We start from the raw sequence: 259841 nt of genomic DNA, 5'->3' as shown, positions 1-259841 counted from the left end.
CATAACCCTTAGACAGACAATAGGGAGGCGGAGGCCTGGGGCAGGGTGTGGGGGAGGGCTCCAGGGGGCCAATTGGGGGGGGGGGGGGAGCGCTGGTAATACCTTCAACAATCAGGATGAAGAAAGAAAAAAGTGCCTGACCGGTTTAGCTCAGTGGTTGCACCTATTAAACCAGGAGGCCGGGATTTGATTCCAAGTCAGAGCACAAGCGGGGGATACAGGCTCCATATCCAGTAGGGGGCGTGCAGAAGGCAGCCAATCAATGATTCTCTCATCATTGATGTTTCTGACTCTCTCGCCCTTCCTCTGAAATCAACACAAATATATTATTTTTAAAAAAGAGAGAATACACAAGCATTAATTGACAATTTAATTTATTCATTATAATTCAGCTAAGTATCAAGGGTGACAAACAGCCGAAACCGGTTTGGCTCAGTGGATAGAGCATGGGCCTGCGGACTGTAAGGTCCCGGGTTCGATTGGGGTCAAGGGCGGTACCTTGGTTGCCCGCACGTCCCCAGTGGGGGGCGGGGATGCAGGAGGCAGCTGATGGATGTTTCTAACTCTCTACCCCTGCCCCTTTCTCTCTGTAAAAAAAATCAGTAAAATATATATATATATATATATATATATATATATATATATATATATATATATATATATATATATATATATTTTTTTTTTTTTTTTTTTTTTTTTTTTTTTAAAGGGTGACAAACATGCCTTCAGAGTCCGGTGAAGTAATGAGAGTAAATAAAGTGGGCAAGGTGAGGACTTTGTCAAATGGGAGAGCCTGTGCTTTGTTTAAAGAAAGCTGTGGGCCCTGGGACATGCGGCTTAGTTGGTAGGAGTGGATCCATACACCAAAAGGTTGCAGGTTCAATTCCCAGACACATCAAAGTTTCTCTTTCTCTAAAATCAATGAAAATGTACTCGGTTGAGGATTTTTTTAAAAAGAGGAAAGCTGAGGGAATATGGGTTTAAAATGGCTAGATCACGTTTTTCAAGAGAAGGTGCAAATGGGCATTGCATCTGAAATCTTACGATTTTTAAATGTTGGCAACTAAGTTGATTTTTTAAAAACATTTCAGATTGAGAAAATGACATGCAGCTCTGGTATAGCCCAGCATCTACACGTTTGCAACCTGTATCCTGCACTGTGTAAAGTACAGTCCCATGTACTATAGGAAAAATATTAGAAATGGTGACAGCCTGCAGAGTTCATAAGCTATTTGTGGAGGAGGCCGATTTACAAAAAATAAAATTTAAAAAAATACTATAGATGACACAACAAGAGGTATTTTTGTATTCCTGGTGTTTTTAATTGCAAGCGACAGAAACACTGGCTCATTTACACAGAAAAGATATCCATGAGAAGGATATTGACACCTCCAGAGTTGCTAGTTGTAAGTATAAATGGAATCCAAGCTCTCAAGCTGTTTGTCTCCCAGCTGGTCTCTGGAGCTGTTGTATTTCACGGGACATTCTACTATGTCTTAAAGCCAGCCGCTGCTGGTTATTGGGGTCCACAACAGGGCTCGCCAGTCTGTCAGCCAGTTTCTTCTTTCTCTAAAGTTAGTCCCTTGGTTAGATGCTGTTATGGACTGTGTCCCCTACCCATCCACTCCCACCTGCCCCCCCAGTTCACATGTTGAACCCCATTACCCAGTGTGATGGTATTGGGAGATGGAGCCTTGGGGAAATAATTAGGATTAGATGAGATCATGAAGGTGGAGCCCTCATGCATGGGATTAGCTCCCTTACAAGAGCATGAGAGCTTGCTTTCCCTGTTGTCCTCTGCTTTGTGAGGACACAGTGAGAAGTTGGCAGTCTGCAACCAGAACCCAACCATGCTGGCACCCCGATCTAAGACTTTCAGCTTTCAGAACTGTGAGAAATAAATCCCTGCTGTTTGTCAGCCACACAGGCTATGGTAATTGGGTATAGCAGCCTGGACTAAGACAGATGCCATGATGTGTAAAATAACCATGATTGCAAATAAGGTATTCAGTAGACCCATGTAGGATGATGATGGGAAAAGCAGGGCTGGTCGGAAAAGCAAATCCAAATTCAGTATAAACCTCTTCCCAATGTGGTTGACTCACTGTACCCACCATGATCAGAAGAATCCTATATAATAAAAGCCTAATACGCAAATTGTCTCCTCCACCAGGAGTTCGACCAGGGGGTGAGGCCAGCCCACCAACTGCCCATGGCCCCTCCCTGCAGCTAGCCTGAGTGGCAGGCGGGGAGGGGGGGTGAGGGGAAGAAGGAGGAGGCATCAGCTGGCAGCTGCTAGGGACCCTACCCATGCACGAATTTCATGCACTGGGCCTCTACCCCATTATAATGATTCACTCTAAAACAGATACTCAGTAGTGGCAATAGTGAGGCCAGCCTTGGCCAGGAAAAGCCCATGATACACTCGTGACCTCAATAAATAGTCACTGGCCTGCCGAAACCGGTTTGGCTCAGTGGTAGAGTGTCAGTCTGCGGACTGAAAGGTCCCAGGTTCGATTCTGGTCAGGGGCATGGACGTTGGTTGCAGGCACATCCCCAGTAGGGGGTGTGCAAGAGGCAGCTGGTCGGTGTTTCTCTCTCATCGACATTTCTAGCTCTCTATCTCTCTCCCTTCCTCTCAGTAAAAAATCAATAAAAATATATATTTTTTAAAAAAATAGTCACTGGCCTGACTAGGGAAGGAACTTGCCCTTCATCTACAGGGTGGGCCTTTTTTTAAATTATTTTTTATTTTAGAGTGGGTCTTCTTGTCCACTCTAAAGCAGTGGGGACATTTTTGAAAAGTATTCATACAGAATGCTAATGCTCCCTAGGTCTGTTCTGAGACCCTCATCTATGTCCTCTCTCCCAAACCTCCTTTTCACCAAAGTCCATGACCACCTGGCTCATGAAATGGTACAGAGTCTTTCTCGAGGCAAAGAGAACCACAAGAGTACATCTCAAAGCTTGGCCCACTAAAGATTTCCTTTAACCATTGTCCTTTAAGACTACTTGCCTAACCTGGCTGGCAGCATGGCTCAGTGGTAGGGCATTGATCTACAAACCAGGAGGTCACAGTCCCATTTCCAGTCAGGGCACAGGCCCGGGTTTTGGGGTGGGCAGGAAGCAGCTGATCAATGATTCTCTCTCATCATTGATGTTTTTAATCTACCTCTCCCTTCCTCTCCGAAATGAATAAAAATGTATTTAAAAAAAAAAAAAAGACCACTTGCCTAGTGCAGCTATAAAACCTTAGCAGTAAACCAAGCTGATGTTGTCCTCCTTAGTCACCTGGTCAGGGGAGATTTCTGGAAGGTTATGGATTGAGGGAGGGTGGCAGGAAAATGGGAGCAAACACCCTGAGTGTTGCATGCCCGTGCCTTCCTCAGGGCCTGCTAAGACCTGCTCTTACGTCCCATGTCCCCTTGAGGAAACGAGTGCTACTGGGCACTTTGTGGTTAAGTGGACAGATACTTAGTTTATGAGAAGCCACATAGGTTACATGGTCAGCCAGTGCTCCACGGTCAGACTTTCACTCTTTGGAAGGGTCCAGGAGCAATTTAAAAACAAGTTTCCAGTCCTGGCCAGTGTTAGTAAGTGGTTAGAGGGTTGGCACCCAAGGATCATGGTTTTTTTGTTTGTTTGTTTGTTTTTTTGTTGTATTTTTTTCAATTTTGAATCAATCTTTATTGTTCATATTATTACAAAGGTTCCTCATTTCTTCCCCCCTCCACCAGGTTCCCATCCCACCCTCCGCCCCCTCCCCATCCCCCATTGTCCTCATCCATAGGTGCAGTTTATGTTCAGTCTCTTCCTCCCTCCCTTTCCCCGATAGTAAATCCCTTTTCAGATAGTAAATCAGTTACTTAGCATTTTCTCAAATCAATAATACCTCCACATGCCCAATGATACATTTCACACAAAAGACATTTCCAAATAGGTCAACCAGCCTCATCCAGGCCCCACCAAAGGCACTCACAGATCAACACCCCAGCCCTATACTAACTCAACACATCCAGATCTAAGCCTTCATCACTTGATTCAGCAGACCCTCAAGTTCCCACAAAAATTTCCAGCCATGTCTAAGAGGCAGCTGTGGGGCAGGGGCAGGCGAGGAGCGAGCTGTTCCAGGCCTGGCTGCTCCAGGCCTGGCCTCTGTTGCTCTGGTTCGTTCCACAACCAGCTGCTCCGGTTCTGGTCACTGCCGCTCCCGACCTAGTTGCTCTGGACTTGGCTGCTGCTGCTCCGGGCCTGGCCGCACCCGACCCGGCTGCTCTGGGCCTGGATGCTCCGGGCCCGGCCGCTCCGGGCCTGGCCACTCCCAGCCTGGCAGCTGCTGCTCCGGGCCTGGCTGCTCCCAGCCTGGCAACCGCTGCTTCAGGCCTGGCCGCACCGGACCCGGCTGTTCCGGGCCTGGCCGCTCCCAGCCTGGCAACCGCTGCTCCGGGCCTGGCCGCACCAGACCAGGCTGCTCAGGGCCTGGCCGCTCCCAGCCTGGCAGCCGCTGCTCTGGGCCTGGCCGCACCAGACCCGGCTGCTCTGGGCCTGGCCGCTCCCAGCCTGGCAGCCGCTGCTCCGGGCCTGGCCGCTCCCAGCCTGGCAGACGCTGCTCCGGGCCTGGCCGCACCAGACCCAGCTGCTCCGGGCCTGGCCGCTCCCAGCCTGGCAGACGCTGCTCCGGGCCTGGCCGCACCTGACCCGCTGCTCTGGGCCTGGCCGCTCCCAGCCTGGCAGCCGCTGCTCCGGGCCTGGCCACACCCGACCCGGCTGCTCTGGGCCCGGCTGCCCCGGGCCCGGCCACTCCGAGTCTGGCCGCTCCCAGCCTGGATGCTCCGGGCTTGGCTACTGCTGTTCTGGGCCTGGCTGCTCCCAACCTGGCCGCTTTGGGCCTGGCTTCTCCGGGCCTGGCCACTCTGGGTCTGGATGTTCCTGGACTGGCCACCCTGGGCTTGGCTGCCTCCGCCTCAGGCCTGGCTGCCACTGCCCCAGGTCTGGCTGCTCCAGTGCTGGCTGTTGTTGCTCTGGTTCTGGCTGCTACTGCTCTGGGGCCTGGCCGTTGCTGCTCCAGGCCCGGTTGCCACTGCCTTGTGCCTGGGCACTCTAGGCCTGGCCGCCGCTGTTCCAACATTCTGTCCTTTTTTTTTTTTTTTAAACGCATATATGTTGCAATGTTGGCTGGTGAGTTGAGTTCTGACTTAGTCTTTGATTTTTCAAGATATTCTTTGTATTCTTTCTTAAGTAATTTTACTATCTTTTGCTCTCACTTGATTTCTTCACATTGAGAACTTCTTTGGTTTCTTCCTCCTTGTCCTGGGAGCTCAGCAGGTTGGCCTGTGGCACCCCTTTGTTCTCCGCGGGCTCCTGCGCTGCTCCAGCCTGTTGCCGGGGTCGGTGCCGCCCAGGAAGCAGCCCAAGGCCTTGGCTCCGTTGCCCGTGCTCAGAGGTCGAAGGCTCAGGGGCACCCCCCCGAATGGGGGCCCTGTCGCCCGGCTCCCTGCCGGCGCCCGGCTGGTTGGTGTCCGGCAGGGGCTCCTGCTCCCTGTCGCATTCCTCCAGTCTGGAGCTTTTTTTTCTCTTTCCCGCTAGGGGAGTCTAGGATCAGAGTCAACAGACTGTCCTCTGCGCGCAGTGCTCGCGACTCTGGGGGCTCCGCTTTTCGCCACTCCCCTGGGATTCCGCCTCACAGCCCCGTCTCCCTCTGCTCGAGCCTGGGTCCCCAGGGTCTGGTCCAGGACTGGGGTTCAGAGCAGTCGAAACTGGGGCCCAACACAGCCGGGGCTCCCGTTTCCTTCCCTCCAGGGCAATCCCGCATCAGAGTCAACATTCCTTCTCTTGCAAGCAATGTGCGCGACTCCGGGGGCTCGGCCTTTCGCCGCTCTCCCAGGACTCCACCTCACAGCCCCGTCTCCCTCTACTTGAGCCTGGGTCCCCAGGGATTGGCCCAGAACTGGGGTTCAGAGCAGTCCGGACTGAGGCTCAGCGCCGCCGGAGCCCGCAGAGGAGTCTGATCAGGCCCGCCAGGTTTTTTGGGCAGTGAGCGCAGCCGAGGTGTTACAGTAGGAATTAGTAGTTCATACAGTCCGGCCCTCCAGCTCTCTGAGGGACCGTGATCTGGCCCCCACTTTAAAAAGTTTGAGGACCCCTGGGCTAGGGTAATCCAGCATCAGAGTCAACATTCAGTCCTCTGCGCGCAATGTGCGCGCGACTCTGGGGGCCCTGCTTTTCGCTGCTCGACTGGGATTCCGCCTCACAGCCCTGTCTCCCCCTGCTGGAGCCTGGGTCCCCAGGGTCTGGCCCATAACTTGGGGCTCAGCGCTGCCGGTTCCAGGGTTCAGCCCAGGTTGGGGGTTTTATTTCCTTCCTGCTAGGGAATGCCAGGCAGCACCCAGCCCTCTCCTCCTCTCCGGCTGTGACCTCTCCACGCGCGTGCATGCGTGCGAGCACACAGCATGTCTCCGTACCTTAGGCTTTTTTTCAGCTCCTCTGATTTTCCTTCTGGTTTTCTCTTTCCTTCTTGTTGTAGAATTTTCAGTCAGTCGACTACCTGTAGCTCTGGGCGATGTCCACTCTACATTTTAGTTGTATTCCATTGAAATTGTTGTGTGCTGCTGCGGTTAGGTGTCTACCCGAGCAGCCATCTTGGATTCCAAATGGTCAGGATCATGGTTTTATTCCCAGTCAAGGGCTGCAGGTTCTCCTGAACCCCATGGGGGCATAAAGGGGAGGCAATCAATACATGTGTCTCTTTCACATCAATACTTTCTCTCTCTCTCTCTCTCTCTCTCTCTCTCTCTCTCTCTTTCCCTCTCTCTTTCACTCTCCCTTTCTCTCTCTCTCCCTCTCTCTTTTACTCTCTCTTCCTTCCCCACATTCCTCCCTCCCTTTCACACTCTCTATAAATATAAATAGGGAATAGCCCTAGCTGGTTTGGCTCAATGGATAGAGTGTCGGCCTCTGGACTGAAAGGTCCCAGGTTCGATTCCAGCCAAGGGGACATGCCTGGGTTTCAGGCTCGATCCCCAGTAGGGGGTGTGCAGGGGGAAGCCAATCAATGATTCTCTCTCATCATTGATGTTTGTTTTTTTATTTTATTTTATTGATTTTTTACAGAGAGGAAGGGAGAGAGATAGAGAGCTAGAAACGTCAATGAGAGAGAAACATCGACCAGCTGCCTCTTGCACACCCCCTACCAGGGATGTGCCCGCAACCAATGTACATGCCCTTGACCGGAATCGAACCTGGGACCTTTCAGTCCGCAGACCAACGCTCTACCACTGAGCCAAACCGGTTTCGGCTCATCATTGATGTTTCTATCTCTCTCTCCCTCTCCCTTCCTCTCTAAAATCAATAAAATCAATAAAATATATTTTAAAAAATAAAAATAAATGGGTAATAAATATCCTTGGTGAGGATTAACAACAACAAAAATAATAAAACCAGTTTCCAAAAGGAAGAATAGTTATTAGCCAAAGAGAGAGAGGCTGCATCTATCAAGGCCAGGCATTTTATGAAAATTGGGGCGGGGGGAGGAGGGGGGGTGCAGGGAGGAGCAGATGTATTCCAGCGACTCCCTAAGGCCCCCAGGGCCTTTGCAGAGGTCTGCAGGAGCAGGTGGGGGCAACGAGACAGACAAATTTGGGTACAAGGTGAATGTGGTCTCATTTGAACCCACAGGGACTTCAGCGATGTGTCACATATAGGCAAGATGATGCCACTTCCACGCTTTTGTCCAGTGTTCTCCCGTCTATGATTCTATAAAACATTCTCACAATGTAATGACTGCATAGTATTCCATCAAGAGGATTCTGAGTTTGTTTCCAAAAATTTTCCTATTATAAGTAACAATTCATGAATATCGTGGTGTTAGAAGTCTTCTTCAGTATTAAATTTTTTTCAACAGTCATTTAAAATGGTAATGATTAAGCATATTGATTTTGAGACGTTATCCCACTTATCCCTCACAGCACCACTCTGCGGTATGCATTATTTTCAGGAAACCAGAGGCCAGAGGTTACATAATTTGCCAAGGTCACACAGATAGTACATGATAGAGGCAGGATTTCAAAATCTGCATCATTATACATCTTTTAAAATATGTTGATGGCGATTTTTTATTAATTCAAGGTCGAAATAATCTCTTTAAAAATATTTTTTAGCTGAAACCGGCTTGGCTCAGTGGTAGAGATTCCAACTCTCTATCCCTCTCCCTTCCTCTCTGTAAAAAGTCAATAAAATAAAAAAATAAAAAACTAGATTAAAAATAAAAAAAGAATGATTGCAGCTGAAAGTTGTGTCTACCAGACAATCATTTTAGATTTGTTGTGTGCTCTGAAAACCTGAAAAATGTATTGCCCAACATCCTGATAAGGAAAACAATCTCTTACCTCTGAGCAAAGAGAATAAAAGGATTAAAAAACCCCACACAAAACAGTAAGAATAAAACAAATTGGGAGGAGACACACATTTTAAGCTAGTGTTGCTTTGCTTGAAAATTAAATTTTTTAAAAAAATATATTTTATTGATTTTGTACAGAGAGGAAGGGAGAGAGATAGAGAGCTAGAAACATCGATGAGAGAGAGTCATCGATCAGCTGCCTCCTGCACACCCCCCACTGGGGATCTGCCCGCAACCAAGGTACATGCCCTTGACCGGAATCAAACCGGGGTCCCTTCAGTCCCCAAGCCGATGCTCTATCCATTGAGCCAAACAGGTTTTGGCTGAAAATGAAGTTTTTATGCCTTCAAATATTCATGGTGGTTTTCATTCCTTCATTCCTACTTCCTCTGAAGCCAATGGGCACACCCATCCTAGGGGCGGCCACTCCCCATGCCATTTTTCTCAGCTTGTCAGGACAGTTACCCAAACAAGGTGGCCTCTGATCATCCCACCACAGGCATCCCATTCCAGGCAAGAATCGCAGCCCCTGCTGGCCTGGGAGGAGACAACAATTCTGTTTTCAGGGGGAAGTTACACGTAATCTTTCTGAACTGGCTTTCCATCGGCCTGGCTTACTTCTTTGGGCCTCTCAGCTCCCTGAGCAGCCCAGCAAACAGGAAGGGGAGCAGGGCGGGGGTTCTCAGAGCCCCATTACGCCTACCTAACGGGCCATTTTCACTGAGCAATGTAGGGACGGAACATTTTTGTCTCCTGATCGACTAACGCTACCCCAAGTACTCCCTCCCAGCCATTTCATTATCTTCTCACCCGCACAGACGCCTGGAAGCTATAAAGCCAACATCTCAGGAGAGTCCGAATTTTATTAGAAATGTGTTTGCTTTACTCAACAGTGAATGTATGTTAGCTTGATCTTAGAGTGAATGACCTTTTTTTTAGCGGAAGGGGAGGTGGGAAATGAAACATGGGACTCATTTGCCAGCTGATGCTGAAGGCATAAACTAAATAAGAGACTGGGGGAGGGTGGGAGTTTCCCACAGGTTGGCTGGGAGAGTGGGTTTGCCTGGAAAAGGATCTGCTTTGCCTTGCCTGGGGAACGAATACACACACATACACACAGCAGACTGCCCTTAAGGGCAGCCATGGCTAGGCTGGACCTAATTTCAGAGTCTCTGCTCTCAGCCAGGGCTACTGCTGTCTTAAACCAGGACTGTGTCTTTTTTTTTTTTTTTTAATATATATTTTATTGATTTTTTTTATGGAGAGGAAGAGAGAGGGATAGAGTGTTAGAAACATCGATGAGGGAGAATAATCGATCAGGTGCCTCTTGCACATCCCCCACTGGGGATGTGCCCGGAACCAAGGTACATGCCCTTGACCGGAATCGAACGCGGGACCTTTCAGTCCATAGGCTGACGCTCTATCCACTGAGCCAAACCAGTTTCGGCAGGACTGTGTCTTATTTTGCTGATTCTCCGCCTTCTGTTATGTTTTGCAAACTAGACCCAGATCACAGAGGCATGGAAAGCAGGCAGTCTTGCAGACATGCCTTGGCCTGCTTGTATAGCTAGAATCCCTTGGCCAGAGCAGTGGCCCAGAAATGAGTGAATCCCAGACCTAAAGGGACCTCTGACCACCTGCTGCTCTGCCTCCTTCTTGACCCCTCCACCCTGGCCCCACAGAACTGATGAGGGGCTTGGCCAGGCAGCAGGACACCGGGTGGCAAAAGTATCATGGGCTCCTCAGTCTAACCTTGCTTGCAATCCTTTTTTAAAAAAATGTAAGCTTTATCTTTGCCCTGTAAACACTCAAGAATGCATTTTGATCAGAAGAATTGTTGAGCTGTGTCGTGGAAGGATGCGTAGGAAGGCTAGATGCTACGAAGAGATCAGGGTGTGGTATTTGAAACCCAGCTCTCTCTGGATCTGTGGGGATGGGAGTGAAAAGCAGATTTCAAGGTACGTCTTGAACAGTAAGAATGCATGTCAGTGCTCGTAGGTGTGGACAATGTTTCTGTTCTTTTCGGGGCCTGATAAAAGGGCCCAACCCAGCCTTCTGGTCATCTCCTTCCGCTGGGTGACCTCAGACACTTGCCAGACCCACCTGAACCTGGTCCAGCGGTTCCAGACCAACAGCATGGGCGCCACCTCCAGGCCAATCCCAAGAAGTGTAGTTTTGTGAGTCGGGCTGATATCCCCAGGTATCATCCTGGGCAATGTGTATCCATCCTAAAGGTTCAGGTAAAAGGGTCTGGGCTCCTGTGTTGGGGACACCCTCCCCCAGGCAATTCTGGAATCTAGGGTTTCCGGGGGCTCAAGAGTCTGACTGGCCCACCCCCTACTCTCCCACCTCATTTGTCCCAAGCGACCTCAGAAAAGAAATGGGATTCCTCCTGTCCCAGAATCGCTGTTTGGTCTCAAGAGATCGCTTTTTATTTCTAACTAGTCCTAATCTCCCCCAAATCAGTCTGGCCTGACAGCCTGTCTGAAGAACTCTGCAGCCTAAGCCACTTCCTCCTCTGCGACACCATATGAGGAAACCAGGGATGGCTAATGCCCATGCCCTTGTGGAGAAGACAGAATGTCTAGTGAGGGAGGCGGCCTTCAAGGAAGGGAGTCTACCATCACCTGATGGCCAGCAGTGCCCGGAGCACCCTTGGCTGCAGCATTATTCACGGTGGCCAAGACATGGACACAACCCAAGTGTCCTTCGATAGAGGGGCGGATAGAGAAGATACGGTACATATATACAATGGAATACTACTCGGCCATAAGAAAGGATGAAATAGCGCCATTTGCAACATGGATGGGACTTGAGAATATTATGCTAAGCAAAATAAGTCAGTCAGAAAAAGCTAAGAACCATATGATTTCACTCATATGTAGGATATAAAACTGAAACTCTAAGACACTGACAACAGTAGGGTGGTTACCAGAGGGAAAGGGGGTAGGTGGTGGGTAAAGTGGTCCAAGTACATGGTGACATAAGATGGTTTGACTTTGAGTGGTGGGCACGCGGTGTAATATACAGGTCATGTATGGTAGAATTGTACACTTGAAATCTATATGATCCCATTAACCAATGTCACCCCAATAACTTTTAATTTTTTAAACAAGGAAATAACTTAGGAAAAGATTATCCTTAATAATCTGGGTGAGCCTTATTCAATCAGTTGAAAAGCCTTAAGAACAAATACATTTTCCTGAGGAAGTTTGTGAATTAAAGCATTCACTCTGGCCCAAGAGTTCCTAGCCTGGCCCTCCCTACAGATTTCAGACTTGCAAGCCCCCACAATCACATGACCAATTCCTTGCAATAACTCCCTATCTGTCTATCTATCTATCTATCTATCTATCTATCATCTATCATTCTACCTACCTACCTACATACCTATCCATCCTACTGGTTGTTTCTCTGGTAGAATCCTGACTCATAGACCATGGGAGTGGCAGTGCCCAATGGCTGCAGCGGTGAAGAGTTCTGTGGAAATGGCAGTGCCCGTGTGACATTGTCCTGACCCAGCATCAGACAGAATGGCAGGATGAGGCCCCGCCCTTTCTTCGCAGGCGGTGGGCATCACAGAACGCAGCCAGCGGGGAAGAGATGGCGTACGCCTCCAGGAAGGAGGCAGAGATTGCAGGTGAACGTGCACCCCCTGGGGCCACTCAGTGAAACTTTGAGTGATGAAGGTCCTTGCTCATAGCAGGTGTAAGCGGAACCCAAACCATACAGTTAATCTTTATGTGACCAGAAGTAGCTCCAGAATGGTGTGGTGCAGAAAGACAGCACTAGACGTCCAACAGGAAACAGAAGGCACTCAAAGGAGGACCATGCCAGGAGGGTTTGACAGACGGACCACTTAATCAAAGGTAGGTGTGGCATAGGGATGCTGCAAGGGATGGGCCAGTACTCCTAACTGTGACTCCCCAGGCTGAAGGGCCAACAGGAGGGAAAGATTTCCAGAACCTGGAAGCAGAATCGTATACAGAAGCTTGCCTGTCAGGACCTTTTGGTGGAGAGACAGCCAGAGCAAGGTGACCTCTTAGGGGAGCCAAGGGACTAACTGGTGTTCCTTTTTCTTTCCTTGATCTCTTATCTGGGCTCCTCCCAACCGGAAGTTAGGGGCAGGGGCGTCCCTTTATGCGTGGTCCATACAGGTCAGCCTCTAGGCAGAAAGCCAGCTAAGGCACAGGAATGCTGTCTGGCCCACACAGGTTACACTGGAATGCCAAACCTAAATAGATCTTTCCTCCCTCTGGACCATATCTCTTCAATGTGATGCTATATTTATCGTTTCTCTTTGTTCTGGCGATTCTCAGGCTGGAACAGCAATGTTCCCCAGAGGGCAATGGAAATGCATGTGGGCAGTTTCTTTCCTTTGGTCCTCTCAAAGACTTGGAGGCACAGTTGGCATTTTGTGGGCCAGAAGCCAGGAATGCTAAACGTTTTCCAACACTAAGACCAGGTTCTAAAGAATGAGAAACTTGTGGAAAGCCCTGGGGGGCAGGAAGGGCTTCATCAGGGGAAGGCAGCAGAGAGGCTGTGGCTAAAGCTGGAGCCTCTGGAGGAAAGCTGGTAATGCCTAAGGGTTGGATCCAGAGTTCTTGGGAGAGCCTGGCCTAACGGTCTGAATAATGAGGCCAGGACCCTGGGTCGGGACCCCATGAGCTCTGCTCTGCAGAGATGGCAGCTCCAGGCTCTTGTTCCCACACAAGGAACAAGGAGAGGAAGAGGAGGCCCACGCAGGCCTCTCCGCCTGATGGCCACGCCAAACCCCAGCCTTTCCTCTCCCAGGTTATTTTGGAGTAAATACTAGAAATCATATTATTTCTTATGGAAATGTTTTAATATATACCTCTAAAAGACAGCCATTTCCTTTTTGAAAACATAAAAAAAAAAATCGGAAGCAAATTAAGAATCATTCCTTTTGCCCTGGCCCGTGTGGCTCAGTTGGTTGGAGCATCATCCCATACACCGGAAGGTCGCTAGTTTGATTCCCTCTCAGGGCAAATGCCCCAGTTGCTGTTAGGCCCATAGATCAATACAATCCTTAAGTGGCCACTTGTAAGCTTCCCACCACAGGAGAACAAAAGACCAGGAAAAACTCCCTGGACACCAGGAGTCAGACCATACAACCAATGGAAACTGTCTGGAAGGCACCTGATCGTGCATCCACATTCCAATCCCACCTCAGCCCCCAGACCCACTGACAACTTTCCTGCGGTGACTGTGTACAAGGATGAAACTCCAGCTCCTGGAGGCTGCCTCCATCGACCCAGTGTCCCCTTGGTTGGGTGCTGTGCAGCCCTTCCCTTTGGAAATCCCACCTCCCACCCCCTCCCCTTAAATTCAATCAAATATCCTCTGAGATGGCTATTTGGCCTATCCTCCAGCACTATGCCTCATGTTCACCCTTCAGTCGTGGGTTTAGTCCCTGATTGGGGTGCATAAGAGAGGCACCTGATCGATGTTTCTCTCCCTCTCCCTCTCCCTTCCACTCTAAAGCCAATAAAAACATATTTTAAACAAGAATAATTCTTTTTATCATCAAATATCTAATTAGAAATCAACCTTTTCTTTGTTTCATATCAGCCATACATTTTTTAAATGTTAGTTTAACTAGGATCAAATAAGGTTTCATATAACTGGTTAAATAGATTTTTAAAGTCTCTTTAAATTTATAGGTTACCCTTCCCACTCCCCCCCCCCCCCCACTTTCTATTACATCCTTGCAATTTATTCTGTCGTTGGGAAGCTGAATTATATTTAAAAATTAAATTAAAAACGATCTGAGATCATAGGCTGGTCTTAAAACAATCATCTGGGGGAGGGCAATCATCCATACTTCCCACCGTTTTGTAATCAAACACCGATTCACTCATAAGGCAGTAATCAATAAAAAGATAGCATTGCATTTGTAATATTAAGGAGCATAGGTGTTTCTGTTTGAGATAGTACTTTCATTTTACAAACTATTTTCGAAGCAGTCTAGACTCTGTACTTATTCCTTTCATTGGTGGTTTCTAGAAGGAAAAATAGTCACAGAGCTCATTTTATGTGACCACGCAGGGTAGTTACTGCTGGGTGCACCTAGGCATGGGGCAGGGGTTTCTTCATGGACAGGAGCGTGAAAGTGCATTCAGATGTTCATGAAGGAGCTCAAGGCTTTGAGAAACATGAAAGTTTAAAGACATCTCGTTGCCATGGCTGCACAGAGTAAGGAACAGATTTGAGGAATGGCTCTTGTCTCCATAACTGCGGTAATTTCCTATTATACACTGCGGGGCGGGGTGAGCGGAGGTTCTACCCCAAAGAGCTCTGAGGATTAGCCTATGCGTGTGCGTGTGCGTGTGTGTGCGTGTGTGTGTGTGTGTGGTGGTGGTGAGAGGGGGGCGTGCGGACAGGGAAGGGCCCTCTCACCCCCTGCCCTTTGAGTCTGGCCAGTGTACACACTGCCTTGAGACAGAGAGGGTGGTTCTGGGAGAGCAGCAGAGCAGCTGGGCTGGGCAGTCGGTCACAGGTCTTGACAACACCAGGGACGCCTGGCCTGGGAATGGGGCCAGGCTGGTTATTTTTCTGACTATTATGGGCCTCAATATACATTCCTTTCTCCCGTCCAAGCTGGAAATTCCATTGCACTGAGCATCTGAATGTGAGCACATGTGCGGTATGGAGAGCACGCAGGGAGAAGCTGGGAGGACCGTTTGTGGCTTTCCCTGCCCTGAGATCCCAGCCCTCAGCGCCAGTGCCTGGGTCTCTGGCCTGGAAATTTGGATGCAGAGAAGGGGCCTCCAGTCCCCTTCTGGCCCATCGCAGGCCACCAAGGAAGGGCAGAGGCAACAAACAGCTTGAACCAAGGAGTGGAGGTGGACTTGGCAAGGTTGCTTAGAGCAGGCCTATAGGGTGAAACTCTATATAAGGAGAGGGGACCGGGGGCCAGACCATGCAAGGCTTCAGGGACTACAGTGAGGAGTCTGATGCTAAAGACTGCAATGAGAAACACTGACACTTAATGATAAAATTCACATAAAACTCACCATTGTAACGTGTACTCCAATTCCTCCCTCCACCGCAGGCAAACATTAATTTGCTGTCTCTATGGATTTGCCTGTTCTACACATCTCATACACATGAAATCACATACTACATGGCCTTTTTGTGACTGCCTTCTTTTGCTTAGTGTAAAGTTGTCTAGGTTCATCACGCTGTAGCCTTTACCAGTACATCACCAAGAGCTTTTTAAAGGGCACATGCGAAGCAATCTGATTTACATTTTAGCATCGCTTTTACTGCTATGGAGAGAATGTGCAGGAGAGAAGCCAGAGTGTAAGGGGGCAGGGCTGGGGCTGTCTCGATGGGGAGGCTGGGAGGTGATGGAGATGTGGAAAGATGGCTTGAGGTGGTAATGGAATGAGGGCATGTTTGAATTATTTTTTGGGTACTGTTGACAGGATTTGCTGATGGATGGGTGGTGAGGGAAGTGTGGCGTCAGGCCCTGAGGAAGTCCAGGCCAGGGGAAACAGGTGTGGGGGGAAGATCAAGAATTCTATTTTGGGTATGTCAAGGTTGGAGATGTTAATTAGGTAGTGGAAATTCGAATCTGGGAATTAGTGGAAAGTCAGCGCTGGAGATAAAAATCTGAGGATTGTCAACCAGAAGATTGAGTCTAAATCCAGGGGTATATGTATAAATTACATGCATTATAATAAATCGATTTGCACCCCCTGGGGTGACCAAGAGTAGGAGGTCAGTAAATGTAATACCTCCCAGCTACTAGCTAAAATCAGAATATTCTGCATTTGAGTGAGTACTCAGCAGCATCCTCACGGTCGTATTCACAGTCACCAACCTCACTTAACAGACCTATTTTGCATTTCTATTGCCACTTCAGTCAGTCAGTCCCGTAATTCTCATTGTGGGTGTTAACTTTCTTTCAATAAAAAACCAACCAAGTGGGATCTGGGCCTTGGCTCCAGTTAAAAAAAAAAATAATGCTTTGTTCAAGATCGCTCACACTGAAGAAACCAAACTCATACATATTCATAAAGTGTTCCTACATTGTTATGCTTTCAAGTGATTTAACCCCTCCCAGGGGCAACCCATACTCCTTCCTATGTGGGTGGTTATCCCAGTTGCTAACAATTGGTCTCTGGGAGAAGTCTTGTCACCAAAGCTAATACCTGACCAAGCTGGTCCACTTCATTCCAAAGAGCAACTGGGCCTGGTTCCCACCTTTGGGTGGTAGCAGTGGGAAGGAAACATGTACATTTCCCACAATTGTCCTTTGTGGCCTACACCTGTTTATGTCAATCACTGTAAAATATAGGTGCAGGAACTCAGGCCAACGAAACGAGAGGCTCAAGACTAGAGGAAGGAAATGTACTTGAACCCTCACATCATGAACCGTTAGCCAGGAAGGGGCACCCACGGCAAGACCAATAAATCATTAGCACTCAGTTCCCTGATGGTTCGCTGCCATTAGCACTCAGTTCCCTGATGGTTCGCTGCCGGCAATTTCAGGGCAGAGGGCTTTGTTTCTTCACTCCTGGCTGCTCCCCTCACTAATCCATCAGATGAATGGCTGCCACGAGCCTGCCCGACTAGTGCTTGGGTTCAACAGACAACAAGACAGGAATTCTGCCCCCATGGAGCCTAAACGGACAGACCAAAAACCAGACTGATAAGTAAAATATAGGTATGCCATTTAGTGAAGAGAATGGGAAAAACACTAGGGAGCACCATTGTGGTGTAGCAAGGGGTGTGCGTATGCGTTGTAATTTCATGGAGGGAGCTCAGGGAAGGCTTCCTGAGGTGACTTTTGAGCACAAACCCCTAAGAAGTTGCAGGAAGAAGGAAGAAGTTCCATTCTACCCAGGAAGAAGGAAGAATGTACACAACGGCAGGAGCCAGACTGAGCAGGAGATGAGGTGAGGGAGGGAGTGGAGTGAGCACACCAGCCTGCAGGTCTGAAGAGAAGACTGACAGGTTTGAAGAGAAGACCAACAACATTCCTCTTGCTTTTTGAATGAGATCACTACACCTGCAATGTTGAGAGTGGACTGTAGGAGGCAAGGATGGAAGCCAGAAGAGGCTCTGGTGGTGAGCCGAGAGAATTGTGGTTTAGGCCAGGTATTGGTGGAGATGCCACCAGGAGTTAAAACTAAAAAAGCCATGCTTTCAAATCAAAACCACAAGGAGATACCATCTCACATCCACAGGCCCCCAACCATGGATTAAAAACAGTATAGTATTTTATTGAAAAAAAAATCCATGTGTTGCAGAAACCTGTTTGGCTCAGTGGTAGAGCGTCTGTCTGCGGACTGAAAGGTCCCAGGTTCGATTCCGGTCAGGGGCATGTACATTGGTTGTGGGCACGTCCCCGCTAGGGGGTGTGCAAGAGGCAGCTGGTCGATGTTTCTTTCTCATCCACGTTTCTAGCTCTCTATCTCTCTCCCTTCCTCTCTGTAAAATATCAATAAAATATATATTAAAAAAAGAAAAAAATCCATGTGTACCACCTGACCTCTGGGTATGCCAGAGAAGGCAGTTAGGCAGGAGAAGAGGAGGAACCCCAGGTGCAGAAGGTCACCAGGGCAGAAAGCTCTGCATAGCTCGTAATGGATAATTGTAAAGTGGAGCCGTGCCCCAGGATGGCCTCCCCACCCTCGCATACTGCTGGACATGCAGTGTAGACCCCTTTAGAGGAGGAACAAGGGGGCTGGAGAATCTTTTGTTTTAGATACAGTTGCTTCTCTTTTTCCTTCCTAACTTCTGCTTCTGGCCAATCCTTTGGTTCCCTTCTTAGCTTCTTGTTTGTGGGATTTTTTTTTTTTTTTCCCCCCCATCTTGTAGTTATTTCTCACCCAAACTGTCTTCTTCAATCATTTATTTCATGGGCATGTCCTTTGTGTCATCTTTATATTTCACCTGCTAACAGCTCTGAACAGAGGTTGATCCCTTGCCAATTAACTGGGCCATAATTCCATTTGCCCGGACACCAAGGTCTAATAAGCCCTTTAGCCACATACCTATGGTGCTAATTAATATTTTCCTCAGAGTTTTAGTACATTTGCACAACATTTAAAATATTACTTATTTTTTCTTAAAAACTTGGAGCCCAAACATTGCCGCAAAGTAGCAAGCAAGCTTGAGTTAATTGCTCAGTTTTTCTCTGTAGAAAGTGAGGACTGAACTTGACCAGCTATAACACTTCCAGCATCATATGCAAATTTAATTTCAACCTAGCTATAATGAGAGAGGTTGCCTTTATGTTACAAAGTCTCTCCCATTAAAAATATCTCTTTGACAAAGGAGACAAAGCACAGATCTACAGAGTTCCCTATGGCCTTCTGTTACATGACAACAAGAAAACCACAGCAGATTTTGTTGTTTTTTTTAAACAAGAGCAGCCCTGGCCTATTTCTTAGCAGATTGAAGTGTTCTGGGTTCGATTTCAGTGCATAAGGGAGGCAACCAATTGATGTGTCTCCCTCACTTCGATGTTTCTCTCTGTCTCTCCTTCCCTTCCACTCTCTTTAAAAATTAATGAAAAAATATCTTCGTGTGAGGATTAACAAAAAACAAGACACAACGACAAAAAAAAAATAACAAGAGCAGAGATTTGAAGCAAAAGTGACTACCAGCCCTAGCTGGTTTGGCTCAGTGGATAAAGAGTTGGCCTTCGAACTGAAGGGTCCAAGGTTCGATTCCAGTCAAGGGCACATTCTCAGGTTGTGGCCTCCGATCCTCAGTAGGGGGTGTGCCGGAGGCAGACAATCAATGATTCTCATCACTGATGTTTCTATCTTTCTCTCTTCCTCTCTAAAACTAATAAATAAAAAAGTGGCTATGAAATCTATAGAGATCAGGTGAGAAAACTGACCTCTCAACCATTTCCAGAGACATTCCACTCTACAGCAAATGCAACCAGGCATTGCCAACAGAAGCATTTCAGAGAAATATTTTGCATCAAGGATATAACAGAAAATAGCACTACTCATTAAAGGTGCAGGAATAGACAAAACTTCCTTGAAATCCTAGGGAACAAACATACAGTTTTAAAATATGATCAATTTAAACACACATCCACAATATAAGCAATCTTCTATTAATTTATACTAATGGTATCCTGAAAGGCTTATATAGCTTATTTTAAAATTGTACACTGCAATAGAAAGGAACCAGAATCTCACAAAGTTTTTAGGTCCAAATTCCAATTTAGAGGAAATTCTGAATTCAGGAAAATTATCGATACAGACAATAGGGGGGTGAGGGCATGTACTGGGGGTTGGGACAGCTGGGGAGAGGTCAATGGAGGAAAAAGAAGACTTACGTAATACTTTAAACAATAAAGAATTAAAAAAAAGAAAGAACAGCCGAGACCGGTTTGGCTCAATGGATAGAGCGTCGGCTTGGGGACTGAAGGGTCCCAGGTTCGATTCCGGTCAAGGGCATGTACCTTGGTTGCGGGCATATCCCCAGTGGGGGGTGTGCAAGAGGCAGCTGATCGATGACTCTCTCTCATTGATGTTTCTAGCTCTCTATCTCTCTCCCTTCCTCTCTGTACAAAATCAATAAAATATATTAAAAAAAATAATAATAATACAAAAAGAAAGAACAACAAAAAGAATGACTGAGAAGCCCTGGCCGGTGTTGCTCAATGGTTGGAAAGGTAGTACATGCATTAAAAGATCACGGGTCCATTTCCCAGTCAAGGACATGTGCTGGGTTGCAAGTTTGATGCCTGGCCCTGGTCAGGGTGCGTGCAGCAGGCAACCAATTGATGTGTCACTCTCACATTGATATTTCTCAGTCCCGTTCATTCTAAAAAATCAATGGGGAAAATATCCTCAAGTGAGGATTAACAAAAAACAATGACTGAGGAGGAGTACCTGTATGTTAACTACCGTAGAACAACTCCTTTACATGGAGTACCTGACCAAAATGAAGCCTTTCTCTAAGGCAGATTAAGTTAAAGTCAAAATTCTAAAAATTTGGGCTCTAAAATCACATATGAACTTATATTTTATATACTATAATTTATAGGAACATTTAAAAATATATATTGTAACCCTTCAAATAAACATGTTTCAAAATTATTTACTCAACAGAGACTTTCATGGCTCAGAAAAGTTTCAAGTTACTTTTGGGAAACTTAATTCATCACCTGAAACTGATTTCATTTTAAACAAAATAAATGAGTTTACTTTCAATAAAGGAAAAGTATCCATTTCTCCTACATAAAACCATTCATTTGGCCTAAATCCAAAGAGTTAAAATGAGAAATTCTATGGTTAATCAACCTTTTAAACTATTTGTTTTTTACTATTTAGTAATGTTTTTATAACCTAAATTATCAACTAATCATGGAGGTAACCTGAGAGGTAATGTGTAGAAAGAGGTATTGTTCAGTGTCTAGGTAGGAAGAAAAGGTGAGTGGAAGTATAATACATAAAGAACAGGAAAAAATTGCCCTAGCCTGTTTTTCTCAGTGGTTGGAGCACTGGCCCTCGGGCTGAAAGGCCCCGCATCTGATTCTGATCAAAGGCACATACCATGGCTGCAGCTTTATCCCTGGGGTCACTTCCTAGAATGGTGATTTTTTATTAAAAGAACTATGCAAAACATATGGTAAGAAATTAGACTTTTATAAGTATCACAAATAAGTTTACTTAAAATTAGCTGTTACATAATTTCTAAAAGTTTCGGAACTTTCTCCTTCAATGTCCATAAACCGGGATAGGTTCGCGTGAGACCTCCAGTCCAACCCAGGAGCATCAATAAACGATGGTCCAGGGACTCGGACACATTTCCCTTGTCACTGAGACACAGTCACAAACAAAACACATCTCTTGCCTGGATGAGTGGGAAGAATTCACTTTTAAAAGAGTTTCATAAAACGTCTATGAAAGAGAACTGGTAATATCAGAAGAGTTCCAGCACTTCAATTGAATATAATTCTCTATTATTCTTTTCTTGATTCAATTTCTTTAGCTCACGAAAACTTACTTCAATCTTGTTGAGCTCGGAACAAATGCATATCTAAAGAAAAAAATTTCAGAATAACTTTTATTATCACTCTACATACGAAAAAGCCCTCAATTATTACTTACAACTATTTCAAGAAAAAAATTTAAGAATAAATAATAATTTAGGTGATAAATTATAATTTGGGTACAAAATGAATTCAGTATAGATTAAATAATCACACACCTGAGATTTCACAAACTTGTAAAGACTTAACAGTAGACTTTTGGCTTCTGGTATCATTACCACAACAGTAAAATTAGCATCTAGAAGTAGGCATATCCAATCCATAATCTGAAAGTAAACAGGAAAATAAACATTAAGATTTTAAATTTAATTTTAGGTTGATTCATTTCCCAATATCCATGATTATATCAAAGTTATAAAAATGTAACTCTTCCTTATAAATACCTGAAAATTTTAGAGATAAAAGAATTTTTAAACAATATAAAAAGGCTCTTTTCTGCTTTTTTTCTTTTTAAAATCCTCAACTGAGAATATTTTCCCCATTGATTTTCAGAGAGTGGAAGTGAGGGAGGAAGGGAAGGAAACAGAAACATAGGTGTGAGAGAGACATGTTGACTGACTGCCTCCTGCAGAGCCCAACCAGGGCTGGGGGTTGGGGGGGGGGGGTAGGGAATCAAACCTGCAATCCAGATTCATGCCCTTGACTGAGAATCAAACTCATAACCTTTTGGTGTATGGGCCGGCACTCTAACCACTGGGATATACTGGCCAGGGCACTTTTCGGCTTTTATACTTGCTATTTTAAAAGCATAATGGTGTCTTTTCCATAGTATTCATCAGTAAAGAGAAAGCTACAGTGATATTTAGTTCAAGGGAAAGTTATTTATTCTAATTACTGGCAGTTATCTCTTATTCTGAAATATAAACTATGCCCCAAGAATAGGGTATTACAGATGAGCTACCATGAAATAAAATAAAATTATTGCTATACATTTATTAAAGTACCCTATGTAGGCCTGCATTTCCAAATGGTGTAGTTAACATGCAAATATCACTATCATGAAAAAGTATTAAGGAAACCAGTGTCTATTTGGGGGGAGAAGGGAAAGCTGATACCCATGAAAGTCCTTACACCAAAACAGATTTTATAGGTATCAAAGAGCTAAATATAGAAAAAGGAACTATGAATGTACTAGGGAAAAATACTGTGCCTATTTTTACATTTTAGAGTGGGAAGGGCATTAAGCATGATGTAGCCACAACAAAGCCATGAGAAAAAAATTTAATAATTTTGATAGAAAAAATATAATTCACTTGATTAAAAAAAGGTTAATTTTATCAAATACAAAGAATTCTTTAAAAAGTATATATTTTACTGCTGAAACTGGGAATAAAACTATAAATACTTTCTAAGCCAAAATGAGAAAGACATAAAATGCAATAGAAAAATGCACAAAGAACCCAACAAGGCAGTTCACAAAAAAGAATAATATAGGCAAAAAAATATAGTTCAACATTCTTATTATCAAAGAAATGCAAATTAAAATAAAGCGCCATTTGTTATCTATTTGACTGGCAAAGAGTAAGGTCTCAGACCTTTTAGGTAGTAGTGCCGATTGTCACAAGCCTTCAGAAAGATAATCTACCATTTTCAAAACAAAAATGTGTTCATCTTTTATTCATTAATTTTGTTTATGGACATTTACCCAACAGGTATTCTCTCATAACTATACAAGAATATCTAGAAAAAGATGCCCAACAAAGGTTTGTTCACAATAGCAAAAAAACCGTAAACAACTCAACTGCTGCTATTTAGGGGACTGACAAATTAAGATTTTCCATAAACTGAAATAGAATATAGTCATTAAAAAGGATGAGGGAATGAGTAGATGTATGTATACTGGTCCAGGAAACGACCAAAACATAGTATTGACTGAAAAAAACAAATTGCAGAATAGTGTGCATACTATAGAATTATTAGATCTTTCAACTATAAAAACCCACTACTTAAAAAATTTTAACTTATTTTAAAATCAAAATAAAATTGAGTGTTTGAAATAATTAGAATAACACATTCTCAAACCACAATAATTTTTAAAAAATTCTCACTTAAGAATATCTTTTTATTTATCTTAGAGAGGAAGGGAAAGGCAGAGAGAGAGAGAGAATGAAAGAGAAAAAAAACCAATGATTTTTTTATTCTACTTATTGAGGTATTCATTGGTTGATTCTCGTGTGTGCTCTGACTGGGGATTGAACCTGGGACCTTGGTGTACGAGGATGAAGCTCTAAACAACCACGCTACCCAGCTAGGGCATCATTCTCTTATTCTTTTTCTTTTTCTTTTTTTTTTTTTTTTTAAATATATTTTATTGATTTTTTACAGAAAGGAAGGGAGAGAGAGATAGAGAGCTAGAAACATCGATGAGAGCGAAACATCGACCAGTTGCCTCTTGCACACCCCCTACCGGGGATGTGCCCGCAACCAATGTACATGCCCTTGACCGGAATCAAACCCGGGACCTTTCATTCCGCAGATCAACGCTCTACCACTGAGCCAAACCGGCTTTGGCTCTCTTATTCTTAAGAGGTTATTAGGAGGATACTTGTCACCCTCTCTCAATGAGGCTAAGGAAATTCTTGAAAAGGATCACAATAAAGAAGGAGAGTTGGAAAGGTAATAGGGGGAGATGAGGACAAATATATAATACCTTAATCAATAAAGAAATTAAAATGCAAAAAAAAAGCAGCAGGAATTTAAGATAAATTTGTTATTTCGTGTAGAATTAGAACTTTAAAACTCAATTGAAAGATGCTCCCACTCCAGTGGTTTGTATACAGGTAGAGGAAGGAAGTTCATATGGACTAGGAGACAAGGAGAATTCAGTTACTGAATTCCATATATATATTAAATAAACAGACTTTTCCCCAGCACCGAATAAAAGTTAAAAAATGATCTCACCTGGTTCAGGGTTGGAGGGTGTATTCCAGGAAGAGTCATAGTAGCATTTTCATTACACTTCAAATAAAGGAAGTACAAATACTGGAGAAATAGCTGGGTGGGGTAAAAAAAGGACAATTTATCACTTGGATAGAAATATGTTCTCCATATATAAAGCTAACAGAGACTGGAAGGAATTTAAGAGGCCACTGAATTTTATTATCTAATGACACAAAAATAAGTAAAACTGCAGTCCCTGCCATCAATGAGGAGTTCATCTGGTTTGGGAAGGGTGAGTAGGGAGTTTCTTTACAAACTAGTAGCCCTGTGCACAAATCGGTGAGCAAGAAGCTCGCAGCCACTTGCCTCAGCTGGCCAACCGCCTACCACCGCTGCTAGTTCTCCATTGCTGGTAGCTCACTGCCCCACCCTCCAGTAGCACTCCGCCCACTGCCCCGCCCTCCTGCAGCTCTCCACCACTTGTAAATTGGCCGTAATATTTTGGTAACAGATAATAGTATATTCCTCTCTTAAAAAAAAAAAAAAAAAAAAAAAAATATTGATTTTTTACAGAGAGGAAGGGAGAGGGATAGAAAGTCAGAAACATCGATGAGAGAGAAACATCGACCAGCTGCCTCCTGCACCCCCCCCAACCGGGGATGTGCTGGCAACCAAGGTACATGCCCCTGACCAGAATCGAACCTGGGACCCTTCAGTCTGCATGCCAATGCTCTATCCATTGAGCCAAACCGGATTCGGCTCCTCTCTTATTATGTAGGAGAATAATAAGTAGATGAGAGAGAATCCTTCTTAGGGCAATTTTAAAAAATATATAATTACAGAGAGGAAGGGAGAGGGATAGAGAGCTAGAAACATTGATAAGAGAGAAACATCAACCAGCTGCCTCCAGCACACCACCTACCGGGGATGTGGCTGCAACCAAGGTACATGCCCTTGACTGGAATCGAACCTGGGACCTTTCAGTCTGCAGGCCAACGCTCTTATCCACTGAGCCAAATGGGTTTCGGCTCTTTGGGCAATTTTTAAAATAATTTATAACTAGGATGGATTAACCTGGCCTTCAGGATTGGCACCAGGACTAGTTCTCACAATGAGGGCTGTGGAACCTCTTATGCACATGAAGGGAGCTCATACCTTTTGAATGCCCTAAAAGCTGGTGGAGTGAAGGTGCAAATTTAAACCAGAAGTAAAATTCCATTGGAGTTATAAGAACACTTACAGTGATATGCTGTGCTGGGATGTCTTTCAAGTGAGGGAGAAGAAACGATTCACTATATGCTGAATGAAGAACTGCATTTCTACTTAGGAATAAAAGAAAATCTTATACCAATAAATAAAGGCTTTTCTACTAAAAGTATGAGTAATTCCCTTTCCCAATAATTTGTTTAAAATTTATATGAAAGTTTTACTTTTCTAGAAGAGTTCTACCACTGAACATCCTCCTAATCACTAGAGTGGTATTTACTCAGAATTGAAAGAGTATAGCATCTGACATAAGAAAACAAGGTTAAGTAAGTTGTTTTAGTGTAGCAATGAATGTAATCCATTTTCAAGCAGAAACTAAAAAAACCCACAAAAAACCCTGAAAAACAAACAAACAAATAACAATAACAAACCCCACCCTGGGTTTTTGGTCCATTGGTCAGTGTTGGCCCGATAGACCAAGGCTGCCAGCTTGGTCCCTGGTCAGGGCACATACAACAATCCACCAATGAATACAAAATAAGTGGAACAACCAATTGATTTTTCTCTGCCCACCCTGTTAAAATAAATTTTTAAAAATCACTTTATATTACCTAATCACTCTTTAGTTTTGCTTGGCATTTGACTATACCCCCGAAAAGAGACAATACAAAGAAAACTATTTCAAAGGATACAGGAGAGCTGCTCTTTTTGGTATTACAGGGCATGAAGTGGTCTCCTCTATTGTCTTCTGAGGCTTTTTACTTAACTCTTTATCACAGTTATCACAATTATCTTCTTCAGGATTGAAGCCATTTTGAAGAATTCCCATTTGCCCTTCCATCTTCTCATCTTGTACAGCATCACTGTAGTCAGAAACTGACTCCATATTAACATCTATTTCTTGAAGATTGTCATCACCAATGCTATCATGTTAATGAAAAAAAAAGGAAGTCTTATCGCTTTTTGAACTTACTGGAAAATTTTCATTTTCAAGCAAACAACACAATAAATTAAAAATGCAGTGAAGGAAGGGGACCACTGGCTTCTAACTTACCTCAGGAACATTTTTAAGCAAGCACAGGTGACTGCTTCAGGAATGTCAGGGAACTGCTGTAGACAAAGCTGCAACATCTGTACGTCTGTCTTTTCTAATGCAACTTCCATTAAACCGGGGCACAAGCTAAGAAAAGAAAACAGGCATCATCTTTATATATTAAGAAAAATCTCCCCACAGGAACAGAGCTGGATAGATATGGCATACACAGAGATCAGAGAGAATTCATACCCACACTCATGTGAACCTTTTCCCTATCAAAAAAAAAAAAAAAAAAAAAATCAAAAAAAAAAATCTCAACTGCAAATAATTTATAAAGTTTTTCAAAGCATGAAAATTAGAACTATAGGAAACAAGGTAAAAAAAAGTTAAGCACGTAAAGTTTGGTGTGCAAACGTTTACCTGTAAGAAAGCACATGCATCTGGATAAGCTGCATCAGAGAGTTCCTTGGATAAAATGATGGTTCTGTTTTACATCTTTCCAGAAGTCCTATGGCTATGTCCCCAATCACAGTATGAAAGTCAGGTGTCCGCTTAGTAGCCAAAAATTTACGTAGTTCTATTTCAATGTGTTTTTCTGAATCTTTCTGAAAGGGCAGATTTAAAGAGTTCAGTCTGGTACATTAATAAATGTCACTCTGAACTTAAAGGTTCTCTAGCTCAACATTTTCTAACTCACTAACGGCATTCATGCATTTCTGTGGAAATGGAGTTGACAATTTGCTGCACAAAGACAAATGGCAAAGAAAAAAAAATTCAAGGGTTTAGAAATAAAAATCTTTAAGAGGATAAATTACAAGCATTCAATGCAAAGCTGAATGAGATACTAATGAGGGCACCGCCATCACACAAAATGCTTAGCAAGTCAAATAGACCAAAATATTGGGTAACTATGAAAATCTTAAGGTACTATACAAGTGTTAGCTATAGCTATAAAAATAATAAAAATAAGATAAAATGAAAAGTAAGTAGGATTTCTTTTAATCACTTGACATCTTATTTCTAATATTTTTTTATTTACCTTTATAGTTGATAAAAGTTGCTGGGATGCTGGAACTTCTGGCTGTACACTTGGTTCAATTGTCCTTCTCCTTAACTATAATTAAGTAAATTGATTAGGATCTCAAAATAATTTTTAAAAAAACTCCAATATACATTTAGAAGAATATAAAATATCCCAAAAAGAGACTAGCAAACTTATATTCTAATCACTAAGGTTTTTTAAAAAAATAATTTGATTTTATTATAGTGGAAAGTTGTTTATTTAAACTTTTAACTTAAATGTCTAGTACTTTTAAGGTTTTTTTATTTAAAATTTTAAAAAATTTCAGTTATTGATTTGAAAGGGGGAAGAGAGATAGGGAAAAAAGACAGGAGGGGAAGGATGGGGGAGAAGCGGGGCAGATAGAGACTAAGATTGATTTGTTGTTTTGCTCATTTATGCCTTCACTGGTGACTCTTGTATGTGTGCTGTCCAGGCCTACAGGGGCGATGTTCTAACTTAATTGAGCTATGTGGCCAGGGCAGTTTTTTGTGTTTTAAACACAAAATAAAATCTTTATACTCAGGAAGGTATTTTACTAGTTGCGAATTGGACCATTTTCACACCTGAATCTTACCTAAAAACATGCCCATAAAAATTAACTACCAGATAATGTGTGTCATTTTTGGATAAATGCTGTAGGGTTACCAAGTTCAAGAATTAAATTGCCCCATCATGCCCCACAGTGTTGCTCAGTGGTTGAGCATTGCCCTATGAACCAAGAAATCATGGTTAGATTCTCAGTAAGGGCACATAACCCCGTGGTGGGCTAGGCCCCCAGCAGGGATATGCAGGAGGCAGCTGATCAATGATTCTCTCGCATCACTTAGGTTTCTCTTTCTCTTTCCCTACCTCCCTCCCTCTACCTGCATCTCTGAAATCAATAAAAATATATTTTAAACTGCCTCACCATTAAAATCAAAGCTGTAAGAGCTGTACAGATATGAATCATCAAAATAATTCAACCTTTCCCCATTTTATAATATTTGCATTATTATTTGTATTTCAATTACCAAACTTACAATTCTCTTTGATGGCTCTGAGTTCTTGGATCCAAGTCCATATCCCTGAGAGGTTTCCCAATTTACAAAATGAGGCATGGTCTGAGTGCCTAAGAAAATAAAAAAACACACAATTTTTAGCATTCTTTGACCTATGTTATTTACTCAACCAAACAATCAAAGAAAAAACAAAACAAAACACCACCACTTCAGCACAATTCAAGAGAGGCTTGTCCATTTAATTTTACCGATAACCCCAGATAAGTCCGTCACAGTATATAGTAAAAGGCTCTGTGCCCAGCAACACTAAGCCAACAGATGAGACGGTGATAAACAGGGAGGGTAGAGGTATTAATGATTTTGTCTGGGGAACTCTCCCTGTGCCCCAAAAGTCAGAACACTGGTGTTCAAAACCACAGTGTAGCTCCTAAGCCTGTGGCAATAACTGCAATGTGCACTGTTCCCAAGGTAGACAGATACCTGGGACAAGGAAATGCCAATAATCAGTGCAAATTTCAACGTAAGAACAGACTCTGTAAACTGATGGCTGTTTATATTAATCAAACAAACTAGTAAGTTCCTACCTGAATCTTGACCATGTTTGAGTTTTCCAAGAGCACCTGCTAATGATGACATTTCACACTTGTATGGAATCACAGTTAGAATTTTTCCATGTAGCATAAACAAATGTTCCCCATAATACCAAAGCTACAAAAAAAGTTATAAAAAATGTAATCATTTTTCCTCCACTTCTATAATCTGATTCAACAAAGTCATATAACTTTTAATAATAATTTATGGTATGAGCAATCTTAATAAAACACAAAAGAACATTCTAAAGTTAAGCAACTTTTCAGAAAAATCCCATGTACAACTTATTAATTGGATAAGTTTACATAGTTCTTATTTTTGCCAATGTCTGACTGAAGCATAAAATTTAAAAGATACTCTCGACTCAAAAATCTGATTGATATATACGCTAAGTATTTAAAATTAATATTATCACTACTACATATCTATTAACATGATAAATATTACCAAGGCAATTGCAACATGGGAACACTGTAAGATGTACTAAGTAAAAAGGGCAGAACTGAACATCATCTAATGATTCAAATTATAAAATTGTAAAAATAGGCATATCAACAAAAAACTCAAGGGAACATGAAAATCAAAACTAAGTTTGTTAAAATAGTGAAATTGTGAGTGATTAATTTTGTTAAAATTGTTTTTTAAAATAAACTAGAATTAAATTGTATGCTGAGAAATATAGTTTCCTTATTCTAGAATTACAATTATCAATAAATCCTATTATCTTGATTTAGATATGAGTAATCACTTACTAAACAACCAACACTCATTGAGCACCTTTGATAGACACTGAAGACACACAAAGAACAAAACAGAGGACCCCTGAGCCTCTGAAAGTTTACAGCCTAGTCTGCGTAAGTGTTAATTCGTTAAGTATTTTTTTTTAAAGTATATTTTTATTGATTTCAGAGAGGAAGGGAGAGGGAGATAGAAACATTGATGATGAGAATCATTGATCAGCTGCCTGCTAAATGCCTAGTGTAGACTAGAGATTGAGCCCACAAATTGGTCTGACTGGGAATCAAACCCTGACTTCTGGGTTCATAGGCTGACGCTCAATCTCTGAGCCCCACCAGCAGGCACCTAAGTATTCTTATGCAATTCCATAATAATGTTTAACATATAACCTAACAGGTCAAGTTATTAGGAAAAGTAACATATAACAGAAATGTGTTTAAAAAAAAAAACCATAAAAGGGTATAGTTCAAAATACAAAAGTAGAAAGACCAAACCAGCCTAGCCGGTGTGGCCCAGTGATTGGGCTTCGACATATGACCCAGGAGATCACGTTTGGTTCCCAGTCGGTACATGCCACGGGTGTGGGCTCACTGCCCAGTGTGGCATATGCAGGAGGCAGAATATCAGTGATTCTCCTTCATTATTGATGTTTCAATATATCTCTTGCTCTCCCTTCCTCTCTCTGAAATAAAAAAAAAAAAAAAATTTTTTTGGCGGGGGGTGAGAAAGACCAAACCAAAGAGCAGCTAAAAACCAAAATAACTTAATGACTAGTTAATTGTTCTCCCTGATCTAAAACTAGCTATAATTTAGTCTTACATAAGGAAACTAGTAAAACAACTGAATTAAATATAATCTTTTGGGTTAAAAAATATTTAACTTATTATAATAAAAAAAACCTGCCAAAATATTTAGAACAAAGATGTCTCTTCATTAGACACAAAAATAACTTGAAAAAAATTCCCAAGTGCAAAAACTTACTTGACCACTGGTACCTTGTGGTAATTCTTTTGAAACCTGCAGTGTTTGAAATTTTGTATTCCATATGGAGAGGCATTCTGTGAAAAAGAGAGAAATTCAGAATAAGTCCCAAGAATAAATAAATATATGATGCCCTGTGGGTGAGACAAAGGAAGAGTCATAGTTAAACACACAAGTTTTGCTTTATTGAGTGATGATAACAATGATTGCCACAAAAATTCAAAGGAATCAGACCTTACGAAAAGAAGAATGCACATGTTATGTGTGGGGGCAGGGTGTATATAAGTTATCTGTGTACTTCTCCCTCAATCTGGCTATCAATCTTCAAAGGTCCAAAAATATAAAGTTAATAATAACAATATGCTGATATGGGAAGGTCTCTATGATATCTCAGGTTCAGATACAACTCTAACAGTGGTTACTGGTTTTTTTGCTGCATAGAACATGAACCAGAAAGAGGAAGGAGGTGGGTTGAGAGAGAAGCACAGCATAGTAAAATGGTTAAAAGCCAGGACTTAAGGGGGTGATGTACATGGCACATTAGAGTCAGCCTGTGCGGGCTGAATCGTAGTTCACGATTTAATTGCCTAACGCCCAAGTTTCATGACTTGTGTGAAATAGGGATGATAACTGTACTTTTAAGTTTGTTGGAAGATAACATGATAGAAATAATGAGATAATTTAAGTAAAATGCCTGGCACATAGCCAAGCTATCACTAGTAGTGCCTATAAGCAGGAGAAACTTAACCAAGTACACAGGTAAGGATGGGCATATCAAGTTTGTAGTCAACAAGGAGCCTGGCCGGAATAAAGCAGCGGGTTCTTGCGGTGAGGTTGGGAGAAGAGACAGGGAAAGGTGAATGGGATCTAGACTGTGAGGAGACCTGGGTGGTAAGCAGTAGTATAGGTGGAGACCCAATCTTGCACTGGCCAGGAACTGGCTCTTTCATGATAGACTCCAAGTCTGTGTGTGTGCGTAGGGGTTTTTGGGGGTGAGGTGATGATGAAAATCCTGCTCTGAAGTGACATAAACGAAAAAGCATACTAGTAGTCCCCAAATTTCAAGCTGTCCAAGTCCAGGGGATTTCTATTCTGTGTAAACGAAGCCAAGCTATGAATTTAATGCTCTAGGGAAGGCTTACCAATGTATCAAATGCCTATGTTTGGCCATCAACACCTGAAGTCTTTCTTTCTTTCTTAAGACATGAGTCATGAGCAAAGTAGTGATGCAAGGAAATGTTTTAGGAAGATTAACAAATGCAAGATGAAAGTCAAAGACCTACAGAAACTCTCTGAAGGAAAAATCCAAAGGACTTCTATTGACTTGCTTTTAGTTACCCTTAGAAGCTGGTAGAGGTGGTCCCAGGACTGCTACGTGATCTTGATCCAGGACACTGAGTGCATTTCGAGCATTTCCAGACACGACCGTCTTGAGCAACAGTGACCTAACTACCCTAGGTTGTTGATTTTTTTCTGGGTCACTCGGATGTATTGGTATCAAGGTTTCATATATACACCCATCTGAGCCTGTTGAAAACAAGTATTTGTTGTTCAGTATTGGATAAAGAACAAATATTTACCTGTTATAAATATATGTACTCGGTTGTTTATAAGATTTTATCAATTTTGGTAAAATACAAACAGGATCCTACCAGAAAAATAAACAAATGTGCCAATCATTATCACTCTTTGCCTTCACTTAAAAGAATCTAGTACAAATTTAAAAATAAGGAAGGAGGCCCTAGCAGGTTTGGTTCAGTGAATTGAGTGTTGGCCTGCAGACTAAAAGGTCCCAGGTTCGATAATGGTCAAGGGCACGTGCCTGGGTTGTGGGTTCGATCCCCGGTGGGGGTTGTGCAGGAGGCAGCCAATCAATGATTCTCATCATTGATGTTTCTATCTTTTTCTCTCCCTTCCTCTCTGAAATCAATAAAATATATTTTTAAAAAATAAAATATAAAATAAAATTAAATTAAGGAAGGAGTATCATTAATAAAAATCTTAGTAAGAAATGTCTTAATAGCCAAGAAGTCAAAACTGTAAAAACCTATAATAAAACATGACAGGAGATTGTCAGGTATACAGAAGATCTAGTCACTGAAAGGATCTCTCATTAGAAATAAATTAGCATTCTAATTTATACATCACATTTCTTGTTACCTCATACCCCTGAAAACCATATGAAATTGCTATATTTTTTGTATGTTAACTGAATTTTGGCAATTCCATGTTGTTCTAGATATGTTACAGGAAGATTTTTAGGATCCTGTGGTTCAGAATCCCTACTTCAGTGTTCAGTAAGCTAAAATATAACTTACACACTTTTGTTTAACAATAAATATGCTCTGTAGGTTAAACTTTAAGAAAACCAGTCCCTGTTAAGCAAAGGCATTAAGCAGATTCCAATGACCCAGAAATAATAAATGATGGAAGCATTTTTATTTTATTTTATTTTTTTATTTTTAAAATATATTTTATTGATAGTTTACAGAGAGGAAGGGAGAGGGATAGAGAGCTAGAAACATCAATGAGAGAGAATCATCGACCAGCTGCCTCCTGCACACCCTCCACCTGGGAATGTGCTCGCAACCACAGTACGTGCTCGCAACCACAGTACGTGCCCTTGACCGGAATCGAACCCGGGACCTTTCAGTCCGCAGGCTGACGCTCTATCCACTGAGCCAAACCGGTTTCGGCAGGAAGCATTTTTATTAATAGCTATTGCAAACATTTGCAAACTGAAAAACTTCACAAAGATTTTTAATTGTAATAATACATATGTTCTCTAAATATTGCTCTTGTTTTTTCCTCCCTTAACCTTCTCAAAACAACTTCAAAAGAAGCCAAAAAGGGTAGTGGGAGAGTATAGCATTAGTTTCCCCCCACACTAGGCATGACTGGGGCATTATGTACAGGTACACTCCAAGGCATTAAAGTAGTATGTAAAACACTGGTTGGCTTAGGCCTAGAATGCTTTGTTAGTCTCCTTTTACCCACCTGCCTCCATTCAAAGAAGGCCGCACTAAACCTTATGATTGGGAAAAAAAGAAATGGAGGGCCATTTAGTAACAATCTTAGATATTTTACAGTTCAGTAATTATTATATAAAAGAACCTGGTCTTATCATGATAAAGATTAAAGGTGATTTTTTCTTTTTTGATAGTGTTATATTATTATTTACTGCTTATGATAAACTTAAAGACATAGCATTTACCTGTAGAGAACCAATGACTTAAGCTTGACCAGACATGGCAACGCACAAAAAGTAAAAGTATAAATACTTGTAAGGAAGCTTGCAATGAAAAGTGCTACAGCAGAAAACTGCAAAAACAAGTACTATCCTGTAATATTCTTCTATTTACAGTCATTGAAAAATTCAAAGAAAAATACTTACTTAATGACAACAAAGAAATGAATTTCCGATCCAAAGATGCAGTAAAACTCTGTATAACAAATTTTTCTTCTTGTCCAAGTAAGAGGGTATATTTGCTTAAGACACTTGAGTTAAACTTTTGTACATAAGCAAAGTAATTTCCATGCTGAAAAAAAAAATTATTTTGAAATACTCTTTCAACCAACTATATTTAAATGTTATAACCATTTGTTACCCCATTCTAATGACTTTAATGGGTGCTTAAAAACCTACTGTCTAATTAAAACGTTATATTTCAATTAAGCATAGAAATATAGCCAGAAGGCTCTTTAGTATATAAAAGATACAAAATACATAATCTTCAACAGAAATATTGACGTCCTATTTTATTTTTAAAAATAATTAAGTGATTTTAAAATGTTATACACCATGGCCCAGGAATTAGAGATCTCACTTACTTTTTCAGTAATAAAGATTAAGGCAGGATGCCTAAATACCATGAAAAACTTTGTCCACCTAAAAAATAAAAAAAGTATAAAACGCTAAATCACCAGTTGAGAGAAACATACCATCAATCTAAATTTAAAAAAATATATTTTATATTTTTAGAGAGAAAGAGAGAGATCAGAGAACACTTAATTCAGTGTTCCAAAATACAGGGTGGTTTACAGTTGTAGGTATAAGAAACACGCAAGTTACTCTTCATATTATTATTGTATTATTTTCCATATGAACAAATGTAAACCTACGTTTGCCCCACCCTGTATATACCAGAAGCAATTAGTAGGTATTTCTCTGTCAAATGCATCTGTGGATTAAATGCAAGTTGCTGAACTTCCCAGTCTTAAAGACAATCATGTGAGTTATAAAGTTTACAAGTGGGTAGGGTAGAGTGTGACAGTATGATATGTTTCCCAAATTTATTGGTGCCTCTACCCTCCTCGCCCCTGTCTTTTCTGGTTAATCCTCACTTGAGGTTATTTTTTCTATTGATTTTTAAATTTTACTTATTTATTTATTTATAAATATATTTTTATTATTGGTTTCAGGGAGGGAGGGAGAGAAGAGAAAGAGAGAGAGAGGTGCACCTGACAGTGAAACATCCGAATGGCTGCCTCCTGTACACCTTGTAATGGGGTAATGGGGTCTGACTGGAATCAAACAGTAACTTCCTGGTTCATAGGTCGATGCTTAACTACTGAGCAATGCCAGCTGGGGTCCACTGATTTTTTTTTTTTTTTTTTTTACAGAGTGTAAGGGAGGGAAAAGGAGAGAGAAACATCAATATGAGAAAAACACATTGACTGGTTGCCTCCCACACATGCTCCAATCAGGGCTGGGGATTAAGTATGCAACTGAGGTACTTGCCCTTGATTGGAATCTAGGACCTTCCCGTCTGCGTCTGCAGGTAGTCACTCTAACCACAGAATTAAACCAGCGGAGGACCCCCTCCCTTTTTAAAAAAATATATTTTATTTTTAAAAAAATATATTTTATTGATATTTTACAGAAAGGGAGAGAGAGGGATAGTCAGAAACATCGATGAGAGAGAATCATCGATCAGCTGCCTCTTGCACACTCCCTACTGGGGATGTGCCCGCAACCAAGGTACATGCCCTTGACCGGAATCGAACCCGGGACCCTTCAGTCCGCAGGCCAACGCTCTATCCATTGAGCCAAACCGGTCTCGGCCCCCTCCCTTTTTGAGAGTCACTTTTTGGGACTAGCATTCGGAGAAAAACATTAGAATCTCAATTGCCTTTTTGAAGTGACAGTGGGAACTTAGGCAGAGGAGTGTGAAAAGGGCTTGTAACCAAGTCTGCATGGCCAGTTTTTTGAAAAATGACTATTAACCCAGATCCTCTACCTATATTTTTTCCCCAGTTGCTCACACTTCAAGGGAAGTCCAAGATAGAGCTAATTGGTCATTGTCATTGTCCTTGTCTACACTATTCATTAAGTACAGATCTTTGCTTTGACTTTTAGAAAGTTAGTTTGATTCAGTTGGACCTGGAGAGCAAGTTAACTCATCAGGAAATATGATAAAATAATGGGGAGGAGATCATGAAATTGCCTGCTATCCTTTGGGTGATTCATTTTCTTGGTTTTGTTCCAGGATCTGGGAAAGCAGATGGGCTCAAACACTATCGTGTCACTAACAAGCTGCACATTTCCTCAGGGGGTAAGGATTCTAACTATGGCAGTCAGGGCAATATAATAGAAGTAAAGATTATTTTGGTGTGCGATTACCCACTTCATCTTCAAATAACTGACTATCCAGTTTTCTGTCATCAGAACAGACTCATATGATCTTACAGTTTCCTCAGTCATCTATCACCCTAGAGGGTTTTGAGGTATGTCATTGCAGCCAACGTTTTATAAGTGGTTTTTAATAAGGCTTTCATTATGTTCATAACCAAAAAAATTTTTTGAAAAAAATCCTCACCTGAGGATATGTTTTCATTGATTTTTAGAGTGTGGAAGGGAGAGAGGGGAACATTGATGTGAAACATTGACTGGTTGCCTCCTGTACACGCCCAACTGGGGATGGAACCCACAAAACTGGGTATGTGCCCAAGACGCTTCTGTGCACAGGATGACCCTCCAACCAACTGAACCACCCAGCCAGGGCTAGTCAAGATGCTTTTAAACAAAGCAAACAGTGTTATAAAAAAACATGCAAAGTAACTTTTCATTTTGGTAAAAATTCACTTACAAATATTAGAACTTACTTAATCACTTCTTCATCAGAGATAACGGTTTCAATTTTCTGCTGGGGCTCTGCAAGCAAGGCCTCCAAACCACGAACGGCACCTTCCTTGAATAACACCAAGGGTTCTGTTCCTGGTATTGAATGTATTCTATAAACCTCAGCTGACAACTACGAGAACATAAGAATATTTTAATTTTTATTCTAAACCAATTGTCACCTACAAGGATAAAGACATTTAGAGAAGGCTTATTTTAAGAACGGATTTGTTTTCATTTTGATTCAGTTCTGTTTTATAACTCTGCATGGTTTCAAAGTCAAATCTACAACATAAATTACATACAGAAGTCTAACTTTTGCTCCTAAATGTCTACCCTGTTCTCTGCTCTCCCCCTTAAGTAATCATTTTTATTCATTTTTAGTTTATCCTTCCATTGTGAATACTGGAGGTGAGGCTACAACCAAAACTGGATGTGGGGAGCAGTACAAATAGAGCCACTAGCAAGGGATTCTGGAGCTAAAGACTGATGCCATAATTACAATCATACCTGCAAGCCCAAGAAAAGATGTTAATTCCACTGTATGAAATTCAGGACCAGGTTACTACAAGGTAAATGGAAAGCCTGGAGCCAGGGAACAGCACAGTCAGCAGGTTAGAAATTTCGAGGGTCCAGGCAACAACTGCCATTTATATCTGAATCAGCTCTATTATGAGCTAACTTCTAAAATGTGCCAATTATAATTAGAGTTAGACATTTAGAAATGGAAGGAACTTTCTAGATTAACCTAATTTGAGATTCTCATTTTATAAGTAAGAAGCAGTTAATGAACACACTTTAGGTCATTAGTAAAAAAGGCAGTCATGGTTCTTTTTCAATGCATTATGTGCCACTCTTAAAATATAAAATGCACGAAATTTGCAGGGTTTATTTTAAGAAAGGCAAAGTGAAGTTGTTCTCACAAGGGACACACCACAAACATCTAAACTCATGGAAATAACTACAAATTTATCATTCAGGAGGTATTTAAATCCTTAACCTCACGGGATAATGAAGTTTATATTTTGTAACATCAACTCATAAACTGAGACATGTAAGATAAATAGAATGAGAAACTAATTATAAGCTTTATGCTCACATTCACAGATGCAATAAGATAAACAACCTACTACAAGAATGCTAATTATTCCATCTCACCAATATCTAATAAATATGTTGAAAAATCCAAAGACTTACTGTAGCTTTAAATACTTTATCCAGGTTTACATCTTCATTAGTCCATAATCTCAAAACCTTAAATTAAAACATAGAAGTAAAAAAAGTATCCCAATGCTCACTTATATATAACACTAAGCTATTAAATGAATATTTTGTGTTTTATATGTATATAAAAGTTTTAAAACTCACCTTGCTATCGTGTACAACAATATATTCTCCAGTCTGAAAGTTGCACACAGCTGGACATGTTATAACTTGACCTTGTTTCACTGACCAGCTCCCCAAAGGTTTCTGATCTGAAACCTAGTAAAATTAACATACAATAGTTAATTTTATAGTCAGTTTCTGACTATAAAAGCAATCAAATTTATAGTTAAAATGATAGTATTCAAAAGATTTTCTACATCAGAAAGATAGTCACAGAAAGACAAATACTGTATGATTCCACCTCAGACAGAGAGTAGAATAGTGGCCACCGGGGCTGGGAGAATGGGCAGTCATTGCTTAATAAGTACGAAGTTTCATATTTGCACGATGAAAGAGTTTTCCGGACACGGATGGTGGTGAGGGCTGTCCAACAAGGTGAATGTACTCAATTTAACACCCTGAAATGTATGCTTTAAAAAGATGGTTTAAGCTGAAACCGGTTTGGCTCAGTGGACAGAGCATGTCAGCCTGCGGACTGAAAGGTCCCAGGTTCGATTCCGGTCAAGGGCATGTACATTGGTTTCGGGCACATCCCCAGTAGGATCTCTCATCAATGTTTCTAACTCTATCCCTCTCTCTTCCTCTCTGTAAAAAATCAATAAAATATTTTTCTAAAAAAAAAAAGATGGTTTAAGACAGTTAATTTTGTTATGTGTATTTCCCCACAATTAAAAATATAAAATACCTTTACAAAGTAGTTAAAATGAAAATATAAACAATAGTACATTAAAAAAAGTTTATCCCATTGTGATTTTGAACAGAAGCATGGGAAATTAAGTAGGAGTAGCTAATAGTCACATTCCTTTGCAGGAATTGTAAAATTTTAAGTCCACCTGACAGCTCAGGTAAAAACCAATAGTGTCATCAGGAGAGTCAAAACAGGCAAATAGTTTGGAAACTGTTTGCAACTTGTTCCCAAAACCTCAAAGTAGATTGATTATCTAGCTTCTTAAACATACGGAAAATTATATTCTGCGACCCAGATTTTAAGAAAAAATTACGCTATCAGTAAAAATAAAGCTGCTTAGCCGGGACCGGTTTGGCTCAATGGATAGAGCGTCGGCTTGGGGACTGAAAGGTCCTGGGTTCGATTCCGGTCAAGGGCATGTACCTTGGTTGCGGGCATATCCCCAGTAGGGAGTGTGCAGGAGGCAGCTGATCGATGACTCTCTCTCATCGATGTTTCTAACTCTCTATCTCCCTTCCTCTCTGTACAAAATCAATAAAATAAAAAATAAAAAAATAAAAATGCCACTGGAATGCATAATAAAAAAAATAAAAAATAAAAATAAAGCTGCTTAAAAGGTGTCTTCAGGCTTTAGAATGGAAAGGGGGCGGGGCGTGTAGCTTTCTTCAGCCTCACTCCCCGGATTTACAGCGCGTAGTTGGCAACAGATTTATTGTAATCAAGGTTCCCATCAAGATATTAAGAAAGCAAATAATAATAATAATAAAATAAAAATACACAAAACGTTTCCCCGAGGGGATAAGTGTATGAACACAGGGATACACCAGTTCCCACCATATCAGTCGTCCCCTCCCGCCCGACTAATCTCCGTTCAAACCCTTCAGCGGGCAGACGGGGTGACAGAGCCCCCAGGAAGGGAACCGGTAAGGCCGTGTCTCTCCGGGGGTTCGAAGCAAAAGCACAGGCTTTCTTTCCTTTCCGAGCCGAGTCCACGTGCACTTAGACGCTTCGCAGAGTGCAACGCAGAAATATGCCTCTCGCTCCAGGAAAACAACCAAATCAAATTCTAGCCAAGTCAAATTCCTTAGGCATTCCGGAGGAGCCAAGCTGGCTTTCCGCTAACCCCGCTAGAGGGTTTTGTTTTTTTTTCTTTCTGAAAGCTGTGAGAGACCCAAGGCTCCGGCTCCGCAATGGGCGAGAGACAGCAGCGGGGCGCTCCGGTCCCATCGCCTCCTCTCAGAGAGCAGGGCGGTCCTATCGGCCTTACCTTATAGAGGATGACGGTCCTGCCGCTGTCGGTTATTAAAAACTGGTCTGTTTTGTCGCACTGCTCCACGCCCAAGAGTCCGTCAGGCCCGGCACCCAAGGGTACCGCCGACAACGTGAATTCCCCCTCCAGGGCTGCCATCTTGGGCAAACCGAGGGACCGCCGCGCATCCCTCCCGGCACGCTTCGCGCTTCCTCTCGCGAGATCTAGGAGTCCGTACTGACGGGAAGAGTCTGTACAGTCGGAGTCTGCGACTCCGACGCGAGTGCTGCGTGGGTGGGCGGGGCCTGGAGTTCGCGTGAGAATCCGCCTCCCAGGCCACGCCCAGCGAGTCCCGGATGTACTCCTGCTGGGAGAAGGGGCGGGGAAACGCTTACCTGTAGGGAGTCCGCGGGGCTTTACGGAGCTGCGCCCTTGGGAGGAGGCTGAAGGGTGGGCGTGGCAAGTGTCCGAATGTAAATTACATATATATATTTTTTACTCTAATCGAACTCTCTAGGAATTCCTACCACGACCTAATGGGACAGATAGATTCTTTTTTTTTTTTTTCCAAGTTCACGTCAGACGGGTCATGTGCCAAAGGCTTAACAAGATTAATGGGCGGCACATCTCACACAGCCGCGTGAACACCCAATCATCAAGCTTATGAACTCCGAAAGGATCGTAGATAGATTCTTAATAACGTGCTGCTGTACCTAAATGAAATACCTAATCCCCCAGCTTCTCAGAACCCACCAGTCAGCCTGCTGCCTTTCAGGCCTCCCAGGTTGTCTCTTCTCTGAGCACCAGGGGGAGGAAATCTCTCTATCACAGTGTCTTTCAACCTTTTCATCTCATGGCACACATAAACTAATAACTAAAATTATGTGGCTTACCAAAACATAGATTTATTTTTATTTATTTATTTATTTTTTTGCCAATCTAACACTCACATTGGACAGCTATTGTGTTGGCTGTTGTCTTTTAAAAAATATTTTTATTCATTTCAGAGAGGAAGAGAGAGGGAGAGAGATAGAAACATCAATTATGAGGCCCCAGTTTGGCTCAGTGGATAGTGTCAGGTCGACTGAAGGATCTTGGGTTCAATTCCTGTCAAGGGCACGTGCCTGGGTTGAAAGCTCAATCTCCAGTAGGGGGTGTTTAGGAGGCAGCCAATCTGGAAAACATTGATGTTTCTATCTTTTTCTCCCTCTTCCTCCTTTTCTGAAATCAATAAAGGGAAGGAAGGAAGGAGGGAAGGAAGGAAAAGAAAGGAAGGAAGATCAATGATGAGAGAGAATCATTCATCAGCTGTTTCCCACTCTTTCCCTACTGGGGATGGGTCCCACAACTCCAGCATGTGCCCTGACCAGAATCAAACCATGACCTATTGTGGGACTAAGGAATAAACAGTGAAAGGTTACTCATAATATTGAATTTGTGCATTCTTTCTTTTTTGGCTTGAAGACTTTAAAACAGGAAGTCATAAACTTTGTGATTTCAAGAAACCTTTATACACTTAAAATTTATTGAGGCACATGAAGAGCTTTGGTTTATATGTGTTATATCTGTAGATATTTACTGCATTGGAAATTAAAACCAAGGAATTAAAAATATGAATTTAGCCGAAACCGGTTTGGCTCAGTGGTAGAGCGTCAGTCTGCAGACTGAAAGGTCCCAGGTTCGATTCGGGTCAAGGGCATGTACATTGGTTGCAGGCACATTCCCGGTAGGGGGCGTGCAAGAGGCAGCTGGTCGATGTTTCTCTCTCATCGATGTTTCTAGCTCTCTATCCCTCTCTCCTCCTCTCTGTAAAAAATCAATAAAATATTTTTTTTAAAAAAATATGGATTTATTCTCATTTGTAAAATGAGAATAATCTCATTTCATGTTAACATGTATAACATTTTTATGAAAGACAATTTTAAAAATAACTTAATGAGGAGAGTGACATTATTGTACAATCTCTTTAATGTCTGGCTTAATAAAAGGTAACCGGATTCCCACATCTGCTTCTGCATTCAATCCATTGTGTTATGACATGTGATATAGTTTATGGGCAGCTCCATTGTGCAGCAAAAAAAGGATGTTTTAGTTAGGATAGCTATTGGAGGCCTTTATGAGAGGGTGACTTTTAAGTAACGACATGAAGGAGAAGAGGGAGCTAATCATATTAGGTGAGGCAAGAACACTCTCAAAGCAAGTGCCAATGACTGTGGCACAAGCAAGCAGCCAGCTTTAGTCAAAGGCTGTTACACTAATTGTAGTTATCAAAGTGAGAGAAGATGATACCATCAGAGAGGCCTTTCGGTCTACCTTGTCTAAAACATTCCATCATTCTCTTAACTCAGCAATTGATTTATTTCCTTTTTATCACAGTTAGTAATTATTTTACTTATTTGCTTGCTTACTCATCTCCCAGTAAGCTTCTGAAGGAGTCTCTGTCTGCTTATGCACTGACGCATACCCATTTCCTAGCAATTAGTAGGCACTCAGTAAAAATCACATTACATCTTGGTATTCATGGCACCAGTAATTGTATCTGATCCATAGAAAGTGTTGAATGCATTTTTGTTAAATAAAATCCTATTTCTATGGCAAACCATTATAATAAATAGAATGTGGGCTTAAGCCACTAGAACAAAGTAAGACCTACTGACAAAGAAAACTGGAACTATACTTGTATATTCGTCTGTAAATTTGAGTCTAAAAAAATGTTGAGTCTAAGTTTGGTAAACTATTCAAGGAGAGTGCAGTCTTTTTAAAAAAAAAATTTTTTTTTTTATCAATTTCAGAGAGGAAGGGAGAGGGAGAGAGAGAGAAACATCAATGGTGAGAGAGAATCATTGGTTGGCTGCCTCCTACATGCTCCACACTGAAATCGAGCCTGCAACCCTGGCATGTGCCATTGACCAGAATCAAACCCTTGGGTCTGCAGGCTGATGCTCTATCTACTGAGTCAAACTGGTTAGGGCAGTGGTCGGCAAACTCATTAGTTAATGGAGCAGCAAACCGCGGCTCAGCTAGCGAGCTGCATGTGGCTCCCCAGCCACTGTTTGCGGACCACTGGGCTAGGGCAAGGAGAGTGCACTCCTTTTTGGAAGGTCACCAGCTATAACAAGGGAACTAGGAGCCTTCAGCAACGGGCCTAAGATCAGAGTGGAGCAAACTATTCCACTTCCAAGACGTATCAGTGAAGGTCAACGAGCAAGAATAGGGCCTGGCTCTTTTTTTTTTTTTTTTTTAAATCCTCATCCAAGGACATTCTTTTATTGATTTCAGAGAAAGAGGAAGGGAGAGGGAGAGAGAGGGAAACATCCGTGTGAGAGAGGGCCTGGCTCTTTGTCACTCCTGAGAGATGTTTAAGGGCTGGTCTACAAAGGCAACTGTGGCCCTATGCATTGCACTGAGAGCTGTGGGTGTTCTGTCTAGATTGTTGGCCAAGTTTATGCTGCTTGGCTGCCTAGCAGTGAAGACGGGGGAAGATATCTTCTCTCACATTCAATTCCTAGAATAGAATCAGGTGATAAATGTACAAGGAACAAGTCCAATTATATAATGGGCAGGAAAGGATGCCTGCCCGTATTTAAACGGGAGAACGTTACCCGTTATGGACATTTCATGGAAGGTTGATGGTGGGTGGCGTGCCCGAGTGGGATATAGTAAGTGTTTTGCCAAAGGAACATTTCTAGAAGGACCATTCTCAAAGGAGAATGGCTGGTACACATATATTCCACCAAGACTTCATAGGAAATGGAAGTTGTGGTGGTGCTTCAATAAGATCTAAGATTCTCTAAGATAGGTTTTCCACTTTTAGAATATCAAAACATTTTTTTTGCTCTGACCTGTTTGGTTCAGTGGATAGAGCGTCAGCCTGTGGACTGAAGGGTCCCAGGTTTAATTCCAGTCAAAAGGTATGCATCATGGTTGCGGGCAAATCCCCAGTAGAGAGTATGCAGGGGGCAGCTCATCGATGTTTCTCCCACTGATGTTTCTAACTATCCCTCTCCCTTCCTCGCTGTAAAAAAATCAGTAAAATATATTTTAAAAAAACCACTTTTTTTTTTTTTTTTTACCATTTGTTATGTTTAATTGTAAAACTAAGACAAAAATAAGGGGCAGGGTTGGAAAAATATTGTGTAAACAGGCACACCTTGTTTTATTAAGCTTTGCTTTACTGTGCCTCGCAGGTATTGTGCTTATTTTCCTTGTTTATCTTTAATGGGTATAACACTGGGTAATAAGATTACATAAGTTTCAGGTGTACAACATTATAATCTGATATCTACATATACTATAGCCTGCTCACTGCCCAAAGTCTAGCCTCTATCCATTTCACCCCCACTACCTATTTCGGCCTTTCTCCACTCTTCTTACTGTCTGGTAATCTCCAATCTGTTGTCTGTATCTATGAGTTTGTTTCCATTTTCTTTTCTTTCTTTTTTTGTGGCTCATTGGTTGAACATCAACCTATGAAACAGGAGGTCAGGGTACATGCCTGGCTGCAATCCCCAGTAGGGTTTGTGCAGGAGGCAGCTGATCAATGACCCTCCCTCTCTCCCTTCCTCTCTGAAATAAATAAAAATATATTTTTTAAAAAGAACCTAATATAACACACTATTGATCCACCAGATATTCCTTTTTTTTTTAATATTCTTTTTTTTATAATATATTTTATTTATTTTTTACAGAGAGGAAGGGAGAGAGCTAGAGAGCTAGAAATGTCGATGAGAGAGAAACATCGACCAGCTGCCTCCTGCACACCCCCCACTGGGGACGTGCCCACAACCAATGTACATGCCCTTGACCGGAATCGAACCCGGGACCCTTCAGTCCGCAGACCGACGCTCTACCACTGAGCCAAACCGGCTTTGGCAGATCCACCAGATATTATGAGTTAACTTTTTTTTTTTTTTTTTTTTTTTTTAAACCATCCAAGCTTTATAGGAGAAAAACATAATTATCTGACAACTTGCATGTATGAAAATGAAGTTTTGCAGGTCTGATTTCATCTGTCCAGCTCTTTTCTTTTTTTTTTTTCTTTTTTTTTTTTTTTACTTTATCAATGATTTATTAATACTGGCTGATTTTTTTTTTTTTTAATAAGTTTTTATTTTTCATATTATTACAAATGTTCCTTCCCCCCTCCCCACCATTGCTCTCCTCCACCAGGTTCCCACCCCACCCTCTGCCCTTTCCCCTCTCCCCATTGTCCTCATCCATAGGTGCACAGTTTATGTTCAGTCTCTTCCCACGCCCCCCTCTCCCCTTTTCCCCAAGAATCGTCAGTTCACTCCCCTTCCATACCTCTGATTCTATTATATTCAACAGTTAATATTGTTCATCAGATTTTTTTAATTTCCTTGGTTTTTAGATTCACTTGTTGATAATTACGTATTTGTTGTTCATAATTTTTATCTTTGTTTACTTTCTCTTCTGAAAGAACCCCCTTCAGCAATTCATATAATTCTGGTTTGGTGGTGATGAACTCCTTTAGCTTTTTTTTATTAGTGAAGCTCTTTATCTGGCCTTCGATTCTGAGTGATAGCTTCGCTGGGTAGCTTATTTTTGGCTGTAGGTTCTTGCTATTCATCACCTTGTATATTTCTTGCCATTCCCTTCTGGCCTGCATGGTTTCTGTTGAGAAGTCAGCTGACAATCGTATAGGTGCTCCTTTATAAGTTACTACCTTCTTTGCTCTTGCTTCTTTTAATATTCTCTCTTTATCTTTTGCTCTTGGAATTTTAATAATGATGTGTCTCGGTGTGGTCCTCTTTGGATTCCTTTTGTTTGGAGTTCTGTGCACTTCCTGGACTTGTAAGTCAAATTCTTTCACCAGGTGGGGGAAGTTTTCTGTCACTATTTCTTTCAGTATGTTTTCGATATCTTGCTCTCTCTCATCTTCTGGAACCCCCATAATTCTGATGTTGGTTCGCTTGAAGTTGTCCCAGAGGTTTCTTACATTATCTTCAATTTTCTGGATTCTCTTGCCTTCTAGCTTCTGCGGAGGAGTGTCTTCTGGCTCTTTATGTTCCAAATTTTTGACTTGATTCTTGCGATCTTCCCTTCTGTTTTTAGGACTCTGTAGAATATTTTTTATTTCAGACAATGTATTCTTTATTTCTTGTTGTTCCCTTATCATTTCTTGATGGTCTCTTTTCATATCCTCATAGGCCTTATCCATCTTTTCTAGGAAATTCTTGAAAAACCTTATAAGCGTAGATTTGAACTCTATATCCAGACGCTTTTTGTCCTCCATTTCTTTCGTTTGTGATCTATTTTGTTGTCGCATTTCGCAGTTACAGATGGGACGGGGTTTCAGGGTGGAGCCTGCAGCTTTGGCTTCCGTCAGCCCCGCCCTATGCGGGTCCTTCAGTGCTCGCTGCCGGCGCCTCTGAGAGAAAGGTGCCCTCGATTTTCGCCTGCTGCCAAACAGTCTATGCTCTCCCACAATGAGCCCGGTATTGGGGTTCAGTTCAGTTGGAAGTGGAGTTGGAGGTGGCGTTCAGAGCAGTCTGGAGCCCCAGTCTCCTTCCCGTCAGGGCAATCCCGCGGCACAGCCGGCCGTCCCTTCTCTGCTCGCTGTGTGCGCGCCTCCGGGACCTCCTTTCTCCGCTACCCCGGGGTTCCGACTTACAGCCCAGCTCCCTATGGCTGAGCCTGAGTCCCCGGGGTCTGGCCCAGAACGGGGGTTCAGAGCAGTCAGGGGCCCAGCACAGTCGGAGTTTTATCTCCTTCCCGCTAGGGAACGCCCGCCAGGCACTTGGCCTCCCTCCTCTCCGGCTCCGTCCTCTCCGCGCGCCGCGTGTCTCCGTACCTTAGGCTTTTACAGCTCCTCCGTGCTTCCTTCTGGTTTTCTCCTTGCTTCTTGTTGTAGGATTTCCAGTCAGTCGACTTTCCTGTAGTTCTGGGTAATGTCCATTTTATATTTTAGTTGTATTTTATTAAAATTGTTGTGTGCGGCTGCGGCTAGTTGCCTACCCGAGCAGCCATCTTGGATTCTCCCTGTCCAGCTCTTTTCTTGAAATATTGTTCTTTCTACTTGAGATGTTATTAATATTGTCTGGAATCCTAGGAAGGATAGAAAAAATTTGCATTTCTTTTATTTGTTTTCGTTGGCAAATTTGTTTCTAGAAAGGACATTTTAACCTACTTCCCAACTGCGTTTAGTGACCTCCTGTGGTCAAAAGGAAGAGACTCACCCAAAATAGACTCAAAATAAAAGGAGCCTCATGTCCAGGGAATGGCCATCCTGCCTCCTGGAGCTTCCGTTTCCTAGTGTCTGTAGCCTCTCTTTCTCTCATGGCAGCCTCAGCCTTCATCACTAAGTGGCAATCCTATTTTTACTTGCTTGTCACTGAGATAGAATATATGCCACCTGTTTGTTTGTTTAAAAAGCATTTACTGATTTTTAGAGAGGAAGGGAGAGAAACATCGATGTGATAGTGCAACACCAACCACCCTCCTCCCCCGCCACCAGGGGATTGAGCCTGCAACCCGGGCAAGAGCTCTTGACTGGGAACGGAACCAGCAACCTCCAGGTGCAGGGGATGAAGCCCAACCAACAGAGCCACACTGGCCAGGGCTACATGCTACCTGTTATTGCTGGTGTGGTTACACTGGAAGAAATGAAGGATCAGGAGGATGAAGTGATTTGCCCAACAGTACACAGCATTATAGTTTTCTTGTGTAACACAGGAGAGCAACTGTGTTTATTGGGCTTATCAGATATACCCTTCCCCATAAAATAGGTTTTAAAACTATCTGATGCATGCTGTAATATGAATGTTGAAAACATTATGCAAAGTGGTAGAGGCCAGACACAAAAAAGACAAATATTGTATGATTCCAGAATAGGAATGAATATACAGTGTCCAGAATAGGCAAATTCGTAGAGACAGAAAGCAGAATAGAGGCTATCAGGGTCTTAGGGGAAGAAGGATACAGTTACTGATTAATGGGTACAGTTTGTTTGGAAGGATGAAAAAGTTCTGGAAATGGGTAGTGGTAATGATTGGACAACACTGTGTATATTCAATGCTACTAAATTGTACACTTAAAGCTTATTCAGATTTCACCAGTTTTACATGCTCTGTGGTTGTAATGTTGTTGTATAGTTGTACAAGCTGTTATCAGTCGGGGAGGCTGGATGAAGGGTGACAGAACATCGATGTACATGTCTTGTAACTTTCTGCGAATCTGTAATTATGTCAAAATTAAAAGTTAACATGGACAGATAATACCAAGAACAAATAAATAGAAGGCAGTCAGATTCCAAACTAACTTGCAGGCAAATTTAATACCATGTCCTGGTTTGCTAGGGCCACTCATTCTCCTTAAGAATTTTCTGTTCCTACGGAGTGGCTCTCACATGGCTCATGGTCAGAGAGAGGATGACGCACAGGCTGCTAACCTTCCATTTTTGGATAGCATATGCAATCTATCATCACATTCTTTCCAAGAAGGGACATGAAAGACGTAGGAAAGACTCAGCTCTGTCCTTACCAAGATCCTGTTACAATCAGGAGTCACTGATTCTAAAATAACAGGGAGCTCAAGTTTTTACCTTGATTCTCTCTTGGTTAAGCCAAAATGAAACAAAATAAAATTTATCAGTTACAGGTGGCTTTCAGGAAATCCTCAAGTAAAGATGCATCATTCAATGTTTGTTATCCCTGAGAGTATGAAAACAAAATGACTTCAAATGGATGTTTGTTTATTCAGTTAAATGCAGTTCCTTATGCTTTGGTTTCTGTAATTAGCCAATGAACAGTTCTGCAGCTTAGCAAACTAGAGAAGGCACTGAACGTGTAAACAAATCAGAGAAGTCCAGTTTCTTCCCCTGTGTATGAGCTAGAGACCTCAACGTTGGGACCAGAACAAGAGCATTAGGGCAAAGTACAAAGCTGTTTCTAGTTTTCCCAGGAGTAGGAGAAGTAGTTAAATGTTTGGACTTGAATGGGATATCCTACTAGATTGCATGCTATAGAAAAGGAAGAGTTTGCTGAAGCTGGTTTGGCTCAGTGGATAGAGCGTCAGCCTGTGGACTAGAAGGTCCCAGGTTTGATTCCGGTCAAGGGCATGTACCTTGGTTGTGGGCACATCCCCGGTAGGGGGTGTGCAGGAGGCAGCTGGTTGATATTTCTCTCTCATCGATGTTTCTAGCTCTCTATCCTTCTCCCTTCCTCTCTGAAAAAAAAAAAAAAAAAAAAAAAAAAAATATATATATATATATATATATATATATATGGAAGAATTTACAGGAGTATGGCATATTAGAGGGCTAATAATTGAACAGAGAAAGTCAATCTAATAAACTTGAAAGTAGATTTTGCCTGGGTCAACCACATGAAGTTACACACACACACACACACACACACACACACAATTATACATGTATACACGAGGAGAGAATCTGGTGTTCCACTCGGGTGGTGTACCTGCCGATTCCTTCAGAATGGTTTTTCTTGGTTACCACTCAGACTGTGGTCTCACCTTTGATAAGGGAACCAAGCCCTTGGATGGGAGGATGAGTCTATGTGTGTGCCCCACTGGGTTACAGACTCTCCTTGGATATTTCTTGGCTGGATAGTTAGAGCTGGCACCCAGGCTTCCCCTGTAGGCACCATCTGGCTTAGCAGACCAGGCTTCTTTGCACACAAATCCCCAGACCTGGGTCTAAGTACCGGCCATTGGCTTGTTCCTTCTTCCTTGATCACTTCTTTCCCATCAACCCACAAACTCACAACTGCCAACAATCCCTTGAGACCAGTGGAGAGAGGAAGCCACACTTGGAAAGAAGATTGCTTTGTACTTTATTTACAAGAGAAGGTAAGAAAAAGTAAGTTATTAACAATAATAAATAACTGGGGGGAAAACACAAAACAGCCATAAAATGACACAGAAGGATGGCATATGTGAGGGTCACCTTTTGCTTGCTGTGCCTGTAGACTGTAACACTGTGCACTCCAAACTTTGGTCCTTCAGCAGTGGCAGTGGTATGTCGACCCATTTCACAAATCAAGATCCCAGCTTGAAATGTAAACACTAAAAAAGTGACACTTGAAGCGACACAGAAGTGGCGTAGGCATCACATCAATTCAAAGAACCTCTTCTTGGGGATACATAGGAACTGAAGGAGGACTTGCAATTCCATAGACATGCTTTCCCTTGTAGGCCACAACGTCCTAAAGCATTTAACTTAACAACAAAATTACCATGGATCACATCTGAAAAGTTCTCCCCATATTCACACCCTCTTATTGCACTAACTCCTAAAAAGCTTAAACATTTACATTTCAAATGCAAACAGATCGTTTGGAAGGTAGAGCACACAAGAACCCGGTGTTGCCTCCGCGTGCCAAGGCTGTGCGATTGCGTGACATTTCAGTTTCAGCAAGAACGAGTTGTTTGACCAGTTACAGCCACACAACGTTTTATATTTATTTTAAATTTCAAGAATTAGGGCTCAGATGGCAGATTGCCACCTGGCCTACTGAGCCAGATGATCAGAAAGGGACTAAAACTATTTAGACAATTCCTGTCTATTGGATTATCTGATTACACATTATATCTGGATTATACTCTGGCCCTTCTGAAAAGTAAAATTCCTACTGACCGAAACCAGACAGTGACCTTGCTGTCTCTGAGCCCTGAAGCTACTGAGGAAAGTAGAATTTAAAAATGTACATAAATCCATTAGCCTTGAAATTTTCACAGGAAAATGATTTCTGCAGAAGTGTTAGGATCTATTCTCTAGGCCAGCATTACAGTGCCTTGAAAGAAAGCGCCGTAATTACTTGTGGGGTCTTGGGTTTTTGTGCCAGCATTGTACAACCAAGACTGCGCTTAGAGATTTATCCTCACAACCCAAAACATGGCTAATGCAAATCTCCAAACACATTAAAAGCATTCCTCCCACACAGATGCAAAACCGTAACGGAAGGATTTATAAATTAGTTCACTAGAGAATGCATATTGTGCCCGTTATAATGATGGTGAGTGAAAAATTTCATGGCCTTCTTGCTTTGTTTTGCTATAGCCCAAAAGTAGATACATGAAATGGTCTTCAGAGCTAACTTCTGACAAAGTTCACGCGGGAAAAACACCAAGACCCTCTGATCCTGGGAAAGCGGTCAAAGCTACAAGTGCTGTACCACACATAGCCCATGCGTGAAAAGCACAGGGGCGTCTGGTATTTGAAATGCACCCGAAGTAATGAAATGTACAGCCATTGTCATGGTTTCCACCAACATCGGAGATGAAGACGGTGTGCTGAGCATGTGCTATTCTGTGGATTAATCTGGCTATCAGAGACTTCAAACTGGTGGTGTTTGCTTCACTAGACTATATTTCTATATATGTACATACAGGTATAATACAATTTTGGTGAACAAGGTTGAAGGTTTCCACACCGCAGACAGAGGCACTGAGTTAAAGATTCTATTCCCCCACCCCCCAAACATGCTGAAAGAATTCAAGTTTCTGCTTTTTTCCTTCTTCTAAGTTTCCATCATGCAGCCATTGCATTTCCATCCTTATAGGAATCATTAAGGTTCTATGTACACATTCATTGCAGGCTTGTATCCCACAACAAACAAAGGCATGTATGGAGAATGTAAAATGACACCCGGAAATCAAGGCAGATAAAATGGTGAAGTCATGTATGCTCATGATGATGGGATTAGATATTCAAAGCAGCTGAAGGAATATACTCATCCCCCCTCCCCTTTTCTTAAATGCACACAAAGCACATGTAGGCAGGAAGCTGAATGTATTTTAAGTGCGCACACTTTTGATGGCTAAAACTCACACTATCTTTAGCAGATTGTAGTTGATGTCCATGGTATTGTACTGGCTATGAGAAAGAAAACTCACAGAAGGAAATGAGAAATTAGCTTTCTAAAGCGGATAGGATTGTTGACCTTGCTAGCGGAAGCTACTTTACAGACAGCAATGGTATGAATGGGAAAACTAGGCGTCAGATGTGTTAACAACCTGCGCAAAATAGATCAGTTCCATTAGAAAATGACCCCATCCCCTCTTGTTACAAAGCTGATTTCAGCTCGTAAATAAATGGTAAGCACACACACACATGGTCGCTGCCTTGTGAAAATAGATTTTTGCTTTCTGAAGCCAAACATAATTCTTAAGTACTACCACCGTGTGGAGAGGGAGCCGCCGAGAAGTCCAAGGGATTCGGAAAAAGATTAAGTTTTCCCACAAGCAAGAAATCATGCTACCATACCATGCAAAGATGTCTTACTACAATGCTATGTCGCTCTTAGGGAAGAGATGCATGTTGACCTAAGCTATTTGTAACTGGTTTCCATTTTGAGTTCTGGATTTAAAATATTTTTTCAAGCTAAACATCAACCTGTAGATGAAGATATGGTCTTGACAGTCTGACGTATGACTTAGGCTTACTTGGTGGCGGGCTCAGGGGCCAGCGCCTGCACCTGGGCGTTTGCCAACTTGAAAGACAAAATGCAGAGTGCTGAGCACTTAGAGAGAGAGAGAGCAGGCAGGGGCCACTGGCTGAGGCCAGGAGAGAGGAGGAGGCGATGCTCCTTGGTCTGTGTGTTTCCTTTGGAATCTGTGTGGGAAGGTCCCTTTCCTGAGGTTGGAGGTTACGGTGAGGAAGGCTGGCCAGGGGGCGTGGAGTTGCCCAATTACTTTGCTCTCTTCCTCTCATGGAGGACAAAAGTGACTATAGATGCTGCTTGCCCTTCCTTCTGCATTTAAAGGCAGTGAGGTGCGAAGGTGGCAGGTTTTCCCTCTTAAGATCAAAGGAGAGTTCTCTTTCTGCCACTTTGGTGAATGAGCTTGCCTCCCGTCAACCTTGAATCTACTCTTGCATTAGCAACACTTTCAGAAAAGAAAGCTAGACGGTAGGACATGTATCTCTCCTCCTTTTTGCTGGACAAATAGGAGTCAACAATTCTGCTCATTCTCTCCTCCCACTTGACGGTACTTACTCAACTTCTGGGACATCCCAATATTTGGATTTCAAGGAAGGAGCAAGAGAATGACAGTCTTTTCTAAGGTCCGGTGATGGGCCATCGGGTCCAGGAAGTCTGGATGTTATCAAAAATAAAACCAGAAGGGAGATGAAAAACAATTCTCCTTTTTAGGGTTTCCCAAACCAGATATCCCAACAGAATTAAAGTCCCGTTAGCTTACTCTACCCTTGAACTTTTTGAGTGGGGAAATAGTCAATAAATTATACTCAATTAATTGCAAATTCTGAGAATCTTCCTGGATGATAGACGCTGACAAGTTAAGGTTTGTTGGTACCTGGAGAGAAAAAAAGATGTCTGCCTCACCTGGGCCTCTTGGCTCCTAACTCAACCCTTCCAAAATCTGTCAAGTTAAGGTCACATAATTCTTAAGATTTCTGAGGGCACATAGGGGAAAAGTCATTAAAAGACAGAAGCAAGTGGAATCTTTATTAAATTCTGTGAAAGGTATAAATAAGTCATCATTAATTGCACATGGAGCCTCTGTGGATTGATAATTAAAATTTTCAGAAAATTGTAAGTGTTAACTAGGCCCCAAATCCTGAGTCAGACTAACCAAAATAGGAATTTTAGTAACTACTGGTATTCAAGTATTGGTGATGAGCAGTTCAAAATTTAACCATTAGGTATGTTACGCCTGAGAGTATTTTTGAGAATTTCAGGTTTGATCGGAGGAAAATGACTTCACTATTTTATCACACCTTGTACCACAGTGGTGCAGAGTTCCCATTTATTTACCCTTGGAGTCCATACCAACCGCGTCAAATGCCCGATAACAAGGCTTCCTCCTAGGCTTCCAGCTGTGGCTACGGAAGACGCCTTCTGTCCTTTGCATGTCTTACATGTTGCATCTAATGTGATGCTGTGTGGCAAATTGAGGGACTCATATTATATGGGAAATTACTTAACCACATGCACACTCAGATAGAAGGAACATGTTTTGAGTGACAAAGCAGTCCTTTTCTATATTAGAAGATTCTTAAAAAATAAAACAGAACAAAAAAAAGCCAACCCTGAAAATGAACCTATAAAACCCCATGAAATAGTCACAGGAAATTATTCTGACTTGGGCCGGCCTGGCCTCTCGGAAGAGGGCACGCCAGGCAAATTCAGGGTGGTTTGTTTCTCGGGGTCTGGAAGCGTGAGAGTTTCTGGGGCGGACTTTTTCCGGGGCCGCTCTTTGGGCACGGACAGAAACTCGGGTGCGTCTGAGGACAGAGGTGTGGATGGTGCGCTGGAGGGGGCACTGCGGACTGAAGAAGGCAGCAGGGGAATGCTCGAGATAGAAATCACGGGTGGGAAAACGCCAATTTTCTGGTTGGTGGCTTCCTGAGTGGCTCGTTCAAATTCCCGGACTTCATCCATTGTCATGTCTTCAGAGGAAAGAAAAAGGTAGAAAGAAAAAGGAGCAGTTATTTAGAAGACGTGCAAATGGATTCATCTCTACGCCTGTTTTTAAAGGACCTATGGGACCCTATGAAAAAGGGGCCTCTTCAAATTATAAACCCAAATTATCACTAACATGTTATATCCTGAATTTTTCCTTTTTATGGAGGCAAACCTCTGAAATAATATTCCTTTATGAATACCCATCTCTAAGGCTTCCCAAGCACTCTTCAGCGAGTGTTTCATGTATTCTGAATTAGAGAACATCAGGAGTGCCCTGCTGGTGTGGCTCAGTGGTTGAGCGTCCACCTATGAAATATAGGAGGTCATGGTTTGATTCCTGATCAGGGCACATATCTGGGTTGTGGGCTCCATCCCCAGTAGGGGGCATGCAGGAGGCAGATGATCAATGATTCTCTCTCTTCATGGATGTTTCTATTCTCTCTCCCTCTCCCTTCCTCTCTGAAATCAATACATCAGGAGTACAAATTCAGACCAGAGCAGTGAATGTGTGTGTTGTGGGTATGACTCTTATCAGACCTGGCCATATTATCTATAAAGAGAAGGTAACTAAATCAATCAATGTCCCCCAAATGATGCCATACAGTGTGTGGCAAAGGTAGGTTTACAGTTGTGAGTTTATGAAACAGAGTTTATTCTTGTGTTATTATTTATTCATTTTTGTATTGTTTTCTGTATGAACAACTATAAACCTACGTTTGCCCCATCCTGATATATGTGTCACATCATAACATATGAGCAAATCAGAAATATTTTCCAAAAAACAAAATCCTTAAGCAGATTTCCTGGAAACAATTACTAAATTTTCTGAAAGGGAATGCTTTGTTTACAAAGGAAATAAAAAATTATGGTTGTGTTGATATAATATAAAACTCAGAAGAGTACAAAAAAATCATACCCATGAACCCACCACTTTAAAAAAACAGCACTAAGACTAGTAAGCTAAGAAAAGAGATTATGTCTTTTTAAAAAGAGGTCCTGCAAAATAAAATTGAGGATCTCAGGAAAATGTCACTGAATTGGGGTCTGTTTCTGCTCTAATGATGGATATCATCTCGGAGAAATCGGGCTTTCTGAAAAAGCAGCTGAACACAGTGTCCTACTCCATGCATCCAGCAGAGAGCAGAAATCACCCAGAGGAGACAGACTTTTTATTTTACAGTCCCTTCCGGAGTCTCTTAGAAGTTCCCTTCCTTGAAGGCACTGAAACTGCTCAATTGAAAAGGAGACAATTTCCTTATTGCCCTGGTCATGGATGTTAATTTTGCATAATTTCAATCTAATTTGTTTCTTCTCGGGTTGATGATTTAAGTTTTATTGGGCACTCTTGTAGTTTTTATTTGTGGACAGCAGACTCTTGATTTCAACTGTTTTTCATTATGATGGAGAAGAGAGACAATGGAAAAATAATCTCCAAATTTGAAGGAATGCCACAGAATACGGGAAATGTCGCCAGCACTCAAAATAACCACTCTGTAACTTTGGAAGAGATACTGGTAGACATATCTCTTGCTGACGTCATGGGAACGCCTGTGAGCTGCTGCAAGAGAATCAATGCATGGGCTTCGCCTGGGGAGAACCGTTCTAGGCACCACTGTCTCTACGTGGTAAACTGACCTAACACAGTACTCGCAGTAAAACGAAAAGAAAACCAAGAAAGAGCCTAAGCTGAAAGTGGTAAGAACTCGGGAGACAAGCATTGCGCTTTGTCTTTGGGATGTGGAGCGTCTCTCCCAGTCCTCTGGCTTCCTCTGTCTGGTCCTCCTGACAGGGGCAGCTTTCAGAGAGCGGCTGAGGGGGAACTGGTGTCTAACATTCCTAAAAGAAAAGGTAATTGAAAGTGATGAAAATTCAAGGACAGTTTCCTGAAGGCACATTTCTGACTTTAGAACAGGGAGAGAGGAAGACAGAGGTCCTATCAGAACTGAGCTGGGCAGAGAGAGGACCACCTGGGCTAACTATGCGAGAAGGGTTTCCCGCAAATCCACTCACAGCACGCAAAATGGGGAGGAAGCCTTCGGGCCATTTCAACCTCAAGGGCAGTCACGTGCATCCAACAGTGGCCTTGCAGGACATTCCAAAGACATGCTCTAAAAACTCAACTAAAGATTTCCAAAGTGCAACCAAGGTCTTCACAATTCCAAAGCCTTCGTTTACAATAGCCATCTCTCAATCTCCTACAATAGTGTTTCCCAAAGTGTGGTACGCGTATCCCCAGGGGTACGGGAAGAGTTTGGTGGGGGTACGAGTTGCACCGGAGTTTGTGGGGATATGCACTGCACCGTGCTTAGCTGCGCCTAATTCTACGTTCTCATGAGTACGAGGGGTACTCAGTGTTACAAAAATTATAGAAGGGTACACATACGTCAAAAGTTTGGGAAACACTGTCCTACATCAGTTTCTTAAAAATCTAATTAATGTGTTACTCTGGATGATGCAAGTTTAAGCTGCCACCCAGAGATTCCCGCTCTGGCCAAAGGCACATACAAGTGACTCAGAGGTTCCATTTTTGTCATCGGTAGCTCCTCTTCATTAGCATGAATCCAACTACATGTAAAATGCTGGCAGACACCCTATAGTCAACTCTCAGTTTCCCAGGAGCCTGGGAATAACTTGAGGCTCCCTGGGGCTTAGCTGACGCCCCAGGCTAGGTCTGGCGGAGTCCCCACTCACCACACCGTCACACTGCGCCACTGCGCTGCCAGATGCGGGAAGGGACCACAGACCCACCTGGCATTAACCTAGGAAAGATGAACTGACTGGGGAAGACAGCTTTAAAAAGCATTTCAGAGCAAATGTAAGGAAACCTCAAAGGCCAGATGGGTCAGAAGCCTTCCCCTGAACAAGTAACTGCTACCTGTTTTTAAAAGTTCTGCTTTTCATATGACCCCTGCTTTTCCCCCTGTTCTCTTCTGGTTCAGGCACTAGCCCCACAGCACGTTCCCACTCTCCATGTTCTTGGCTTTATGACTGGAACACCCTGCACGTCAAGTGGCTTTAAAGACTCGAAATGTTTACCAACAGCCCCCGGGCGACGACGCTCTCGGTGGAAGCCCGAGAACTGAGCGCTGGCAGCCTTTCACAGATCGGTGTACGCCTGGTAAAGGGAGGGGGCAACATGTTTTAAAATTCTACATACACTTGTTTGGGCCTGGCTCTCTATGTCATCCACAGTGGAGGAATGCTGATTGCAAACTTTTATGTTGGTTTGTTCATGCATGTTTTTCTCGTATTCTCGAACATCGTCCATTGTCATATCTGAAAGAAGGTCAAGACGTGGGCAACTTCCGTTATTAAATGCAAACTTTCAATGGGGAGACTTTAGGGAAAGATGGTAGCTTAGCAGAAGCCAAAGAGAGGTTTAAGAAGCAGGGGGCTCGCTAACTTTATGGAAGGCAAATCATAAAGTTAGCCAAACCAGCCAGAGGGGCAGTGAGTACAAGGAAGGGAACTCAAAGTAGTCTTAGGAAGGGAAGGGTGGCCATTTTTTTAGGGGTGACTCCTGTACAGTGAGCTAAGTGGGTGGAGTAGGAGCGCGTGGGCAGTGCCAGAGCCTGAGATCTCCTAAAGCAGAGTTAGAAGATCCCTCAGGGATGTGCTCAGCCGTGTTCGCCTTAAAACTTACCTTCCGTCTACCTCTCCCAATAGGTTCTGTGTGTCAGTGCGTTCGACAAGAGAAAGGGCACTTTCATTGCTATTGTAGGAGACATGACGTAGGAGGCATGGGACGACGTCCATGGGTGTGAGTGAGACTGGGTGCGGCGCTCACACACAGTGAGCTTCTGCACAGAATGCGTGGTGTCAGAGGGCAGGCCTACACCGATCTGCAAGTCTAGCCTGACAGCTTGAAGGTGGCTGGCACTACTTACACCCACACTGGTTTCAGTATTCAGGATAATGATCTGGTAATCTAGGGGACAGTTTTGTGGCATTCTTGATTGTCACAGCTGGGATGCTACCCTTCCTCCAACAAAGAATTTAATTACCTAGTCCAACTGTCAATGGTGCTGAGGTTGAGAAACACTGTCCTAACCCAACTGATGAGAAACTTAAACACCGAACCTGCCCAGTGTCAGTGTGTGAAGTCCAAAAACATACCAAATCAGTCCTACTTTAAATACTTTTGTTGTACCCCCCACCCTCACCTTGCACGTTTGGCTGTTTTACTACAATTTATCCACAGCTGTCCCAGACGGGCATTCTCCTGTTGCTCTCACGGCAGAGTTTAGCTTCACGCCACTTTATAATAAAGGTACGCTGAGCGATTGTTCATCGACCACCCACCCTCATCGCTAATTAACTTCGAGGCCTAGAGCTGGCATTCACAGCTGGGATGGTTCCTCCGGCATTTCCTGCAGCATGGGGCTTGCTGTCTTTTTATATCAATCCAGGTGTGTCATGTGAGATACTCTTTATTTCCAAAAGGCAGGAGTTTCTGATTTAATTCAGTATTGTCTGGGGCCAGGGTAGAGGGCGGCTCTAAACCCCAGACCTGGGCCATGTTATTTAGTGGGATGGTCCCCCCACACCCAGAACACGTCAGTCAAGAACGCTGTCCATAGCAATGTAAGTCTCAAGCTAAGCAGAGTCTGGCCAAGCGGAGAGCATGCTTTTGTTTTAGAAAATCGAGGGAACTGGAAGCAATAAAGGGACGCTGCTTTGTGATTAGAACAAATGCACCTTAGTTAACAATAATAACACATCCTGTCAATACAATCACTTTCATTTCAATGGCTGGCTAACAAAATTTCTTAAACACCAATATGCCTAGAACGAATACTGAGGTCACTCTAAGCTCAAAGTTTAAAACGTAAAGATATTTCTTCTCTCCCCATTCACTAAGGCTTTTAGTTTCTCTGTTCTAGTGAATTCCAACACAAAGCATTCTTTATCTTTAATTAGCTCAATGTTAAGAGTGGGGCTTTCAAAGGTATATCAATTTAATGGATGTGATGAAGAATTTAATAACAAAGATACTCTCATTACTGCCTTTGTTCATAATAGTGAAAAACTGAAAACAACCCAGGGGGCCGATAATGCTATGCAAACACAAATAATGTAGAAGGATATTTAACAGCACAGAGAAATGTCCTGGGTATATTGTTAAATAATAAAAAATAGAAGGTAAAAACTTATACATATTATATGAAATCTTTTTTTTTTTGCCAGAAAAGCATTATATACATTTTAAAAAGACAAAGTATGCACTTCAAAATGTAAACGGTGATTGTTTCAAGGTGTTAGGATGATAGCTAATGATCATTTTCTTCTTTTTGCTTATTTATATTCTCCACTTTTTCTACATCAAATATGAGGTATTTGTGTAAGAAAGAAAAAACCCACAACATTAAACAAATCTATTACATGTGGCCATTACTGTCACATGGCTGCTTCTCTCTCTCTCTCTCTCTCTCTCTCTCTCTCTCTCTCAAACCCAATTAAAAATAAAAAACAAAACAAAACACAGTGTGAACATTTCTAAGGAAGTGATTCTCTAAAAGATGATGATAATTTGGTCCCTGCTGCTGCGGAAATCGAAATATGTTTGGCTGAACCCTGAACTACTCCCACGTACCATACATGCTTATGGAAATGGAGTAAACGTTTTCCGTATTCTCTCCTTACCAATTCCACTAATCTGGAATTGGTAAGGAGAGACACTTTTCTAGAATGGTATCCATTCCAGAAACATGACATCCTCCTCCCCCCTTTTTAAGATTAAGAGTTAGGAAACAAAATTTCAGCCGAAGCCGGTTTGGCTCAGTGGTAGAGCGTCGATCTGCAGACTGAAAGGTCCCAGGTTCGATTCTGGTCAAGGGCATGTACCTGAGTTGGGGCCACATCCCCAGTAGGGGGTGTGCAAGAGGCAGCTGGTCGATGTTTCTCTCTCATCGACGTTTATGGCTCTCTATCCCTCTCCCTTCCTCTCTGTAAAAAAATCAATAAAATATATATATAAAAAAAGAAATGTTAAAAAAAAAAAAGAAACAAAATTTCAGAAAGTTTTGCTAAAAGAAAAACAACAACACATCTCCCAATCAGACCACATAAGGGTGAACATTTCTAGCCCCAGATAGTGTGGCTCAGTTAGCTGAGCCTTGTACTGTGCACAGGTTCCTGGTTCGATTCTCGATCAGGTCACATGCCCAGGTTGTGGGTTCCATCCCAAGGCAGGGATGTGCAAGGGGCAGCCAATCGATGTTTCACTGTCACATGGCTGCTTCTCTCTCTCTCTCTCTCTCTCTCTCTCTCTCTCTCTCAAACCCAATTAAAAATAAAAAACAAAACAAAACACAGTGTGAACATTTCTAAGGAAGTGATTCTCTAAAAGATGATGATAATTTGGTCCCTGCTGCTGCGGAAATCGAAATATGTTTGGCTGAACCCTGAACTACTCCCACGTACCATACATGCTTATGGAAATGGAGTAAACGTTTTCCGTATTCTTAGTAATTTATGGAAAGCCTACTAAAGTGAAAAATGTTAAGTTCCTATTCAGGTTATCTGGTAAAATGTATTACGTCTTGCTTCTGCAAAGTATATTACCTTGCAATCTATACGTGAATCAATTTCCTAGTAAATTCAATTACAGGTGGCCAAGGGCAGATTATCCTTTCAGAGCCGCTTCATCTTCATTACTGATCGATTTTTAATGATCAGTGACGTCTAACCATTTAGGTTCGGATCTCTTTGTTTCCAGCAAGCAAGCAAACGCTTATGTGTGTCAGGGCAACTCTTAATTAAAAGAAGCCTATGTCCATTATTTTGCAAGTAAACTGAAAAATAATCACCCCTTAATTTATAAGTTTAAAAGGTCATAATTTACTTCTTTTAAATAAGGTTTCTTAAATAATAGTCCGAGCCGAAACTGATTTGGCTCAGTGGATAGAGTGTCAGCCTGCGAACTGAAGGGTCCCAGGTTCGATTCCAGTCAAGGGCATTTACCTTGCTTGTGGGCACATCCCCAGTGGGGGCTGTGCAGGAGGCAGCTGATCAATGTTTCTCTTTCACCGATGTTTCTGGCTCTCTATCTCTCTCCCTTCCTCTCTGTTAAAAATCAATAAAATATATATATTTTAAAAATAGCCCAATTTAAAAAAAATATCGGGCTGAAACCGGTTTGGCCCAGTGAATAGTATGTCAGCCTGCAAACTGAAGGGCCCCAGGTTCGATTCTGGTCAGGGCCATGTACCTTGGTTGCAGGCACACCCCCAGTGGGGGTTGTGCAAGAGGCAGCTGATGGATGTTTCTAACTTTCTCTCTATAAAAAAATCAATAAAATCTATTAAAAATAAATAAATAAATGAATGAATGAAAGAATATTGGAAGTAGCACAGTATTTCTTCTAAGAAAGGCACGTCCGCTATCTTTGACCCTCGGCTGTCAGAGGTTGATGGACAGAAGTGGCACTTGGGCAATGGTTCTGGGGTATAAATGCCCCTCATTGCATTTCAGTGGAGAAGATTTCCTTTCTTTGTCCTCTTGCGAGGCCATTTCTTTCCTTGTCTTTCTCACCCCCCTTCAGGGGAGGGCAGAGCAGGTGCCCGTCTCCTAGCCCACCCTTGGAGCCTCTGCCATCAGCCCAGCTTCCAGAGAGAAGTGCGGGGCCCAGGGGATTTGTTAATTGGCGAATCTTCTTTGATTTCCTAAACCATGAACTGAAGGCTCTCTTTAAAGAGCAAAATCTACTTTAACTTTATAAATCTAGGTCCATTTCACCCATTTTCTACTTAAAACAAAAAATGGGTTCTAATTATTATTTAATGAATCACTCAAGTAATGCATGAATTATGTTTCATAGAAATAATTCCGGTAGCATTGGATTATGTAGAGAAAAGAGTTTAACTCCTTTTAACCTCCCCCACAAAGACTATTCCTTCTGGAAATACCCACTGTTAAGAGTTTGAGGCACAGATTGCCAGATTAAAAAAAAAAATAATTAAATTTACATGTATGTTACTACATACACCCGCACACTCTCATTTATTTTTATACTTATGGAATGATACCATCTTAAACTATACTATACTATACTATACTATACTATACTATTCATATTGCTCTGGCTTGCTTTTTCCAATAATGGGAAATGTACATATTTCCATACCAGTACATAAGAACTACCTTATTTTTTTTTTAACTGTTACACATAATATTCATAGTATGGGTTTATCATAATTTACTTGACCATATTCCTGTTAATGGACATTCACACTGAGTCTAATTTCTAGCTTTTATAAACAACATGACACCGAATAGCTTTCTACCTATATTGATGAGCACATGTGTAGTATTCCTTAAGAACAAATTTCTAGAAGTGGAATTGCTGGATCACAGGCTATTTGTACTTATCATTTTCATAAAAACTGTTATGTGTTCTCCCACTTATCCAAAACTAAATGTTGTCATTCTTTTAAATTTCTATCAGAGGGGCAAATGTTCTATCTTCCTGTTGTTTTCATTACATTGCTTTAAATCAGTAGTGAGGTTATTGGCCATTTGCTTTTCTCTTTCTACTGTTTATCTGCTCATGTACTTTACCTTTTTCCTATTGAGTTATTGGATTTTTGACTTATAGGAGCACTTTATACTAGTATATTAATTAATCCTGTTAGCTACATATATTGCAAGTTACATTCTCCTAGTCTTTCAACTGTGTTTATGGAGGCAATTTCCTTTCAATCTTTTTAATTTTAGAGAAGGCAGGCTGGTTCGGCTCAGTGGACAGAGCATCGGCCTGTGAACTGAAGATCAAGGGCACGTGCTCGGGTTGCTGGCTCGATCCCCAGGAGGGGGCGTGCAGGAAGCAGGTGATCAATGATTTGCTCTCATCATTGATGTTTCTCTCTCCCTCCCTTTCTGAAATAAAACAAACAAACAAACAAATGAAGGTAGGCTGATTTTACAGGAAGTAGAGGCAAGATCATATATCTGGAAAGCCTTTAGAAGTCAGTTGAACAGACAGAGAAACTACAAATATCAAGGAACAAAACGTCTGCAAGTCTGAATTTTCCTACCTTGCACTGCACAGTTGCAGCAACTAAATTAAAAAAAAAAAAAAAAAAAAAAAAAAAAAAAAATATATATATATATATATATATATATATATATATATATATATATATATATATATATTGATTTCAGAGAGGAAGAGAGAGGGAGAAAGAGATATAGAAACATCAACAATGAGAGAGAATCATTGATCAGCTGTACTGAGCCCACAACCTGGGCATGTGCCTTTGACCAGAATTGAACCTGGGACCCTTCAGTCCCCAGGCTGATGCTCTATCCACTGAGCCAAACCAGTTAGGGCACAGCAATTAAAAATTTTTAAAAAGCCTCTACCAACTCTAATTCAATAACCTGTCCAATGGCACATTACATTGTATTTCCTTCTATAAACATTTTCTCTCCATTTCCAGGCTCCTTAGCCAAAATAGTATTCATTTTTTCTTGCTCCAAGTCAAAATGGAAATCTTGAACAAGTGGCTGGGTTGGGTGTGGGGCAGGGCGTGGGGGAGGCTCCAGCAATCCTGAATTAGATGTGATACCCCTTTGGCTTCGCCACAGTGAAGGCTATCCTTTGGGAAGTGCCTTATTTATACCTTTAAAAATCATTATAAGGTCAACCATGTTTATTACAAATAGCTTAGGGTGGCTACACCTTTTTTGCAGTGGAAGTAGCCAATCCTTAAAGCTTGGTGCATACCCTTTCCATGAACTAATTCAGACCACTAAGATCCTGGGTTGTAATCTACAGCTGCCATTTTTTCCTATACAGTAGCTCTTCATTTGAGGAAGTGGAGGGCGGGGTCACAGATCCCTTTGAAAAGCTGATGGAAAGTTATGGGTTCTCTCCCCAGAGAGGTAAACATAAGCACGCACATAAAATACTGCCTAAGAGCCAAGGCACTCAAGGTCATGTGAGGCCATTGGAAAATGCTGGCCTGGTGAACTCAACCAGCTCACGCTAATCTCTAAACATGCCTTTCTCCACTTTGAGCTTGCTTCACTTAGTGTTAGGCTCGCTCTAGGGACTCATTGTCATGAGGTGGTTTCATCTGTACCAGTCAGAACTACCCCTCCGCCCCATATATATTTTGGAACAGTGAGGATTTACAAGCTGTTTATGAGGTTCCACTCAATCACAGCCTCCTGCTGGCAATCCTGTGTTCCTTTCTCAAAATACTGTCAGTCTGTGGAGTGAATCCATGCTCTTCTGAAGCTGGCCTATTTTTATCCACCCCGTTTTCTGAAATGCCTTGTTGCTACTTCTCTGATTAGTGTTCTAGTCACACAGGAGACACCCAAGGCTCATGGATAAAGACCAATCAAGCCTTTGAAAGGCAAACTCAACTCCTTCAATAGTGGAAATGGTTACACTTTACTATGAACATGAGCAGAATAACATCTGTTAAGGAAATTAGTTATGCGACAGCAAAATGCTGAGACTCGGAAAAGATACAAAATTAAAATCCTTGAGCAAGAAAAGATCACTATCAGCTACAATGTCCTTTTTTTCTTTCTTCTCTTTTCTTTTTTTTAATCGTAATTAGGCACTGGAGATGGTGAGTCTAGGGAGAAAGACATACAGGGTAGCCACTACATAATGGTGTACAGTTTGTGTGCACTAGGAACACTCAGCCCAGGGGGCGGATGGGACTAAAATTTAGCCCCAAGATGATAGCATCTGCTGAATCTGCCTAAAGGGGGCGCCTGTTCTAATTCTCACAAGGCACCAGAATGGTCCTGAAGACTGCTACCATTCTTTGTTTAATCTGTTTGTACTGAATCCAACTGCTCTTCCTTGGGATCTAATCTGGTTTGCAGTTCATGCTATACCCCAGGTTTTCATAAGCTTTATCGAGCATCAGGCTCATCTGGAGGGCTATTAACACAGATTGCTGGCCTATCCCGCAGTGTACCTGATTCTGTAGGATTAGGGCAGGGCCTGAGAATCTGAATTTCCAACAGGGGATGCTGATGTTATTGGTCCAGGGACTTCACTTGGAGAACCAGGCTATGAGCTACAGACAAGAGTTGTTTTTGTTTGTTTGTTTTTTTTACTTTAGACCTTGTCCACGTTTACTAATGACAGCCTTCCTGGCTCTGTACAGAGCAAAGAAAAATAAGCAACTTCAGGCACCCAAACCTGAAAGGCTAGACATTTGGCGTCGGTACCAGGGACACACCCATTCACCGGAAAGACCCACAGTCCCCAGTGTCACTGTGGACAGAAGGCTCGAAAGACCCTCTGGGGCAGGGCCATGTCCACCCATTTGACTTGAGGGTCTGCGTCTGCGTAATGAAGGAGCCACGGTTTTGCTGGCAAGCAGCTCAGACAGGGGGCGATGCCAGCCGTCACTTACACGAAATGGATGGATGGTTCTCAGACCCCTTGCTGGCTGAAAAGGCTTCCTGTTTGGCTAGGGCTGGGGTTGTGTAGTCAGGGGGTAGAGGCCTTTCTGGGGAGTACACGGCACCCTGATGGTCTACATCCGGGAACCCACAAGCTGCCTTTCTGCACTCAGATACAGAAAAGGCTTTTTGTCAACAAAGAGTGGAGTTCTGCCTCCACGGAGCCCATCTGAAGTAAACAGGTAGGTGTCCTCTGTGGGTTCCTTCGATATTATTGACCTTTGGGCCCCGGTAACAGTGTGAGATTTTTCTGTTTTGGGATTAAAAGTATTTTGGTGCCGAAACCGGTTTGGCTCAGTGGTAGAGCGTCGGTCTGCGGACTGAAAGGTCCCAGGTTCGATTCGGGTCAAGGACATGTACATTGGTTGCGGGCACATCCCCGGTAGGGGGTGTGCAAGAGGCAACTGGTAGATGTTTCTCTCTCGTCGATGTTTCTATCTCTCTATTTCTCTCCCTTCCTCTCTGTAAAAAATCAATAAAATATATTATAAAAAAAAAAAAAGTATTTTGGTCTTCCTTCCTCCAGTCAATCCCCATCCTCTACCGTCTAGCAGGTCTCTTGCTGGAGGCCCACCCACAATTTTCCCTCTTTCTATATCCATCTCTCCTCAGGCCCTTCCCTGATGGACAGGCTGGCAGTGTTTTGTCCTCTGAACCAGGACCCAGCTGCCCTGCTTGATGCTGAGCTTTCTTAAAAGTCTATGCTGGCATCCTGGCCCTAGAGAGAAACACCTGCTGATGTGCCCAGCGTCTCCTCGGTCTTCAAAGTGGCAGATATTTGGTCCTCCGGGTCCCCTTCACTTGCCAACCTCCTTATCAGTTTGAGCCTGTTATTCTTTGAATATCCTTTTGATATCCCTCGTGTAGGTGGTAAGGAAACTAGAAGCCTGGAGGAATCCAAGTTGGGACTTACCAGTTCTTTAACTTTTTTGGGGGTCTGTGCTTCCTCTAAGAATCTGAGGAAAGCTCCCCAGAAAAATACAACTGGAAAGATTGGTTTAAAGATCAGGGGAAGTAACCACAGGAGACTGTCCCTCCTGCCTCACAAAAGACAACCACAGACAGGTCTCAGGGAGACACGCGACCAAGAGCTGAGCCAGCCCACGGGCAGTGGGTGGCAGCATCCTGGGGGTTGTGTTAAGCGAGTGGTGATTTTGCCCTAGCCAGCTTGGCTCTGTGGGTAGAGTGTCGGCCTGTGGACTGACGGGTCCCTGATTCAATTCCGATCAAGGGCACGCACATGCCTGGGATGCAGGCTGCCAGTCAATGATTCACTTATGTTTCTATTCTCTCTCCCTCTCCCTTCCTCTCTGAAATTTATTATATATATATATAATTCAAATCTATATCTATATCTATATCTATATCTATATCTATATCTATCTATCTATCTATCTATCTATCTATCTATCTATCTATCTATCTATCTATAGAGAGAGGTGATCTTCCAAAAGAATCTCTTCTAGGAAGATGCATTTGTTCTTCAGAAGATGCATAACTGGGGGGACAATTACAAAAAATAAAAGCAAAATATAAAAAAAACAAAAGCATGTTTCTAAAAAAAATGTGGCTCAGAAACAGCAAACAACATTACTGATGATCCCTGCCTTTGTCCATTCAGTCCACCCTCCCCTTTCACTTTAAGTTTGATACCTTCTGCTCTGAAGAGGAAGGGAACTGGTGGAACAGTGACAGAAAAGCACCAGAATGCAACCGAGCTTACACTGAGAACAGATCCAGGGTGACTTAGGATAAGGCCAAGGAGAAGGGCACCTCATTAAATAATCAGATCTAATCCCAGCCACCAATTGGGTGTGTTTGTTTCTATTTAAAGTCAAGGACGCTAGTGTCTGATGACTGGTCCTGGGACTGGAGAGGATTCTGTGGGTAAAATGACAGTGCAGAGGATCTGGGGAGGGTGCTCCATCCATCATTTACTGTAAACGAGCAGAATTTGCTAAACTCTTCCCAAATCATGTTAAAAAAAAAAAAAAAAAAAAAAAAGCCAAAACAATAGCCTTAGGATTAAGGGGATATCTAAGTTTCTGCCCTTGAACCCTTGCGGAATCCTTGTTTTGTGTAAGGGAGTGTTTCAAGCGATCTGTGAATCGAAGGAGTTTCACTTGGTATGACACTTGAGACAGCTTTGATCTTGAAGTCTATATAAATTAGGATGAGACTGAAACCCACCCCACAGAGAATTATGGAGTCCTACATGCAAGTCAAGTAAGCAAGCATCAAACATACTGACTGAGGTCCCACTTCCTCAACAGCTAAGTACAATAGTTATTTTAGATCAAGCTTCTAGCATTACATTTTTCCTCATTATGTTCCGTGAACAGTGCTATTTTCCAATACAGGAGGCAGTAGCCCTGCCTTTGTTGATGTCTTTCTAGGTAGCATTTAAAGCCAGATGGACTAAAATCCCAAGTCAATGTGTTATGAAATCGTCCTACAAGTTATTTTGGGGAAGTTGACTTACCATACCATTCATCAACCCATGCAAAAGCCTGTCTATGTCCAATCAGCAGAATATCTCGGACCACCTAAAAAAGTAAAAGAAGGTTGAAATAATACCATGTTTGATTAAAATCACCTGGAAAATAGGTCACTCCCAGTTTCAGGGATCCTGGCGTTATAAATGTTCATATGGCAGGACAATGACAGGAGACATGCACCGGTGTTGTACTTGCTCACCCTCAGCCCTTTCCATGGCGGGCTGTCCTGGGTGTAAATTAATGTCTGTCTTGCTTGGAAGTCAGGCTGGAGGTGTGTACAAACCAATGGGAACGGCTTGGCAGTCACGTGGCAATGACTGGAATGAATCTCCAGGCTAATCACCTTGAGATTTTTCTCTTTGTTTACCTTTACCGAAAACATTTGTAGAGGGTGTGTCTCACTGGTGCCAAGCAGTCAGACATGCTAGAAATCAAGAGTTTTCCTGGGTCACTTCTTAATAAAGAGCACTCAACATTCTTCTCTGATGAAATATCTTAAATATTGGTTCATTTTCTTTAAATAATTGAAGCGCCCCCGCCAGTTGGGCTCAGTGGGTAGAGTGTGGGCCTGCGGACCAAAGGGTCCCTTGGTTCAATTTCAGTCAAGGGCACATACCTTGATTGCAGGCTCCTCCCTAGTCCTGGCCCTGGTTGGGGCTTGTGCAGGAGGCAACCAATAGATGTGTTTTGCTCAGACTTCCCCCTCTCTTCCACTCTCCCTAAAAACCAGTGGAAAAATATCCTTGGGTGAAGATTAACAAAAAAACAACAACAAACAAACCAATAATTGAAGGTGTGGTATACAAGAAGCATAAGTATCTTTCTGGCTTGACTTTCATGTAATAAGAACAGGGGTGGGGGAGGGAGAGCAAGGGCAGTTAACTATTATTGAAAGAAATGAAATAAGACACCCAAAGTAGAACAGAACATAATGGCAATGATAATAAGCTTGTCTTGTTGCCATTATGTGTCACCATCAGAATGAAACTGTTTCTGATGGTGACACATATGACAACAGGACAAAAGAAAAATAATATAGACACAGCTTGTGTGTGAATAGCCCTATTATGTGCTTTTAACTTATGGTATTATTTTTTTTGTCCCCCATAAATACTCCTTAGAAAGTTTCTTGGACACTCACACTCTCCTTCTGACATTCCTCTTACTATTTAAAACCTCTCATGGAAGGTTTGAGCATGTTTCGGTAAATGAAGGATTTTAATTTTGGTGAATTTGCAGAAACAAGGGAAGTATTTATCAGAAAGAGTTTATTATGCCAGGCCTCTGGTGAGGCTTAAGGAGGCAATGTAATGAAAATAAATGTTCGTGAAGCTGAACATACTTGAGTGCCGAGTGTGTCAAATTCATGGAAATCAAAAGAACAGCATCGAGGCATCAGTAAATAGACCCTATTACGTTAAGCACAACACAGCTGTCTGCTTGGAAACAGGAACTCAATAATGTGCTAATAGCTCGCTTTCAAACATTTCTTCCCCTTAACTGTGAAAAGATTCTTAAAAAAAACAAAGGTGTTCAGAGAAAGGCGCCCATGCAAATGCTGGCTTCAGACACTCATTAGCGACTCATGTGCCAGAGCAGGTGTGTGCTGGGCGTTGGTAGCACCTCATTCCATTTGGAAATGGGCAATGGGGATGCCTACGCCAGCCAGAGTGTACTTCTTACAGGTGTTTTAAAGAAGCAGAGTCTCAAAACTAGCCCAAGTCATCTGTGAGAAGAGAAACACGACGAGCGCTGTGGTAAAGAAAAGGGGGTGAAGGGATGTTGTAGGAAGCCACAGCCTGAGATAGACACAGAGCAGAGGCTGGAAGATTTTCACCCTGGGAGCCCTGTCTTCCTGCTCACTAACTGGGACCCAGCAGGACGACAGGCAGCCCCAGAACTGGATTTCTAGGTGCCTTGCCCGACTCCCTTCTCTGGTTGGGCAGAATAAGTTCTGAGGCTCAGTAGAATTGGCACCCTTCTCTGTCTCAAATTTGTTTCAGCGTCTGTGATAATCATGAGCCCAAGGTCAGTCTATTCCTTGGACCTAATTTCAAGATTTACAAATTTTTATGGTCAATTGGGTCCCCTATTTTATTGTCAATTGTCCCCTGTAGACAAATCCATCTAAGGAACAAAAAGCTTAGCACACAAGTTTAAATTCAACACCTCCAAAAGAATTCCAGAAAGCTTTTTATAAAAAAATTATTGTTACCAATTTTTAAGAGGATAAACAAACAGATACTCAGCCTATCTGGAATGTAGAGATAACGTGGGTAGTATTTATTTTTATGGAGATGGAAGGAATTATAAAGGGCAGTGTTCAACACTACATTTTCTTTCTTCCTTTTTCTTTAGCCATGAGGACAGGGGTCATGTTAGAAACCTCTAAAAAACCTAAATCATTACCAAGGGAATTCCTGCTACAAAATTAATGAGCTTAGCCAAGGTGGGTATAGAATTGAAATCTGTATTTTGAGATTGTTCACAATTGACAGAATTCTATGAGGAGAAATTCTGCAGTGCACCATCTAATGGGACTACTGGGATTTCTTGCTCCGTCTCTTGAGGTGCCTTCTACACTCAGACGGTGCCTCAGGGTCTACATTTGCAGGACCTTTAGAGTGAGAATTATCCTCGGGGAACGCACATGCAGATAAGCCCTGTGCCTCTGCCTGCAACCCAAGTACCAAGTATAAGTATCTGTGCTTGGAACTAGATTAGCCCAATGCCAAATGTTTTTAACATTTTTTTTTTAATTAAAAATTTTCAATTACAGTTTGCATTCAGCATTATTTTGTACTAGTTTCAGGTAGACAGCATAGTGGTTAGACAATCATAAGCTTTACAAAGTGTTCCCCCTGATATTTTCAGTACTCACTTGGCACCATACAGTTATTACACTATTGTTGCTAGATTCCCCAGGCTGTACTTTACTTCCCCATGACTATTTTGTTAACTACCAATTTGTACTTCTTAATCCCGTTCACCCAGCCCTACCAACCCTTCTGATCTCTGTGTCTCTAAGTCTGTTTCTATTTTGTTCGTTTATTTTATTCTTTAGATTCCACATATGAATGAAATCACATGGTGTATGTCTTTCTCTGTCTGGCTTATTTTGTTTAGCTCCATACCCTCTAAGTCCATCCATGCTGTTGCAAATGTAAGATTCCATTCTTTTTTATGGCTAAGTAATATTCCACTGTTTATGTAGGTACCACAGCATTTTTATCCACTTGTCTACTGATGGGCACCTGGATTGCTTCCATAGAGGATAAGTGTTTTGAAAGTCCAACTTCCTAAATACACTCACACAATAGATATGGAGGTACAGGATAGGAGATGGTGTAAAAGATCTAATAGTGGAAGAAAATTAAACCTGAATGTAAAATGCCTAGATGCAGTTACCTGGTGTTGGCTCAGCACCTGTGCATCTGTGGTATATCACTCACTCCAGCTTACCATCAAGACAGGTACATGCTCCGAGGCTGAGGAACTGCTCTTTGTTCGCTTACCTTGTGTACAAATTGTTCCACTCTGGTCTGGAGACCCCAGACCTCAAACTTCACAGTCACCAGCTTGTAGGAACACATGATGGGCTGATGACTATCTCTCCAGCCTTCCCGTAACTGTCCCCGTCCTGTCTTCTCTGACTTGAAGTGTTTAGGATCCTGGAAAAAATATACCAAAGAAATGGTAACTTGGAAGTGAAGCTAAGTGAAAGAAGCTTTTCACCAAAGGCCACACTGTAGAATTCCATTTATATGAAATATCCAAAATAGGCAAATCTATGGAGAAAGAAAGTAGATTAGTGGCTAGGGAATGGGTATAGAACAGGGAATGGATGCTATGGGGACAAAGTTTCTTTTGGGGGTGATAAAAAATGTTCTAAAATTAGATTTAAGGGGATGGCTCAAAATTCTGTGAGTGTGCTAAAAACCACTGAACTGAACACTTTTAAATGGGCGGACTCTCTGGCATGTAAATTATCTATCTATCTATCTATCTATCTATCTATCTATCTATAAAAGCCTAAGCGACCATTATGATGGAACTACCAGTCACTATGACACACACTGACCACCAGGGGGCAGACACTCAATGCAGGAGCTGTCCCCAGCCTGTAGGCCCTGATTGTGATGGGGCCTGCTGGCCACCCTGTTGGTCCCTATCCCCCTCCCCCCGCTGGCTGGCAGGCCCCAATTGCCTGATTGGGGCTGGGCCCCAGGCTGGGATGGGAAACCAGGAGTAGGTGATGGTAGATGCAGGTGGTGAGGGAAGGACGAGGGGGAGGCGGGGAACCTGATTGGCCCTGATTGGTCAGGCCTAGAGACTCAACCCATGCAGGAATTTCATGCACGAGGCCTCTAGTATATCAATAGAACTGTGAGAGATACATAAATGCATTTTATACACTATAAAAAAAAGTGTTATAAGCTACCTCAGTAGGATTTTTCAGTGTGTGCTCTGCCCTGGGTTTGCTGACATCCCTGCATAAATGAATATTGTAATAGTCATCACCCCAAGCCCCTAACTAAATGTACACTGTGGGCATAGTATAGAAGCAGGTATCACACATGCTCCCTGATGATCTGACCTGAGGGTGTGAAGGGCATTGGCTGTGGGTGGTTGTGGAAAACTTCCCTCCACACAGAGAACAAACTCAGCTCTACTTGGACACCTCTGTTCCCTGACCTCCCACTAGGGTCCCTCCTAATTTGCATCAATTGCAGGAAAGTGGTGGGCCTGGGGGCAGAAAGAGACCAGAGTGAGGCAAATATATAATTAATGGAATACAAAATTTACAAAAGGGGTTCCAGAAGTGGGGGAGGAAAAAGAACGGACAGTAGGTATCCAGTGAAGTAAGTGCTTCTGTGAAGGGATCTTGAGAGTGGGTAGCATTTTTGAATCTTTGGTACCAACATTGCCATGCTGTATTTTTATTACCCAAACCAGTTCAGAAACTGACACTGAAATGATATGCACAGGCCCCGAATGATAGACCCATGGAAAAGGCATAATAAGCACAGGGTCTGGCCCATAGCAAGTGCTCCTTCATGCAAACCATGATTGCACCCCCAACACAGCCATTGAAGACTTAGAGTATCCAACCCTACAGTCCAGCAGAGACAGCAATGCCTTCCAAAGCACCTGAAGGTTGCAGTAAAACATTTGATGTTTAAGGCCATGGAACAAATTCCTGCCTGCCTGCGTTCCTATGCCACATAAAGCCATGAAGAATAAAGAGAGAATAAAGCAAGAGATGTATCAACAGGGAGACTACGGTAGACAATCTCCAAACATGGTGGCCATCAATTTCTTTCTCACCGTGCAGGCACGCTGCTCCTGTCGCCAGCGATAGAGGCCTTCTGCCCTCCCCTAGACTGGCCTTTGACTTGCTTTGACCAATGCAATGTGTCAGAAGAGACGCTGTGTCAGTTCAGGTCACACTAATGTATGTTTCAGACTTAAGAATAAAGCCAGACTGTGCAGTATCACACAGGAACACTGGTGGATTGAACTTCCAAAGCAGCAAAGAATTGAGGGGCCCCACAGCAAATTTCATTTCTGAGTAAGGCGGGTAAGGTTCTGCCTGACAGTGAGAATTAGGTAGATGGTGAAATCCAGGTGTGGCTCCTGATTGCACCACAAAATTACAAAGTTTTATTAGGATATTGCCAAATAAGGTTTTAGGAAAAGGCTAGATGGAAATAAGAAGTGCACAGTATTTTTAGAATAGGATTTTTAAGATGGAAATAAGAAGTGCACAGTATTTTTAGAATAGGATTTTTAAGGTGGACGTGGTAATTTGGTTTGATGTCCCTGATTTTTAAAAAAAAAAAATATTTTATTGATTTTGTACAGAGAGGAAGGGAGAGAGATAGAGAGTTAGAAACATTGTCGATCAGCTGCCTCTTGCACACCCCCTACTGGGGACATACCCGCAACCAAGGTACATGCCCTTGACCGGAATCGAACCCGGGACCCTTCAGTCCCCAAGCCGATGCTCTATCCATTGAGCCAAACCGGTATCGTGATGTCCCTGATTTTATGGATATGCTGAGTGACAGGTTGGGGACTAGAACCCCAGCCTCCCCTGTTCTAGCCCAATGTTCTTTCTTTTCTTTCTTTCTTTCTTTCTTTCTTTCTTTCTTTCTTTCTTTCTTTCTTTCTTTCTTTCTTTCTTTCCTTTCTTTAAAAAAAAAAAATTTATTGATTTTTCACAGAGAGGAAGAGAGAGATAGAGAGTTAGAAACATCGATGAGAGAGAATCAACGATCAGCTGCCTCTTGCACACCCACTACTGGGGATGTGCCCGCAACCAAGGTACATGCCCTTGCCCGGAATCTTTCAGTCTACAATGATGACGCTCTATCCACTGAGCCAAACCGGTCCCGGCACCCAATGTTCTTTCCACTACATTTACTTTTAATTCTAAACAGGGAAAGGGTGTTTTTGTTACAGCCAGATGCAAAGAAGCAATGCATACTTAGACTTTTTATGGCAACAGTGGGCTGATTTTTTGCAAGTCTGGAGTCATATCTATAGCTGCTGATTTCATCTAGGAAATCTCAGATGTGGCTACAATAAGGAATTCATGTCCAAAGAGCTGGAGGGAGGAAAGGGAGAGAACACCTGAGGGCTCTTTTAATGAAAATTCAAGATCAGACATGAACATCCAATTGAATGCCTTTGGATGAAGATGAGAAAAAAATATATAACCTGAAATATTCTGATCTCCAACTTTTCTCCCTTTTCCCATTCAGAGCCCATTGCCTCCCATCCTCACCTCCTCGCCCCAATACCCATTCCTCTTGAAATAATTTTCAACTCTCATTTTCTCACTTGAATTTGTGGACATAAATATGTAAGTTGTAAATTTACACATCAATTAACCTTTCTTTATAACCTTGAAACATTTTGTATTTTTAAAACTTTTGATCTGTGTTTCTACAGCTACTACAGTATCTTGGTCCTAATTCAAACTCTGTTATATCACTCTCTTTTTTTTTTTTTTTTTCAAATGGGATTTGACTGTAAGGGTAGAGACTCTTTTTTTTTTTTTAATTAAAAAAAAATACATTTTATTGATTTTTTACAGAGAGGAAGGTAGAAAGCTAGAAACGTCGATGAGAGAGAAACACCGACCAGCTGCCTCTTGCACACCCCCTATCGGGGATGTGCCCGCAACCAACATACATGCCCTTGACCGGAATCGAACCTGGGACCTTTCAGTCCGCAGACAGACTCTCTACCACTGAGCCAAACCGGTTTTGGCTCACTGTTTTTTTTTTGAGAGAGAGAGAGAAACATCAATGATGCCTGGCTGGAGTGGCTTAGTGGTTGAGCATCAACCTATGAACCAGGAGTTTATGATTCTGTTCCTGGTCAGGGCACATGCCCGGGTTATGGGCTTGATCCCCAGTGTGGGATGTGTAGAAAGCAGCTGATCAATGACTCTCTCTCATTATTGATGTTTCTTTAATTTATTTCTATTTTTATTGATTTCAGAGAAGAAGGGAGAGAAAGAAGGAAACATCCATCTGTTGCCTCCAGTGTGTCCCAACTGGGAATCAAACCCACAACCCTTTCTGTATATGGACAATGCTCTAACCAACTGGGCCACACCAGCCGGGCATCCAGGTTTCCTTATTTTAAAACAAGGTTTATAAACCTTTACCTTTACCTCTGAAGCTACAAATACCCTAGACTTTTCCACACTTGGATTTCAGGGTTTGGCCTATTTTAAAAGGAGATAAAGTTTGACTTCAGTGTGATGAAGAGATTACACATTTTGGACCTCCTGGATCTCAACCCAGTGCAACCAGAAAATACAGTGCAAGCTCTCTGTAGTGGGTTGTAGATACATCCTTCTTTCCCAGCAAAGACATACCTTAGTCCTCACCGCCAGTAACTACGGATGTGATCTTATTTGGGGGAAAAAAGTCTTTGCGGATGTAATGAAGCTAAAGATCTCCAAATGAGATCGTCCTAGATTAAGAGGGTGGGCTCTACGTCCAATAACAAGTGTCCTTATAAGAAACAGAAATGGAGAAGACAGCCAAAACCGGTTTGGCTCAGCGGTAGAGCGTCGGTCTGGGGACTGAAAGGTCCCAGGTTTGATTCCGGTCAAGGGCATGTACGTTGGTTGCGGGCACATCCTCGGTAGGTGGTGTGCAAGAGGCAGCTGGTCGATGTTTCTCTCTCATCGACGTTTCTAGCTCTCTATCTCTCTCCCTTCCTCTCTGTAAAAAATCAATAAAATATATTAAAAAAAAAAAAAAGAGAAAGAAATGGAGAAGATAAGAGGCACATGCTGTCGGAGGCAGAGATGGAAGGCACATAGCCACAAACCAACGAGCCACCAGAAGCTGGAAGAGGCAAGAAAGGATTCTTCTCTAGAGCCTCGCCTTGATTTCGGGCTCTGGCCTCAGAGCTGGGAGAGACATCCCTGGGGACGAGGCGAAAGGCTAACCTCACCCCTCTGCTTCTCATGTAACTGGTCTTGGTGGGCCTGGGCATCCAGCACCCCACGTGAACTGAAGGCACCGCCAAGGTCAAGCCACTGCTCCAAGAGACAATGTCCTCTCAGGACTGCCATTCTTCACTCTGTGGGCAGTATGGTCCCATCTAAAGTTCGGGCACTGTCTGTGAGAGGAGAGGAAGCCTGGTCATCTGCAGGGTGGTGTCAGTGCCGGCTCCTTCGTGGGGCTGTTGAGGGGCTTCTACTGGATAATGTAGGCAACATCCCCTGCCCAGCACCCAATGGATGGCATGTGATAGGCAGGAGACACTCGAGAGAGATAAGAAACATCCTGGAGAGAGACTGTAATGCAATTTCCTCAGATCTTATTAAGTTCCTCGAAAGAAGGCAGCAGGATTGTCCGAAGAGCAGCAGGACGGCTATTGCTCTGCAGTTATCCTGGGGCCCCGTGCACAGGAAAACGCTGGTAAGTGCAGCAGAAGCAGGCCTGCCCGCCACCACCATGCAGGTGTCCTTGAACCAGCAAAAGGCTGGTGGGCGCTCCCACTTCCCGGGAGCTGTCACCTGCCAGTGTCCACAGAACGGTGGTGGAAGAAACCCAGAGAAGGGCTTTTGCTTGTTGGATGCTACGACTAGGCTCCAGGCCAAGGACAAGGGATAGTCTCCAGTTTCAGGACCAATCCCTTTCTCTCTGTCTCCTGTTTCAGTGGCAGGTTCCAAGATGACAAAGCACTTTGCCCCCCTGCAGGCTGCTGCCTTAGGGAGTCAGGCCCCCCAATTTCACTGGAGCTCCGCAACCACATGGTGGTATTTGCAGGAGCCATTTCGGGAGCGTGCCTGGTGGGAACAACAGCCCGATGGGTCGGTCTTGAAGCCAGACAGAGTTTGAGCATCTCAGGGGTTTCTTAAGAGCTTTCCTCTTAAGGACGAGTAGAGAGCAACACACACAGGTGCAGTCCTTTCCTTTCAAGCGAAGGTGGGCTCTTTCCCCTCCCGGAGACCACGGCATTAGATTGCTAGGGCTGCAGTAAAAGTATCACCAATTGTGTGTCTTAAACAACAGAAATTTACTGTCTCATCAGCCTGGAGGTTCGAGGTTGGAGATCAAAGTGAAGGCAGGGCTGGTTCCCTCTGAGGGCTATAAATAATTTGTTCCACGCCCCTCAGCTTGCTTCTTGCTTTGGGTGGCTTGGTTGCCAGCAGTTTTGGTATTCCTTGGCTTATAGATGCACACCAGTCACATGACGTTCTCTCTGTAGGTCTTCACGTTGTCTTCCGTCCGTGTCTATCTCTGAGTCTACATGTCCCCCTTTTATAAGGACATCAGTCATACTAGATAAAGGCCCTCCCCCCCTCATTTAACTCAACCCCCTCTGGAAAGACCTGCTTTCCAGGTAAGCTCACTCTCAGGTTAGGTCTACCACAATTGCTCGCTTGGTCGTGGGGCGCTGCACCCCACACCCCTCAGTTGCAGCTGGTCCCGGGGTGATGCGGAATTCTCTGAACGTAATGCTCTTGCCGGGAAAGCTCTGCCCAGCAGCCGGCTGGCTGGGAGGTGCCAGGCTGCAGTTTTCCTGGCCCGGCTTCTAAATTCATCCACAGAGAGAGCTCCGGCTCATGTCTCGCTGCAAGTCCCCAGGCTTAGCAGATGGCACGCTGGACCTTTGCAGTCAAAGTCCATCTGCACGGAGGAAGGAGCGCTGGTGCCAGGACTGTCATCCCGTGGCCAGATGGACCTTGCTGGCCACCCTTCTGCGTGAGGACATCCTCTGCAGAAGGCTTCCTCTCCACAAGGGCAGGCACACCTACAGGCCTCCTCCACCTCACGCTTGGACAAAGCTGAAAAGGTGACCCTAGGCTTCTTCCTTAGGGCCGCCCAGGGGACAGGGCCCAGGAGACACTGTCCCGTGTTGGTTAGAATCAGTCTCACATGTGGGAGGTGTTCGGAGAAGTCCCGGGAAATCCTGGAACACAGCTGGAAGCATGGCTTCCGTCTCAGAGGCGATTTTATTAGCCGACTTTCACTGAGATGTTAAGTCTCTGTGATTAATTACCCTTTCAATTTGAACCACATAGGACCCTGTCCAACAGGGACTTGCCCTGTTAATTGAAACTAGGAGTTTTTGATAAATGTTAAATGAAAAAGGGCTAAGCAGCAACAGGTTAGGAATAGCTACATTATAGAACTATAATGCTCAGCTCTAAAATAGGAATGAACTACGAACACATGTCAGATTTTTTTCTTCTGCATTCTGGAATTTTTCTGGAAGACTCCAAGGTGTTATAGATACTGTTTTCTCATACCCCCTCCAAAGGATGGCTGTTTAAAACTGGTAAAATTTAGTCCTGACTTTAGACCAAGATTTCTTCAACTTGAATTCTAAAAGGGATACTCATAAAAATTACGCAGCTTTCAAAGAAGCTAGTCCCAGCAGACCACTTATTACAGGATCCCATTCATAGGAAATGTCCAGAACAGAAAAATCGACAGAGACAGAAAGATCAGTGGTTGCGCAGGGCTGGGGGAGGTGGCTTGTGGGGAAAAGAGCAGGGGGAAGAGGGGTGATAGCCAAAGCATTCAGGGTTTCTTTTAGGGGTGATGGACATGTTTTAAATCTGACGGTGGTGATGGTTGTGCACATCTGTGAATATACTAAAATCCACAGTGTAACTGAATTCTATACTTCAAATGGGTAAATTGTATGGTATGTGAACTATTCTATATATTAAAAGGCTAATATGCAAATTGTCCCCTGATAGGCAGTTTGACAGTGAGTTCAACCAGTGGGGGGGGCGGGGGCAGCTGGCCAACCACCCATGGCCCCTTCCCCCAGCCGGTCTTGGCCTTGACTGGGGCAGGCCGGACCGGACCCCACCTATGCACAAATTCATGCACTGGGCCTCTAGTATCTCAATAATGCTGTTTAAAAAAAACAAACAACCCCACAACAAACAGAATTAAAGAGCTTTCAGAGTGTGCTTGAGAATTGGCCCAAAACTTTACTTAAAAGGTCAACTGTTCTGCATCAGATAAAACAAACAAACTAACAAAAAAACAAACAAAAAAAACCTAAATGTGAACTACAGCCTGAAGCAGCCAATTCTTGCTTTGCTAGCAATTAATAACTAAAGTGCTGTTTTCCTAAGCATCGGCTCTTGGCATCAGAGTGCACCACGAACATCAGTGACTTGGCTACTGGCACAGCACCTCTCTTAGGGAGCCTGACGCAGAAGCCATCTGACAAGTAGACAGGCAGACAAAGAGGTGGCTGTGTGTGTGTGTGTGGGGGGGTATTGCTTCGGCACGGGTTCTGAGCCCTTCTCACTTATAATTCGGTGCCAGAAAGACTCACGACTCTGTACTCGGGGAGGAGGGAGCATGAGAATGGGAAATTTGAGCACATCCCACAGAATGATTTAATAATCGGAGGTGTTTTGTGTTTTTTTAAATTCTCACCCGAGGATATTTTCCCATTGATTTCTAGACAGAGTGGAAGGGACGGAGAAGGGAGAGAGAGAGAGAGAGAGAGAGAGAGAGAGAGAGAGAGAGAGAGAGAGAGAGAGAGAGAGAGAGAGAGAGAGAGAGAGAAACATCCATGTGAGAGAGACACATCAATTGGTTGCCTCTTGCATGCACCCTTACCGGGGCTGGGGAACCTGCAACTGAGGTATGTGCCCTTGACCGGGAATCGAACCTGAGACCTATAGTTTGACACTCTAACCCCTGAGCAAAACAAGCCAGGGCAATAGTTGTAGGTCTCGAGCTCTGAGGGTGACCACTGTTGATGGCTTTCAGGGACTAGGGAGAAGATTAAGTTGAGAGAACCCCAAGAGAGGTGATTAGAGGATAGTAATGGGAGGGACAGGTCATCATACTAGCTTAGTAAATGCTTGCTGTGTTCCAGAGCCTGTGCTGGGAACCCAGGTCTATTAGAAGTGTGGGTGGTTGGACTTGGGACTGCCATCCACAGTGGGGAGGGATGGTCTTGTGGGACCAAGCCCTTTAACTTGGGGATCGGATGCTGTCTCCAGGTAGGCAATTAAATTGTTGTCAGAGCTAAATTGTTGGACAGCCAGCTTGGTGCTGAACAATCAGGGGTTCAGTTGTTATCAGAGAAAACACCCCAGAATTCTCCTCACAACAAACTTATAAAGTACATGACTATCTTCTTCTTCTTCTTTTTAAATAATACCCTAGGGAATGCCCCATCCTATTCCCAGACTGGCTCCCTTCCTCAGCCCCTGCCATTGGGCATCTTGCATAAGCCCCTCCTTCAGGAGACTGCAGATGGGCCTGCACATTTCCAGCTCAGCAAATAGTCAGCTCTTGTGCAACTTACAGACACCCCAATTCCTGTAATTGATTCTCTTTAAATACTTCCCTCACATGGCTTTGGGGTTAGGCAAGAAGGATATTCCCAATGACTCTGAGCATGTCCCTCCCCTGCCTGTAAATGAAGACCGGTAAGTGGGAGAGATGGATGCAGGGAGCCAATGCGGAAGGGCCACCTGGGGTTGGCCCCGGGAACACCTGGCCTGAGCAGACTAGCAGCTGCCTGTGGGACATGGAGTCCTAACTCCTTTGTCCCCAGCCTTGGGCCTGGTTCCCATTCCAGAGCAACTTGAGATGGCTTCCTAACATCCTGTTATGTAATGCTAACCTGTTCCTCTCGGCAATGACAGACATGACTTTGTATTAAGATAACTTCAAAACCAGCAAGGTCACTCAAGGGTGCACTGGAAGGGTCCCTGCCTCATGGAGTGTGTGACAGTGAGAGGCACTAGCTCTCCTGATAGCCAGTGAGCTACCCTCTCCTCCCCCCCCCCCCCCACACACACACAAAGGAGGCCGCCAGGATCTGGCGCAGTGCGGAAGCCTCTGAACAGGGGCTGCCCCTGTGGGTTGTCCCGCTCACTCTGACCTTAGCATGCGGTTTGCACACAGGCTAGGAAGCATTAACAGCCCAGGACCATACTGAAGCTATACAATCTGGCCCCCAGGTAGCCTGAGTCTATTCAACCAGAAGCTGATAAAAGGTTAACAAATATTCTTGATGAGTTGCAACATGGCAACAGAGATCAGCATGGGATTAGCTGTCCCTAAAGCTAGCTTACTCCTCACGTACTGTATTATTTTTGGAAACATGGACCTCCAACTTGTTGAACAGAGATGGTCAATAAGCCAAAACATCTGTCAATTGGAGGCCATCAGGGATTTCCATTTTCAAAGTGGAACAGATTTCCAATTTATTTTAGCTTTAGGACAATTTTGTTTTTGCTAAATATGATATGCTTTGAAATCCCAGTATATAAAGCAGGTAAAGTGAGACATGGTCTCCCTGATCTGGGGCCAGGGATTGAGCTTGCAACCAAGGCACATGCCCTTGACTGGGAATTGAACCCGAGACCCTTTGATCCACTGAGCCAAACCGGGCAGGGTTCTCCTTAGCTATAAAGTGCAGACAATATCTATTCTCTGGGGTTGTTAGGATTAAATGATATAATGGAATAAAACAACTTAGCAACTCAAAAGTTAGTTCGCGTCCCTCTAAAGCTAGGTTTGGCAATTCTGTAAGGAATCTGTTGAACTTCTAAGGCCCAAGTTGATGAGCTAGTTGGTGTATGTCTTTCTTAGGGCCCCTTAACAATAACAGAGGAAGACAAGTGTCTTAGTATCACCTATTCTTTCTTGGGTATTTTTGGAGCCAAAGCTGAATAGCAATACCTGGAGTTTGAATAAATAGAAAAAGTGGAAGAGAGAATCACTGGGTCTTATTTTTCAAGGGGAAAAAACACCACTTCCATCTGCACAGAGGCATAGTGGAGACTCTCGGAGTGCCAGCTGGGAAGGGCTTGGAGAAGATGAAGCCCGAATGCTTGGTGGATACTGATTCCAGTGTTTGATCGGAGGAAGTAAACTTAGATGGTTGTTCCAGAGCCAGCACCCAACTTAGAGGCAATGCAGAAATTGCTCAGAAAACTGTACAAACTTATATTGTTATTAATGCCACTGGCTGGCAAGGAAGGCCCGGGATGTGACTCCACAGATGGTACCAGACCCCCAACAGTGGGAATGATTTCAAAGGCACTGATCCCTCCCTCATAGGGTATAGGAATTCTTCCAGGATTAAGATGGCTATTCCTAACCAGCCTGCATGGCTCAGTGGTTGAGCATTGACCTGTGAACCAGGAGATCACAGTTTGATTCCTGGTCAGGGCACCCGCCCGGGTTGTGGACTGGATCTCCAGTGTGGGGCATGCAGGAGGCAGCCGATCAATGATTTCTCATTATTGATGTTTCTATCTCCCTTCCTCTCTGGAATCAATAAAAAAATATACTTAAAAAAGATCACTATTTCCTTTTCCCTCCACGAAATTAAAATAATAATACAATGGTTTTTAAAACTCGAACACAGAATACAGACCTCTCTTAGGCACAGCTGCCCTACCTTGAATGGATAATAATGTAGTAACAAAATACCGCTTCCCTGGGCGCTAAGCAGATTGGCCTTCTGACCCCAGGGGTTGGTCATCTCTGATCAGGAGCTCTTCCCTGATATGCCAGTCAAAATGGATCATTTGTCACGTGCGGCATGACAGAAAAAAAAAGGGGGGGGGGGGGAGGTGTCACTCTGCTCTGAGGCTATTTCCCCAAACCTGGTACATTTACACAGAGATCCCTAGGTCCCACTTTACCGCATCCGGTTTGGTAGGCTTAGGGTGGGACGCAGGTACCTGCATTTCTTTAAAGCTCCCAAGGTGATTCTAATCTGATCTAGGAACTCAGTCCAAAAAGGCCAAGAGGTCCTGATGTTTTAATTGATCAGACTAAGTCTAGCAGAGGCTGATGGAGCTGCCCACGTCCTGGGAAAGCTGTGGAGTGGTTTCCTTGAAAGATCAGAGGGAGGTTCTCCATGAGATGGAATTAAAGCCCTTGGGGAAGTGCACTTCTCACTGAAAACATGGGCCCTTTGGCTCCTGCTTCCTTCTTTTAAAATCTTAACTTCTATTCTTCTAAAATATACCTGGTAAGGCTCAAGGTGGACAGCTGATAAAATGCCAAAGCTGCCTTGGGTAGTACCGGGACTCCAGTACTGCCCAAGGTTGGCACACAAACAGTAAAAGTAACTTCTAAGGTTTCTTAGAAGTGAAGTCAGAGACACATGGCCTTCTGAATTCAGGTCAAACAGTAACCCATGTAATAACTACACCTTTTAAGAAAACTCCACTCCTCGGCAGTTCAAATGACTATTTTCTGAAGGATCTAGTATCTGCAGAAGATTCTGTGATCTTGAGTCGTGGAGTGATTGGAACCAAGCCTCTGCTTCTCTTCGCCATTCGTGCCAACAAGTCAAAAGCAACCTACAAACAAATTCCCAAGCCCCTCTCCGAAGACATAGGGTTGGTACTGGGCAAGCATTCCAACAACACAGATCTCCACGACTGAGTCAAAGTGTGGAGAAGGGAGAAGACTTGTGGTGGACCAGGGACTGTGCTAGTAATTTTAATGCCCTGCTTTGCTATCACATCATCTCATTGCATCTCTCCTCATTTTTCCACTCATCCATTCATTGGAAGGGAGGAAGAGACTCAAGATACAGAGAAGGGGAGTGATGAAGCGAGAAGGCTGTGATGACCTGAGAGACCTCCCGAAGCCAAGGCCCTGGGTTACCTGGGGTCATCTGCACATGGAAAGTATGAGCTGAGAATCCCCACCCATAGCTTCTAGAGGTGATCTCTTATGCAGCCCTCCTCCCCCCACCCCGCAACAAGCCAATTGCTTCTCTCTCCCATGGATGCTTTGCTTGGCTGAATCCTTCCTTATGGGACATGGAGCCATTTCTCCAAGGACTCTTTGTATTGAGAAACTTCACTCCTGGCAGGGACTTTGAATCTCTGGTTTTGACCTGGTATTTAGGAATGCATTTGACTTGATTTTGTTTGACCTACTTGGCCTGGTATTTCACTATTAAATCCAATTGATAAGATCTGCAATTGCTACTCTGGGCACTAAGCTCTGGGGGGGCCTCATTCATACAAATTACAGCAGTAGTTAATAATTTTTCCCCTTGAAAAATTAAAACAAAACCTTTTCTCTAGGATGGAATTGGGCACTACTGTTTTTCTAGTAAAAATTAGCTTTGCTGCCCAGCCAGTGTGGCTCAGTAGTTGAACACTGACCTATGAACGAGGAGGCCAAGGTTCGATTTCTGGTCAGGGCATAAGCCTGGGTTGCAGGCTTGATCCCCAGTAGGGCGAATACAGGAGGCAGCCAGTCGATGATTCTCTCTCATCATTGGTATTTCTGTCTCTCTCTCCCTACCCCTTCCTCTCTGAAATCAATTAAAAAAATATTTTTAAAAACCGGCTTTGCTTAAAACATTCTAACAGGCTCCACATTATCAGGTCAAAAGAACAGCAGTGGTTTTAAAAACTAGCCCTGGACATGGTGCTTTGGTAAGACTTGGTGGTCAGCTTTCTTGCATTTGGAAGAAACGATATCTAAGAGAGATCACCTATTTGTTCATTGGGAAGTGAGGGGCCCATCATTGGTTTAAAAATGATGTAGTCAGGGTTGCTGAGGGCTGGACCTCTGTTCCATGTCCTTTTTTTTTTGAAAAAAATATTTTTATTGATTTCAGAGAGGAAGGGAGAGGGAGAGATAGAAACATCAATAATAAGAGAGAATCATTGATCGGTTGCCTCCTGTACAACCCTTAGTGGGGATCGAGCAAGCAACCTTGACTGGTATCGAACCTGGGACCCTTCAATGTCGTTTCATGCCCCCCCCCCCCCCCCCCCATGCTCTATCCACTGAGCAAAACCAGTTAGGACTGTGTTATGTCCTTTTATTTCCAATAGCTTTTTTTCCATTAATAAAATAATTGCTGTAAAGATGGCTGAAGGTGATTTGTTCACAAAAGGGGTAGTAGAAGAGGGACAGAAGTAGATTGATTGGGTAGGAAGGTCCAGGAGCTTCCCTTAGCACCTCACCCCCCCCCCCCCCCCCCCCGCCCCGCTTTGCAAAAGTTAGCCTTTCTAGTGAGGTCACTAATGGAGTCCTCTTGCATCATGGCTGGTGACCCTGCTTTGAAAGTCCTCCACTACTTGCAGAATAAACTCCCAGTTCCTTGGCTTGACGTCCAAGGATCTTCTGTCTCAATCAGACAGATCCTTGGATATGCACTAGGCCTCCTACCGTGGTCACTGCCTCTGCCCTCACTTACTACACTGACGTTTCCATTTCTCTCGTCCTCGAAATTCAGTGTGGATCAGAGGGTAATTTCACATAGCTTTGAACGGGGGCAGTCTGGATAAAGCCCTCCTGGCTGAATCAACAACTTCACTTTTAGAATCTATTCTACAGAAACATTAGAACAATGCCCAAAGGCCGAAACCGGTTTGGCTCAGTGGATAGAGCGTCAAAGGTCCCAGATTCGATTCTGGTCAAGAGCATGTACATTGGTTGCGGGCACATCCCCGGTGAGGGGTGTGCAGGAGGCAGCTGGTCGATGTTTCTCTTTCATTGACATTTCTAGCTCTCTATCCCTCTCCCTTCCTCTCTGTGGAAAATCAATAAAATATATTTTAAAAAGAACAATGCCCAAAGGATGTCACATGATGATGTTTCCTGCAGTACTATAAGAGCCAAAGAATGGACACAGCCTAAATGTCCACCAAGCAGGGAAAGGCATAAGTAGGACATAACCGTAAGATGGCACAATCTACAGCCATTACCAACCCTGCCAGATAGATGTGTGCTTCCATAGGATGGCAAGCTCCTAGTGCCCGTGAAAAGCTTCTTTTCATCGAATAATGTTATTTATGCACCATGGTTAGGTATAAACACCACCTTTAGTAACAGCTATTTCTGATGAGGTGCCACAGGACATTGTTTTCCCATGTTATTTATATCATGTTGGAACGTTTTTTTTTTTGTTTTGTTTTGTTTTTTGTTTTTTTATGAGGATCACGTATTACTTGGTGAACAGATGAACAATAAAGATAAACACGTTTTGAAAGCCCAGCTCAGATTCCGCCACTCCCAGCAAGCCTGCCCTGACCACTGCTGTTGATGGAGGTGTCCCCTCCCTGAACCAGCTGGATGATGGTCGGGCAGAGGGCGTGAATCTCAGGAGGGCATTTCTCCTGCTGCCTCAGGCTGTGCTGTCATTACCTTCTCGTCCCAACCAGATCAGAAGCTTCTTAAAGGTGAGGGTGTCCTACTTTTCATTCCACCCCACAGGCTGTCCCCACCCAGTGCTGCACTGCATCTGCACAAGGGATAGTTCTTGCAGGTCGGAGAAGGGCAGCGTCTTCCTCTTGCCTTCCTGGATGATCAAGCCCTCATGGCTGAATGGACCCTCGCTCCCACACTGAGGAAGCCACTGGAATACCATCTGAGCCTCACACTGGGCCAGAGAACTATTCACTTCTCAGTAGCATCAGACTGGATAGATGCACAGTATGATACCCAATGTGTAAGGGGGGATGGAGAGAGAAAAGCCAGTTTCCCAGGTGACCACCCAGGCTCCCCATTTGCAATGACATGGCAGCTACAATGCTGCCTTCCTCTTGGGGCCACGGGAGTCGGGGTGTGAGGGGCAGCAGACCCCTTGGGAAATGGCGCCTGCATACTGCAGTCAGTCCTCCTGGTATCTAAGAGGGCACAGCCCCAGGAACTTGGAACCCGTCACAAACAGCTGTGCTGCTCTCAGAGAGAAACAGATGGATGGAGGGAAAGGGGAAAAAATGACAATGACAACACAACAAAATGAACTCGACAACGTGCCCTAGCAGGAGGCAGCTGTGCTAAATGTGGCTGTTGGGAGACAAATGAAACTTCTACCACCGTCAATCACCAGGATGCGGACCAAAATGAAGACATTTTTAATCCGAGTGGTTTGGGCGAAGCACTCTGTATTGAGGGGTACGGCTAAGTATGACAATATTTACCCACTTTGCCTCTTGGTTCCCTTTCTGGGGGCCCATCCTATTGAGCAAAGAGCATTTAATCTCTCACCTCTGACAGTTTCTGGGAAAGTTAGACATACATCTCTTTGTTCTGTTCTCTCTCCCTTAAGAGAGAATTCAACACATATTTCGATTGGGGGGTCCAGCAGACTGGCTGCCGGGGATCCCCCCCCCCCCAAATATATTTTTATTAATTTCATAGAGGAAGGGAGAGGAAAGAGAGATAGAAACATCAATGATGAGAGAGAATCATTGACCGGCTGCCTCCTGCATGCCCCACACTGGGGATCGAGCCCACAACCCTGGCATGTGCCCTGATGACCGGGAATTGAACCGTGACCTCCTGGTTCATAGGTTGACGCTTAACCACTGAACCACACTGGCTGGGCTGCTGGTGATTTCTTAGTCCAGACAATGATCCGAGCCTGGAGGCTGAGTTAAAGAGTCCCTTCTCTTAGTCACACCCAGAGGGAAGGCTTTAAATCAAATTCTGCCTAAAACTCTTGCCCTGCCCTGCATTCAGTTACAGCACTTTAGGGGCGTGCTTCTAGGAGAGCTGTTATCCTTTCTTCTTCACTGCTCCCTGGGTTCAAAACATCATAAAACTTCCCATAATAATGATTATGCTTTACTTATCCCCGGCAAGGAGACTTCTTTCACATCCTCCAAAATGAAGAGGACCTTGATTTTTCTGTAAAAAGCGGATCAAGTTCAAAGGGTAGTAGAGACCAGATAGTCATGGCCTTCATTGCCTCAGTGCCCAGCACGGAGCCTGGCACACAACAGGCACTTAGTAAATGCAAATTAATGAAATTAATTAATGAGTCCTGCTACAAATAGGCTCTTCCATATTTCCGTTCTTGGATTGGTCTGTAGCAGTGTTTCTTGACTCACCACTGTGGACATTTGGCTGGGTGATACTATTCGTGGGGGAGCCCTGGGCCCTGTAGGATATTTAGCTGCATCTCTGGCCTCTGCCCACTAGATGCCAAACATCTTCCACTTAGTGGTGACAACCAGAACTATCCCCAGACATTGCTGGATGTCACCTGGGGGTAAAACTGCCCCCAACAGAGAAACACTAGTTCAGAGACTTCCCTCTGCTTTACAAAAATCAACGAAGAAGAAGAAGAAGAAGAAGAAGAAGAAGAAGAAGAAGAAGAAGAAGAAGAAGAAGAAGGAGAAAAAGAAGGAGAAAAGACAAAACACAAAAAAATCCTCTTCTTCTAAACTTCCTTCACCAGGGAAATACACCCGCTCCCTTCTACTCAAGGCATGTCTGAACACCTAGAAGCTACTCTGTATGTCCTCCACATTGGCGCCTCTGGGGAGCTGCGAGGAGGCCAATAGAGATGCCGTTATCTCTGGTCACTCCTCGTCTTAACAGTGGAAGCCAAACCTTATGTAGTGAATCCAGGAGGAAGAGCGCTGGACTTTACAGAGCCAACGCCAAGGCCTGAGACAGAGCCCTCTGAGCATGGCTGTCAGAGATTGTCCAGGCTGAACTAGCGCTGTAGGCGGGGTGTCCAGATGTGCTCCCACCCCCTAAGCTGCTCAGCCTTGCAGGGACGGGTCACTGCCCGTGCCCTCTGTGGGCATGCTCCAACCAATCACGCAGAGTTTTTCCTTCATCTTGAAACCATGGCAGAGCTTCAAAGGGTCAGGATGGAAATCTTGGCGAGAGGCAACAATCCACCCATCAACCACACATCAAGTACAACCTGCTCAGATTTTGGCCTCCCCTCCTATTTGCTGCATGGGTGCTGCTCATGTGACTCGGTACAAAGAGCCTTCCGGCTCTGGTGGGGGGCGGGGCCTTGGTGGGGCTGGGTTGAGACTGATGGATGAGCTCTCTGAGCCTGAAAAATCATAGTGACTGTGTTGGTTTTTTTTAAACACAGCGATACTCTGCAGAATTCTGCAATGGATATGAGAGAACAGAACTTGAGACAAAGGGGTTCTAGGGAGCTGAGGCATACAGCTTTACCTGTCAGAGATTGTCCAGGCTGGAAAGAGCAGTCTGGAAAAGGAGAATATAGAGAGCACTGGGCTAGGCGTCAGCTGATCCAGAGCCTCCAGTGACCTTCTGATTCCCCGGTTAGTGGGGGCACCAGAGCCACCAGCGGAAAATTCCCAGCTCCGGTCACCTTATAGAGAGAGGCATTCTTGATTATGTGGCTCAGAGGTTTCCAAGGAGAAATGGAAAAAGAAAAAAGTGCTTTAATCCTCTTCTCCGGTCTGGACGGCAGTGTGAGTGGGTGGAGAGGGTGGAGAGGACTGACCTAGATAACCCTGGTCCAGATCCATAAGCATCAGAAACCTCAGATCAGCCACTGGCACCACAGCTTTCTCCCCAGAAAGTGCGATCCTACTGATGACGCTGACGTAGCCAAGTTACAAAGATGGATTGGAAGAGAAAGTGGGTAAAGCTGTATGCCTCGGATTAAAAAGAAAAAAGGAAAGGACTCTGATTCACAACTGTTAGCTTGCTGGCAACCAATCCATTTTCTCGGATGGTGCTCGCTCTAAGGCCGTGGCTGCTGGAAGGGAAAATAAAGCCCCTGGCTTTCACTCATTCATTCAACAACCGCTTCATGAGCATCTGCCATGTGCCAGCGCCATGCCAGCTGGTGCGGCATGGAGATAAAGACAACTGCCTTTGTCTTCGTGGAGCTGTTGACATAACTATGAGCTAGCATGAGCTAGCATGATCTGGAAACCCCACAGACCAGAAATCTGCACAGTGGGTGGGGTGTGGGATGCTCAGGAGGTGTCCATGGGAGAGGTCACATTTGAGCTGACCTCTAAAGAGGAATAACTGGATGCTCCCCAGGGAGTGGCACAGAGGCAGGGAGGACAGGAGACTGGAAAAGACAGAGGGCCATGCTAAGAGACTGGGCTTCCTCCCAACCACTGAAGGGTTTTACTCAAGGCCAGCCTGACCAATATGGCTCAGTGGTTGAGTGTAGACTTATAAAGCAGGAGGTCAAAGTTTGATTCCCGGTCGGGGCACATGTCTGAGTTGCAGGCTCGATCCCCAATGTGGGGAAAGCAGGAGTCAGCTGATCAATGAAACTCATCGATGTTTCTCTCTATGCCTCTCCCTTCCTCTCTCTAAAATCAATATAAATATATATATTTTAAAAGGCATTCGATTGCACTTGAACAAAATAAAATCTAAGTGTCTTAACATAGCCCCATCTCCCTCGAACCATTGTTCCTTGTTTCCACTGGCACCATGCTGGCCGCCTTCTGATTCCTCATTCGTGGCCCCTCAGGGCCCCACCCATGCTGCTACCTCCTCCCCCAGCTCTTCCTGTTCCGTGGGTCTCGGCATGTCATTTCCTGCAGTACGTTTTTCCTGATTCCATCCTTTTACGTTCTGTTTCCCTGTGTGTACTCATTATTATTTCGTTACTGTTTGGCTCGCCTGCTAGACTGTGTTCTGAGGGAAAGGGACCCTCAGCGTCTCTTCTGCCCATTGCCATGTTACCATCTTAATACTGAATGTCACACTCACTGAATATTTATTCGACGAATGACGATTCTCCTCTCATTTCTTTGGTCAAACTGCATCCAGAAAAGAATACCAAGGCCCGGAGAAATTAATGACTGTGAAGCAAGAAGTCCAAGTTCCTGGAATGCCTGCCCAGCGGTGGTTCTTGGAGCGCGAAGCACAGGGAGATGAGTGAGGCACCGCTGAGCAGGAAGGGCTGGCTGATTTCCTCATTAGTATTCCACGCTTGTCCTGAGACTTTCCACGAACCAAGAGGGAACGCCCGGAGTACAGGCAGGACTGCCCCAGAGCAATTGAAGAGGAAGAGCTGAAATTAGTTTTCTGGCAACACTGCCGTTCGGGAAGCCCCGAGCTCCCAAGAGGCCAGATGTGCAGGAAGGACAGTGGCATCCCAAGGCCTAAAGAGCCACGGGCGTGACGGGGCCACAGCTCCACCCTTGTGCTGCACGATGCTCTGCATGATCACCGAAGCCCCATCGTACTGGCCAACTGGATGTGAAACCACAGAAACGGCTCCTCCGTGCTGTGAGACGGGGCGACCAGCTTTCTCCTCCTCGGCGTGTTACACAGAGAGCATCTCACTCTGTTTTTCTGAAAACGCACGAGCGTTGCTGGCTGCAGTGTCCTCTAAATTGATGGCACTGAAAAGCTCAGCCTTGGACCAGAATGGAGAACTCACACCGCAGCCTCTCCTGGGCTTTGAGGTGACCTCAGCTGCGGAGCCACGCCTGCCATCAAGCAGCTGGCTCGGCATTTGCTACCCTCAGGTTAGGCCTTTATATCCGAACGAATCCCAAAATGTGAAGGTGAAAAAACAACAACCCTGAACCGCATGGGGAGCCCAGTGTGTGCAGCGGTGGGATTTATTTTTAACGGGTTTATTTATTGTGTCTTAAATAAGCCTTAATGAATCTCAGAGAAGAGTTTCAAGGTTCACATGTTACGGCCCAAGGACAAGTCTGGGGCCCTGGGCCCAAACACGCAGTGATTGGCTGCATGTTGCTAAACAACAGAAACAGCCCTGCATCCGCTGTCCTTGCAGGGCTGGGCCTTATTTACAAGGGGATCACCCGAGTGCCTTCTGCAGCCATCAATAAAGCACTAACGGGATATAAACGATGGCTTGCACCCACAGTCAAGTAAAAAGGTCGGGCTGAGGCGAACAATGGGTTCTATTAGGGTAGAAACTGTAGAGAAGATAGTCTTTTGAATTTATTCTCAGACAAGACAGAAAAAGGAGAAGCCCCATGAAAGCGCTTCCCGCTTGGAGAGAGAAAGGTTCCCCGCTGACAGGTGCTGCCCAAGCTCTAACATTCATTCAGAGGGGACTGAGTGGCATTTTCTGTGGGTGAGACCCCAAAGATACAAATGAAACTCAGCCCCTCCCTCACAGATGGGAGACAGGTTATGCAGAAGCCTGGAAAAACAGGAAGCCAGAAGTAAACGCTGGTTTTTGTTTTAAATCTTCACCCGAGCATATGTTTATTGACTTGAGAGAGAGGAAGGGTGGGATACGAAGAGAAAGGAAGAGAGAGAAACATTGATATTCCATCTGTTGCTTTCCATACTCACCCTGACCTGGGATCGAACCCGAAACCTGTTTTGGTGTAAGGGTACGACACTCCAACCAGCAGCCACCCAGCTGAGGCAGTAACTGCTGTTTTTTGTTTTTTTTAAAATCCTCACTCAAGGATATTTTTTTCCCCATTGAGGGTGGAAGGGAGAGGGAGAGACAGAGAGAAACACCAATGTGAGAGAGACACATCAATTGGTTGCTCCTGCATGCCCCTGAACAGGGCCAGGAGCCTGCAACTGAGGTACGTCCCTTTGACAGGAATCGAACCCGGGACCCTTCAGTCCACAGGCTGATGCTTAACCCACTGAGCCAAACCGGCCACAACAGTAACTGCTGTTTTTTAAGAGAGACCAGTATGTTGGGTAAGTTTAGCTTTGTGAGTATTTTGCTGCCCAGAATGATGGCAGAGTTGGGGGGACAGGAAGACTACACTGAAATTGTGTGGCAGCCAGGGTCAATGATGGGCCCTGAGGAGGTGGGATTTCATGTTGAGATACACAATTAAGAACCCAGCAAAATGTGAAACCAGACTAAATGAACACAAAGACAAATGGAAGTCTCCAGGTTATGGGGGACTTAATAATTCTTAATGAATGAATCTCTTCCACATGCTATCCCATCGATCACTCACCTCAGATTCTTTGTAGTAACGCTCTGGAATTTCATCGCAGGCAATATCAATAAAGCAAACTTCTCTCTCGAGGTCTTTGGCTTCGCTGTCAAAAATCTGAAAGAGCAGAGCAAGAGATCAAAGGTTAGTGATATCAGGTGATAGCTTCCAGGTGCCTGCTGGCAGAATTACAACCTACAGAGCATCTTCACATGGCTCGGTGCCCCTGGCTCGTGCCTTCTGGGGCCTCAGAACTCACAGGAATCATGAAAGGCTTTTAGTCACTGCCCGTGTTTGTCACATCAGAGGCAGGTGTAGCATCAATCACCGCTGGGTAGAAGAAAATGAAGGTTGTTTTTAGAAGTTCAAGACTGAAGACATAAATCTTTTTCCAAAATGTCTGCTGAACAGGGGGAGTGAAGAGGCTAAAAAGGATCTAGCTAGATATGAGACATAAAGCAGTAATACAGCCAAAGATTTAGGGAATTAAAAAATGTGTTTTTCCCCCCCCCATTAAAATTTTTATATCTTCCTAATTTCACAAAGAATGCATGCTCACTGTAGAAAATACAGATAAATAGAAGAAAGTGGGGGGCAATGGTATATGTACAGAGATAATAATTTAATAAAAAAATTAAAAAAAAGAAGAAAGTAAAGATCTGGGTAACAACCCAGTTACCCAGGGATACACACAGGGCTATCCTTGAGCACGTGAGAGCATGGTTTCCTCAGTACACAGAGGGGTAGGAAGGTAGAACCTTAAAAAGATACTGAGATGACTTCCTGCCAGTCTACTCTAGGTTTCATGGCCCACAATGACCATCACTTGCAGATAAATATGTAAGATAGCTACATATACAGAGATACATTTTGGTGGAAAGATTACATTCCTCTAGTTTTTCCAATTGCCATTTTTCTAGACTAAAGTGATCACCTTCCCAGCCCTTCTGAAGGATCTGAAGGATGGTAAACAAATTAAGTTTGCAAATATATATATATATATATATATATATATATATATATATATATATATAGTGATTTCAGAGAGGAAGGGAGAGGGAGAAAGAGAGTGAAACATCAATAATGAGAGAGAATCATTGATTGGCTGTCTCCTGCATGTTCCCTACTAGGGATTGTGCCCCCAACCTGAGCATGTGCCCTTGACTGAGACTCTTGAGTCCGCAGGCCGATGCTCTATCCACTGAGCCAAACTAGTGAGGACCATCCTTGTAGGTTTTAACTGTTCTCCCTACCTCCATCCCCCCCATTTTTACAGTTGAGCTAATTCCAGCAGGGGAACCATCCGTTAACACTAATTAAATCTGACTCTTCAGAGGGAATGAAATATTTGAGAAGAACAGGGTGGTTGATGCCTAAGAACATTGTCTTGACACACACATTTGGTGCCTGTTAATAACACCATCTCCCAGGAGGGCAATGGCAGGCCTCTTTGCATGCTACTCTCCCCCTGCTTTGCTTCTCAAGTTTAAACGATTAGTCCTTTCCAAATGCTTTCTGAATAATGTTGGTGCTCGTAATTATCCTCCAAGTCTGCTGTTCGCTCTGTTGCTAATTTTCTCCTAAATCGCTTGGAGACTGGACTCTTTCAGATTTGTTCAAGGAGATTAATCCCATGGTCTGACCTGAGGTGGTCACTGCATTTTCCTTAGAGGCAGAGAAACACTGGCTCCTGGATCAACTCTGATCCCTTCCACTGCCAAGGAGAGCCAGGTGCTTCAGGGCATGCCCACAGTGGACAGCTTAGGAATGAGAGACACGGGGGGGGTGGAGGGGGGTGGGGGACAGGTTTAAGGCCAAGTGGAGGAATACACTGTGAGATGAGATACTGGGCCCTAGGTTGTTTTTGTGAGTGCTTTCCCTCTCCCTTTCATGCACGAGTCTCTTTTAAGTGTGTGCCAAGAGAAGAAAGACTCGTGCCTCATTAAGACAACAAACCAACTCGGAATCCCCAGAGGGAAATGAGCTTCGGGAGAGTAAATTACAAAAGAAGTGAGAAGTGGGACATTTATTGGTAGTAAAAATTTATGGGACTGAAAGAAGGGGGCATAAACAGGGGCTAAGGTTAGTTACTGACGATTATGTGGCTTTTCCTACTTTAATTCAAACATTTTTGACCGCCCCGTTTTAGCAGTTATCAGATCGTTGCCTCTCAGCTCCAAGGTTACCCTTTGGTTTCTGCTTGGTGATAATGGCCTGGACCCTGTAGGCACTTCTTTGTAGCAAGTACAACATCAAGCCGTGCACTCAGGCACTCCGCAGGGAGAAGGAGGCTTCTCTTCCTGGTTTGGATCTTACTCCTTCCTTGGGTATTTCTCCTCTCTTACGAGGAGAGTATTACTATTCCCAATTTGCAGATGAGAAAACCAAGGTTCAAAGAACTAAAAAGCTTTGCCCGAAGTCACACAGCCAGTCAGCAGGGAAGTTGCTGACTGGCTGTGTGAACTTCCAGATTGGATTTCAGGGCCAATCTGGTTGGCTCCTCTTCCCCTCCCCCGCAGGCAATGAACACCCCATAAACACACTCCTTTTAGATGAACTATTCAGGGCATCTCCAGCCTTCACCATTAGGCTCTACCCACTCTTGATAAAAGGCTGCCTTTTGGCACCCACCTGAGACGATATATATCAGTCAAAAGTGCTCCCTGATTCTTTCCAGAAAGATGAAACTGGAATCTGGTTTTCCTACTGCTATTTATAAAATGTATGTCCCCAAAGTCTTGGAGCTCTTCTGGTTGTTGAGTAGTTATGCTGCAGTAGAATCTATGTTGGGACCCTTTGGTTCAAACTCTGGTCTCCTTCATTAATGTGACACTTAACTTCTGCATCATAGTCAACAAAATACCAAGCACCTTTGCACTACACCTTTCAGGGTGGGGTTCCCACCGCCTGAACAAAGCCACAAAAAATCACTTTGAGGACCTCAACATCCTCTTCAGGTTCCAGATACAAAAGTCATAATTTCCAATAAATAAGTAGTCTCCCAATGATTAGAGATATTAGGAGATGTTTAAAAAAATATTGATTTTTTTATAGAGAAGTAGGGAGAGGGATAGAGTTAGAAACATCAATGAGAGAGAAATACCAATCAGCTGCCTCCTGCACACCCCCTACTGGGGAAGTGCCCACACTAAGGTACATGCCCTTGACCAGAATCGAACTTGGGACCTTTCAGTCCGCAGATTTACATTCTATCCATGGAGCCAAAACCGGTTAGGGCAGGAAATGCTCTCAAGTTCTCGTTAAGTACCTGCTGAATCAATGGAAGGCATTAGTTTCTGCTTTCCAAAGAGGAATCTATGGCAGGAATTCTAACTGATGTTAGTTTTCTTTCATAAGCCCGAGTTCTATTTTCTTGGTTGTAAGCACCCTTTCTTTTCATGATTCCCAAAGTAGGGCTCAACGTAGAGTGGAAGCCTCCTGTATTGGTCTATATCGGGAATTAGGGGATCTGAGTTTGAATTCAGTTCGCTCTTCTGTGTAACCTTGGGCAAAGCCCTGCATCTCCGTGGGTTCTCCATGTCCTCATCTGCGAGATGAAAGGCTTAGCCTAGATGGACGGTGTCAGGGAGTTGAGGAATATTCTGGAATTGTAGCCAGAATTTGGGTAGGTGCATATTTTGGAGAGATTGACCGCTTTCATGTGATTATCAGAGATCTGTGGCCCAGTGAGGTTGGGATGGAGCGAACCAGATCACCACTAATATTCTTTTTTTAAATAAATTTTATTGATATTTTACAGAGAGGAGGAAGGGAGAGAGATAGAGAGCTAGAAACGTCGATGAGAGAGAAACATCGACCAGCTGCCTCTTGCACACCCCCAACCGGGGATGTGCCCGCAACCAATGTACATGCCCTTGACCGGAATCGAACCCGGGACCTTTCAGTCCCCAAGCCGACGCTCTACCACTGAGCCAAACTAGTTTCGGCACCACTAATATTCTTTCCAGTTAAAGTGTCTGTGATGTTGAGTGACCTCTGGTCATGTTATCTCCCAAGTCTTGCTCTTTGGCTGAGTCCCTCTCTGTCCCTTCACCCCATAGTCAGCTGACTTGGGTGGTGCACAGAGGGGCTGCAGGGAAATGGGAAGTGGGGGTGGTCACGATGTAGTGTAATCAGAGGCCACAGCCTGGGTGAAACAGTCTAATCTTCATGCTTAGTTTAGGCCTGATCCAGAATTAAGCCAACACTGTTAGACACAGACAGAGGCTTGGCCAGGCCTCCGGGGAAACAGCACGAGTAAGTATTTATCTCGGCTTCCCCAGTGGCAGCAACAGCAGCTGCCAAAACTCTGGTTCAACCACCACCTCTTTGAGTAGGAGATCTGCTGAGATAGCGTCAGGACAAGATGCATCTTGTTGGTACATCATCAAGTCAAATGACGCCAGGAATGCACCTGACACAGGTGTTATGTGCCTCCAGGCCTCAGGCAGAACCCATTTCCTTCTGAGATGGCAGTTGGGTTTGGAAGTTCATTGCTGTACTTTCCCTTATCCTCTATAATAACGCTCCCATGTTTGGTTATTTATCAGACATGTCCCCCTACAGATCATCTGCAATGGATTTCAGGGCCAATCTGGTTGGCTCCTCTTCCCCTCCCCCGCAGGCAATGAACACCCCATAAACACACTCCATTTAATATGAACTGAGCAGTACTCCTGGAAAAGGCAAGTCTCCCAAGTAAATACTGTCTTACAGAGTCAAAATGAAAAGGGAGTAGTTTTCCCTTTTCTATAAAGTATTATAAACATTAAATATCAAGCACCTTTAAAACCTTCCTATAGTTTGACCCAGTAAGCTTAAGCTTTGAAAATTTATCTTAAGAATCTTAAGTAAAGGGAAAGCATTATGCACAAAGATTTTCATGGCAACATTATTGTTTAAAAAATTAGAGAGAGAGAGAGAAAGCAAACAAGCAAGCAGCTTAATACCCTAGTATGGGAGAATGGCCAAGGAAATTATGATAAATCCATTTGATGAACTATTATGTAGCCATTAATAACTCCTTTCAAAAAATATTTTCCCAGAGGGTAAACATGGGGTGGGGAGGATGGAGAAAGGGAAAATGCTGAGTTGTGAGGTCATAAATCAGGAGAGAAAGGTGCATTGATAGAGATAATGGACTGTGTTTTAACAACGAACTAGACTTTCTTCCTTGGACAAGGTGTCTTTTTAGATTTTGTGATCTCTATTGTTTTGCTTCTAGATGTTTCTAACTTCTGTGATTTCTCTTGTTGCAGCCCATTGAGGGAGACCCACTGTGTCTGATGGCTCTCCAGAAGTCCACAATCCTGGCACTGAAGAGCTTGGGCAGCCCCCTTTTCTCTATAATAGTAACTTGTGGTTTCAGATCCAAGTTTAGATGGGAACTCTCTGTACTTTTTGCAAAATTTTTCCATAAACTTAAAACTGCTCTAAAAAAGTCTATTATTATTATTTTTTTAATTGATGGGGGCAGGGAGATCTAAGCTTAGGAGCTGTGTGGATTTTCCTACCCATCTGCCCAAGTTACCAAAGAAGCATGGCAGGAGTGGTTGATTAGTAGGGATTTAATATATATATATATATATATTCTATATATATATATTATATATATATATATATATATTATTGATTTTTTTTTTTTTTTTTTTTTACAGAGAGGAAGGGAGAGGGATAGAGTTAGAAACATCAATGAGAGAGAAACATTGATCAATTGCCTTCTGCATACCCCCTACTGCGGATGTGCCCGAAACCAAGGTACATGCTCTTGACCGTAATCGAACCTGGGACCCTTCAGTCTGTATGACGATGCTCTATCCACTGAGCCAAACCAGTTAGAGCGATTAGTAGGGATTTTGAGAAATAAAATCCCATCTTGTTTTATGCTTCAGATATGATTAAAGGGATAGAGAATCCCAACTAAGCCACTGTTCTACCCTCACTTTATTTCACTGCACTTGGGCGATCTCAGGGATAAGCAATTGACTAAGACATACCAACAAAGAATTCAGCAAGCAGGCATGCTGGAAGCAGGATTATTGTTTTAACAATACTTTCATATTAAAGCTCTGGATTTGTAAAGTGGCCATTGGCTTGGAGGAGAGCAGTGGTTAATATACTAGGCATATGGGGCTAGAATTGGCTCATGGCTTATTGATTATTATCTCATAGCAGCATATCTGGTAGGGAAGGCCTGAAAAGCACTTATGGTAGGTAAAATAAATAAATAAAAAATCCCAAGTTAACGATGAAGTAAACCATCATTTTATTACCCCATTACTACTGGTATTCTCACCAAGAATATTGTCACGCCTGCATAACTTGATTGTGACTGTTTCATGCATATGTGCGCTCTATGATTCAACCCAAGAGCATGCAATGTTGCCATTAAAATGGAAATTGAGAAGGACCATTTTCTTGGGTCTCTTTAAAATATTTCTGCTTCTATTTTACCATGAGAATAGAGACGTGGGCAACTGTTACTTGTTCTGAAGATGGAATTACTTAAGACGGTGCTGGAAGAGAAGCTACTAAGTACACAGCAATCAATAACTCAGCAAATATTTATTCGGTACCTACTATGTGCTCAACACTGTGCCTCTTAAAATATGTGAGATAAGATCCACTCAAGGAGGACCTCGATTTTATAGAGAAGACCTTTCCCTTTCTCCACCCGCCTCTAAGGTTGCAAAAAATTCAAAACCAACAGACAAAAACCTGATGGCGACAGAAGAGACAGAAGGACAAGGAAGGACTTCGATGCTCACCAGTGAAGTTCAGAATAAAAAGCTGCTATTAAATGCACTAACCGGTTTGGCTCAGTGGATAGAGCATCAGCCTGCGGACTGAAAGGTCCCGGGTTCCATTCCGGTCAAGGGCATGCACCTTGGTTGCGGGCACATCCCCAGTAGGGGGTGTGCAGGAGGCAACTGGCAGCTGATCGATGTTTCTCTCTCATTGATGTTTCTAACTCACCATCTCTCTCCCTTCCTCTCTGTAAAAAAATCAATAAAATATATATATATTTAAAAAAAAAATGCACCCGAAGAAGGAGAAGAGCAGGATAAAGAGGGAAGGGTGCCTGAGGCAGTGGCAGGATGGCCTCAGGGTACAGAGCACAACAAAGTGAGTCTGAATTCATAGCAGGACCCCTCCGAGGGAAGGGACACTCCTTTCTCTTCCAGAATCAGTGTCTAGACAGAGCCCCAGAAAACCAGTTGAGGGTTGAGAACCATTTTGTGTCATGACCCAAGGTCCTTGCAGGGAACAATGGAGAACCCTGGCTCATTTGGGTGAATTGAAGGGTAAAGAAGAAGGTTCAAGAGCCAGTAATCAGTGTGACATGATGACCGATGAGAAAAAGACTCTGATTGGAGAAATGATGCTCTAGTAAGATGCTCCAGGTCATGGCAACTAATTATGAAATGCACAGAAAAGTACATTACAGCAATGCAGAGGGTCATAGTGTTATTGCTCCATCCATTTACTAAAAAGGCTTTTAGGGCACAAATACGCTTCTCAGTGACATTTGCCAGGGCCTCTGTCACAAGGCTCTTTTCACTGGCTTGATCTGATTCTGGAACAGAGCAGCCTGCATCCAAATCCTTCTTCTGGGGCCGCAGCCCCCATTGGACATACAGCCTGTGTCACGCTGGCCACACTTCACATGGACACGTGTGGATCCTGGCACCTGAGGTGTTATATGGTTTTCCCTGCAGCAGGATCAATATGCTTCCTAAAATAAACCTCAGGAGCTGAGCTTAAAATAGTTTCAATTTCTCCCAGTTCCTTCTTCTGTCAGTTTGCAGGGTGATCTCTGGGAACTAGAACTGCTGGTTTTCTCAAGGCGAGGAGTCGATATTTAACCTGGACGCACTGTAGGCTGGCTCTGGGACAGCCCTGGCGCTGGGACAGCCTGCAGTGGCCTCAGTGTTTGGGATTTGCCATGGCGAGGCAGCTTTGATCCCCGTCCTCCCCTTACACCTCTTTTGAGCCTGCACAACGAAGCCTTTGCACAGAGAGGCAGAGCTTCTGACACAGGAAAATTACTTGCTTTTCCCTGAGAAGCCACTGCCTCAGCCTGGAAGGGAGAGAATAAAACACAGAGAGATGGCGTGCTGAGGCCCGCGGTGGGGAAGTCAAAAGACAGGAGCGTGACAAGAAGGCTGCCAGGGCCTTGTGTTTCCTTCCAGCTCGTTCCCAGCATGCCTCTCTGGGCAGAACAGTGGGATGACACCAGCCCCAAACCACTTAAGACTCAGGATATTACATTAACTGTCAGAAAAAACAAAACAAAATAAAGGAACAGATTGTTACATTTTCCAGGTAGAGTTTTTTTGTTTTTAATTATACATTTTCTTTTCTTTTTTTAAAAAATATATTTTTATTGATTTCAGAGAGGAAAGAGAGGGAGAGAGGACAGAAGTATCAATGATGAGAGAGAACCATAGATCAGCCACCTCCTGCATGCCCCCCACTGGGGATTGTGCCCACAACCTGGGCATGTGCCCCTGACCAGAAATGAACCCGGACCTCTACCCACTGAGCCAAACTGGCTAGGGCCATGGAGGTTGTTTTTTGTTTGGTTTTCCCTTCTGCAAGGGTTGGTTGGTTCTAAATACTGCCCAAGGCTCAGTTGGAAACTCCACGAGGCCTCCTGGTTGAGCTCCACAGACCTGGCCCAGGCAGCCAACTGGAAAGTTCTAGAAGGAGCTTCCAGGCCTGGGCAAGAGACTTGGGCCAGCAGGTGGGAGGGGTTGGTCTCCTGAGCTCTCCCTAAGGTAGAGGTATGCCTAGGCCAGAGACCCGGTTAGGCCTGTCCCTTCGGTTCCCCCAGGGAGGAGGAGCCTGTGGCCTTATTCTTCCCTGGTCAGACCAGCCCTCAAAGGCACAACCATGGGTCAACTCTGGGCTGTCCTTCATGCCATTCTACTGTAACGACATTTTCTTTTCTCTTTTCCCGTTATCTCCATACTCCTGCATCATGGAAAACAGAGTTAGCAAATGGTAGAGAGGAAATAGAGTGTGATGCTGATGGGCCCGACTCCAGGCAGCAGACCTGGGTTTGAGACCAGGCTGTGCCGCTGGGTGGAATGACCTGGCTGTGCTGCAGAGCACAGCCGGACCTCACTCTTCTCATCTTGGGTTCCTAGAGATCCATGCCTCTCTGAAGTGGTTTGTCTCCGTTATTGCTAAATTAGAGGGTCACAAGTCATTAACACTCTAGGGAAGGTTGAACCTTCTGCTTTAGGGTTTTGAAATCTCCCCAACTAAAGCCCAATCTAGCAAGTGACAATAGACTCACCACGATTTCTGGTTTAAAATACATTTCTCGCCTGGCCAGTGTGGTTCAGTGGTTGAACGCTGACTCATGAACCAAGAGGTCGCTGGTTTGATTCTTGGTCGGGGCACATGCCTGGATTGTGGGCTTGATCCCCCATAGGGGGCAAGCAGGAGGCAGCCGATCGGTGATGTTTCTCTTTCATCATTGATGTTTCTATCGCCCTATCTCTCTCCATTCCTCTCTAAAATCAATAAAAAAATATTTAAAAAATGCATTTCTTTATCAAGCTGCCACACGGAAGATGAAATAAAATTGACAGGTGACAGCAAGTCTTTCATTTAATTCCATTTTGCACAACTGGATTAGTGGCATCCCAAGAGCTCTAGTAAAAAGATGGCCATTGCCCAGGTCCCATTAAACACAGCACCATGAGCATATATGGCCCCCGGGGTAGTGGAGAATATGCTATACAACTGATATAACTCATGGATTGGTGCATCCTTCACACTGTATTTGAACATTTCCTATATACTCGAAACTCAACATTTAATTTTTAAATTTTTTTTGCTGTAGTTGAACTGAACTGTTGGGCTAATCCCTTCAACTTTCAGTTTTAACATTAGCATTGTCTGCTAGTTCTTTTTGTTGTCTGCCAGCAAATGACTGACATCTTGGTAGCCAACAAGTGGTAGCAGATGCCAAAGTTTAGGAAAAATTTGTGTGAGAAAAAAGAATTGAGAAAAATCTCATCCACTCAATTTCTTCTTTCTGCAAATTAGGAAACAATTGTAAAGTTTAATTTTAAGGATGAATCTCTTGGAGCAAAGAATAGTTCGAGAATCATGCTTCAATACCAATGACAAGAGCCTGAGGTGGAACTTAAGATCCTTGCACAGAACATGCCCTTCCAGCATGTTCTAAACAGCACTTCTGCACTTTAATCTACACACAAATCACCTGGGGAACTTTTTAAAATGCAGGTCCTGGTTCAGGGAATCTGAAGTAGGGCCTGAGATTCTAGTAAGGCCCCAGGGGATGCTGATGCTAAAGGTTCTGTAAACATCTGATATTTTGGGGAATAGAAACTTAAGGCTGGGAATCCAGAATGAAGAAACCGCAGAATGGAATCCCACCCTAGCAATGGAAGCCACTGTGAAATCAGTTTGGGGTTTAAATGGATACCTGCACAAGGCTCTGTGGGAGATGGGTTTAGTGAGAGATTATTCTAGAAAAGAGATAAGGACTTAAACTAGGGCAGCAGTAGTTGAAATGGAGAAGATAGGATGGGTGTGAAATTCCACCCAAATGGAATTCCCAAAAGGCAAATGGAGGCAGGGAATTTAGCTCCTTCTCCTTAATCCAATCAGACAGGCTTCTGCTCTGAATTATCCTGCTAGGGCTTCCTGAGCAGTCTGCAGAAGTTAAGAGGCCAGCCTCTGCTCTGGGATTCTTCCTGTTGTTCCTCAGGGTGACTTTTCATCAGCCTTCATTCCTTCTCCACGGCTGCCTGAGCCTCTGCCCACCCCTTTCATGGACCTCCACCACCAGCTGCACGATGAACAGATTGGAAGAACTGAAGGAGGCCAACATCTCCCAAAGCCAGAAAATAGAACTCAGGGAAGTCACACAGTGAGGGGAAAGGACGGAAGTCCACAAAGACCCAGTATTCTGGCCAAAGATGCACAGTCTGTATCTGATCATGAGAACACAAACAGGAAAACCCAAGCATGAGGGGCTCCCGCACAACTTGGCTGTGCTTCCCAACATGTCAGTGTCATGGAACACGGATTAAAAGAACCCAAAGACAGTCATAGCTAAATGCAATGTATGTGCCTAAACTGGAGCATGAATCATGAAGGTTTCTTACTGTTGTTCCCCATAAGCAATTGGCAAGACGTAAATATGACTCTATCAGATCTTAGAATTGCATCAATGTTAAATTTCAAGAGCTTAGCCATTGCACTGTGGTTACGAAAGGAAAAGTCCTTATTCTTAGGGCATGAATGTGGAAGTACTGAAGGGTGAAGAGGGTCATGATGTCTGCAACTAACTCTCAAAGGGTTCTGGGAAAAAATATGTTAATATTTATGGAGAGAGAGGGAGAGACAAAGCAGATGCAAAAAAAGGTTAACAACGGGTGAATCTAGAATCACTGTATTGTTTTTGCAACTTCCCTGTAGGTTTGACATTTTTTAAAATAAAAAATTTCGAAGAAGGTCACAAGACATTGCTGGTTTGGCAAAAGCAGTTAAAATGCCAGAGGCAAGTCCCGAGCAGGGCAACTGGGCGCATCATCCAGTCTTAAGCGTCACTTGCAACAGAGACGCTCTGATCCTCTGCGGTGGTCAGTGCCATGCGACCTGGGACAGAAGGTGGACATCGAAAGTTCTCTTGGAAAATTGCTACCTCGGTTCCGCTGCATCATGTACTTCCTGGGACTGGCCCTTTATCTGGAAATCTGAAGGGAGCAGTTTGATAGACAGGCACTGTCATGTAGGAGTTCTTCCTGAATCCCATAATGAGGCTCCATCATCCCAGAGAGCAGGTGGCACTGGCATCCGATCACTGAATACTTCTCCTGAGTTCCATAGGGCAAGAAGGTGGCACCCGATTTTTGCCCTAATAGTGCTTCCTCCAACTCTAAGTGGAAAATGGGCCTTTCTCATCATTATTTCTTCTCTGCTGGAGGTAATGTACCCATTCTGCACACTGACCAACCAAGGACAGCAGAGTGGGGCCAGCTGCCTGGGTTTCTGCAGAACCATTTTAAAGGCAAGCAACAGTCAAGTTTCCAGACTGACAATGGTTTGTTTTTAGGCTTATCTGGACATCCCAGAACAATCTGATGGAGGGTTGCTAAACAAGAATTCTTTTGCACCTTTCTTTCTTTTTTCTCGTCTTTCTTTCTCTCTCCCTTATTATTATTATTTAATGAAAAGGAAAAGGAAAAAAAAAACAACACACACAACCCTTTCCTGGCCCAGAGCCTAAAATCTCTTCTTGTGATGCTAATCTCTCCTCCCTGACTCCAAGTCACCGCTGTTGGCTCTGAGCCTGTTTAATAATCGCGGCTGCTGATAGCAGGTTGTGTCAGCGTTTCCATTATGAAGCTCAGCTTCAAAAATGTTCCTGAGATGGTCATACAGTCAGTGTTCCAGGCAACGGGTCCTTACCCGACGCCCGGTCGTCCAGGTGTGGACCAGGTATCACCAGCTGCATTTACAAACCTCATCTCTCAAGGCCACTTGGCCTATAAGGGTGTTCTTTTAGAATTTTAGGGAAAGCCAATTTTCTGTGCGATGCTTCATTCCATCTGAATTTGAGTCTGAATAAAAAACAATTAAGAAAAACAGAGCCCTGCCCGGTGTGGCTCAGTTGGTTGCGTGTCATTCTGTGCACTCAAGAGGAAATATTTTTGTCTCTTTACTCTCCTCATTTCTCTTAACCCTAGTTTTCTGTAACGTATGTAAGGCTTGTTTACATACCAAAGTCTTTTCAACCGAACTACTAAATAATCCCCCCACTTGTCACCTATTGCCCATTGTTTCTTGAAGCTTAGTATAGGGCAGAAGCTTCCATCACTGACACTTCCCACAGTCCACTCTGACCATAGGATCTGCTTCATGGCAGCTGAGGTGGAGTGTGGAAAGAGCAAAGAATGCACACTTCAAAGTGTATTCTTAATTGTCTGGCCTTAAACATCTCTCAACAGCGGAGCATAATAACGTCCACCTGAAGATGATGTGAGTGTTAGCTGAAATAATATTAATAGATAGCAGATGCTCTCAGCTCTAAATGTATTGTGTTTTGGTGCAGGTCCCTAACAGGAGCTCCCTGAGTGCCTGCTGAATGCACTTCATTTCCTGATCACTGCAGGGGGCATTTTTCTGTCTGACACTGGAGTAGTTTTCCCACCTGGTTTGAAGAGCTTTCTTCCTGCCCATTACTTATTATTTTATTGTCCATGATGACTCCCAGGCACAACCCACAACAAATACAAGGACTTACTGGACTGCCTTCCCTAGCCGCTAGCATAGTTCAGAGGGATGACGGGAAATAAAGAGCCACGCATGCAATGTCTCTTAGCTAAAATCTTCAATAAGAAAAGATTGGGAGATTCTCTGGATAAATATGCAAAATAGGGGAAGATCACAATAAACCCTGTGAGGACTCTCTGCACCAGGGGCAAGGTCTGTCTCCAAGCTGTAGGGCGGCTGCCAGTTGGCATGTGCTCAAGGTCTTGCACAGACTATGGAAAATCCATAAACAGTGCAGGACAGACTTTTGCAGAGCGGCCTCTCCCTCACGTGGTGAGATATGCTGAGGAGTTTGGCTGTGGATATTTTCAGATGTCCTCTGGCACTTGACCTCGGCCGAGGAAGGCACATGAGAACCAAAAGGTGGGGAAAACAAATCCATCAGACATTGGGCTCTAGGAACAGAATTTTTGGTTCAATTTTGCTCCTGTCAAGGTTTATCTTTAGCCTCATTTTATTTTTAACTTTTCCTTTTTGCCGTTGGGTCTCTGGGCCAGTCTCTTTTCTATCATGGTGTTTCCACCAAATCCTCTTTCTCTCTGAAACTGATCATCTTCATTCCCTTCTGATGTGCCTTGAGCATCCTGGCTACCATCCTCTCCCTCTAAGGTCGGGGTATCTAACTTGAGTCAGACTCAAAATGGCCCAGCTCTGTCCTTCCACCCACATTTGAAAATGCACACAAACTGAAGACATGTTCAAAAGCCATTTTCTGTTTCAAGATGATTTCCAGCCCTACAAAACCTGGGAGGAGAACAAACAAACTTGAGATTGCTTCAGTAACATGGGAAGGACTATTTCTCTTTGTTCTCTACGAAAATTAAATGGTTAGCCAGGCTTTCTAAACTCAGGTAGCAGATTCCACATGCAGTTTTATAATTCCATTTTTAGAACCAATATAGCATATTAATTACATGAGAGCTCATGCAATGAGACCAAATTAACCTAGAATCAAGTCCCAGGTCTGCTGCTTGCCAGCTCTGACCTTGTGAGACCACAGGCTCTCATTAAAACTCAGTTCTCAGCTGGAGAGCAGGAATAATCATAGCTGTGAGGACTTGGTAAGATCACAGCTATAGATGGGTTAGCAAGATGTTGCACTCGTGCTCAGTAAATATTCCTGCCAATATCCATCTTGTTATCATCATTATCACTAGCCAACAGCCACATCATTATCATCACTGTTACTTTCCCCACTTATTTTTTGTTAATCCTTCCTCACCAGAGGATATTTTTTTCTATTGATTATTTAGAGAGAGCAGAAGGGAGGGGGAAAGACAGAGTGAGAAATATCTATGTGAGACACATTGATTGGTTGCCTGACTGAGGCCAGGGATTGAGCCCATAACCAAGGTATGTGCCCTTGACCAGAATTGAACCCATGATCCTTCAGTCCATGGGCCAATGCTCTAACCACTGAGCAAAATCAGCTAGGGCTACTTGCCCACTCTTGAAGAAATTACTTTCTAGCTGGGGCCTGCTGGTTTACCTTCTATGCTCTTTGCCTTCCTGTGGCTGAGGGGCATAAGAGAGCCTGATTGCTTCACCTGTACTTTGCAAAAGGGCCATTAGATGGGGCCCTACCATCATTACCCAAGCCAGCAACGCAGTCAACACCCAGTTCTCAGGGTTTGGCTCACGTGTGTGATAAGCTGGGTCATTGGCAAGAAGTAGAGATGTACTTAATCCTTCAGAATATAAAGCTCAGCACTGAAGAAGCAGCATATTCAGAATCCCCTTCTAGAAAATAATTATAGATCCTTGGGAGAAAATTCCTAGAGATCAGTGGTCACTTGTAGAATGAGTGGCACTTCTGGGTCCCTCCTCCTTCTAGGATCATGCTTTCTAGCCACACGGCCTCATTGCTGATGGGGGTTATTTATAGACCACTGATCTGGAGCCCTGGCCCCTCAAGTCACTGAAGAAGTTCCAAGAGGCTCACACTCAAGGTTCTGCTTTACCCCAACTCATGTCCATATCTTTGTGATCTCAGTTTCCACATGGACAATACCATAGGCCCAAATCCTTTCCCCCTTCTCTTCCAATGACCTTCACCTCCATTATACTTCCTACCCACTTCTTCCTAAGCCCCACTCTGGTCTCAAATCTCCTGGAATTATTCCATCTTGGAAATCTGAAAAGTAAAGTTACTTATTCTCCAATCTCACCCTCAGTTTGCTCACTCTCACTCCCAGGACGTCTTCTTTGTGACCTTGCTGAGCTCTCCAATGCCGAGAGCCGCCACTGGGCTTCAAGGTTCAACTTTTCCATACCCTGCTAAACACACCCTGAAAACAAATCCTGAATCAATCCAACCACTTCTTCTGCATGCTGCAAAGAACAGCTGGGAAAATGCCACAATTACTTTCGCTGGTGCTAACTCATCCAAGATTTCCCAAATCACCTGACTGCCAAACCTTTTAAGTAATCCTTTAGGAGGCGGTTCCCTCCTCCATTTCCCACACAGGTTTATCAATGACCTTCATTCTCCTCCATAAACCCCTCCTCCTGTCTCTTTCCCAGCTCCTCCTTCTCCTCCCTAGAGACACATCCCTCCACGCCCCACCCACTTCCCTTCCCTCGGATCTTGGAGGTCCATGAAGACCATGCCTTCTCTCACTTCCAGGAGCAGGCCCCTTTCTACTTTCAAACTGTCACTCTCCTGCTGGCAACTTCCTCTCAGCATCTCACGGCCAAGAGTTAATGTATGAAAGTAAATTTATCAATTGATAGGCCCACATTTGTTTTTTGTATCCCATGCCTTTCCCTCGTTCACTTTTTAAATACATCCCTTCATTAACTAATATATTGTTGCTAATCAGAAGTCCATAGTCAGGGTTATTATTGTCCCTTCTGTGTGTGATCTGTCTTTCCTCTGAAGTACCTTTCAAGAGCTTCGAAAAAAATCTTTAATACTCTGCAATTTCATTACAGTGAGACTATGTATGGATTTATGTCTACCTCCTTCGTATTAGAGTGATACTAGTGGGTGGCCAGCCTGCTAGGAGTGAAATCCCACCATTTAGTTGTGTAAATTTGGGCAAGTTACACATATTCTCTCTTTTATAATATGTTCACATGTAAAATGCTTTTATCTCAAGGTTATTAGAGAATTAATGAGTTAATACACAGAGAGCACATAGAATGGTGGAAAATAAAGGCTCAATAAGTGTTGGACATTGCTATTATTCAAAGTATACTTCTGATCTGAGTTTTCATGGCTCTCTTCAATTGTATTTATTTATAATTTTGATTGATTTTAGAGAGGGAGAGAGGAGAGAGAGCGGGGAGGAAAAAGAGCAAGAGAGCAAGAGAGAGAGAAAAATACTGATGTGAAACATCAATCGGTTGCCTCCTGCATGTGTCCTGCAACCTGGGCATGTGCCCTGACCGGAAATGGAACCTGCAGCCTTTTGGTGCAGGCATAATGCTCCAGCCACTGGAAAACACTGGCCGGGACCCTTCAATTTTAGAAAGTTCTGCACTTTTATCATTTCAAATTGCTTTTCTGCTTTTCCTCTAATGTATTTTCTGCTGCTATGAGATAACCATATGGCAACTCTCAACTCTCAATTATTAATAGCCAATACATTTAGCTATTGATTTTTTAAAATTCTTTATATTTCTGAGCTATGAAATGGATTGTATCTTTCTATATGGTTTTCTAATTCACTATCCTTTTAATTGGGTCTAGAGTTTATTTTATCTCTAGAGTCTTATTTCAGTGCCTCTGCTCCCAAATTTCTAACTGCTTCTTTTTCAAATCCTCAGTTCTAGTATCATTTTTATTTACTCTTTTAAAAAATATATATATTTTATTGAATTTTTACAGAGAGGAAGGGAGAGGGATAGAGAGCTAGAAACGTCGATGAGAGAGAATCATCCCGGGGATGTGCCTGCAACCAATGTATCGATACATGCCCTTGATCGGAATCGAACCTGGGACCTTTCAGTCCGCAGGCCGACGCTCTATCCACTAAGCCAAACCAGTTTCGGCTAGTATCATTTTTATTTAGATTTGGTTTCTTAATTTCTCATTCTTTAAAGATGGACATTTCCTTATTTTTCCCTTTGAGCAGCATAAACATGTTATTTTAATCAGATCCATCTATGAAATTATTTCCTTTGAATTCATGATCTGATTATTGATCATACTGGCTGTCTTTCTTAATAATTGGCTTGTGGGATTTTTTTTGAATAGGAAGCTTTTTTCCTTTTTCTGTCTTTCTTCGTCTCCACTCCTTCCCCCACCCCTTGCATCAATCTTTAGGTTTTATAGTTGCCTTCCACGGGCAAAACCAGTACTCTAAGCCGTGGCCAAGGAGCCGTCACAGGAGACTCTTTCAGCCTCCTTTTACTAGCGGAGGAGTCCCATCCAATGAGGCCAGAGAGTGTATTTGAGGCCCTTTAAAAAAAAAAAAAAAAAAAAATCTCCAGATGGCAGTCAAAGATCTTTAAAGTCTTTGTCTCCAGAGATTTTGCTATTAGAATGGCCACAATTCAAAACACTGACAACACCAAATGCTGACAAAGATGTGGAGCAACAGGAACTCTTATTTATTGCTGATTCCAGATGGATTCTACCCTCTATGCAACCACTGACTTGGTTCGGGGGGAGATGAGATATTTGAATGGCTTTACCTGTGCGCCTATAAACCTCGGTTGCAGGCTCAATACTGGTCAGGGTGCATGCGGGAGGCAATGAACATATGAATTAATGCACTATTGAGTTCATCCTTTCCTTTCAATGCAAAATAAAGGGCTTCTCAGATTCTCACTGCAGAGTTAAGACAAAGGGATTGAGGAAGACAACTGATATTTACTAAGCATCTCTTACCAGTATAATAGGTGGCTTATATCAATTGTTTGGATCAGAATATTCATTATCATTTTAAAAATGGGTTCAAGGGGATAAGAAAAATCCAAGGGGAAGAATCTTTAAAACATAGGAATCTCTACTACACCTCCAGGGAATAAAGAACACCCCAGGAATAGTTTTTAAATCAGAAGACTTTACATTTTTGTCAATTTAGACTAATGGTTGGGAACATGAGTAAAACCAGGTCTGTGGAAAACAGCTCCAACTCCTCCATCTCTGAAGGTTGGTGTTGACTGCCCTTGAGACATTGTAGGACTCTTCAAGTACATTAACCCAACTTTGCAGCAGGGGAAACTTGTTCAAGTTCCCGAATGCTTGGCCCAATAAAACCACTTCTTGACTGTGTCCAATGTTACAGATAAGACCTGCTATCTGCAGGGGCACTGGCTTGGAATAAGATAAAGCATACAGAGTTGGAAACATCCTTTATGTTGGGAATTCCTATTTGTACAGTATGTGACAATAACTTTCAAAAACTGTACCTTTCGTTCCTTAGTACCCCCTGGTGTAAACTTTAACAGTGGATCCCAGAATACACAGTTTTTCAGGGGAGCTACAGAACACGTCTGACAAAATACATAACTTTCAAAAATCTGTACTTAGCCTGGCTGGAGTGGCTCAGTGGTTGAGTGTTAACCTGTGAACCAGGGGGTTACAGTTAGATTCCCAGTCAGGGAACATGCACAGGTAGTGAGTTTGATCCCCAGTGAGGTGTGTGCAGAAGGCAGACTATCAATGATTTTCTCTCATAATTAATGTTTCTATCCCTTTCTCCCTCTCCCTTCCTCTTTCTGAAATCAATAAAAAATATTTTAAAAATACCTGTACCCTGAGGGAGTCACTAATTAATTTCTGATTTTTAATTGTATGAGATAATGTTTTTTCCAAGGGTAAGATTTTTTGAATATAATAGCAACTCTTGGAAATTATAGGAACACTTAGCTAAAGCAGAATGTAAAGTCACCCTGAGTAGCACATTATTACTTTCATTTTTCTAAGAAGCAAAGTCATACCATGTGTGCAATGGTATATCTGGTTTAACATTATCTATTTCAAGTGATCCAGATGGTTCTGAGCAAATCCAGCTGGGTGCTAAAAACAAGGCTTCGCTCATAGATCAAAATTAAGGTACTAGAAAAATCAATCTTTCCAGTGTCCTTCATTCCCGAGAACCTTCCTTAATACATTTCATGTTTCATTTCAATATTTCACTCTAGTTTCAACATGCCAACCAAGGTGAAGCTGAGTTATAAACAAACTCCAACTCAAGGCAGATTGGTAATTTCCTCTGAGTGACAATAACACATTTCAGCACCAAATAGTCGATGCTTTGGTTTCCCTGAGTATCTACTCCATGATGGCATTTAGTTGATTGTATTTAGCAATAACCGGATTGGCATAGCTAAAGAACTAAAATCACTCCATATAATGGTCTGCATATTCCAAGGTTATTTCTGACTGTTTCTTTAAGGGGCTGGAACAAGATGAAAATTTCAGATGCGGCTCCGTGAGGTTTATATTTAATAAAGTTTAGGTAGCAAATGGCCGTGAAGTCTGAGGGACTATACACAGGCCTTCCAGAGGTATTAGTGGGGAGAAACGATGTAACAGGCTAATACTGTGCAGACAGAACTGCCATCAGCCTCAGAAGATCAAGTGCAGGATTTGGTGGGCAACAGCTAACACGCTGCTTGGAGAAAACAGAGCCTGCACATGGGTAGAGTAAATGGAAGCAACACCTTCAGTGGCATCAGAAGCAAAAAACAAACAGAAAGCCCTGCTTTGGAACCACAACTATTGGAAATCACTAACTTCTTTTCCATAAGGCCGGCTTCCATCATCCCCCGGCCCCACTTATTTTAAAGATTAAAACGCTGGCTGGCGGAGACGTGTGTCCTTGAAGGTGTTTATCAGAAAGAAGGCATCCAGGGAATTTAGAGAGAAATCCTGCTTACAGAGATGAAGGCTCTGAACCTGTAAGCAGAGGAGACTCAACCACTTCTGTTTCAGAGCTCCAGCAGGTCATTGGCATTAACTGGAAGCCAGTCAGTGCCCTGGAAAAGTCGACTAACCTTCCAGGCCTGAATAACTGCATAGCTTATCAGTCAATGACTTTCCACTGGCAGAACCCAATGTTGACATGTTTTATGCTCACACTTTGTATGCAAACACTATCCAGGGCTTAAATTCACTATCCAGAACCTCAGCGTCCCGTGCAGGAGGAAGTCTCACGGTGAATTCACTGAACTAAAGGCACTACCGGTTATGCCTCCAAAAAAGAAAAATGCTGCGACTTAAAATTGTATGATGGCATCAACTCTAACACACAGTTCATTTTTAAAAAATATATATTTTATTGATTTTGTACAGAGAGAAAGGGAGAGAGATACAGAATTAGAAACATCGATGAGAGAGAGTCATCGACCAGCTGCCTCTTGCATACCCCCCACTGGGGGTATGCCCGCAACCAAGGTACATGCCCTTGACCAGAATCGAACCCGGGACCCTTCAGTCCCCAAGCCGACGCTCTATCCATTGAGCCAAACCGGTCCCGGCCACAGTTCATTTTTAGAGTTGTTAAAACATGAAAAACAGTAGCCACCGTAGACTTTATCAACTATGGAAATACCAATAACAGCTAGCATGTCGAGCACCTAATATGTGTACTAAGGACTGTTCTGAGCACTTTTCATGATTAACACATTTAATCCTCACAAGTACCCAATGAGTAGAAACTTTTTTTTTTTTTTTTTTTTTGAGTAGAAACTCTTATTACACTCATTTACAGGGGCACAGAGAATGAAGAAACATGCCTTAACCAGCTGCTAATTTACTGACCAAGGAATCAAAATCAACTGGTCTGACCCTAGTGGGTACAGCTTTTGTCCCTGCACCATTTTGCCTATATCTTGTATATTACTACATTTGGCTGGAGACTGTCACCTCTTGGTGCCAAGATGTGTCCATCAGGATCCCCTACAAGTGAGTGAGATCCAAGGAAAGACTGGTTCTGAAATCAGAATGCTCAACTTCCAAGCAGAAAGCCACCAAGCAGAGGGTCCAGGGCACGCCAGTGACCACTCCCTGCTCCACCTTGGAAAAGTGAACTCGAAGGCTCCCAGGGATGTGTGACTTCTCAACTTATGCCTGAGGGTGCCCCATCGTGGATGGTGGAAAAGGAGCAGGGACTACAGACTTCGGAAAAGTAAAACCTGCCCTCAAAAGAACTTCCCTAATCAATGTATCTACTTGTAGATCGCCAAGGTCTAACTCTGAAGTGGTTTCCATAAAGCACACTGAAGTTAAAGAGAAGAAATGAACCCCATGTCTAGGGAGTATCCGACATGCAGCATCCCACTGAAGTCTCCCAAGAATCCTCTGAAGCAGGCATCATTTTCCCCTTTCCACAGCTGGGGAAGCTCAGAACCATGAAGTCCCAGTATCATTAGGCTCTAAGGCCCTGCTCTGGACCTGGCTCGGTCAAGACTGGTGAGTTCTCTGAATCTAGTACATTATCCTGCTACGTGGGTCTGGGCAGCTGCTAGCTTCTGGCAGAAACCTTATGTGTCCTAGTCCAAAATGATCCAAGACCCAAAGGTTATTGGCCACGATCTGTCATGAACAATCCATTCAAAGAGGTACAGAAAATTGGGCTCAACAAACAAACACAAAGCTCTAGGTAAATAAACGGGAAGATGTGCCTTGACCCCCCCCAAGTGAACTGTACTGTTTTCCCACATGAATTAGGTCTCTTGGTGGAAAGAAAGGGGGAAAAAAAGCCAAACATTTGGGAAGCAACTGCAAAGTGACAGGACCTGGGAATGGCTCACAGAAAGTAGGAGATAATTAAAATCGCCTTCAATGGTATTGTTAGATGAATATTTTTTCACGAACCATAGAAGACCAGCAACATCCAGAAAAATATCAAGGATCATATAACAGACAGCCCACTCCCCACCACCCAAAATGAACACATTCACATAAACATTTTGTCCCATTTGATTCTCATTCTGCCCTCCCACCTCCACAGTTTAAAAAAAGGTCTCACATTTAAAGTTGAAATCCCTTCCCCTTTTACTCTGGCTGACCATTATTATAAGTTTGTCATAACCTGGTCCATGTTTTTATAAACTTTATATTTTTTACAATGTGTAAATGTATTAATAAACAATACATTCTTAAATACTTTTCATGGTTTCTCACAATTAGGTTTGAAAACTCCTTTTGTGCCCTAGCTGGTTTGGCTCAGTGGATAGAGCATCGGCCTGCAAACTGAAAGGTTCCAGGTTCGATTCTGGTCAAGGGCACATGCCAAGGTTTGTGGGCTCCGATCCCCAGTAGGGGGCGTGCAGGAGGCAGCCGATCAATGATTCTCTCTCATCATTTCTATCCCTCTCTCACTCTCCCTTCCTCTCTGAAATCAATAAAATATATATATATTTAAAAAAGAAAAACTCCCCTTGCAGATTATTTTTTAAATATGGAGTGAGGTAGGGATCTAATATTTTATCTTTTCATAGGAAATGTCAATGGACCCAATGTCATTTTCTGAGAAAATGACTCAATGTCTTTTCTTCCTACTGATTTGAGATGCTTTATCTACTATGTGTCAAGCTTCTATTATCAGTTTAGGTCTATTTCTGACTTTGTGCCAATACCACACTCCTTTAATATGGTTTTGTTATCTGGTGTGATGGCTCTCCCATCTCATTGTTTTTTGTTCAAATTTTGTCCTGGCTAAAATCTTTTGGATGAGTAGAATCAACAATGATGCTGACAATAATTGTGATTAGGCTATTTTTTCCTCTGTTTTGTTAAGGAAATCCTCTCTTGATGATATCACTCAAAAGAAAGAGAAGACTGAAAACTGCTTCCTGGCACGGAAAAGCAAAAACAAAAGACTCATGTAACCTTGAGTAAGTTATCAGATATCTCTTTGCAATGTGTGAATAGCTTTTTAATTTTTATAAGCCTTTCTGTAAGAAGAACAAAAATACATGCATAAATAAAAAGTATTTGGCTGAATCATGTGAGACTAAGAGTATGTTACTTCATTCCTGAATATGTTAACATGTATCCCAGACAGGGACATTTGCCTACATATTCACAAGGTAATGATCACAGGCAAGAAACTTAATTTTGACTCAGGATTATACCATACTATTTCCTAATACATGGTCCAAGTTCAAGTCCCCCCAATTGTCCCAATAATATATTTTCTTGTTCCCTATACCGTCCCTCCCCCCTAAACCCAGACTCTAATCAAGGATTAGGCATGACATTTAGTTGTTGAATTACTTTAATCTCCCTTAATCTAGGGCAGTTGTTTTGGTCTTTAATGACATGTTCTTTTTTGGAGAGTTTTGGCTAGTTGCTTTGTAGCATTTTCCTCAATTTGGCTTTGTCTGACTGCTTCCTTTTTTGAATCCAGGTTACACATTTTGGAAAGGATAATCAATAGATGATGGAAGGCACACCATATCAGTGTGTCCTATTATTGGTGATGAAAATTGGCTTACTTGATGGTATCCTCTAGATTTCTCCACTGTTGATAATTAATACATAAATCTGGGCTAATACTTGGAGGCAGTGTGAATTCTGGTTCCCCAATATGCTTCTCTCAATGATGGTAGCTTCCATAGATGACTCTTGTTTGAATCTGTTATTACTAGAGTGGCTGTAAAATGGTCGCCCAGAACGTGACACTTGTTATTGCTTTCCTAGCTCTGGCTTCTGTTTCCTAACTATGATCCAGCCTAGTCCCTTACATTATGCTGCTTTTGACCAGTTTGGTAAACTCTCTACCCAATCCTCAGTACCAACAGCAACAGGTCAGCACAGGCAGGCCATTTTTGATTGTTTGTTTTTAAATGTACTTTTTATTTTGATGGTATTACAGGTATCTCCCCTTTCCCCCTATTTACCCCCATCTTTCCGTGTCCATGGGCTATGCCTATAAGCATGCAGGCCGTTTTTAGGTTCACCACAGCACTGGCGAACCAGGTTTAACCAGAAAACAAATACTACTATAAGCTATCTCTATTTTTTAAATATATTTGATTGATTTTTTACAGAGAAAAAGGGAGAGGGATAGAGAGTTAGAAACATCAATGAGAGAGAAACATCGATCAGCTGCCTCCTGCACACCCTCACCGAGGATGTGCCTGCAACCAAGGTACATGCTCTTGATCGGAATCAAACCTGGGGCCCTTCAGTCCGCAGACTGACGCTCTATCCAAACCGGCTTCAGCACAAGCTATCTCTATTAATAGTAACTATTACTAGCGGTAAGTTCTAGCTTCTCTGAATGCAGAGATAACCTGAATTGTGACTATATCCAGACGGAAGGCTCCTCCTCGAGATGGACAGATGTTCATCTTGCCAACATTTTTTTTTTTTTTTTTTTTTACATCTGCTCTCAGAGCACAAATTGTACCACAAACAGCAAAGGCGACATCTTAAGGGACAAAACAGAATGTGTTTTCCATTGTCCTCAGAATGACACTATTAGACATGGATTGAGAAAGCCATTGATTTCCCACTTCATGGACCAAAGTGGATAATAATCCTTCGAAACTGCAAATGGGGTGTCTTGTGCAGTCTTTTTTTTTTAACACGTACCAATTTATTCAAGAAAACTGCAGATGTTGTAGGTGGCTCGTTATAATAATCTCAGGTTAAAAACAGAACAATAAAAGTTGAAAACAGCAGAGATCATGTCTAAAAATAAAGCAAGTACTTTTTTCTTTTCTTTCTATAATCCTCAATTAGAAACCATTTAAGAAGAAGATAATCAGCTTCAGAAACCTGTAAATATGGATTCTACAGTTCTCACTGGCACCGCTGCTTTAAAAATTCACTTTGGGATGTTTTAAATGAATTATTTTACCCTACACCCATCCATGTTGCCCTCTTAATGTAAAACAAAACAAAAAAACTATCTGGCCAGAGTGTATCAGTGGTTAAGTGTCTATCCATGAACCAGGTCATGGTTTGATTCCAGGTCAGGGTTTTGGGCTCCATCTCCAGGGCATGCAGAAGGCAGCCCATCAATGATTCTCATTGATGTTTCTCTCTATCCCTCTCCCTTCCACTCTCTAAAACCAATAAAAATAAATTTAAAGGAAAACAACTAATACTAATAATGAAGCAAACTTCAGGATGACTATTATAATAACAAATCCTCCATAAGCAGAGCTCCCCTTAGATGGCAAACTTCCCTGTGTCAGTTGGTAAATTCACAGACGCTATCTGAGGTCTGCAGAGGAACTTTTTTGGCCGCCTCTCCAAGGCAATGTTAAGTTGAGCCAAGTCAACACATTGAGATGTTTATTTAATTCGTACAAAGGAGGCGTCCACCCAGGGGAAGAAACTCAGGTAGACTTCGTAGTTAACTAAATGAGATAATCTAATTCCCTAAAATAAAGTACCCCTCAGTGATTGAAAAGGAGTCATAATCAAGGAGAAGAGATAATAATTAGAAGCTGAACTTGAAAGCCACGGGGCCACCCTCCTCAGGCGCTCTACGTTCTGGAGTATCTAGAACTTTCTTTTTTCTGTCTCCCATCTCCCTAGATAATCTCACTTATTTTTAACTCTGAATCACGACCTAAACCTCTCCTTAAACTCCAGCTTCATATATCCAACTCCTTACCTGCCATGTCCACTAGGAAGTCTCCCTGGTCCCTCACACTGGCTATGTCTCAAATAATGCTCTTCCCTACATCCCCGGCCTCTCTTCCACTGTCCCCACCTTGGCTGCGGCACCACCACCACTCAGGGTCAATAGACAAAGCTGGAAATCCTGAAGGCATCCTTATTTTGCCCCTTCTCATGCACCAATACCAACAGAAAGTCAGCTTCCAATATATCGCCTCTTGTTACCGCTGCCATCTCTCCAGCCCAAGCCACCATCATTTTGGGTGTGGATTATTGCAATCACCTACCAACGGGACTCCCTACTTGCAATTCTACCAACTGTTCTCCATAGAATGGCCACAGCAAACGTTTAAAAACATAAACCACCCAGAGTAACACTGTTTCCTAAAATGGATTCTAAAGCAGAAAAAGAGACATTAGCACAAAAATAGGTGAAATCTGAATAAAGTCTGCAGTTTTAAAAAAATGTATAATCTATACTAATAAAAGGGTAATATGCAAATTAGTCAGGACACCCTCACAGTAGTGACTGAAGAGCAGGCTGCGTGGGGCCACCAGGCCTGTAGGGGGGTTAGTGAGGGATGACCAACAACTGAACAGCAGGCTGCATGGGACAACCAGGCCAGCTGGCAGAGGGGGGCAGTGAAGGGTGACCAGTCTGGCGGGATGGGGGGACAGTTGGGAGCAACCAGGCTGGCAGAGGGAGGCAGTGAGGGGTGATCAGGTTGGCGGGGGGGAGGGGGGCAGTTGGGAGCAACCAGGCTGGCAGGGGGGTGGCAATTAGGGGACATCAGGAAGGCAGGCAGGTGAGCAGTTAGGAGCCAGCGGTCCCTGACTGTGAGAGGGTGAGGTTGGGCTGAGGGGTCACCATTCCCCGCCCCCGCCCCCCCCCCCCATGCACCAATTTCATGCACTGGGCCTCTAGAGGTTATATAACTGTTAACAGTAGGGGAAGCTGAGTAAAAGGTATACGAGAACTCTCTGTACTATCTTTGTAACTTTAGTGCAAATTTAAGATTACAAACTAAAAGTTTATTTAAAAAAACCCATAAATCTAATTTCTCTCTTTTGGTTAAAATCCTTGCATAACTTCCTACGATACTAAAATTCAAACTCTTTGCCATGGTCTCATATAATTTCTTTGATCTGACTTATACTACAATTTTAAAAACGACATATTTTTATTTCAGAGAGGGAAAGAGAGATAGAAACATCAATGATGAGAGAGAATCATTGACCAATTGCCTCCTGTACACCCCACATTGGGGATCGAGTCTGCAACCTGTAACCTCCTGGTTCATAGGTCAACCACTGAGTCGTGCCGGCCAGGCACTTCCACAGTATTTACTCTTATTTTCTTGATAAGAAAACTAAGATCCCACTGCTTAAGGCCAACTAGTTGGGACTTCAATACTGATCATTTTGTTTCACAAAGAACAACTTTGTGTTCTTTTACCACAACACAGCTGAGCTAGACACTAAATCAATTCCAAATACTTCTTTTATGCAACCTCCAAGGAGAGATCTGTGAAGCACAGAGCCTCATGCTTCCAGGAACTGGACACATTCTTTCCATCTGCTCAGAGGAGGTGGTTGCTCAGGAATAATGGCTAATGAGAATAAATATGGTGCCCGCAAGCCCTTTTACTGTGTGTGGTGGTGGTGGTGGTGGTGGTTGTTATAAACAAGCTTTTTGTAAGCTGTTCTGTTTCCAGGGTTAAGAAGAAGTGGAGACATTTAAAGAATCCGATAGCCTAAGTTTCACAATTGGTTTTTTAAATAGCACTTAGTATCTCCTTTAAATGTATATTCTCAGCCTCGATGCCCATCAGATTCGCCTGGGGGAGTGTTATGAATCCTAACGCCTGGACCCCATTCAACAAATGAAATCAGAGCCCCAGGAGGAGGGATGGCGGCATTGTTGCTAAAGCTTCACAGGTGCCTTTACTATCAGTCACGATGGAGAACTTTTTGTCTAGATCAGAGGTGGGGAACCTTTTTTCTGCCAAGGGCTATTAGCATATTTATAAGAATATTCACGGGCCATACAAAATTATCAACTAAAAAATTAGTCTGCTACATTTGGTCAAACATTTAATTGCTGAAACTGGTTTGGCTGAGTGGATAGAACATCGGCCTGTGGATTGAAAGGTTCCAGGTTCGATTCCGGTCAAGGGCATGTATCTTGGTTGCAGGCACATCCCCAGTAGGGGGTGTGCAAGAGGCAGCTGGTCAATATTTCTCTCTCATTGATGTTTCTAACTCTCTATCCCTCTTGCTTTCTCTCTGTAAAAAATCAATAAAATATATATTTTTAAAAAACATAAAAACAAAAACATTTAATTTACTCACCCCTATTGTCTTGGAAGGAACAGGCCGAAAGATTTTGAGGGCCTTATATGGCCTGAGGGCTGGATATTCCCTACCCCAACTTTAGATCCTCAAATGGGTGGCGATCTATCCTATAAATTGCATATCCTACACCCCACCCCAAAGAGGACTAACCAGGTTTAACTGGAGGGCAGACTCTAAAACTCATATACTCCCAATGGACACATTCAGCTCTCCTAGAGGGATAATGCTCTGCCCTTCATGTGTGTTGACTAGTTAGACCAGCCTGTGCCCAGGGCCAATTAAATCCCAGGGGAGTGGAAGCCAGGCGTGAGCTAAACCACCGCTGAACCTCTCAGGTGAGGCCCAGGTGCAGCCAAGCTGAGAACCACCACGTTAATGGTGCCTGCTTTGTTTGGAAGAGGAAGGAAAGGCAAAGCTGCCCCCATTAACCCCAGTGAACGACAGTAACCTGGCAGCAGCCGTCACGAGTGCTAAGCACTGGCTCTCCCCATTGAGGTTTATGGCCTTGGGCAAACAACAGACCCTGAACTTGGCATGGTGCCATCATCCCCAGCACTAATTACAGCTTAAATAATTCTCGTCAGTGTGTGCATAAAATAAATGGACCTCAATTTAAGGCAACTTCCCCACTGTGTCCTGGCTAATGGATTCACAATTTACAGATCTTCACAATCATAAATATACAAGTTTTATTTTCACACAGAGGAGGAGATATTTAAATCTAGTCATTTCAACATGAAAACAATTTTTAAACTAGATATTGGGTCATGGAAAAATATTACTTACATGGTCACTGATAATAGGATAACAACATGTGCTCTATTCAATCACTAATCAATATGATTATCACTAGCGTCTATCAATTTATTCATTGCTTCGTGTCATCAATTTCATTAAATTTTTAGCAGGTAGGGGAGCAAACAGGTTGCAGACATCAGTATGAAGAATGGCAGCTGAATGATAACACTATACACCCAGAACATGCAAAGAAAGGGGGTTTATTAAATAATTTGTCAAAGCAGTAAGAAGAGAAATATCCACTACTTGCACTGCTTTCTTTAGCAACTCTGTCTCCCACCAAAAACCGTATCCTCATCCACAGACAGAAAAAGAACGTGCCAACACAGGCCATCTGCTTAAGGCTCCAGTTCTGAACCTGTGACAAAAGTAGCCTATATAATAAAAGGGTAATGTGCAAATTGATTCTAACGGCTGGGAACGACCTGTGGCTATGATGCACACTGACCACGAGGGGGCAGATACTCAACACAGGAGCTGCCTCCTGGAGGTTAGTTCATTTCCATAGGGGGTGCACTGCTCAGCCAGTAGCCAGCTCACAGCAGTGGTGGCGGGAGTCTCTCTGGGGAGCAGGCCTAAGCTGTCAGTTAGACATCACCTGAGGTGTCCTGGACTGTGAGAGGGTGCAGGCCGGGCTGAAGGACCACCCCTCCAAGTACATGAATTTTCATGCACTGGGCCTCTAGTCTTTTAATAATTAAAGTAAGCTTTATTACATAAAAATATATTTCTCTTGGTTTGATTTCAAAGCATTAATTTGCAACATGAACCAGAATGCTAATAGTAGTCATCTCTGAATTATGAAATTAGTACTAGTTTTTCTTCTTTCTTTCTTTTTTCCTTTGTATTTTTCAAGTTTCAATAACCATGTGTTAATTTTCCAATCAGAAAAAAGCCATTGTTTTACAAGGATTCAAGTTAAACATCGTGCAACACCATTTTAGACAATAAGGTCTTGATGAAAATGGCCACCACAGTACCTCCGATTTTAGGTTGCTGACAAGGAGAGGGTCCTAAACTTTTCCATTGGGGTTACTACCCACTAGGGGATGCTAACTACTGGGGACCCTGAACTTATTGGGGAGAGAGTACTCTAGCCACCTACATTCTCCTTTCCTCTGGAAAGTTCCAGAAACTCTGGTGAAGGCACTGAGCTGGGAAATATATGTCGAATGTGCACATATATCTGATTATATTCATTCATCTCTATAAATAAATGTTAACATGAGAAGATATGTGTTCAACCCAATGATCAGCAATCAAATCCTGGAGTTCCAGGCCCCCACCATCCTCTCAATCCCCAGTGACAATCACTCCAGGTCACAGAAATTCCTGCACGTAAAAATGAGAAGAAAAACTAGACAACAAAATAATCCAGAAAGGAATCCCAGGACACTAGCCCTCAGAAGCCGAAGCCTGAACTCTGAGGCTCCAGGCACAGTTCTTGCTGCTGGCCCTGGACACCACAAGGGCCTGAAAAAGACTATGGCTTTCAGAGCCCAAAGGCAAGAACACGGTATGGCATGGGGCGGGGGGGAGAGGGGGGGGAAGAGTGCTACTCACGCTGTCGTTGCTTCCTTTGTTGTCCTCATACTTGGTTTCTATATGAATGGAGAATTTTGGCAAGAAGGAACACTGTGGAAAAAGAGAAGGTTTCATTAGCGTACCGTTTTTTCTCTCTTTGCATCTTCAATATAGGTTCTGGATGCTCCTCTGACCACTTGCTTGGGAACACTGTTTGCAACCAGAAAGGCCCAGATGCTAGGTCAATATCCAAATTCAGACAAGAAAAGCCGCCTTTGGCAACGTGAACACAAAATTTCTTCCAGAAGTCAGGCTGGAGAGAATGCCCAGCAATGGAAGGCAAGAGCCATGCCCCCGGCTTGAGAGAAGCAAACACTGAATCAGAGGCAATTCCAGCTTTGGGTGCCTGCCTTTGGGCAACAGCGATCACTGCTGGAACCGGGGCCCCAGCCTCACCCTTTTATAAATATTCACATAAAGCTAGGCAGGAGGCATAGCAGAACCTTAATCAGAGAGACCTGGCTTTTAGTTTGGGTCTATCACTTGATAGCTATGTGACTTTGGACAGACAAGTTGGTGAACTCTTCTGAACCCTAACAGTATTAAAACACGGATGCTAATTATTACTTAAGAGTGACGTGAGGGTTGAATAAAATCCAGGGCATAGAGTCAGCATTCAGTGTGAGGCTACAGCTGAGCTTGACATAAAAGGCAGCCCGCCCCTCTTTCTGACGGCACAGGGGAGAGGAACCCCGAATGCTCACCGCACTAGTGTCCCAGTTTCACTGAGTTACATTCTATGGATTCAGTGAGATTTTAAAGATTAAGATAGCTTAATAAAAGGATTAAAATTTTTAAAAATTGATTTCAGAGAGAGGAAGGGAGAGAAACATCAATGAGAGAAACATCCGTCAGCGGCCTTCTGTATGCCCCCTACTGGGGATCGAGCCTGCAACCCGGGCATGTGCCCTGACCAGGAATCAAATCTGCGACCTCCTGGTGTATGGGATGAAGCTCAACACACTGAGCAACACTGGCCAAGCCAACAGGAGGATTTTGATGGATGTTGATGTAACCTTCCCCCTGCTGGCACCAACCTGGCATTAACTTTCTTGGCTACTGGAAATGGGATTGGAGACAATTGAGTAAAATGACCCAGCAACTCCACTGCAGGTTTAGGGTATAATAAGAGTTGGACCGATCCACTCAATCTCCATAGCACATATTGTACCCCAGGCACTGACCTACATTCTAATGAATCCATCCCAGGAACAAGGTACTATTTATTATTACCCTGCTCTAAAGAGAAGGAAACAAAGGCACTGAGAGGTTAAGAAAATGGCTCATGATCACACAGCCAATGAATAGTTGAGTTGGGTTTGAATGTCTGGTGGTCTGGGCCCAGTGTCCATCCCCACTGATTCTCAAAGTGGGGTCTCTGAACCGTTAGTAGTAGTAGTAGTAGCAGCAGCAGCAGCAGGCGCCTGGAACTCATTCGAAATGCAAATTCTTGGGTCCAACCGGCCCACTGAATCAGAAACTCTGGGAGCCCTTTTGTATTTAATGAGCCCTTCTGGGCCTACTGATGCACACCCAAGTGGGAAAACCACCTCACTATTTCATGCATAGGAAGTAAACAGAGATAACGCATTATCTAAAATCCGGAAGTCCACAGTACCCATCCTCACCAGTGTACAGATGGCCCCCTTTCAGCCCAGTGAAGATCCCCAGTCATCTGTACAATAAGGCAGGGGCCTTGGATGTGCTACTGAAAATTCTCCTGATGCTACACGCCTGTGTGATTTGGCATTCGTCTGTCTCAGTCTGGTGAAACAAGCAAGCTGAACCGTGACTAAGGAAACTCAGAACCAGACAATCCCAGTAATTGCCTTTATGGAGAACGTATCCCTGCAATTTCATTCATTGACACCTTCCTTGCAGTCATCTCTCCAACCTCTCACTCTATAGCTGTTGCCCTCACACCCAGGCCCAGGGGGTGCCAAGGAGGGGCTGCTCATTGGGAATCGAGACCCTGAGGACTCAGTGGCTTGAAGCACACAGCAGAGCTCTCCATCAACTTGGGGAGATGCACCTGCCCGAGACCCTTTTCAAAACAACAAGCCTTCAGGTAAACAGAATTGTCCCTTTTAACCCATAATTCACATGAGAGTCAATCCAACGTGAGTACAGTACCAGCTGGCGAGAGAACAGAGCTGTCAGCATAGGGACTGGGCTGGGTGCATCGGAGTGGAACCCCACAAGGATTTTTTATTGGTTGAACCTCTAAACCATTTACCTAAGGTCAAACAAATGAATCTTAGCATTTGGGTATTGAACCCAAATAGGAAAATAAAAACTCTTATGCAAATCAGCAGATGTTATTTTTGAGTGAGGACTTGGGTTATTTTCATATTAGAATGGCAAGGCTGCCAAAGGCTGTGAGTGCACCTGGCAGGCAAGGCAGGGAGAGGACCAGATCCGACAGGCCACCTCCAGGCGGGTCAGCATTTTTCTCCTACTGCAGTGGTTTGGGGCAGATAATTCCCTTGGGAACTCAGTGGCCATTACTCGGAGCCCTGGAGAGTGTACCTGTCTTAAGCTAAAAATCAGGTGTTTCTATGGCTTGGGGCCTATTTAGAGCTGTTACTAAAACTTTTCCACTAAGATGTCCATGATGAGATAAATTTCTGCTTCCCCATGCAGGTTAGCATCCCTAAAAATAGGCCCACTGATTCTCATGGAGCCTTAGCTCTCAGGAGTACAGGAGAGGGAAAAAAGTTGGGAACTCTGACGTAACTAGAGCAAAGTGCAAGAAGAGAGACATTGGGCGTGTCACCAGTGGCTAAAACTGGACATCTAAGGGATTTGGGAGACTCATGTGTTCTATGGCACACTGAGAGGTTCAAGTTCCATTGGGCCACAACAACATGAAGGACAGACTAAAATACTCCTGTTGACAGAGTTCCCAGATAGACCCCAAGATTCCCAGCATCTGGGATACAGATCCTGTATAAGTCCTCTCCTTAAGTGTGGACAAGACCTAATAATATGGTATAGCAGCTCATCTGATTAAATTATCAAAGTGATTAGATTATGCTACATTATATGACTTGTATGTTTGTTTTTAAAAAAAAATATATTTTTACTAGAGGCCTGTGCGTGAAATTCATGCACAGGTAGGGTTCCTAGGCCTGGCTGGATACCAGGGCTGATTTGGGCCTTCCAACTGCTGTCTGGGGCCTTTCTTCATTCCACACTGCTCCTTGGTGGTACATCAAGTGAGCAACTGAACTCCTGGTCTCCCAGTCAAACAACTGAGGGGACAATTTGAATATTAGGCTTTTATATATATAGATTGATTTCAAAGAGGAAGAGAGAGATAGAAACATCAGTGATAAGAGAGAATCATTGATTGGCTGTCTCCTGCAGGTCCCTCACTGGGGACTGAGTGCACAAGGGCATGTGCCTTGACCAGGAATTGAATCATGACCTCCTGGTTCATAGGTTGACATTCAACTACTGAGCCATGCCAGGTGGGCTGTGAGACTTGTTTTTTTCATAAAAGCAGAGGTTCCCTTGTTGGTTTTGCGGAAGTAAGCTGCCATGTCTAGAAGCTGAGGAGCTAAGAGTGATCCTGGAGGCCAGCCAACTAGAAAACAGGACTTCTTTCCTACAACTAAGAGGAACAGAACCCTGCCAACAGCCAGTGAACATAGAAGAGGACCCTGTACCTCAGTGAGCCGGAGCCATCGCTGACACCTCAATTTCAGCCGGGTAAGGTTCTGAGCCAAAGACCCACCTCACTTGGGCCCCAATGGAAATGTGAGATGATAAATTTGTGATGTTTTAGATTACTAAATTTGTGGGAAATTTGTTACACAGCAATCGAAAACCAATACAACACTCAACCTCCAGAGTCTAACCACTGCTTTCTTGCCAAATCTCCCATCTGGCTCATCTGAGTAAAGTATACTCACTTTGAGGTTTCACCACCTCCAGGGCAATGGAGAATTTGTACTTTTTAACTTAGTAGTTTCACTTGTTATGTCGTCTGCTTTATCGATGGCCACTGTTTATTGTTCCGGTTGACATTTACTAGTAACGGATACTACTAAGCTTGCCATTAGCTGGCGTCCAGGTGCAGCAGCGTGTGGCTAGCCCACAGGGAGGATGCATGGTGGTTCAGTAGAAAGAATACAGGTTTTGGAGTGAAGCTGACTTTAGATCAAAGCCCAGCTTCTTTTCTCACAAACTGTGTGACTTTGGGCAGGTTCCTTAAACCTCTTGAGCTTCAGTGTTCTCATCCATAAAATGGAGACAATACCAACCTCACAGCTGTGGGGTGAGGATTAAATGATATAATGCATGTCCAAGCCCAGGCAGTGTCTGCCTGAGCAGTCACTCGAGAAATGTGGGCCCATCCCGATGTACCCCTTCCCATGAATGAGATCCCACAGGCTACCTGGGGGAGTAAACAGAGCTGGGGTGAGGGAGTGCCTCTGCCGTGTGAGGACCCATTGGGAGGCTGTGGGCTTGCTGGGGCGGAGACGACAGGACACCTGCTTGGTCCTTCCTGACATGGGTGGTGGCCAGGACACAGAGCTTGCTTGCCTTCAGCATGGCTCTGGCCCCTGAGCTACTCTGTTGTTGAGGACGTCCTCACTTCTTCCAAGTCCACCCTCTCATTGTCCTCCTTTTCCTGAAGGGTTATCAGTTCCTTTTTCTGCCCAGCAGCCCTCTCCCCTCACCCCTTCTCAGCACTCTCTAGACTCCCTGCCCACTTAGTGCAGGGAAACAAGCATACCCCCAGGATCTCTGTGTTCTTTCTTTTTTCTTAGATCTGAAGGCTTTCTGCCTGCTGGCTCACCCAGCCTTATTATGAAAACTGAAACGCAAAGAAATTTAAAAGCAGCACTTAAAAAAATCAACATAAAAAACACACAACAGCTTTTGGGAGCCGTGGGGTGGAAGACCCTGCTGCCAGGCAGAGGCTGGGTGGTGCCTGAGCAGCATGATGAGGCAGGGGAGAGGCAGGGAGGTGCCCTTGTCCCCTGGAGCCTGGGGGACAGCATGAGTCATTTCAGCTCCTCCCCAGGGCCCACCGTATCTAAACTCTTTCTAATGAAAAATCTTTCTTTCTGTCTTCTGGACTACAAGAGCAGCTTGGCTAGAGGAACCTTCACTTCATTATATTCAGAGTTTGTTTTGCCCTCAACCCCCTAAAAATAGTAGTGGCGTCATGGAGAAGTTTGGGAAATAAGGCAAAAGATATCTTGTCATTTCCTCTTTGATTCTCTCGCTTAGATCCGCCCTACCCAGAAGAGTCTTATTAGTATTGCTGTCACCTGCTCCCTGCCACAACCAGCTTCCTCAGCAGCCAGGATCTGTGCATCTTTCGTTTGCCTTCCAAACCCAGTGGCAACCACCTACCAGCATGAACCCTTTCTATAAAGTGATCCTCTGGTACCTGTGAAAGCTCTAGCACCTAAAACTAAAAAGTGGCTCGGTCAACATGGCTCAGTGGCTGAGCATTGATCTATGAACCAGGAGGTCACAGTTCATTTACCAGTCAGGGTGCATGCCCGATTTGCAGGCTCAATCCTCAGTGTGGGGTGTACAGGAGGCAGCCGATCAATGATTATTTCTCATCATTGATGTTTCCCTCTCTCTCCCTCTCCAAAATCTATCTATCTATCTATCTATCTATCTATCTATCTATCTATCTATCTATCAATCATCTATCTAATAAAACCAAAAAGTGCAGGAAAGCGTCAGTTCGGCAGTTCTCTGCTGAACATTTGGAAGTGATGAGGGGATCTGCAGTCAGGAAAAAGAATGCCAGGAAAGATGAGGGAAGTACCTGGGCCTCTGCAAGAATAATTTCCAGACAAAGCACGCCCAGGTTCAGTGTCGGGAAATGGAAGCAGCATATGCAAGATGCATGGAAGAGCTGAATTTCCAATTCACTACAGACATGCTTTGGAAACATGAAAGAGCTATTTTTAGTCCGGTGATTGATTAGGGTTGCTCTGGCAATAAGAAACACTTAGAACAAAACCAAATGCAAGCAAGTCTTAAAGAGAAAGGGACAAACAGGCTGAGCACTCCATCGTCAGTTTCTGGATGGTGCTGGAAGCCCTGGCTGCAGTCTCCACACCGCAGAGGGAGAGGGGCAGGTGGCCGTGGAGAATGGGTGTGGGACAGGAGTCTGAGGCTCGTGAAGTGTTCTGCACCCAGAAGCACGCAGTGGCAAAACTTCTGGAAGAATGTGCGCCTTTCACTTTGAAGATCATCACTATTGTCATCCTATACCCCCAAAGCACCAATGGGGAAAACTGTACTGGACCAGGTATTACTCTCACCCTACACCAGCTTGCAAAGTAAAATAAAAATCATATATTCTCTAACAGTATATTTCTAAAAGTTACCTAATGATGCCTCATCTAGGGGGTTTGCTAAAAACAGATTCCAGGCTCCTCTCCTGGTGATTTTCTGAGGATTCAGGTTTTCCTCATATGGTCCAGGTGTTTCTTAACTCCAGGAAGTTTTGAGTCAAAATGATGATCCAAGGTAAACACTGTCAGCATTCTCCATGTCCAGTCTGGCCAGACTGGACGTGACCCAACACTGAGGTAGTAATGATACTGTACTTACTAGAATCAGGCCTTGTTGGAAGTATCTGATAATAAGGTACATGAGTATTTCTAATGTAGTTGAGTATTCAATCAGGGGTTATAGGGGCTAAGGCACAGGCTTGCTTCTCAATATGCCCTGTGGCCACTGAGCAAGGAAAATAAGTGTGTGTGCATCTGTCAAATGATAGATGTGCTACTTTGGTTCAAATAAACCCACAGAGGGAAAACAAAACTTCCCCAAAAGATAAACTGGAGAAATAATTATCTACTTCGGAAATTCAAAGTGATAATATAATGGCTTTAGTTAGTTCCTACTGTAGAAGTGCTCTTAAATCCCTACCCAGAATCCAGGAAGGGTGTGAATTCTCAAGTGTAAAAAAATATGACAAATGAACAAGCATTCATGACCACGCTTTTGGTCCTATAAATGACATGAACACAACCCAAGTCTAATAGGAAAGGTTGGTTAAACACACTGTGGTGAACTCTAAGACTACTAAAACAGCAAAGTGTAAAACAGGATGATCCTATTTTTGTAAAAAGAGAAAAAAACAAACAAACCCACCAATGGTTAATATATTACGCAGAAAAAAAATAGAGAAATAGACATCAAAATATTATTATGGAAAACAGTGGGAATTATGGGGTCCTTTTATTTTCAACATCATACATTTTTATAATGTTTGGATTTTACAATAAAAATCGATTTTCAGTAATCAAAAAAATTCAAATCCAATAAAAATGTGAATAAACATATCAATGACATCCCAAATTCTATTATGTGTATTGGAAATCGCAAGATGTTTTAAAAATTCTCTTGAATTTAGTCCTCTTTAAAGAAGAGCATGTTATAAGAGCACTGATAAGTAGATGGAGGAGGTAAAAATCCTACTTCAAGTGTTATTCATGGAGTTTTAACACAGGGTGGGATCTAAGAGATGACACCGTTCAAGCTACATTTAAGTGACATCGGAGTTTATTCTTCAAATAAAATGGTATAAAGAGATATGGTGGCCAGTGGGGCATGTCCAAGGAACCTCCTGGACCAAGAAAAAGAAAGTTTAAAAACCAGGGATTGAGCCCAGTATTCCTGGTCACCAGCCAGCATCCTTCCTTGTCCGAGGGCAAACTTTACATGGAGGCTTGGAATAAAGAAAGTTAAATGGAAGAATTGAGAAGCTGGCCTGAGGTAGATGAAGTATTCATATGCTTTTAAGACATCATTTCCTTTTAGCTTTCATCTGGGACTCAATGCATTCCTCCCTGGCCATTTTGTTCCGACTCTACGCAACACACGTTCCCTGCTATCAGTGAACATTAAGCTCTATACAGACCTGACCTTTTCTCTAATGGAATTCCCCTGAAGACATCGATTCTCTGGTACCATATTCTTTGTTGTCATATTAAATGTAATCTAAGGCCATCCAGGGAATTTCAGTTTGAGATGGGATCATTAATAAAACTGGATTTGCCAATGTTCCATATCTCACCAACAGGAGACTTACACCCTAGCTTCCATGGGGCTAGGGAGGTCAGGCCTGGAGTGTAGGTTTATTATTATCTAGGAATCTGGGCTGTGCTGTTTGTAAAACAGAGGATGAGTCTATACATAGAGGCAGTTGGTAGACACCTAGATCTTAAAGTATCTTTCAATTTATTCTTCATCAGGAAATTTTTATCCTTCCATTTTATTTTATTTTTTTAATATAGTTTTATTGATTTCAGAGAGGAAGGAAGAGAGAGAAACATCAATGATAAGAAAGAATCATCAATTGGCTGTCTCATGTACACCCTACACTGTAGATTGAACCCGCAACCTGGGCATGTGCCCTGACGGGAATCAAACCATGACCTCCTGGTTCATAGGTCAATGCTCAACCATGAGCCAAGCTGGCCAGGCTATCCTTCCAGTTTGATAGAAAATTGGCCCTATTGTTAGAAGGTAACATATATAAAACTTCTCTTTTGTGCAGAGAAGATCCTTAATACACATAATGATTTCAATAAGTGTCTGTTTGTCTGTTTGTCCCCCATCTACTTAGAATCTCGGTCATCATACAGGGAAAGGTTCAAAGGAGATATTTGCGTTTCCTTTGCTGTTCTGGGTTCCGGGGGCCACATAAGACTTTACCCACAGATAACGTGGGTAGTAAATAGTGACAGGGTAGATGAAAAAAAATGGGGCAAGAATATAGTTCCAGAGAAGTGAGAAAAGGAAGCCGTATGAAGATGTTTTAAAAAGTAGAAGAATTTTTAAAGCAAATAAGAACAGGAATTGCATGTAAATACTAGAGATGAGGATAAACTAGAGAAAGTTCTCCCAAATATAGGCAGCACAGGAAGAAAAATGTCTCCAAGAGTGGTGGACCTGAGAGAGAAGTGGGTGGGTTGAGAGGAAGGCAGAGCATGGAAAGAGAACAGGGAAACAGTGATGTGTAGTCCAGCCACAGTGAGGAAATGAACGTCAGCCTCTTGGCTGCTTCTCATCAGCCTGCACCCTGCACAGAAGCTTCTGCTCACTCAGTAGTTCTCTCATTGATGGAGCCTCTTCCCATCCTCTGGCACGATGAGTAACAGCACCCACTGGAGAAGCAAGGCCAGGGGGGAGAGGGAGCAAAGACATGAATGAAAGTATGTTTTCTCAATGGGGACACAGCTTGCTACCCACACTTCTATGAAAAATCAGTCAGAGAAACTAAATTCAGGCTCATACAATGTAGGGCTGGACCTGTCCAGGCAGCAATAAGCAGAGGATGCTCATGAATACTAATAACCACACACAATAAAGGCAGGACATGAATTTAAAGAGGCAGGCAGGCCACATCAAATGAAAAAGAAATGCATGTAAATAGTAGAAATGGGAACAAGTTGAGGTGACTTCCCAAATATACGTTGGCATATGGCCAGTTTGGAAACCTCCAGTTTCCGTTAAAAACTATAAGAAATCTCCCTTTTAATCAGTTGGGCAAATTCCTCACTTAAATATATATTATCTTAGTGATTAGAAAGGTCAACAGAGATAGGGCAACTTTGCAATGACTTTATTTAATCACTAAAATTTAATATATTACCATAAGTATAGTTATGTGCATTTTATTTTATTTTTTATTTTATTTTTATAGCAACCTGCCCCACAAAATTTTTCCAGTTGTATTATTCTGACCTCACTAACTTGAACACAACTCCATAAACATTAACAAACTGTAGAAGAGAAATCCAATTTTTAGGTGGAAAATAGAAAACAAGAGAAAGAGAATTCCCTAGTAAAATCTTCTATGGAAAATTCCTTTAAACAAATATTTTTTTCTCTGATGACTGCCCTTTGTAGTCATTCAGAGTGATATTTAAAAATACAAACAATTTAAAAATGCTATGTTAGGATAGAAAGCCTATTCTGTTTTCTCCTTGACCCCCACCCCCAGGCTGAATTAATTTTATTTGAAATACAAAGAGCCTGGGAACAGCTAGAGCAAATGGACATGGGATAAATCAGACAGACAACACTGACTGATGTTCCAAGACTCCTGCTTCACCAACTTATCTACTGGGATGCTGAGGTATGGAGACAAGTGCCAGTCCCGCACAGGACTAAGGCACATCTGTGAATAAGCTGGGTTGCAAATGGTTCAAACATACAAGCAGTTCATTTTTTTTTTAAATATATTTTATTGATTTTGTACAGAGAGGAAGGGAGAGAGATAGAAAGCTAGAAACATCGATGAGAGAGAATCATCGACCAGCTGCCTCTTGCACACCCCCTTCTGGGGATATGCCCGCAACCAAGGTACATGCCCTTGACCGGAATCGAACCCGGGTCCCTTCAGTCCCCAAGCCGACGCTCTATCCATTGAGCCAAACCGGTCTCGGCTCATTTTTTGAAATAAGACAGAATGCATAAGCTCAATTTCATCCTAATATGCTGCTGTCCTTGCTTTGTGGTCTAACAGAATCAGATGGCTTAAAAAGGAACTTGCTACCGTAGTATAGTTCTAATTCTCTCTCTCTCTCTTTTTTTATAGTTCTAATTCTTTAAAATTCTTTTCATTTGTTGGGAGTTCTTCAAAACACTGGCATTTGAGTAACAATAATCCTCAGGTGATATATTAGCCACCTGAAGTGTAAGAGAAAAGTAACATTAACCAAACTATAATTGACCCACTGGCCTGGTTACTGAGCAAATCATGGCTCTGACCCTGAGAGAAGCTTCTGGAGCTCCCCGAAGTTTTAGAAGACTGGCTTTGAGAAATCCAAGGTCGCAGGGACAAATAAGTACAGTAAATGTTTCATGATACAGCTTCCTTTTGGAGATTCACAATGTATGTTAGGATAGTAAAGGCTCTGAGAAGTCCTGCAATGCCAAAAACTGTTTAAACTTTATAACCCAGTGTGTTTCCCTTACTTAATGGGCTGTACACCGTCTTTATGATTGTTACAAATGGTACTAGAATGTTTCCATCTAAACTCTCTTGAACTCTGAAGATTTTTGAACTTGATCATTCTGGCTCCATTTAGGACACCAGCTTCATGCCATGATCCATGGCTCCACTGACTTCAACTATCTTCCCTAGGAAGGTTCTCTTCTGACCTAACTGCTCTCTTGCTCATCAATGCCTCCAACTATCTGGAGGACTTTCTTTGGCCTGGTCCCTAACAGGTCCCAACTCATATGTTCCCATTTCTAAGAAGAAATACTTTTCCTTTACCCCACAAAATTATGTACTGCCCTGGTTGTTTAGTTAATTGTGATGTAACTGAATTTCCTCCTTGCCCTGGCCAGTGTGGCTCAGTTGGTTAGAGTGTTGCTCATGCACTGAAGGGTCACAGTTTCAAAGCCTGGTCAGGGCACATACCAATTGATATCTCTCTCACACACTGATGTTTCTCTCTCTCTCCCTTCTTCTCCCTCTAGAATCGATGAGAAAAAAAGTTACTTCCTACTTCTCCTAACCACCATCACAACACAACTCCTGGTTTCATGATCCCAAAGAAGAAACACTCAGGGACCTTCATTCTCTTAGTTGACAGAGTCGTTGTCCTTCCAGACAAGACTACACTTAGAGTTCTGGTGTAATAATGTATCTTCCCTGGACTTGTACCTATTTCCTAGTTTTGTAATTTCCTAGTTAGGTAATAACCCTTGGCGGGGTCTCAGCAGAAGAGAGGGCTGAAGAGAAATGGTCATCAGTACCCATCAGCTCTTTCAATTATCAGGGAAGCTGATGAAGCCAAGATTGCAAGTGGAATTCCTGTCCAGGACAGCTAGCTGCTTTCAGAATAAATCCTCAATCGATTGCTATTCCTGGGGAAATAACCTGAGTTCATCTAGGGTGACTGATGGCCCATCCCCAGCTGTGAGCAGCCCTGACTCTTCCAGGCTCAATAAAACCGACCCTGAATGGCCCCATCTTTCATCATAGCTCAATACTGTTTGAGGTTCTCATTCAAGAGTCATTTTCTTAGAAGGGGTCAATGGGGGGAAAAATGGGTCACCTGTACTACTTTCAACAATAAAGATTAATTTTTTAAAAACAGTCATTTCCTTCTTCCTGGTCTATTACAACTCACTTTTTCTACCTCTTTTAACTAAATAATTTAAATGCTGGGTAACACGGGACAACCCACATCTACCTTTGCTCCCTGAGTAATGGCCAGCTATTCTTTTTTTCTTTTTTTTTAACATATTTTATTGATTTTTTACAGAGAGAAAGAGAGAGGGATAGAGAGTTAGAAACATCGATGAGAGAGAATCAATGATCAGCTGCCTCTTGCACACCCCCTACTGGGGATGTACCCGCAACCAAGGTACATGCCCTTGACCGGAATCGAACCCAGGACCTTTCAGTCCGCAGGCCGACGCTCTATCCACTGAGCCAAACCGGTTTCGGCATGACCAGCTATTCTAACAGAAAGGGCTTCCCATGTGTCATCACCTCTCCTGAAAATTCTTATTAAAAGAAGTTTTGGTGGGCCCTGGTCAAGTAGCTCGGTAGTTTGAATGTCATTCCCATATGCCAAGATTGCAGGTTCAATCCCTCTCAGGGCACATACAAGAATCAATTCATGGGTGTATAGATAAGTGGAACAAATCGATGTTTCTCTCCCACTCCCCTCTCTCTAAAAATCAATCAATAAAAAATTTAAAAAAAGAAAATAAAGTGGCGAGAGAAAGGCAATTGAATTGCTTTAAAAAAAAAAATGTTTTGGCTGATACCGGTTTGGCTCAATGGATAGAGCGTCGGCTTGGGGACTGAAGGGTCCCGGGTTCGATTCTGGTCAAGGGCATGTACCTTGGTTGCGGGTACATCCCCAGTAGGGGTGTGCAAGAGGCAGCTGATCGATGACTCTCTCTCATCAATGTTTCTAACTCTGTATCTCTCTCCCTTCCTCTCTGTACAAAATCAATAAAATATATTTTTTTAAAGAAAAGATGTTTTGGTGGAATAGGATGGTCATAACAGCAATATATATATTATATTTTAGGTCACTCCTTTAGACTTAATATAGCTTAAGTTGTCAAATTCTTACAAATGAGAAGAAAATCCGTTTCTGCCCCCTCCATTGTTACCGAGGCTGAATCGATGCTGCTGAGCCATGTCCACGCTCCAGCGCTGCCTTTTTTTAGCCCGAGAAAAACAAAGTCAGCTGCTCTGGAAGGCAGCCAGGCTCCTCGGGCACCTTCCTTTGTGACTTTTCAAACTTCAGAAGGACCAGCAGGTCGGAAGGACTCTTAGATGGCCTGTCCTCTGGAGAATTGTCGTTGTGTAGTTCTTTGTTTATTATATAATTAAGATTTTTTTTTCTTCCTACAACCAAGCTAAAGATATATTTTTCCATTTCCTGGGCAAATCACATTTCCACATAACCCTAGTAGACACATGCAGTCACTCACCATGATGAAAAAGCTTGAACGTCTTTATAACTGCGATCATGTGGAAACCCTAGATGATGACCCTAAACAGAAAGTTCTCGTGGCTGGGTTTTGTCACAAATGAGGGCAGCATGAGGTCTCAGTAGTAGGCCGGAGGGTCAGATAGAAGACCGAGGGGAGCCTAAGCATGGACAACATTGCTCTGGGCTAATCCTATGAAAAGAGACACCACTCTGGCTTCCCTGAGGGAGGGGTAGGGCTTGGTGACCCAAATTGGGAGTCTGACATCAAGGAAGTTGTGCTTTGGGGCACAGACAGGAAATATAAAGCTTGAAATGACATCAAGAAGAGCTATTTAGGATTAAAGGTTCAGGGGATAAAGAGCCCAGTGAAAAAGCATTTAAACCAGGAAAAAAGATGAAGACAATGGAAAGCATCTGCTGTAAATCCTGAGGGGCAGGCCCTGTGGACACAGCTGAGCGGGAGTCACTGCACCTGCAGCCAGACAGAGAGAAGCCCAGACTCCCCCAGCCACTGGAATGAGAAAGAAAGCTGTCCTATATTTGGAATAGAAAACAAAAGTGGATTGGCTGTTTCCCTGTGGAGAATGAGATGTGGACTTCGACCTGACATTCAGAGCTGCCCTGTCCTGGCCTCCATGTGTCCAGGGGGCCAGGATCCAGTGACATCACGTAACCAACTGGGCCTGGAATGAGCATGGTATATAAGAATTGTGGGCCTACTCTCAAATTCATGTTGAAGCCCAGCCCCCAATGTGCCCTCACCAGGAACCAAAGTAGCCAATACCTTGATTTTGAACTTCTAGCCTCCAGAATGTGAGAAATATATGTTTGTTGTTTAAGCCACAAACATACCAGTTTGTGGTATTTTGTTATGCATCTCAAGCAGACTAAGACCCTCCCCCCTACTCAAGGGCCCATACCTGGGTTGCAGGTTCAATCCCAGGCCTGGTCAGGGTGTGTGTGAGACAACTAATCAATATGTCTTTCTCACATCTCTCTCTCTCTCTCTCTCTCTCTCTCTCTCTCTCTCTCTCTCTCTCTCTCTCTCTCTCTTTCTCTCTCTCTCTCTCTCCTCCCTCTCTTTCTTTCTTTCTTTCTTTCTTTCTTTCTTTCTTTCTTTCTTTCCTTCTTTTTTTAAAATATATTTTATTGATTTTTCTTACAGAGAGGAAGGGAGAGGGATAGAGAGCTAGAAATGTCGATGAGAGAGAAACATCGACCAGTTGCCTCCTGCACACCCCCCACCGGGGATGTGCCCGCAACCAATGTATATGCCCTTGACCGGAATCGAACCTGGGACCTTTCAGTCCCCAGACCGATGCTCTACCGCTCCCTCTCTTTCACTCTCTCAAAAAAAATCAATGGAAAAAATATCTTCGGGGTAGGATTACAAAACCCCCCACAAAAAACAATAACTCAACTCCATCACAGTTCAGTTACTAACCATTTTCTTGTTATGACAGTCTGATCTGTTGGCCACAGGGGAAATGATACAAAAAAAATACTACAACACAATGTGTTATAGGGTCATTTTTTTTAAAAAGGAAATAACGGCTCTAGAGGTTTTTAGAATAAGAAATTAAATGGTTTTTATCAAGCTGCTGGAGACTGACCAATCCAGAGCCCTGAGTAAAATAGTTAGAATGTACATCTTTCTAGTTTCAAGGTTCTCCTGTAAGGGATAAGGCTACCGCCTTTAGGTATAAACCCTACCTTCCATTAATAACAAACATCATCTCTTTAATACCATGTTTCTAGAAACTGTTCTTCTGTTATAGTGAGCTATCACAAGTAGAACAGCCAAGCTATTTAAAAATGCAAGCAAAGTTAATTATGCAAAGTAACTCTCAAGGCATTTTAAATTAACATTCATATTCTGGAACAAATGAGAACAGTAGGGTTCTTGCATTACATATAACTATGTAATGGCCAACATTTAAATATTTCTGCTGAATTATTCCTCTATATTTTATTAAATTGGTAAGATGAGAAATACAAGGGCAGTCCCCAATTAATCTACTGATTATATGCTGAATATTTCAAAATGATTAAATAAAACTTACTGTGTATTCTGGTTCCAGATGTTCATTTGGAAGCAAGAGGGAGGTGGGGGAAGGGAGAGAGAAAAAAAAAAATGGTGATTTAGACCACACTTACATGCAATAGAAAACCACAGAGCTAACATATATACTAGTGCATTATAATTATTAAAAATGTGGTAAAGAAGCCTTCCAAAAATTAAACTTAGAAATATTAAATGCTTCCATGTTTGTTCTTAAAATTCTTTCATAGGGCACTTTGGTGTTGGTCTGATAAGGACCGTAAGACAATTCAATTAGCCTACGTGTTTGTGGCTAATTAAAAACCAAAGAGTTGGCATTATAAAAGCAAAATTAAAGACTAATAATTCCAGTAGAGCAATTTATTAACCACACAGGAAATCTTTTAAGTGGAAAGGCAGCTTTCAGAACCAATATGTTATGATGATATTCAAATGGGATCTGGAATTTTCATGTGTTTGAGGGCAGGAACTAAACCTTCTAAATTTTCTGGCCACAGTTTCTCGTTCAGTATCAGCATAGATATGTCCTATGCTGTAGTTTAGGACAGAGAGACCCGACAGACTCTTTTACATGAGTAATAGCCAAGTGATCTTTGGGGGGTGGGACTGGGGTACGGTAAAGCAAACAAGTCAAAACAAACCACACTCCGAAATTACTTGAGAAATCACTTTAAGAAGGAAAGTGAAATGGCTTAGCTTAACACCCCCACTGCCTTCTGGGAAAAGTGAAGGCTTTAAAAGACAGTAAGAGTCTCCCACAAGTCTCTGCTGGGATAACACACCTGAAATCAGTGAAATCTGACCATGCTATGTTTAGTGCTACATGTAACATACTGGCTACACAAAGGACTTACCTGTAATTGTGTAGGGATAATAGTTCCAAGCCTTCTCTGTAACATAAAATATTTTGGGAACAACAGCTCTGGCCCAACTAGGCAGTTTGCTAAGAGGAAAGAAAGAAAGAAAAAAAAGACCATCAGAGTCTGTCCGGTGCTTTGCTATGTATGCTACCCTGTCTTTCTGGATGAACTGACTGCTAGAGAGCAGAGGAGTCTGAGGCAGCCCTTTCCTCCGCAGCCACCCTCCCCATCCCTCTGGTCCTGGCAGTTTATGGTTTTCGGTGGTAACCGAATGTGTGAAGGCAGAAGGTTACAGCCCGGTGTGGGGACCTCATAGGACTGGAAGCCTGTCCTCTTAGATCTGACTTACAAGGACATGGGAATTCAGTGGCTGGGAGGAGCTATGTTTGGTCTTTGTCTACTAGGAGTGATAGGGTGGGAGAAGTAGTATGAAGGTATATTTAAACGAGAATATGGGGGAATAGGGGTACAAATGTTAGAGCCAGAGGTCGGCTTAACAATCCAGATGAGCCATGTCTTTTGAAAGTGGACTAAAGCAACCGAGAGTAGAACTGCAGAGAATGCGAAGAGAAACATAACATAACCCCTTCATGACTCTAGGACTGACTATGTCTCCCCTCAGAGACATATCCACATCCTAACCTGTGAATTTAACCTTATTTGAAAATAAGAGTTTTTGCAAGGCAAAGTCTACCTAGGTTTGAGAAGGCCGTGCGAAGACGGAGGTGGAGACTGAATGGAGGAATGCAGCCGCAAGCCAAGGCCGGCCGCACATACCCCAGGTCAGAAGGGAGGCAGGGAACAGATTTTCCCTCAGAGCCATCAGAGGGAACTAGCCCTGCGGATGCCTGGGTTTTAGACTTCCGGCTTCTAGAACAGGGAGACGATACATTTGTATTGTTTCTGGCCACCCAGTTTTGGCAATTTGCTGCTGCAGCCTTACAAAACAAATATGACAGAGCGGTGCCTCTGGAGCAGGGACCCAGGCAAGCATGTACAGAAATCAGATTCTTTTTAAACAAAGAAAACCCAAATGCACAGGTCCCAACACCTTTTGTAAACCAAGGGCTACTAATTAAGTTTTGTTTCCCTTCAGAGGCAAATTCCACAGCAAAGGACCAGGCCTAGAGAATTGCTTAAATATTATATTTAAATATACAGTATTATATATTCCTTAAATATGCCTGCACAATTTTATTTCCCCTCAGCAGTACTCCCTGGGGTTTTCTGTCTTTCCTATTCTGGTGCCTGCAGCGAGGTGTCTGGGACGCCGGTGTCTAGCAGTACATCAGACCAGTAAGATGGTGCAGACGCACAGCTCCTCAGGGCTGCATGTTGGCAATAAAGAACACCACGAGGCAGATTTAAATTCCAAGCTGATATAGTTAGGAAACGGGGGGAGGGAGTCACGCTTCCAAATCCCTGATCCCTCCTGGACGTGGAATTTAATGACAACCAGGGCCAGTAAAATACTGTGTACCTTGTATGTCTTCTCAAATTGTTTCTCCTGTCTCTGACAGTATCCAGGACCTGCTCTTTAAAAGACAAATATGTATTTTCAATGGTTGGCCGGTTGGATCTAACCCAAGGCTCTGGGCCATTTCTCGGGGTTAAAACAAAGGGGAGATGAAAGCTCCCCTGAGCCAGATGAGTGCGACAAAGCCCACTGCTTCAGGTGGGCCGTGCGGAGGGAGCCGGAGCGGCTTCAGAACTCACATAACCATCCTTCTTGCTGCTCTAAAGCAGAACGCCTCACTCCTATAAAATCATCTCAGCGGTAACTGCTCATTTACCTTACACTCACACCGCTCAAAAGGAAGGCTGCTTCCCGACAGGCGTTTTTATAGCTTCTGCCTGTGATTTATTCTTTCAGTCCTTGAAGTGGGAGCACAATTGGGGCTGATGTCCCGCGTGGGTCATAAGGAAAACTTCCCCTGGGTTCCCTCCTCTTGGCCCCCAATTCCAGAGTGATATGGTAATGAGTAGTGTAGAAAGGGTGCGTTCTACTCACAGGCAAGAGGATTGCAGGGTGTCAAAGTAGGCAAGGCATTGTTTAAGTTAGACAAAGCACCTCTGACTCCCTCCCAGCACTGGGCCCCCCTATCCACTGTCTTCCTTGGGGCTGGCGTTCCATCTACACCGCACCCCTGCCCAGATCCATTATGCTCCTCAGGCATGCCCCTCGGAGACCCAATTCGTTCCCTGTGTCATTTAATAAGCCTCCCAGCAGAAGCACATTCCCGAGCAGCAGTCATTTTCTGGAAGGAACATGAAAGACACTGGCGATTTTCCATTCACATGGAAACTGTTCCCATTTGTAAATGGTCGGGACTCCAGAGTCTAGGATCCTATTTTAGCTGATTCATTCACCAGCTCTTGCAGGATACACAGCCCTCTAGTCAATTGCCTTTTCCAATGAGACACCCTAAAAAACACAATCCTTCAGCCAAGATGGTTGGTATGATTTGATGCGACTGTTCTAATGAGTGTGGGAGGGAGGCCCTTCTGGGGAGAGCCATTTACCGGGCCAGGCGCAGGAGGCTCTGCATCGAGTTCTCTGATACTTCAGTTTAAATATTTTTAAGCCCATGAGCAGACTTTCTCTCAGACCCTGATTTCCCTAGAGCACATCATTATTCAAATCATTCTGGTCTGAGAAAGTAAAATTTAGTTTCCCCTGCAGTAATGACTTATCGGGGCTGCAAGCAAAAACGGAATTAAATTAGTCCCCACTGTTGCTGTCACTTTCACGATGTATCCTGTCACACCGCCTACAGTGCTAAGGAGACGTCTGTCATTCAAGCGCACTACTAAGTGTCAAACAAGAACCTCTCTTCCCAGAACGGCGGCATGGTTCCAAGCATGTCCTCCTGGTCGCTGGCCAGGACCGAAGCTCCCCGTGGCACCTCTCGCCATGACCCAGGTTTAGAGACACTGAGGGGAGAGATGGGCGTTTGTCCCTAAAGCCTTTACCATAATGCAAAGTGTGCTGCTGTGAAATGATACCAGGTTTCCCGAAGGCCTTTTCAAGACGTTTGGCTTCCTCCTTTGAAACTTTAGTATGATGTAGAACACATCAGTGACACAGCTGGGTGGCCAACTCTTCCCAGTTTGCATGGACTGCCCTGGTTTTAGTGCTGGAAGTCCCACAGGCTAAATTCCTCAGTCCAGGGTAAGCCGGGATGGCTGGTAGGTCATCCTAAAGCAGTCATTCTCAATGGCAGGTGGGAGTTGGGATTTTGCAGCCCCCCACTCTGGAGGGACAAAGTCTGGAAACATTTTTGGTGATCATGACTGAGAGGGGTGGGTGGAGGGATGCTGCTGCTGTCTAGAGGCCCAGGATGCTGCCCAATATCCTACAATGCACACAACAGTGCCCACAACAGAGAACTCTCTGGCCCCAACATGAACAATGCCAAGACTGAGAAACCCAGCCCGGACCTGAGTGAATACAGTCACTGCAGCCTTCATACATTCTCCAGGTTTCCCTGGATCACAACTGACCCGAGAAGAAGGCCCCATAGGCAGGCATAATCCGAACACTCAGGTAAAGAGTGTTTACCTCCTTCGTAAAGAATTCATGGAACTAGCCCTGACTGGTTTGGCTCAGTGGATAGAGCATCGGCCTGTGGACTGAGGGGTCCCAGGTTCGATTCCGGTCAAGGGCATGTACCTTGGTTTCAGGCACATCCCCAGTAGGGCGTGTGCAGGAGACAGCTGATGATGTTTCTCTCTCTCATCAATGTTTCTAACTCTCTATCCCTCTCCCCACATCTCTGTGAAAATCAATAAAATATATTTTAAAAAAAATTTTTATGGAACTGAAACATAGACATCCCCCTCCATTAGAAGCTTCTGGTACTTTATAATAGACTATCACTGAGTTTCTTCGTGACATATAATCTTACTTCACAATTAATGTGCATTGGAGAATATTACTAGGCCCCGGGAGGTTCTAAATATCATTAGGTCAAATGTGATCTAAATGGAATCTAATCTAATTTTATCAACAAGGACAAGATTTACAATGGTCTTAACTGGAAATTTTGGACGTCAACATTCCCAGCAGAAAGACAGGCTTCCTGAGTTCACAAAACAGTGCTTCGTTCAGGATGTTCCTCGGCAGAGCGCACCTGAAGAACCACTGGTGCTGACTGCAGCTCACTTAAACAACTTTAAAAGGACTTAGCTGCGGCCCTGGCCGGTATGTCTCAATGGTTGAGCATCGACCTAGGAACCAGGAGGTCATGGTTCGATTCCCAGAGCCCGGATTCAATCCCCAGTAGGGGCGTGTAGGAGGCAGCTGGTTGATGATTTTCTCTAATCATTGATGTTATCTCTCTCCCTCTCCCTTTCTTTCTCTGAAATCAATAAGAACACATTTAAAAAAAAAATAAAAGGACTTAGTTGCCTTCATGTCATTTCCCACTGGTCCATTTGGCAATTTTTGGATAATAATCAATTATTCCTATCCAGTTCCACATACAGTAACTTCTGAGGTCTCTATATTTCTTCTGCAGCGGCTGTACTCTTCCTAATGGTTTTTCTGGCTGGTCTTTTAGTTCTGCTCTTAATGTAATTCTTCCTATGGCAGCAGAGAGAGGAGCAGTTTCCAGGCTGGAGCCATCCCCTGCAAGAGGCGGGGCTGCTGGCTTCCCTCACGGGAAGTTCCTGGATACCACCACCGCTCTCCCAACTAAAAGAGACACTTTATGTGGGGATTCTGGGAAGAGGCCTATCTGGCACAGGTTCTTGAGAGGGCTTTGCTGGGACAGTGTGGGGGACATGTGGCCAGCATGCTGTGAGAACCCAGAGGAACAATCCACATGTGTCAACATCAGTCATCAAGGAACGAAGATGGCCAGGCCGGCGTGGCTCATTGGGTTGAGCATCATCCCATGCACCACGAAGTCGCTGGTTTGATTCCCGATCAGGGCACATGCGCAGGTTGTGGGGTTGATCCCCTATCATCAATGGTTCTATCTCTTTCTCCTTCTTCCTTCCTCTTTCTCTATCAAAATCAATAAAAAAAAATTTTTTTTAAAAAGGAAAGAAGATGGGAGACCACTGGACTGGACTCCAAGATCCTAATTATTAGCCTAAACATTGTTTCTGTGATTTCCCATGGGAGTAGCTGAGGGCTCTGTCATTTTGCGAATGCCTGGCATGTTCTTAAGAATTGAAGTGGGGACAGAGCAGAATAGTCAGCACTAAAAAGTATGCCTGGAAGAAGTCCCTTTCGTGCTCTCATTGTCCCAGTACATATATTTAAAAAATTCTTAATTGAATAATTTATCTAATAGTATATTAAATATATATTTATATAGAAGATTAAGTATTCCAAGGTGTGCAATGATTATAGATATTGTGATTAAATGCTAGCCCCACCAGGACAGAGGTCTTTGTTCTGCTCAGAGCTGCCTGTCCTGACCTAGAATGGGACCTTGACATGTGGCACACAGCAGATGCTCAATAAATATTTTCTGAATGAATGAAGATTGCACCTGGATATCTAAAAGCCAAAGAATGACCATGGAGAGGCTTTAAAAATAGTATGGATAGCCGAAACCGGTTTGGCTCAGTGGTAGAGCGTCGGTCTGTGGACTGAGGGGTCCCAGGTTCGATTCCGGTCAAGGGCATGTACCTAGGTTGCGGGCGCATCCCCGGTAGGGGGTATGCAGGAGGCAGCTGGAGGCAGATAGCTCTCTATCTCTCTCCCTTCCTCTGTAAAAAATCAATAAAATATATTTAAAAATAGTATGGATAGAAGCCGTGAGGTCAGAATCTCTGGCACTGACACTTTTCTACGACCTGTTGCAGAGGTGGTGGGCCCCCCCAAAACGGCATGAGCTCGGGGCGCTGGTGTCTTACTCTGGGGAAGAGCTGGGAGAGCAGGAAGAGGAAATGTGAAAGACAGATCCAAGCCATGGCCACAAAGCTCTACCGGTGAGCTGGTAGGTAGGGCCACCAGCTGGTGACTTTGCTTGTCCTGTTAAACTGGATTCATGGCTTATGGAAGCTCTGTACCTTCTCCTACCCAGAGATGCTCGAACCCAGAAGAGGATGCCCTGGAAGGTAGGAGCCACATAGCAAGAGAAACATTCTCTCTGCAAACTGATTGAGGCATTCGGCGGACTCGCTGTTGGAAGCTGGCAACCCTCCCTGACTGGCAGCTGCCAGCACAGCCTAATTAATCCAGCAGCCGTGATAGGGAAGAACATGTCACTTCATGACTGAAAAACAAGCCTAAAATAGGCTTCATCTTTCCTCCAAGGCACCCCTACCCCCACCAATTCCCACTCCTTAATGGGAAGGGATTGGAGAGGTGCTAAGTATGAAAAGAAAAGAAAAAGGAATAAAAGAATCACCTCACATGATTCTGGGCTACAGGTCTGATTTAGAATCACTATTCCAGAGTTTGATAAGTATCTTGCCTCCTTTCCCCGGATGCCAGGATTTTTTAAGACAGTTATTTGGTTAACTAAACTGGATCTAAGGACAACCATCAAATGCACTAATGTATCGGCACTAATGTGATGTCCTAAATGTATTAGGCAACCGCCAAAATGTACTGTGCACACAACAGTGTATTAGATGTTGTAGGAAGGGCCAGAGGCTAGAGCAACCCTGGGAGATGAAAACAAGTAATAAAGGGATAAAGGACCCTTATAAAAGACATTTTACCAAATTGAAAAAGACAAAGGACTTCAATAGGCATTTTTCCAAAGAAGACATATAAATGGCTGATGAGCACATGAAAAGCATTAGGGACATAAAATGCCCATCAAAACCTCAAAATACAACTTCACACCCACTAGGATAGCTATAACCAAAAAGACAGACAATAACAAGTGTTGCTGATCATGTAGAGCTAGCATGTCAAACTCATGGTCCTCAATGAATATTTTTTTGGCCCAGTCAACATAACAGCATGTAAGAAACATTTTAATGAACATTTCATAACTTAATTTTTACAATATCCTGTTTTACATAATTATTAATAAATAATGAACTACACTGTTCACTAATGACTGATTACTATAATCGTGTTTCATTCATTTCCCTTATGCACCTTATGCGCAGGTTGCACCATTTCTCTCCACTAATACCAGCAGCGGATATTTTAGCAGCCAATTGCCATGTCATTAGTCTTGGACTGACTTGTTTGGTGTGCGAAACAGGAAATATTTCATTTTTGGAGAACAAGAAAAATAGGTTTATTTGCATTATGCTTATTAATTTGTGCAATTATTCAGTGTCTGGTAAGTCAATGTTCAAGAAAAAAATATTAATTTTTATTAAAATGTTCTATTATTTTATGTGAATGATTACTCATTTATTTCAGCCCTTGTATTCAGCATGTCTCTATCAAAATAAACCTACACTTCTATGAAAATTGAAGCTTTGGTTATAACGCCTTTGAGTTTGACATGCTTGGTGTAGAGAAGTTGGGACCCTCTTGGGTTGCTGGTGAGAATATGTACCGTTGCGGTGCTTTGCAAACCAGGTGGAAGTTCCTCTCCACACTCAGGGAGGCTCAGGCTTGGTCTAGGAGCTCAATGGGATGCTTACTTTGGAACTTTGGGACAAGTGATAAAAAGGAAAAGGGACAGTTTGGACCTACTCATGGCAGCTGTGGGGGTGATGGCAGAATGAAACAGTCTGACTCTACCTAAAGGACTCTAACATCCTTCCCTGAAATGTCCTTTCTCCTCAAGACAGACTCAGAGAGTAGGTCCTGACTACACAGGCTTTGAGTATTTCCACTATCTCTAGAAGTTGCTTTGGATAATAAATTTTAGAAGCAACTTCTGAATGAGATTTGACTTATTTTGCCACCCCATGTGAAAATTCAGCTCCAGAGGACAATGACATTTCTGTGTACATTATTAAATGGGCACTGGAGGACAAGAGTCAACTGGAGGTGGGTTAATTCAAGTTTGTATCCACAAAGTAATGGGTTTGATTTTCTTTTATGATCATAGAAATGTTTATTATTTTATAGTTATGTCACATGCCAACTTTTTCTTTCGTTCTTACTAAACCATAATCTACCTGCTTCTAAAAATACCTGGTGCGTACTCTTCCAAACATGCCTACACCTTTTAAATGATAAAAGGATGGATCTAGTTTATATTTGTACAAAGGGAACTGTAAGTTCTTGGTTCTTCATTTATGTGTGCTGTAGGAGAGTCAGGATAATGTCTGAAACTTGCTTTGAGCATAGAAAATTCAGGTTGAAAAGGACCTGAAAGGCTGTCCAGTCTAACCATCTATTTGATGTTTGAATCTGCTCAGGGGCACCCTGAAGACTGGGTTCTGCTCATGCTCAGGACCCGCCTTGACAGCACAACTGACCACAAAGCACCTTACTGCCCTCTCCCATGGCTTGCCTACTGAGATTTCTTCCCTAAACGAAGCCTAAACCCTTCTCCTGGCATTCTCACCCATTGATCTTTGTCCAGTTGGCCCTCCTGGGGTCTTACAGATACACAGGCCTGATTCTTCTCCCCCTGACTACACCATCATTCCATTTTATCCATTATCTAGCTTTTCTAGGTTAAACGTTCTTGGTTTCTTACTTTTTCATGCCACTTGGGTTTCTAATTCTAAAATTTATATGAACAATTTTAGAAAAGCAGAATAAGTAGGAGGGACTTGTCCTACCAGATATCAAGACTCTTTATAAAGCTATAGTAATTAGGACTTTTAGCATTATGTTCTCTAATTCTATTTTAAAAACAACCTTGTTGCCATTTTAATTAGACTTACATTAAATGTATGATTGATTTGGGAATTGATAGCAACTTCACAATATAGCATTTCTCACCCATGAATACTACCTTTTGTCTGGGGTTTTAAAATGTCCTCGACTAACATTTCATATTTTTTCCAAAAAGTTTTTGTATATCTTGTGGATTTGTTACTGGGTACCTTCAGCTTTCTATTTCTATTATAACTAGAAATTTTAAAAGTTATTTCCCCCCCATTTATTGTTCCTGCTATATAATAATAATGCTAGTGGTTTCTGCTATAGATTTTATATCCAAGAATCTTGCTGAATTCTCATATTGGTGTTAACAGTCAAGAATAAATTTAACTCATGATTTATTGTCATTATTACACTAGTGGCCTGGTCCACAAAATTCATACACATTAAAAAGGAAATAATTAGAGGAAATATTTTAATATTGCTATTTGTCCTTTTTCTATAATAAAAGTTTCAGAGATGGAAGAAAATTAGTAAAATGTATATGAAAATCTCCCTCCTGTCAGAGTCTGGGCATGAGGTGGGACCTAGAGTCAAGTCCCCACCCACCACCCACTTCGAAAATGCAGGAGACCCAGACCCGGCCGGCCCCACTCCCATCAAGTCCCTCTGGGAGGGGGAGCAGCCTCAGGTCCCCCAGCCCGGAACTGGGGCAGGGGTGTGTGTGTGGCCTGAGGTTCCCTGTCAAGCCCCACTGTGCCAGGGGTGCAGCCTGAGGTCCCTCGCCCAGGCCAGGCGCCATGCAGCCTCAGGTCCCTGCTATTTGGTTGTGATGTTACGGCATACTGGCTAATTTGCATATCCCTCTATTATTAGATAGATTCTGAGGTATCTGATTTGCTAATGGTTTATATAGGATTTTCACATCTTAACTGAAATGGGTCTGTAAGTATCCTTTTTATACTATACTGTTCAGCTTTGATGTTAAGGTTCACATGGTAGATACTACTTACTCCTTTCCCAACTGTCACCATCCATTTCATCCCCTTCCCAAGAAGCAGATCTCTCTTGAACATTTTCCTTTTTCTCAGAAGGAAAAATCTTACATCTTATTGGCTGAAACTAGGTGGTTTGGCCTCCCATTACTGCAAAGGTGGTTGGGAAGGCGGGTATCTGATATTTCAACCATAAATTATTTGACAATGCTTACATTTTCTAAATGATGAAAAACCTCTTTTTTTGTTCTTGTTATCAATTTATTTTTGTAATCAGCCCACAGGATCTCCATGATAGTGATTTTCTGGTATTTGTTGAGATAGCTTTCTGGCCTGGTTTGTAGTCAGGTTTTGTACATTTTTGTGTGTGTTTGAAAAGCATACTGGTTCCAGGATGTAGTAATGTCTACTGGATCAAACTTTTCATTCTGTTGTTTATATCCTCTCGGTGTGTCTCAGTCTGTTAAACTGATATTATGCTAAAATCCCCCATTATAACTATAGGCTACTTTTGATTTTGTCAGTGTTGCCATGTATTTGTTGCTCTAGGTTGAAATTTAGAATTTAACTCATATACCTTTACTGTGACCACTGATATATTTTTATCTTATCATCAAAATTTGTTTTCTACTTATGCTTTTTACAGGATTCTCTTTGTTTTTCCTCTGCCTTTTCTTGAATTGATCAAGTTTTCTTTTGGAAGTTATATAATTCCAAGTATATACCTGCTTCTTCAGAGGTTACCTTTACATTTTGAATATGCACAGTTGCCTTTAAAAAGTTTAAACAAATCAACAATTCCCTCCTTCCTAAATAATATTTCCAACTTAAGAGTGTTTCTACTATAATTACTATGCTCTCATCTTCTGCTATTACTGTCTATTATTTAAATTCCATGAACATACCCACAATTACTCATTAATATTTTTTAAACATTCTATGCTCATTAAAATTTTCCCAGATGTTTATTAACTTCTAGTTTATTATTGCTTCTAGACCCTCCCCCCTTCCTTCTTGGATTCAATTTCCTTTTACTTAAAGTACATCCTTTAGTAGTTTTTTTTAGTATGAGTCTCTGTAATCTTTCTATTTTTTATTGTCAAAAACATTTTTTTTTCATTGATTTCAGAGAGAAAAGGAGAGGGAGAGAGAGAGATAGAAACATCAATGAAGGGAGACTCATTGATTGACTGCCTCCTGCATACCCCACACTGGGGATCAAGCCCGAAACCCCAGCATGTGCCCTAACTGGGAATGGAAATGTGATCTCCTAGTTCAGAGGTCACTGCTCAATCACTGAGTCACATCACCCAGGCTCAAAAATTATTTTTATGCACAAGTCTCAGTTCCGCCTCCCCATTTGCATGAGCCAAGGCCACACATCTGTACGCTATGGGTGTGGCATCTCTCAGATGTCAGGCCTCACTTAGTTCTGGCCGCCTATGGCTTCCTTAGCATTAGCTCATCTGCTTTCCGTTCTGATTTGAGTTTCCTCTTTATTTCTCGTACCTGAGGATTTCCCTTTCTTTGTTTGGAACTCCACTTTATATTGTTATATTTCATCCTGTGTTTGTCATACGAGGTGGGGGGAAGGTCCACATTAATCTTTGTGGTACCTATTCCTGGAAATCCAGATATTCTATTTATAACAAATTTCCCTCTTACTGCTGTTTATTATTCTCCTTTAAAATAAATACCATATTTTTGATAGAGAAAACAGCCATGACAGAGACAGCTGGACACTTCTTGTTCTGTTTCAGTAAAAGTCATCAAGTTTTCTAAAATTTCTTCTTGAATTTGGTCAAAAAGAACATCCCCCAGGCAATAACTGTACCTGTTTTCTTACATCTCCCTCACTTCTCTTTGCTCTGCAGAGATAATCCGGGCTCCACATTTGAGTTATATCGTCCGCGCTAACAAGCCAAAGCAGCATGTTTAGAAACCTTTCTCTGTAAGGAAGCCATCCGCAGGGGAAACGCAGGGCTCAGCTACTCCTGCAATCAACAGCTGGCTGGAGGCTGAACTGGTTCCAGACCCTGGGAATTCACAGCTCCAAGATGAATGGGACCAGTCTAATTTGCATTTCACCATGACTTGGAAATCCCTGGGATTGCATCTCCAAGCAGGCTAAAACACGTTGGTTTAACTCTAGCCAGTTTGGCTCGGTGAATAGAACATTGGCCTGTGGACTAAAGGGTCCCAGGTTCGATTCCAGTCAAGGGCATGTGCCTTGGTTGCAGGCTCAATCCTCATGTGGGAGGCGATGAATGGATCTCACTCTCACATCAGTGTTTCTCTCTGTCTCTCCCCTTCCCTTCTACTCTTTAAAAATCAACGGAAAAATACCAGTGGTCGATAACACAGGAGGTTGTGCTTCGATTCCTGGCCTGGGTTGCGGGCTTGATCCCCAGTAGAGGGTGTGCAGGGGGAAACCGAGCATGATTCTCTCTCATCACTGATGTTTCTATCTCTCTCCCTTTCCTTTCCTCTCTGAAAGCAATAAAAAATATTAAAAAAAAAAAAATATCCTTGGGTGAGAATTAACAACAAAAACAAAACAAAAAAAGAACACTTGTTGTTTTAAGCAGCCCAAGGCTTCACGGAGAGATTTTCACACACCTAGTGACAGGACCCAAACTCTCCTTCTTCGTCGACTTCAGCCTGTTGGATCGTGGAGGCCAACTGGGATCCAAATTCGGCTTGAACGATGGTCAAAGCACGGACAAAGGGTCAGGGAATAAACCGGGGGCAACGTCCAACTATTGTGTCAGAAATGTTTTCTGAATAATCACATGTGGGGACAGAGAGTATTCATGGGATAGAGTACTCATGGAAATGGCAGCAAGGCCCAGACTGGTACACACTGGTTGACTAGAGTCGACACTTACTTAGGCTACCTTCAACGCTTCTCTACACCGCCTTGCAGGCAAAGCCAACTACTCCTACTGCTAACTCTGAACCAAAGGAGAAGACACAGTCCTTTAATCCTTAAGATCAGATTTCAACCTAACCTACCCCTTAACACATGGGAAAGGTAAAAGGAAAGCTCCTCTTGATGAAATGCGGTTGAGAACTATTTTGCAGAACACAGGGGATTCTGTTATTGGAAGCAACTACCCTGGTGGATGCAGAAGGCTGACCTAACGACTTTGAAGCTGCCTTTTTATCCCAACCCCACCTTGATCTCAGGTGCTGTGGGGTCAGGTGAGAGGGGCTCCCGGGTGGTGAGGGCCCAGAGGCAGGACACCAGCGGCCACCACTCACCTGTTGAGATACACACGCTTCTCTGTGAACTGTCCGTTGCCATGGTGAGGGTCTTCAAAGGGCTCATTCTGGACGACTTCTACCCCTTCCCCTCGGTCACTCTGCTCATGGCTGTGCTTGCTGATCATGTACAGCTGTCCGATTTTGTACTGCAAAACACAGAGGCGGAGGTCAGCCCCATGCGCCCTTCGAAAACACTCCCCCTCCCCCATCAAACAGCTAACAGCACTTTCTGCTCAAGAAAGAGAGCAGACACATGGCCTGGTGTTCCTTCTCCTGGGGAGCGAGGAGAGCAAGTGGTGAGCAGAAGGCAGAAACGACATGTTCCTGTGAACAGTTTGCATCACGTTGGCAATCACCTTGGGGTTGGCAGCCCACCAAGGCATGGGGTAGCAGCAGGGAGGCGAGGGCGTGGGAATCTCCCTTCCCATCGGCCCTGCAGGGTTAAGTGGAGCTAAAGTCCTATTTTTATCAGCAAAATACAGGCCAGAGTGTGTTCCGTCTGTCCTTTCTTTTTGCCTAATTAACTGCATTGCTGGGCACAAGAGGATTAGATGTCACCTGTCTCCTCCATCACCTCCTCTAAAGGGTTCAAACTCTCCTGGAGGGCTCTGCCCCGGGAACAGCAGTTCTCAAAGGTGGCTGGACATTAGAAGCACCTGGAAGCTCTTAAAAACTCCAGATGCCCAGGCCCCCCAGAGGGAAACCTGTGTTCTAAAGGCTGCTCCCCAATGAGGAAAATTACATCTTTAACTACTTACATCCAATTCCATTAACAGTGTGGAGCCTCCCAGCCTGGGGTGCCAGAAGCCACCTGTGCTTACATGAAGATGATAATATGGAATAACACAGAATATGGACAATTTCTCTTCTGTCCTTTTTTTCAAGCTGTTCCCTCACTTTCCTGGCTCTCTGAAAATCCTGTGGCCGGCAGGCATTTCTTTACCCTGTGAACTTCCAGGGTGGCAAAACTAATTTGATGAAGAAAAACAAAGATAGAGCCTGGCGGGCATGGTTCAGGGGTTAAGCATCGACCTATGAACCAGGAGGTCACGGTTCGATTTCCCAGTCAGGGCACATGGTTGGGTTGCAGGCTTGATCCCCAATGGGGGACATGCAATAGGCAGCCGATCGATGATTCTCTCTTGTCATTGATGTCTCTCTCTCCCTTTCCCTTCCTCTCTGAAATCAATGACGATATATTTTTAAAAATAGAGAAAAAGAGATAGAGAGGAAGGAGGGAATTAAGAGTCAGGAGACAGGACAATGCCACCTGCTGTGGTCGTTTGGGGTAAAACAACACACAGTTGTTGGGATGGGATGGGGGGAAGGGTCCTGTGTCTGAGGCAAGCTAGTGACAGTTCTGGGTTGATCCCAGGCCAGCAAGGATGCAGGTCTCCTGGCTACATGCATGAGAGGAAGAGATTTTAAATTATGGAGGCAGGTGAAATGTACAAGTCAGCAGTGCAATCGGTTCCAAAGCTGATAGACCCCGCTCTCACTCTGAGGCCGGTGCAGGGAGGGGAGTGTGAAGAGAATCTGAAAGGCCCTGGTCTGATGCCAGCCCGAGGGACCAGGCCCAGTAACCATGACAATGAGAGCAGAAGGCAGCTGGGTCTTCTCAAAGGGTAGTGCTCCCTGTCTGTGCCACGCCCCTTCCTAGGATGGTCGGCATTTAAAATGCCCTTTAAAAAGAATATTTTTTAAAGTCATAAAACAAAAAATGGAAGATACTGTGACACTGCTAGTTATATGGTGGACAAATGTTTTGCATTGATAGACAAAGGTGACTTCTGTTTTGGCCATAATTAAATTGCTATACTATGTCTAGTCAACATGTATTGTTTGGGGGCGGGTATTGCCTTTGTGTTGTATTTTTTTTCAGTAGACATTCTTTGTTAAAGTGTAGAAATCATTGTCATTAAAAAAAAGAATTTTTTTTTAGTGAATTTGTTGCAGTGGACATTGGTTAAAAAATTACATGGGGTTTCAAGTGTACAATTCTTTTCTTAAAAAATATATTTTATTGCCGGGACCGGTTTGGCTCAGTGGATAGAGCGTCGGCCTGTGGACTGAAAGGTCCTGGGTTCGATTCCGGGCAAGGGCATGTACCTGGTTGCGGGCACATCCCCAATAGGGGGTGTGCAAGAGGCAGCTGATCGATGACTCTCTCTCATCGATGTTTCTAACTCTCTATCCCTCTCTCTTCTTCTCTGTGAATAAATCAATAAAATATATTTAAAAAATATATATATATATTTTATTGATTTTTTTTTTTACAGAGAGGAAGGGAGAGGGATAGAGAGTTAGAAACAATGATCAGCTGCCTCCTGCACACCCCCTACTGGGGATGTGCCCACAACCAAGGTACATGCCCTTGACCGGAATCGAATCTGGGACCTTTCAGTCCGCAGGCCGACGCTCTATCCACTGAGCCAAAATCGGTTCGGCATCAAGTGTACAATTCTATAATACATCATTTGTATAGTGTATTGTGTGTTTACTACCCCAGGTCAAGTCTCCTCTCGTCACTATTTACCCCCCTCCCCCTTTACCCTCTTCTTTTAAAATACTTTTAACACGAGTGTACTAGTATGGGTGCTTGGGATGAGAGAGAGCAGTGAGGATAAAAGCAGGAAGAGGAGAGAGGAAAAAAAAATCAAAGGTAAGATCTATTTTTAAAACAATTTCTGTGATCAGAAACATGATTTGGCTTCCCCTTAATAAGTCCTTACTCTTACTTATGCTCACAAAGACTTAACACTCTTTCGAGGAGGAAGACAGTAAGAAAAAGCTTCCAGAGTAAGATCTGTGTGCTATACCCACGAGATCAACAGTCTACCTTATGCAGAGGGGCACACAAGCCTAAAACAGAATAATTCACTGCTCAGGGAGCTAAGATTTCACTGGAGCTAAGATTTCATTGCTATGTACTTGGTGTTCCAAAAAGAAGTATTAAACTACAGTGGAATATTATTCAGCTAAAAAAGGAATGAGGACTTCAGAGTAGGCACTAATCCAATGGGACTCATGTCCTTATACAAAAGGGTAAGTTGAACACAGACACACATAGGAAGACGAGGCGAATCACTGCAGGGAGAAGACGGCCGTCTGCTAGGAACCCACCTTACCTGCTGACACCTTGATCTTGGACTGCCAGCATCCACAACTGTGAGATGGTAAGATTCTGGTTGAAGCCACCCAGTTGTGGTGCTTTGTCACAGCAGCCCAAGCAAACTAATACAGTGGGTATGGGATGAGGTTCCTTTTAGGATGATGAAAGTATTTTGGATCTGGATGGAGGTGGTGACTGCACATTGTTATAGATTAAATGCCACTAAATTGACTTTAAAATTATTAACTTTATGTTATGTGATTTTCCGCCTTAATTTTTTTTAAGGGAGTAACTGCTTCTGAAGTAGTTACCCCCTAAACCAAAATTCTGTCGAGGACTTTAGAGGGAGGTTTGGCAGAAGGGACATGTTTACCACTGAATGGTCTTCAGGAGCTCCAACCCACTCACATATGAAAAATATACAGGATCAAGGACAATGCATGACACAGAAAAGCCATTAGCCGGACACGAGTCAGCCTGACTGTGCTTAGCTCAATGCCTCCTGCTCCAAGGAGAAGGGACTGGGCCTGGGCAGCGGCAGCTGATTCATGGCGCTCAGAGGAGGGTCCTGCTGCCTGGCTGTCCCTCTGCCTGGCTCATTGACCATTCCAGGGACTCCTGGATGAGCTAGTGCCCAGCAGACATCAGCCTTAGCTCACTAAGATAGAGTCAGACTGCGGGTGACTGACTGGCGCAAATGCAAAGATACAGGTGACATTGAGGAGGTGGGGGTAGAGACACTCAAGCCCAGACACTGAGATGGTCAAGGGCTCAGCAGCGGTCACTTCTCTCCTTCCCAAGCAAATCAGGCCTGATCAGTTGGTGTGGCCCTAGGAGCTGGGCCATCCAGAAGCAAAGGTTTTGCTGCTGTTTATAAACCTTAGATACATGCATTTCTCAATTAGGGGAAGAGGGAAATATAAAACAGTCCATAAACCACTTGCCTCAAAATCACCAAACATATTTCTAAAGATGCTAAGTCCCAGGCTATTCCAGCTCTTTTACATTTAGACTAGAGGGGACAAGGAAGTTGGGAATCACACTCAAATGCACACTAAATGCTATAAGGTCACAGAGAGGTGAAGGCAACTCATTAGGACTTGCTCAGCACAAAACGGTGCCCAGGCATTTCTTGCAAAGCTCCATCCTTAATTTAGTGAAAATACCACATCCCTGAGGATCAACTCCAAACAAATTCACATGTCAAATGAACACAGCCAAACCCAAAGACCCCAAACTCCACAGTCTTTGAAGCCAGATAATTGATGGTGGTGATGATGGTGGTGGTGATGACGATGGAGTGACAGAATACAGTTTAATTGATTTTCTATAAGTTAAGTGCTTCATGTTCATTTCTAATACAGTGACTCATGCAGAGGGGTATTTTCAGATGAGGAAGCTATCTCAGAGAGGTTAGAAACTCTCTCCAGGCCACGAGTCTTGTAGGTGGGAGAGCTGGGATTTAACATCACAGGTCTGCACTCTTTCCTCTCCACCCAACTTCAACCCTTTTGTCTCTAACAGGTGAATTGCTTCAACAAATCAAAGCCTCGCTGTGATTAAAGGGGGCAGGGAGGAGGGCTGTTCAGGGCCACTGTTACAGAAGATGAATAATAAAAGCCCGACATCATTTGAAAGATCAGAGTTGTTTAAACTGTGCTCACATACGAACTGGTGGAGCAATTATGCTCTAACTTGGTAAAATCTATTGTTATAATTCCAGAGGTTGGATAATCATCATGACAGGATGGTTAGAGACAGCTCTGCACTGCAAGGCAGGGCCCCCATGTGAGCCATCGTCAGGATAGCTACCCCAAGTAATTATCTCTGGAGTCAAAAAGCATCACGGGGACTCAGATCTTTCCCACTTGCACACAGCGCCACAACAATTGAGAGAAGGAAGAGTTGCATAATGTACCTGGAAAAGCCGAGAGGTTTCATCAGTTTGCACTTTGCACAATCATCCTAATACAGTTCAGCCTCCAACTCTGATGTTAGAAAAGGAGACCCCAAGATGAGCTCCTGAGAATGGTAAAGGATTATCAACGGAGCACCAGTCACACCGTGAACATCACCCTTGCCAAAAGAACTACCGGACCCAAAGTTTTAGGCTCAATAGAACTCCTAAGGCTGATTTGCACTTAACTGCTCCCCACAGCTGCTGAGCTTCAGAGATCTCTGCAAGCTAGCCTCCCATACATCCCACCCTAAAGAACCAAGGGGTAGCCATCCATCTATCTTCCTCCCAACCCCGTCTCTTCCCTTCTTATTCTTTCTCTCCTCCATTAGTCCCAACTCTATTTCCAAACCTCTGCTCTGCAATAAACGTCATTGACTCCGGATGGAGTTATCTCCTGTTGATATGACTTGGGACCTAAAAGCAGGTACACCATCAAATGGATGTCACATAACCCAATGACCACAGAGAAATACCTATCCTCTGACTTAACGTGGTATCATGTATTTTTCCACCTGGGAAATGGGCGTGGTTTCTGCCTGTCTTACTCTGGCTGTGTGCGAGAAGGAAAGAGTAGAGGGCAATACAATTTGGTATTCTTGGGAGTTTCCCACATTATTCACACCACTGTTAATGTGTTTGTTGAAATTCTTCCTTCTAGCCTTCTCCACTCTCAATACGGGGCCCTCAGAGCGCAGTGAAACAGTCGCCTCACAAAGCGCAAGGAGCATACTGAAGAGAGAGAGCATCTGAGAGACAGAACATCCCACAGGATTCGGGAGCATTGCCAAATGGTGCCCAAATTGTAATTAAACACGGGAAGAGAGATACGATGAAAAATGTTGTTTGTGTTTGTAACTCTACTTTTTCAACTGCAAATTTTATGAAATTTGAATTCAGATCTGGTATCTAATGAAAACCTAGCATCTGATTTCAGTTTGCTGTAAGTATAAAATGCACACTGGATTCTGATGATCTGGTAACACCCCCTCCAAAAGTAAAATAACTCATTAATAATTTTATATTACTTATATATTGAAACTATAGCATGTTTCTGCAAACTACATTGCATTGACTAAAGTATATTCTTAAAGTTAACTTTACATATTTCCTTTTATCATTTATAAATGTAGTTACTAGAAATTTTAAAATTATGTAGGTGGCCCGGCTGGTGTGGCTTAGACGTTGAGCGTTGACCTATGAACCAGAAGGTCAGAGTCCGATTCCAGGTCAGGTCACATGCTCCAGTTGCAGGTTCGACCCCAATAGAGGGCGTGCAAGAGGCAGCTGATCAATTCTCTCTCATCATTGATGTTTCTCTCTTTCCCTCTCCCTTCCTCCCTGAAATCAATAAAAATAAATTAATAAAATAATCTAGGCGGCTCACATTTGTAACTCACTTATTTCTATTGGACAACACTGGTCTAGACCCTAATGTAGTCCAACAGGGATTGAGAGCCAGGCCATTATGCCACACCAAAACTTCTGAGGCTGGCTGGTCAGGTGTCAGAGCCAGGCCCAGGATTTCCATGTGTTTCCAAGCCAGCATGGTGGAGCACTGGTAATTAGGGATATATTTGGAGAAGCCCTCCCTTCCAGAGGACTGGAGATTACCTGGATCTCCAGAGAGGTGATAATTGCCCACAGTGTGCTCTAGTGGAAAGCCATGGGGTTTTAGCATGAAAAACCTGGAGCTGAAGTCCTTATTCTATCTTTGATTAGCTTTGTATTACACAATTTACTTATTTGAGCCACAGTTTCTTATTATTAAAATGGGACTATCAAAATATTTCACATGGTGAGAAAAAGCTTACAAATTAAAATGCCCCATAAGATATGAAACTGCACACGGACCGCTGCAGTGATTGGTCCTTTGGTTCGGGAACAGGTTGTCAGCTGGGACCTGAAGATCTGTTTCATTCATGGCCCCATTATGCTACAGTTCCATGCAGGACAGGAAAGCAGCCATCTGCCATACACCTGCACAATGCAACAACCAAAGGAAACCTGACCATCTGCCTTTCTTCCTGTAAACACTGTATGAGATGGAAGTCAGATCAAACATTTGCCAAAATATTATAAAAAGCCTGGGAACCTCCCCTTATATGAGGCCCCTAGAATAGTCAAATTCATAGAGACAGAAAGGAGAGTGGTGACTGTGGGGGGTGAGGGTGGGGGGACCTGGAGAGTTTGTGTTTAATGGGCATTGATTTTCCCTTTGGGAGGATACAAACGTTCTCGACGTGATGGTGGCGATGGTTGCACAACATGAATGCACTCCATGCCGCTGAATGGTACACATAAAAATGTTTAAAATGGTAAATTTTATGTGATGTAGACTTTATCACAAAATGTTTTAAAGCCTGGAACCTGTCATTTTCCAGGGAGTGTGGCTCACCCGGTTCATAAGGGTGGCCATCTAACAATGATACTATTTTTATGACTATGAAAAAGTTTTTCTTAAAAGGACAGGGACTTTTATATTGGATGGATCTTTGGTTTGAAAGCTTATTGGAAAGTGTCGAGCAGACAGGGGAGCGACTTCATGACCTCCCTCCCAGAGAACGTTGCATGAGACACCCCCGTCCCACCATTCCTGCCGTGCCAGGGGTGTCGCCTGGCTCACTGTCCTAAACTTAAACTTGTCTTTAATATTAGCATTCTGGAGAATTCACACTGCTGGTGCTCCCAAGCAATGCATCATAGTGCTGACAAAGACCTTGACAGAAGGGAAAGAGAGTGATTAACTAAATACGAACGCATTCTGAGGCTGCCAACCTTACCAGGGGGCAGTGACAACATCGGCTCCTTTCTAATCACGACTGTCACATTTCACAGCCTTGCCTCCTCAGCCTGGGGGATCCACCTGAGAGTGACTCTACAGCAAGACATTATTCCAACCCCCTTCTCCTTTGGGAAAGTAGCGTGTATTTTTACCTCCAAGGGCCATATCTGATTTGGTTCTGCAAGGACCTGACTGGCTTACCTCTTTGGCTCTCTAGCTCCATGATTCAAAGTCCTGATTTCTCTAGGTAGACAGGAAGGCTTGTTCTTTTTTTTTTTTTTTTTTTTTTTTTTTTTTAAGGTGGAAAGTCCTTCGGTGTTTCGTCAGATCTCTCCCTGCCAGGTCAATAAACCACCAAAACCAATATCCGATTCCACAAAGAGAATACAAACCTGAAGCTCATATTTCAGGATATCAGGCAGCATCACACATTTATCATTTCTCCTGGATTTTTATAAGCAGCTCTCTGAGGTGCCTTGTTTACGTAATGCCTGTGTCAGTATGCCAGGGTGCGTGAATGAGAAGGCTGATCAAGAGATTGAAGAAGGAGCAGGGTTATCAACATTTAATTCAAAAAATGTTCCTTTTGTGACAAACTCATATAAACAACATACACTGATGTTTAACCGATCCTGAGTTTTGGGACTGAATAGAAATATAGCAACTCAATGCCACAGGAAGGGCTCAGGCTAGGCTTTGTGCTGGTGCAAGCATATCTCTATGCCTGGGGCTGCTGCAAGACTATAAATCGTTTCCAGTACACTCAGCCATCTGAGTAGAATATACTTGACCAAATACAGGAAGGTACCAATATTCTTTTTAGTATATGAAAAGTGCTGGACAGTGTGGCTCAGTTGGCTGAGCCTCATTCCGTGCACCAAAAGGTCGCCAGTTCGATTCCTGGTCAGGGGACATGCCCAGGTTGTGGCCTCAACCCTTAATGAGGTGCAAAAATGGGAGTCAGTAGATTGATATTTCTCTTTCTCCCTTTCTCCCACTCCTTCCTTCTACCTTTCTTTTTCTCTAAGATCAATTAAATAAAAAATAAGAATACACATATCTGCTTCTTCTGACACTGACTCGTCCTTGGGGGTGGTATTCTAGCCCTGAGAACTCCTTTGAGTTCTCAACCTAAAAGCCGAAATGATCATGTGTGGCACATATAGGCTGCTTTATAAGCATGGGCTGATGTAGGAAGTGTCATCCCTTGTATTTATAAATGAGAAGTTGAACAAATTAGCCATTAGTGAAGAGTGCAGGCAGGAACCGCTAGAACTCAACTCAAAACCACAAGGGTCATTGGCCCTTGTGGCGGAACTCGGGATTTCTCCACACACTGGCTATGAGGACAGCCTTGGTTCTGGAGAGTCCTGTGCATTCCAGAAGCATTTCCTGTGTGCCAGGCCCTGCAGACACCGGAGAAAGAGCTATGGACAAGAAAGACCTGGTGAAGAGGAGGGTTTCCTGAGGAGTTCCGCGGGAAGGCAGCAGGCTAAGAGCTGAAGGAACTTGATGCTTCACCAGAGCCATCAAGTCATCTGTCAAGAAATGTGACACCGACCACAACCCACGTAGATGAAGGGGTCTGGTGACAGGATTGACCTTTAGAAAGCAATCAATGCGCTTGTGTTTGCTATAGAACACAAACCTGCAGCCAATCACAATATTAAAAAGGGCTAAAACAGAGACAGAACCTTCCTAGGAAATGGGTCCTGCAGCTTCTCCTTGTCACCCACCTTGGTCAGGCTCATCTCTGTAACCTTGGCCTCAGAGTCAAAGGCTTTCTCAGGACAGAGGTCTACCATGCGGAGAACAGGGTCTTTCCAAAATTAGAAAGCCTGTGACACCTATCAATCCTTTAAGAAAAGGGCTGGTAGCATCAGGGGACACTGGAGTGCTGGTTAAAAGCAGAAATACACTTGCATGAATCACAGCAGTTAGTTTTGGAGTCTTTGAGACCCTTGGAACACAGAAGGGCAAACTGGAAGCAAAGAGAAGCACTTGCTGCTTAGAGTACAATCAAACAACGGGAGTCCCGAATGTTTTCAAAGACTTATTCAAGTCATGTCTAGAATAACAAGAGCTCGGTGATATTGGAAGGCCAATGAACCCCTTTGATTACTGAAGTGCTAAGTGCTATGGAAGGCAAGTGGTTTGGGGACTCTGCCAACTACTGAGCAGTGTGGCAGGCGAGTTATGACCCAATTACACCCGAGTTTGGAAAGTTCCAGCATCTTTTTTCACCCCATGGTGGAGGCAAGGTCCCAGGTTTCACAGGCATGGTACAGGACCTGTAGCCCTTAGGCAGCCTGGACGTATGTGGCTGCTTGCAGGGAAGGCACCGTTTTCTTAAGCGATGGCAGCTTAAGGGTGTTTCTTCCTTGGTAAAAAGCAGCAGCAATTGATTAAGAAAAGCATGTGGTTGTCAACTGCGGCTCTCCAGGGACAGTTGATGAAGACAGGCAAAACAGAGTCAACTGGGTACAGTTCCAGAAATTGCTATATTTAAAAATCCCCCTTTTGAACTCTTACTGCATTTGGGACTTATTCTAATGGGCTGGAGACAGGGTCTATCAACTAGTACTTTTCTTTTTAACTCTCATCCAAGGACGTGTTTTTATTTACTTATATTTTATTATCACTATTTTAAATATATTTTTATTGATTTCAAAGAGGAAAGGAAAGGAAGAGAGAGAGAGACAGAAACATCAATGATGAGAGAGAATCACTGATTGGCTGCCTCCTGCATGCCCCACAGAGAGCCTGCAACCCAGGCTTGTGCTCTGAGTCATGATGGCTGGACAGGATAAGTTTGTATTGATTTTAAAGGGAGAGGGAGAGAGAGAGGGAGAAAGAGAAACATCAATTGGCTGCCTCCCATACATGCCCCAACCAAGCATGGAATCCGAAACACAGGATATGCCCTAACTGTGAATAGAACCTACAAACCTTTGGTGTATGGAACGACCAACTGAGCCACCCAGCCAGAGCTATCAACTGGTCCTTGAAGGCCAAATGGTGGCCCTGTCCTCCCCATGTTGACAGTTGCTAGCCCTCCCATCATAAGTCCCCTAGGTAACATCACAATCTATATAATAAAAGGCTAATATGCAAATCAAACGGTGGAATGCTGGGTCACTATGATGCACACTGACCATCAGGAGGCAGATGGTCAACGCAGGAGCTGCCCCCTGGTGGTCAGTGCATTCCCATAGGGGAGTGCTGCTCAACCAAAAGCTGGGCTCACGGCTGGCAAGCGCAGCAGCGGTGGTGGGAGCCTCTCCCGCCTCTGTGGCAGTGCTAAGGATGGAAGCCGTCAGTTGGACATACCCTGAGGGCTCTCAGATTGTGAGAGGGCGGAAGCTGGGCTGAGGGACACCCCCTCCCAAGTGCACAAATTTCATGCACTGGGCCTCTAGTAAAATATAATTTACCAAGTTTTCAAGGCTCATCTCTGTAACCTTGGCCTCATAGTCAAAGGCGTTCTCAAGACAGAGATCTGTCTATCTATGTGGGGAGCAAGGTCTTTCCAAAATTAGAAAGCCTATGACACTTATGAAATAAGGGAGAAATAAGAATGTAACACATAAAATGAGGAACAGGAAATGTTCTTCACAGGGTTTCCCCCCCAATTTTTTTGTTGTCATGAAATATACATAACAAAATTTACCGTTTTAAAATCTACAATTCAATGACACTACATTCGTTCATATTGCTGTGTAACCATCACCAACATCCATTTCCAACATTTCAAAAAGAAACTCTATATCTGTTACACAGCAACTCTTAAAATCCAACTTCCCAGTAAATCCTAATTTACTTTGTCTCTATAAATTGGTCTAACCTATGTTAAAAAAAAAAAAAAAAAAAAAAAAAGTTTTTATTGATTTTAGAGAGGAAGGGGGAGAGAGAGACAGAAACATCAATGATGAGGGGAATCACTGATCGGCTGCCTCCTGTACACCCCTTACCACGGATCAAGCCCGCAACCGGAGCTTGTACCCCAACCAGGAATTGAACCAAAACCTCCTGGTTCATAGGTCGATGCTCAACTACTGAGCCATGCCAGCTGGGCAAGAATTAGTCTATTCTAGATACCGCATATAAGTGGAATTACACAATGTATCCTTTGTGACTGACTTATTTCACTTAGCATAATATTTTCAAGGTTCATCAATGTTGTAGCATGTGTTCGAATTTCACTCCTTTTCAAGGCTGAATAATATTCAATTGTGTATGTAAGTACCATATGTTGTTAATCTATTTGCTCATAGATATTTACGCTGCTTCCACACTTTGGCTATTATTGTGAATAATGCTGCTATTATTGTGAATAATGCTGCTATTGTGGTGTGCAATTATCAGAGTCCCTGTTTTCAATTCTTTGAGTTTATACCTAGATGTGGAATTGCTGGGTCATATGGTAATTCTATGTTTAACTTTTAAAGGAACCCCAAACTTCTTTCCCCAGAAGTCATATCATTTTGTACTCATAGCAGCAATGCACAGAATTCCATTTTCTCCACATTCTCGCTAACACTTGCTGTTTTCCAAGAGGGAGGGAGGGAGGGAGAGGGTGAGGGAGGGAGGGAGGCATCGTAATAGGTGAAAGGTGATGACAAGATGCTTTAAAGTCAATCCTAGATTCTTTCTTGGATCTCTCATTCCTGTAAAGTTAATTTTAGGTGGTGCATGAGCAATGAAATCCTTCTTCCAAATAAGTACTGAGACAAGATGGAAAAGATGTCAACCTTATTGTTTATTTAGACTAGAAATGGCACTCAGTAAGCCCTTCTGGTGAAATACTGATGACCTGAAATGGTTATTTTTCAGGGGTTGGAGGGTGTCCCTTGGAAATGTCCTGGTTGCAAACATAAGATTAACTCTCAATGCAATAAATCCCTTTGAGTCAAAAAAGGCTCCAACATATTCACAAACAGCTAAGTCACTGTCTAAGAGCACCAAAAAAACATAGCTAGAAATTACTACTTTAGGGAGACTGGGGGTGGTAGGGGTGGGTGGAACCTGAACAGGCACTTCTATTTGTACTATAGACACTGCATTCAGTATTATTTTGATGACCCAGCCAAGAATGTAGTAAATTATAGAATCACAACGTAGAGGGCAGCACAGAGACCTGCAGAATTTACTTATTAAACAAATGTGTTTTATTTACATAAAGATTTGGGGTGAAAAAGCCATTCTTGGTAATTTACATATCTTATGTTTTTCTGGTGGATTAAGTCACTTATGATCTATTTTAAGTAACAGTTCCTCTTGAAAAAGTACTGTTGGAATTGACTTTAGACTCTGCAGGAGACAAATAGTTATTCATACTTTTTAAAAAGTATACAATTCAGTGATTTTTTAATATTCTCAAGGTTTGCAACCATCACCACTAATTCCAGAACATTTTCATCATCCCCAAAGGAAACTCCACACCCATTAGCACTCAACCCCCAATATCCCTTCCTTCCAGACCATGGCAACCACTAATCTACTTTTTGTATCTATAGATTTGTTTATTCTGGTCATTTCATACATGGAATCATACATGTGGCCTTTTGTGACTGACTCCTTTAATTTAACATAATGTTTTTTTAGTTTTTATTGATTTTTTTACAGAGAGGAATGGAGAAGGATAGAGAATTAAAAACATCAATGAGAGAAAAACATCGATCAGCTGCAACCAAGGTACATGTCCTTGACCGGAATCAAACCTGGGACCTTTCAGTCTGCAGGTCAATGCTCTATCCACTGAGCCAAACCAGTTAGGGCTTAGTATAATGTTTTTAAGAGTCACCATATTGTAGCATATTTCAGTATTTACTTCCTTTTTATTCAAAATAATGTTCCATTGTATGACTATATCACATTTTGCTCACTTATTCATCATTTGGTAGACATTTAGGTTGTCTCCACTTTTGGGTGATTATAAGTAATGCTGTTGTAAACGTATATGTGTGGACAAACGGTTTCATTTCTCTTGGGTAAATATGTAGAGGTGGAATTGCTGGCTCACATGGTAACTCTACGTTTATCCTTTCTACTGTAGCTACACCATTTTACATTCCCCTCAATAACGTCTCCCATTTACTTTGGATAGTGTTAAGCTACTTGTAGAAATAAGAAGGTCAAACAAGTGACCTTCAAAAGCCAAGAGTAAGCTCTGGGACAAGGGTAGCCTTGATTGCTCATGTCACTGTATTTTATTTACATTTGGGAAACATCCAATGAGCAAATATCATGGGCAACTATCCAGCCACGTGGCATTTTTACACAACTGCAAGGACAACAAAGAGCTAAACGTGACGAACAGATAATTACAAGCTAAGATAGTATATCCAACTGTACTAATTATGCAGCACAGGCAGAAAGTGTGTGAGGGGTTAGCAGCATTGCCTGCAGTTGTCCGGCAGGGCGGCACGTGGAACATGAGGCACTAGCTTGGCAAGAAAGGAGGAAATCACAGCCTGCAAACAAACCCTGGACATTTACTTTGCATATTGAAACAAAACCCATAAAGATGCATGACAGAAATAAAAGTGGCCCTGGCTGGTATGGCTTGTGGATAGAGCGTTGGCCCATGGAGTCCCAGGTTTGATTCTTGTCAAGGGCAGGTACCTCAGTTGCAGGTTCAATCCCTGGCCCTGGTCAGGGTGCCTGTGGGAGGCAACCAAATGATGTGTTTCTCTTACATTGATATTTCTCTCCCTCTATCTCTACCCCTTCCTTTCCCTCTTTCTGAAAGTCAATGGGAAAATGTCCTCAGGCGAGGATTAACAAAAAATAAACAAAAACAAAAAAGAAGAAAAGAAAAAAGAAATAATAGTGAAAGCTGATGCACAATGCTAACTAAAGCTTTTATTCTTTTAAAAAAAAATATATATTTTATTGATTTTCCACAGAGAGGAAGGGAGAGGGATAGAGAGCTAGAAACATCGATGAGAGAGAAACATCGACCAGCTGCCTCCTGCACACCCCCTACCAGAGATGTGCCCGCAACCAAGGTTCATGCCCTTGACCGGAATCAACCTGGGACCTTTCAGTCTGCAGACCTACGCTCTATCCACTGAGCCAAACCGATTTTGGCGAAAGCTTTTATTCTTATTTAATCCTCACAACAAACCTATAAAGTAGGCAGTATTATTATCCCTGTTTTACAAATGAAGAAACTGATTGATGCACACAGGTTGAGTAACTTGCCGCCAGGACCCCAGCTAGAAAGGAGGAGGGCTGATATTTGAACACAGGCCGTTGAGTTCCAGGATCCATCCCATCTCCTGCCTCTGGCATTAATCTCCTCAGCCACTTGCTTGACATTCAAATAAAAGGTTATTTATAAGGCTGAGTGACAAGTACCCTGGTGAGGAAAGTGACTTTCTTTACTCTGGAGTGCTGCTGACAGTTTTAGGTTGATGTAAGGAAGAGTTTTTTTAAAAGGTGGGAGGCAGCTGTGCCAGAGAGAACAAGGAGAGAAGAAGTCACAGGGGAAGTTACAAGGGTGACAAAATTAGAAGCCAAGAACTCAAGGTTCTGAGCCCAGCTCCTGGAAATTAGTTCTCCTACACAAACTCTGACACACCGCAATTAAAGGAAGCACACACACCCATACAAGTCCCTGAGATGCTCAAGTAAAAATTAAAATTGCCCTAGCTGGTTTGGCTGGGTGGATAGAGCATCTGCCTGCAGACCAAAGGGCACTGGGTTCGATTTCGGTCAGGGGCACATGCCCTGGTTGTGGGCTTGATCCCCAGTGGGGGGCATGCAGGAATCAGCTGATCAATGATTTGCTCTCATCATTGATGTTTTTATCTCTCTCCCTCTCATTTCCTCTTTGAAATCAATAAAAATACATTTTTTAAATTTTTTTAAATTAGAGAGTCCATGCAGTGGGGCCTCACAGTATGCATGGGTGGAAGCCATTCCTGTAGCTGACAGCTTATGGGACAATTATTTCATGACAGGGAATGGAACTTCCCTGCCTTTGGATTTGAATGTTTCCCGAGTGATTCTAAGCTAGCCTGAAACACTGCGCAGGACGGGAGCTGAATATAAATGTCCTGTGGGAGAAAATCCCTTCCACTCACCCTGTCAATCTGATGTGCAGGAAAATAAGATGGACTAGCCGCTGTGGTCACCCTTCCTGAGAGCTCGCCCGATAAAGGCAGCGAGCTCCAGACGTAGCTCATACACTCTGGTCAATTGGAAATTGATTCCTAATGGCATTGTGGAAGGCCAGAGCCATGCATATTCAAAGGCTTCATTACTATTGCAATAATCTGAATCTAAGTGTTTTGTGATACACTGAAGAGATATATGCTACACCTTTTCTGCTCACTCCCCCAGAGGAAATATACAACCTAAACCCCACATGTCTATCCCTAATGGTCTACCTTATAAGGCTGTCCATAGGGCAAATTCCACACTCCTTTGTAGGAATAGTGAGGAAAAGGCTCTAAAAGTGAAAAAATCACACCTTCTTCCCTGGTTTTCCTTTCCTTTCTCTTCCATCCATCCAATCCCCTGAAACCTCCCCTCTCCACTCCACCCTCCCCACCCCCCCAGGAGAGAGGCCTTTCTTCCTTCCTTCTCTTGGGCAGATGGTATTTGCATTCTGACATATTGTAAATCTAGTCGCCCAGGTAACAGACTCCAGTTAGCAACAGCTCAATGCAGGTCAGCCTGATTCCTTCTAAAATTAGAAGTCAGTCCAATCAGATTTTTAACTGTTCAAGGTAAGATGCCCAGTTAGATGGCAAATTCAATTCTTAAAGTGAATTTTCAGTTGGGAGTCTTCAGCACTATTTAATTAACAAAGGCATTTCAACATAATAACATAGGCTTTGACGTGGTGAAGTTGTAGTTCTTTTTGTAAATAATCCTACTAGGACTCCAGTCTCTGTAGGCAAGCCATCTTCAGCCTCGCATCTCCCTTGACCTTCACATTAAGGACTGAGTGTTCATTCTTTGCCAGGCTTTTCAGGCCTCCAACCCATCCTCTCTTTCACAGTTTAACTGACTGACACTGAACAGGACCCATCTCTTCCAGACTCTCTTGTCTCTGCCCAAACATATCCATCCTTCCTGGGATCTGCTACCTTCTTTTCTTTCTCTTTCATGGAAGGGGGTTTTGTATGGAATGCTTGAATTGTGCACAATTCCCCACCACCATTCATTTCTCAAAAGGTCCATGTGCCCCAAAATGTTAAGAGCCATCAACTATCTAATTACAGATGGTATATACGCCAGCATTGGCCATATTGAAATGGAGTGAGAGATCCATAAGATATTCAACAGTGGGAGGAAAATAGCTCCAGAGTCAAGTGTGGGAAACATTAGGTCAAACAGACAGGCTTGTTAACACAGGCCTTCTCTGGGCCTTTGCTATGCTGATATGTACTCTGAACCAATAGACACTTCCTAATGTTCCCTTAGCTAACCCTGGGAAACCTCAACATCCACTTGACAACTACCAAGCCATGCACTGCTTTGTGATGGTTCTTGTATGAGCATTTGAGCTTATATATGTATACACACATATGTGTGTATGTGTGAATATACATATAGATATATATATACTTAATGTTTTTATTGATATTTTAAAATGAGGATAGAGATAGAAACATGGATGAGAGACACATCATGGATCAGCTGCCTCCTACACGCCCTCTAGTGGGAAACTGAGTCTGCAACCCTGGCATGAGTCTTAACAGGGAACTGAACCCTGACCTTTTGGTTCCCTGGTGGACACTCAATCTGTGAGCCACACTGGCCAGGTTTACTCTATCTTTTTAACAATTGTTAGAATTTATATCACTGTAATTGTCACATTATGCTGTGCTCATTTTATATCATTTTATTTTTGTCTCCCCTACTAGTCGGGAAGCCGCCTGAGAATGAGGCATATGCCTTAATATCTTTAGAGTTTAGATAACTACTAATGTATAGGCCCTTGACCAGAAATCGAACCCCAGACCCTTTGGTGTGTGCTCCAAGGCTTTAATCACTGAAACACACTGGCCAGAGCAGAATATATACATTTTAGACATTTTTTGTATTCCCATAGCACCTAGAAAACAGCTTTTCATATGACAAAAGAGTCAATACATTTTTTTAATTTCTTATTTATTTTAGAGAGAGAAACACTGATTTGTTGGTCCACTTGTTTATGCATTCACTGGTTGATTCTTGTATGTGCCCTTGGCGTATACAGGATGACACTATAACCAATAAGCTACCTGGCCAGGGCCAGGAGCCAATAAATTTTTTAAAAATTAAATTCATTACAAGATATTTATTGGATACCAATTATGTCCTAGCACCACGGATGTTAAAATGGTCAAGTATAGTCCTTGCCAGTAGTTCAGTTGGTTGGTGTATCATCCAGTATGCCAAAAGGTGGCAAGTTTGATTCCCTGTCAGGGCACATACCCAGATTGTTGGAGGCAACCAACCAATGTTTCTCTCTCACATCCATGCTTCTTTCTCACATTGTTTTTCTCTTCCCCTTCGCCTCTCTCTAAAAATCAATAAAAGCGTATCCTCTGGTGAAGATTTAAAACACCAGTAGTCTCTGGTAAGGGAAATAGACATGTAAACAAAGAATGATGATGAAATGTAAATACTCGAAAAGGAAACCCAGGCTGCCTGGGAACACAGGATGGAGCACTTAGACTGTTTGCACTTGCGGGAAGCGGGGAGCGGTCAGTGCTGGGATGCTGAGATTTGATGATGGGATCTGCAGCCAGGGTCCAGGCATCCTGGTCCTTGACTGGCTACGCCATATTTAGGGGGGGTAATTGGCCTACAGGATGCTCTTGTGAGACAGTACTCATATTAGCTGAAGTTTGGCCTTCCTCAATCCCAACATGGATCCTACAGCCTGATGAGCTGACTGCCACCTAGAACTGGCTGTTCCTGCCCAGAAAGACCCATCCTGGGACTCATAGCCACACAGACAGCATGGCTTCACTATCTCCAAGTCCTCTATGTCTCACTAGCATGAGATTAAAGGGGAGCCGTCCAAAGAAGAGCACAAGAAAGAAAAAAAATAGAAGCGCTTCTCTCCTCCCTAAGAACTAGGTATGGGCTGGTCGAATTTTCCCACCTGGCCTTCCCAGGGAAGGCAGCCCTAAAGCCCCAGAATCCCTGGACTCATAACCTCCGGTTTTGTGGGGAAACCTGGGGTTCCTAAGAGGCAGATAGGAGATGTTCTCAGACACAAATCCAATACACATTCCCCATTCAGAAAGATCCTCTTGCTCTTTGGGTGAGGAGTGGGGCAGAAGATAGAACACCCCAACATTCAGGCCTCAGTATTGAAAGCTTCCAAGTTAAGGTTGAAAACCCCTGTGGTAAAGAGAGTAGAGAGAGCCCTAGAACGCCCCCTAGGGACAGGTTGTTAAAACCCATTCGTACAACAGTAATCTGTCTCCATTACCTCCAAGGGCTTGGCTGGTCAGGTCAATGAATGATGCCAATGGTTACAATGAACAGACACACTTCCCCAGCAAATCAATAGCTTGGGAATACCCTTCACCTTATACACAGAAATATGGTCACCTTAATAGTTTTGTCTTAGTTTCTACTTTTAGTAGAAACAGGGATACCAAGAAATATTCCTCTACCATAAAGAAAACAACAGGGCAAATGTGACGATGAATTACAAATAACAAATAACATACAGCTGCATGGGATGGGGAAGACAGAAAGAGAAGTAAGAGGAGAAAAGAAAGGAGGCATGGAAACCTGAAGAACCCATGCCCTGTCTAGAAGGGGCAGCAGCAACCTACCTCTAATGGGTGTTTGCCAACATTTCCTCTTTCTCAAGAAAAGCTATATATCTAGATTTTTATACGAATGTCCTAAACTTCTAACAGTTGGCTAAAATCAGAAAACAACAACTCACAACACCCTATTATAAACATAAGAAATTGGTGAGCTCCATTAACCATATATTGTAACCTCTGACTACATGTAACTCAGTTACAATAAAGAGAACAGAGGTGCACTGCAGAATAATACTGCTGGAAGGTATTATATTCAGAGTCAACCCACCTCATGAACATCCAAGCCCTAGAACAATTATGGGAATGGAGAAGATATGAAAACACTATAAATGTTTTAGCACAGCTCCATTTTCAAAGATATCCCCCATGTCCTTCACCATCTCAATATCAATAATAGCCAGAACGTGTAAGTTAGAAAACAAAGAGTGATTACAGCAATAATAGCAACAGCACTTACTGAACACTTATCCTGTAAGAAGCAAGGACTACATGCTTTATGTAAAAATGATCTCAATTCAGAAGGCAACCCTTTGTTGTAGGCAAAATTACCACCTCTGTTTTCAAATGAGGAAACTGAGACCTAGAGAGGTTTAAAAGAATCATCAAAGATCAAACAGTGTGTAGAGCAGCTGGGAGTCAACCTGATCTTTCTCATGGTAACTCCTGGGTAGATGTCACTCCCTAGCTTTGAGGCAGGAAGTGGTATTGGGCATGGGGGTCTGAAAGGAGGGCAGGGAGAGCACAGAGGTGAGGAATGAAAGTGGGTAATTAATAGAAGCCTGGGGAAGATTTCAAAGTAATATATATGGCCGATAAATCTTCAATCTCTAGTAATCAGTGTGACTCCAGAATTTTACAAGGGGAAGACAGTAAAAATAAAATAAAATAAAATGTTTTTAATGCAAACTAAAACATTGCGCTTATAAGATTAGTGAAGATTATAAAGGCTAGCCACTGTTGGTGAGGAAGAGGGAACAGACCCTTAACCACATTGTAGTGGGAAAGCAAAGTGGTTAAACCTTTAGGAAGATGATTTGTCTATCATCTTTAAGAGGATGATTTTGGATATTAAAAGTTAAAATGTTCTTTGCCATTTGACCCAGCTACTTTACCTAGAAATTTATTCTAGAGAAACTCTTTTGCAATTGTGCCAAGATTTACATGCTAAAGATTATTCATGGCTATATTATATGCATTGGCAAAAGCTGGAAAAACTCCAACTGTCCATCAATGGGACCAGTCAGATCAATCAAGGTACATCCAAATAATGAAATGCAATATAGCTATTAAATCATGAAACAAATCTCTATTTGCCAAAATGGCTGCAAAAGAGTAGGAATAGCAGAAGTTTCGGTACAATGCACACACATATTCTAGTATATGGATGGGGAGAAAACTAAAAATATATAGTCAATTGTAAACGGCAATTACCCAATTGTGGGTTATGTATTTCTATGAGTTTTATAGTTTTTATAAGGAGCATGTACTTTTCAAGTAAAGAAATAAGATGGCATAGAAAAGATGCTATGCTGAAATTTTAGGGCAGGATTCCAATTCCTGGGGATGAGGGCAGACAGAACCAAGAAGGGACCCAGGAGTCTCAAGCATGCATACCACACTAGTGTGCACTGCCCAGAGATGCCCTCAGGAGTTGTCCAGGGCATGGGGCATAGGCGACAAAAACAGAAACTCAGAGGCAACCAAAGCAAAAGCCCTAGCATTGAAGCAGGGCAAGAGGGCTCTTGTCAGAAGGAAAGAGCATACATGCCTGCTCTGGACATGTCAGGATGCAGGGCCAGTGACAAAGCGGGGTCAGAGCTCCCTGAAAGTGAGCAACAGAGTGGCCAAGCGAGCCCGAGTGCGGCTCTCATTCCCAGATCTGCAGCTGGTGGAAGACGTCCAGCTGCCACAGGGGCTGAGCCTCTTCAGTACTTCCTGCCTTAGACCCAGAATGGCCTTGGGGCGGGAGGAAGGAGAGACAAATGCAGTAAGGTTGCTCGATTCACTTCCACTTCTCTCACCCAGTTCCCTATGCTGAGTTTCAACACATCAGGATGGGCCAATAGTGACCAGAGCCTCAAAGTTACCCAGAGTAGGCAGAACCTCCTACCTTTTCAAAATAATCTGCAAACCTCTGCATAAAGTGAGCAGATTGTATAGACCTGAAGTAAAGCTGTCTCCTATTTGAGTGCACCGTGTTCTAGAATTTCCTTTTCAAGCTAATGTGTCTTAAAGCTGTAAAATACACTCTCCCATAGAAATAACATCATTAGGTCAGCCTGGAGAAGATTAACGACTCATAATTCCCCTAAAGAGAAGACCCAACCACTGTAATAATGTTTCTTTTTTTTCTTTTTTTATAATCCTTACTCGAGGATATTTTTCCATTGATTTTTAGAGAGAGTGGAAGGGAGAGGAGAGGGAGAGACAGAAAGAAACACCGATGTGAGTGAGACACATCAATTGCTTGCGTCCCTCAGGACCCTGAACCGGGCCAGGAGCCTGCAGCTGAGATATGTGCCCTTGACAAGAATCAAACCGAGACCCTTCAATCCATAGGCTGAGCTCTGTCCACTGAGCCAAACCAGCTAAGGCGCTAATAACATTTCTCAAAGAAATGCAGTCAGTTCCAGCAGGGTATGAGGAAATAATTAATGTAATTCCTCTTTCTGTGCCCCAAATATGTGGGAACGTTCCCCAAAGTATGTTCCTCTAACATCTAAAGCATGTATGAGCCTAACCAGTGGTGATGGACAACAGGGGGGTGGGGGCATGCGTGGGGAGGGGTTTCAGATGGGAACAGGGGAGATGATGAGAAATATGTGATACCTTAATCAATAAAGTAATTAAAAATTAAAAATAAAGCATGTGAATGTATATTATACCTTAATATTTTGTATCTATTGATTTTCAGAAAAAATAAAGGAAAAAAATTGATTTGTTGTTTCACTTACTTATGCATTCATTCGGTTGATTCTTGTATGGGCCCTGGCTGGGGATCGAACCCACAACCAAGGCATGTTGGGATGATGCTCTAACCTAGTGGTCGGCAAACTCATTAGTCAACAGAGCGGCAAACCATGGCTTGCGAGCCGCATATGGCTTATGAGCCACTGTTTGCCGACCACTGCTCTAACCAACTGCACAATTTGGCCAGGGCATTTTTTAATTTTTTGATCAGAGGACTCCAGAGTCAAATTTGTCTGGGAAAACTAGTTCAAGGCAAGATGAACAGGTTTTATTATTTTTTCTTTTTTAATTGTGGTAAAATATACACAACAAAAATTTACCATTTTAACTATTCTTAAGTATCGGTTCAGTGGCATTCATTACCGCCACCATGCTGTGAACCATCACCAGGACTTTTTCATCTTCCCAAACAGAAACACTGTCCCCAGTAAACACTAACCCCCATTCTCCCAAGCATGGTTTTATCTCCCAAGCATGGTGATTGGTGGGAGAAGGGAGAGAATGGACCAGAACAGGGCCTGGGACGGTGCTTCTGAGGACAGGAAAGGGGCTTCAAGGGTGAAGTAACAACCAAGGACTGGCAACTGGGCAAAGCGTACAACCAAAGAGCTCCATGGCAATTATATAAGAGGGGGAAGCTAGTGTTGCTGGGCAGAATACAAAAACAAATAAAACCACGAGCAGATGAATCTTGAGAGGAAAAGAGTTACAATTTTTGCATATTGCCAAGCTGCCATTGGTGTGAAAGAGCAGTACATGTAAGGGCTCAAATACATCCCCTGCAGGTGTTCTCAAAAACATCGTTTGAAGATCTCCCCCAGATGACTAACAAGTAGCAAGAGCTCAAGAAAAGGTAGACCTAGTAATGTAGATTGAAACCTGCAAATTTTTGTGTCTAAATAATCACTGTAAACATGATCTACTATTGACTGAAATGTAAACATGTTAAATAGATGATGCAAAAAGAAGTATTAGCAACATTCTGAATTCCACATATTATTTAACTAGTTGGTGGAGATGGCATGAAAGACCATAAAAGAGGAAGGGAGGGGAGCCAAAAGTACTGCTATAAGGACTGATCATCAGAAAAGGCAAAAGTTGAGAATGCTTTTGCAAAGCCTGAAGGTAATGACAAGAATTAAAAACAGGTTGTCAATTTTCAAATCACTAGAGAAGATACCAGACATGCAGAAACAGCAGATATTAAAGAAAAAGATAAAAAATAAAAAAGATGACATAATATTAGTTATAATAGTAAGTTACACTTCCATATTAACAAGAAATAACTTTCATATTGGGTTGAAAAATAAATCCCAGTGACACTTTGCTTATAAGTACTGAAGTAAAACAGAATGAGACACAAATAGTCACAATAAAAGGCTGGTAATGATTTAGTGGACAAGAACAAATAAAAAGTGTTTTTAATTTATGATAATAGACGCTATATTTTCTTTTTATGGGTTCATGGAACACATAAAAATTAATTATATAGTAAATCACAATAAAAACCTAAATAAATTCCAAGAAGAAACTACATAGGACTCATTGTCACCCCTTCCCTCACCCCTCAAAACTTTAGAAGTCTAAATCAAAATCCCAACACTCGGAAATTTAAAACAACTTTTTTGGTCCCAGTGGAAGTCAAAACTACAGTTAGAAACAATTAAACAACTGAAAGTAACCATAGGAACTACATATTCAATCTTAGATGATAAGGCAAATCTGTAATCAGAAGCAAGATAAACAGAAGGGGTGACTACTGTATTACTCTTAAGCTTAAGTCCAAATATGAATGCCATTTCAATATTTTATATTCAACATTTTATATTTTATATTATATATATTATATGTAATATTATATATATTATATATTATATTTATATTATATTATATATAAAATGTTGAACAAACATTGGGAGTTTGACCAGGAGACTGGGAGTTCAATCACTTGCTATGACATATGCTGACCACCAGGCAGCGACATGGAATGAAGGAAGGCCCCGGCCAGCAGCCAGAAAGCCCTGATTGCCCGCCAGGCCTAGCGACCTTACCTGTGCACTAATTTCATGCACTGGGCCTCTAGTGTGCTTATAAACATATACACACGCAGAGAAATAGAACAGACTCTCCAAAGTACTACAAGTACATATCTCTGGGTTAAGCATCCAGGCAGGTGGGCATTCAGTCATGAGCAGCATGGTGACTGCTACTATGTTTTAAGGTTAACAGTCTCAAATGACATTTATGCTACAGAATTGACAGGGAGAACATTTTTTAATATTCAGATTATTTTAATTCTTCATTATGGGTTGTTTGCTGTTGTTTTTTGTTAATCCTCACCCAAAGATATTTTTCCATTGATTTTCAGAGAGAGTGGAAGGGAGGGAGAGAGAGAGAGAAATATTGATGTGAGAGCAGCACATTGAACTGGCATGCGCCCAACTAGGGCCAAGCTTGCAACTAAGGTATGTGCCCTTGACCAGAATCAAACTCAGGACCCTTCAGTCGCAGGCTGACTTTCTACCCACTGAGCCAAACTGACTAGGGCAAAAATTTAAATATATTTGAAAATAACAGCACAAATGAAGTGCATGGGACCAAATCTGTATTAGGGTAATGAAATGGTACCAGATGGTAAGTGATACCCACAGACACAAATGAAGGGAGCCAGAAACAGTAAGAAGATTAATATAACAAACTCTATAAATACATATTCTCCTTTCTTCTCTCAGCTTATTCAAAATACCTAAAAATCATATACAGTGTTAATTATAACAGTGTATTGTTGGATTTATAACAAACATAGATATAATATGCATAACAATAGTACCGTATACAAAGAGGAAAGAAGAAATAATCCTATATAGAACTAAAGTTTCTATATCTCACCAGACTTAAATTAATATAAATATGAAACAGATTCTGATAAGTTATGATGTATATGGTAAACCTAGAAGCACTACTAAGAAATGACTTTAATTTTTTAAATCATTAAAATAATATAAATGCTATACTAAAAAAAATTCATTTAATTTTTAAAAAGCTATAAAAGGGGGAATGGAGAAACATAAAAGACATGAGACAGAAACCAAAAAGTAATAAAGAAGATGTGAGTTGAGCAAGCAATCCAATTAAAAATCAGATGATCAGGCTTGATTTAAAAAAAGAGGGGGGAAAAAGATCAACTATATGCTGTCTGCAAATCTGTTTCTGTCGCTTCCCAAGACAAGTCCCTTCAACTGCTCTTGGAAGAAAGCCGTAGTCTTCAGGAAGGCCCATGACGGATGCCCTGACTGATTGGGTGCCTCTTCCAAGGTGTGCCCTCCTCTTCTTTCAAGTTTTGTGCCTTAGATATATGGGGCTGCTCCCCCCACCCTTAGGAGCCTGTACACTTATGACTCTCGCAACCCATTCCCTTTGTCTAATTAACATCTTCCTCCTAAACTCCCTCAAGCTTCCCCAGACATCTTCCCTCAGTCCCCAAAACTAGACCCAGTCTCCTTGTCTGAGCCTCCTAACACTTGTACTTTTCTTCATGAGAAAGGGTTAAGGTGAGGCTAGGAACGATAAATGCTACAATTACCCCATTTCAGGTATCACTTACTGTCAACAGCCTACATGCCAACTACAAGTCTTTTCCACACAGAGTTCCAAGCAGCCACTATAGATTGATGGTTTTTCAGCTTTTGTACTTGGGCCAACCTATTCCTCAAACTGTCAATATCCTAAATTTTCCATCCTCCTTAAGTAGCTTTCATTGTTATCTCCACAACTGCTTCCATACATCTATACCAAATTTGCATTACAATTTAAATCCATTTCCTGGAAATGATTGTGCTTTACTAAAAATCCAGAGTTCTGAAAACATCCTAGTGACCTATAAAAACAACAAGTAAATCCTAAAACACTGATTATGACTTTATGAAAGCAGAGAAGAAAAGCACTTTGGAATAATGTATAAGCTTATGGTGCTACTATCGTAACAGGATTGTTTACTTAATCAAACTTTCCTCAACACTTTACTGTCAGTCCATACGATGTTTGCAGAGTGCAATTATGATCACACACCCCAATTGTACAGATGAGGAAACGGAGGCACAAGCATAGTAAAAATCAAAATGAAGATTTTTTTGGAATGTTATGTGAAGAGAGGAATAAAATTTTACTGAAGGGCCAAAACCTGTTTTGCTCAGTGGATAGAGTGTCAGCCTGTGGACTGAAGGGTCCCAGGTTCGATTCTGGTCAAGGGCATGTACCATGGTTGTGGGTACATCCCCAGTTGGGGGGGGAGGGGGTTGCAAGAGGCAGCTGGTCAATGATTCCCTCTCATCGATGTTTCTAGCTTTCTATCCCTCTCTCTTCCTCTCTGTAAAAAGATATATTTTTTAAAAATTTACTGAAGGACATTAAAAATAAAGACCTGGATTAAGTGGAGAAACCTAGAGAGAAATTCTATTTTATACTAGAGGCCTGGTGCACAAAATTCGTGCATGGGTGGTGTGTGTGTGTGTGTATCCCTCACCCCAGCCCAGATCCCTCAAGGATGTCCGACTGCCTGTTTAGACACAATCCCAGTCAGAGATCCCTCTCACAATCCAGGACTGCTGGTTCCTAACTGCTCACCTGCCTATCTTCCTGATTGCCCCTAACCGCTTCTGCCTGCCAGCCTGATCATCCCCTAACAACTCCCCTGCCAGCCCGATTGCCCCTAACTGCCTTCCCCTGCTGGCCCAATTGCCTAACTACCCTCCCCTGTGGGCCTGGTCATTCCTAATTGCCCTCCACCGCAGGCCTGGTCCCCCACAACTGCCGAAGACTTCTTACTATAAATATACTATATTGATTATTACTTTTGAATTTTTAAAACATCACTTACCCATTTTTAAATTATCACCCTCAACCTTCTCTTTTCTATTCCAAATAGAAAGAATTCTGTTAACCTTCTATGGTTACATTAACTTGTTCTGTCAGCATGTATAAGTCTGGGTCAAATTTATTCAAGAAGTCTGACAGAAGTGAACCATTCTTTTTCTTTTTTCTTAAAGAGAAAGCATGTTTTAATATCCATAATTCTCCTCCAAGTAAATCAAGCTTGTATTTTTGTTAATCCTCATCCGAGGATATTTTTCCACTGATTTTTAGAGAGAGGGAGGGAGGAGGAGAGACACAGAGAGAGAAACATCAATATGAGAGAGTCACATTAATTGGTTGCCTCCCACATGTACTCCGATTAGGGCCAGGAATAGAGCCTGCAATTAAGGTACATGCCCTTGACCTGAATTGAGCCCAGGACCCTTCAGTCTACAGGCTGATACTCTATCTACTGAGCCAAACCGGCTGGGGCAGGAGTGAACCATTCTTTCCAGGACTTGTGGTACCTGATGCGCTCAGGATGGCTCAACAAGGAGGGTTAGCGAGTGCTCTCTATGTGTCTCAGACTGGAATTCAAATGCTGAGCTCTGGTGACTTGATTACTCCATGGCAAACACAGGGAGATTGGGTTGCAACTTTGGGGTAATATCTGTCACAAATGGACCCAACCTAACTAAGTTTTTACAAAAGACAACCAATAACTCAGCTCAAGCAGTATGACTCAACAAGAGCCATGAATCGGAGTTGGAGTTAGTTAAAAAGTTGCATATTTGGTTATGCAGTTAGAGAACTGAAAACATTTTCATATAATTTACATGGGGGGATTTCTGTACACCGGTATCTGTAGTTAACTAGAAGGAAGAAATAGAAAAGAAAAATAATGGGGAAGGGGAAATGTCTCCCTCACAAAAATATTTGTTAGAGAAATGGTATTTTGAAATTTTGTTCTTTTTTCCACAATTCAAGTGTGCTCTCTGGCATTTTCCCCTCTGAGGACACGCATTATGCCTGGCGCTACTCCAAAAGTGCTCTCTATAATTCCTGCAACATTTTCTTCTTAGAATTCATTCCCAGCAACACCAAAAATTCATTTGTCTTTCAGAATTTCTAAAACCATAATCATCAGAAGTGGAAAATAATCAAATGAAAGATGGTCATTTGGAAATGGCTGTTCCATTTCCAAAGACATTTATCTCTACAGTACCTTTTACACGCTGACTGTATCTTCAGTCTAAAAAACAAAGCCTCACTATTAATGTCGCCATGACGATATAATAGAATTAGCTAAATGTTCTCTCCCAGTAAATTGCTGGATATGTTATGCCGGTAACTGTAGCATGCAGGATTGGCCACTTGTGCTTCAGTGACAAAGAACCCCAAGATCTCCATGGCTCAAAACAACCAAAGTTTACTTCTTGCACATGCAAGTCAACAGGAGTGCTCTGATCTTCCTGGTCGCTCAGAAACCCAGGTGGACACCAAAAGGTTGTGGGTTCGATTTCCCATCAGGGCCCGTAGTAGATTTTTGGTTGGATCCAGTCAGGGCACGTTCAAGAGGCAACCAATTGATGTTTCTGTCTCACATCAATGTTCCTCTCTCTCAAAAACAATAAAAACATATCCTCCGGTGAGGATTAAAAAACACAAAACTGGAGCATTTCATAGGCTGCAAATTATTTCTGAGATTTGACATGGAGGACACAGCAGCTGTGCCAGTCATCTTTCCAGGGATGAATCAAGAATTTTAAAAATTCACAGTCAAGAGTCCAGCAGCCTCTCTGTGTCTTATGAGGGCACTTGTCATTGGATTTAGGATGATCTCACCTCAAGATCTTTAATTTAACTTTATCTCTGAAGACCCCTCCTTTCCAAATAAGATCATCCAGGTTCCCAGAGACATTTCCTTTGAGGGTGACTGTTCAACCCACTACCGTGACATGGGTGGGTGTGAAATTTTACCCAGTGATGCATGCATGCACTTTCCTAGTTATATGTTTTAGATCCACAAGGAGTTTTTGACAGAGAGGAAGGGAGAGAGAGATAGAGAGCTAGAAACGTCGATGAGAGAGAAACATCGACCAGCTGCCTCTTGCACACTCCCTACCGGGGATGTGCTCTCAACCAACGTACATGCCCTTGATCGGAATCGAACCTGGGACCTTTCAGTCCGCAGACCGACGCTCTACCGCTGAGCCAAACCGGTTTCGGCCACAAGGAGTTTTTGAAAAGTCAGCCTGCAACTTCTCTGAAAAATATCTGTTATTTGCCATGAGGCATCTTACACACATCTAACAAAAACAGGCCATGATCCCTGGCATTTCATCAGCTGCAATGCCAGCAGAGTTTTGGGCTTCTTAACAACATCCCATCCCACATCTGATCTTAATAGTATGTACAGAAACCTCACAGCAACTTACATGTATGTTTTTATTCATCCCCCCAGTCTCCATTACCCAAAGTGGTGCAATCCTTTAACACATTATAAGCCAGGGACCATCAAAGAATCTGGGCTCTGCACTGTGTCAGCTCAGAGAACCAAGCTATAATTTCAGACAGATGCTAGTGAACTTGGGGAATCCTGGTGTGTGGACATGGGTGCCTCCAACCCCAGATGGCAGAGGAAGCAGCCAGGGCTCCTTGCCCAGATGACCCAGAAAACATTTCTGAATGAATCGTCTAGCATGACTCATGCTGGCTCCCACATCTGGCAGAGCTGGGTTACATCACTTGTGGTCCTCAGTGTCCTGCGGGTTCCTGGGAACGCGCTGCCCAAAGTCAAGTGCACCAGCTGCAGCAACCGGCTGCTTTCACACGCCTCTCTGCGTCACTCTGACGGCTGCACGCTATGGGGCTGGCTCTGGCTCCCAGTTCCAGAGGCTGAGCCGGCCACCCCCCAGGAGGCCACCTCCTCTCACTTTCCCATGGGCCTGAGAAGTCTACCTAGGAAGTAAAATTCCATGCCTGGAGGGGTTCAGGGTAGGACTGCATGCTCTGGTTTTCTACACTAATAACTCCTGGCACCGTAATTCAACGGCATTAGCGATGCTAATCTGGAGAGGAGACTAAACAAACACAAAAATCCGAGCCATTCACATTCCTCCAACAGGATCAGAGGAGAAGAGAAATAAGTATACACTTTGAAAGAATTCCCAAGAAGAAATATTGACTTTAATTTTCTCAGAGATAGGGACCTCTGACGCTCTGATAGGTTGGACTAGATTCCTGCTGTGGTCTTCCCATCTCTTAAAATGTCCCCAACACTCTCTAGCAGTCTGCCTGGCATGATATTCCTGCTTTTTGGTAAACTATAGATCCTTCAAGATCTTTACTTTGTGTCCTTACATTTGCTGACCAGAACTGCCCTCAGGCTGCTTCTGGGGTACCAGAACTCCCAGCAGTACCTTGTGTGGAGGTTCTTTATCCTCCTGCTCATTATCGCTCTCACACAACATAGTTCCCACTCATGGAACCACAAGCCTCTTGCATTCCCCAAAAACCACTCCACCTGTTCAATCAGAGCATGTTAGAGGCAGAGGGGACATTTTAAAAAAATCATTAATTTCATTCTTCTGTTTGCTGATCCCTACTCTAATTTTAAAGCCAAGATTAAAAACAACAAACCTGTGATTCTGACAAGTTAAGTAATTCATCATCCTGGTTAGATAATGACATACGCAAAAGTATGACCCAGGTCTCCTTGTTCTTGGTTTCAAAATGACATCATGCAGCTTCATTAATTTAACACAACAAAAGAGTATATTAAAGGTCTTTAAAATTTGGGCTGAGATTTACACATCTGCAGAGATGTTCTAAAGAAATAACCAAAATGAAGACAGAAAGAGGTCGACAAAATATTCCTTTCTATGCAATCATTTACCTGAGTGCACATTGGACTCGGTGTGTGTGTGTGTGTGTGTGTGTGTGTGTGTGTGTAAGCTTTCCAGAAACCCTGTGCCCAGGTCTGACCTCAAACTAACTTAATCAGAGTCTCTGGAGGTAGGATCTAGATGTCAGAAAGCAACCAGGTAACTCCAATGCATAGCCAGTCTGAAATGCCACTGATTTACTGGGGTTTAGGCTAAAATAGCCATGTAGAGACCAAAACGAGTTTTCAAAAGAAGAAAAAGAAATGGAGGAAGGAGGAGTCATTTAAATGACATGACCTTCAATTTACTCTGTCATCCCTCTATGCTTTAGCAGGCTAATCAGATGTAGGGCCGAACTGAAAGTTCTACACTGATGATCTCAGCCTGGGACACACCACTTTTCCCCACCACACCTGTGACCACAGAGGCCTAGAGGTTACAACGGGGTGGGGTGGGATGTAGGGGGGATAACCACACAGACAATCAAGTCCTGTACTTTGAGGGGAGTCACAGGTAATCATGATACTTTTCTTTGTTAAAAAAGAAACCCATTACTGCATCAGTAAGGCTAATTATAATCCAGTAATTCCATTCTTGGTATATACCCCGAAAATGGAAAGCAGGGACTCAAAGAAATATTTGCAGACTCATGATCATAGCAGCACTATTCACAGTAGCCAAAGGCAGAAGTGATACATCCGTCCTCCAACAGGTAAATATGGATAAACAGAATGTGATGTGCACACAGAATGGAATGGTGTTGGCTCTGAAAAAGGATGGATATGCTGACACAGGCGACAAGTTGGATGAACCTTGAGGACGTTATACTAAAGGAAACAGGCCAGTCACTAAAAGACAAATCCTATAGGACCCACTTGCATGAAGTCCCTGGAGTGGTCAAATTCACTGAGACAGAAAGTAGTACGGTGGTTGGTGGGGTATGGGGTAATGGAGGATTATTGCTTGATGGGTACAGAGTTTCAGCTTTGCAAGATGAAAAGATTTCTGTGGGCAGATGGTGTTGATAGTAGCACAACAATGCAAATGTACTTAATGTGGCTAAACTGAATACTTAAAATGGTTACAATGGTAAATACTGCTAAGTGGTATTCACAATTTCAAGAATTTATATTTTTTTTAAAGTAGGGGGGAGTCCAGTGAGTGTCCCTCACTTACTTTTCTCTGGTATTGGTGGAGGTTACTGAGGACAAAAGTCCCACAGACGTGTCATCTATAATCGCGAAGCCTGAGGTCTGTGCCCAGCATACCCTGGGCCACGGACATCCATTTGGCAGGCCTGGCTGACGTGAGAAAGAGTGATAGAGCCTCGAAGCTCCCCTGGGGCACATGGAGGGCCAGCTGGCAGTTCTTGCGTTTCATGTTATATAACCATGCCGCCGGCTTCCAAACACCATGAGGTGAATTCCGGCGTGCTCCATGGCTGGGATGAGCCAGCCAACGGATGATTAATTCCCAAATAACTTCGCCATGGAGCCTTTTTCTAAATCCCAAATGCAGTAATGCCCCTTATTTGTGAGCTGAGAAACCTCAGGATTGCTCTGTGATGGGTCAACGCAAACGTATTTTGAAAGGCGGGCTTATCTTTCATCCTTTCCTTCCATTTTACTTAGTATTTAGGGGCAAAGGAAAACTTCAGCAAGGCGAAAATTCCACCAGCAACAGCTCTTTGGAGCTGCTCGCTAATCCAAAGCTTTCGAGTGAGTAAGCCTTCTCCTTTACTGACATGCTTGCGACAGATAGAGAAGAAAAATATCACAACTCCTCTCCGGTCAGGGGTCCTTAGCCCTTTTCCTCAATCAGCACTCCATGAAGATCCTATACAGCCGAAACCGGTTTGGCTCAATGGATGGAGCGTCAGCCTGTGGCTCAGGGGTCCCGGGTTCGATTCCAGTCGGGGACATGTGCCTTGGTTGCGGGCACATCCCCAGTGGGGAGTGTGCAGGAGGCAGCTGATCGATGTTTCTCTCTCATCGATGTTTCTAACTCTATCTCTCTCCCTTCCTCTCTGTTAAAAAAAAAAAAAAAAAAATCAATAAAATACATAAAATAAAATAAAAAAGATCCTATACAGGGGATGTGACGAGTGAGATGTTTTCCAGGCGGAAGTTATGGGCCCTGGAGGCTGGTCCCCACGTCCATGTGTCTCAGCTCCAGCCAGGCACCTAAATAAACCTGCATTGCTCCCCCAGCCTTGAACCAGCAGCACTCACACTTGGCCTTGAAAGTCTGCCCAGCGATTCACCATGAAGCCCAAAATTTGGCAGCTAGAAAAATGGAAACTTTCCCCTTTCTTAGAATTTGCATATTAACCAGTTCAGCCAGGAGACAATCATTCAAACCGGAGTTAGATTAAGCAGTTGGAAATTCCTCAACTGAGCTCAGATAGACAGGAAGGAACACTCACTTGTTTCTTTGGCGTTGAGTTCTGCAAAATCCAAGAAATTTCGCTAAGTCTGAGCAATTACAGAAAAGGGGTGGGTCCGTGTCCATGGAGGACAAAGGAAATCTAACTTGAATGGCGTGGCTTGTTTATGATGAAGTCTAACCTGTGCTCATAGTTTTTGTTTTTAAGATATAGATACTTAGGAATAAATTCCAAAATACTCTTTAACATAGGACACAGCACTTAGAATTCCAGGAGACATCCTGAAAGGCAAGAGGGGATGGGGTTTTCTGGACACTTCTAACCCCTCCCTACCCTACTCACCCCCCAACCAAATGTATAGTTACTTGTCAGTCAATTATATTCCTCATTATGTATCTGGATTCAAAGCATAACCTCCTGCCACATGCCTCCCTCGTATTTGACTCATTGGCTTATTCTTGAATGGGAAGGAGAAGACCACCTCGCTCCTAATTGCCATGCGTGCTTTGCGATTCCACAAGGCTCTCTGGAGCCTATGAACTCTAGGACTATGAAGTGGTCCACGGAGTATGTGGACAGCAGTATCCCAGCTGTACATTGGTACCATCACGTATCATTGACATCTTCTCATTAGGTCTTCTTTTTAAAATATATATTATTATTGATTTCAGAGAGGAAAGGAGAGGGAGAGATAGAAACATCAATGATGAGAGAGAATTATTGATTGGCTGCCTCCAGAACACCACCCCACTGGGGATCAAGTCTGCAACCCAGGCATGTGTCCTGACTGGGAATTGAACCATGACGCCCAACCACTGAGCCACACTGGCCGGTCCTCATAAGGTCTTTAAGTGCAGACAAAAGGTTAGCAGATCTATACAGTGCCACAGGAGGAGGGAGAAAAGGTATATTTCCCATCACTGCTCTTTAAAGGCATGCTAAGCAACATATGTAACTCAACAGCCTATTCCTTTCTTTGCCCAGAGGAGAGAACTCAGCTCATGAGATATCACCATTTATATATTGTATTCATTATGTATATATAGCCCAACACTAAGATAATATACTATATTCCAAAACACTGCCAAGACTCTGATGACTTTTTTTTTTTTTTTTTTTTGGTACATCAAAACCACAGAATGACCATAAATTATGTAAAGGGAGAATTGTTTAGTACATTTCAGAAAATAACATAAAATAAAAACCCCAAGCAACAGAATTTAGTGCTTAATAACTTTCACATGCTAAAGTTTCCGGTTAATCAATTGCAACTTTTAACATTTTATTTAATACATCTAGAAAGCATCACCGAAAGAATAATTTTCACGCTGCTTCTAAATTCAACGGGAGTGGTTATATTATTATGACAGAGTAACATTTGCAGGGCCATTCTTTAAAATTAATACACAAATTACTGAGTCCCACAGTCCTCTAATCCACACTGCAGACTAATCTAATGCACATACGCCGCCCTTTCACATCCTTCAGCATGTGGCTTGCATACTGCACAGTGTGATAGCTTTCTCTTTCTGACCTAAGAAGTCTTTTTTTCCCCTCTTGACATCTTAAGAGTAATTTTTAATAATGTTTTCCAGTAATTCCAGTGTCTGTCAATTTCTGATGTTTCAGGCTGTCTTGGCAAGTCCATTATTCTCCCACAAAAACACCCATTAATTGCAGAAACCCAATGACTCCCAGGCACATGGTCTGGCAAATACTCTATTATAAAATCCACAAATCCAAAAGCTTCCCAGAGGCACCACACATTTTCTGCCATGCCCATGACAGGTGCTCCCAATAGCATGACCTTCAAGAAACTTTGTAAATATATATATATATATATATATATATATATATATATATATATATATATATATATATATATAGACCAGCCAAGTGATCAGGCTGAGGACCCTGTGTCCACACTCTACCAATCTTAGGTAAGACATTGGGTCTCTCTAAGTCTCTGTTTCCCTGTTTATAATATGGGAATACTAGTTGTAACCACTTTTGCTGACCCAGTAACAAAGAGATAAGAAATCCTAGTGCTTAGGGTAGCATTTTAAATTTTCTTAAAATCTTTAGTCTGATTTCTCAGGGAAGCGAACTAATGTTCACAGGTCCAGACTAATTGGCAAAGCAAGAACCAGTAAGGCCTAAATGAGGGTGTCCCAGCCTTAAATATTTTCTTTAGAACAAGGTCAGATGTGAATTAACAATGACAGCAGCCCCTAGAGAATTATACTGGCTGATGTGATGACAGAGCCAAAAATGGCTTCTTTGATGGAAAGTTAGGATGGGCCCAATTTAGAATAACAAAACATTTCAACAAAGGCTTGTTTTTAATCTAGAAAAAGTTGGCTATAAATTTTCTCAAGCTTAACAGTAATCTAATTATGCAAAGCTAAAGAGGAAGTACTAACACTAGTATCTATCACGTAGGCACTTTCTGAGCTGGGTTTCAAGCTCGGGTCAAGGGCAAAAAAATTTTTTTAAAAGTGATGAAGAGTAACTATTCCATGACAACCAATACTGTTGGCTACATGATAAAACTTCCTGCTCTTCAGTTATTAACAGAGAGCTGTGTTTCAAAAGTTAAGATCTACATGCTTTTTAAGTAGAAAAACCACAGTATAAAGTACTGAGTCCCCTAGGCTACCTACCAATGCGAACTGTGGTGCTTTACTGGAAACTTCTTACTCTCCCATTCTGCTCTCAGATAGGTAGGAGGGTAGGTGATAGATAGATGAACAAATGGATTTATAGTCCTTGAAATAAATCAACCTATAGGTCATAAAACAGTTTCCAAAATATTTATACAGATTAAACCAGAATCATGCCCAGATTTATCTTAATACTGACAAAAAAAGTAAGAAAGTTATTTTAAAAGACAGTATTGCTTTTCAGCAATTAGACCACTTTAGAAAGGAAATACTTTTGTTGTCACTGTGAGATTTCAACTCTCAGTGCTCTGAATAATGGTTTTCAAAAAAAGAAACTTTGAAATTCTTTATATAGAGATGTTTTGGCTGTGAAACTTACTTACAAAGTTGGCTACAAGTCCAATTTCTTCCCCAAATGGGGAATGTAATTTATTGAACTATAAATTAAAAAATGAATCCCAGATCTACAGATGCTGGGATCTAAAGATGATACCCTGGCCCTGGCCAGTGTGGCTCAGTTGCTTGGGTGTCGTCCCATGTACCAAGAGGTCATCGGTTTGATTCCAGGTCAGGGCACATGCCCAGCTGGATCCCCATTAGGGGGAATCAGGAGGCAGCAGATGGATGTTTCTCTCTAACTACCTAAAACTAATAAAAACATATTTGTATTAAAAAAGTATAAGGATGACACCCTCACTCCCACTTCATCACAGTCCTGACCCATCACCTCCATGGATGAGGAGCTGGGAAATCACTGCCCTCTGCCTTCTCCTTGCTGGAGTTTCTACCTGAGGTTCACAATAGAAAGCAAGCTGGTGACCCCCAGAGGCATAACCTAAAGTGAGGCATGGTGTGGTACGGAGCAGGGTGACCAGAGGACCAAAAGTAAGAGCCATGGTTCAGAATTTTGTCACAAATGAACTATGTGCCCTCAGCAAGTGACTTGACCTATGCGCATCTCAGGTCCTCATCTGCAAAATTTGGAAGGCGACTGGATCACCCAATTTTTAAAGTTCTCCCCAGCTGTGGAAATAATTATTTATAGAATAAGCACTCTTTGCAAAACAGCAATTTTCAAATCTGGACCTCCCTCATTTGCAAAATTCTTGCTTCACAACCTGAATTTCTGGGGGTGAGGGGAAGGAGGAGGAGGGACATGCTTAAGTACCAACTGGTTCATGCTATCCCCCTTGAAACATTTCATGCACTATCAGGGAAATAGCAAATCACAGGCATTTAGACTTCAGCGGGTTTTAAGGGAACATGTGGTGGGAGTGAGGAAGTGGTTAGAGACCAAAATCCACCATTTGACTTTGGAAGTTTTATATATAAAACCAGAATCATGTTTTTCTGTTTTACTAGCCTAAATTCTACAGACTTGAGAAATCTGATGCTAGGCAAAAGATATGCAAAACTTGGTTCAATTGTGAAGGAGATAATGTATCATATAAATCTAGATAGAACATTTTCTATCCAAGGGAGAAAAATAAAACTTCTTTATAGTATACTAGAGGTCTGGTGCATGAAAATTCATACACTGGAGGGGGGTCCCTCAGCCTGGCCTGCCCCCTCTCACAGTCCAGGAACCCTCAGGGGCAGGAGGCAACCCAGCAATAAGGGGAAGGTGATGCCCCCATCACACCTCTGCTGCTGCCACTACCAGCAGCATAAGCCTTGGGTGGCCCTGGGCAGCTGGGCAGCCACCATCTGAAGCTTGCCTGTGCCTCGGGCCAGCCCTGGGCAGCTGGGGGGCTGAGGGGACTGGGGAACTCCGGAGGCAGGCATGCAGAGTGACCAGACCTGCTGGGGGTGGGCCTGGCTGTGCTGCATGCCTGCTGCTCTGGCAGGACTAAGGGAACTGGGCAGTGCCATCTTTGAGGGTGTGGCAGTCAATTAGCATGTTCCCTCCTTATTGGTTGTAGGTGCAGTCATCTTTATGAGGGCATGACAGTCGATTAGCATATTCCCTCTTTATTAGATAGGCTTTCTGGTTTACCTTCCCAACTGGTCTAGAAATATCTCACTCAAGATAACCATATTTAAAAACTCTAAAATTCTATGTTTAAAACGTACATTTAAAAATAACTTATACATTACTAAGTCAAGAGTTGCCTTTAAATTCTAGTCCTTTGAAGATATTTTATGTTAAAGATCATTACAGATTTAACAAAGAATTACAATTTAAAAAGCACTAGCTGAATATCAATCACAGCCTTAAATTATTGTAAGGTCAGTAGGAAAATATGATTCAGTTCCTCTATGGCGTAAAGGGAGGTCATGTTCCCTAAAATGTCATAAAACACAAATAGTTTTACTTTTTCCAAAGATCCAAGTAATCCTGATAGCTCAATGAAGCAGAATTGCTATCTTTTCAATTCACCCAAGTCTTATTCCATGATCCTAGCAATCTTTCCCTCTGCATTTGTCTAGCCACTCTTTTGGCCCTTTGCATACATTACTTTGAATTGTTATTGGTCCAGTTATTCTATTGGACTGTAAATCTCTTGAAGGCAGTATCCAAATGTTATACCACTGCTCTATGCTTAATTCCTAAAGGAAACGTCCTCCGAAGACATCTAATCCAAAACTTTATCCCTTTTTAAATTTAGTTTCCTGCCTGCCTTTTAGTTGGTTGTAGCTATGTGACTGTGTCTCTGCGAAGGGATGTGACAGAAGTGATATGTGCCACTTTGGGACCAGCACCTCTTTTATGCCCCCTCTTCTTCCTTGTGACAGCACCTAGCCATGAACATGGAGATGACAAGGCCCTAGGGAAAGGAGGAGCTACAAGATGGAAGGAACCTGGGTCAATGAGTATCTGAATTGAACAGATACTCATAGCTGCATATATGGAACATCTACCTCACAGTATTAAATGAGAGAGAAATTCATTTCTTTAACTCTCGATCTTGTGGTTCTCTTAGCAGCATGGCCTTTTACTATAATATGTGCATATTTATAGTTGAAAGGATAAGGAAATATGAGAAGTAGAAGGAAAGTCACCTGAATCCTACCGCGCTTTAATAACTATTAATATTTTGAGATAGTTCCAGAATTTCTCTGTGCCTTCAAAAAACAAACAAACATACATACACATATTTTCTACAGAAAGAAATCATACTGGTTTATAGCCTCTCCCACTTAATATCATCTATTTAATATATTGATATTTTTCTAAATAAAAATACACATATATCACTTTAATGGCTGTACTATAATATCCTATTGCTTATATTCATCAGAATTTATTTAACCAACTTTTCATTGTTGGACATTTGAGGATTTTCTCCTTCTAAAAATTCCATTATAAACAACACTGAAAAGAACATTCTGTACATGAAGCTTTACCTGTCAGATCTGTTTTTCCCATAGGTCTTTATTCTTAACATATCTTTGTAAACAAAGATGTTCCCTCTTTCTGGGTACCTGCATTAAGTCATAATGTCTGAGAGACATTTGCAAAGCTACTTTCCTCTAATTAATTATAATTTTGGACAAAGTCCCATTCCAATTTTGTCATCCATAGACAAAGGGAAAACCAAACAAGGTTCCAGCTCTCCAGTCAGCACCCGAGATGAATAAATGGCTCCCTACGCAGTGGACTCAGCCAAACTCCCTTGTGCAATGCAGTCCTGGTTAGTAACACGCACAAAAAAGAAAGCCGTAGTAGGCCTCGTTTCCTGCTGACAAACCTTGATCTACATCTGTGTTGCCAATTACTTGTTCAACAAACCTGTTACTTTTTTGGAAATAATAAATAATTCAGGGAAAGTCATTCTGAATCTCTGACATCTGTTGCTTGTATGACTTTGAATTATTCATCAGTGAGCAAAACAGTATTAATTAAAGTACTGAGGCAAACCATTGAAATAGAAATGAACGCTGCAGAAGAAAATGCCTTTACTCAGAACGTACTTCCCACCGTTGGCAAATATCTCAAAGCACACACACGCCCGTCCTTGGAATTTAAAAGGATGGGTACACTGAGAAATCAGAAGATGGGATATGTGATGAGCACTGTTTTTTGTTTTTGTTTTTTTAATAATATATTTTTATTGATTTCAGAGAGGAAGGGAGAAGGAGAAAGAGATAGAAACATCAATGATGAGAGAATCATGGATCGGCTGCCTCCTGCATGCCCCGCAGTGGGGATCGAGCCCACAACCTGGGCATGTGCCCTTGATCGGAATTGAACCCTGACTTCCTGGTTCATAGGTTGATGCTCAACCACTGAGCCACACCAGCTGGGTTGAGCACTGCTTTATGTTTCCAAATTTATTTATTCATTTTTCTTTCCTTCAGAAGCATAATCATCTTTGATTTGGTCTCTTTCAGCATCCTACCCCTTGTTCTCAGTCTGGAGGAGTCTGTTGGTCTCCAAAGAGAAAAGAAATGTACTAATTGAGGTTCAAAAGCATTGCAAGAATAAGCACCAAGGGATCAAGTCATCATGTGCTCACTTGTAAACTGAGATTTAGATACATTAATGGGAGAGTTCCCTCAAATTAAAGATGGCTCAATTAATCTGGCCTCCACAGCCTGATCGTTCATTTCATTTCCATGACGACTTTGGCACTACCCTTTGACAAAGGATTTTCTGGTGGTAATGAGCAAGAGCAAGAAGCCTGCAGCCTCTCTATGAATTCCACATGAATGGCTCTTGGTAATCCTTCCCCAGCCTGTCTCTCGGCTCACTTAGAGTGATATGATTCAGTAACACCCTCCCTGTAGAAGGGATTGCGGGACGCGCGCGCACGTGTGTGTGTGTGTGTGTGTGTGTGTGTGTGTGTGTGTGTGTGTGTTTAAGGGAGTGTGAACATTAAAGAAATGCATTAAGAGTTTACGAAGCACTGGGGCAAACAGTCGCCTCCAAAGGTGGGGCAGGAGCACCTGGCTCCTCAGGCACCAGAAGAAACAGGCCTCTCAGGAAAGGCGAGAGGGGAAGCCCTGACGGGGGCTGAGATGGAGGAGATTTTCAGAGAAGCCTAGTCACTTGTGTGGCTCTGGAGAAATCATTCCATAATGACTGTTTGACATGGAGGTAACCCGACTGCTCCCTCCACCCTGGTGCCAACTGTTCAGGTTGCTGTGGACAACAAAGGAGAAACACTGGGGAGGCGTGGAGAGGGGATCTGCAGAGAACAGGGAGGCCAGAGGAGGAGGAAATAGCAACATAAAAAATTAAAAAATAATCTTAAAAAGCAGGCTGAAAAAAGACGCAAGCCCCGTTTGGGCGGTTTGGGATCTTTGCAAAACCTCTGACTGAGAGAATGACAAGCAACTGGCAAGCTCCTCCTGTGGTGGCCCCTCGTGAATGGCTCCTGTGCATAAATTAGCACTGGCTCGCTAGTCTCTCCAGATCCATCCTCGGAAATCTCCCAACGCTTCCAGAAAGAGGCACGGAAACCCTCCGCAGGCTTTTAATCCTTTCAGTAACACCCTTTCAAGGGACTTCACAAAGCGGGACAAGCCTCCCTTGTCTCCCCAAGTCTGGTTTGTTGCCGTGGTTTTGTTCCCATGCGAGGAAGGCTGGAAGAGGTACAGGAGGCGGTGGAGGAGAGCCTGGGACTGGAGAAATGAAAGGAGGAACAGCTCTGCCTGGCTCAGAATGGCCCTTCGCTCTGCATCAAAGGGGTTTGTTGTTTAAAAACAGCCGACGAGGGGTGGGAAAGAAACCAAGGCTGTCGGTTTCCCAGAAAGAGGCTGAACAGGGATTTCTGTGTCTCTGGTAGGCACTACCCAAAATGAAACCACAGATTTAGAAAAGAGCACACATAGAGCATTCGATTTTAAGAAACAAACTAAAAAAGACCTTTTAGAAAGACAGCGATGGCGTTTGTGGGTAAGAGTGCCTCCCAGCTAAGAGGTCCAGCTTGGAGGCGGCCCATGTGTAATGTCCCATGCTTCCAAGAGGCCCACGCAGCCTTAACTTTGTTCAAATAGTCAAAACAACATTGGCCCTGGCTGGTTTTGCTCAGTGGTTATAGCATCGATCTGCAGACCAAAGAGTTTTTGGTTCCAATTCCTGGTCAAGTATCTTGGTTGTAGGTTTGATCCCCACCCCAGTCAAGACACACTCCAACTGCTAGCAGTGAGCGAAACTTGTGGCTTCACTCTCAGAGGCATAGGAAACCCACAGGGCAGGGGAAGCCAGGGCCCCCAATGGAGGCAACCCAGGCCTTGAATACTGCTAGACTGATAAAAATAAAAAGACAGCCGAAACTGGTTTGGCTCAGTGGATAGAGCATCGGCCTGCGGACTGAAAGGTCCCAGGTTTGATTCTGGTCAAGGGCATGTACCTTGGTTGCGGACACATCCCCAGTGCAGGGTGTGCAAGAGGCTGATCGATGTTTCTAACTCTCTATCCTTCTCCCTTCCTCTCTGTAAGAAATCAATAAAATATATATATTTAAAAATAAAAAGACAGGTGTCCTGAATAGAGATGCCAATGGGTGCAGCTCAGTAAGTTCCAAATGCCACCGTTACAATGCACACTCTGGTTCAGAAGGTGCCTGAGATCTTGCATATCTAACAAGCTTCCAAATGATACTATGCCTCTGGTCCTTGGAGTAGCCACACATAGAATCAGAAACCCATGATCCAACCCTTCCGCTGCTCAGCTAAGTCAGTGTCTACGGCAGTGGGGCCAACCAATGGGATTGAAGTTTCCCGGCAGGGTTGAGGACCCACTGGCTAGACTCATTCTGATTCTCGTTGTCACCTAGATTTGCGGACCCTGGAAACTTAAATCTCTGGGGATCTCAGAAAAGGGGATATGCTGTCCCAAAGGGATTGGTATAGAAACCAATGGACAGTATTGAAAGCACTTCAAAGGAAGAGAAGCTATAACTGCTACTTTACACATTAGCCTCTTAGTTTCTTTGATTAGAGTGAGGAGTTAATAGTATCTGTTGCATGCTAACTCTGTGGAAGAAATCGTTTTTTAGTTTGTTGTGCTGTTAAACTCCCCAATGTCCAATGCAATGGGACCCTAACTTTCTTAAATGACAACTGATTCCCAAATGTATCCAGCCAGTACCTTAAAAAACCTCCTGAAAATACTTCAAATATGGACTCCTGGCTCTAACTGATGGCGGATGGGGGATCTAGGAATGAAACCCACTGTTCTCCCCTTCCACTCCTCCCTTCCCCTGGCAACCTCAAGCTCAGGGGTGCAAGGAAGGTCCCCTGCAGCCAGCTCCCCCCTTTCTGTGCAATGAACACAGCTCCAAAGGGTCTCAGTTCTGCCAGCCGCCAACAGGTGGTATCAGAGGTCATGTAAGGTCCTTCCAGCCTTGGCCTTGGCCTTGTTCCTTAATCTGTCATATTTGTTGTGTTTGAAATGCAGTGTCTAGTTAAAAATTTACTGAAGCTTAAAGAAAATTGGGTCACAACACAAGCGTCTTTGGAAAATAAAAACCAGAGGTGTAGAGGAGTAAGGGTCCCCAACACCCCTGGCTCTCCTAGGAAACAACCTTCCCAGCAACCCATGCGTGCCCAGCTAGGTCAGTGTCATGGACTTAGAAAAATAGGCTTTCAGAAACTAACTTGTGCTTCTGTGTCCCCAACTGACAAGAAAGTGCTTCTCACAGGTCACACAGAAACGACACAGAAAGCAAAACAACCCCCGACAGCAGCACTTTTCAGGACCCGGGACCCTCTGAGAACCAGAGCTTCCTTTCCATGATTTGTCCGGCTACTGTGCTCAGAACACCATCAGCTACTCGCAAGAACACAGGGCCTCTCTTGTCAGTTGTGGCAACGCTGAGTGCTGAAGCGAGGGTGGCTTAGTTCCTTCTGCAAGAACTTCGGTGGATGCCATTGTCTTAGTCTTTCAAAGGCAGTGCTCCGAAATCCTGTGAACTGCCCAGCCAGTGTGGCTCAGTGGTTGAGTATCGATCTATGAATCAGAAGGTTGAGGCTTGATTCCCAGTCAGGGCGTATGCCTGGGTCGTAGGCTCGATCCCTACTGTGGGGTGTGCAGGAGGCAGCCAATCAATGACTCTTTCATCATTGATGTTTCTATCTCTTTCTCCCTCTCCATTCCTTTCTGAAATCAATAAAAATATTTTTTTTAAATAAAAAAAATAAAGATAAGGGGGATGGGGTTGGACTGTGAATTGCCAGAACCGTGAGTATTATTTAAGATCAGTAGTTCTCAAGCAGGGCACTTGCTCCCCAGGGGCACTTGGCCATCTTGCGTAGAGACATTCTGGTGATCACATGATGGGAGAAGAGAAGGAAGTGACTGGCTTCTAGTGGGCAGAGGCCAGGGATGTTCTGAATGCCCTACAATGCCCAGGACACCCCCACAACAAAGAATCACTCAGCCCCAAATGTCAACGGTGCCGACGTTGAGAAATCCCACTGAAGGAGCCAGGAATCCTGGCCAAGAAAATTCAAATTCCAAAAGTCAATTTTCCACTGCTATCACAAAAAAACATCTTGACTGAGAAGACAAAGGGTAATTAATGGGCACGCCCTTCTGACGTCAAAATCGGCCCTCCCAAGCTTTTTCATCCCCGTTTGTTGTTTTTTTGGTTTTTTTTTTTTTTTTTTTTTTTTAGTACAGAGTGTCCCTCATTTTTGCCAAGGCCTCCCCTTGCCTCCCCTTCTGGAGCTCACCCTCAGGAACTGTGCTCCATGCAGAGTATCTTCCTCCGCACCCACACTCTTCCTTACCATCTCCATCGAAGGGTTTCACCGGGGATGCTTCCCTATTCTAAAAACACCTCTCCACCAGAAAATATAGCAAATATCTGTGCGTCCATGCTGGTATAAACAAGCAATTGAATCAATAAATAAGTGAAGAAGGGACAAATGCTCCTTACAGAAGAAGTCCAAGTAATAAATGCGGGAGGAACGAGAGAAAATCACCTGCGGAAGGCTATCGCAGGTGGGATCCACCGCTATATAAATGCTGAAGCTTTTAAAGGAGACGGGGGATACTTGCATAGCCTGGAAGCATTTCTCTGAAAGTATATCAGTTACTGTGGTGGTTTTAGCAAACATACCTGAACAACCTTCCTCTGGGAAGCAGGGTTTCATTCCCCTGCCCTTGAATGGGGACAGGATTTCATGATCACTCCTATTGCACAGAGTGTGTCCTACAATAGCAGAGCTTTCTAGACTGTCAGGATGACTTCTCAGGGGGTTTATTCTTAGGTCATGAAGCTATTTGGACACAATATCCAATGCCACACGCAGCTGGGTTTGGCTGGCAAGTGGCTTTGGTTTTTGATGATGCTGAGTTTTCCATAAGGATACAGAGCTTGATGTTTACCTTGAGTGACAATAGCTTGTAGAGCAAATACATTTGAGGCGCAGACACATCAAGCCTCATTAGATTCCTGACGGGTCAATACCTGGCTCCAAAATTCATGAATTCTGCCACAGCTGTCCACCGACACGGCCACTTCAAAAGCCTTAGTGTCCGAGTAGAGTAATTTTTCTATAAATTAATTTGTTACTAAGTCACTCAGTGACAACATCTGTTCAGTGAATGCCCCAGTCACTCCAGATCGGAGTAAAGATGAAAGAGGTACAACTGAAACTCTCTCACCAGTCCACACCTTCCTCCCCTAATCTTGTATCTGGAAAGAAATTTGAGTTCAGAAAAAAAATCTCCTGGATGCCTCAGAGCCCGCTTCAGCTGACATATTGATAGTAACAAAAGTAGGCTCAAGGAGAAATCAGATGGTCCTTAGCACAAGAATGCCAGGTTACTACTTTGCAAAGAGTAGCGTCAGAAAACATTTCCTAATAGGAAGAAAATACTTCTTATAAAATTAGAATGGTTGCTGGGTTGTTTGGGAAAAGAAAATTAATACTCATTGCCAAGGCCTATTTGCCTTTAGCTGACTCTGGAGGAAAGCAGTTGAAAGACAGATCAGGATTAGATGGTACAGCATCTCGCAGCCTACCTCCCACCAGGCGCTGGGGCCCACCACTCCTCCTCGGAGCCAGCAAACCCCCAGTGGGGTCCAGCTTCAAACCATAGGCACCTGAGCTTCCTTTCCCAGGATCACCTCCCCTGGTCCTCATTTTAGGACCGATGTACATCCAATAACATACATCTTAGCTGCAGCGGACACATTCCCAGAGAAGAGCCCAAGAAGGCAAAGCATGCCTCTGAGTTCTAACTAGTAGAAACTTGACCAAGTATTTGATTTTGGGGCAAAGTAGCCTAAAAGCCAGAGTTGTGAAACAATGGTCTAAAACAGTCTAAGAACTTTGCACGACTCATAACACTGTGCCCTTTGATACAGTTTTAAATTAAGTTTTAAAATTAGCTTTCATAAATCTTCACTTGGCCCGCTGTGTTTCAGATGTTGAATTCAGGACAGTGTTCAAAGATTTTTTTTTTTTTTTATGAGTTTCAATTCCAATTTATCATTCTTCCTTTACTGACTTCCTTTTGAGCATATGAGTCCTTGAGGACTAAAAAACCGATGAATTAATCAAAGGAAAACGTTCTGTTTCCCGCACTTAGAAATTCGTTGAAATATAGATGAAGTCCATCCTGAACAGCAGGACGTTCTGAGAAAGCCATCAGCCTAAATGCCTTTATGAATAACTATTATGTTAGAAGCTCAAAAGATCTTACATCTCAGCCAAATGAATAATCAGGCCACCAAGGAAGACAAGGAAGAAAATGAATATAACAGGGGCCTATAGTTTTTCTCTGTTTATATGAACATATAAAATATCTTTCCATTTTCCCACCATATCCACCCTACGTTATGGCCTTCTGGAAGCTGATTTTGCTTCCTCAGACCCCTATGATCTATGTGAAGTGCTCAGCATGAAGGCAACATCCACTTAACTTGTAAGAACTCAGGGAAAGTGCTAAATCAATGTTGCCACAAATGCATGTTATTGAAATACTAGAGGCTCGGTGCACAAATTTGTACACCGGTGGAGTCCCTGGACCTGGCCTACAGGGATCAGTGGACCTCTGAGCCACCACAGCCTGGCCTTCCCGCCAGCTCTTGGGCTCCAGCCTGCTGTCCGCATGGATCCGGCACAGCACAAAGTAGTGCGCAAAGCGGCAGGCAGCCAGGGAGGAGCCCGAGCCTGGGCTGGGTGCTGTGCCACTCCAGCAGTTTGGGTGAGCAGGGGGAGTGTCAACGGGAGAGGCTCAGGCCACTATACTTGCCAGCTATCAGCCCAGCATCTGGTGCCTGTCTGTCAGTTGAGCGGCGCTCCCCTTTGGGAGTGCACTGACCACCAGGAGGCACCTCCTACGTTGAGCATCTGCCCCCTGGTGGTCAGTGCATGTCATAGTTACTGGCTGATCGGTCACTTAACTTTTATATATATAGATATGCCACAAATTCAGTTAAGAAAGTGATTAAATAGTATTATAATTATTTTTTTTTAAAAAAAAAAAACCATAGCCCTGGCCGGTATGGCTCAGTTGGCTGGGCATCATCCTCTGCACCAAAGGGTTGCAGGTCAGGGCACATGCCCAGGTTTTGGGCTTGATCCTCTAGGGGGCATGAAGGAGGCTGCCAATCAATGTCACGCTCTCACATGGATGTTTCTCTCTATCTCCCTCTCCCTTTCCCTCCCTCTCTAAAAATCAACTTAAACAACAAAACAAAAAAACCCTAACCCAAAACAAGCTTTTAATTCTCCCTGCCTGCCAATAAGTACAAAGAGAAAAATATTATCAGTATTCATTCCTCTTTAACTATTATTAACTGTTACTTGCTAGGCAAAGGTGTTCATAAGTCTGAATTACTACAGGAGGCTTGTGGTTTTAAAAAAATACAAATGCCAAATATCATTAGTATATTATTATATATTTGTATATGTGCATAAAAACACAAGCTATGTATTTGTCTATAATTATTTAGTAGTCAAACTAGTCTTTACCCCCCTCCCCCCAGAAATTTACTGGTTAGAAAGATCATTATGTCATGTAAATAATTTCCCTGGCTCCACCCCAACTGCATCAAAAGCAGTCTTTTTTTCCAGCACAATATGTATTTGGAAAGTGCCCAGTATGTGGCATTCTTGTCCAGATCACTACACCCGAAGCACGCAGCAGAAGAAAAAAAAAACTTGTAGCTAAGCTCACTCCTCCCAAACAATAATTAGCAGACCTCTCTTCCTGACCAAAGGACCCAGCAAACGAGCTTCAACGATGAGAGCCACCAACCACACAGTTATCTTTCAATTCAATGTCGGAGAGATTTCACTGTCACTCCCCAACACAATGGGATGGGGTTGGAGAAAACAGGAAAGACATGTTCTGTGTGATATGCATGTGGCCCCTGAAGAGAAAGGACATTCCTAGTTCATTAATTCCCACAGGATGCTCAGTGCTTTTCATCTAACACAGACCAGACCTTCTCAGGCACTGTCCCCACAGCTGTATATCATCCTGTGCTGCTATTCTATGGGGGGAGTACTGTGGATTGCCTGTTTGATTCAAGTAGGAAGATTCTAGAAGCACTTTCAAAATGGGAGTATACAATGCTTTACTTCTCATTTGAGTAATTCGGAATACCAGTGGAACTGCCTCTTCTCACACACACAGTTTAAGGCAGGCCAAGGCAAGAGTTTTGCACCCCAGAACACAAATAAAAGCTACACCCTGCGCAGAGTGCCTGGGCAGGGAGGACGCCCTGCCACCTTAAACTGGTTGTCTACCTCTGATGAACAATGGCAACCCAGAGGCTGACAGGGAAGGTATGGAAAATCAATGGGCACTCACTTGGGTAGACAATTCTGGGTGCAGAAGACCTGTCACAGGGAATAAATCACTTCATTTAAGTCTATCTTTTTAGCAGTGCATCGTGGATTATACCCATAGACCACTTCAACCTCTCTTTTCTGCCCTGCTGACAAAGGACAAATTGAGAAGGATGGTGAGAAAACTGGGAGAAAGAAGGGGAGAGGGGGTGGACAGAAGAGCCTGTGCTGGAAAAGAAATAATAATAATAAAGCAATGTCATTGTTTTCTAAGTGCCAGTTCTACTTGGAAAATTTTACAGCGCTTCCTGGATTTACTAATGAAGCTACAAGAAACCATGCCTAGGTGTGCGGGAACTCTAGTATAACTGATCCCCCTCTGGACATGACCTTTCGTTCCGTTCACATCTATTTCTAGCCGTTGGGTAGGAGAACTTAAAATGTGACCCAGAGCCCTTCATTCCGCAGGTCTTCACCCACCCACCTACACTGGACCAATGAGTCACCCACCATCCCCTCTGACTTCTGATTGGGTGGCAATCTACCAAGACAGGGTCCCTTATTTCCTTGTCTGTCTTCCCTACCAGACAATAAATCTGAATGCAGAGTAGAGCTCATTTATTTTTTGTTTGTTTGTTTTTTGCCCATTTTTCTTTTATTGAGGTAAAATCAAATCCACCTGGCACACAATTAACCATTTGAAACTGAACAGTTTAGTGGCATTTCATACAGTCATAATGTCTTATAACCATCATCTCCATCTATTTCCAAAGCATTTTCACCACCAAAATAAAACCCTGTACTCATTAAGCAGTCATTCCCCATTCCCCATCACCCCCACTGGTCCGTAGCAATCACCAATCTGCTTTTATGGATTTACAATATATTCTTTCTTTTTTAAAAAAAAATATATATAGTTTATTGATTTTTTTACAGAGAGGAAGAGAGAGGGATAGAAAGTAAGAAACATCGAAGAGAGAGAAACATCGATCAGCTGCCTCCTGCACACCCCCAGCTGGGGGTGTGTCCGCAACCAAGGTACATGCCCTTGACCCGAATCGAACCCGGGGCTTTTCAGCCTGCAGGCTGACGCTCTATCCACTGAGCCAAAACGGTTTCAGCTACAATCTATTCTTGATATATTTTATAAATGGAATCCTATAATAGGTTACCATTTGTGTCTGGCTTCTTTCAAAAAGCATGATGTTTTTGAGGTTCATCCAAGTTTTGGCATGTAAGAGCTCAGTCATTGTATGCTCAGCACTTGGCATTATGTAGGGACTCAATCAATGACTCCCAAGTGAAACAGCAGAAAATCAGAACTAGGAAAGTCTTCCAAATGGCACATACTAAAAATAAAAATTTATTTTATTTTTAATAAAAATATATATTCAGTAATGTGTCACTAATGACAGGAATACATTCTGGGAAATGCATCACTAGGCAATTTCAATCCTGTGTGAGCATCATGGAGTGCACCCATACAAACTTAGATCAATACTACACAGTCTATATCAGGCATCTTCAAACTATGGCCCGCGGGCCACATGCGGCCAGCAGAGGAGTCTGATCCGGCCCGCCAGGTTTTTTGGGCAGTGAGCGCAGCCGAGGTGTTACAGTAGGAATTAGTAGTTCATATAGTCCGGCCCTCCAGCTCTCTGAGGGACCGTGATCTGGCCCCCACTTTAAAAAGTTTGAGGACCCCTGGTCTATACCGTATAGCCTGTTATTACTCCTAAGCTTCAAGCCTATACTACGTATTTGTGTATTGAAATGAATACTATAGACAACTGCAACCAATAATAACTATTTCTGTGCCTAAAATATCTAAGCACAGAAAATGGACAGTAAAAATACGATCTAAAAGATGAAAAATGGCACACGTGTATAGGACACCCTATGAAGCTTGCAGGACCAGAAGTTGCTCTGTGTGTCAGTGAGTGAGCAGTGAGTAAATATGAAGGCCGAGGACACCACTGCACACTACTATAGACTTTATAAACACTGTACACTTAGGTTACGCTAAATTCATTTTACAACAACTGGGATGTTATAATGGCTAAGTTGCTAGGCAGCAGGAATTTTTCCCGTTCGTTATAATCTATGGGTCCAGCGTTCACTAATGACAACATTATTATGCGGCTCATGACTGAAAGTGTACAGTGTGATGATTTCCTATACTTATACATCATGAAATGATTACTGTAAGTCAAGCTAATTTACATATTTCTTCACACAGTTAGCTGTGTGTGTGTGTGTGTGTGTGTGTGTGCGCGCGCGCGTGCGCGCGCGTGTGCGCGTGCACAAAAAATAATATTAGAAGTCTCTTGTGAATTCCTGGATGGACAAAAGGGTCAACATAATGTGGTACATACATACAATGGAGTATTATTCAGCCTTTAAAAGGTGGGAAATGCCAGCACAAGCAATAGCATGGATGAACCTTGGAAGCTAAGTGAAATCATCCAGACACAAAAGGCCAAATGCTGTCAGATTCCACTTTTAGGGGGTCCCTAGAATAGTCAAATTCATTGAAATGGAAAGTAAATGTGCTGCCGGGGGCTGGGAGGAGGGGAGAATGGGAATTAGCATTTATGGGTACAGGGGTTTCTTTTTGGGAAGATGAAAAAGTTCTGCATATGCATCATTGTGATGGCTGAACTACATTGTGAATGTATTGACTGCCACTGAAATGTACATTTAAAAAAGGTTAAAATGATAAATTTTATTTTATATATACAGGTGTCCCCCAAAAAATGTATACACACTTTACCAGCTGATAGCTCAATTTTTATTTATTAATTTTTTAAATATATTTTATTGATTTTGTACAGAGAGGAAGGGAGAGAGATAGAGAGTTAGAAACATTGATGAGAGAGAGTCATCGATCAGCTGCTTCTTGCACACCCCCTACTGGGGATATGCCCGCAACCAAGGTACATGCCCTTGACCGGAATCGAACCCAGGACCCTTCAGTCCCCAAGCCGATGCTCTATCCATTGAGCCAAACCGGTGTCAGCTGATAGCTCAATTTTTAAATGAAATTTTAATAAACACTGCCTTTATTATAATTCTAATTATTCATTTTTGGAGACACCCTATGTATATAAAAAATACCACCATTTTAAAAAATATATTTTTATTGATTTCAGAGAGGGAGAGAGAAACATCAATGATGAAAGAGAATCATTGATTGGCTGCCTCCTGTACACCCCCCACTGGGGATCAAGCCCACAACCAGGGCATGTGCCCTTGACTGGACTCAAACCCAGGACCCTTCAGTCCTCAGGCCGACGCTCTATCCATTGAGCAAAACCAATTAGGGTGACACCACCATTTTTTAAAGTCTCTTGTGCAGTATTTCGCAGGAGGAAGGAGGATGTGGGACTGTGGCCTTGACCCACTTTTAGTGGCTATTTTTTCATAAGCTGAGTTCTGAAATACCTAATTGATAGCAAAGGAAAGAAAATACATCTAGGATTTACACAGCTCATTGTCCAAATGTCTACAGTCCTTAATTTGGAAAATACCACAAGAATCATGAAACTGGTTCTAAATTTACTTCTGATTCATGAAAATAAAAATGAAGTGTGATCTTAATTGGGCTCTCTGCGAGTGTGAGTGTTGTTGCAATGACTCATTATTTTAATTGTTAGTGATCACTGGCTACTGTACCAACCTCTCTACCAAAGAGAGAAACATTAAGACATTCAAATATTCAAAACAGAGAAAAAAGTTTATATTTCTAACCTTGTCTTTTTAGCATCAACTTCCCTTTATCAAAGGAGATGAATTAGCTTTCCTAGTTGACTTCTTTGGTAACGGAATGTCCATAAGCATTTTACTGTCCCTTTTCACAGCCCCTAACCAGAGAGTAGTTGAATTCAGTTCTCAGAGAGTTCTAGATTATGATGTTGACGTTCTCACACAAGTAAAACCTCCCGGCAATGTTAGATGCCTTGTCAAGATAAAGACAGGAAGTTTTTTTTTCTTTGATATCTGTCAAGAAATTAAAGAGGCATGCTTGCTTTTTTTTTTTTTTTTTTAAGTTCTTTTCCTTTTAAAGAAAAGCGTTATATTTATTCCAATGACAGTGTCATCTTGAGTCCTCGGTGAGGCTTTAAAATGGAGGACGAGAAGGCAGTAAGTTGACAGACTCCCCATTGAACTGACATGCCCACTCCACGTCTTCAAAAGATGTGAGGACCAGCATCATCAGAAGCAATCCTCAGAGTCACCTTTACCTTCTTACAAACACCAAGCCTTTCCAACCTCAAACACGGAGCAGGAGAAAATGCAAAAGAAGGGGCTTGGCTATGTCAGAAGGTCAGTGTAAATTAAATTAAAGTACGACCAAGTGGTTTTCATTGCTCCAGTGACAACACAAAGGTGACAAGGGGGAAGAGCTAAGAGATAAAAATGTTAGCACTTAAAGGAGCAGAGCAATAACTACTGTGAAGATCGATGTACCTGCCTCTGCACTTCAGTAATATGGCCTCAGAGTGATTTTTGACACTGGACGGTGAGAAAGGTCTTTGCACCAGATGCTCTTATCCCCGGGGAGGGACTAGAAGCACAGAGCCACCAAAGAGAGGGGAGAAAGGATCTCTGGTTCTAGACAGCTCAGTGGACGGGAGACACCTAAGGGAGCTTAGTGAAGGTAGAAATCCGAATAACGTACACAAGAAGCACCGAAAAGACAGGGTCTGGGGGCTGGAGGCTTGCACTCTTTTCCCCCTTCCCCTCATGATGTGGTCTCAGACAAGAAAATCACTTCGTTCTGGGTGGAACAAACAGACAGCCACACACTCAGAGACACGTGCAGACTGAGGTGACCAAATGAAAAACACTGGGATTAAGCCCACAAGTCATTTTCCATAAACCTTTCCAGAAAAAACAAGGTTAAGTCCTGGGGATATAACAGACATCGTGGTGACTGCAGTTAACAATACTTCACTGTACACTTAAAATGTTCTGTACACAGTACATCTTAAAAGTTCTCATCACACACACACAATTTTTTATTTTCTTTTTTTTAAAGAACAGCAGTGCATTCGTTGGGATCCCAGGTAAAAATTTCAGAAGAAAACACCTTCAAAAAATGGGGCTTCTCTCTGTGGTTTCAAAGGCAAGCAAGCTTCACTTCCGCTGCTCTAAGGGCCCAGGAAGGCTCACTGTGCTAGGGAGCCAGGGTGTGGGAGCGTGGAGGCTTGCACAAACAATCAACTCTTCCTTTAGAGCTTCTAGAATCTAGAGTATCTTGTCCTCCCCAAAGAGATTCCGGGGCAGCAACAAACTACAAATAGGTAGTAGTAGGCTCACTCCATACTGTTCTTCTCTTCCTCTGAGCTTGAGTTAAAAACAAAACATTCAATCAGAAACAAAGCTAATCCTTTTTACCATATTCCTAAAGGCCATATTCCTGTGTAAGATCCCGGTTAAGCTCGAATATACTTTCATTATCCATTCTTTTCTTTTGGGCCTAGAATCTCCCCCGCACTCTCCTCTAGGCAAAGACTCCGGTGAAAAAGAACTGGTTGTGCCCGATTTTAGGAGGAGATGAAGAGGCACGTCCTAAGCAGCATGAAGAAAACTATCAATACTACTCAATGGCCGACCAGACTAAGCTACCTGGAGTCTGACTGGAACTTCTAGAGCAACTTAAGCCTTACGCTCCAGATGCCTAAACAATGGCCTCTATTCAGGCACAGTCCAAAAGACCTCATGGCATCAGAAGGCACCTTCCCAACAAGACTGCAGCTAATTTTCCCAGCAGCAGAAATCCACTCCCGTGAATAATAAAGCTTTGCTCGGTTATTCATAATAAGGATTAAACCCAGCGGGATAAAATGCACAGTTGCCAGGTCAACTTAGTGTAGGGCTGAGCACAGAAAAGTGGGCCCTCCTCTCTCCCCAGCGAAGCCTGGTGGTTGGTACAGGATCCCATTTCTTTAAACTGCTTATCACAGCTGCTTTTGCTGTGAAAGAAGAAACCCAACAACAAGTAAAGTGCTTGGAGAGGCAGAGCTTGAATATTACTACTGTCCTCAGCCCCATGTCACAATTGTGAGTGCAACTCCTCAAAGTTGTTCCATAAAATGTAAGCTTCCCCAGCCAAAAGGCTGCCTCTAGAGTAGGGATGTCGAACTCAATCAGAGAAGGGGCCAAAATCTAAAATCCAGCCTAAATCGCGGGCCGAATGGTTTACTGAACAGTCATAAACTGACAATGTCATAAACTGACAGTAGAGTGCAGTGATGACAGCGCGGTGCGGGCCACATTGCAAGGCCTGGCGGGCTGGATTTGGCCCGCGGGCCTTGTGTTTGACACATGTGCTCTAGAGCATCCAGGGGTTAGTGAGCCCCTCGACAGGACACTCGGTTCCACCTAGGGTTTCCTTCCCATTCACTGCTCCCCACCCTGCCCCCATTCCAGCCAAAACAACCTGCTGACCATGATGCCTTCTTTGCTAAAATCCATATTAATCATTCAGGATTTGCCTCCAACAGCCTCCCCATGATCCTCACCCAATGCCAGCTCTCCTTTGCACGTGGTCGATACTGAGCTTGCAATCAATCTAAAGTTTAATATTCTTACTGAAATAGTTATATGTGGAATAATATGTTGTCTGGGATTTGCTTTGAAATAATCCGAGGATGAAGGCAGAGGGAGCGAGCAGCATTGCAAGCAGCTGGAATGGCCCTGAGCTGACTGTCACAGTTAAGAGGGTGGGTACATGCGAGTTCATACCGGGTTCTCTCTGCTTTCTGAAAATCACTACTGTCAAAAAGCTAGCTAATGACAGAACCATGATTGGAACTCAAAATCTCCTGACGTTAAGTCCGGTGTCCTCTCTGCAGAGCTATTGTTTTTCATGAATTATTTCATAGTTGCTGTGACTGCCTTTTCCACTGTATCCAATCGCATTCATTATTCACTTGACATGAACGGCTCTGGTTGCTCTCCTCAAGGAGCTGGCAGTGTCACTGGGGACATAGGTAAACAGATAAATCACAGTGGAAAATAGTGAGCGCAACAGGCAAGATGGGAATTGAGTGGAAACTATTTTCTATGGGAAAACACAGCCATGAAGCCTCCTTGGGGAGCCCAAAAAGCAGCTCAGACTGGAAGTGGTGTCTCAGATGGAACTCAAAAGCTAAGCAGGGACACGTATGTTACGTGAGGGAGTTTAGGGAAAAGGACACAAGAGTGCGGTCTTGAGGGGTTGTGGGGATAGAGGTGGGAGCAGATGCCCTGGTGAGGTAAGTAGAGGCCAGATTGTGAAGGAGCTTGCTGCCAAGACAAGGGGGCTGGATTTTACCTCCTAGACAATCAGGAGCCAACATAGAAGTGACATAATCACTGCTGGTCTATGGAGGGTCACTGGCAGCTGTGTAGCTGTGCACAGGATAGCAGGAGTGACCAGAGCCAGGATTAGGGTAAATGAGTGAGCTACCAAATTTAAGGGGGTGACAAAAAACTCAGCAATATTATTTTAATGCAATACTTTTTAGAAAAAAAATAATAATACAAAAAAAAAATCCACAATGAAAAAAATCCTGTAAATAAAGGCTGAAACCGGTTTGGCTCAGCGGTAGAGCGTCGGTCTGCGGACTGAAGGGTCCCAGGTTCGATTCCAGTTAAGGGCATGTACATTGGTTGCGGGCACATCCCCAGTTGGGGGTGTGCAGGAGGCAGCTGTTGGTGTTTTTCTCTCATCAACGTTTCTGGCTCTCTATCTCTCTTCCTTCCTCTCTGTAAAAAAATCAATAAAATATATATATATATATTTTTTTAAATCCTGTAAATAAAGACAGGTTGTTGCTGTTTGTTTTACAACCCTGCCTTATTGTGTCACTGGGAACCCCAACCACCTTCCATCCCACCCCCTACTCCCATCACTGGGCTGACAATGATATGGGAACAGATGGGGCAACATGAGGCTTTATATATAGTTGGATTTTTCTAAATGTACAGCTTTTAACAACTTTCCCCACTTGGTTCGTATTTGATGAAAGTGTATGGGGACCACAGGTGTGTTGTTGTTTTTTGCCTCAGGCTCCAATATGGCTGGCAGGGTTCTGCAAAAGAGATGGGGAGCAATGGAGAGGGAGGGTTAACAAGGAGACACCAGATTCAAACACCATTTCAAAGGTAGAAATGAGAGACTGTGGATATGCAGGAGTGTGAGCCTAAGGCTTTTTATTCTACCCAACTACACCCTCGGTGCTTCAGCGGCAAAAATCCCATTCTCCTAGCCTTTTTTTTTTTTTTTTTAAATCATTTTGTGCCAGCTCAGTAAGTTGCTATTAACTAATTAGGTGGGAAAAAGGAACTTAAATCCAAAGCACACAGGACTGAAGCCAGAAATACTTAGTTCCTACTCCTACAGCCTCTCCATGAAGAACAGAGGGAAGTGGTAAGTATTCGAAACGAAGGAACCACTAATGATGACTAATACTCCAAAGACTAACACGTGATTTGAGTGACACTTTCCTGTCGTTTTCCCACTGCATTTTGCATCCTTAGGACTAGACAGAATCACTGAAGTGAAGGCTCAGCTTGAGGGTCCCTGCAGCTATCAGGTAGAAGAAAAGCTGACAACATTGTTGTTTCTCTGCTTTCCCGATTTGTAAAATCGGAGCATAATTGAGCTGCTTTACAGTTCCCTGTAGGGAATGATAACTAACCTCCCAGCTCACTCTCCTGTGATTTCTCCTCTGCCTGCATTAGCTTCAGTCTTATGTGATAGGAACAAAGAAGCCCCATGTCTGCAAAGCAAATCAGAGGTCAGCTCAGGACTGTGGATAGTTCAAGTGGCAATAGGGTGAACTGTCATCCAGATGAATGATCATGTGTAGAAATGTGCTCAAGAGACTCACAATGACTGGGGGGAGAGGAAGGATTCTTAATAAATAAAGGCCACTAAAACCTGACTCGTAGAAAGCCGAGTTGCTCTGAGAGGGAGACAGAGTTGACAATTTACAGCCAGTGGCCAAACCCAGGCAAGGAGCTATGACTAAACAGGAAATTGGTTACTTAGCAGTATGAGTGATCAAAGCCTTGACCCAGGGCCTTACTCTGATATACCCTATAAAGTGAAAATCACACCGTGTTAGCTTATAGGTGGTACCTGCTTGGACCTCCTGGAAACTTATTTCTTTGTGAACAATTATGAATTATTTAAAACCATTGTTGGGCATCTACTAGTTGCTTGGTGCTTCATAGGCATAATTTTTAAACCAACCCCAAAAGCCTTGCAAAGGAAAACATTATTGTCATTTAATAAAAGGAAGATCAGAGATGTTATTTGCCTGAACTCATAGAGCTGGTCCTATCAGCTATAATTAAAACCCAGAACTAAGCCTGGCTGGTATGGCTCAGTAGTTGAATGTTGACCTATGAACCAGGAAGTCACAGTGAGTTTATTTATACTCTCAATTCTGAAGGCTATAAGACAAAAATCTAGGTGTCAGCAGGGTCCCCCTGAAGGCTATAGGGAAGAATTCTCCCTGACTCTTCCAGTTTCTGGTGGTCGCAGGGCTCCTTGTGAAAGCATCATTCCAATCTCTGCCTCCATCTTGGCATGGTCACCTTCTCTGTGTCACTCTGTGTCTTCCCTGCTTAAAAGGACACCGGTCATTGGATTTGGGCCCACCCTACAACCAAGATAGTTTCCTCTAGATGGCCCTCACTAGTTTACATCTGCAAAGACCCTATTTCCAAACAAGGCCACATTCTGAGGTTGCAGGCGGACATCACTTTTTTTTTAAAATATATTTTATTGATTTTACACAGAGAGGAATTGAGAGGGACAGAGATTTAGAAATGTCAATGAGAGAGAAACATCGACTAGCTGCCTCTTGCACCGCCCCGCCCTGGGGATGTGCCCGCAACCAAGGTACATGCCCTTGACTGGAATCGAACCTGGGACCTTTCAATCCACAGGCCGACGCTCTATCCTGGCTGGACATCACTTTTGAGAGGACACTATTCAACCCACAACAGAAGGCCATCCTTACAACTGATAACTGATTACTCATCTCCCAAAAGAGGCCATCAGAGCAAGTCCCCTTTATCTCACATGCCCAGAATTCCAAGGATCCTCAGCACACAGCAAAGAGATGTAAACTATATTACTCCCCGTAAATTACATCACATAGCAAAGAGACATCTATCTATATATTGTATAAAAAAATATAATATGCAAATCAGCCAATGGCAGAATGACTAGTCGCTATGATGCGCATTGACCATCAGGGGGCAGATGCTCAACGCAGGAGCTTCCCCCAGCCTGCAGGCCCCAATCACCTGATGGAGGATAGGGAATAGGGTTGGGGGGGTGAAGGGGGAGTAGCAGCAGACTTGCGGTAGTGGGCGGGAAGATCGCAGGCCAGGGCTAGAGACCATATTGATGCATGAATGTCATGCACCAGGCCTCTAGTAAATTATATAACTCTCAGTGGCTCCTTTGTAGGAAAGACAAGTCCCAAACTCCAGGCTGAGCCTCCAAAGCCCTGACATCTTCACTATGTACTCCCACCCCCAGAATCTTCCTTCTTTTCTTCCACCTCCCTTGCCTCACACTCCTTTCCACCCTCCTCCTGGCACACCCACCTCCTTCTCAGATGCACCAGGTCATTCCAGCAATGGCTGGTCCCTCTGTCTAGACAGCTGTCCTCCAGACTGTCACTTGGATCAGACTATTGTTCAAATGCCAAGTCCTTGGAAAAGCCTTCTCTGGCCATCCTATTAGAAATAGCACCTGCACCCCTGCATGCCTTAGGTCACTCGATTGCATCACCCCAATTTAATTTTCTTCATTTCACTGATACTATTTGAAAGTATATTATTTATTTGTGTTTGCTTATTTAGCATGTCTCCATCAGGAAGATGTCAGCCCCATGAAGACAGGGACCTGCCTGCAGGGGTTCGGTTTAGCGAGGGAATTCAGACATGTACATAACAGTAAGACTTATGGGGCCAGACACTGTTGGGTGGATTTTATATTCACAACAGGGTAGGTACTATTATCATTCCCATTTTACAGCTGAAGTAACTGAGGTTGAACAGTTTGCCCAAGGGAAGGCAAAGGTTCCCAGAAGGTGTGACTTTGGGCTTCTAGTCTGTGCTTTGGGCTTCTAGTCTGCCTCCCCAAAGTAGGCCAAGGGGCTATAAAGGTTATGTAATATGTCTTTGGGGGTCGGAAGCGGAAACTCAGCCTGAAGAGGGGTAGAAGCTTCCCTTAGCTGCTCAGTTCAATCAACATATGCAAATAGGCAGATCTTAAAAGACAGTGGCAGAGAGCAGATTGTTTCTGGTCATCCTGTGTGAGCACTGGGAGGGACCCAGGCTCAGTAGCTGAAGTGTCAGCATTAAGTCCAGTGACTGCAACTCATTCCCAACATGCAGTCCTGGTTCCATGCACTAAACTCCCACGTGTCCAGACTTGCTCCCTCAGCCTGCAGCTAAGACCCCTCCATTCTCTACTTCACACCCGTAGCTCTATCTCCTTCCTGGATTCACTTGCTTGGGGCTCAACCACGCCCACTTCTGACACTGACAGCAGGAGGGAACAGAAAAGCTACAAAACTATTTAGTGCAGAAGCAAATGGCTCTGTGGCAAATATCTGCGAGGCTTACAACCACAATTCATTCAGGTCTCTGTTCAAATGTCACTTCATCCAAAGTCTTTCATCATCACTCTCTCCATCCCCACAACCTGACCCTTCATCCTCCCTCATTGATCAACCCCTGACGTTATATTTGTAAGTTTTGTAAGTTTCTGTCATTGTCTGGGTTTCCCTTCCTACAGAGGGCAGGGAGTTTGTTTCACTCATCGCTAAGGATGATCTTCAGAGCCCATAGCCACGTCTGACACTCAGTAATCACTCGGGTGTGTGGGTGAGCTAACTGGGAACAGACTCACACACCTGAAAGCCAGGGACAGAACACACTGTATATAACAGATGATAATGACAAAGATCGCTCAAGAAATCAAGGCAGGGAAGTGTTTATTTTTTCTTAGGATTAAGTGAGACATTCATAAAGCCTGTAACGAAGCTTCTAGAACATAGCAAGTCCATGAAAATGTTGGCTATTGTTATAGAAAACGATCTAGAAAGATTTTGGTAAACCCTCCTTGTCAGGTGCACCCAGCTGGTTTGTAGGGAGTTTCAGAAAGAGCTTCCTGGAGTTTTCTGGGATGGCTAATCTACTGAGGAAACAGGAGGCAGAGTGGATGAGGGGAGGGCCATCTGAAATCAAAAATGTCTGACTGAGCCAAATAGAAGAGACGTTAAATCTGCTACTGAATAAGCATACAGTCCATTGTTGAGAAAGACAGGACGTTCAGGTGAATGAAGGTTTTCCCAATGATTTGTGTTGAGACTTTGGAGATATAATGTGAGGAGGAGACTATGCATACCCCCATGTTTATGCTTCTAAGATAAGTTGTGTTAAGGGGCAAGTCTGTATGTACTCAAGGCCACAGAAACTAGTCTGTTTTACAAGTTATCGTGTAATTAAACAGAAGGCGCATGACATCTATTTTAAGCACATCCTTTCTTTATTCTTAGTTTTCCGTTCCACGTCCAAGTCATCTTTGGCCAAAACCACAACTTGCAAACTCACAGTGCTATCAGGAATATTTTCTAACTGCTGAACAAGCTGTGTCCCCATCATGAATGATAGTAATGAGGAGGTTGACAGGTTAAAAAAGAAAAAAACGGCCCTGGCCAGTGTGACTCAGTTGGCTGAGTGTGCAAAAGGTTGCTGGTTCAGTCCGGTTGGGGTGCATGTGAGAGGCACCCAATTGATGTTGCTCTCTCACATTGATGTTTCTCATCCTCTGCCTTCTTCTCTCTCTTAAAAAAAAAATCACTAAAAATTTTTACAAATATGAAAATGTAGTAATATAGGTAAAGCTTGAGGGTAAGGCAAGACAGTAAAATAAAAATAAAAATTTTTTTTTTTAAAGTGTTAATGAAGACCAAGGAGGTGGGTAGAGGCTGGGAGGCAAGTAGCAGGGATTTGGAGCTGGAAATGAAATTGTGTTGTTCCGAAGTAGTGCTCTTTCGGCTACACTGAGCATTTCTCAATGATTCCTAAATGCTACTGTGTCACAAGTCTGCCCCTATTCACTGCCAAACAGAAAACACAAAGCGAGTGTAGTCTGTCTTCATAAAGCTACATCTGTTCGCTATTTCAGTCCTGATACTGTAACCTTCCTAAAGTTTCATGTTTAAATATTCTTTCATAAAAGGGTATTTTGAGCCCTAGCCAGTTTGGTTTAGTGAATAGAGCATCTGCCTGCTGACTGAAGGGTCCCAGGTTCGATTGTGGCCAAGGACACATGCCTGGGTTGCCGGCTCAGTCCCCAGTACGGGGTGTGCAGGAGGCAGCCAATCAATGATTCTCTCTCATCACTGATGTTTCCATCTCTCTATCCATCTCCCTTCGTCTCTAAAATCAATAAAAATACATTTTTTTAAAAAAAGGCAGTATTTTTTATGTGAAAGTTCCCCCAATCATAGAAACAAAATTTTTAATGAAAAATTAATAAAAGAATGGTTAAGTTTTTAAAATATCCTTAACCTGCAACATAAAAAGTGGATGATCTTATATCAATCACCAAATGTCTATTGACATTTTACTGATCCATAAATAACAGAGGGGCACTGCTGTATTTTTTAATCTACTCAGTGAAATTATTTTAGTTAGTTAATACCTACACCCTTCCTTCCTTCCTCTTCAATAAAATAGAACAGAAAACATTAGAAAGTAAGGGCAGGTATTAAAAAGATCAACTAATGCTTCATGAAAGCCTTATTTTAATTTTATTAAAACATAAATGAATGTTTGTATTGGATCAGGATGTAACATGTACCTACTGTGTGGTTACAGTCAAACTTTGAAAGCCTTTGTACTGTTTTTCTCAGAGTAATACATATTCATTTTTGAACATTTGTTAAATACAAAAGAATTACAAGAAAGCTTAAAATCACATATGATCCTGTCACTCACAGATTAATTAACATTTGTACCTCCAGGCAGGTTATGTTTTTATATTATGGAGACACTAGCTAGACACACTGGCACTAAATACTCCTAAATCCTCTAATGGAGCAGCATGATTTCACTAGAAAATTCTACGGACCCTCATTGGCAGTGTGCCACAAGGAGGAGGAGTTGGGGGGAGAGAATGTCCTTGAAGAAGATCAACTAGTGCCATTTCAGATGCTTAGACATCCATCAATCTCTGATTACATCAACTGATAGGTGGAATTGATTTCTAGCACCCTGCTCACTGAGGGAATGCAATCCCTCCCATTGTACTAGTAAAGGTAGGCATCTGATTCCTCCATTAACATTCTCAACAGAGATTCGATCAGATCAGATTATTTATTTTCCTGGGATTTTTCTTCCAAGTGTTGAGTATGGTCTATTTTTAGTTTCAGGAGTGCTGGAATTTGTGTTAACAGGTCTTGGTGAGAATAATCCGTGCAGAGCCACGCACAGGGGGGCAGCCAATGTTTAAGCACAATGAAGGACGACCCTGAAATTGGCAAATCCTGCACGCGTGCTTTTGCGAGTATCACAGGGGGTTTTAACAGTGAGAAAGTATAAACTGTGAGAAAATAATAAAGTAGGAGAAGGGAAGATGATGGCATAGGTAAACGCCTGTACTCGCAGCCTCCCACAACCACATCAAAATTACAACAAAATACAGAACCGCTGGAAAAGTTGGCTGAATGGAAGTCCTATAACTAGAGAAGTAAAGAGATAGCACACTGAGATGGTAGGAGGTGCAGAGGCATGGAAAAGGCTGGTGTGGTATCCACGTATGCTTTTTTTAATTTTTTAATTTTTTTATTTTATTGATGTTCCACAGAGAGGAAGGGAGAGGGATAGAGAGCCAGAAACAACGATGAGAGAGAATCATCGATCAGTTGCCTCCTGCACAACCCCCACTGGGGATGTGCCCGCAACCAAGGCACATGCCCTTGACCAGAATCGAACCTGGGACCCCCCCAACCCGCAGGCTGACGCTCCATCCACTGAGCCAAACTGGCCTCGGCGCACGTGTGCTTTTCAATCAGGAGGGAGATCGTCTCTGTGGAGGCTGTCAGAGGAGCAAGGGGTCCCAGCCCCACACCAGACCCCAGCCCAGGGTCCCAGAGCTGGGAAAAGAAGTCCCTTGGCAGTAAGAACTATGGGCTGTAAAAACCTGTGAGGATTGGGGCTCAGTGACACAGCTGTTCCTCTTAAAAGGCCGGCACCAGAAACTGAACTTACAAAGTCCTGCTTCTTCTGAGCTCTAGCATTAGCGTGAGGCTCTGGAGAACACTGACACATAAAAAGAGGAACTGGATTGTCTGGCATCGGGGCAGGAACTCGGGGTGGCTTTCTCCCAGACGAAGCTGCACATGGAGGTGATTATTCCTATGCTATTTGCTCCACCCTGCTTATACCCTAAGACCCCACCTCATCCAGTCTGCAGCCCCACTCAAGCTGTGTGAAGCAGCTTTTCCATATGAATGGCCTGTCCTTGCTCTAGCTAAAAATCTCTCAAGCTGCAGCTGAGTCAAGGAGCTACAAACCTATCAATAAAAGGCCCAAGACCCAGCATCAGCACCAGCCTGCATTGCTTCATAGCTGGGCCTCATCTGGGCACTTCCAAACCAGATACAAAGAAGAGAAATCTGTGGATCTCTGTGTGGTTCCTGCTGGGTGGTCCCAGGCAGAGGGGGACTTTGCATCTCCCTGGAGACCAGAGAGCCAGTGTACCCAGTGGTCAATGTCAGACCATACCAGATTACAACTCTACACATCCATAAATGACACACTCAAGGGGAAGACTCAGTGAGCACCAAAGCCCCACAGTGAAGCAAGTCCTGCTCCATAAGGGTGTCTCCTGCAAACACCTCTCCCACTGTAGTTGCAGCTGTCCTCACAGCCAATTGGCATGGAGATCAATTTCTTTCAGTGACACCAACAGCAATGAAGTCTCAACTATAATAAGACTGTGCTCACAGCCCACAGAGGGGTATACCTAGAGGTCCCAGCTCAGGTGACTGGGGAGGCTGAGCCACTGGGCCCTATAGAACACATACTATACAAGGCCACTCTATCAACTCAAGGAGACATAACAATTCTACCCAATACAGAGAAACAAACACAGGGAAGCAGCTAAAAGGCAGAGACAAAGAATCATGTCACAAATGGAAGAAAGCAAACTACTGGATATAGAGTTCAAAACCATGGTTATAAGGTTACTTAAGAATCTTCTAGAAAACTCCAAAAAAAATGAAAAAGGACCAGTCAGAAATTAAGTATATACTGACTGAAATAAAGACTAATAGCCGAAACCGGTTTGGCTCAGTGGTAGAGCGTCGGTCTGCGGACTGAAAGATCCCAGGTTCGATTCCGGTCAAAGGCATGTACCTTGGTTGCGGGCACATCCCTGGTGGGGGTGTGCAGAAGGCAGCTGGTCGATGTTTCTCTCTCATCAACGTTTCTAGCTCTCTATCTCTCTCCCTTCCTCTCTGTAAAAAATCAATAAAATAAAATAAAAAAGACTAATATACAAGGATTCAACAGTAGAGGATTGTGAGAATTAAATCAATGATTTGAAATATAAGGAAGCAAAAAACACCCAACCAGCAGAGCAAAGAGAAAAAAGAATCCAAAAATATAAAAATAATCTAAGGAGCCTCTGGGACAACTTCAAGCAAACCAACATTTGCATTATGGGGATGCTAGAAGAAGAAAGAGAGCAAGATATTGAAAACCTATTTGAAGAAATAGTGACAGAAAACTTCCCCTATCTGGTGAAAGAAATAGACTTACTACCATGTTTCCCCGAAAATAAGACAGTGTCTTACGTTAATTTTTGCTCCGAAAGATGCACTAGGTCTTATTTTCAGAGGATGTCTTATTTTTCCATGAAGAAGAATACGGTACACATTTATTGTTAAATGAAAATAAAGGAAATTTATTACCTGTACGGTACGGTAGTACGATAGTTGTTAACACAAACCAGACAAACTGTGAATCTTACAGTATCAAGAATTTACTCATTTATTCAATGACAATCATGTCATCATCTTCTGGAACATCACCATAACAATCCAATTCCTGAATTTTCTGGTGAATTTCTTGTGACTCCATTTCTTTCAGAATCAGTGGACCAAATCTCTCATGTTTAGCCTGGGGGGGAGGACTTATTTTCGGGGGGATGCCTTATATTTCACTCAGAAGGAAACCTGTATATAGGTCTTATTTTTGGAGGATGTCTTATTTTCGGGGAAACACGGTAGTATAAGTCCAAGAAGCACAGAGTCCCAAACAAGAGGAACCCAAAAAGGAACACACCAAGATACATCATAATTAAAATGCCAAGGGCTAAAGACCAAGAGAGAATCTCAAAAGCAGCAAAAGAAAAGCAGTTAAAAAAAAAAAAAAAAGAAAAGAAAAAGAAAAGCAGTTAGTTACCTACAAGGGAATGCCTATTTGACTGTCAACTGATTCTCAACAGAAACTATGCAGGCCAGAAGGGAGTGGCAAGAAATATTCAAAGTGATGAAGAGCAAGGACCTACAACCAAGATTACTCTACCCAGCAAAGCTATCATTCAGAATTGAAGGTCAGATAAAGAGCTTCACAGACAAGAAAAAGCTAAAGGAGTTCATCACCACCAAAAACCAGTATTATATGAAATGCTGAAGGGTATTCTTTTAGAAGAGGAAGAAAGAAAAAGAAAGAAAAAAAAGAAAAAATATGAGCAAAAAATGGCAACAAATACATACCTATCAACAACTGAATCTAAAAATCAAAATAAAAGAATAAGAAATCTATTGAACAGAATAAATGAATAAAATAGAATCAGAGGAATGGAAATGGAACAGACTGACAATTCTCAGAGGAAAGGAGGTGGGGTGGGGCAGGAAGAGATTAAACAAAAATCTTATATGCATTACCTATGGACACAGACAATAGGGTGGTGAAGGTCTGGGGTGGGGCAGGAACTGGGTGGAGGGGATTATGGCGGGGGGGGGGGGGGCGGGGGGGGGGTACCTGTAATAACCTAATAACCTTAACAATAAAGATTTTTAAAAAATAATAATAAAGTAATCAGGGCCTCACAATGCCACAAAGCCCATATATATTAGCATGAACTCACCCCAGAAAAACAGGAGAACTTCTTGGGGAACCAGAGATTAGCTCAAAATTAGGAGGAATCCTGGGAGGAAGATCCTCCTCCACTGAGGAAGTAGATGAATAAGGACCTCATATTTGTGTTACTACAAAGGAGAAATACATGAAATATGGTGCTAAGAACTCTCAGGCATATGAAAGTGATCATCAAAGTGGACAGAAATTCAAACATCAATTAATTGGTTTCTTATCAAACATGGGTACCCTTACCAAACATTTATATAGTTATATTCAAGTGTGTTTCTTACTCTAAAGTATGAATGTTATACTCTCAAGCACACAGGAATTTTATGATAATCTTTAGCAATCTATTTGGTAAATAGTTTTATTGACACCGTCACACTCATTCCTCTAACCTAATGCCTATGGCTGTTTGAACTATAGCAGAACTGAATGACTGTGATAGAGCAGTGATGTTCAACAGTGATAGAGCAGGTGTGCTCCTAGAATTATTAGAATATGCAGAACCTGACCATTTAGTCAGGGAAACAGACCTCTTTTCCCTTAGACTGTCAAATAGAAAATGACAACAGTCAGCACAACAATAGCCACCTGGTGTGAATGTATCAAAATTATACCTTTTTATTTTTCAGATCAACAAAATATATAATATACCAGAGGCCCAGTGCACAAAATTTGTGCACTTGGGGAGGGGGGGCATCCCACAGTTGGGCCTGCGCCCTTTCACAGTTCAGAAGCTCTCAGGGAATGTCCGACTGATGGTTTACCAGGGGTCCTCAAACTTTTTAAAGTGGGGGCCAGATCACGGTCCCTCAGAGAGCTGGAGGGCCGGACTATATGAACTACTAATTCCTACTGTAACACCTCGGCTGCGCTCACTGCCCAAAAAACCTGGCAGGCAGGATCAGACTCCTCTGCGGGCCGCATGTGGCCCGCGGGCCGTAGTTTGAAGACCCCTGGTTTAAGCCATCAGTCGGACATTCTTAGCGCTATCACAGAGGTGGGAGAGGCTCCCACCACTGCCGCTACACTCACCAGCCATGAGCCTAGCTCAGGGCTTCTGGCTGAGCAGTGCTCCCCTTGTGGGAGCACACTAACCACGAGGGGGCAGCTCCTGTGTTGAGTGTCTGTCCCCTGGTGGTCAGTGTGCATCATAGTGACTGGTCGTTCGGCCAATCAATTTGCATATTAGCCTTTTATTATATAGGATTTTTTTGTGTGTTGCAGAATTTTATTAACTAGTTTATATGTGCCATGAGATGAAAAGGGTTGAAAATTGCCGTGATAGAGACTTTACAGCTTGCAAAACTAGTAATAGTCAGTAGCCCTTTAAGAAAAAGTTGGCCGGTAGCAAGGGTTTCCTGAATAAGCCATTTCTTCCTGCACGGTGATTCTTCTTTCTCTACAGAGGTCATTTATTAAGGGGCATACAAAAAGTGTAAAATGGAATAGGAACACCAATGGGATTTGGACTGGTGTTAAACCAACTTCAGACAAGTGTGACTTCCCGAGCTACAAGGAATCTACTCAAAATCTCTTCCGTGAAACTGATCCAAATTGTTCAAAGGTGAAGTCACCTAAGAAGGGCCACTGCAACCCTGCGCATGTGGATGGGGCCACACATTCCTTCCAGGCCTGAGGACACATGTGGAAACTCCCCTCTTTTGTTCAGCAACTTCATTCTCTTTGTCTTTTGCCCTAGAACCACAGCATGGAAACCCACATAGACACACTGGGCACATACCCATCACATTCAAATGCAGGTAGACCATGCAACCCTGTAAGTTGAAAATATTAGTAACCAGCCCTGGTCTGGTAGCTCAATTGGTTAGAGCATTGTCCCAATACATCAAGTTTGGTTTGTGGGTTCAATCTCTGGCCAGGGCACATACAAGAATCAACCAGTGAATGCATAAGTAAGTGGAACAATAAATTAATCTCTCTCTCTCTCTCTCTCTCTCTCTCTCTCTCTCTCTCTCTTTCTCTCTCTCTCTCCTTCCTCTCTAAAATCAATAAAAATTAAAAACAAATACTAGTAACCAGACTGCACCAACTCTCTATATTCAGCCCACATCCTTACCTTTAAAAAAGAAAGCAGTGCCTGCCTTGCAGGATAACAGGTTTCTCCAGGTGAACAGCACCTCCCCCAGGTTAAGCCCCTGTAAGATGATGGAGAGTATTTCCCCAATACATGATGATTCTCCTGTCTGTCAGGGAAAAGACCTTCATTCAAATTGTACTGCATGATTTGAAAGCCAAACCAAACTCTCAATGCCATCCTGGCAGTATTTCTATTAAATAAAATCCTCTGTTTTGTTGGGGGCTTTTAAAATCAATCTGCCACACAAAGCTTTTGAACAAGTTAATAACCAGACGCCTGACTCACTCTCCAGCAAGCCCTCCTCCACAAAGAATCAATAGACTTTGTTCAACATATCAAAATAGTTTGTAGTTAAGCAGAAATACAATTAAAATGACTCTTTCTTAAATTTGTTCTCATATCTATATATATAAAAGCCTAAGTGACCATTATGATCAGTGAACCACTTGAGCGGTCAACCAGTCACTATGAGAACGAACTGACCTCCAGGGGACAGACGCTTGATGCAGGAGCTGCCCCCTGGTGGTTAGTGCACTCTCACAGCCAACCTCCTGTGGCGGGCCAACCTGCCACAGTCCCTCCCCCAGGTTGGCCAGCCCCAATCAGCCCCTATTGGGACTGGGCAGGAGGCCCTGATCAGGCTGAGGGACCCACTTGTGCATGAATTCATGCACCGGGCCTCTAGTATGTAAAAGCCTAAGCAACCGATATGAGCGAATGACCAGTTGACCACCAGGGGGCAGATGCTCAATACAGAAGCTTCCCCTTGATGGTCAGTGTGCTCTCACAATAGGAACGCCACTCAGCTGACAGACCTGACCTGGTGGCCCACCAGCCCGGCAGCAGCCCTGCAGGCCCAAATCTGCAGAGAACAGGCCAGACACTGACAGACCAGCACCACCAGCCTCCTGGTAGTCAGCCTCAGGCACCGAGGTCACTTCCCCACCCTAAACACTCCATAGGGAAGAAAGGATATAAAAGCAGCCATCAGGTGGCTCCTGACAACTGGTATGGGATGAATCCAGATCCAGGACCAGCAAAGGTGTCCCACCGCCTGCCCAGAGGGCCAATCATGTCCCAGCCCCCTCCCCACTCCTCTTAGGATCCCACCCATGCAGGAATTCATGACCGGGCCTCTAGTGTGTGTGTGTGTGTGTGTGTGTGTGTGTGTGTGGTATGCTAAAGTCTTGGGAGTATCAAAATCAAGACATAGATGTATTCAAGTCAGAACTCCAACCCTCATAGCAGACCTGATCTTTACCAAATGAATATTACCCAGAAGGCTATAACCACCACTTCTCAGCCCACTTCTAAAGATGAACAAACTGAAGCGCAGATTGTTGAAGTGACTTGTCCAAGGTCAAGCACCTAGTACGAACAGGCAGAACTGAGATTCAAATTCAGTCTATCTCCAAAACTCCGTGTGTTTTTGTGTTCCGCCCCCCCCCCCCCCCCAACTCTATGCAATGATAGTTAGACCCTGTCAAAGGGCTATGACACCATCTCTTCCTAGGACAGGCCTGGGGAGGTGCTGTTTCATTTTTCTCTCTGCCTCTCCTTTTATTCTTTGGAAGAATACACTGGGCATGGCCTTTCTTCAATAGATTTTGCTTAAATTAAGCCTTCTTTGTTACAGTCATGATTGAATCATACTTCCTGCAAGTTACACCAGCTCACCTTTCTGGGTTCTGAGAGTTCACAATTTTTGGCTCATCTCTCATGATTTCAACTTGAAGTCATTTCCTTTTTGCCTACAGGTATCACCTACAGGTGGAGTCCGCCTCTCAGTATTATTTCTGGAAAGTCTCTAATTGGCTTGTCCCTTCTAGAAGGTGAGCCCCATCAAGGAAGGCCTTGCTGGCTCATTCAACATTGTATTCCCAGAACTTGACAAATATTTAGTAGATGAATGGACACTGTTATCTCTGTGACATTTCAAGAAGGGAAGGAAACCAAGACACAGGTAAATTAAGGCCATAAAAGAGTAGGACTTCATAAAAAGTGATTTAAGAACAGCTATAACCTGGACAAGGGTGTCATCTGGTAGAACAGCCTGGCTCTTAAGCAATACTCCATTATACAACGGGATTGGAACAGCATAAGTGGGTTTTGAAAGTTACCTTCCTTGGTTTCCAAGTCATTTGGCAACAAAGTAAAGACATTCATCCTGTATATGGGCTGTGTGTGCATGAATCCAACATGGGGGAGAAGCTAACGGTTCTTGCTCTACCTGCCAAGTTCTCACAAGCAGCATAACAAAGAAAGCTTTCTCTCTGCCTTCCTGGAAGGGAGGACACCTGGGAGAGGTGTGCAGAGGTCTCCCAAAGGGTCATCTTTCCCTCTACTCCCAAAAAAGACTGGAGCTGAGTAGGTTCTAGTTAACATCATGGATAAGGCATTATTCATGACGGTGAGATTCTTAGTAATTATGAATTAGAACCCATCTTAGGCATTTCTGAATTTCCTTCCATGACATACAGACTACTATTATTGATTTCATTGGAAGATATGAAGAAAAATAAGTCTGATGCCAAGACACTAAATGCTTCTACGATGAGAAAATATATTGAATGTCAGGAAATGAAATGAAAATAAAAACACAAGTAGAACACTGTCCCGGTTCATCTCTGTGTGCCCCCAAGTGTTTAGAAAGTTGGCCGTACATTGAAATTTTTGCTCCACTGTTTCCAGGTTCTCGGGAAGGACTACATCACAGCCTGGAGGCATGCCAGCAGGCTATGACGTAGTCATTCTGAGAACCTTCCTTTGAAGGTTTTGAAATCGCACTTAATATAAGGTGTGCCATAAAAAGACTCGCTAATCGTTGATCAGTAAAATATATTCCCTTCTACAGAGTGCTTTCTTTTTAAAGCTTCAATCTGAAAAGCATCGCTTTCCTGCCAACCCTCAGGGGTCAAAGACAAACTAATGACAGGCCCACGAGCACTAAGAAAAATGAGAGCATGATTTATCTCTGATAACTTTGTGCCTTATGTGGAGCCAGATGTAAATTGTTCTGGAACAAAGTTGTTGTTTTGTATCAGTTAATTTACTCTGAAATTCAGGAAAAAGAGGCTTCTCCCTTTCTCAGAATTTTCCTGATACCATTTTTAAGGTTAAAACTAAAAAGTGTCGCCGAAACCGGTTTGGCTCAGTATATAGAGCGTCGGCCTGCGGACTGAAGGGTCCCAGGTTCGATTCCAATCAAGGGCATGTACCTTGGTTGCGGGCACATCACCAGTAGAGGGTGTGCAAAAGGCAGCTGATCGATGATTCTCTTTCATCAATGTTTCTAACTCTCTATCCCTCTCTCTTCCTCTCTGTAAAAAATCAATAAAATATATTAAAACAAAACAAAAAAACTAGAAAGTGTCCCTAAGAGGCATAAAGATGGGTATTAGCTCTAGATCTGAGGCATGTACTGGATCACAGAATTTGAGGCAAGGACACAGAGAAGGACCCACAAGCCTGGCAAAGCAACTTGAGATGCTTGCTGGATAAAAATCTGTCTCAGTAGGAAGTGCACCATATCTATGCTCCTCCTCAGAAACAGGAAACTTCTAGAACCCATGCCAATGAGATAGAGCCGATGAACAATAGGGAAGTTTCCACTTCTCCATCACAGATACCTATTCCCCCCCGCACCCCCTGCACCTGCTTTCACATTTTCCCTCTCCCTTTCTCCTCCTCTCCCTAAGCAAGTTTTGACTTTTGGTTTTAAGCCAGTCTGCTTAACTTCACTGAATTATCAACCAAGTGTTAATTTGGGCAAAGAGATTGCTGTCCTCTACCCCTTACCAAATAAATAAGTTCGCACACAAGGAGCTAGTTGCTTTGTAAGGTCAAGCTATACCGAAATTCTCACAGGCTGAGAGATCCCAGAACGCAACCCAAAGCATCAGCAAGGTCTGTTTCCTCTGGTCCAGGACACTCATTTTCATCAGGATTAATCAAGCAACTTCCTGAAGTGATGCCATCCTTGATTGCTGATGTCTTTCTTTTTTTGTTTCCTCCCTCCCCGGAAGACTGATTCATGGAACAGGCAGAAATCTGCCACCCACCCAAAGAATGAAAAATGGAATTCTCTTGTGATAGGGAGTTTTTTCATGGAACACTGCAATCCCATTTCCTTGCACTGTCATTTTCAGGTCACTATTTACTAAGCCAGGTTAGAATATTCCATTGAAGTGTACAATTGTCTTCTCTCAGGGACTGGCAGAGCAGTGCTGCCGTAAACAAACCAACTGAGCAAGATAGAAAGGTAATCTCTAATAAAAATAGGTGTTGGGAGCTTTGTACAGTCTGTAAGGCAATAAGATCTTAATCTACTATCTAATCATCTCCTGACAATGAGGTCATGCTCCTGGACGCCTTAAGACTCAGTCTGTCAGGGAGATTTCTAACACACCCTCCCAAGGAAAGGACACCCCAATAAACGACCTCATTCCATTGGCCAAGGAGTCAGAACTCCCTGTCTGTGGGAAAACAGGGAGACCTTCACAATGGTACTGACTTAAAAGGTATGCTAACAGCAGGAAAGTTGACAATTAGTTACTTACAAAGTGTGCAGACCTGGTCAGTGTTGCTCAATGGTTAAAGCGTTGGCCTAAGCACCAAAGGGTTGCAGGTTCCATTCCCAATCAAGGGAACATACCAAAGTTGCAAGTTCATTGGATCCCCAGTCCCAATCAGGGCGTATGTGGGAGGCAACCAACTGGTGTGTCTCTCTCACAGTGATGTCTGTCTGTCTGTCTGTCTGTCTGTCTGTCTGTCTGTCTCTCTCTCTCTCTCTCTCTCTCTCCCACTTCCTCCCTCCATACACCTTCTGAAAATCAATGGAAAATATATCCTTGGGTCCTATCTGGTGCTTTGGCTCAGTGGATAGAGCGTTGGCCTGCAGACTGAAGGGTCCCGGATTTGATTCTGGTCAAGGGCACATGCCAGGGTTGTGGACTTGATCCCCAGCAGGGGGAGTGCAGGAAGCAGCCAATCAAAGATTCTCTCTCATCATTGATGTTTCAATCTCTCCCTCTCCCTTCCTCTCTCTGAAATCAATATCCATCCTTGAGTGAGGATTAACAAACAAAAAAAGTGTGCAAATTCATACATGATCCATAGCAACAAGACATCCAGAATTTTATAGAAAGTACATTCAATTCAGGCCATTAAATATTATAGATTTCTTGAGCAATGGGGCCATAGAGGACACAGGGAGACTGGCCACCAAGAGATTATTATATGTAGATCAAGTTAACTGTTTCTGCTTCCCTTGCTGACACTACATTTTGAGTTCACGATCTGCCTTCACTCTCCACCATTGGTGGGGTCACGTGGAGGAGGCAGCCAGTCAATGTGTCTCTCTGGCATTTATGTCTCTCCCCCTCTCTCTCCTTCTCCCTCTCCCTCCCTTCCACTCTCTCTGAAAAGCAATGGGAGAAAAAATATACTCAGGTGAGGTTTAACAAAAATAAAATATTTTTTAAAAAACACAATAAAATATAAAAAGCAACTACTTGGGTCATGGTTCTTCTTTAATGATGATGTAGATGCCAAGTTAAATAGAAAAAGGCATATGGTAGTTAAATAAATAATGTAATACACACACACACACACACACACACACACACAGCAAAAACTGAACTTCTCAAGTATGGCAGGACCCTACCCAGGTCCATCAGCCTCCCTGCACCCAGGATACCAACAGGCTGGGGGAGGGGAGCAAGAATTTAGACAGAAATACACTGCATTTGCCCCAGCTCCCCATGACTACCTTGTTTTTCCTATGTTTATGGACCCTTAGCTAAAAATATAGGATCTTAATCTAATCTTATTAGTGCAGTGAGTGAGATTATGCAAAACTTCACTATAAATAAAATAGTAATACAAATGAACAATGAAAATGGGGTGTACACTTATGTACAAAAAATGACAGTCTTATTTGGAAAATTAAGTGAATTTTTCAGAGCCGGTACCTGTGTTCAAAGATCCCAGTCATAGCCACGCTATTTTTCATATTAATCCATACATAAACACTAATACTGCTGTGCCTTCAATTTGGCAATTATTCTTCAACATATGAGCAAATTACAGTAAAGAATAGCAATGCATTTTTACATATAAATAAAATGTAAACTACATTCAGGTTTGCTCTTTCGGCAAACCTGATTCTTAAAAGTCAATGTTTTCATTCTGAAATATGTGGCTATTGCATATTTATCACATCTAAGTCGGGTCTTTATTGCTTTTGAGCAAAGTTCTTTGCAAATCATCCAGAAGAAGGGAGAATACAACACAATCTTCAGAAAATGTTACAAAACTTCAGAAAGAATCAAGTCAGGATGAATTTTTGGGTTTGAAAGAGATAACATTTTAAGATTTCATTTATTAAGGGCTTGTCAAGGCCATTATATAATCATGTCCATGTAAGTGCAATAGCCAACATTTCATTAGCTCTGATTTCGGAGAAAGCCAAGGTAATGAAGAAAAACAAGGTAATGTTGCCACATAGTACATTTAGGGAACCATAATTAGTCTGATTTAGCCAGAGAGCAGGATATAAGAGAGGCACAGAGGGTGAGGTTGGGAGAAGTCTGCCCAGAAGGACTTTAAATGTCACACAAAGGGGCTTGGACTCATTGTAAAAGAGGCTGTGCTGACCCAAGAGACTCAGAGAAGAATGTGGCATGGGTGTTGTTATTAGGAAACTTATAATCTAATGGAAGTGACCCCCAGAAAGGTTCATGAGCTAACGAAAGGCAGGAGAGAAATGAATTATGACAAGGGGAGATGGGAAAACTTCCCTGAGAATGAGGCATTTCAGCTGAGCCCTAAAGGCTGGGTAGAACTGAGACAGTAGTGGACCGCAATAAAAGAGCATAATAGATGGAGAGAGTATGCAAACCCATAGAAGCAGAAAAACAGAACATTCTGGGCAAACGATGAGAATTTCAACTGAACTGTCAATTAAGATGTATGGGAAACTTCCTATAGAATGCATTTCCCCTTTGCTCCTGTCATTGTTTACTGACATTGTACTAACATAATTTGCCATTTTTCCTAGCTGTTTGTGCCTTTTTTTTAAATTTATTATTATTATTTTTTTTTTTATGTCTACCGCCTGTCTCTACTTTTAAATGAGGGGTTAAATACATTAGGCTTTGCAAGGTATATAGTCTTCATCAACTCCTCACTCAGCTTTACTGTTGCAGTGTGAAAGTCATAGATAAGACATAAATAAGTGTATGACTATGTTCCAGTAAAACTTTATATACAGAACTAGGTGGTAAACAGGAACTGGCCCACACAATGTATTTTGCAGACCTCTGCTCTCAAATGCATGAAGACTGGCTTGGGGCTGTGGTTGGGACTGTCTGTGTACAGCACTTAACAGACCTGATGTGGCAGGCACTGAGTGACTATTTGTTGGGTGGCTGAATAAGAATGAATAAGCTGTAAAGTCGGTGGAGATTCCATTGTGTAAAGAAATTTGTGTTTGAAAGTTTGGACTTTATTCTATAGGGAGTGGGGTGCCATCAGGTTTTTTGTTTGCTTTTTTAAGAGATAAAACTAGTACAATAAAATTCATTGTTAAATGTATAGTTCAATAAATGTTGACACAAATTGTTCAAACAGTACCGCATAAAGCACATTTCCTTTATTCCAGAAATGTGCCCACAAGGACATTTCCTTATGTCCCTTGGCAATTAACCTCTCTTATCACCACCAGCCTCTGGTAAACACTGATCTGATTTCTATAGGCTCATAAGAAAGTACTCTTGTTTTTGTCCAACTTTTTTCATTCAGCAATTTATTTGTTCTATGTTGTGTGTACAGTTTGTTCTTTTTTATTGCTAGTATTATTCCATTGGACCTACCACAATTGGTTGATACATTCACCTATTGATGGACATTTGGCTGTTTCCAGATTTTATCACAAATAAAGGAGGCACAGTCACTTTTAATTCCTGCCTTTGCTATCTAATAACTCCTTTGTTCTCTTTCAAAAGCACATCCATACTTGGCCATGAGTTGATGACTAGTGAGGCTGGGTAACGGTACACCATTCTATTTTTATGTAGCTTTCAACTTTTCCATAGTAAGAAAAAAATTAGGTACTTTATATAAAATGTTTTCTTGGTATGTATCAATACTAAAAATATTCAGTAATTCTAGAACTGAGCTAATGAGTCCAACTTGGAGGCCTTATTTAAAGAAGGTTTAAGTTTGATTCCTGTATTTGGTTTATTATACTCATGGGACGTCTTTAGCAAAAATATGAATTCATTTATCCTCTCCTCAGTACTGAATCAGGTCACACCAAGTCATTCTTTTAAGCAGTTTGGAAAACACCGAATTCTCTTTCTGAATGATCTAACCTCCAGGGTTAGTTTCATATGGAAAAAGGGAACAATAAATCCAATTCTTCCACTGTCATCTCTTTCTGCTCCTATGCGTTCCACTTCTCTTCCATGATTCTCAAATGCTCAAATACACTGACATCAGATCCAGTAACCAACTAATTACAGAGGAAAACTGTAATGAAAAAACAAACTAGAAGGAAATCTGCAAATGGGAAACAATTTAAAAAGGAGGAGCCCAGCGGGTGTGCTCGGTGGTTGAGTGTCAACCTATGAACCAGGAGGTCTCAGTGTTGTGGGCGACCCGCGAATGGCAACCACCAGTCAGCCAAATTGGAATTTAGGAAACCTTTATTACGAACTCGAGTCCGGGCTCACGTCTCAACTGACACAGCAGTGAGCAACGAGAGCCCCGACCCACTCTAAGCACGCTACTTTTATCCCCATCTTAGGGATGCCTGCCAGATTATGATTGGCTAAAGTTTTAACAAAGAAAGGTCAGTTATAAGTTATAGGAAAATTCCACTAGTACAGTAACATTAAAAGTTTATACAACACCTGGGGTGGGGGTTTATTTTCAGCTTAAGCAGTCTCTGTTTGACCTGGTTTGGTCTGTTTGTTCTGCCTTGCGGCTACTGGAAACAGGACGTGCCTGCCTGGGGGTTGAGCCTTGCAACAGAACTACTTTATGACTAACAGTTATGCTTAGCTAAAAGCATATCATGCTACATTCTTTGTTGAGGGTCTGGTTGCTCGTTCCTTCTCTGGCTTGGAGCCCTGTCTCAACAGGGTCTTGCTGGCCATCTGGAGCCCTGCCTCGACCGGGTCTTGCCGGCCACAACAATGGTTTGATTCTTGGTTGTGGGCTTGATCCTCAGGGTGGGGCCTGCAGGAGGCAGCCAATCAATGATTCTCTCTCATTGATATGTCTATTGCTCTCTTCCTCTCCTTTCCTCACTAAAATCAATTTCAAAAAATACATATTTTTAAACAGTGGTGGAAGGAAGAAACAAGTATAAAGAGAAGCATTTGAGGAAATGACATAGTGGTCCTTATTGTCTTCCTGTTGCTTCTCTTGGAATTAAATCAGAGTCTAAGGTCACAAAGACCAGGAGATGCAGACTGAGTGAGAGTCATCAAGATTTTAATCTCGCCTTGAGTTGAGTTGCTTAACTCCAGGCATCCTGGGGATAGTGACAGGAGCACCTGGTTCTGTCAGAACCTGCTTGGAATTTTGACCTTCGTATCTCTCTTCTCCCGCAGATAAACAACTTGATCCTCACATACACATTAAACCCTGTCCTGGGCTCTAGGCCAAATCCTGTCCTCAGTTTGGAAGGGTTTATTAGTCAAAGTAATATTCATGAATACTTACTGAGTACCTACTGCAGGCTAGACCAGCTGCGAAGCACTTCCATAGGTAACCTGCAAACCAGGCTTCTCATTTTACAAACAAGGAAATTCTGAGTAACAGAAAATTTGGTTGACTTGTCTAAGATCATGGAAATAATATGCCATTGAAGTGAAGATTAGAAACCAAGATCACTTGACTCCCCTACAGTTTTTTTCTAGGGGAAGCAAGTTCCACAGTGCAGGAGCTTGGGCTCTGGAATCAGAATGTTTGGGTTCAAATCCTGTCTCTGCCACTCACTAGCTATGCCTCAGTTTCTCTATTTATAACATAGGGTAGCAATAGAATCCACGGCATGCGGATTAAACACATTAATATAAACACTTAGCCCATATTAAGTACCCCCAAAATGATGGCCATTATTACTCTCTGTGGGAGGAACAAGGGTCAAGACCACTAAGCTCTTCATGCTCTTGTGCACCAGTGCTAACAACAGTTATTTCAGTCCATGGGAGCTGTTACAAAAGAACACCACAGCCTCACTGGCTCATAAACAAACATTTATTTCGGATGGTTCTGGAGGCTGGGAAGCCCAGGGTGATGGCACAGTCAAATCAGGATCTGGAGAGGAGGGCCAACTTCCTGGTTCATAAAAGGCTGTCTTCTCTCTGTGTCTCTGTGTCTCTCTGGGGTCTTTTTTATAAAGACATTAATCCCATTCCTGAGGGCTCCACCCTCCTGACCTACCCACCTCTAAAAGACCCCCCCTCCAAACACCATTATACTGGGAATGGGTTTCAATATATGAATTTGGGGGTGGGGAGAACATAAACAGCCTGAGATAAAGTTGCCTCCTTATATTCAAGTTCCAGTTTTGTTTTTTTTAAATACAGAGCCTGATGACCTATGAGTGCCCCTAGGGCTGAAGCCTTTTGCCAATCTCCTCCTTCCGCCACCCTCATTCTTGCTTCATAACGGGCATCCTGTCCTTAAGCTCCACCCTGAGCTGAAACATTTCCCCTCGAGCTTCTCTGACATGGATAGGGTTAGGGCTCGGGTTAGGGCTAGGACTTGGGGTAGAGCTCGGGCTAGGACTAGGTCTAAGGTATCAAGAAAGGGAAGCATCCCTCCTACTCTCACATACCCTGATTCTGTCAACGGCTACATTTTACTTGCCCTGGACTCTGACTAGAAGAGCAGTAGCAGGCTGTTGTGCTATAGCTTTAATGAGCACACAAGCTCACTTACTATCAGCAAAAAGCTTCATCACCTCAACCCGCCGAAGATCTGTTGAAGCCTCACACTAATAATTTACAAATTTAAAGAGACACTAATTGCATACTCGGTTCTCCAGCTATTGACCTTTTGCTTGTTTAAAATCATTTTTACTAATAAAATATCAGAAGCCTAAAAGGCAATTTTCACTTACAAATACTATTTTTCCCCCCTTTAGTTAATGGCTGTTTTCAAAGAGACACTAAACAAACAGAATGTTTAAAAACTGAGTTTTCCCAAATGTACCGTAACTCTTATATATATAGATGATAGCAGCATAAATATTACAATCACTTGGGAAAACATGTGCATAACTCTACTCTCGGCAACATGCCCCGTAGAAAGACACTCTCACACGGGGGTAGTAAGAAACATGAAGCATGTTCCCAGCAGCAGTGTTCATAAAAACTAAACTCCGGAAACAAGCCATTGGGCCGGATCAAAGAATGGAAAATACATAATGGCAGATTCATATAAAGGATGTTACTAATACACAGTCATAAAAATGAATGAATTATACTTATACAAACCTCCAAATCAAAATGTTGAGTGAAAAAAGACAAGCTCTGCAATTCAATGGGGAAAAATGGTCTTTTCAACAAATGGCTAGGACAAATGGATAGCCACATACAAAACTATGAACTTGGACTACTACCCTTAGGGGATAGTTTCTTAGATACTATACCCAAAGCAAAAATTTTTTTTGATATATTAGATTTCATCAAAATTTAAAACTTTTGAGCTTAAAAGGACATTATCAAAAAAGTGAAAAGACAACTCACAGAATGAAAGAAAATATTTGCATATCATATATCTGACAAGGGTCTAATATCCAGAATACAGAAAGAACTCTTACAACCCAACAATAAAAAGACAAATAACTTGAAAAGAAATTTACCTAAAGACATACAAATAGCCAATAAGCCCATGAAAAGATGCTCCACATCATTAGTCATTAAGGATATGCAAATCAAAACCACAATGAGATACCCCTGTCACACCCACTTGGATGATTAGAATAAAAAAGACAGTAACAAGTGTTGGCAAGGATGTGGAAACACTGGAACCCTCATACACTGCTGGTGGGAATGTAAACAGAATTTTTATATGACCTATAAATTCCACCCCTAGGTTTATATCCCAAAGAATTAAAAACTGGTATCCAAACAAAAGCTTGTAAATGAATGTTAGCAGTATCAGTACTATTCATAACAGCCAAAAAGTGGATCAAATGTCCATCAACTGATGATTAGATAAACAAAATGTAGTATAGCCATACAATGAAATTCAGCTATTAAAAGAAATGAGGTATTGATTCATGCAACAACATGGATGAACTTTGAAAATATTATTCTAAGGAAAAGAAGCCAGTCACAGAGCCCATATATTATATGATTTCATTTATATGAAATGTCCAGAATATGCAAACCCATAAAGAGATACAAAGATTAGTGGTAGCCAAAGGCTGAGGAAAGTGAAGAATGGAAAGTGACTGCCAATGGGTACAGGGTTTCTTTCTGAGTGAAAGAAATATTCGAGGATTAGATAGTGGTGATGGTTGCACAACCTTGTGAATATATGAAAAACTACTGATCTGTAACATATTTAAAAGAGTGAATGTTAGCTGAAACTGGTTTGGCTCAGTGGATAAAGCGTCGGCCTGCGGACTGAAAGGTCCCAGGTTCGCTTCCAGTCAAAGGCATGTACCTTAGTTGCGGGCACATCCCAGTGGGAGGTGTGCAGGAGGCAGCTGATCGGAGTTTCTAACTCTTTATCCCTCTCAATTCCTCTCTATAAAAAATCAATAAAATATTTTTTTAAAAAGAGTGAATGTTATAGTATGTGAATTATATTTCAACATGAACATTGAATAGAAAGAAACAGGAAGCTGTTAAAGACTACATTCTCTGTAATGCCATGTGCAGAGAGAGCCTGGGATCCAGGGAGAGGCATATAAAGTGTTAAATGAACTTTCATCCTATTTATTTTTTCCCATTGATTTTGAAAGAGAATGGGAGAGAGGGAGGGGGAATTGGTTGCACCCTGCACACACTCCCAACAGGGGTGAGGTGAGGAGTGGGAAGGGGGTGTATCGAATCTGCAACCCAGGTCCATGCCCTTGACTGGAAGAGAATGGAACCCATGACCTTCTGTGACCCTCTGTGTACAGACCAATGCTCTAACTACTGAGCATGCCAGCCAGAGCTCATCCTACTTATTAAGAGGGGCAATGGGTTCATGGGTGTATGGTTTCATACCTATTCAGTAGTTAATAAAATCAAAAAATTTTAAAGAGTGATATTTTTTCCCCATTTTCAAGCCACACTCAGCACAAAAATTAGGTCTGAATTTAAATGACCATTAGGTTTTAATCAACCTCAACTAAGCAACCATCATGTGCAAAGCAACCATCATGTGCAAAGTGTGGTGGCAATCACCTTCCTCTGAGGAGCTCATAATCTAAACCATGAGCAGCCACCAACCAGTTTCCTCACAGAATAATCTCAGCACCAGCTATTATTAAGGCACCCATTTCACACAATTAAACAATTACAATATGAAATATATTTTACTTAGCAGTTTCAACATTTTATTCTGAAAATCTGTTTCATCTCCCTCTTACCAGTATAAACCTGCTTTTAAGGACTCAGATAGTGGTGAAATTAGAGCATGCCTACGAGACTTCCTTTCTCACTGGAAGTAATGTGTTTTTAAAACCCTGACTTAAATGATATCTTCAGATTATCACACATTCTCATCTAGGCTCTCTTAGTTTCTATTAGAACATTCCTATAATGACATCTTGAAGTGCTTTTTTGCAAGATACAGTCTAGATAAACACAGAAGCTTTCTAAAAACAATCAAGGTTTCCCTGGTGATTTATAATAGCTTTAAGGTGATCTGAAATTGTGTCATGTTTCTAGTTTTATTAAAATATGGCAAATGCAAATAATCTGAAAATATTATGCTAAGGAAAAGAAGATCATTAAGATCTTCCATTAAGAAGGTCAATATTATTTTATATCACAGGTTCTGAGACATATACTCCAAAATGTATTGTTCCAATAAATAATTTAGAAATATATAGCCACTTTAGGATCAACTGTCTATATTGATATGATTAACTTGCTCATGAATGAATGTCAGCTGCCCTTTGGCTATAGAAACAATGGTGGCCGAAACCCATTTGGCTCAGTGGATAGAGCGCCTGCCTGCGGACTCAAGGATCCTAGGTTCGATTCTGGTCAAGGGCATGTACCTTGGTTTCGGGCACATCCCCAGTAGGGTGTGTTCAGGAGGCAGCTGATCGATGATTCTCTCATCGATGTTTCTGGCTCTCTCTCCCTCTCTCTTCCTCTCTGTAGAAAATCAATTAAATAATAATAATAATAATAATATATATATATATATATATATATATATATATATATATATATTAAAAAAAAGAAAAGAAAGAAAGCAATGGTGTTGTTGAAGAACTCAAGTGAAATTTGTAGCCAAAGAGCCCTGGGTTTGATTCAGCTCTGCCACTGACTGACTGCATGCCTTCGGCAAATCCTGTGAGCCTCCATTTCCCTATCTGGAAAATGAAAATAATAGCATGCGCCTTGGAGGATGGCGGCAAGGATGACATGAGCTAATTAATACAGAGGTCCTGGCACACTGGATGTCCCACTAATGTTGGCCCTCTGTGTTTTCCCTTCCTCCGGCAAAGCAAAGCCTTGCTTGCTAAGCAAACGCCCTCGTAGACAATTATATCATTTTAATTAAATGCTTACACACTAAAAAAAGTGGCTTCACCATTTACTAAATTCTCTCCTCTGCATGCTAAATTATAATCTTAGCTAAACTGCTTCAAAAAATATCTAATGAGAACCTTATTTTAACAATTAAAAGTAATGAGGAAATAGAGCATAATCCATTCTTAAGCTTGTTAATATAATTGAGGGCTTCCTTTCTACACCCAAATGCATACTGGTTTCTACAACCAAGGTAAGCAGTTATGAGCTATATTTTAGGATTGAGATGTCACTGAAAAAAATCACATAAAGACAGAAGGACATACTAATCACATCTGCCACTAAGCCAATACGAGCAGCTACCTCGATCAAATAACAGAAGCACGGATCAAAAACATTTTGTCAAATTGGAAATCAGCAGATGCTACTCATCGCATTTACATTTAAAAGTCCTGGGGTAATGCTTGCTGTTGCTATGAGGCTGCTGTTTTTTGAAGATTTTATACACATTGGAAAAAGAGACTTAGCAGTGCCAGCAGATCTCCTGGATAAGACCTGACCACCGATGCTGATGATGCTAGAGCATCACCAGAGCATAAGATACGGAAGTAAGTCCCGTGTTTTCCCTACTGGCCCTCCAATATCTGGGGTCAAATCCCACCCAGGCCTGTCTTTGTATGGCCCACAAGTTACAAATGGCTTTGCATTTTTAAGAGGTTGAAATAAATCAAAATTAGAATAATATTTTGTGACATGTGAAAATTATAAAGATTTCCAATTTCAGTGTCCATAAATTTAAAAAATGTATAAGCCTCACCTGAGGATATATGTTTTATTGATTTTTAGAGAAAGAAGAAGGGATAGAGAGAGAAATGTGGATGTAAGAGAGAAAAATCAATCAGCTGCCTCCCAAACATACCCCATTCAGGAATCGAACCCAGAACCCAGGCATGTGCCCTGACCAGGAATGAAACGGAACGATACCCACCCAACTGAACCACACTGTCCAGGGTTGGTCAATGTTTTTAAAGGGCAGTATCAAAGGAGGACCACTGGAATGAGGAGGGAGTCTGGAAACCATTTCCTAAAGTGAATAGTTGGGGGAATTCTGAATATTAAATCATAGAAGATAAAACCAAAGGATGACATGTCTTTAAATATTTAAAGACTCAGCATATGGAAATGGTTGTGTCACTCCAGAGGGGAAAGAGAGGAGCGATCGTGAAAGGTCTAGGGAGGCAGACATCAACGAAGCATAAGAAAGTGTCTTCTAAACGAAGAGGGCAATCAGAGAGGAGGTCAGACCTCAAAAGAGCGAGCACCCTCCCATGCTGGTGCTTAAGCTGAATGGCAAGATGATTGCTATGCAAGATTATTCCAGAAAGAATTCTGACAGGGTGTAGGAAGCTGACCTGTTTTAACTCTTGGATTCTTCCCATGATTTTATCTAAAAAGAAAGAAAATGATCATAAATAAGTAGAAGTTTAATGACAGGTCAGTAGAAAACAATTTCTACTACCACATTCACTAAGGATTATACATACAGAGAAATACAAAAATATGTATATATGGGTATGTATCTATATGAATGTGTACATGGCACATTAAAAAAAAAAAAAGCCTTCCATTTAAATCAGCTATAAAAAGAATCACAGTAAGAAAAGAATGGTTATTTTTAGGAAGAGGCTCCAATTACATAAAATAGGGAAAACACATCCACTGCTAAATAAAATGAGCTAAAGTCTTTCCCCGTGTTACTGCAGGAAATCGGCATGGCACTGCTTAAAAGAAGGGGAAAGTCTATATATATAATAAGAGAAGGAGAGGACAGGGTTAAAAAAAAAAAAAAAAAAAAAAAGCGGGCACAGCTGCATGATTTACTTGCACTGGACTTCTCTGCAAAAGAGTTTTATGAACATCGCCACCTGTTAAGCTGTTATTTTGGCCTATCTATTTTCAATGTCAATCTTGACACTCAAGCAAGAGACACACCACCATAGCAACATAAACATCACAGTGATGGAAAAGAAAATTTTAAGAAGCAACTCATAGCTCCTGCAGGACTGGAAATAAATTAATTCATGTTTTACTACTCTGCAAACTCAGATCCTCTGGGTACCTATCTCAGAATTCTTCCCATGGGCCATGTGGAAAGTAGACACTCCAAGTGTACTAGACGGTCCCCCTAAAAATAAAGGGGTTTAAAAGCGTGAGACAATGATCATTTTGTACATAGCTCAGGGAAAGCATGTTTACTAGGTATTCATGCAGTACCCACAGATGGGCAATTATCATCACCCCTTATACATGTAGGCTCCATATCTCATGTGATCAGTCTTTGATGGAGTCAAAAAGAGAAGTAGTTGACAGTTGGAAAAACCAAGGCACAGGAAGATTGAGTCTTCCTAAAACAATTCATGGATTATCACACAGCAAAGATTCAGTAGTTCTTCAAGCCCATGCTCATGCTCGCTATACTGCACCAGCCCACACCAGAAAATCCAGGCACTTTGACTCAAGGTGATAAAATGCAAAGTGTTTAATTAAATGAAAGGGTAGAGGGAAAAATGAGAGAAAAATAACGTTTGGAAGTAATTATACTTCTTTTTTTAAAATAATATTTTATTGATTTTAGAGAGGAAGGAAGGGGGTGGAGAGAGAGAGAAACATCAATGATGAGAGAGAATCATTGATCGGCTGCCTCCTGCACGCCCCCTACAGGGGATCAAACCTGCAACCCAGGCATGAGCCCTTGGCCAGAATCAAACCTGGAACCCTTCAGTCCACAGGCAGACACTCTATCCATTGCGTCAAACCAGCTAGGGCAGTAATTATACTTCTTTACAATGATGAAACTCCCCAAGGGAGCTGGGGCAATTACCAGGACTTCAAATGTGACCACTGTCAGGTTTGGCTGATTTGCAATTCAATTCAACAAGAGCAGAAAGAAAGCTGATCTTCCAGCTAGAAGATGAGACACACCCAGAGGGTGTGTCGTGCTGGGGAGGCACGGGGAGGTGGCATGCTATCAGGAGTCTGCATGGGGTGAGCGGGTTCCATCCCAGGGCAGATCTGAGCCCAGAGGTCAGCAACACACGCCTGGACTCCAATCCAACCCCACTATTCGCTGCCTCTTTTTTGACTTTGTTCTGAATTTTTCTCAGTCTGAGCGGCTTATAAGGTCCTTGGCAGCAGCTCCTCCAGGTCCGCAGAAGGGACTGTCCAAAGGCCAGAACACTCAGGGTGGCATTCCGCAGATGACAAATAGATGACTCTATGATGAACCTTCAGTGATGCCAGGGATCTGGCTGCTTTTGACCTAAGAACCAGTTCTGAATCTCTTTGAAAAATTAGACTGTTTCTGACAGACACAAGCAACTTTTTTTTTTTTTCTTCCAAAAAAGAAACAACTCCTGGGGCCGTTGTGGGCAAAAGGCTGAGCACCTACGTAAATAATGGCTAATTTTAAATGCACTTGACCTTTTGGGAAGTGTTTTTCTTGAAAAGGCTTAAGGGAATTATTCCATTTGAACAACTAATAGCCTAATTACTATATTTTTTAAAAAACAACCACCGAGCTCCTTTTCAGCTGGATCTTGGCAAGAAATCGCTGAAGCACACCCATATCTGCAGCCCCACACGTCACATTGCTGAAAGATGCAATTACGCTCGGCGGTGTCCAAGTTCCCATCAGGCACAATCCAAAAGAAGTGAACTATTGAATCCCGAATCTAAAGGTTTTTCATTTTGGACACAGTGCCTCTTAATGAGCAGCAAAAACATAATATAAAAAAAAAATGAGCGTTCATCATGGCCTTGGCCTTCAGTAGTCCAGAGTGTGGGTCTCCCACACACTCGGTACAGTCTGTACCCTACTGATTGAATGTAATTCCAGTGACCCTACTCTCTGCACTTAAAGGGGGGGGGGGATTCAATAACCATATTTCATATCTTTAAACCTGTCTCACCGAGCAAAAGAACCATCCATTTTCACAGCATTTTTAAAATATTGATAAACCACTTTTATCCACTGCATCACTTTTATGGAGGCTGAATGACCAGAATGATGGATATGTGTGAAAAGATATTAAGGGGCTGCATTAGTCTTTTCATCCTGAGCAGCAGCAGCAGCATAATTTCAGATCACAGCAAACTCAGCAAAAGGTTCCTCATAGAGAACTATGTCACCCGTAAGGAACTGACACATTCCAGAAGACTTGCCCCTGTTTTCAGAACTACCTGTCCATACAAGCCGGTGATTACGTCTTGTTTTCTCAAACATCTATCCAGTGTTGTTCCTGTTTTGTTTGATGGCTAATGACTGGATTAACAAGGGTTTTGTTTTCTATGACTCTGTATTACAAGTGTCTAGTATTTCAGGTGCTAAATACATCTGTCAGGTAGCCCAGACACACCGGAAAATGCTCTCAGACTGAATTGAAACTCAGGACTAACATGTTTCTAGATCCCACTATTTTCTTGGGTAGAGCATGGAACAAACTTCTTGAGAGTGGCAGGACCATCATCCCATAAAATCGAATGAAATCCAGGTTGTCAGGTAATGAGTTGAAAACTCTATCTATAGACATCACTACGAAAATTGGACAAGAATGAAAACGTAACAAAGTTAAAATAATATTAAGCCATCATACTGACTTAAATTATTTTATTCTAAGTTAAAGGTTTATAAAATCCTGAAAGAATAAAATGAAATAAGATTTTAGCTCTGGCTGGGTGGCTCAATTGGTTGGGGTGTTATCCCATACACCAAAAGGTTGTGAGTTGGATCCCCAGTCAGGGCACGTACAGGAGGCAACCAATCAATGTTTCTCTCTCACATAGATGTTCCTCTCTCTCTCTCTTCCTTCCTCTCCCTATAAAACTAAACTAAAATGAAATGAAATGAAATAAAATAAAATAAAATAAAATAAAATAAAATAAAATAAAAACATTTCGGTTGAGAATTTTAAAAAAAAGATTCCTTAAAAAACTAACATTTAACTACACTTCCTTATTCAGAAAAAGGATCCAATTAATAACTATTTCTGCCTGGGATAGGAATAAAGCATTATCAGTAATCAAATATTCTGCCTTCTAGGTTAATAGAAGAACACTTGTCAGTGCCAACCTTGTTTGTTTGAAATGCTTCTAAAATGCCAGGTACTTTTTCCTATCTTAGTAACTGTTCTAAACAAAAATGTACTTTTCTGTTAAATGACAAGATAGTATTAGGTACCCCAAATTTAAATTTTCAAGCACTTCAGTTGTTGCTGCAAATGTATAGGTCATTATCTGAGTCATCAATGCCATCCAAAACATGGGTATGGGTCCATCTTATCATATTCTGCCTTTGAAAGAAAGCAGAACTCAGGAAAAATTATAGTTAGTTTCCATAAATTTAACTTCTATCGGCTTTATTTCAGGAAATGGTATATGAGTTTAATGATAAATAGAAAGGGGATTTTAAAAAGAAAAACTGACCAGCTACATTGTCATAGAGACAAAGTAAAATGGCAGTTGCTAGGGGTTGGAGGGAGGCAGAATGGGGAATTATTACTTAATGGGCACAAAGTTCCACTTTTACAAGACGACTTCTGAAGATGGATGCTGGTGATGGCTGCCCCAACAGTGTGAATGTAACTGAACACTATACTTAAAAGTGGTTAAAGTGGCAAATGTTATGTAAAATGTATTTTACCACAATTTTTTTTAAAGTATTGTTTTTTTTAAAAAAACACACAGAATATGCACATCCAACCTATTATGTGTGATCCCGTCAAATAGCTCATTTTAGGTAGTTACATGTTTTTTTCAAAGAGCAAAACATCTCGAATTGCCCTAACCGGTTTGGCTCAGTGGATGGAGTGTCGGCCTGCGGACTGAGGGGGTCTCAGGTTCAATTCTGGTCAAGGGTATGTACCTTGATTGCGGGCACATCCCTGGTGGAGGGTGTGCAGGAGGCAGCTAATCAGTGTTTCTCTCTCATCAATATTTCTGACTCTCTTTCCTTCTCCCTATATTTTTTTAAATCTCTGAATCTCCACTGTTGAATGAAAGGCGAGTTTGTTTGGGTTTTTCATTGCTTTAAAATTCTCGATACTGGTAAATGTCTTTGAGGCTAATATTTTTTTTAATATGGAACGGTTCACGAATTTGCATGTCATCATCACTGCACAGGGGGCATGCTAATCTTCTCTGTATCGTTCTGATTTTATTGATAGTATATGTGCTGCTGAAATGAGCACGAGGCTAATTTTTAATTTGGAAAAAGAAAAAGTTCCATTTTCAAAAGAAATAATTGTATCAAGTTAAAATTTTTTATGCAAGTCCACATGAGGTGTTAATTTGTGCATGGGCTTAGGAAACTGGCTCTGGACGAAATGCTAACGAAGATGAGCCATCTCCACAGGGAGGGCAAATAAATATAGGGGTGGGCAAAAGCAGGTTCAAGTGTGAATAGTACATTTTGGTCATTTTTCATGCCTCCACTTTGCTTACCTCCACAGGAAGTTTTAAGTTTTTGACTAAATGTGCCAAAAAATATGGTGTCGCTTTGTCTGTTCCCATCATTATTTTTAGACACTGAGTTTGAGAAAGCTCACAGGAGCTCATCAGTGAACATCTCTGTTGCTGATGTCTATAAAAGCCAAAGGTTTTCACTGCCATTAAAAGGAATAATTTTCAAAATTGTAGAGGTGGTTCTCTTTTTAGAGCATGAACTACAAGTTATTTTCAAAGGAGTATGATTCATTTATCAACGTTAAGCAGAGGAATGTCACTTGGTTTAGTACTTGGATAAAATTTATCATTCAATGGATAAAATTTGTGGACCACTCTCTCAGTTTAACTGGAATACAAGAACTGCCTTCCTCCAACTATTTTCTTTGATAATCCTGAACAAGTTATTTAATCTTTAATAAATCACCACGAGTGCTCCTTCCAGCTTTAGGATTTTAAAGAAGGTAAAACTGGGTAGAACAAAGAGCATTCCTATGGAGAAGGACCACCTCGGTGGGAATCCAAGTCTACCGCTGACCAGGCAAGCAAGCACCCCTAGTCCACATTTGTAAAATGGGATGATAATATCTCACTCATAGGACCATTCTGAGGACTAAGAGAAATAACACAACAAGTGTAATTTCTCTCTTTCCCTCCTCTACACGTGAAATGTGGCTGCTATTAGTCCAAGCATATAAAATAGAAATAAAAATTTAAAACACTTTCCAAACAGTATTTCACAGAATGCAATGCTGAGGCATTTAGTGCTGACTATTTTATTATGTGCATAAAAGCAAGGTTGCTACAAGGCCACACTCAACCAGACGTTTTGACACAGATCTAGCTCCTCAGACAGTCATGGCAAGTAACTTTCACAATTTATGTGAGACATGAAAACAGAGATGGCTCAGATAAGCAAAATGAGTAGTGGAACCCTTGGCTTTTGAAGCACTATTCAGTTTTTCCACAATACTTTCTGGAAGTGTGGGTCCAATACTCATCAACAGGTCTGTATAAACTGGCTACACATATTGGAAACTTTTTGGCCAGAGAATCAAGAGATAAGTGACACTTTGCCATTTTAAAAATAAATAAGTAAATCCCACTACAGTGTTTAAAACAGACAGACATAGTGCACAGCTTTGGGGAAATACAAGCTAGCAAAGAAGACCCAGTGCACTTCAAGGTTTCAACAACTTCTTTATACAGCAGCGCCCCACCCCCTCCCCACAGTTTTATTTTCTGCGGTTTCAGTTACCTGTGGTCAGCCAGGGTCTGAAAATACTGAGTGGAAAATTTCAGTAATAAGCATTGCGTCTTTTTAGTTGTGTGCCATTCTGGGTAATGTGATGAGATCTGGCAGGGCCTTGCTCTGTCCCACCAGGGACATGAATCATCCCTTTGTCCAGCGTATCCACACTGTATATGCAACCCACCTACTAGTCACTGAGTAGCCAACTCATTTATCAGATTGACTACCGTAGGCTGAGTTCTTGTGTTAATTAAGACTTATTTTACTTAATAATGATCCCAAAGCCATTCATATAACTTCTATTACATTTAGTGTTATAATTGTTCTATTTTTATTATTAATTATTGATGTTCATCTCTTACTGTGCCTAATTTACATGTTAAACTTTATCATAGGTAAATATGTGTAGATAAAAACATAGTGTATATGGAGTTTTTGGTACTATCTGTGGTCCCAGGCATCAACTAGGGGCCTTGGAACACATCCTGAGGATAAGCCAGGACTACTATATTAGCATCCAAGTTAGTGGTGAATTCTCATTTTTCTTTTAAATATATTGATTGGTAATTTTTCATATAAAAAATAACCCAAAAAACTATTGCTCAGAAAACACCTTAATATAGCAAATATAATCAGACCTGAAAGTGTGTGTGTGTGTGTGTGTGTGTGTGTGTGAAAGAGAGAGAAAGAGAGAGAGAGAGAGAAAGAGAGAGAGAGAGAGAGAGAGAGAGAGAGAGAGAATGACATGAGACAGGGATGCAATCTTTGGAGATTAGCTGCTCAAATTAGATGCTTAAACAACATGACTATAGGTTTTCATCACATTACATGTGTTTGGCCAATCTTCTCTAGGTGATTCATTCTGGGAAAATAACAACACCCTAAAGATCAGCAGACATAATTCTACTGGAATTAAAGGATGATGAGGTGTTTCTTTTTGCTCAAGAGCAACAGGAATTCTAGAAGGTCATGTTTCAACGAATGGAGGGGGGGAAAAAAGAAAAGAAGGGAAGAGTCATTGAATAAATTTGCTCAAGAACTTACGTTAGCTACTTGTTCAGATACATGAGTTGGCTTCCACTAAAGTCTATAATGAAGTTTTAAGAGCAGGCCCCTTTTGTCAGATTGCTGGGAAATGAAGGAATGAGTCACTTGAACACTTGATGACAAAATCTTGGTGAGCTCTGGCTTTCTGTTTCTAAGTCAACAAACATCACTGTACAATGTTGCACAGGCATCAGCCAGGAAGTGGTGGGTGACCCCAGACTCCTTCCTCTGTCGCTCCTTCCGCAGCCACCACAGTGGGTCCTGTGCAGTGGGGGTTCTCTTCTAGTGATCTGCCATCCTGGGAGATATGCCCAGCCTAACAGGGCAGGGTTTTGCCATCCTAGACCAAGTCTATTGAGACATAGTTTAAATAACTAGGTAGCCTCCATGACGGGAGGTCTTTAGGCAAAGGATTCAACTCCCCCATAGAACCATCTCCTCCTCAGAAATGTGTATTCTAGGATTTATTCTCCTAACACATTACTTCCCATTCAATGAGTATAAAAAGCACTTGGAAATGCACTTGGAGCCATACCCAGAAAGGTCCTCAGCTGGAGACCTTCATGATGGCCACCAGCCTCTGTCCCCTTGACGGTAGGGCTGGGGCTGGGGGCTCAGAGGGTTGCGACATGTGTCAGTGAGCCCTGCAGTTGGCCTTACGGCAACTATTCAAGCTGTGATTACTTTTTTCCCCCTTAAGGATGAAGTTCTGACCTGAATTGTGGTCATTCTGATCCAATCTGGCAGATTTTCCCCCCTCACAGCTGCGTAAGAGAACCTCATTTGGAAAGCTAGACTCAGGACAACCACAGCCATGTCCTTGAGGACAGGGACCGTGACTTTCCATTGTTCGTGACTTTCCATTGTACTCCTAATTCAAATTCCACACTTCTGTCAACGGCTCTCTCTCTGAACACAGATGTCTATTCTGCTGGGAAAAATCCAGAGGCACCTCTTAAAAAAACAACAACAAAACAGCTTTAGCCCAGCCCAGCTAGCATGGTTGAGCGTTGACCTATGAACCAGGAAGTCATGGTTCAATTCCTGGTCAGGGCATATACAGGGTTGCGGGCTCAATCCCCAGTGTGGGGCATGTAGGAGGTGGCTGATCAATGATTCTCTCTCATCACTGATGTTTCTATCTCTCCCTTCCTCTCTGAAATAAAATTAAAAACAAAAACAAAACAACTTTATTGAGATGTATTTTATATCCCAACTCAATGGGTTTTAATCTATTTACAGAGTTGTGCAACCATCACCATAATCTACTTTATAATGGTAATGAAACTTCTCCAATGGCCTGTGGACTATAAGCTCTAGGATGACAAACAAGTAAGAAATAAATAAACAAGTACTGCTTATGATAGAAAGAAGTGCAGAGACAAAGAATAATGCGGGGGGGGGGGGGGGGGGCGGGAATAATGGAAAAATTATTTTAGATGGAGCCATCAGGAAAGACGTCCCTGAGGAGGCGGCATTGCCACTTACATACCCACACGTTTTCTGTAAACTTTCAAGTGTTGTTGTTTTTTAAGACTATTTTATTGATTTTCAGAGAGAGAAACATCAATGTGAGAGCACAACATGGACCAAATGCCACGCCCCCTACCAGGGATTGAGTTGCAACACAGAATGCCCTGACCAGGATTCAACCTGGCAACCTTGTAGTGCATGGGATAACACCCAACCAACAAATCCACACCAGCCAGGGCTAAACTTTCAAGTTTTCACACATGACGGCAGCAGGGGCTGGGAGCCTGAGAGTGGTCGGCTGCAGGGCCATCATATGGCTCTATTTCCATTGGGTTCCATATAAATGGCGCCCAAAGGTGTGCACACCTGAGATTCTGTTTGTTTATATGTATATGAATTGTAAGTTCCTGTAGGTTGGAGGATGTGTGGTCTGAAAAATCAAGCTTCTGAGATAATTTTTTTTTTCAAACAACTTTACATTTTCCAGATATTATTTGTTTTCGTGTTTTAATACTTGGAATTCATCTGCCATGTGGCCCACAAAAAAAATCCCCACTGGGGAATACCACAAAATTCCTGACTTCAAGCATGAGCCAGGCAGGCTAGGCAGTTAGCAGACTGCAATCTGAAATTCTCTTTCTCTCTCCCAGTGGGCTGAATTTGCTCAAGATATGTAAAACCTTCCTGACTTCTTACTACATACAACTCAGCTGATTTCCATACCGTATCTGTCTTTTTCCCTGAACAGAGGCAGAGTGTTTGCTGGTTTTCCAAAAGGTTTTCAGAGTTATGTGGCCATACAGACCTCCAAGCAACAGAAAGCAGGCGCCCTCACTCAGGTGGCTAAAGCAATGAACCTCAACGGACTTTTCCAGTAATCACTGCCCCTGCAAAACACATTTACTGTCTGTCACTGTGCACACACTTTTAAATTTAAAACAACTCTGTGACCCCTATACACACACACTCACACACACACTTTCCTAAATGACACCTTTCAGAGGTTGGAAGCTGAAAACATCGTTTTTAAAAACTGCTTACAAGAAAAAAAAAAATAGTATTCTCCATTCACCTGAAATGAGAGCCTTTCTGAAATGAAGATGCTTGCTTTTCTCTGAATATCAATAATACTCAATTAACCAGACAGGGTTTCTAAATTGATTTCTAAGAGCTATAGGGATTCACTCGATGCCTTTTTAAATGAAAAGCAAAAATTAATTACCACCTCTTTTAACGAGGGTTTTGTTAACAGCAGCGTGCATTATTTTCAGGGCCCAGAATCTGTTTCACGTGAAGGGCATTCACACTCAAATCACAGGGAAAATGCAGGGCCCTTCACACACAAAGTCCATTTCACTGGCCATTTCACTGGCCGGCCAGGAGGGTGGCAGCTGCTCTTATTGTCTGCTCCATTAGTGGTGAAAGGTTTGCACTTATCTATTAACCCGCTCCTCTCCCCAGGTACCCCTCAGGGCCACAAAGGGAGCTTTGCAAGATAGCTGGGCAGCAGGAGGGGCATTGTTCTCTGGCTGTGGAACAAGCAAGAGAAGCTGCCAGGATGGCCCAGAAATCAAACTCATGACCCTGGCATTGGTTCCTCCCGATAATCTAAGGCGGATGGGTATCACAATTGTACTCATTTTTTGTTGTTGTTGTCATTTAGTTTTTTAGTTTTTTGTTTTTCTTCTTTTTTTTGTTTCTGCTTTTCTTCTTAAAAATTAATAACGCTCATTCTTAAAAAACATTTGCAAAATTACAATTATGAGGAATCTTGGGAAGGTCTGTAAGATTAACCCAAGGAGCCTTTATACTTATGGGTATCACTTTGTACCAAAAACAAACTGTCAATGCCGATGGCAAGCTTAAAAAATCTTTCCTTAAAAAATTCCTGCCCCAAAGCCCACAAAATATTTTATTGACCCTGGCATTTCGGCACCTCCATTTAGGTCATTCCAGAGATGGCACCATCCTGCTCCCAAATCTGTTCTCAGAAAAGTCTCTGGGGCCCTGGGGCGCCTGGATAAAGTGCACTGGCTCCCTGCCAGGGCGAAGAACAAGATAATATTCTGTATTTTTAAAAGTTGTTTTTCTTGTTCCTTTTTTTTTTCTTCCTTTCTTAGAAGGAAGAAGAATGTTCCTACCTTTCATTGTGCACCAAATCCCTAAAGACCACAAGTAAATCACTAAAAGTACACATATTAATGTTAATGCAATCAGAACAGGAACTGTTAAACACCAGAGCAAGCAATGAAAACGAAAGGATTCCTGCCTGAGATTTTATTAGGATGTGCTCAGCTCTAGAAAAATACTTATCTTGCTGCTAAGCACCTGTCAGGGAGGGGTGATCTTCAGACTGTGCCCCAAATATCATGAAGATGACATTTGGAATTAGGATGCTGGGACCAGTGGAAGCACCCAAGGGCTTTCTTGGGGAGGGAGGGGTCTTAAACGCCACCATCATCTCCATGGAGCCACATATCCAAAAGCCACCCCAAATAAGCATACAATCTAAGGAAAACCAGGGGGCTTGTTATACAAAAGTAGCTCTAGCCGAAACCGATTTGGCTCAGTGGTGGAGCCTCGGTCTGCGGACTGAAAGGTCCCAGGTTCGATTCCAGTCAAGGGCATGTACCTTGGTTGCGGGTACGTCCCCGGTGGGGGGTGTGCAGGAGGCAACTGGTCGATGTTTCTCTCTCATCGACGTTTCTAGCTCTCTAGCTCTCTTCCTTCCTCTCTGTAAAAAATCAATAAAATATATTAAAAAAAAAAAAAAAAGTAGCTCTAAAAATGGTGCTCCCCTGGCCACCCTCTGGGCAGCTGGCCACCCTTAAATATCCCCTAAGTACACATCCATGGTCAAAGCCTTTAACCCACCTCCAACTAAACACTATACCTGTTTTGCATATCATGCTTAGAAATAATATTTCCTTCCAACAAGGAAGCCCAGAGGGGAGAAATGGCAGAACCTCTATCCTACAGTAAAACAGTTTCGCACCAGAAATGAGAAGCCCTGGGTTTTGGCCTAGACCCTGCCCTTAGCTATGAGCTGGGCAGCTAACTAAACCTTCTACAACTCTATTCTCTACGAAGCAAAATGGTTCAACTATAGGTCATCTCTAATAGCCCTTCCAAATTTAAAATTCCACAATCTACACTGCCAACTGTTTCAAATGAAAACACTGACAACTACCTCTTTATGACCAACTGTCAGCTCCCAAGGTCCTTTGCTAAGCAGAACTTTCCCAAGGGCTGATATTTAGTTCAGAGACAATGACATGGAACATAAATGAGGAGACTCTCCCAATGACTTTTTTAATTAAAATCAATCCACGGGGTGTTACTTCTTATAATTCATTATTCTGAAATTAATGTCTAAATCAGAACAAAACACCAACACTCTGTCTAGACTGGAGTTCAGCCTTCTTCTCTTTATCTCCCAGAGCGGCTCTTCTTTCCTGGAACTATGGGACATTTTATAAGGCCAGAGAAATATAGTAGAAACAGTACGCTCTTGAACAATTCTCTCTTGAATTTTCACTTTTTCATTTAGTTGGTAGTTGCTGGCTTTTTCTGTTTTCAAGAAAAGTGTTTTTGCTTTTGCTGGAGTAAATATGAGTGACAGGCAGAGAGCGGAATAAGGAAAAACAAACAATGTGTTTGCTTAACGTGGCTCTGGTTCTGGCTTGGCTGTTAACTAGTTGTGCGCCCTGGTGTACATTACTAAATCATTCTGAGTCTCAGTTTACTCATCTGCAAAATGTAGATAACAACACATCAGTCCCCTTTACTCTCCCCTCCCCTCCCCTCAGTAAGGAGTTAAATGGATACTGGGGGGGAGGAGAGGGGGGGGACACAGACACAGTGTTGGTTCTAGAAAATGCCTCTCTAAGACAAAGCATTTGCCTCATTTTAGAAAACATGGACACTGCTACTAATGAACTGTGGTGGTTAAACAGAGAAATAAGTCCCAGAAGTTCTAAAGATCCATGAATCTGGCCTAAAGCAATTCAAGAGTTGAAACAAAAGTGAGGTAAGTTCTAAAGGTCTCTCTAAACGGATGATAACTGTCCTCTTTGAAGACATTAAGTTGCTGCCCAATAGTCAGTGTTCAGGTTGGTGGGGCATAGTGCAAAGGGGAATCATGGTAACTGTGGGGTTTGCTACCAGTCAAGCTCTAGGGGTCTGATCTCTGACAAGATGGACCTGGCCTTCCCATCCATCAACTGTTTTGGTGCGCCGGAATCCTTAGTTGGAAACCTCTATCAATCTAAAATGTCCCTCTGCTTCTCTACTTCAAATATGACCTTACAGAAACTGAATCATGCTTTAGTCCAAATGAGTTATATATTAATTAAGTTATAATTATACATGGTGTTACAAGTAGAATCTGATTTCATTTTCCAATTAAGGAAGGAAGGGCCTCCATCTAGACTCTCAAATGTGATTTCCTTATAGGGAGGTGCTGGGTATTTAAGTCCAAAAAACAAACAGTGGGGAAAGGAGCTGTGTCTGCCTGTTCAAGAAAGCCTGAGAAGGAACCAACCAGAATAAAGAGATTTTGCAGGTAATAGAGAAGATTCTAGAACTGGTTATCTTCTTGACTATCATCTAAATTGGGGGGTGGGGGGCGGGTATTTCATGCAGGACTAACATGGCCCCTAGAGTCCAAATTCTGATCAATAAATAACGTCATCAGGAGGAGATCTTGTAGAAGTAAACACCTCCCAAGCTGAACCTCCAGCTCCCGCTGCCCGCCCATGGGCTGAGATCTCACCTTTTCTGGAAACACTGGAGTTTCATTCGTTTGCCTCCCTCCCTCTCCAGAGAACTAAGTGTTGCTTCACCACTTTATTTACACAGTCAGGATGCGCGCCCCAGAACTGCCCACATGGTCTCCATCCTTCAAGATCTTGCTCAAATGCTCTCTCCTCAAATACCAACCAACTGCAAACGTTCCACTGATCATTGGGGTGAGGGCTGATCTCTCTCTCTCTCTCTCTCTCTCTCTCTCTCTCTCTCTCTCTCTCTCTCTCTCTCTCAGCAGCTTCCCCAGGATGCGTTTTGTAAACTCAGAGCTGCTTGGATCTTGCAGAGTAAGTGGGTCTTCCCTTCACACTTGCTCTAGACGACAAATGAAGGCAGGCCCTTGGGAACACGGCCACGTTTGGGGTTATCTTTTTCTCTTCCAACGTAAACTAGTCCCTTCCACAAAACAGCGGCTCAATAACTCTTGATAGACATAGATTAAGGGCACTACGTTCAAATATAAATACGGTTGGGGCCGCAGATTTCCTTGGTGTTGCCATACCAAACCACACCAGTGAGTTTCAAATTGCCTTGACAGGCTTCACGCTCCCTCGCTGTCCCCAGGGCAGGCGCTAAGCAACTGTGAGATCACCAAGAAGGTCGGGAGCAGAGGGAGAAGGGGAAACTGGTGCCTGAATAATTCTGAGTCATCATTTCCTGACTGTGAACCTGAGCAGAGGGGACGACGACCCCCGCCGCCCACCCGCACGGCCGGGACCCAACCCGGGCCGGACGCGCACCCGCGTGCTGGAGCGCCCCCCGGTGGCCGTGCCGCGGCGCCCGCCACGCGCGGCTCGCCCGCCCGCAGACCACGCTGCCCGCGGCTCCAGAAACAGGAGACGCAGAAAGTTTCCGAGCCAGGCGGTTGGCGAAAGGTCGAAGCCGGGTCAAGGAGCCTGGTGGCGAGGGCGTGGCGGGAGCTGCGCCCGGGCGGGCGGCCACCGCAACATGCCTGGACCCCCACCTTCCACGGGCTCCGAGGTGTCCCCCAGCAGGGCTTGGGGCCTCCAGACTCAGAGTGTGAAGGGCCTCTTCCCGAACCTGGCCCTTCCAGCAAAGGGCGGAGGGGAGCCCGAGCCCATGCCAGAACGGGATGACCCCCCCCACCACCACCAAACACACCCAGTTTACCAGCGCGCGCGTGGGGCTGTTGGGTGTGCTTTATTCATTTTCTTCATTGGAGAAAGGGGGCGCACCGACTGCCTTCGGCGCATTCTGATCCCCAGGAACGTGGACCGAGGTGCCCCTGGAAGGGCCCACCTGGAGTCCACCGCCCCACCCAAGGCCGCCCTCCCCCGCCGGGGTGACGAGTGGAAACAGAATCCCCCTCCCTCCTCCCTCCCCTCCGGCCTTCTGGGTTGGGAGGTAATGTTCCACCAGGTTTCCTTGCCGCCCGTAGTGGACTCGACGGCCGGGAGGCGGCCGCGGGGTACACGGCGTCCCGGGGAGGGGGAAAGCGGGGGAGGCGGGGAGCGGGGGAGGCGGGGAGCGGGCGAGGCCAGGCCGGCGCGGCGCTTACCTCGTCCACGGTGAGCGGCATGCAGATGCGGTACTCCTTGAGCAGCATGGTCCTGCCGGCCGCGGACCACCGGGGCGGGGAGCGGGGGGCGGCCCCAATCAGCAAGGCTGCGCCCAGGCGCAGGGCAGGGAGCCCGGAGCCCCGCGCTCGGAGCCGGCGGGAGAAACAGACCCGGCGGTGCGCTCAGCTCCTGGCTTCCTCCTTTCCACCCAAGAGCATGTCAAGGTTTTGGTCCGGGTGTTCGTGGCGCCCCCGCCCCCTTCCTCGCCGAAGTCGGTTCTCCCGGAACGCGGGTGTTGCAAAGTCCCGGAGGGAGGGAGGGAGGGAGCCCCGCTGGAAACCACTGGGATCCGCAGCTCCAGGCGGTAGGAGCGGCCGTCAGATCAGGACATGCCCGGTGGCGGCGAGTGAGGGGGGGTGGAGGGGGGAGATCTCCAAAAATTAAAACGAATGCACAAAAGTCACCCGCTGGATACGCCTTGGAGACCAGGCGTGAACCTCGCAACCCCCCTGCTCCGGCCGCTCTGCCCGATGCTAATTCACCAGAAACTCATTGCAGGAATTCATCCGGAGATGCTGACTTTCCAGACAAAGGCTCGCTGGGCTCCTCTCCGCGGGCGGTAAACAAGATTTCCTGCTCTTTGGAGGGCCGGTCCCCGCGGCGCTCTGGAGCTCGCTGGGGTAGAAAAGGGAAGCCGCCGTCGCCGGGCTCAGCCGAGCGGAGGCCCCGGCTTCCTCCAACCTCGGCCCGCGCTGCAAGAGGCGGGCGGGAGCGAGCTGGCGCCTTCCGCACGCGTCCCCTCCCCCGAGCCCGGCTGCCCGAGCGCCCGCCGTGCGTGCCCGCGAGTTTGCAGCCACCTCGCCGAGCCGGAGTCCGCGCGGAGCTGCAGCGCCCGGGGCCCGGGAGGTGGGCGCGGGAGGAGCTAGCGCCGGCGGGGCTGACATCAGCAGCGGCCGCGGCGGGGAGCCCCATCCGGCCAATGGGGATATGGCAAAGAATGTGGAGGGTTTAAACAAAACAGCATGTCTCTCCCGGGCTGCTGCCAGACGACCGGGCAGCCCCGGAGCCCAGCCCCGCCGGCGCTGGGGAAGATCACAAAAGGGGCTTCCCTGGACTCCTTCACCCTTTGAATCTGTTCTCCGAGATGCCCAGGGCACTCTGGGAAACGAATGGTTCCAAGGAACAGAAGTGCTCTCTGACCTTTGGCAAAGGTCTTTGCCCACCACAAATATTTTCACTTTGGTCAAGTACGCAAGTCCCAGTGCTGGCGAGGCCCTGGGATTGGAGAGCCTGAGAACAAACCCTTGCCTGGTTTCCTAACTGGTTTCAGAAAAGGAATCCTGGGAAACTGGGGAATGCAACAGTATAAACGAAAGGGAAGTACAGACACAAAGACACAAGTAGAGAAAAGGCGATAGGGACGCAGCCTGTTACCTCTCCTGCCCTCTCTGCAGTCTGCCTGCGGGCCTCCAGAGCAGCAAGAATAGGTTTTTCGTGTCGGCACTCCTAAGTTCAAAAAGTCACCGTGAAATGTCAGTGAAAATGCCTGGAGTGTTGGTATTTCGTCCATATTAAGCAGATCCCTCGTCTTAACCACAAGAGGCACATTCTTCAGTCACTCAGGAAGCTGCGTGTAACTGCTGAAGTCTGTTTTTCATTTGTGTGGTATTTTTAAGCTTGTTTTTCTGAAGAGCTGCAGGATGAAAAATGCATTCGTTGCCTCTGTGCAGAATAACCTGCATCATTTTTTCTCTGAAAAATATTCATGATCTAAAGTCCTGCAGCTACTCATAGAGCTTGGGTGACGATACAGATGGCCTCAATATTATAGTATTTTAAATTATAATGAATAATTATCTGGTATAACAATGGTGGGCGGTGGCAAAATCTTCCAGATGGCTGGAGAGAATTTATAACTGTGTGAACATGATACAAAGCTTGATAGAAAAATGACACCCTAAACCCAGCTTATATTTTAGTAAAACCATTTTTCTAGATAAATGTTTCCCAAGAGTTGGCTCAGAAATATTCATAGCAACTAATTAAAGCTAAACCCAATTCCTCGAGGTGGAAAATCTAAATCTGACACTGTAGTGTTGAATAATAACACATTGCAAGCCTGTGATACAGAAAGAAGCTCAAGCTGTTTTCCTTTTTCTACTCCTGACTTGAAAACAAGTGTAGTGGCTTTGCTTCTGGCACCTACTAATCTACCCAGAGGCAGTGAGAAAACATAAGGCTAGCCACACAGACACAGGACATCAGAATATGTGGGTGTATTCCTGACTTCCTAGATGTTTCCTGACATTGATGCTGCAACTAAGTATTTTACAGATGAATATTGTGGCTGAGGAACTACTTTTCTGAATATTCTAAAGTGCAAATCAGATGACTATGCCTCTCTCCTTACCCTTTTTTTTTTTTTTTTAAATATTTTTTTTGACTTTTTACAGAGAGAAAGGGAGAGGGATAGAGAGCTAGAAACATCGATGATGAAACATCGACCAGCTGCCTCCTGCACAACCCCCACTGGGAATTTGCCAGGAACCAATGTGCATGCCCTTGACCGGAATCGAACTGGGGACCCTTCAGTCCGCAGACCAATGCTCTATCCATTGAGCCAAAACCGGTTTTGGCTCCCCTTACCCTTATAAGCTTTCTCCACTGAACTCTTCCTTTTCACCCAGCCCATCCTCATGCCTGGCCCCATTAATCTTGTTCGAACACAGCTTTGAATCCAGTGATTCTCTATGGCTCATTGAGCAAGTTCAATTCCTTGGCAGGAGGATCTGAATCTACCTTTCCCACAATAGCCAGTCACACTTGCCCTGAGACAAATCTATTACCTAGAGAGGCCTCCACTTCGCTCTGAATTTTCTGTTCCTGCCATTGCCTTCATAGAGAATCCCTCTCCCCACCCGCTTCAGCCCCCGCTCCGCCACTCCCTCCCCCCAACACACACACACACACACACACACACACACACATCACTTTTCAGTGGGCCATTGACAATCTGTTTTTGGAAAGTGATTCTAATGATAACATGTTGAATGGGTTAGGATCAAAGGATGCTAGAGGCAGGTTATTACATTTTTCTAATACCATAGGAGAGATAAGGGATGGACCTGAAATAACGAATGAAGAAAAGAGGGTGAATTTAAAAGATTTGGTTTGGCTCAGTGGATAGAGTGTTGGCCTGTGGACTGAAGGGCCCCGGGTTCGACTCCAGTTGAGAGCACATGCCCGGTTGCAGGTTCAACCCCAGTAGGGGGTGTGCAAGAGGCAGCCAATCAATGATTCTATCTCATCATTGCTCTTTCTATCTCTCTCTCTCTCTCTCTCCGTTCCTCTCTGAATTCAATAAAAATATATATATATATATATTTAAATATATATATATTTGGAAAAGACTTGAAGATGGATTGGTTTTCACTACAGCAGCAGGTGGGGGAAGGGTGGGCAAAGAGAGCTATTCATTCATAACATATTTACACAAAGGGAGGAGAACGCCACCTACTGGCCAAGATACATTTTAACAAATGTTTTAAGTCCCTTTAGTCATCAAGTCTAGCAATGAGAATTTTATCTTTCTTTTCAACCAATGGAGTCCCCACAATATCTATTTCCAAAGAGCCTTGAAGGTGTTGCAATCATCATTGTGGATGGTATAAAGTGCTATAAACAACATATAATCTCATACGATCTATAGCTAATGATCATCACATATTAAAAAAGAGGGGTGGGCACAAAGAGCACAAAAGAAGAATGAAGAGTAAAGTTACCAGTGAGAATAATATGACCGAAAGGAAAAGAGTATTAGCCCAAGCACTTCTGTGATGCATTTATTCTCAGATGAAGGACAACATATAAAGGCAGGGGCTCGAGATGGGAGGACGTACACAATCATTTCAACACACTAATGCCCCCTACTCAATTGAAACCTCTTCTCAGTTTGTGTGAGAAAACCATAAGGTCCACCTCTAAGTAGCATTGGAAAGAAGAGTGTACAATAGTCTTTATGACTGACTATTCAAGTCATGTTTTTATTCCTGGTATTTCTTTCTTTTAATATTTTTTATTGATTTTTTTACAGAGAGGAAGAGAGAGGGATGGAGAGTTAGAAACATCGATGAGAGAGAAACATCGATCAGCTGCTTCTTGCACACCCCCTACTGGGGATGTGCCCACAACCAAGGTACATACATGCCTTTGACCGAATTGAACCTGAGACCTTTCAGTCTGCAGGCCAGCACTCTATCCACTGAGCCAAACCGGTTTTGGCTCTGGTATTTCTTAAGTAAAATAAATAGTTCTTCCAGTTTTCTCTTTCCTATTCATGCCAGTACTTAAGGTCCACTGAAAGTCCTGTCTCCTACACAAAGCCATTTTAGATAACTCTTTACCTTTCTAGACAATCCAAAACACTTATTTGAACTATTCTTTTATTATTATTTCAGAGAGGAAGGGAGAGGTAGAAACATCAATGATGAGAGAGAACCGCTGATTGGCTGCTTCCTGTACGCCCCACACTGGGGACCTAGCCCACCTCCACCAGGACACTCAACTACTGCGCCATGCTAGCTGGGTTGCATGGCCTTTAAATATAAATTGTCTTATACAGCAGTGACTTTTATATATAAAACTAGAGGCCCAGTGCATGAACTCATGCACGGGTGGGGGCCCTCAGCTTGGCAGCCATCAGGACTGATTGGGGTGGCTGGCAGGGGAGGGACCCTGGAAGGTTGGCTGGCCAGGGGGAGGGACTAAGAGAGGTTAGCTGGCTGGGAGAGGTTGGCTATGGGAGCACACTGACCACTAGGGGGCAGTGCGTGCCATAGTGGCCGGTCAACCAGTTGTTTGGTCGTTCAGTGGCTTAGGCTTTTATATATACAGACTAGATGTCATATACATTACTGTGTTTCATCTGTTATCCAACATAATGGCAAGCTTCCAGAGGAGATGGGGGCCAGGGCCTATCTGTGTCATCTGGAAAATGTAGCCTTGTGAGAGGGATACTCTAAGTACCCAATAAATGTCTATTGGATGTATGCATTTATTAGTTTAGGGTTCTCAACTTCAGCACGACTGACATTTGATGCCAGATAATTCTTCGTTGTGGAAGTCATTACAGGATCTTTAGCATCCCTGGCCTTTACCCACTAAATATGTAGCAACTCCTCCCTCACACACACATACATGTACACATACACAATCCCAAAAATAGTGCTGAGTATGGAGGGGGATCTCCTGCAATGAAGAACCACTGTATTAGTGTAATATTCATTAACCTCGTC

General features: G+C 43.1%; 2 protein-coding genes across 5 annotated transcripts; both read right to left on the bottom strand.

Annotated features, from left to right (window-relative positions):
• Positions 1–21021: 21021 nt before the first annotated feature.
• NOL11 (nucleolar protein 11) lies at positions 21022–40676 on the bottom strand. 2 transcript variants are annotated; one of them, XM_084864154.1, is made up of 18 exons: positions 40405–40676; positions 38432–38545; positions 38261–38317; positions 37048–37196; positions 34774–34831; positions 34337–34481; positions 32281–32469; positions 30943–31019; positions 29217–29340; positions 28654–28742; positions 27611–27685; positions 26992–27176; positions 26590–26715; positions 26228–26458; positions 25570–25648; positions 24351–24443; positions 21608–21715; positions 21022–21436 (listed from the first exon to the last, which is right to left on the bottom strand). In XM_084864154.1, exons 1-18 carry the CDS (start codon positions 40543–40545, stop codon positions 21320–21322), a joined length of 2157 nt encoding a protein of 718 aa, XP_084720280.1. In that variant the 5' UTR covers positions 40546–40676; the 3' UTR covers positions 21022–21319. The 2 variants fall into 2 exon arrangements, with proteins under 2 accessions (XP_084720280.1, XP_084720281.1); XM_084864155.1 differs by having other exon boundaries at positions 26228–26398; positions 40405–40632.
• Positions 40677–50181: 9505 nt separating this feature from the next.
• On the bottom strand, positions 50182–255437 carry PITPNC1 (phosphatidylinositol transfer protein cytoplasmic 1). 3 transcript variants are annotated; one of them, XM_084864165.1, is made up of 9 exons: positions 254547–255437; positions 153840–153988; positions 140865–140953; positions 124462–124533; positions 93909–94004; positions 72241–72396; positions 68710–68773; positions 57949–58067; positions 50182–54775 (listed from the first exon to the last, which is right to left on the bottom strand). In XM_084864165.1, the coding sequence occupies exons 2-9, from the start codon at positions 153904–153906 to the stop codon at positions 54770–54772; spliced, it is 669 nt and encodes a 222-aa protein (XP_084720291.1). In that variant the 5' UTR covers positions 153907–153988; positions 254547–255437; the 3' UTR covers positions 50182–54769. The 3 variants fall into 3 exon arrangements, with proteins under 3 accessions (XP_084720291.1, XP_084720293.1, XP_084720292.1); XM_084864167.1 differs by having other exon boundaries at positions 53812–54775; positions 140854–140953; XM_084864166.1 differs by lacking the exon at positions 57949–58067 and having other exon boundaries at positions 53812–54775; positions 140854–140953.
• Between the last annotated feature and the right edge of the window lie 4404 nt (positions 255438–259841).

The sequence above is a fragment of the Pipistrellus hanaki genome (genome assembly GCF_964339955.1).
Source record: "Pipistrellus hanaki genome assembly, chromosome: 16".
NCBI lineage: Eukaryota > Metazoa > Chordata > Mammalia > Chiroptera > Vespertilionidae > Pipistrellus > Pipistrellus hanaki.
This window is presented reverse-complemented; position numbering and strand designations above follow the sequence as displayed.

Excerpts from the sequence above, each read along its gene's own strand:
- NOL11 (XM_084864154.1), bottom strand. The coding sequence starts at position 40,545 with ATGGCAGCCCTGGAGGGGGAATTCACGTTGTCGGCGGTACCCTTGGGT. Across the intron at positions 31,020-32,280 it reads ACCTCTACCAGCTTCTAAGG|AATGCCTCTCCATATGGAAT; the intron begins GTAACTAAAAGC and ends TCTTTTTCACAG. Across the intron at positions 27,177-27,610 it reads AACTTTTATCAACTATAAAG|AAAGATTCAGAAAAACACAT; the intron begins GTAAATAAAAAA and ends CTGCCCTTTCAG.
- PITPNC1 (XM_084864166.1), bottom strand. The coding sequence starts at position 254,594 with ATGCTGCTCAAGGAGTACCGCATCTGCATGCCGCTCACCGTGGACGAG. Across the intron at positions 153,989-254,546 it reads TGCCGCTCACCGTGGACGAG|TACAAAATCGGACAGCTGTA; the intron begins GTAAGCGCCGCG and ends TGTGTTTTGCAG. Across the intron at positions 94,005-124,461 it reads ACAAAGGAAGCAACGACAGC|ATTTTTGACAGCGAAGCCAA; the intron begins GTGAGTAGCACT and ends CTGCTCTTTCAG.